The sequence below is a fragment of the Stegostoma tigrinum genome, chromosome 2, assembly GCF_030684315.1.
Source record: "Stegostoma tigrinum isolate sSteTig4 chromosome 2, sSteTig4.hap1, whole genome shotgun sequence".
NCBI lineage: Eukaryota > Metazoa > Chordata > Chondrichthyes > Orectolobiformes > Stegostomatidae > Stegostoma > Stegostoma tigrinum.
In genome coordinates this window covers 13,432,003-13,720,360 of record NC_081355.1, presented here as the reverse complement: position 1 = coordinate 13,720,360, position 288,358 = coordinate 13,432,003, and the positions used below count along the sequence as shown (strand labels likewise).

The 288,358-nt window shown below is 42.3% G+C and overlaps 6 protein-coding genes and 1 long non-coding RNA gene across 12 annotated transcripts; 4 read left to right on the top strand and 3 right to left on the bottom strand.

Moving 5' to 3' along the window:
* Positions 1 to 39,383: 39,383 nt before the first annotated feature.
* Positions 39,384 to 93,464, bottom strand: LOC125461198 (regulation of nuclear pre-mRNA domain-containing protein 1B-like). The gene is made up of 7 exons (XM_048549694.2): positions 93,133 to 93,464; positions 81,318 to 81,447; positions 74,123 to 74,229; positions 73,919 to 74,016; positions 70,523 to 70,649; positions 70,234 to 70,409; positions 39,384 to 41,759 (listed from the first exon to the last, which is right to left on the bottom strand). Exons 1-7 carry the CDS (start codon positions 93,281 to 93,283, stop codon positions 41,610 to 41,612), a joined length of 939 nt encoding a protein of 312 aa, XP_048405651.1. The 5' UTR covers positions 93,284 to 93,464; the 3' UTR covers positions 39,384 to 41,609.
* A 23,127-nt stretch (positions 93,465 to 116,591) lies between these two features.
* On the top strand, positions 116,592 to 189,521 carry glb1 (galactosidase, beta 1). 2 transcript variants are annotated; one of them, XM_048563852.2, is made up of 16 exons: positions 116,592 to 116,708; positions 124,169 to 124,335; positions 128,844 to 128,994; positions 129,089 to 129,149; positions 131,226 to 131,320; positions 131,998 to 132,178; positions 133,099 to 133,157; positions 135,352 to 135,473; positions 135,560 to 135,600; positions 137,076 to 137,188; positions 141,257 to 141,331; positions 142,252 to 142,341; positions 149,111 to 149,224; positions 158,415 to 158,546; positions 167,947 to 168,186; positions 188,729 to 189,521. In XM_048563852.2, exons 1-16 carry the CDS (start codon positions 116,634 to 116,636, stop codon positions 188,990 to 188,992), a joined length of 1,980 nt encoding a protein of 659 aa, XP_048419809.1. In that variant the 5' UTR covers positions 116,592 to 116,633; the 3' UTR covers positions 188,993 to 189,521. The 2 variants fall into 2 exon arrangements, with proteins under 2 accessions (XP_048419809.1, XP_048419814.1); XM_048563857.2 differs by lacking the exon at positions 167,947 to 168,186.
* Positions 189,522 to 190,553: 1,032 nt separating this feature from the next.
* LOC132210713 (uncharacterized) lies at positions 190,554 to 225,600 on the top strand. Its single transcript, XR_009446895.1, has 3 exons — positions 190,554 to 190,655; positions 199,026 to 199,163; positions 225,130 to 225,600. It is a non-coding gene; the product is annotated as an uncharacterized LOC132210713 (long non-coding RNA).
* Positions 198,951 to 209,911, bottom strand: LOC125448631 (C-C chemokine receptor type 4-like). 4 transcript variants are annotated; one of them, XM_048524049.2, is made up of 3 exons: positions 209,796 to 209,895; positions 204,016 to 204,104; positions 198,951 to 200,147 (listed from the first exon to the last, which is right to left on the bottom strand). In XM_048524049.2, the coding sequence occupies exons 2-3, from the start codon at positions 204,083 to 204,085 to the stop codon at positions 199,063 to 199,065; spliced, it is 1,155 nt and encodes a 384-aa protein (XP_048380006.1). In that variant the 5' UTR covers positions 204,086 to 204,104; positions 209,796 to 209,895; the 3' UTR covers positions 198,951 to 199,062. The 4 variants fall into 4 exon arrangements, with proteins under 4 accessions (XP_048380006.1, XP_048380025.1, XP_048380017.1 ...); XM_048524068.2 differs by lacking the exon at positions 204,016 to 204,104 and adding an exon at positions 200,423 to 200,520; XM_048524060.2 differs by lacking the exon at positions 204,016 to 204,104 and adding an exon at positions 200,427 to 200,520.
* LOC125448655 (C-C chemokine receptor type 4-like) lies at positions 223,570 to 242,331 on the bottom strand. 2 transcript variants are annotated; one of them, XM_048524086.2, is made up of 4 exons: positions 242,290 to 242,331; positions 229,620 to 229,695; positions 226,585 to 226,919; positions 223,570 to 226,220 (listed from the first exon to the last, which is right to left on the bottom strand). In XM_048524086.2, exon 4 carries the CDS (start codon positions 226,207 to 226,209, stop codon positions 225,124 to 225,126), a length of 1,086 nt encoding a protein of 361 aa, XP_048380043.1. In that variant the 5' UTR covers positions 226,210 to 226,220; positions 226,585 to 226,919; positions 229,620 to 229,695; positions 242,290 to 242,331; the 3' UTR covers positions 223,570 to 225,123. The 2 variants fall into 2 exon arrangements, with proteins under 2 accessions (XP_048380043.1, XP_048380051.1); XM_048524094.2 differs by lacking the exons at positions 229,620 to 229,695; positions 242,290 to 242,331 and having other exon boundaries at positions 226,585 to 226,937.
* A 23,074-nt stretch (positions 242,332 to 265,405) lies between these two features.
* LOC132206668 (C-C chemokine receptor type 4-like) lies at positions 265,406 to 273,453 on the top strand. The gene is made up of 2 exons (XM_059641265.1): positions 265,406 to 265,466; positions 270,010 to 273,453. The coding sequence occupies exon 2, from the start codon at positions 270,047 to 270,049 to the stop codon at positions 271,142 to 271,144; it is 1,098 nt and encodes a 365-aa protein (XP_059497248.1). The 5' UTR covers positions 265,406 to 265,466; positions 270,010 to 270,046; the 3' UTR covers positions 271,145 to 273,453.
* Positions 273,454 to 276,837: 3,384 nt separating this feature from the next.
* Positions 276,838 to 284,999, top strand: LOC125446452 (C-C chemokine receptor type 4-like). Its single transcript, XM_059641259.1, has 2 exons — positions 276,838 to 276,933; positions 283,827 to 284,999. Exon 2 carries the CDS (start codon positions 283,894 to 283,896, stop codon positions 284,995 to 284,997), a length of 1,104 nt encoding a protein of 367 aa, XP_059497242.1. The 5' UTR covers positions 276,838 to 276,933; positions 283,827 to 283,893; the 3' UTR covers positions 284,998 to 284,999.
* The last annotated feature ends 3,359 nt before the right edge of the window (positions 285,000 to 288,358 follow it).

Genomic DNA, 288,358 nt, shown 5'->3' with positions numbered 1-288,358 from the left:
AGTTGAAGCATGAAACCTCTAAACATTTACAAATTACTTCATAAGCTCGTAAAATAGAGGGGTAGAATTAAGTCATTCGGCCCTTCGAAGTCTGCTCTGCCGTTCGATCATGGCTGATGTGCTCCTCACACCCATTTTCCTGCCTTCTCCCTATAACTCTTTAACCTATTACCAATTAAAAATCCGTTAACTCCTCCTTAAATTTACTCATTGTTCCAGCATCCACTGCACTTTGGGGTTGCAAATTCTACAGATTCAAACCACTTTGGGAAAAACAGTTTCTCCTCAACTCTGTTTTACATTTGCTTCCCTTTATCATAAGACTGTGATGTCTCATCCTAGAATGCCCCACAAGAGAAAGTGTCTGCTCCACATTGATTTTACCCATAACATTTATCATCTTGAATACCTCAATTTGATCTCCCCTCATTCTTCTAAATTCTAGAGAGTATAGGCCTAAACTGTTCAATTTCTCTTCATATGACAAATCCCTCATCTCTGGGATCAATTTAGTAAACCTCCTCTGATCTGCCTCCAATGCCACAACATCTTTCCTCAAATAAGGTGACCAAAACTGTGCACAATACTCCAGGTGTGGTCTCAGTAACGTCTTGTATAGTTGCAACAATACTTCCTTACCCTTTATATTCTATTCCTTTAGCTATACAAGCCAACATTCCATTCACTTTCTTTATCATCTGCTGTACCTGCATGCTAGTTTTCTGTCACTCATGAATGAGGACACCCAGATCCCTCTGCACCAGAGCACCCTGAATTCTCTCCCCACTTAGGCAGTAGGTCACTTTCCCATTTTTCTGACCAACATGCTTGACGTTACACTTATCCATGTTAAACTCCATATGCCATTTTTTGGCCCACTCTCCTAACATTTCGACATCCATTTGTAAGGTTCTTATTTCCTCATGACTATTTACTGTCCCAACTATTTTTGTGTCATTCACAAATTTGGATCTAGAGCCTTCTATCCCTGTACCCAAGTCATTAATATAAATGGTAAATAGTTGGAGCCCGATGAACGAACTCTGTAGCACACCCACTAGTTACGTCTTGCCATCCAGAAAAATACCTGTTTATCCAAACTCTCTGTCTTCTCTCCATCAGCCAGTCACCTATCCAAGCTCATAAATTACTTCTAATCACATATGATCCAACCTTGTGAATTCACTTTATGTGCGGCACCTTAGGATATATTACATCTATAAGATCCCCACAGTCCACTTTGTTTGTTACATCTTTGAAGAACTCTAGAAAATTAGTCAAACATGATTCCCCCTCATAAAACTATGCTGATTCTGATAGATCATGTTTTAACTTTCCAATGTCCTGATACTGCTTCCTTGATAATTGATTCTAACATTTTCCTGACCACACGTTAAGCTAACTGATCTGTAATTTCCTACGTACTGCTTTCTACCCTTTTTGAATAAGGGTGTTACATTAGCATTTTTCCAATACACAGGAAGGAACCTTTCCTGTGTCCAGAGAATTTTGGAATATTGTAACCACGATCTCAGCCGCCACTTCCTTTAATAGCCTAGGATTAAAGGGGAGGTGATGGCCGAGTGGTATTATAACTGGATTGTTAATCCAGAGACCCAGATAATGTTCTGGGGACCTGGGTTCAAATCCCACCCTAGCAGATGGTGGAATTTGAATTCAATAAATATCTGGAATTAAGGATCTAATGATGACTGTGAATCAATTGTCCGGGGGGAAAAAGCCATCTGGTTCACTAATGTCCTTTACAGAGGAAACAGCCATTCTTATCTGGCTTGGCCTACACGTGACTCCAGTCCCACAGCAATGTGGATGACCCTTAACAGCCCGATAGACAATTGGGGATGGGCAATAAATGCTGCCTAGCCGGCAATGCCCTCATCCCATAAATAAATAAAGGGAAACAAAATGTAGGCTATCAGGCCTGGGGTCTCGTTTGCCCTCAATCCTAATAGTTTGCTGAGTGCCTTTTCCCTTTCAATGTTGATTCTCTAAGTTCTACCCTTTTTATTGCCTCTGAACTGTACATTGCAATAGGAATGGGGCTATTGTCATCCAGAGTGAAAACTGAGGCAAAGTATCGATTCAGCATCTCTGCCATTTCAGAGTTCCCCACAATTAATGCTCTGGTTTAATCTTCTAAGGGACCAACATTCACCTTAGCGACTCTCTTCACTTTTATATACCTATCGAAGCTTTTTGCTATCCTTTTTGACATTTCATGCTAGCTTTCTTTCGTAACATAGCTTAGCTCTTTTTATTAACTTTTTAGTATCCCTTTGTTCGTGTTTGAAAGTTTCCAAACCTTCCAGCCTGCCACTGGTCTTTGCAATATGGTGTACCTTAGTTTTTGACTTTATATTGTCCTTGACCTCCTTGTTTAGCCACAGATACTTTTTTTACCACCACCCCCCCACCACCCCGACCCTTTACCATCTTCCTTCCTCACTGGGATATATTTTAGTTGTGAGGAATTGAATAGCTCTTTAAACAACTATCACTGCCTCATCTGCTCTCTTACCTTTTAGACTTCCTTCCCAAACTATTCGGGTCAAATCTGACCTCATGCCTCTGCAATTCCCTTTGTTTAATTCCAGAACAGTACTGTGGGATTGCACTTTCTCAACCCCAAACTGAATTTTGAATTCTGTCATACAATGGTCACTACTCCCTACAGGATCCTGAACTATGATGTCAGCAATTAATCTCTTTTCATTACACGATACCAAATCCAGAGGATGCTGCTCCATGGTTGGTTTCACAGCATACTACTCCAAGAAACAATCTCTAATACATGCAATGAACTCTGCCTCCAGGCTACCCTTGCCAATTTTATTCTTCCAATCTATGTGCATGTTAAAATCACCCATGATTATTGCCATGCTTTTCTTGCAAGCCTTTAATATTTCCTGGTTTATACTGTGCCCACTGCAGAACTACTGTTTGGGGACCTATAGACTACTCCTACCAAATACTTCTTCCCTTTGCTATTTCTTTTTCTACCCAGACTGATTCCACATCTTAATTTCCTGTGCTTATGTCATTTCTCATTACAGCACTGATCCCTTCCTTCACCAGCAAAACTACACTCCCTCCTTTTCCGTTCAGTCTACCCCTCCAAAATGCCACGTGTCCTTAGTTATTCAATACTTAGATGAGCACTTGAAAAGTCATAACATTGAAAGCTGTGAGCCAAGTTCTGGAAAGTGGCACTGGTGTAGATTAACATAGTTTTAGCAGCACAGCCTCAAGGGTCAAAGTGTCTTTTCTGTGTGTGAATCTGTGATTATACTGGATAGAAGAGTAACATTATTGACAAAGTCAATGGGCAAAACTAAGAAGTGGGCTTCACTGTTGGCAAAAATGAGGCCATTCAGTTTGAATATATAAAAGATAGAATGTGAAAAGCTGAAGACAAAGCAGATCCAAAGAAAGGCTCAGATGTAGAGATTATTAAAATTCCATGACTAAGAACACAAAATCATTAAAAAGAAATGCCGCAGGTCTGGCAGCATCTAGAGGGAGAAAGAGCTGATGTTTTGAATCCAATCACTCATTTAAACTCAAGTGAAAGGTGCAAAAATGATATATTTTATGTTATTGTAAAAGGCAGGAGCAAGTTGAACAGAAGATAAGGGGTAGGTTAGGGTCTGAGGGCAATTAGAACTCAGAGATAAAACAATAGTTGAAGGGATTGATAATGGTTGTAGAGCAGTCAATAGAATGCTGGTCTTTGTGGTGGTAATCTTCCCACTGTCTGAGTAATGTCCAAATTATATGTGATTTCACTGTCTTCAGTGAGGCCTGACTGAAGAGTCTGATACATGGGCATCCACAGGACTGGCAGTTCATGTTGTTGTTGCTGGATAAACGTCCCTGACGGTGTTACACTTATCCTTCCTCTGGTCATGCTGGATGTTTCGAGCTTGCTGCAGGTGGTCCTTAAAGCGCACAGAACCAGACTGCCATGCTCACCTCTAGATAGGCAAGTCCTTTTGTCACCAGTACTGACCATCCTGGTGCTGTTTTACTCTGAGACGGTTACCGATTAAACATCTGCTAGAGGATCTGTGCCCACTTAAGATGAATTTTCTGGAGAGTTAAAACAAACACGATGAAGAACCTTGTGGCTTCTGGTTTCCTCCTGCCATGACATTCTCATGATGGACTTCATGACTCTTCGTTGGAAGCATTCCAGAGCCTTGACATGGCATCTCCAGTAGATGCAAGATCTTGTACCACACAGCAGGCAAATAAGGATCGCTTCTTCCTTCTGATATCTTTCTCTTCACCCTGAGGTAGAGGTGCTCATAATAGAAGGGGGAGGAGGGGGATTGGAAGTGAGAGGACGCATCCGGAAATTTTCAACCAGAAGTCAGCCTTGTTTTCTTGAATGAGGTATTCTCTTGAACCCATCTAGTAAACAATTGAGACTTCCTCATAATCTTTCGACTAGCCTTCCTTTCTGGGGGAATAGAATACAAGAGAGTAGAAGCCCTGGTTAGACTGCACCTAGAGTACAGTGAGTAAATTCACCTTAGGCCTATCAGAATGATACCTGGACTCCAAAATTACTTCTGATGAAAGATTAGCTAAACTAGATTTTCATTCCCTCTTAAACAGTGATTTGGTCAAAGGTTTCAAAATGTGAAAGGAAACCATCTTCAGTTGCTTGATCAATGATCTTCGCTCCATCACAAGGTCAGAAGTGGTGATGTTTACTGATGACTGCACAACGTTTAACACCATTTGTGACTCCTCAGACACTGAAGCAGTCCGTGTTCGAATACCTGGGCTGATATTGCCACTTAGCAAGTAACATTCACACCACACAAATTCAATACTACGACCATCACCAACAAGAAATAATCTAACCACCACCCCTTGACATTCAATGGTGTTACCATCATTGAATCCCCCACTAGCAACATCCTGGCAGTTATTATTGATAAGAAACTCAACTAGACTCACCACATAAACACAGTGGTGACAAGAGCAGGCCAGAGGCTAGGAACAGTGTAACAAATAACTCACCTCCTGACTGCCCAAAGCCTGTTGACCATTTACAACACTAAGTCACAAATGCGACTGAATACTCCCTACTTGCCTGGATGAGTGCAGCCAGAACGACACTGAAGACGCTTGGCACATTCCGGGACAAAGCAGCCCCCTTGATTGGCTTCACATCCACAAGCATCCACTCCCTCGACCACTGAGACTCAGTGGCAGCAGTGTGAACTATCTACAAGGCGCACTGCAGAAATTCACCAAAGACTCTCAGGCAGCACCTTCCAAACCTCATGACCACTTCGACCTAGAAGGGCAAGGGCAGCAGACATGTGGCCTTCAATTTCCCCTCCAAGTCACTCACCATCGTGATGTGGAAATATATGGCTGTTCCTTCACGGTGGCTGGGTCAAAATCCTGGAATTCCTTCCCTAATAGCACTGTGGGTCAACCCACAGCAGGAGGACTGCAGCAATTCAAGAAGGCAGCTCACCACCACCTCCTCAAGTGGCAGCTAGGGATGGGCTATAAACATTGGCTCAGCTACCGGTGCCCACATCCCACAGAATGAACAAAAATAGGGTAGGATTGATACTCTTTCTGCTGCTTGGGAAGTTTAGGAACCAGGGGGTACAGTCCAAAATTAGAGCCATGCCTTTCGGAGCAGAAATGAGAAAATACTTCTACACACAAAGAGTAGGAGAAGCTTGGAACTCTCCTCCATAAACAACAATTAATGCCAGATCAGTTGTAAGTTTAATAACTGGCATCGATAGTTTTTTTTATCAGTCGATGGTATTAAAGAGATGGGGCAAAGAAGGATAAATGGAATGTATTTGCACATCAGGCACAGTCACATAGTTAAATATTTCAAACAGAAGAGGCAGAAAAAAACCCGCTGTGTCTGTGCTGACTCTCTTAATCAGCAATTCTTGTACTGCCAATCCCTTCCCTCAGCCACAACCCTGCACATTCCTCTTCTTCAGATGTTTAAAATTTTAGGAAATGTCCACCATGCCCATTGTTTCTACTCCGGCTAATAAACAAATGACTCAGCCTAATCTCATTTTTTAGCAGTTGGTTCATACCCTGGGAGGCCATATGAATTCAGGTGCCAAGGCATGGTTTTAGAGTTTCTGACTCTGTCATCCTTTCACGTAGTGAACTTCAGGTATACACTCTAGGTTAAAATAATTTTCCACATCGTCCCTCAAATCCTTCTACAATCACATTAAATCTATGATCCCTAATCACTGACCCCTTTGCTAAAGGAAATAGATCCTTCCCATCCATTCCATCCAGACCCCTCACAACGTACTGCACCTCAATTCTGCCTCCTCTATTCTGAGGAAAAGAATTCCAGTCAATCTAATGCTTCCGCATTGCTGCAATTTTCCAGTCCTAGGAGCATTCTCGTAAATCTCCTTTGCATTCTCACAATCAAATCCTTTCTATAATGGGGGTAACCAGAATGGCACACAATAATCAGGTTGTGGTCTGGATCGTGATTTGCACCAACATAAACTTTCCACTCTTACATTCTACACTTCAGTTAATAAAATATTTTGTTCAGCTTTGTAACCACCTTATTAATGCGTCCTGCTAGCTTCAGAAATCTATGGTCAACTTCCAAAATCCCTCGCACTACATTTCTCAGTATCCTTCAATCTATCATCTGTTTCTTTGTCTTATTTGAGGACACCCCTGTCCCCCGCAACTGCATCAATTCACATTTCTCTGCGTGGAATGCCATTTGCTACTCATTTACTCACCTGACCCATCCATTGACTTTTTTTTAATCATGGACAGGATGGGGACATCACAGGCCAGGCCAGCACTTATTGCCCATTCATAATTTTCCCCAGAGGGCAGTTGAGAGACAATCATTCCTGGAGTCACATGTCGGCTAGATCAGGTAAGAATGACAATTTTCCTTCACTTAAGGACATAAGAAAACCAGATGAGTTTTTCCAACAATTGGCGATGGTTTCATGGTCATCATTAGACTCTTAATCTCATTTTTAAAAATTGCATTCAAATTGCACCATCTTCCATGGGGTGGGTGGGGGGGTTAAATCAGGGTCCCTAGAACATTAGCTGGGTCTCTAGAATAAATAGCCCAGTGATAATGCCACTAGGCTATCGCCTCCCCTCATCCTGCAGTCTATAGCTTCCATCCTCACTATCATCTATACAGCCCCATCTTATGTTCTGTGCAAATTTCTTGATCATTTCTCCAATAATTAATTCCAAATAAGTACTGTGTACCACAGAAATCAGGGACCTAGGCCTGTAAAAACCCACTGGAAACAGCCTTATTGTCCGAAAAACACAATTACATTTTGTTTTCTGACACTGAGCCAACTTTGTGTCTAATTTGCTACATTCCAATGGACGCCATGGACTTACTTCTTAATCAGTCTGTCTTGTCAAATGTTTTGCTAAAACCATGTGGACCACATCTGCTGCAGCACTCTCATCAATCCTTCTTGTTTCTTCCTCAAAACATTGAATCACGTTAAACAGACATGCTTTTCCCTTCACAAATCTGCGCTGACTGTCTGCGAAAGTGATGGAGCACATGAACCAGTGTGACATCAAGGAGCCCTAGTGGCAATCAGGGAAAGCCTCACTACTTGTTGGAGTCATGCCTGGCAAAAACAAACATGGTTGTGATTGATGGAGGTCAATCATTTCAGCTCCAGAACATGCTTGCAGGAGTTCCTCAGAATGTCCCAACCAACTTCAGCTTCATCCATGATCTACATGCATTCATAAAATGGACATGTTCACTGATGATTGCACAACATTCAGCACCATTCACGACTCATCAGATACTGAAGCAGTCCATATTCAAAGGCAATGAAACCGTGACAAAACCCAGGCTTGTTGATAAGTGAAAAGTAAGTCCCATGCCACACAGTTGCCGGGCAATGACTATCTCAAACAAAAGAATCCAACCATTGCCCTTTGATATTCAATGGCACTGCCACCACGAATCCCCCACTATCATATTCCTAGGGGTTAGATTAGATTAGATACCCTCCAGTGTGGAAACAGGTCCTTCGGCCCAACAAGTCCACACCACCCCTTGAAGAATCCCACCCAGACCCATCCCCCTATAACCCACTCACCCCTGAACACTGTGGGCAATTTAGAATGGCCAATCCACCTAGCCTGCACAACTTTGGACTGTGGGAGGAAACCGGAGCACCTGGAGGAAACCCATGCAGACACGGGCAGAATGTGCAAACGCCACACAGACAGTTGCCCGAGGCCGGAATCGAAACCAGGTCCCTGGTGCTGTGAGGCTGCAGTGCTAACCACTAAGCCACCGTGCCGCCCAGGGTTACATTGGCCAACAACTGAATTAAACTCATCAGATGAATACTGGGGCTACAAGAGCAGGTCTCAGACTGGGACTTCAATGGCAGGTAACTCAGCTCCTGATTCTTCAAATCATGCCCACAATGCACAAAGCCCTGTAGATAATGGGGAGCCTGCAAACATACTATACTTGGATTTCCAAAAGGAATCTGATGAAGTGCACATTGAAGGTTATTGCAAAAAATAAAAGCACGTGATATAAGGGTAACATTAGCAAAGATGGAAGATTAGTTAGCTGGCAGAGCACAGAGAATGCATAAATGGATCTTTGTCTGATTGAGAGGATGTGATGAGTGAAGTCCTGCAAGAGTCTGCGCTGGAGCCTCAGCATTTTACAATTTACATCAATGGTTTCGATGAGGGGAGCAAAGGCACTGTAGCTAACTTCATAGATGACACCAAGATAGGTAGGAAGGCATATTGTAAAGAAGCGTAACAAGGTTGCAGACATATATAGATGAGAAAGTGAGGAAAATTCTTGCAGATAGAGTATAATGTGGGAAAATGTGAAGTCGTCAACTTAGGCAGGAAGAATGAAAAAGCAGAGCATCATGTGAATGCAAAACAACTGAGGAATTCTAAAGTGTTGTGCTCTGGCCCATGAGTCACAAAACATTTGTTTGCAGGTACAACACATAATCAAGAAAGGTAATGTGATGTTATCCTTTATTATGAAAGGAACTGAACATAAAAATAAGAATGTTGTATTTTAGTTCTATGGGGCATTCGTGAGACCACATCTCAGATACTGTGCGCAGTTTTGGTTTCGTTATTGAAGCATGGATGTAAACACCTTGTAGATAATTAAGAAGACATCTACTAGATTGATAACTGGACTGAGCAAGCAGTTTCACGAGGCAAGGTTGGACAGACTGGGCCTCTTTCCACTGAAATTTAGAAAAGTGAAGGGTGACTTTATTGAAGCATATCCTGAGATGCTGCTTGGCCTGCTGTGTTCATCCAGCTTCACACTTTGTTATCTTGGATTCTCCAGCATCTGCAGTTCCCATTATCTCTGATACAATCCTGAATGATCTTGGCACACTGAAAGTGGTAAGGATGTTTCATGATATGGGACAGACAGAACCTGAAGACACTGTTTTAAAATTAGGGCTCGCCCTTTTAGGACAGAAATGGGTGGAATTATTTTCTCTCACAGGGTTGTGCAACTTTGGAAATCCTTGCCTGAGAAGGTGGTGGAGGCAGGGTCAATGAATATTTTTAAAGCTTGAGGTACGTAGATTCTTGCCAGGCAAGGGAATCAAAAGGGTAGATGGGAATGTGGACTTCAAAACACCAACGTACCAGCCTTGAACTTATTGAGTTGCTGAGCAGTCCCGCAGGACTAAATTATTTATATCTGCTTCTAACTTGCATGTACATATAATGGATTATGTCTTTTGTCTGGATGTGTGTCGCTCCTTCAACACTTAAGAAGCCTAAAATTGTCCAAAGCTGCTTGCTTAATGGCCACTTTCAATGTTCACTTCAGCAATCACTGACTCATAGTGGCAGCAGCATTACCATCAACAAGACGCACTGCTACAGCTCATCAAAGCTCCTTAGGCAGCATCTTCTAAACCTGTGGCCTCTATTCCTAGAAGGATAAAGGCAACAAATACTTGGGAACACAAGTTCCTCTCCATGCTATACATTATGTTGAGTTGGAACTATATCACCTTTCCTTCACTGTTTCTGGGTCAAAAACATACAAATCACTTCTGCACAACAGTGTGAGTGCTGTATATTTACACCAAATGAGCTGCAGCAACTCAAGACGTCAGCTCACCACTATCTTCTCACAGGTAATTAGGCATAGGCAACAAATGTTGGTCAAGCCAGAGACACCCACACATCGCAAATGATTAAAATAAAACTCTATGCTGTTATAACTGATATTGGACTGATTGTCCTGTAATCATTTGGCCTATTCTGCTATATAGGGCAGTACCTGAAAGGTTTAAATGACATCATGAGATACGCTCTGCCCATCAGGATGTAAAGGAATGTTCCTGGCATGAGCTAACCAGTATCTGGTTCCAGTTGTTCTAGTGCTAAGTTCTATTGTTGCTAAATAACAATGTGTACTTACACTTAAATCCAGCCTGATGTCTCACTAGAGACTATCACGTATCTCAGTTGCAGTGTGTCTAGCCATTAACCACTACATAATAAACAGGATTGGTTAGCTCAATTGGTTGTGTAGCTGATTTGCAATGCAGAGTGATGCCAACAAAAGGAGGAATGGTGACCTTCAGGTGAAATTCACCACCAGTTGCCTCTCTCTGATAATAAAGTGCTGCTATGGCCCTCTGAGATGATGGCAGCTTTATCTTTACTATGTAGCATGCCCAAACTGCTCCGCAAGGCCAGCCCCTCTTCTGCTGTGGACTGGCTAGTAATAGGCTAATAATCTAGAACCCCAAACAAATGCTCTGGGAGTATGGGTTCAAATCTCAGCATAGCACTTTTTAAATGTAACTTCTCCTTATTAGAAGTCTGGATACATAAAACTAGTCTCAGTCATGGGACCCTGATAAGTGCCAATTGTTGTAAAAAAGACATCTGATTCATTCATGTATGCAGAAAGAAAGCATTCCATTAATATCTGGCTACACGCAGTTTCAGATTGATATGGTTGTCTATTCACTTCTCTCTGCAATGCCCTAGCAAGCTATTCAATTCTGTGCCAACAAGGAACAAGAATAGGTCACTCAGTTGCCATTCAATAAGATCACATGGCTGATTTGGTGTTAACCTCAAGTCTACAATCCTGCAGATTGCCGACAATCTTCCGTCCTCTTGATCATCAAGAATGTCTCTACCTCTGCCTTAAAAATATTGATAGATTCCTCAAAGTTCATGGGGAATTAGTGATAGGCAACGAATGCTGGCCTCACCAGCATCGGCCACATTCCATGGAAGTGTTTTTAAAAATAGTCTTAAATGTTATAATGTTTACAACACAGCCCATATTTGTTTCTGTATGGATGTCAATCTGATAATTATGGAATTTTTGTACCTGGCGAAATTGTTACACTGTCGTGTCAAAACTGTTACTGGTGCCAGCTTCAGAGCTTCTTCAGATAACTTTTTATTCTGTTCTGCTAAGCTGTCAAATTGCTGGCAAGAAGAGAGAGGTTCACTCTTAGTAAAACACACGTTGAAGTAAATGATCCACTGACCAGTCTACCCCAGTAACTAAGTAGATTATAGAATCACAGCATGGTTACAGCGCGGGACGAAGTCACTTGGCCCACTGTATGTGTGCAAGCTCCCTGCAAGTGCGACTTTGTTTAAGTAAACATAGAAAACAAGAGCAGGAGTAGACCATTCAGTCCTTCGAGCCTGCTGTGTCATTCAATATGATCATGGCTGAAAGTGCCCCACTTCTTCCCAGTAGCCCTCCTGACTTTTTTTGTGAGTGGTTATCCAAAGCCACAATTGAAACTGCATCCACTAACTCTCGTGCAGTGCATTTTGAATCCTAACCAGAGAAATAATTTTTTTCTCTTGGCAGTTCCTTAGGAGAATTAATGCAGCATGAACTCGCTGGGATAACCTTTTGCTGTCCCTGGTGACCTTGACAAATTGCACAGCAACCGTTCAACACATATGCAATGTTGTTTAACACCCAAATTGTATCCATCAACTATTCAGTAACTGAGGTTAATTCTATAGTGTGAAAGCAATTTAATTTCTTGCACCATCACAAGGTTAGCAGTGCCACTGTAGGCTCTAATGAATCCAAAATAAAAAGTCAGATTCACCAGCGTCTGCAGTTCCTGCTATCTGAAGCAAATCAGATCCAATCTCTCTATAAAGTGTTGAAAGACTGCACTGATAACAAAAATGCAGATTGCAAACCACAATAAAGTTTATTGCATTTAGAAGTATTCAAGCGCAATAGTTTCCTGGCAAACAATTTCTATTCTGGCTAAATTGCCAATTCTTGAATTTTGACCCCATTTTCACTCCGATAATTCTGTGAATTTCATTATGCTTTCACCAATGCATTTCGCACAAAGGTCTTGGTGGGTGGTTTCAGCTGCAAATAGCAACCACACCAATGTTTTCTATGACAAAGTGTTATAAGATAAATCCTGCTGTTGACAAATCTGTGAGCATTATCTGACATGAAAGTCAATCATTCCATCTTCGTGATGCAAGGGACTTTTAACATAATTAAAGCAACAGTTATTCCTGATAAAAAGACAAACTGTAGGTTTCAGTTTAATAGTGAACTACAGATGTGTAAACTTAAAAATGAAGCAAAAGGTGGGCCAACTAAACAGTCAGAATATTTATACTTGACAGTGAAATTAATGGGAATGTATACTTGCCAATGAGACAGCAAGAATACATATTTAACAAGTGAAGAGGGCATTCAGTAGAGTACATACCTCTGCCGTGGTGGGTTGTCTTAACCTAAATTGCACAGCTTTTATAATATATGTTAATTATGCAGTTCTTCCATGAGGATGTTTTTCCTGATTGGTCAATAATTACAAAGTTAAAGAAATTTTTTTTATTAAAGCTTCACAACTCTGATGCTTGTGGTACTCTGCCCTCAAAATGACATCCTCACTGTGCATGCAAGCACCTGGTAACGAAGAGTGCCGGACACAATTGTAGTAAAAGCCTTCAGCCAGTCCACATCCAACAATCTGCTTTCAAGACTGTGCTCACAATTTGAAAGTTATGACAAATTCTACTGTACAGCTGAGTGAATCCACAATACTCTAAAACAATCAACATTCTAAATCACTCAACCCGCACATTCTTCCATAAAAAGCCAATTGGCCTGCCACTCAAAATTACAAGATCCTTTAAAAGAAATCAAGACTCAAATCTGCCTTGTTGCCAAAAACTAATCATTTCTTCTTTGTTTGCCCTATGTGTAACGCAGGTTTCATTGAAATTCATTGATTACTTTTGAGACACATTTTTAACAGATAAATAGATGATTGAACAGGCATGAAACCACTACTTTGGCCCACCATTAGTGGTGGAGGCAACAATGAAATGCAGGTCGTGTACTTCTAATGCAGAAATAGACAGTTAACAATGAATGTGCAGGCCCCATATGTTTGTCAATGAGATATAGGAGATGCAACATTTGGCTCCTTAGCACTAGTGTTTTGGATCTCTCAGTGGTATCCTGCCTTTAAATGACATTCTTAGTGTTCATTTAAGCATCTGGTTATGAGGAGTGTCAGATGTTATTTTAGCAAGAGCATTAGCACACGCACACTGCTGTAAACATGCAGAGTAAGATCATAATATTCCTCAGTGTCTGAAGCTGATTTGGTGCCAGGACTTCCATTTTGGAGCTCAGTGTTCCAGCTATGATATGATATATCCAACTCAGAATGAGGCCATTCAGCCCAACCAATCCATGCCAATGCTGACACTCCTCTCAAGCTTCGGCCCATATTTCCTCATTCAAATCTACCATCATAGCCAAACACTCCCTTCTCTATTTAAATGTTTGCTCAGCTTCTACTACAATCAGACTTTATACACTTCACTTCAATCTACCCCTGTGTGGTGGCATGTTCCATATTCTTACCAGTTGTTTTGAATTCTCAAATTGATTTATCAGCAATTAATTTAAATTGGTGGCCCTTATTTCTTCTCTTCCCCCTTAGAGGAAACACTATGTCTGTTAGGTCACTCCTCAATCCTGCTTTATTAAAGAAAAGGGAAGAATGCAGCCTATCGGTCTTTTCCTTATCAGTATGGCCATACATTCTTGGTAAAATCAATGGACATATTCTCTGCACCCTCCCCAGTACCTCCTTTTCCTTTACAAATAAAATGAAATCTACAACCTTAGCATTGTTAGCCCCATGCCCTAGCTGTGCAAACCACTCATTCAAATGCTCATACATAACCCCATGCGACTTATAGAGCAGGGCAAGCCGTGGGAGAGCAAGGAATGGTGCTGCTGGGTTGGTGATGGTGTTGAAATGAGGTAGGGGGTCTGGGGTACAGGTTGGAAGAATACCCAAGACGAAACAAAGTTTGCCCAGCGTGTTCCTAGAGCAGTCTTTGCGTCTCAATCTCAGCAAGGAACAATGTATGAGGTGTCTCCACTTCCCTGCGAGGGTCCTCACTCGAATCCTCGACCTGGTGCAGTAAGATCTCCAGCTTCAGAGCAGAGCAAGGACTGCACGGCATCTTCCAGAGTACTAAGTGTCGGCTGGATGTTTGAATCATTTTACTAAGAGCAGGCAGCATCAAGTTTGCATCTGAAGCCACTGGAAGTGGTAATCAGGCCTAAAAACCCTTGTACCTCTTTTTAAGCTCTGTCCAATTCCAGGGCCTTGGTGAGTATATTTCACAATTCATCATGGCGTGAGTATGTTTAATAGTGGTGTGTATAATTAACAGTGATATGCAAGGTAAGTCTCTGGTTCCCATATATACACACATACATTAAATCCTTAGATTCAGTTTGTCAATGGTTACTTGCTTCTATCTAACTCCATTGCAGGTAAAATGGGTCATAGGCGTAAAGGAATCCATTTGCTCCACTCTAGGATTTGTATTTAACAATGAAATGAGCTGAGGGTAGAAGGAATAGGATGCAGTATGTTTACATTGAGTAACTCAACGTGGGGTACACTATTTCACAACAAAACACAGGAATATATTGACAACAAAGAAAATTTACATTGCAGTGAGAAACTGGCTGATGCCAATGCACAGTAAGGCACAGGAGGACTGATTGTCATCTGGTTAAATAGAAGGTTGGTGTCAGTGGAGATCCGATTGAGGTCTTCAAATTCACATATGCGCTAGACAGAGTAGATAGAGTAAGCTGTTTCCACTTGGAAAAGAAACACGAATGAGAAGGCATAGATTTAAAGAGATATGCAAATGAAGCAAAGAGGGTGTGAGAAAAAAAACCTCTTCCCTCAGCGAGTAGCTAGGGAATGCATTGCCTGGCAATGTGGTAGAGTTAGGCTCAATCAAAAGGGTATTGGGTGTTTATTTGGATAGTAATGGTGTACAGGGCTATTGGGAAAAAGGAAATTGGCACTAAGTAATAAAACCAGCGCAGGCACAATGGTCAAAATGGATTCTTTCTGGACGGTAATAATTCTGTGACTCGGTGCATCTCATTTCCTTATGATGTATGAGGATCCCAATTACCACTTGCATTTGGAGTGTGCATCTTACACTCTTCAACCAGCTTTACTGTCAGCACAGCTGAAGCAAACACAAAACATAAATTCTTACTGTGGTAGCAGGGTTTTCCCTAACTCTCAGCTAAATAATAAATACCATACTCCCCACAAGGAAATGGAAACTGAGCTCCTCATACCCAGCTCTGCATCTACAAAGTAATTGCTCATCATAAATAACATTGTTTAATAACAGGCTTTCTGGAAGTAATGTTCTAATAAATGACATACTCTACATTAAAATATGCAAATTAAATCTACAGTAAATGACATCTTTCATGAGCAGATATTTGTTGTGCTGTTGGATCAAAAGGGTTACTTTCTCCCTCACAGTTAATGAGCTCACTGGCACAGTGCATTTCCAATCATCCACAGTAACAAGTAAACAAAACAAATAACATTTAAACTCAACAGGTGATGTATCTCATTAGTGCAGATAAATTACCTTTTATCTAGAAGGCCTTTGACAAGGTGCTGCACAGGGCACTGTTAGATAAGGTCCCATGCTGTTAGGGGCAAGGCACTGGCATGGATGGAGAATTGGCTGATGGGCAGAAGGCAGAGGCTGGGATAAAAGGGCCTTTTTCAGGATGGCAGTCAGTTACCAGTGGAATTCGGCAGGGGTCAGTGTTGGGGCCACAGCTATTCAGAACGATATTAACGATCTGGACGAAGGAACTGAGGACTCTTCTGCTAAGCTGCATATAACACCAAAAAAGGTGGAGAGACATGTAATGTTGAGGAAGCAGGAAGGCTGCAAAAGGACTTGGATAGGCTATGAGAGTGGGCAAAGAAGTGGCAGATGGAATACAATGTGGAAAAATGTGAGGTTGTGCAGTTTGGAAAGAGGAATAAAGGTGAAGATTATTCTTTAGATGGGGAATGGAAATCCAAAGCATGAAGTGACATGTCAGTCCTAGTTCAGATCTTTCTTATGATTAACGTGCAGATTCAATGGTCAGCTAGGAAGGCGAATGCAATGCTGGCATTCATTTTGATCGGATTTCAATACAAGAGCAGAGATGTACTACTGACGCTGTATAAGGTTCTGTTATGACTGCATTTGGAATATTGTGAGCAGTTTTGGGCCCCATATCTAAGGAAAGATATGCTGGCATTGGAGGAGATCAGAGGACATTTACAGGAATGATCCTGGGGATGAAGGGCTTGTCATATCAGCATTGGTTGAAGACTCTAGGTCTGTACTCGATGGAGTTCAGAAGAATGCCAGAAGTTATGATTAAAAGTTACAGAAAACTAAGAAGCCTGTACAGAGGGGATGTGGAGATATTTCACTGTTAGGACAGACTAAGACCTAAGGGCACGAACTCAAAGTAAAAGGACACCTTTCAGAAATTAGAACTGAGATAAGGAGGAGTTTCTTCAACCAGAAGGTGGTGAGCATGTGGAACTCACTGCTGCAGAAGGCTGAGGCCAAGTCATTGAGTGTATTTAAGAGAGACAGAGATGTTCCTGATTAGTAGGATCAGGGGTTACAGGGAGAAGGCCAGAGAGTGGATTTGAGAAGCATATCAGCTATGATCGAATGGCAGGGCAAGCTTGATGGGCTGAATGGTCTGAGTTATTTCTTACATCTTATGGCTTTATTGTCTCATAGATTCATGAGGTGTGAACGTCTACAGCAAGGCCAACATTTGTTGCTCATTGCCAATTGCCCCTGAGAAGGTGGCAGTGAGTTGCCATTTTGAATTGTTGCAGTCCATTCGGTGTAGTTGCTTACACTGCGGCTTCTACAATTCTGTTAGGAATGTTCCAGGATTTTGACTCAGCAACAATAAAGGAATGGCAATATATTTCCAAGTCAGTTTCAAGGATTGGAGAGGAATTTTGGGTGCTGGTTTTCCCATACATCTGCTTCCCTGTTCTTCTAGGTGGTAGAGATCAGAGGTCTAGACTTGCAAGTTGCTGCAGTGCATTCTAAATATGGTGGACACTACTTTTACAGCTGTCTGTGACTGTTCAAGTAAATTAGGACAATGAGTTCATGACTTCTTATGAGCAAAGTAAGGCGATATAGCCATTGGATCGTCAGAGGCAATGGGAAACTTGCCCTCTGTCTGCAGAGCCAGGGACCCCTGAGTTACCTCTTTCAGAGTCACCAAATGCTCAGCCCTTAGCCGGACTGTGACAGGCCTTCCTTGGCGCCCAGGACCCGAGACTATGGAACCTGCCTCTCTATTGAACGTCAATGTCATCAGTTGATAGAGGTGGACACTGATGGGAAAACATTGGCAACTGTTGGAGCTACAGCTGCCCAAGGCCAGGTATCATTGCTGAAGCCAAGGTTGCGGGTGAGTGAGTGGGGGCGTGGGGGGTTTCACAGGCTGTACGGTCAGCAGCAAGGGCAGTATGATGCCTATCAGCAGTCTGGTCTCCCCTCCCCCAAGACCCTGTCCTTGCTGATGACATGTGGGACACAGCATGCCTTTGAATGAGGGATCCCCGAGGAGTTGAAAAGCATCATCTCAGGGGTTTGTCCATTGTGCTCCATACCTGTTGAGTGTCCTCCAACCACCCCCACAGTGATTGTTTATTTTCATGTCTCACTTGGTGAGGCAAGAAGGTCAACCATAGGACTTCCCACCATGGTAATAATTGGGTTGGAGGTGAGAAGATGGTGTGATGCCAATGTGCCTATCCCCCACCTGATTAAGATTCTCCTGTCTCCTCCAACTGCTCCAAAACCGGGCACAAAGGAGAGTGTGTTCTGCCCACACTCCCCTGATCATTCTGTAGCTTAATCACCTTTTGAAACAATAATGAGAATAAAAGTCAGGAGGAAGACATATCTGTGGAAATCTGTGTGGCTCAGCTTTGTTAAAGACTTTTTTCAAATTTCTGTTTGGATTTTGAACATCACTGGCAGAGTCAATGTATCTTGCCCATTTTTAAATGCTCTTGAGAAATGGGAATAAAGGATATCAATGATTATTATTCATTAATAATATTGAATATTATTATTCAATAATTGGTCTGTATAAAATATCGACTCAAATTGACACATTACAAAATATTCTACTCCCATTGTAGAGAGGGGAGTTAATTTTATTTTAGCAAACAATAATCATCAAAGTCTTTGAATAATTGGAGCACTTTATTGAACTAAATGTAATAATTGATGTTGGGAGTTATGTTGAGATGGTCCTCAGTTGAATTTTTCAAGGAATGGAAATTATTTGGTCTTTTAACGAATTTTTTTTCATTCATTCACTCACAGGATGTGGGTATCATGTGACCAACATTTATTGCTCATCCAGAGGCCATTTAAGAATCAATCACATTGCTATGGGTCTGGAGTCACAAGTAGACCAGACTAGGTGAAGACAGAAGCTTCCTTCCTTTGGGATAATTCGTTAATAGGCTAGGTGAGTTTCTTTCTACCAACAATGGTGACCAGTGGGCTTCAGCAGGTTTTTTTTGGTCAAATTTAAATTCTACCCAGGATTTTAACCAAAATCCCCGGAACATTACCTGAGTCTACGGGCTAACAATCTAAAGATTATACCACAAAGGCCATCGCCTCACCATGCATCAAGTACATTAAACTCTGGAACTTAAAAATTGTCTGCTGTTGTCATGACTGTGGTTTAGATTAGTACAACTAAATTATACTTCTCTAGTTTGAATTTTGAGACTGAGTATGAACTTGAGAAGCTGTACAAGATAGCCTATTAATTCAGTTCAGAAAGTCAATAGAGTCAAACAGCATGGAAACTGGACCTTCGCTCCAACTAGTCCAGAACGACCATGTACCCAAATTAAACTAGCCCCACCCACCTGCGCCAGCTAGTTAAGTCATTAGCTAAAACAAGAACTGCCTGACTCACTTTGGGCCAATTAAACATGACAAAGCCAGTCATTTTTAGGTCTGGTAAATACCTATTAGAAGCAAAGATACTTTACTGTGATTCTGAGTTTTGTAGTTAATCCAGTTGGACTGAGCGATAGTAGACAGGAGTTGGGAAGATGCGGAAATTTCTGGTCAGGCATGACAAGGGTCACGAAATATTGCATTTTAAAACATATGGCATGGCAGTTGACGTGAACAGTTTATCAATATATTGCCCTTTATTTGCATTCCAGTAATGCTAGGAAAGTTGCCAGAATCAAGTGTTCCTATGGTGCTGAAGGTGCGTTGCTGGGTGACTAGAATCTTTTGAGACTTTAAGACTTTGATGTGGTTTGGGGAAATAAGTTTAATACAAGAGAACATGAGCCGAATTACCATGCAAAAGATTACTGGTTGCAATATGCTTTATCAGGAATTCAAGGATTGTTATAGTGATTTTCCTTAAGCTGGATTCCTTTACTGAGGCAGGAATACCATTGGCAAGTCAGATGGTGGATGTAGTTCAATGTATCTCAATTGATACATTTTGGTTCAAAGAATATAGAAATACAGTGCAAAGCAAAGAGTGCTGTCTTAAAGGATATGTAGGAGCAGAGAGACCTGAGTCTTGATGTACACAAGTCAATAAAGTTAACAGGATAGGCAGACCAAGCATTTAACAAAGCATAAAGTTTTCCTGGCTTTATTGTTATGGACCAGTCCACGCCCCCACAAAATGCATTAAAAGGTAGCCTAAACCATAACTATTTCTTATTTTAAAGGTAAATGCCAGGCGCTACATTCCAAATGCAATTCAATTGGTCAAACTATTCAATGTTAAGCAATACACAACTTACTCAAATACTATAGTTAAAATAAAACAAAACAAAAGAAATAAGAACTTGGAATACCTTAACTCTTTTGGAATAATAGATACAGTAACCATTACTAATTACTAGTTATAATACAGTAACATTCCATAAACACACCCTTGGCATAAGGAAAATCAGAAAACACATTGACTGACATGCAGTTCTCCAATCTAGGAGGAAAGAACAACAAAAGACAACTCTGAGAGAAACAGTATAGCTGTCAGGAGAGATTTATTGTATTCTAACCAGGCTGAGAGCCAAGCAACAACTGTTGAAAGCTAACTAAAAATCCTGGATCTGTGACAGCTTGATCACACCCACTCAGGCTGCTTCTACTGTTCCAACTTTTAAAAAAGCTTCAAAAGTTGTTTCACTTCCCATAGACCGCTCCTCACCTGTCTGCCAATATCTCTCTAAAAGAAACCAGGACAAAACATACCTCTTAAAGCCATAGTATTGTAACACTATTAAGTACAGGAACAAGAAGGCTATGTTGAACCAGAATAAGATATTGTTTAGTCAACTGCAGTATTGTGTCCAGTTTAGAGAGGATGTAGACACATTGCAGAGAGTGCAGAAGAGGTTTATGTGAATGATTCAAGAGATAAGAAACTTTGGTGATGAGGAAAATATTGAAGAATTTGGGACAATGTTCCTTGGAAAAGAAAAGGCTTAAAGGAGATTTGAAAGAAGTTTTCAAAATCATGATGTATCTGGATAGAAATTGTTCCCTCTCATAAAAAAAATCAAGAAGAATGGGGTACACCCATAAGATATTTTTGCAAAGCATATGAGAATTCTTTTTTGACACAGCAAGCAGTCAGAGTGCACTGCCTGAAAGTGCGGTAGAAGCAATTTCAATGGAGGCATTCAAGAGGGCATTAGATGATCATTTTAAACCGAAACAATATGCAACCCAATAACCAAAACAAAGATTTGAGGGGGGAGGAATGAGAATGGCCCTGAGGCGTAATGCTCACTCAGAGAGCTGGTGCAGACATGATGGGCTGAATGGCCTCTCCCCCATAGCAACAGTGATTCTGGCATCATTGGTCTCATGGTACACTAGTGTATTTCTCTGTAGTAAATCTATACCCTGTACTGCTCCTATCATAGGCTATGGAAAGAGTGTTTTATGAAGTAGTTATGGGTTGAATTAAATGAAAGAGGTGGGAGCTCACTGGTCAGCTGGGTGTTGGGGATACGTACACCATCCCTCCTCTCTTTCAGACAGGACCCATCAACTTAGAAGCCACTAATAGGCCAGTAGTGATCCTTTCCCTGGGATGAAAGGCCTGTGAGAGATGCAGGGGATTCCACCCCTACTTCATGATCTGCAGGCCTTTCAGAGACAGGCAATGTTTCTGTAATCAGCTGCACCACTGGGGTGGCTTCTTCCAGTACTACACCACCGCCCCCCAAGGCATTTGGTGTGAGGAAGGAGCCAGGCATACGTGAATGAGAGAGTTCGACCAGTTGCTGGGTGAGGTTCCCCAAATTATTATGGTTTCAAATTTGAGATGTCCAATCAGAAACCTAATAACAGCAGGAAGAAGCTGCTCTTGAACCTGTTGGTGTGTGTATTTAAGCCTTTGTATCTTCTGTCTGATGGAATAGGTTGGAAGAGATTATACCCAGAGTGGGAGGGGTCCCAGTATGGATCAATCGTTTATACATTCCATGCAATGTCTGCAGATGTGTTGACCCATGAGGTCAGAATCCCAATGTGCTTGGGCATACAGGGTGCACTAATATTTGAATTGATGCTTCATGATGTAATACTGCTGACATTATGCTTCTGGGGACTTTCGCACTTACTAAGACCACAAGAGACCTAAGACTTGATCAGAGTAAGGAAAGAGCTTGCCAGAGATAGATCTGATAGTGGTGTTTTCCTACTCCATTACCATCCAAAAATATTAACCCCTTTGACAACACTAATTTGATTTGGAACTTAGTCTGCAAACCAGTTTCAGGATGTTGTTCACAGTTGGTTAGTTCTTTAACAAATGCTTTTGAAGCCATTTACAACTGGTTCAACTATGATCAGCCTGCATCTGCTAAAGCAATAGGACTGCATTATGTCAAAGTTGGAAAAGGAAAAGTAAAGATTTGTGATATTGGGAACTGCAGATGCTGGAGAATCCAAGATAATAAAATGTGAGGCTGGATGAACACAGCAGGCCCAGCAACATCTCAGGATCACAAAAGCTGATGTTTCGGGCCTAGACCCTTCATCAGAGAGGGGGATGGGGTGAGGGTTCTGGAATAAATAGGGAGAGAGGGGGAGGCAGACCGAAGATGGAGAGAAAAGAAGATAGGTAGAGAGGAGAGTATAAGTGGGGAGGTAGGGAGGGGATAGGTCAGTCCAGGGAAGACGGACAGGTCAAGGAGGTGGGATGAGGTTAGTAGGTAGGAGATGGAGGTGCGGCTTGGGGTGGGAGGAAAGGATGGGTGAGAGGAAGAACAGGTTAGGGAGGCAGAGACAGGCTGGGCTGGTTGTGTTATGCAGTGGGGGGAGGGGACGAACTGGGCTGGTTTTGGGATGTGGTGGGGGAAGGGGAGATTTTGAAGCTGGTGAAGTCCACATTGATGCCATTGGGCTGCAGGGTTCCCAAGCGGAATATGAGTTGCTGTTCCTGCAACCTTCGGGTGGCATCATTGTGGCACTGCAGGAGGCCCATGATGGACATGTCATCTAAAGAATGGGAGGGGGAATGGAAATGGTTTGCGACTGGGAGGTGCAGTTGTTTATTGTGAACCGAGCGGAGGTGTTCTGCAAAGCGGTCCCCAAGCCTTCGCTTGGTTTCCCCAATGTAGAGGAAGCCACACCAGGTACAGTGGATGCAGTATACCACATTGGCAAAATGTGCAGGTGAGCATCTGCTTAATGTGGAAAGTCATCTTGGGGCCTGGGATAGGGGTGGGGGAGGAGTGTGGGGGCAAGTGTAGCATTTCCTGCGGTTGCAGGGGAAGGTGCCGGGTGTGGTGGGGTTGGAGGGCAGTGTGGAGCGAACAAGGGAGTCACGGAGAGAGTGGTCTCTCCGGAAAGCAGGCAGGGGTGGGGATGGAAAAATGTCTTGGGTGGTGGGGTCGGATTGTAGATGGCGGAAGTGTCGGAGGATGATGCGTTGTATCCGGAGGTTGGCGGGGTGGTGTGTGAGAACGAGGGAGATCTTCTTTGGGTGGTTGTGACTGGGGCGGGGTGTGAGGGATGTGTTGCGGGAAATGCGGGAGACGCGGTCAAGGGTGTTCTCGACCACTGTGGGGGGAAAGTTGCAGTCCTTGAAGAACTTGGACATCTGGGATGTGCGGGAGTGGAATGCCTCATCGTGGGAGCAGATGTGGCGGAGGAATTGAGAATAGGGGATGGAATTTTTGCAGGAGGGTGGGTGGGAGAGGGGTATTCTAGGTAGCTGTGGGAGTCGGTGGGCTTGAAATGGACATCAGTTACAAGCTGGTTGCCTAAGATGGAGACTGAGAGGTCCAGGAAGGTGAGGGATGTGCTGGAGATGGCCCAGGTGAACTGAAGCTTGGGATGGAAGGTGTTGGTGAAGTGGATGAACTGTTCGAGCTGCTCTGGGGAGCAAGAGGTGGCGCCGATACAGTCATCAATGTAATGGAGGAAGAGGTGGGCTTTGGGGCCTGTGTAGGTGCGGAAGAGGGACTGCTCCACGTAACCTACAAAGAGGCAGGCATAGCTGGGGCCCATGCGGGTGCCCATGCCAACCTCTTAGTCTGTAGGAAGTGGGAGGAATCGAAAGAGAAGTTGTTGAGGGTGAGGACGAGTTCGGTTAGGCGGATGAGGGTGTCGGTGGAGGGGGACTGGTCGGGCCTGCGGGACAGGAAGACGTGGAGGGCCTTGAGGCCATCTGCATGCGGAATACAGGTACATAGGGACTGGATGTCCATGGTGAAAATGAGGTGTTGGCGGCCAGGGAATTGGAAGTCCTGGAGGAGGTGGAGAGCGTGGGTGGTGTCACGGACGTAGGTAGGGAGTTCCTGGACCAAAGGGGAGAAAATGGAGTCCAGATAGGTGGAGATGAGTTCGGTGGGGCAGGAGCAGGCTGAGACGATGGGTCGACCAGGGCAGGCAGGTTTGTGGCTTTTGGGAAGGAGATAGAAACGGGCCGTGCGGGGTTGGGGAACAATGAGGTTGGAGGCTGTGGGTGGGAGGTCCCCTGAGGTGATGAGGTCATGAATGGTGTTGGAGATGATGGTTTGGTGCTCGGGTGTGGGGTCATGATCGAGGGTGCGGTAGGAGGAGGTGTCGGAGAGTTGGAGTTTGGCCTCGGCGATGTAGAGGTCAGTGCGCCATACTACCACTGCGCCACCCTTGTCTGCGGGTTTGTTGGTGAGGTTGGGGTTGGAGCGGAGGGAGCGGAGGGCTGCCCGTTCTGCGGGGGAGAGGTTGGAGTGGGTGAGAGGGGTGGAGAGGTTGAGGCGGTTAATGTCTCGACAGCAGTTGGAGATGAAGAGGTCGAGGGAAGGTAGGAGGCCTGGGGGTGGTGTCCAGGAGGAGGACTTGTGTTGGAAGCAGGTAAAGGGGTCAGTGGAGGGAGGGTTAGGTTCCCGGTTGAAGAAGTAGGCGTGGAGGTGAAGGCAGCGGAAAAACTGCTCTATGTCCAATCGTGACTGGTATTCGTTGATGTGTGGTTGTAGGGGGACAAAGGTGAGCCCCTTACTAAGGACTGACCGTTCGTCCTCAGTTAGTGGAAGGTCTGGGGGAATGGTGAAGATGCTGCAGGGTTCAGTATGGCTGTCTTCTCTGGGGTTGCTGGCTCTGGAGGTTGTGGGCGGAGCGATGAGGTCGTCGGCCGTGGGCGGGGTTCCGTCAGCGTCGGCCGTGGGTGGGGTTCCGTCAGCGCCAGCCGTGGGCGGGGTTCCGTCGGCGTCGGCCGTGGGTGGGGTCCGTCGCCGGTTGGAGGAGCGGGGTGGGCAGCAGCAGCTGTGGTGAGGGTGGTGTGTGAGGTGTTGTAACTGGAAGTGGAGGCGGTGACTGCAGCAGCGGTCCCGGACGTGGTGTGGCCGGCGGAGGCGGATGTGACCTATGTGGAGCAGTCCCTCTTCCGCACCTACACAGGCCCCAAAGCCCACCTCTTCCTCCGTTACATTGATGACTGTATCGGCGCCACCTCTTGCTCCCCAGAGGAGCTCGAACAGTTCATCCACTTCACCAACACCTTGCACCCCAAGCTTCAGTTCACCTGGACCATCTCCAGCACATCCCTCACCTTCCTGGACCTCTCAGTCTCCATCTCAGGCAACCAGCTGTAACTGCTGTCCATTTCAAGCCCACCGATTCCCACAGCTACCTAGAATACACCTCCTCCCACCCACCCTCCTGCAAAAATTCCATCCCCTATTCCCAATTCCTCCACCTCCCGCCGCATCTGCTCCCACGATGAGGCATTCCACTCCCGCACATCCCAGATGTCCAAGTTCTTCAAGGGCCACAACTTTCCCCCCACAGTGGTCGAGAACACCCTTGACCGCGTCTCCCGCATTTCCCGCAACACATCCCTCACACCCCGCCCCAGTCACAACCACCCAAAGAGGATCCCCCTCATTCTCACACACCACCCCACCAACCTCCGGATACAACGCATTATCCTCCGACACTTCCGCCATCTACAATCTGACCCCACCACCCAAGACATTTTTCCATCCCCACCCCTGTCTGCTTTCCAGAGAGACCACTCTCTCCGTGACTCCCTTGTTCGCTCCACACTGCCCTCCAACCCCACCACACCCAGCACCTTCCCCTGCAACCGCAGGAAATGCTACACTTGCCCCCACACCTCCTCCCTCACCCCTATCCCAGGCCCCAAGATGACATTCCACATTAAGCAGATGTTCACCTGCACGTCTGCCAATGTGGTATACTGCATCCACTGTACCTGGTGTGGCTTCCTCTACATTGGGGAAACCAAGCGGAGGCTTGGGGACCGCTTTGCAGAACACCTCCGCTCGGTTCGCAATAAACAACTGCACCTCCCAGTCGCAAACCATTTCTACTCCCCCTCCCATTCTTTAGATGACATGTCCATCATGGGCCTCCTGCAGTGCCACAATGATGCCACCCGAAGGTTGCAGGAACAGCAACTCATATTCCGATTGGGAACCCTGCAGCCCAATGGTATCAATGTGCAATTCACCAGCTTCAAAATCTCCCCTTCCCCCACCGCATCCCAAAACCAGCCCAGTTCGTCCCCTCCCCCCACTGCACCACACAACCAGCCCAGCTCTTCCCCTCCACCCACTGCATCCCAAAACCAGTCCAACCTGTCTCTGCCTCCCCAACATGTTCTTCCTCTCACCCATCCCTTCCTCCCACCCCAAGTCACACCTCCATCTCCTACCTACTAACCTCATCCCACCTCCTTGACGTGTCTGTCTTCCCTGGACTGACCCACCTATACTCTCCTCTCCACCTATCTTCTTTTCTCTCCATCTTCGGTCCACCTCCCCCTCTCTCCCTATTTATTCCAGAACCCTCACCCCATCCCCCTCTCTGATGAAGGGTCTAGGCCCGAAACGTCAGCTTTTGTGCTCCTGAGATGCTGCTGGGCCTGCTGTGTTCATCCAGCCTCACATTTTATTATCTTAGTAAAGATTTGTAGCTGTTTAGGAATGTTAAATGCAATGTTAATTTTAAGTTAAAAACCAAACGAACTGCAGACGCTGTAAATCAGGAACAAAAACAAAGTTGCTGGAAAAGCTCAGCAGATCTGGCCACTTCTGAGGAAATAGACATACAAGATGATCAGAGGATTAGGTAGGGTGAACAGTGAGAGTCTTTTTCCGAGGATAATGACGTCAGCTTGTACGAGGGGGCATAGCTACACATTGAGGGGTGATAGATAGAAGACCGATGTCAGAGGCAGGTTCTTTACTCAGAGTGGTAAGGGCATGGAATGCCCTGCCTGCCAATGTAGTTAACTCAGCCACATTAGGGGCATTTAAACAGTCCTTGGATAAGCATATGGGTAATGATGGGATAGTGTAGGGGGAGGGGCTTAGAGTAGTTCACAGGTCGATGCAACATCGAGGGCCGAAGGGCCTGTTCTGCGCTGTATTGTTCTATGTTCTATGTTCTATGTTCTAAGGGTCACCAGGCCTGAAACATTCACTCTGTTTTCACTTCCACAGATGCTGCCAGACCTGCTGAGCTTTGCCAGCAACTTTGTTTTTATTGTTAATTTTGAGTTTCTGCATCATCATTTCGCAAAAGTGAAATTAATTGTTTACACCATTTTACCATGTTGTTTAATTTGCTTACGATCTGTAAATAGCCTTTCCACTTGTTCTAAATGACAAGTGTTTAAGATGAGCAATGTGCATCTATGATGCTTCATGTCATGGGATGGGATCTTCAGGATTTGGCTACCAGATGGGTCCGTCATTTTAGTCGAACTGAAACAGACCAGATGTAGACCACCCCAGATGACTATGTGCTGGTGCTGCACACTCCTCCATTTCTGCTATTGTTCTCTGGTGTTCTCAGTAGCTTCTCCTGCAGCTCTGATGTCATGTCTTCTCTTGGTAGTGTACTTCCATGGTCCTATACTCTCCGTCTCTCCCGTCCCCCCTAATGGTCCTATACTCTCCCTCTCTCTTTCTCTCTCTCCCTCACTCCCCCATGGTACTATACTCTCTATCTCTCTATCTCTCTCTCTTTCTCTCCCCCATGGTCCTATACTCTCTCTCTCGCTCTCTCTCTCGCTCTCTCTCTCCCCCATGGTCCTATACTCTCTCTCTCGCTCTCTCTTCCCCCCATGGTCCTATACTCGCTCTCTCGCTCTCTCTCTCCCCCATGGTCCTATACTCTCTCTCTCTCTCTCTCTCTCCCTCCCATGGTCCTATACTCTCTCTCTCTCTCCCCCCTCCCCACCATCCCCCTATGGTCCTATACTCTCTCTCCCTCTCTCTCTCTCTCCCTCAGTCCTTTACTCTCACTCTCTCTCCTGTGAACAGCTGAGAAAAAGGCAGGTGCTGCTGCAGCTTATCTAAGGTCCAATATCAACTTGATACCTGGCATTAGTATTTGATGGGAAGTGAAGATCAGATGCAGTGAAAGAACATTCTTTGCAGAAGTTCTTTAAGATAAAGCTCTTCAATTGAGCGAGGAAGCAGGAGTGAGGTATGAATGCTTACACAATGTTTTGCCTGTTGTTCATTTTGCCCTTTTAATTCCTGCTGCCCTTTTACCATACTTTCACCCTGGAGTTCCAGCAAACCTGGGAAATCCATGCAAGGTAGAGATGACTTTGAACATCCAAGCTAAAACAAGTTTTAAATTGCTGTTTAACATATTCAGAGTTAACCCATCTCTTTTTTAACGGGGATTATCTGCACTCAGCTGAGTGCAATGGAATTAAAAGTAGAAGTTGTGAAAGAGATGGATGTCTTCTTGGTGTATTGCCCGTTGTTGTTTTCAACCAGACACTCACTTCAAAATACAACCACTTCACACCCCCCGCCTCAACAGTTCAGGTCTGATTCAGTCCTAGGAAGCATGAATCCCTGTAGCATTGAAAGTGCAAATTTGTGGCATTGCCTTTATCATAACTTGTCTTTTAAAGGGAATGTACAGATTCAGTTTCTTATCATCCATGCAGGAGACACCCAGACATAGCAGCTACCCATTGTAAATCATGGATTCTACTGGCCCCCTCCAGATTTATCGTGACAGGTTGGTGAAAGCCCTGATGAAAGTCAGTACTATTTTATTGAGTGAAAATCCAAAAGACAACAAATCACATGCATAAAAACTGTTTACACCATGCAATTATATTCTTTACTGCATTATCTGCATTTATGGCTTGCAATTTAAGATGACTTCACATTTATTATCAAGGAGGCGTTAGACAAATTGGAAAAGTTGGTATGTTTATTGCCATGTGAGTCAGCATTAGCAGGATAGAGAACATTATACTATGGCAGTTGTATGACAGAAAAGGTTCAATAATGGACAATGACCTATCAGCTGATTTGCTTAACTTTGAGTGCAGGTCTTTACAGTTGGAAATCTTTTTTTTAGTTTGAAGAGGTGAATATATTGAGGTGATGTCTTTAACGTAACAAAAATCTTTGATATCGCCAATTGGAGGATTATATTAATTAACATGGTTTGCAGAGAGCTGTGAGAAAATAGCATAAATTACGATAACACAGGACCAGATTTTAACTCCTTACCTTTCTTGGCAGACATTAAGTTTAGCAACAGTAGAAATAAGGTAGATGTATACTGTACCTAAATGTGATCTTGCTGCCTTCTGCCAGTATGTTCCAGTATTAGCCAGCTCCACAGGCCAACAACAATGTTATTCAATGGAATCACAATAAAGTAGGTGTGAAAATGAACAAGGAACACTAAAGGGGAAGTTTCTCAACTGGACAGGGTTATCTTCAATAATAGATTTAGATCCCATAGTCAGCAGGCAAAATAGCAAATAGAACAGCAAGGTTTTCAAAGAAGAGATGGTCTGGGTTCAGACGTTCCTATGAGGAATAAAGGAAGGACATCCAAAACTAGAGCTTCATGGATGACCAAGAACATAGAGAGTAGAATGAAACAAAGAAAGGAAAACTTCAAATGATCTTGCATTATTTCGAACACCTCCACATCTTTCCTTCATCCCAGTTTCTGTGCATTATTTGTGCCACTTACTACTGAAATCATTCTGGCAAATGTCCTCTGTACCCTCTCTAAGGCCATGCTTTCATTCCTCAAGTTTGACGTCAAGAAATTGGATACAGCCCTCCAGTTTAGCCGTAACCAGTTTCCAAAGGATTTTCACAACTTCTACCCTCTTGCACGTACTCTTCATTTCCAGTGCCTAATTATAAAGCTACCATTCCAGAATATATTTTTATCAACCTCAGCAACTTCATCTTCCAGTTTCAAAAATCTCTGGCTGGGCCTGTCATTTTCTTTTATAAATTAGAAACATATCATTTAGTTTATAATACATCCCCTCACGATCCACTTCAAAATGCCTCAATAGACAATAGGTCCAGGAGTAGGCCATTCGGCCCTTTGAGCCAGCACCACCATTCATTATGATCATGGCTGATCATCCACAATCAGTATCCTGTTCCTGCCTTATCCCCATGACCCTTGATTCCACTATCTTTAAAAGCTCTATCCATCTCTTTCTTGAAAGTATCCAGAGAGTTGGCCTCCACTGCCTTCTGTGGCAGAGCATTCCATATATCCACCACTCTCTGGGTGAAGACGTTTTTCCTCAACTCTGTTCTAAATGGCCTACCCCTTATTTTTAAACTGTGTCTTCTGATTCTGGACTCACCCATCAGCAGAAACATGCTTCCTGCCTCCAGAGTGCCCAATCCATTCATAATCTCATACACCTCACTTCTTGTTTCTCTAATAGATCAGGAGCAAAACCAAAACAAAACTCGCAAACATTTTCTTCTGTCATGTGTCTTTCACTTTAACAAGGTCATATCATTCATATGGATCAAAGACAGCAAGGAACCTAGTATCACCCCCCGAGCTACTCTAATGCATATTTGCTTCCTTTCTGTAAAGGAACTGTTCACTGCTACTCTCCGCATTTTGTCCCACAGTCAGTCTTGCTGCTACTGCCTTCTTAATCGCCAGGAGCTTCAACTTTGTGAACCTTTTCCAAACACATCTGCCAAGAGATGATTTGAACTTGGATCCCTGGAGGGATAGGCTCGTGATAATACCAATGGTCTATTGCCTCTCTCTAATGTCATCCTTTCCAGCTAGCCTTTAGTTCCCCAGGTTTATTACTGATGTGGCCTTAAACTGAGCCAGCCTGCTCACAATGAGAACACAAGGCATATTGGGCAAGGCCAAGGTTTTTAAGAAACCCTCCCCTCGTCTGCCATTTGACTGTCCACAGATTGCATCCGATTGGACACTATATTCCTGCAATTTGGCACAGTGGTTGTCAGGTTTTCCCAAACTAGCATTTCCTCACCCACCAGCAGGCAGGTGATCAGGGAATGTCAAGTCGCAGCTCTCCAAGTGATCATTGCTTGACCCCTTAAAGGCTTTGATTGCTGGTGAATTGAGAAAGTTGTCCATAGATCTTCTCACACGACAATGGATTGAGGACATGGGGAGAAGGAGGTAGGCTTCTGCTCAGCACCAACTCTTCCAATTACTACCCCTTCTCACCGCCTCTCTCCAATGTCTCCAGGGAGGGAAAAATTCTGCCTATTCGGCCTGTTTATTTCTTCAATCAGAAGGATGTGAAAGTGATTGAAGACCAGCATTGTGGGGTATATCCATTTCCAGTATCTGTAACAGAAGCAAGGGATAGTTAATAAAACAGCAACTACAGAGTGGGAAGTATCAATAATATCCAGGGACACCCTTCCTGCTGCCTCTGTATAGACAGTCCCTCCTATCATCAGAACAAGTCCTTCGTTCTTCCAATTTGGATGAATGCTCATAACCTAATTACAACATAGATATTTCTGCTATACCATTTGGCACGTCCGCCCAACATTCATCCAAAGAAACTACTCATAATATGATTTGGTGACACTCCTAGCCTTAGTGGTGAATGAATACATTGATGTTTTTCTGAAGAAGGGTCTAGGCCCAAAACGTCAGCCTTCCTGCTCCTCTGATGCTGCTTGGCCTGCTGTGTTCATCCAGCTCAGCACTTTGTTATCTCAGATTCCCCAGCATCTGCGGTTCTTACTATCTCTGAATAAAATCTCAATGTTAGTTTAGTACATTTATATAAAAATACATTGGGAAAATGAGCCTTGGATTACAATACTAGTCCACTTCATCAATAACACAGCCAATTATTTCTCTTACTATGATATTAACTCATTTTCATTACAAGTCCTACATTATCTGAGACAAGATTAACATGAGATTCTAAATTAGCCTCTTGGGTCCTTGAATTGATTGTTAAAGTACATTAGAGTCACAGAGTCATACAGCAGGGAAACAGGCCCTTTGGTCCAACCAGTCCATGCCAAAAATAATCCCAACTAAACCAGTCTCACCTGCCTGCACTTGGCCCATATCCCTCCAAACATTTCTTATTCATGTACTTATCTAAATACCTTTTAAATGTTGTAAGTGTACCCACATCCATCACTTTCTCTGGAATTTGTTCCACACATGAACCACTCTGTGTGCAAAATAAATGGCCTCTCATGGTCTTTTCTAAAATCTTTCACTTCTCACCTTAAAAATATGCCCATCTTATCAAGGTACAGCATACAGTTTTTGTTGCAGTTGTTTAATTCCTGACTATTTGACAGAATGCTGGTTTAAAATGCACTTCCAAAGAGAAAACTCACTGATTCCCCACTCAGATTTCAATAATTTAGCATTCTGACCAAAGAACTACAGGAATTAGCCCTAATTTTAAATGTCATTTTGCTATTAATTTTCACATTCCATGGTTTATTCCAGGCCCTTGTAAAAGTATTGTGTATTGGTTTGGTCACTCTCTGGTGACCAATGCGGTCGATATTTGTGACTCATTGCATTTTGATTCATAAATTAAGCAATGCGTGATAGGCCGTGTTTCTGAACACATGATCATCTTCACTTGGCAGGCATTTATATCTTTATCTTTAGTATTGGGAAGACAGCATGCAGAGGGTGCAATTGTTCTGTGGATTACTGTGTGCACTTTACTTCCTTAATTATGTTAATGAGTTACCCACTAAAATGATATGTAACATGGATCTCAACATTGGACTTCAGCTCCAGGGAAACCTGCATGCCTCCTTTGGCCAAAGTTTAAACTTGACAAAAGACTTTTAAAACTGGAATAGCTCAACTCGCCAATAGCCTAGTTACTGGCAGGTCTGCCCTGATAAGGAAGCTTACACTCCAATAAAAGTTGAAGTTGAATCACAATGAAGTCACCTTTATTTTCCTATAGAAACATAGAAAATAGGAACTGGAGAAAGCCATTCGGCCCTTCAAGTCTCCGCCATCATTCAATGGCTGACCATCCTGCTCATTACCCTGTTCCTGCCTTTTCCCCGTATTCTTTGATCCCTTTAGCTCTAAGAAGTATGTCTATCTCCTTCTTGGGGACATTCAATATTTTGGCCTCAACTGCTTTCCGTGGCAGAGAATTCCATAGTCAAAGGAGACAACCTTTAGTCATGCATGTTAAGTGAAGGGCAGTCTCCGATACCAGTCCAGGGGTCTGGACACAGAGACATCCGCTTGGGCGATCGGGGTCAGGGTCTTCACCTCACAAGGGGGAAGGAGTAAATGTCAGACAACTCACCATCCTTCCCAGCTCTATCTGCCTTATTGCACATTAGTTTTCTCCTGTAATCAGGGGACATAATTAAGCAAGATGTAAGTCAATGGTACTGTTGTAAGTGCTGGTGCAGGTGGGGGAAAGGTGGCAAGGTGTCCTGAGCAAATGGGCAGTGTAGAGAAGTCATGTGGGGTTTGTGCTGTGAGCAGGGAGATTTGAGCAGGTGAAAAACCAGTGGGGAAGATATTGCATGTGATAGTGCAAGTGGAACAACATGAGACTTGATGGGAGGACACTGCAGTAGTTCAGATAGAGTGAGTGTGAGGTAGCTGAGGGTAGATGATGGCACTCACCCTGGAGAATGGAATAGGTTATTAACCTTCTTTCTACACTTCTGGGCATTCCTTCTAATGGCTGATATCGTACCGATCCTGGTGGAAACCTCAGCCCAGTCTGGCATGGATGGGTGTTGTAGCTTCTTTTGCTGATCCTGGGGAAAGAGGAGGGTCCTCCTCTGCAGGATCTCCAGGTGCCAGTCTCCAATGCTGGGTATACAACTTCCTTTAAAGATGGCACCAGTGCCCAGAATACTGATCTACTCTGAGGTCCCAGTAAAATTGGTGCTAGGCATGAAAATTTCTAATGGATTCCAATGAATCTGATCGCCTTATTATCAATTTACTGAAGTTCAGCATCTCCGAAGCAATTGAATTCTGAGTGCATAGACTTTAAAAGATATGTGATAAAAATGTTATATCACTCTTCCCAGATCAAAATCTTGAAACCCCCTTCCTATCTATGTCCCTACATGGGCTTCAGTGGGTCAAGAAAGCAGCTCGTAATAACATTCTCAAGGGCAATAAGAGATAGACACTAAGCGCTGACCATGTCAGCAATGCGTATACTCATTGAATGAATAAAAAATGAGAAACACATCAAGAAAATGTTTCAAAATGTTCGACAAGAAAATGTTCCATTAAAAAAAGAACAGTAAGGAATAAATTCATGGATAGTATTAAAAGAAACTGTTTACAATGTGGCAAAGTAATAGTAGCATGCCTGAAAAGTGCGTGAGTTTTAGAAACCAGCAAAGAATTATGAAGGAGGGCGAGAAGAAATAAAGTGCAGTGTTGAGGCTTTTAAAAATACATAAAAAAAGAGAGTAGCTCAAGAATCACTGGCCCCTTAGAGGCAGACAAAGGCAAAATTATCATGGCTAATAAAGAAATAGCAGAGATGCTTAACAAATATTTTGAGTCTGTCTTGACAATGAGGGTAACTAAGAGGAAGGATTGGGGAAAAGTGTTAGAGAATTGTAAAGGACTGAAAGCCAATAAACTCCCAGGATCAAAGAGTCAATCTCCTAGGGTTGCAATCTATATCACAGTCTAAGACAAGGAGATGGAGGAAGATGTTTCCAGATTTGCTGACGATACAAGGTTAGGTTGAAATCTAAGCTGTGAGGAGGGCACAAGAGACCGAAAGAGATGTGGATAGGTTGCGTGATGGGCATTAAGGTGGCAAATGGGGTATAAATTGTGGAGAACTCTGAGGTTATTCACTTGACTAATCAGGGTTACAATAAAGGATAATTTTAAAAACACGTGAATCTATTAATTGTTGGTGCTCAGAGAGACTTGGGTTATAATCATACAAGGAAAAGAAAGTTAGCACGAAGAAAGGTGAATGGTCAGTTGTTTTTTTAATTGAAAGACATCAGATTGTACACACATAGCAAGTCCTGCTTCAATTGTTCAGGGGTCTGGTGAGACCACATCTGGGGTATTGTACATAGTTTTGGTTTTTATATGTAAGGAAACACAGACTTGACTTAGAGGTGGTACAGTGAAGGTTCACCCGTTTGGTCATTGGGATGACAGTATTGTCCTATAATGAGAGGCTGAGCTCATTTGGGTTGATATTCTGTGGGAGAAGGGATGAGAGGTGATCTCATTGAAACATGCAAGATTCTGGCAGTCTACTAAACTGGCTACACAACAATATCAACAAGTTTCATCCTACCATCAGACCTACCATGGGCCTACCTACCCACCTACCATTCAGATCCCCTACAATTTGCCTCCTGACATAACAGATCCATTGCAGATGCCATTTCCCCAGACCTACACTCATCCCCGGAACATCTGGACAACAAGGACCCCTGCTCATTGACCACAGCTCCGCCTTCAACACGATTATCCCCTCCAGACAGATCTCTCAACTTCGACACCTTGGTCTCAGCTCGGCCCTCTGCAGTTGGATCCTCAGCTTTCTGACCCACAGACTACAATCAGTGAGGATAGGTAACTGCGAGTCCTCCACAATAACACTCAACACTGGACATCTCCAAGGGTGCATCCTCAACCCTCTCCAGTGCTCCCTTTACACTACGACTGTGTTGCCAAGTTCTGAACGAACACCACCTACAAGTTTGCTGATGACACCACCATAGAGGGATGGATATCTAACAACGATGGGTCAGACTACAGAAAGGAGACGGTGCTTGGTGATGTGGTACAATGAGAATAACCTCTCTCTCAACATCGGCAACACTAAAGAACTGTTCATTGACTTCAGAAAAAGGGAGAACACGCCCCCATCTACATCAACGGAGCTGAGGTTGAGAGGGTGGAGACCATCAAGTTCCTAGCAGTGACAATGACCGACAACCTGTTCTGGGCTTCCCACGTAATTGTGATGGTCAAGAAAACATAAGGAGGCACAAAACCGCCTCTTCTTCCTCAGGTGGCTCTGGAAATTTGGCATGTCCATAAGGACCCTCAAAAACCTTTACAGATTGCACACTGAAATCAAACTGTCTAGGTGCATAATGGTCTGGTATGGCAACTGCTCTGCCTAAGACTGTAAGAAGCTATGGAAGGTTGTGTGCAAAACCCAGACCATCATGGAAGCCTACCTTCAATCCATGGACTCTATTTACATGGCTCACTGCCGCAGAAAGGCTGGTAACATCATCAAAGCTCCATTGCATCCCAGTAATGCTCTACTACAACCTCTTCCACGAAGCAGAAGATACAGAAGCCTGAACACATGCATCAGCAGGTTCAGGAACAGCTTTGCAGCTGCTATTAGACTGATAAATGGACTGTCTAACTTCAAATAATGGTAATATTAATCTTAACTAGTACACACCCTGTGCAACATAACCTGTATGCCTCTGTCTCAGTATTCTTTTCACCTTATGACCTGTATGTCCTTGCTTACTATAATCTGCCTATACTGCTCATAACAAAGCTTTTCACTGTACTTAGGTACACGTGACAATAAATAAATCAATCATTCTTGAAACCATGCATCTCCATCAAGGACAGGCACCTCTGTGCCTCAATCTACCACAAGCCCACAGATAACCTCGCAATGCTGCACTTGTCAAGCTTCCACAGTGAGCATGTCAAAGAAGTCATCCCTTATGTCAAGCCCTGCATAGACAGTGTCACCTGAAGGTTTTGTAGGATGCCCTCATAAGAATGGAATATGATGCTTAACTCATCGATCGCCATTTCCAACATGCCACAGCAAAAAACTGCAACAACGTCCTCAGAAGACAGACACAGGACACAACTGATAGGGTACCCTTCATTTCTCCAGAGCACAGAAACGATGCCATGTTCTTCACAGCCTTCAGCATGTCATTGATGATGATGCGCATCTCACCAAGGTCTTCCCCACACCTTCACTTCTAACCTCAATCGCCAAACCTGAAACAGACCATCATTGGCAGCAAACTGCCCAGCCTGCAGGACAACATCGACCACAACACCTTGCAGCCCAGCCACAGTAACCTCTGTAAGACATGTCAGATCATTGACATGGATACTACCATCACATATGACCATCACCCATCATATACATGGCAGATACTTATGTGATTCGGCCAATGTTGTCTACCTCATATGTTCCAGGCAAGATGCCCGAGGCATGGTTTATTGGCAAAACCATGCAGATGCTATGACAACAGATGAATTGACACCATGCAATAATTGCCAGACAGGAATATTCCCTCTCAGTCTGGGAACACTTCAGCAGTCAAGGACATTCAGCCTCTGATCATCGGGTAAGCATCCTCCAAGTCAGCCTTCGAGATACACAACGCAGAATTGTCGAGCAGAAACAGATAACCAAGTTCCATACCAATGAAGACAGACACGATCGTAATCTTGGGTTCATTACACACTACATGTAACCCACCCCACTGTTCTGTATCTGGAAAGTCTTTCTTCCTGTCCTGTTTTGACACCATCACCTTGATAACGTGTTATGATCTCTCCACCTTAATTAGTTTGTACAGTTTTGGATTACTTGTTATTTTGGTTAGACCTTTGGCGTGCAACTCTTATACCTATCATCTTATTCCAACTGTTTGGTTTGTCTTAAATACCAACTTATTTTTAATTTTTTGTAATTATCTCTCTGCCTCAATTAATCAGATTATAGGTCATCCCTTCACTTGTTATTCAGCTGTTGACACTTTACTCACACTGTCTGATACTTTTGATCACCTGTAGAGGCTTATTATTCAACCTATCAACACTTCACTTACACCATTTGTATGTTCTTCTAATTTCCCCGCCCAATGACTTCTCTGTCTATAAATTCTGTGCCTGTGTGCTTCACTTTCACTTTGAAAGATGAAGGGGCCACGCTCTGAAAGCTTGTGCTTTCAAATAAACCTGTGGGACTATAACCTGGTGTTGTGTGACTTCAGACCATGTTCACTCCAGTCCAACACTGACACATCTACATCCGGGCAGGCTAGACCATGATGGGGATACTTCCCTGGTTGGCAAATTCAGGACAAGGGAGCCCTTGACCCAAGAAAAATGGCTGATAAACCTGGACCAAAATAATTCATTTTTTTCATACTGAGGGTTGTGAATCTTTGAATTTCTCCATCCCAGAGGTTTGTGGATGCTCCATCCTCCAAAATATGGTGTGACTATATCAAACTCCAAAATGGAGCACCCTAGTGGTGGCCTGTGACACGAGCAGGCTATGATACACCATGTCTCTTACTGATGGCACACCGTTCCTACATAAGGGTATCAGCACAAACACCCGTGTAGGTGTGCCCTGGTATGGCCAGGGCATTTGCCCTCTCCAGCCAACACCTGCCCTTGTGAGGGTGAGGGGACTTCCTGGAGCCAGGTGGGTGTGCCACTGGGCTGAGACTGCTGCTGAGCTTGTAGTTCACACGCTGCATTCTGATCGCTGACGCTCACCCTCAATGTGGTTTTGGCGTGTTCTAGGTTGCTGGGTCCCTTCACACTTCCAGCAGTGCCATCTTCTATCATTACTTCTGTGATGTCCAGTTGTAGCAGAATAAATGTGTTCACTCTGCCACACAGACATAACGTTGCTACAGGCACAGCCTTCAATATATCCAGGCCTTGGGTAGATGGATCTTTGGTTATCTCAGAAATTAATGTGAATTAAGTCAATTCTGCTTCTTAAAGGCCCACACTTCAGCCATGCCACATAAAAAGAAATCAAACCAAATATTCCATTTAAAACCATACAAGTGCCTTTAAGGTCTTCCAAGGTCAGATTTTAAAAAGGATCAAAAGGGCACAGCTGGGCCCCAATCCCATTCTGTCTCAGACACAAGAAATTGCCACTAATTTACTAGTAATCAGTGTAAATGTTTTCACATTAAGCACTTCAAGTTTTGTTATAAACCGAAAAAGAAATTTTCCAAACATACTTGTTTTCATATGCCAGAGCACTTGTGTATTTTTTAAAAAATGTTTGCTCTTCAATAAAGAAAGTTATTCAGAACATCACTTAGGTATTTTGAAAGTTTACCTTGTAAGATACTCTTTTATTTTAAAAGTTTATTCATAGAATACTATAAATAAAATCATTTGTAGTTCTACCATTCTATAAATATTATACATCGCAGAACAGTTTGAAATGTATGGAAATGCACTAGTAGAGAAACCTTAATGAAATGTAAGAGACAAAACACTGGAACCAAATGGCTAGCCCATCCAACAGGCACATCTAACTGTTTCTCCTTCTTCAGCAGGCAAGGTATTTGAACTGCAGCACCCTTGTTTCTGGCAGCTGGTCTTGTTGGCATTCTTTTATGCACTTTTGTCTCCTTTTCTGCTAGAGATTTCTTCACGTGTACATTTCTTGATTGAAAGGTAAACACATACACACTTTGTTTATGCTTCCATCAGAAATAAATCAGATTAGAAAAGTCTGAAGAATTACACTTCACAACATACCTATATATTTGAGCTATGCAAAAAAATTCAGCTTACAGAAGGTTTAAGCACAATTTTTACAGGACCTGTAACACGTTTATAACACAAAGTAGCTGAATTTGGAAAGACTAATTATCTAATGTGCATATATACAAATATCTTACAGATTGAAAGGTAATTGTGTGTGATAGTTTAGAGGGTAATGAATGACAGCACTATGTGGGATTATAGTGAACATTACAATGAATTTCATCTCATCACAATCCAACAGGACACTTTACCCTTCCGTAATAGCAACAGGAAATTTCAACACGTTATGTATTCATTTATTATCCCTCAGTGCAATTTCAAAACCCAACTATGTGTGGGGAGATGCTTTCAATTTAAAGTACTTGCCTCAGATAGATCGCTCTTTCAGTTCTGGAGTACTCTTTAAATCTGAAATTTCATCATCAACATTCCTAATTTCAGGCTCCAGACTCACCTCATTTAACAGAAGCTGTATACGTAATGTGAGCAAGTACACTGGGAGCCCAACAAAAGGTTGCTACCTGACCAGTAAAACAGCAATCTTTCCTCTCAGGTAGGAAGATATTTTGCAAACAATCTTTCTGGGCTGAGTAATTTATACTGAAAGTCATTTATATTCCCAGCCAGTGTCATTATCCTTTAAGTAAACAAAAAAAGAAAAACAAACTGCCAATGTCATACACATTCATTACAATACTACTTAGGGCTCATAATATCACATTTAAAGGTCACTAGTCATGTTTCTTCTGAATTTTCTTCTCTTGTATAGTGATCACATTCAAAAAAAGAAAATAAAAGCAACTTTTAAGAATGCAACTTCATTACATTTGTTTAAATCACCTATTGGAAAGGAGCAAATTAAGGCTTCATACAACACTCTTTCTTTGTTAGCTGAAATTCTGTTTCATGAAATTGAATAAAAGTCAAATGTGGTGTTGATGTTCCACTGTCCACTAGCGACCGACTATTTTTAAATTTGATACATAGCAGCAAAGCTCACCCGTTCCAACTAAATTCAGAAAGCAGCATGCAGTGCAGGGGCTTTGTTACACTTAGTGGTATTGTGTTCAGGATGGTGTATGCCTTTTACTGATGTCTACATTGTTGCTCTGCAATTGTTTAGCACAGCTCCTGTACTTGGTTCAGGTCTCAACTAGTGGAATCCAGACTTAATTTCCGTACTTTTAAAAAAATTTGATAATATGGTGGCCAATCGCTGCGAGGTAAATGTCACATGTGAAAAAACACATTCATTAACAAAGTCTCACAGCTGCTTAATGTCTATTTCTGTTCATACTTGGCTGCTGCTTCTATGAAATAAGCTACAAATGTCAATGGTGACTGTTAACTACTAGCAACTTTCTAGCTAGCCATGCTTTCAAGGTATCTACATGCTAACCAGCCTACCCTCTGTATTAACGATATGGTCCCACTGATCCTAATCAAACACAAGTCTTTCAAATGACTTAAATACTGCAATTGTTTTCAAAGACAATTCTCTGATGGCCAATAACTCATCAATTAAATGGCTGCAAACTGGGAGAAGCAGTATAGGGTGAATGGTCTGTCTCCTGTATGCAAAAAGTAGATGTCTTTCTTTTTAAGTGCCTTAGTTTAGTTCACATCTGCTAGCACTGAAACCCTGCATCACTACAGCAAAGTAAGCTTCTGACCTTTTAAAACAATGTAGGGGGTAGGGAGGGGCTCTGTAAATTGTGCACTCCTTCCTTCCTGTCCTTTTAACAAGTCTCTTTTCGGCAGAACAGTCCACCAGATCAATCAGTGGAGAAGAGATCCCCTGCAGAGGGCAATGGGGCCAAGCCACCGGTCACATTTGGAAGCTGAGAAAGATCTGGTAAGCTCTGGATGTGGGACTTGAGCTCTTTTCGCACTTGTGTGACCTTGGCCAGTTTGTGCTTGTACTCCTGTAAAACAGAAAGATGCATGCTGTCATTGTATGGAAATATTTCAATTTGGTTAAAAACAGACAAAATTTTCTGATCATCCAAACAGGTAACAGTGTTGCAGAATGAATGACATATACAGCAAGTGCTTGCATCTCATTAAATTGGTGTGAAATTTTAACTAGATTCGACAGGTACTACTCAGGTACTGCTGAACAAGAATGTGAATTTAGTGCCAGTTCCATGGGGTCCCAGGCAATTTTAGACTAAGAGATTGTGCCAAAATTCATTTGACTTCAGGTAGAACTCACGTTTGTATAGATGCTTCAACTTTGCCAGGACATCCCAAGGCATTTCTCAGCCAGTGCTTAATTCCAAACTGTAGTCACTGTTGCTTTGAGACTTAAATGGAGTTGCTAATTTGTGCACAGAACAGTCCACAAACAGCAATGAGAGGAATGACCAGTTAATCTGTGCTTGTTGAAGAAGATACTGTTAAATTAGAACACTGAACTAAAGAACTGTGTGTTCTCCCCAAAACAGCATCATGGCATCTTTTACGTATAGCTGAAGTGACAGACAATAGCTGGTTTAACATTTAATGAAAGATGGCACCTTCAAAAATAGGGCATTCCTTCCGTACTGCACTGAAGTGTGACTTGAAATTACACATTCAAGTTCTGCAATGGGGCACAAACACAGAATCATATCTTATTAGACAAAGCAGTGTGGAGGTGGAGGAACACAGCAGGTCAGGCAGCATCAGAGGAGCAGGAAAGCTGACGTTTCGGGTCAGGAAGGGTCTATATTATCTCTGACTCCAGCAAGGGCAGTTCTTATTATCTCATCATTTTTCATTGACAAGATTTCTACTGTGGGGTAAAGCTGATATTTGATCTTATTAGCGACAACACGTAAAGTCCTACTCCAGGACTTGACCACAACAATCCATGCTGACATCCCAGTACATTGCAAAAAGAGCTCCGCACCTGTCAGAGGTGCCCAGCTTATGGATGAGATATTAAACTCAGGGCCTATCTGTTCAGACTAGATGGTGGACAAGAAAGATCCTTTAGGCATCATTGTGAAGATGGACAGAATAGAATAGAATAGAAATTTATTGTCACTTGTGCTTTTCATGAAAAATACAGTGAGAAGTCACCTCCCATGGCACCTACATCAATGACAGAAGTTGTATATAATAATAAAAAAAGTAAAATTAAGACAAAGTTCATCACAGTTCAGTTTTTGGCTGTTGGGCTCCAGGAAATGCGATTTAGGAATGATGGAATACTCTGAAGATGCAGCCAAGACAAGACTATCAGGCCAGGACGAGAATGCCCCACTGGGCCGGAAGCCTCCACCGAAGAAAACTGCCATGCTGGGCCGAGGCCGCCATTCCTGGACAAGACTGATTGCCAGGGTGCTGGAATACCTGGATGCCGAAGACAAAGAAGGCTTCCAAGCCGGCAGACCGTTACACAGGGAGACCATCATGCTGGGCCAAGACCGCCTTTCTACTCCTTCAAGCGCCCGGCCTAGATGCAGGTCTGGAGCGTTGGTGCAGACTGGGAGTCCAGGCCAGGGAAACCAGTCTGGGGATCTGTTCCTTGCTCATCAGGAGACCCTGGGCCAGAGTGGAGCTGTGAACGGCACCTCCTGGCATTGCTACTGCCTCCCCACCTCTTCCTGGTGATTTAATAGTGCCAATTGGACAGCTGCTGGAATGCATGATTGGTACCTCATGAATGGTGAACTTCTTTTGAAATGTTCACTTCATGAAGCCCAGCTTAGCCCATGAATCTTGAGGGACTTAAGCCCACGCTGAGCAGCCAGGTCAACCACCCAAGAAAAAAAAACTCCATGTTAAAGGCTCCAAAACATCAAAAGAAGAGTGCAGATGTTGGAAACCAGTGTCAATAAATGTGGAGCTGGAAAAGCACAGCAGGTCAGACAGCTTCCAAGATGCAGTCTGACATACTGTGCTTGTACTGCTCCAAATTTAATGATATTTTAAAAAAGGCTTTGTCTACAGAGGGTTAAAATATGCTTATTAAAATGCTTTTCTTGCCCAAGTTGAATAATTTGAAAGACTTTTAAATTTAACATGTTTTATAGACTGATGCAATGATGGACACGATTCATATTACAACCAATAGAATCTGATCATTCATTCATCAAGTCAAAAAATATTGAAAGGTACCTAGTGTTTAATTCAGACTAAAGAACTTTCAACAGAGTAAGTTTAAGAGAAAACATTCACATTTAATCTAGATCTCATACATGTTACAACCTTAACCACGCACTATTTAACTAGTACTGAGGAGAGGTGCTGCCAAATGGCAATGTTACTGGGCTACTAATTTAGAACCCCAAATTAATATTCAAATACCACTATAGCGATGGTGAAATGTGAATTCTTTAACCAGCACCAAAGGGTGCAGTGGTAGGGTGCTGACCTCTGAGCCAAGAGATCCAGCTTCAATTCCCACTCCTTCTGCAGGAGTGTAAAAACATCTCGGAATAAGTTTGTAAGTAAATACCTTTAACTAGCACTGAAAAAAGGAATTCTATATTTTGACAAATTTACTGATTGATGTGTGCCTTGCAGACATCTTAGCACCATACTTTATCTTATAATTTGGATTGGGAAAAAAGGCTCCAATTTGCAAAGCAACGTCATAAATAAAACAGGGAAATTGATTCATCAGGGATCCCCAGTCACAAAAAAGGTCACAAAAAGAAAGAATAAAAGCACCAAGTTCAATTAGTATGTTAAACAGTACAGGAAGGAATTTGATATTAAAACCTTATAAACCATTAACTCAGGAGTATTTCAGATATCTTACGATCTGAACAGAAACATTAACTCAGGTTCTTTAAATTGTTAGCTTTATCAACTCTCTGAACCTATCATTAAAATGTGCTATGCAGAAATATTCATTTTCAAAAATAATAAAATCAGAGACAATAATTTTGTCCAATATGCATTTTTAAACAGAGCATAACTGGTAAGATTCTCACTTTTAACATTCCTCCTTGTAATTTAACATTAATAATTAATCCTAACTATTATACCTAATTTGTGTATATTTCTAAATAAACCATGCAATTAGTATTAAAAATGCAAGTTTAATGTATAACTAGAAATGCAGAAGTGGCAGATCCATGGAATTAGGGAGGATGAAATGGGACCTCATTGCACTCATTACCAGGGTGAGATGTGAAGGCACAAACAACAAATTTAGAAATCTGACTGCATCAAAAACACATCAGATCCTCATTTGTTCCATCCCATAAAATCTATAATCAGCTTGTAATAGCAAATAACATAATCAAAGAGTTTAATAATTCCCCTTTCCCAATTTGGTCAGCATGAGGTTGCACTGCAAGTTTCAAGCAGTTCCAGTAAGAGCCAGCACGTCTCAAGGGAGCCAAATAAAGCTGAAGAACCTAAATGTATCGCCTTGTTAGGGTTTGGAGTGTTGCTCCTGCAGCAATGCCATGAGTCGCTGCCACCCTCCTGAGTGCCTCCACTTCCAGGACCTAAAGGCTGCCGATGGGCCCACAGAAATCTTCTGAATAAGTGTTCTCCCAAAAGGCATGTTACAATCCCTTTACGGTTCGCCATCTGCTACAAATGGGCTTAGCATGGATTTCTGCAGGTTTGATCATGTGATCACTGATCATGTGACATTTGTTAAGGATATTCAGTTTACTGTACAAATGTTGGTGTAAATATAGACGAGCATCATTGCTCATGCCAGGTGCTGTTTTGTGAAAAATTTCAAGATATTTTTCCTGTTTAGCTGAAACAAGGAAAACAAAGGTGGGGAACAGGGCAACCAATGATGGGAGGGCGGCATTTGCACTAGCTCAGGAGCTGGAAATATACTTCTAACACTCAGAATACTCTCACGGTCAATCATACAATAACTATCCGTCAATCTACATGTAGCTGGTAATACCCCAATATCTGAAATGTAACTCGTAGTAACCCTACAAATGAAAGGATGGAAAGGCAGTGGTGTGGTGGTAATGTTACTGAATTAATCGTATCGATATCCAGGTTAATCATCTGGGGGCACTGGTTCAAATCAATCGAAAGCTAGTCTTGACAATACTGACATCATTGATTGTCCTTAAAAAAATTTGAGCTTTTTTGGGCCTGTGTTACATGTGACTTCACACTCAAAAGAATGTGGTTGACTCTTAATTTCTCTCTGAAAACCAGTCACTCTCATTATCTATTCTCCTAGATTCCAGATAAAAGTTGAAGTAACTGCAGAGGCTGTGAATTAGAAACTAAAACCCAAATTGCTGGAAAAGCTCAACAGGTCTGGCAGCGGACAGTAACAGAGGTAACATTTCGGGTCTGCTTCTGCGGAAGGGTCACCAGACTCAAAGCATTAACTCTGATTTCTCTCCGCAGATGCTGCCAAACCTGCCGAGCTTTTCCAGCAATATCTGTTGTTGATCCCAGACAGGGTGTTTGCTAGTGGACTGGTCAGTTTACAATCACCCTTAAGTTCAAGCAGCTCTCCCATACTAACATTGTGGTGGTGTGGCTAAGACAGAGTGACAAAAAGCCAGTGATACAATGGATCACACAGCCACTATGGTCATGAGAAACGCAAAGGATAAGGATCCCCTGGCTTTTACAGTTTTGTGGCTGGGAAATTTCTCCCATTCCAGGAGCAAATCAGATAACCAGGAGGATTGGCAATGCCAGCCCAGTGTGTACACAATGTAGGCTACAACACGCATATCTGTACATGAAAATAGCAATTGAGAACTTAAAGTAAGCAATTAACTCAAGTTACAAACTGAAATAGCCTTCGGCTGATATTAGATGAGTGAAAACACTGGGCACCATTTAAAGACCTCTCTGACAGCAGGCTTTGGATAGCAAAGAAATATAGAAATATGCCCACTTCCAATATTCATCTGACAATGAGTTTCTCAAATGGGAAGAAAGCTGGAGCAGAAAAACATCTTCAGAATATCAGTTGCGTCCTTAAAAAAAAAGCTGGATGGACTAAATTGAGGAGCCCCCAATACGGGCCACAGGGAGCTGCAATAATGACTAACACACACTTATTCAAAGGCTACGTATCTAAGTAAGCAGCCCATGTTAAGTGGCACTGGTTGTGCACTAAAGCTCCTGAAGAAGTCTTGCTGAACTCAAAATGTTGATTCTGTTTCTTTCTCCACAGATATTCACCAGAGCAGCCTTGTTTTCATTGTGAATGACAAACTGTCCTGCATAATGCAACTTCTCATTTCACAATCTGTTGTGATTTACAAATCGCAGGCAGTGTAATCAAACACCTTCTATTTTGTTCCCTTCCATTAATCCAACACTGGCCTTAAATGTGTAAAGGCATTAGGGTGCAAGAACTGTCAACCAGGCCAGGTAGTAGCATGAGGGGGTCAAAGGCCTGAAGGAGGACCTGATAGCGAACAAACATTGTCACCCAATCTGGCACTTGCAGCCATCAACTCCGACAAGGAACGCAGAGGTGGGATTTGCGAGCGGTGAGTCAGTAGACATCTGGGGTGCAGCCAAGTGAGGGGGAGGAAAGATCATGAGAATGCCAGCTACCTGGAGGGTGAGATCAGTCACATGCTCTGCTGGAGATGACCCAAGATTAGGACTTTGATGGAGTAGCATACAGAAAAAAAAAATACCGATAAGCAAAGACTGAGTCATGCTTACTACATTGCTGATCAATTACAAACTGTCCAGGACCATGGAGGGATCTGGCTCCATCCTGGCACAGGGCTACGTGCTAAACTTGCCATTCAACGTTGCAAGTGGTGGCTAACTCAATGAAAGTACTGATGGATCTGATCATCATTTACGGTCAGATGTCTCAGCTTCCAGGTAGAAGCCATCCATTGTGGGAGCACAGCAATGTTAAGTTCAGGCTGAGGTCACGACAATGCAACTTGTGGCCACACAAGCCATGATTGATGCCACTTAGGGTCGGATTACTGCCTTTGTAACAGTGAATAACAAATGCTTGATGCCGTTTGCAGGGGCTCACAGCAGTCTGGCAATCTGCTCGAGCAGATCACAGCGATTGGTAACGGGGTCCCCCTGTGAGACTGACACTAATCCCAAACTGGGCTTCTCCTTTCTCAGGATGACCGCATTGATCACACTCCCAGCCTGCCAACTTTGTCAGGGCCATTGTTGGCCATGAATACTGCCATCCATGTGGCTTTGGTGCGGTCCAAAGTTAGATCCAGGCCAACAGTCGGTCAAGGGTATTCTGCAAGGCCTGCTGTAGTTTCATGCACTGAACATCAGCAATGCTGTAGTCACGAGGGGTAGTACAGTGTCAGAGCAATGGGGCAAACAAAAACACCAATAAGACAATCGATAGGGAATTTTCATAGTTGAATACTTCCATTTCAAATGTGTTATTGAACGTTTGCTCGCATAACATTGGTGTGAAATGGTCATATTGCCTCAGGAATGCTACTGATGGTCTACATTGGAAGGATACTGTTGTATAGAACCGCTTGACAATGTGGCTCTGGGGTTGCATCCAAGGTAATCAGAATTGAACTCAATGCTCATGGCCAGCCTGGCTAAAGCAAAGAAGTGCTGGCAACTCAAACCTTCCTCCTCTCTGAGGCTACTCATGATTATCAGAGTGTAGAAAATGAAGCAGAGGGACACTGTCCCCTCCACAGTGAGTACTGGAGGGCTCCTTCAGAGTTGTGGAATCTTTACTTCAACACCCCAATTGCCTGCTGTATGACATTCCTCATGGCATCATGCCTCTCAAGCTATCTATGCTGATGCCATTTGCCTGTTATATGAATACATGGGAAACAGTTATTTGAAGAACAAATACTTTGAAAACGCAGAGTTCATTTGTAGAACTCAGAGCTGAGTTCAATGGATTTATAGGAACGAATACTACAATGTTTGTTGATAAAATAACAACTACACAGGGAAGGTAAACTGCAAAGGCCAGCTTAGCAATCACTGTTTTAGCATTTACTTTAGAGATTCTGTTTGGGGTTGAGGATGGCAACAGAAAACGCTGACTATTGAAAGTCTTCATTACACAGGCGACCATTTCAAGCCTCAAGTTTATCTGAAGATGATCAACCATGTCAACAAAACACACTGCTGAAGGTAGATTTTGAACTGTACTAGCCAGTGGATTATCTACTTAGCATTTTCATCACACTGGAAGAGTTGCATGGAATTAATGTTAGGCAGCATCAATCCTAACTTCCTATGCAGACTCTCTGAGCCCTCAAACACCTTACACACTTTTTATCATATCAACCTTGGTTTAAGCACTCGATCTCAGGCTAGTTCGAGTTATTAATTGGATCAATGAAATATAAGAAGTTATACTGCAAAACATCAGAGATATGAAAACACAGGAATTAGATTTTAAATGAAAAGCGTTCTTGCTGTGATTACTAAATCTGATCAGGGTAGTATCATTTGAAACATTATTTTTCTGGTAATTTTGTTTCATTGGTAACGGTCTGTCTGGACTGAGTAGATAGGGAGAAACTATTCCCACTCATAAGAGGATCATGGATCAGAGGTCGCAATTTTAAAGCATGTTGCAAAAGAAGCAAATATAAGATGAGAGAGAGAAAAGAAAAATCACACAGCAAGCAGCCTGGCTGATGGACTGCACTGCCTGGAAGTGTTGTGGAGGCTGGTTCAATTGAGGCATTCTGGTGGGTACTGAATGAATATTTAAATAGAAACAATGTGCAAGGTTATTTTGAAATGGCAGGAGTTTCACACTAAAACAGATTGCTCTGATAGTTAATTCAAACAGGATGGGCCAAACTGCCATTTTCTGCATCATGCCGATTTTGTGGTTCCAGGATTCTTTGATTGTGGTATTAATGCTTGTCGATACCCTCAAGTCAAACATTAGGACAATAAGGTTCCTCAGTTGCTAAACTACAACTGGATAGTAGTAATTAAATGTTTTTCATTGCGAGAATAATAGATTGCAGAAGCATCTAGATTTATAGAAGAACAAACCAGGATAGACAAAGGCATTTGAGCAGTCTGGAACAAGGGGTCAAGGATCCAGGAAATTTAGAACAAAGAGTAAAACACATCTTTTTGTAAAGATCATTATGAAGCTGTGGAATTCATTCCTTAGTGGCTGAAGTTGAAACTATGTCAATATATGAGATTGAACATACAGAGAATGGGGTAAGAAATGAGGCAAAGGGGTTTGGAAAATTAGATTGTAACAAATTGCTCAGGTCAATAATGAAGACATCATCAAATGGTTGAGCAATTAGGCTTGTTTGTGACCCCAAGAGGCTTTATTTTTAATTCCAGATGATGTATAGTATTTCTATCACCCCATTATTATATTCAGGACAGGAACATAAGTAGTAGGTTGCCAAAAGGTAAGGCACAAGTCTGTCTCATTTGTTATTAGTAGTAAGTAGAGGAATTTTTTAAAAACATCCACAAAGTGTAATTTAGTCACGACATCAAATCAAATTTCTCCACAATAAAACCAAATCGATTGAGAAGTTAAGAAATGTACAAGTCACAAACACCTCACAAGTGGAGGTCTTCGAGAAATCAGGGTTTGTGCATATCTTCATGCAAATTTGGAGCAGTCACAGTCTTTGCACATCAGAGATGACAAATTTCTCTGCTAATACAAGTATTTAATTTTTAAAAAGTATAATGAATTTAAGCTTAAAAAAACCCTTGACACTTGAATTATTTGTCCTTTGGAATACCAACACAGTCTTCCTGGATCCTACTATTGAAAATTTAATTCCAGGTGAGATAAATCAGTGATCAGACAAATGATGACTTGTTTTTGCAGGTAAAGCTTACATCCTTTGGCTGTCTCTCTCTCTCTCTAATCTGGCACTTTTTGGAACTGAAGAACTTGCAGTACTTCTAGCTTTCAAACGACATGAAACAAGAGAAACTCATCAAAGAAAGACTGAAATATGTTAGACAAACCAATCTATAAGATTGGCTCAAGTAGACAGTCGAGGAGAGTGGTCACCAGCCCCCTACAAATGTTTGCCCAAGTGTGATAACACAATGTTTGAATAGCCCATTGAAGGTCATCTTTAGAAGTTCACACAAGTTAGCAACTTCGGGATAGTAAGAGGCGGAGGGCGAGGTTTATAAAACTCCAGTATTTACCCTGCCACGTCATTTCTGACAAAAGACCAATCCCAAGGCTGCTGGATTAGAGAGGTTTGACCTGAAACTTGTTTCTTTCAAGTGGCTACAATAACAATATTCTATAAGTAACAGTTTTCAGCTTCGTTACTCCCATTATCCTCTTCTTTTGGCCTGCTTCATCATCGAAACATAAAAAATAGAAACGGTAATAGGCCACTCAGCTTTTCAAGCCTGCTCCACCATTCAGTATGAGTGTTGCTGATCACTCCATTCATTACAGTGTTTCTGCCTTTGTCCTGTACCTTTAGATCTATTTAGTTTGAAGAACAATATCTACCTCCTTCTTGAAAAATTCAGTGTTTTGGCCTTAGCTTTCTGCGGCAGAGAATTCCAGAGGCTCAATAAACTCTAGGTGAAGAAATTTCTCATCCCAGTCCTAAATGGCCTGCTCTGTATCCTAAGATTGTGCTGCCTGGTTCTGGACTCCCCTAATGTCAGAAATATTGCTCCTGTGTTTACCCAATCTATTCCTGCTATAATTTTGTAGGTTCAGTGGGATTCCCATCCATTCTTCAAAACCCTAGAGGAATTGATCATTCTTTCTGTCATTTAATCTTTCTGCCTTCTACCATATCGACACTCTTTCTTTCACACCCTTTCCAGTCTGGCTTTTTTGAATTTTCTCTCTCCCCCTGACTTCTCTCTGGTCATTGAAACACTCCAATATTAGAATAATTAGGAAAAAGCTCTAGCAGAGTGTTGTCCACAATTTTTTGATTAACTTGTTCAGAGGTGTAATTACACACCTCTGGAACAAGTGGGACTTGAATCCAGGCCTTCTGGCCTAGAGACAGGGACACTGCTTCTGTGCCACAGGACCCTTTTTATGTGTTGACCACTCTCACTACATCTGGCTAACTGGAAAGGCAGACTATCCCAACACTCAGATACGCAATGCACACTTATGTGTTTTGAGTGCATTGTTGGTTAAACAGACGGTCGGAATGTTTTCTCCATTGTTGAGTTTTTAAAAAAACTCCCTTTGTTGCCAAACGGTGGCAAATAACCATTTAGTGTTAGCACTTGTGCATTAAATTTCAATAGAAAATATCTTGGAACGTTAAACCAGTGTCGCTGACACCACATTTTTGACTGGTCAGAATTTTATATTTAACAATACTACTCTAGAAAGAAGCTGCTGTAATTTATGCTGCATCTACAAAGTCATTAAACCACCTGCCAGGAAGGTTTGAGAGAGGTGCAATCACTGCCAGGGAAGCTGCCGACACCTACAAGAGAAAGTCAAGCTTTTATGACCATGAAACAACAGTACGCCACTTGGCCCCTTCAAGCCTGCTGTGCCATCCATTAAGGTCAAGGCCAGTCCGACTCGAATCTCAACACTACATTCCTGCATATCTCAAATAACCTTTCATTACCTTGGTAATTAAGAATCTCCCTACCTCTGCCTTAAAGATATTTTTTAAAGACTCTACAACCAGTGCCTTGTAAGGAAGGGAATTTCCTCAGAGAAAATAATGTTCCCTCATCTGTCTTAGAGGTTACCCCTCATTTTTAAGCACAACCTCTAATTCTAGATTCTCCCACAAGAGGAAATATCCGTTCCACATCCACTCAGTGAAGTCACCTCATAATCTTAGGCGTTTTAATTAAGTCATCTTGGACTTTTCAAAACTTGAGGACACAGGCCTAGCTTGTCCAGCCTTTCCTCATAAGACAATCTGCTCGTTCCAGTCTAGTAAACCTTTCCTGAACTACTCTTAACATCTTTCTGTAAGTTTAATGACCAGTTCTGTACAATGTACACAGTTGCAGTCTGGATGATGCATTCAGATGAATAAGGAGCTAAATATTTAAGAAAACCCATCAACAATGCAATGCACCCATTGAAAGTAATGGGACAGAATACAAATGTTGTGCTATCTGTTCATTTTCATAAAGGCCCAATCATCAGCTCGTGGAGAGGGTAGATTCTGAGTACAGGCTTAGATTATGCAAAATTACGACCAATTAAAGGCAGTTTTCGACTCGCATAAGTGAGGTGTAGTGACCACAATTCCATCAACTGGCTGGGAAATATATCAGGTGCAGAAAGAAAAACATGAATGTTGAGACATCAGACCACAATAAGGGCTCCATGATTCTCAAGTGCAGCTTCGAAGCTTTTGAGGAAATTGAAAGGCGTGGAGATAATTTATTGACAGAAACCAGGAAGTCTTCCAGACCACTACAAAAGCAGCAGGAAAGGCTGGCCACAGAGGTCAATGCAGGATCTGACTCCCAGGCCTTGGATACTTTGCTTGAAGACATTCAAGACATTCACTGGCAAAGTCAATGAATGCTTCTTCAAATGCCACATCCTAGTCACAAGCAATCACACATTGCTCAGAACACCAAATATCCTCCAGTCAACCACCACACAATCTAGATTCATGTTGAACATTCATATGCTTCACACATCTAACAGTGCTGACCATTTTCCAACTGTCTCACAGAACAAAGTGACCCATAATAGGAGGCAGCCGCAGTGAGTTGGTGGGAGACAGAGCTTGCTTTTAATTAGGAGGGCCACTGGTCACGTTATGACAAGTTATATCATTGAAGACAACTAGGATGATAGTTTATTCTTGCTTAATCTACCTCAAATTCCACTCAACAGGCACATTAGTGCTTCAGATGAACAACTACGTGCATCTTACTGACTCGCCCACCCCACTTCTCTCATTCTAACCTTCCCCTTGTTTACTTATGCTTTCAGACACCCAAGAACTAGTGCCTGGCAGCAGGTAGAGCTTCAGGACAAAGGTGCAGGTGAATGGGGGACCAATGAGGAAAAAGAGTGCTATCATTGATCTGAACTACCAGTTCAGAAACGGGCAGTATACCTGCCTGGATGGTGGTAGAGAGGTGAGATCAACACTTGATGAGTCACTGGGAGTGAGAGGGCTTCAGCCAGACCAGGAAGAAAAAACAACTTGTGCGCCAGCTCACCAGAGGGCAAGGTTGCTATGGCTTTCATTTGCTGTGGACTCAAGTGACCATTTTGATAAGACAGTGCACAGAGAAATGACTGACAAACCTGCCACAGGCCTTCATAAAGAGAATGTGGAACTGGATTGGCACAATGGGCTGAACTGCCTCCTTCTGTGCCATAACAATTTTGTGATTCGGTGCCTGGAGCTCATCCTTTCCAGCATGGAAGTAGTGATTAACTTGTGGAGAATACTTGCAGGCACAGGCCAAAATCACACAACATCCAAGTGCTAGAGTGGAAACAGGCTGAAGCCACAAAAGCTATTCATCATGCAAGCCCAGCTTGGTATCATCATGGCTGTGGATACCAGTGCTAAAAAGCTGCATGCAAGGATGGTCAACAGCGAAGCCATCTGTGCTCCAACAGATTACTAACACTGCTCCTGCAGCTGTCCAGAGGAATGCCAAGAATGTACAAACCTGCTGTCCTCTCTCAAGTTCACAATGTTCTTGACCCCATCACTGTCAATCCGCCAGTACCCAGCTGTTGTTTTTTTAAGCAGTCAACTCAGACTGTACCATGCCAAAGCGTTCAGCCCACAGTCAGTCTAAAGCACTCTACAAGGCCAAAAGGTATTTCCTCCACTGAAGGTCAGTCTTCCAACAGCCATGCAACCATGGGAACAGACAAAGGTGCCTAGAAGACATGTACCAGAGAAAGTCTTAGGGTGAGTAGCTGAGTAATGTATGGATTACTATCACTCTTGATGGATCAAGTTGGTATAGAATGGTTTCTCTCTACTATCTTTATTGTGGTCAAGAGAATGGTATGTCTGTAACTGAAGGGAGATAAGGTGGGGAAGCACCAAGCATCTGGAGGATGTACTGATGTGAACTATAGACTTATGAGACATTCATACAATCTGCCCAGCATCCCTCGGGGAGTTACCGAAGTCCTATAGCCAGGACAACAGTCTCATGACCAGGTCAAGTATCAAACTTCTAAGAATCATGAAAAATGATCTCGCCACCCTGAGTGCTGGAGGAGTCTTTCTTGACAGTTCAGACTGTCTGTTCCTTGATATTCCTAGTTACAGCATGGTTCTCACTGTAGTTACATTGATCAGGTGTGGTCAGGCTACATGGGAAGGAGGGGTTCCCTCAGTCACACAGAGTAGTTAGCAACTCATCACTGAGCAGCCACCTTTCAAAACAATGTGACAGCTCAAAGGTTGTTCTACTGTGAAATGGAACAGGATGAAAGCATTGACAGATGCCAAGACAGTGGGGATTCACCAACATGTTCTGGGTGTGATCACACATCAGTTCCAGGTTGAGTGACTGGTATCTCTTGTGATGTTGGTGCATCTCCCAAATGAGATGCTACGTCTGAAATATGCTGTGTGTGCAGTCAATGGATCCCTGCATCATACTGGAGCCCATCATCTTGCTAAAACCATCTGTCCACTCCTCCTGCTTCTCTCTGCTTAAGAAGTTAGAGAAGGCCGCGTTCCTAATGTACAGGACTGGTGAGCTGCTGGCTACAATGATAGACAACAACTTCCAAAATATTGCTGATATTACTTGGTTTAGCCTAAAAGTGTTCACTTGCACAGCAATCAAGGGCCATGGTCACTAATATGTACGGATAGCAGTGTTCTCATCTTGCTCTGAGGCTGCGGAACTAGTTTGAGAAGGTAACAGGTTCCATGTTCTATCTTCCTGCTGAAGAACAGTCACCAAACACATTGCAGCTGGTTGAGATGCTCTAAGACTATAGTTGGGCAAGGTTTCTTGCTTTTCTGTGTGAGCAACTGGACCCTCTCCCCTGCTTTGCTTCATAATCCAGATGCGGTAGTCCATTGGGAGCTGTAACATTATCTCCCATAGCTGATACAAACAGCATTTTCAGAGGCTTTCCCGAAGGACACACCTCCAGCTAATAATCCAGCACTATCCCCTCTGACTCCTGTTCAACAACAAGTGCCTCCACAAACTCTGCAGCAACAAGTAAACAGTCAAAGACACTGTACCTGCACAAGTTGAAAGTAATGCTTTAAAATACGATGGGGGAATCCCCCATGCAGCTGTGCATGTTTAACAGATGTCACTAACATGCATAGGGAGGAGGGCTCTTCCTCCCTGATAATGCCCCTATGTCAGAGCCAGCAGATCCAGGTTCAAGTCCCACCTGCCCCAGAAGTATGTGGTTAAGAACCTGGATAGGCTGATTTAAATTAAAAGAAACAGAGAGGCTGAAAATCTCAGCTCAGCCTACATCAGAATTACAGACTAACTTGTTGTAACAATCAGTCAGCTCTGCAGAATTCGAATACTTACAAAGGATATCCCTGTTACTGCCTTCCACCACATGGAGATCAAGATCAGCCAATTTATATTTCACAAATGCAAAAGCACCCATGTTGCTTCAAAACGTGTCTAAAATTTATCGCTTCTGGAAAAGGACCTCTCCAACCACAAAACATTACATTATCCTGACTCTTGACAATACACCAAACAGTCAGTTTAGACGTTTCACTATTTGCCAATGGTGTTCACGGTAGCAACTTGCAAAGTAAGACACAAGCTAAAATTTTGATGGTAACTAATTCGATCTGAATAGCCTGCACAGTGGATGATCTGGAAGTTGAGGGAGAAGCTGAGAGTGCAGAAATGAGTTCCCAAAGATGCTGAGATAACTCTTTGCCCAAGCCTCATGGCTGCAGTTCAATGAAACGCCTTAAAAAGAACTTGCTTGCACAAATTGAGGAAAACACGTTCACTTGTCTAAAAATAACCTTCAACTCTGGGCTTTGAAGTCAGGAATTGACTCAGCATACAAATGACTAGCTGGCCTGAAAGCCACTGCTTCAGAAGCTTGATAAGGCTGTGCAGGCGATAATCAAGAAATTGCAAAACTGTCAACTGGCAACGTGCAGTTCAACTGAAAAGAATCTTTCTTGGCAGATTTGTTCAACATGCTGTGATCTGTATCAAGATTGAAAGATGCCAAAGGCACTGTTGTTGGATCTACAATTGGCATGGAACAGCAGCTAGTTTGGAAAAAGATCCAGTCTATTCCGGATTCCTTATTACCCTTGGAAGGAAAAACATATTTGTCCCTAGCTCATGCCTCAAATTTGCCTTTATTGAAGTCAGTATCAACTTTCAGTCTGCAGGTCACTCTTAGGTTGTTTGCAGGCAAGTCTCTAAGAGACTTCCTTTTCAGGAAAAAAAAATCCAAATCGCTCCTGGACATCCTCTCAGTAAAACAAATACCAGGAGTAATTTTATAGCAAACAAAAAAGTCAGTATCTACTTGATGGCATTAGTACTGAGTTATACATACAAACATCCTTGGTCAAACTTGGGCAGAGATTTCCAAAAGACAGCAGTATCAGTCTCATAACTACCCTCTGGTCCTTGGTTTTTGTAAGTGGCAAACAAAAGAACTTGCTTCAAGGCAACTACCTGGTGACGTTCACAAGCCAAGGTGATTCTGGGGCTGCCGAAAAGCAACAGGAAATTTGCTTCAGCAATCACACCCCTTCTTGGGCAAATCAACCTTACAAAACTTAAACATGAAGAATGGCTATTCTGGTTCGGCACAATGAAGAGTTAGAGGCATTGTTCTTCTCAGAGAAAGGGCAAAGTTGACGTGGGCAGAGTGGTTTACGCTGTTTATTTGGACATTAGTGAGCCTTTGACAAGGTTCAGCATGGTTGACTAATTAGTAAAGTTAGATCACAGGGGATTCAGAGTGAGCTTGCCAATTGGATACAAAATTTGCCAAACGGTTGGAAGACAGAAATGATGGTGGAGATGTGTTTTTCAGACTGGAGGCCCGTGGCCAGTGGTGTTCCACAGGGATGAATACTGTGTCCACTTTTGTTTGTTATTTATGTAAATTATTTCAATCAGAATATTGCAGGTATGGATAGTAAGTTTGTAGATGACAGTGAAGGAAGTTATCTGAGACTACAAAGAGATCTTGATCAAATGGGTCAATGGGCTCCAAGGAGAGACAAGTGAAATTTAATTTGGATAAATGCAAGGTATTACATTTTGTTAAAACAAACAAGGGCAGGACTCCATTGGTTGTGTGATAGGGCACAACTTAATGGTAGGACCCTGGGTAGTGTTGTAGAAGAGACAGACCGAGGAATTCAAGTATGTTATTCTTTGAAATATATGTGTCACAGATAGACAGAGTGATTAAGAAGGTGTTTAGCATGCTTGCCTTCATTGCTCAGACCGAGTCGGGACATCGTGTTGAGGTTGTACAGGACGTTAGTGAGGCCTCTTCTGGGGTGCCGTGTGCAGTTCTGGTCACCATATTATAGGAAGGATATTATTAAACTGGAGAGGTTTCAGAAAAGATTTACCAGGATGTTGCTGGGAATGGAGGGTTTGAGTTATAAAAATAGGCTGCATATGCTAGGATATTTTTTGATGGAAGTTAGAAAGGTTGATGGGGTGGTCTTACAGAAGTTTATAAAATCATGAGCAGCATAAATAAGCTGAATAGCAAAGACATTTTCCCTAAGGTGGGTGAGTTAAAAATTAGAGAGCACATTTTGAAGGTGAGGAAATTCAAAGACGACATGAGGAGCAATTTGTTTTTCCACACAGTGATTAGTGTGTGAAATGAACTGTCAGCAGAAGCGTTGGATGCAGGTACAGTTACAACATTTAAAAGACATTTGGATAACGAATAGGAAAAGTTTGGAGGGATAAGGCCAAACTAAGGCAGGTAGAACTAGTTTAGTTTGGGAACCTGGTCAGCCTGGACTAGTTGAACTGAAGGGTCTGTTTCCATGATGAATGACTATGACAAGTAAAGATGTGGTGCAGAAATTCAAAGTTATGGAACTTCCTAGAGAATATATGGAAAAGCCATTTTCACTGACAGAAGGGCCAATAACCAAATATCAAGAGAATTAAGATACTTAGTAAATGAACTAACTATAAAAACTCAACTATAAAAAGATGAGCTTTCATGATCTAGGTTGCTCTGTAAGCAGGTTCAACAGTGTAACCTTCAAAAGAAAACTGGATTTGCATAATTGAAAGAAGAAGCAGTGCAGACTTATTAGGGAAGAGCACGAGAATGAGGCCGAAGGTCTTTCTGGTTGTCTAACGGTCTGCAATGAATGTTTACAACAACAGGAAAGGTACAAATTAATTTAAACTAGAATACTAAAAGCAAATTGCCACAGTTCACATCAAAAAAAATCTGAATTTTTGTGAGGTGCTCCCAAAATGACATTTGAAAAGGCTGTTCGTGAAAAATAAACAAGTTATCACACTTGTGTGGGATGGATTGAATGGACCAGAGTGTGTTTCTTGAACCACCATTGTTTCTTGACTTATATGGAATTTTTTTAATCTAACATCTGCCTAGACAAAACTGGTTTAAATAATCCTGTACAGGAGTCTAGGCCTGAAATGTCAGCTTTCCTGCTTCTAAGATGCTGCTGGCTTGCTGTATTCATCCAGCTCCACATCTTGTTGTCTCAAACTGAGGTTGGAGCAGAATACATAATAAAGGACTTCTGGAGAAATCACAAGATTTTTTTTTGTTCCACGATTTGTTGTATCTGTGACAATGTGAAGTTTTCGCCTGTCTTTCTGGTCTAGTCTCTCCATAACCTTGCATTGCTGAGAAACACATTCTTGTGGGGCACCATTGTCAAACTGGATTTTGTAGCTGAAGATTTTAAAGAAGAATAGCTTTTATTTAGCACTCAATAAGGCTCATTAAAGATCTCTTGAATTACTGAAAGATTTTGTTCAGCCTTCTCAGCAAGAAACAAGATGCATTGCTGAACCATGAAATCTTCGGAAATATTCAAAAAAGAGTTGCCTTAAAACCCAAGGCTTATCACACAAATAGTGGCCATCAATATTTTTTCAGCCTAACTTCATAGGTAGGAATGACTACATTACACAGATAATGGTTAATAGGCAGTGAGATGCAATTTCACAGAGAAAAGTTGCACATCTACCCAGAAAACCAAAGGGATGTGTTTAACAGGCTTTAACAGACTTTAACAAACTGGAGTGTACACTGGTATCAGAATTTACCAAAAAGGCTAATGGAGATTTTGGTCTTTACCTCAAGAACATTAGGGCTTTCTGAAGGACAAGTAGGATTTGGTAACAAGTGCTGTGCATATCACAAGAAAGGATAAAAAGAAAGTGACATTTCAGTTATAGAGCTTTTCTTGGATTCTATCTGTGGTACCATATTCAAGTTGGGTGTCCAAATCTCAGGAAGGATATGCAGGCTGCAGAGGGGATAGAGTACTGATTCACCCGAACACGAGATTTTAAGGAGCCAAATAGTGGGGATAGATTGCATAAATCTCGTAATTCCATGAGTTTACAGAGTTGAGGCAAGATTGAAGTATTTACAGGTGAAGGAATTTAATAGCATTGACAAAGAGAACTGGTATGAGAATCCTACAAGAGGGCATAATCTTAAAGCCACAGGCCATTAAGGATTAAAATTAGGACATTTTTCACACAGAGAGAAGAAGAAGCTTGAAGTTCCTTTCCCAAATGACTGTGAATATCAGTTGAAATTGTCATAAATTAAATCAATTGAAGTGTTGTTTGGTACAGGCAAAGGATAGTGAACATAAGTGAGTATGTAAAATTCTGATACTGATCAACTATTTGCACAAAAGCAGAATAAACTCAGGGGCTGAACAGCCAACTAGTTTCTATGTTGGTGGAAGTTAATTAATTATATTCAACAAAGTAACTCTAATCATATTTTGAACACTAACTCTACTTGCCTGCCTGTTGAATATTCAAATGTGAACGACCTCTAAGAAAAACATTGCCTTTTAAAATGTATTTCTCATTAAATAAATTTGCACTTTTTCTTGTTTTCAGACCTTTCCTGGAGGCAGAGGTCTGATCGGTACAGGGGCCTTGAGGAGGGAGGCAGCCCACGCTTCACAGCCAATGTGGAAGTGCCATTTATTTTGAATTAACCCACCCGTTAACAATGAAATGATCGAAAATAGCATGGCATGCCAATAGCCAAAGCAAGAGGAGATGGAGAGACACACACACACACGATTCTTGCAAATGAAACACACAGCTCCGCAGCCCTCACTGTCGATATGGTGGCAGGCACTCCATCGGTTGTGTGATGGGTCACAACTGCAATCAAAGCAGCCGAGTGTGTAAAACCACTGACTTTTTTTGTTGCTTCCCAGGAAAGTGTAGCTCCCTGCCCATCCCAAGGTCATAATTATTGGGCTGAAAACCAGTTTGCAAGAGCGACAGTAGTGTTATCAAAGTGAGGCACCACTTGCAACATATCTCTCTCTCTCCTCTCATCCACCCCAACAAAAAAAAGGACACAAAATAGGCCATGAAACCAAATTTACCCCTCAACAGACATTAAAAACAAATGATCTGATCCACATGTAGAAGGTGGTAAGAAGTGGCTATGCGCAATATTGGCTGCCATACTTCCCACAAGAATACTTCATGAGACGTTGAGGTAATGAAAAGTAATGTTTAAATATAAAGCTGTATCATTGCTCTTATAGGCCTTTTTTCATTTTAAATAAAAACCTGTAATATTATTGATGCCTCTAGATGGAGTTCTTCCAGGCTTTTGCAATGTTACTAGTCTTTTTACATAACATTACAATGACAGCCATCACTGATTTGAATGTAGGATAATAAAATGTGAGGCTGGATGAACACAGCAGGCCAAGCAGCATCTCAGGAGCACAAAAGCTGACGTTTCGGGCCTAGACCCTTCATCAGAGAGGGGGATGGGGAGAGGGAACTGGAATAAATAGGGAGAGAGGGGGAGGCGGACCGAAGATGGAGAGTAAAGAAGATAGGTGGATTATCACTGATTTGAATTTAATTAGCACTACAGAGTCAGCACACGGATACAAACAGCTCTGTCACCAAGAAACCTGTTCGGCAACATCATTTCACTGCATCCAGATCCACTTAAAGAACCAGCAAAATCAGTGATGAACTTCATTAAAATGTAATTGTAAAATTAAAAACCATAATTCTTCAGATTTTCCGAAGTTTACGTCTGGTACATTGACTCTTCCTTCAAGCCTACTGGCTTCACTTTACAACTGGTGCTCATCTTTCACTTCAATTATGATTGCCTGCAATTTAAAAAAAGTCTCCCTGGCATTTGTGAACACAATTTACCAGGAGGCACTGGTACATTATTCTGTCTGCAGATACAGTATAATAGGACTGGGGGCCTCACACTGGACAGCTCAGAATGCAACCAAAACCAGGACGTGCTATCCAAACAGAGATTTATATACAAATTTCCTCAAGACTTAATTGACCTATCCATGGGAATTTTTCACACCACCAAAAAGCTAGACAGGTCACCAAGTTGCCACACAGAGGTAATGTTACCTCAACGTTTAGATTTAATCCCATCCCTACTTACCACTATTGGCTAACCTTGTGCATCAGAGACCTGTCTTTTCCTTCCACAGCTGTTGGCCCAACAAAGGTGGTTTCCTACACCATTCAGCCCATGTCTTCCTACGAGTCTCTCCACTTTTGGAGCTACTCCTCTGACCACACCTCCCCTCTGCTTCATCTTCACTCCTCTTTTCCCAAAAGCTTTCTTTTCTACACTTATCTCCTATAGGACCTGCCAACTTCACAGTCTTTACTAAGTGTGCAGTGTAACAGCAGTGTTATAGATTGGTATGTTGAACAGATATCACAAACTAAAAAAAAACAAACAGCAAATGGCTATCGTTATTTCCAATTCAAAAATAGCAAATATTGAGGGCCTGGTTGGCCCGATGCATGCTCACCAGGGTCTAGTACCTAATCCCACAGTGATGAGAGTAAATTTACCTCTTTGACTGTACAGATAATGACAAAGTTAAGTTTTGTTTGCACTAACCCTGATGCTATTCCTTTTTAAAAGTCATAGTGTCCAGTCATTAATAGTCAGATCCTCTGTGGTATCTGCTTTCCCATTTGAATCACAGCACAGGCCATTCAGCACATCATATCTGCTCCAGTTCTCTGAAAGAATTAATAAACTCAATCTATTTCACTACCACTTCCCATAGCTGTGCAATTTCTTTTTATAAAGTTAACTCTGAATCAGCTTCTACCACCCCATTATGTATCTCCCAGACCATAACCAGCTGCTTTAAAATTTCTTACCCAACCACTTAGTGTTTTTACCAAATGTATGTAATTTGGTTACCAATCTGTCCTGCCAGTACAAACAGGTGCCTCCTAGTTATGAATGAATTGCCATTTGCTGGTCATGTGTTGTGAAGCATTATTAAGATTTGGTTATCGAATTAGATACAATCTCAAGACTGCATTTACAGGTACAAGCTCTTTAGAAACTGAATGTTGACAACCAAAAAGCTAAATTGTATCTAGTAAGGTCAGAATAGAGTCTCCCTTTATTTATTCATTGGATATGGGCATGGGTGCCTGGGCCAGCAATTAGCACCCGATCCAAACCGCAGAAGATGGTGGCAAGCTGCTTTCTTTAATCACTTCAGTCCCTTTGGTGTAAGTAACCCCACAATGCTATTATGTCTGTTTAGCCTTGGAGTGTAACAACTGCCTCTGGAGATCCAAGTGTTTCTGTTTCACAAGTTGTTTCAAGTCATCTCAAGTTTGTAATTTATTTTAAGCACATGAAAAATTTGAAAAAAGGTCTTGCATTCACAAAAACTTCCTTTGTGAATTTATTTGGGGTGAATTAATGAACCAGCTTTCGGTAAATCAGTGCAACAAAAACAACATCTTAAAAAGTTCCTCATGCAAGTAACAGCAGGGAAATCACATACCACATGTGTGTACTGCAGCTACCAATGCAGAAAATAGGTGTTTAAATTACAAATGGAACATAGCACATAAATGGCATGTCATTGGATATCTGAGGATTGTACAGTGAATTACCTTTGTCTTATTGAGACATACAAGATTCTGAGGGTTTGACAGGTAAATGTTGAGACATTTCCACAACTGGTGGGAACATCAAATTTGGAGACATAGCAGCACAATAAGGGTACACTCATTTAAAATTGAGATGTGAAGGAATTTCTTCTCCCAGAGGGTAGTGAATATCTGGAATTCTGTTCTCCAAGACAGTTGTGGACACTAGATCATGAAAGTACTTCAAAAGGAGGCAGATAGCCCTCAACTGCTTATTACTTGAAGCATCTGTGAGGAGCTGAGGCAAAAGAGAAACTAAGGTCTGGGTAAAATCAGATCTAAGTGAAGGGCAGGACAGGCTTGAGGAGGTAATTGGCCTGTTCCCGTTCCCATTTCCTTCAGTCATACATTCTTTATGGGCACCTGGGTGCTTGAAAGTTCCCACAAGTTCAGGCCTTTGAGTAAAAAAGACAGTGCTTTTGGGAAGGGTTAGGGGGAGTAGAAGGTGGTGTGGTGGCTCTGAGAGCATGATAAGGGATAGAAGAGAAGATCAGTCACCTGCAATAGTGATTGGGATGGAACCAGTGGATGGGGTTTAGAATGAGTTATTTAACTCTCAGAGTTAGGTGCGCATTACCTACAATCCTGCATGGATTTTTTTGTGATAGGATTCAGGGATATAAAAACATGCCAATGCATCTCACACTTGTTAGCATTTAATCAAAACTCCACAAGAGCCATTTCAAGGCCCTCGTGTGGTGCAGCAATAGTGCCCCTAACCCTGGACTGAGCCGCCCTTGTTCAAGTTCCACCAGCTCCAGAGGTGTGCAACAAAATCTCTGAACAGGTTGTTTACAAAAATAGGTCTTTTAAAATAAAATCATTTCAAGAAGGGCTCTTACGGCACAGACATAAGAGGTAGCGTCCCTACCTCTGAGCCAGGAGGCACCGGTTCACGTTCTACCTGCTCCAAGAAAGGTGTAATAGCACCTCTGAACAGGCTGATTAGAAAATATCCAGGTGTCATTTCTGCATCACAGTATACAACCCCAAAGTTATGGCTGTTCAGCGCGCGCGCGGCGGGGGGGGGGGCATGATTTTTTACATCCAGTTGATAATATCTTTGCTGAATAGCATAGTGGCCGAAAAAACAAAATTTGCCTGAATTATAACAAACAGAAAATGCTGGAGAACTCAGTAGGTCTGGACAGCATCTGTAGAGAAAAACAAAAGAACAGAATATATCAGTCCTGGGCCTGCTATTGTGCCATTGATTCTGAAAGCAAGACATAGTAACAAAATTTCATTTCCAGTTAGGTGCTTCACAGTCTCTGAGACTCGACAGAATTCCACAACTTCAGAATATGACTTCTGAGCTCCATTTTCCTAATATCCCCCACCATCTTGATGGCTTTGCTCTCAGCACAACAGACCCATTTTGTCCTTTTCATATGGAACATTTATGCCCACTTTACATCTCTATCTTTCCTTTACTGCTTTTATCACTGACTTTGTCATTTGTTTTGAGCACGTTCACAATCTGTTCCACTTGCTCCTTCTCCCCCCCAATATTTTCCAGCTCCTTGCAGTTCCAAAGAACAGCCATATTGGATTCAAGATATAAACCTAGTTTCCCTCTCCACAAATGCAGCCAGTCCTGAATTTCTCCAACACTTAGCTTTCATTCCAGATTACTGACAGCCACTGTATTTTGTTTTCACTTGCTTGGAAGATAAACAGTTACAATCAACCTTCTCAACTATCTTGTTGTTGCAGGAAAGAATACACTTCTGGCAAAGGTTACATATATATTTCAGACGTTGAATGATTTAACAATTACATTGAACAGAAAAAGCAGGGATCCTACCATGTTACCAGTCCAGAATGTCACCATGTTTGATCATTTGAAAAACGAGCAGCATTTCTATTCCAATTAAAACTTACATTGATTGCTCAAAAAAAATCAACTTGAATTAAAAATCTGTTTTGCCCCAACTGAAATCATATTCAATCATGTAAAGCAATTTGTTTTCTGCAAAACATACAATACTTGTCACTAAATTAATCTATATTTATTGTCAAGGCAGAAAACAAAGAAATTAGGCTTTTCTTGCCTTGCAGCCTTGTTGCATTAGCTAGATGCAGTTAAATGTTATTTAAAAGAACTGCTCAAAGAATTTATCTTCACTTCAGAAACGAAGTGCTCCTTGATATTTTTATCAGAAGACACAGCAAGAAAACCAGAAATCCCTCTGATGTGCAGACAAGAAAAATTAAGTGGGGGAATAAGCAAATGGCAAATATGTTTAAAACTATTTTGTAAGTGAGAAACTCAGAAAAAAAATCAAGGGACTGTTTAGAGTGAAGACTTGAACATAACATCAGTAAAGAAAAAGCATTGGAGGAATTAATGGAATGGAAACACAGCAAGTGTTCTAGACTTGATATCCTTAACCCTGGTCTTCTAAAGAAGGTGGCTATGGAGATAATAAACAATAGTGATAGTGACAGTTCAAAATTCCCTAGATTCTGGGATTCTCCCAGCAGATCAGAACATAGCAAGTGTGCAGAATATTCAAGGAAAAACGGAAACAAATAAAAACAAATTTAAAAATGTACAGTTGAGTTAACATCACACATTGGAAACATGCTGGAATCCATTCACGTTAAGTGTTACAGCATGCATGGAGTTCATTTTGTCCATTATGACTGTACCAACTCTCCAAGTGAGCATCACAACTTTTTCTGCCATTGATAGCCTTGCATTTTGTTTCTATTTATCAAAGGAGCGGTTACAGAACACTTAGAAAAGCATATTAGACAGAATCAACATTATCTTATGAAAGGAAAATGGTATTTGACAAACCTATTAACTTGTGTGAGGATATAATTAGCACAGTAGATAAGAGGGCACGAGTGGATGCAGCATATTTAGATTTTCAAGAGGCATTCGATAAGCTGCCAGGTGGCAAATGCAACAAGAATGCTCCCAGTGACTGGGAGTCCAGAAGGAGGGGTCAAAGATTAAAGATGTAGGCAGGCCCTTTAGGACCGAGACAAGGAGATTTTTTTTTCCATCTAGAGTGTGATGAGCCTGTGAAATTCTCTGCCACAGAAAGCAATTGAGGCCAAACACATGTTCCAGAAGGAGTTGGAGTAGGTCTTAAGGCTACAAGGGTTAAAGGATATGGGGGAAAACAGAGCAGGGTATTGAGTTCGATGATCAGCCACCATCATATTGATTGGCAGAGAAAGCCATGGCCTACTCCTATTTTGTATGTTCTTGCACAAAATACCAGTTCACGGAGTTTGTTGTGTGGAGGTGACATGTTAGAATGGATAGAAGATTGGCTAAAGAACAAAAAACAGTAGCAATGAAAAAAAGGACACTTTCAAGTTGGTAGGTTGTCACTAATCAGATATCGCAAGTTCAGGGCTGACTGAGGTCTCTACCAGCCAGAATCTTTATTAATGACTTACATTAGGGCTGAGTGTAATGTACCCAAGCTTAATGATGCTATAAAGCTAGATGAGAAAAGTAAACTTTAAAAGCAGAGTTTGCAAAGGTACGTAGAAAAGTTAAATACACAGCAAATGTGGTAGGTGGAGCATAAAGTGAGAAAATGCAAAAGAATCGCAAAAACTGAACTTTTTTTAAAGCTGTGGGAATCTTTCAAGTATTCAGAAGGATTCAGCTGTCCTTACACTAAAAGGAAGTTAGAAGGCATGTACATTAGTAATTAAGAGAATAGAAGGCCTTTAATACAAGTGCAAATGGAGTGCAAGTATTAGAAATTTTACAGGGCTTCTGGAGGACGACATGAGAAGTATTCATGTAATTTGTATTTCATACTGGATAGGGGATATACTTCCCTTAGATAGATTAGAACAAAGGCTCTGTAGGCTGACTGCTATGAGAAGGTCGTCATGTGAGAAGAGATGGAGTCGAAAGGACCCATATAGCTGAATGAGATGATCCACTGAAACACAGAACAGAATTTAAATTAAGACGGCAGGGAGCCACACCCCCAATGTCTGCCTCCAAAATCTGCAGCAGACCTGATCTCCGATGGTCCTGGGGAAATGAATTAGTTGTTAATTAGCAACAGGAATTCCTGGCTCTGGGGCTTCAGTGGGGACATTTAGTTGCTCTACCTCCCCTACTAGGCAGAAATTCTGTTCCTAGATATGCAGGTCAGAAGCTGGTGACACTCCAGTACCAGCAGCATCATGTCTTCGGCAAGAATTGGCCAGGGTTTTGCGTTCAATATTAGACTGCTGGAGAAAGCTAAGAAAGGGCGGGTTAGAGGGTCATGAACGTAGTGTCACTGACCTAAAGGGCACAGGAATGACTCTCAGCACGCATGCATACACACCCCTCCCCATTCTCTCCTCCCCACAATGGAAATATCAGCAATGGTGGTATGAGGCACTTAGGTAGGCAAGGGCATCCATTGGTAAATGCGCAGGAAGACTGTTTCCCTAATAAGTCTAGATCATGGGGCCACGGTCTCCAAATATGGAGTCAACCATCTCATACATTGATTGTGTAGGTTGATGAATTTTGGAATTCTTTACGCAAGTAGACTATAGATGTTCAGTCAGTCACTCAATACATTCAAGGCTGAGTGTCAACATTTGAATAGCAAAAGGATACTGGGATTAGGTTGGAAAATGGAATTGAAAGTGAAGATCAACCATGAACATTATATAAACCAAGTGAGGAACTAAATAATCTTTTCCAGTTACTATTTCGTGTCTTTTGTACACAAAGCATTTAGAACTTCTCTGGATGCCATATCATGGAAAATAAAAGTGAACTCCCTCCCTCTGGAGACTGGGTTGAAACTTGCCCGACTTAAATTACAAAGCTAAAAAGTGGTCCCAAATCTATTGTCACACTACTTGAGTGGTCAGAACGGTAGCTGCTATTTTCATGTACTTGGATTTTTTTAAACCAATTAACTCTGAAGATTGATCCCCAAGAATAACAGGAAGGAACCCTATTCCTTGCAACAGATAAACATGCTCAGAAACTCAGAACTGGATGTATATATCCGTCAAACTTCAGCTAGGTAAGACTAACCACATCAAGATGACCATCTGGGCAATCAATCAGAGTTATTCTGAGCAAAGAGAAACTAATGCCCTGAACACACGGTGGGAGCATAACAACACTGTTCAAATACGAGCCAGATTTATGATCTTATGTCCAATTATTTTTCTTCTGCTAAGTATTAATCGACTTATTGGAGTTTCCACCATTAGTAGTCACCCATTGATATTTCACCCAAATGATCACTATTTACCTGACCCAGGGTGGCAGGTGTTGACAGGTTTGCTGACAACAGAGAATATCTCAGCGGATCTCAAATTTGCTCTTAGCTTGTGGGCACAGACTGTCTAGACTGCAAATCAAGAGCAGGCATTTTAACTGATTCTAGCTTGCTTGACCCAGACGCTTTGAGCCTGATTGTACTTCCTTACCAATCAAGCAGAACTGAATGGAGACAAAACTTAGAACCTGCCTGGTCTTCATGGTACAGACGAAACACCACTGCAGCTTCAGCCACCAGCTGAGCCCTGTCTTTGCCAGGTGTCCTTAAACAAAGTAAGACAGTCATTCCATCTGAGCTGGATTCAGAAGTTTAGACCCAGTCACCGAGAAAACAAACTACAACATATCTCACTAAGACTTCCAAAACGTAAGAGAAAATCTGCTAATTTAAGAAGTGCATTAAAAGAAGAACCGTGGAGGGGGGAAAATAATACTGTTTACAACATACAACAGATTCAGCCATATTATGAATGCTCTGTCTCAACTCTATTCACCAGGCTTGGCTGCATACCTCATTAGATCCTTAGCATAAAAAAAACCTATCAAACAGTTTTAAAATTTTCAATTGATTGAAACAGTCTTACTGGTGAAAGAATATTCATTAAACAAAGGAAAACAAGGGTATTAGCAAACAGCTAAGTTATATTTGATTTTTATTATTGTTTAGGGGATAGGGAATACGCCCACTGCCAATTATCGAATGCACAGTTCTGAAATGGGTCCTTGCTACTGCATAGTTAACTTTTTTTGGCTCCAAAGTTGGTGACTAATAACGGGATCTGTATCTGAGCTATCCTGCTCAAAATGAGAACACAACACATATTGTTTCTTTGTGGTTTGTTTATTTCTTTAACTGGAAAGCTGTCAAGTGATTGAAGACCAGCATTGTGTGGCAATTCCACGCCCACCATCTGTAACAGAAGCTATTGATAGTTAATAAAATCAACTACGGAGCAGGGGAAGAACAAAACAAAAATCAGTGATATTTAGGTACTTACCCCAGCATCCTAAAAAACACGGAGTGCTTTAACAGAAAAAAAAGTAACAAGTGAAAAGAAATTACGCACTTCCAGTTTACGCTCCTTCTCTGCTAGAATTTCATTTTGACTACGGATGTAATCAGCCAGCATTCGTGCCAACTGCTTGCGATCTTCCAGTTCTGCAGCCAGTCTGCCATTGTAGTCTGCCAAGAGCATGCAGGCCTCATCCACAGTTTTGGAAAGTCTGTCTGCCGACTCTTTGTCTAAATTGGAACCATAAACCACATATTACATCCAGGAGAAATTTTTACAACCATTTCTTCATTTGAAAATTTCAAAGCAAGCAATTTTGTATCTATGGAAATTTGCTACTTGCCTGTTATTTTATCTAACAGAGAAACATCTTGAACTTCTGGTGGCAATGATGCAATCTTCTGTCGAACAGCTGCATCACCAGAAGCTGCATTTTCTAGCTCTTGCAATGACTTAATTAGATCCTCAGTCTGACACACAAACAAAAAAAAAATCAGATAAACGACGGTGTTGCTTGAATCTCATATTGGCACTCTTTGGCAACTGCATAGCTTTGCAAATAATATTTGTTAAGGCTGTTTATACAAGTCCAAAATTCTTGTGAGGTGGAGCACACAAGTACTTGTAGAAAACTGAAAATCTCATTGAATTGGCCTTTTATGATCAGTGCACTGCTCAAGGTAGTGGTAGAAAATACAATATACAGCTCAACTGTGAACTGTGCAATTCTACGTAACTTGACATATCAGATTAGAACTGCTTTGAGGAGGACAGGCTAGAAAGGGGTAAAAGCAATAAAGACAGATGTACAAATATTATAACTCAATGCAAAAACATCACAGCAAATTAATTTCTATGTTTCACTGCCACGTTGCCATTAGAAATATTGCTGATTAAAAACATAATACAGGATATCAATAACAGAGCCTGTTGGTTTAATAGTAATGGTTTTCAATTCGTAGCAAATTGCAATGCTGTTAAAATACAAACACGTCATCTATAAATAGCTTGAGGTACTGCTTTACAAATATTATCAAATGCCCACAAGTCACTTTACTGGACTGTAATTAGTTTAAATTCAAAAGAGAAATTAAAAAAAATTATTACATACTCATGGGGGGACGGTGGCACAGTCGTACTGTCACTGGACCAACAGTCCAGGGGCCCAAACTATTGCTTTGAAGATACAAGTTCAAATTCTATCATGGTAGCTCGTAGAATTTAAGTTCACTAAGTAAATACGAAATATACAGCTACTCAGTAATGGCAGTGACCAGAAAAGCATCATCAATTGTTGCAGAAACCTATCCAGTTCACTAATACCCTTCAGGATAGGAAGGTGGCCATTGTCTCATCATGTTGGACTCAAAAAGTTAACACTTTCTCTCTCCAGATGCTGCCAGACTTGCAGAGTTTCTCTAACACTTTTTCTATTTCCAATCTCCGGCATCCACAGCACTTTTCTTTTATATTAGTCTAGAATTCTTATCTGATCTACTCTACATCTGACTATAAACTAAGAACAATGCCTTCTGAAATAGTCAAGCAAGTCACTCAGTTTAAGGTCAATTAGGAAGAACTTTTTTTTAAATCTTACACAAGTTATTTATTTTCTGCATGGCAGGGTAGAGGAGGAGGAATTAACATACCAAAACAGTTTATTTTATGGGAAGCAAAGAGAGAAAGCATTTTACAGTTCTCAAGGATGCAATTAGCTAAAGAGAAGATCTGTTGTGAACTGAGTGATGGGCATTTGGTAATATTTGCAAAGCAATACCTCAAGCTATTGTACAGGCAATATTTGTATTTTCACTTTGACAGCACTGCATTTGTCATCATCTGAACATCAGATTTGATTTGTTTTTTGATTTCAAAATTTATCCAGTGCTTTGACTCAGTTTTAAGTATATTACACAGTCAACAAACAGACCAGGACTGCCCAAATACTCCATTACATGATGAATAACAGCACAACACAGGACAGTATCAGTAACAGTATCTGTGGAAAAAAAATAACTTGCAACGCATGACTGGGAAATTCTGTGGCCAGTATATAGATTCATACAGTAGTCAAAATTTGGCTAGTGAGAAAACCATTGAAAGAATTTTGCCAAATACATTAATCTTCAAAATAAACAAATATTGATGAATAGGGCTCAAGATAAATAAGAGGGATTAAAACAACTCAGAGCGCTTCCCCAAAAATACTTCCTGGTAGGGAATTAGGAAACCTCTAACAATGTGCCAAAACTAATACTAACATTTTTTTTTAAAAAGTTGGTAACAGACAATTTACCTGTCCGTGTAGTTAAGTCAATGTTGAATGCCTTTTAACTTAATTTGTATCCAAGGTAGATAAAGGTAAAGGAAGTTCTGGTTGAATACAACAGAGAACAAGTTTCAGAAATATTCAGCCTAAATAAAAAAATGTCTTTTGATATTTGATCAAGTAGTTCATTGAGATATATCACAAATAAATAGCTATAAAACAAAGATCATTGCAGACTCCTCAGTCATGTGTAGCACACAGCATGAAATTAACTTGGCAGAAGGTAAACTCTAGAAATGTTTATATCTGTAACAGATCAATTTGTGGTCATTCATGAGGGCAAACAGACCTGTCAAATTATTCCTGCTATGAATTACATGGATCTGTGTGCAGCAGAGAATGCAGCATAACAGCTATTCTATGATAATACACTTAACACATGCTTTTACAGTGCTTACAAAATCTTTTATAAATTTTATTCAAGTTTCATCAAATAAAATCTGATTATCCAAATCAGCTTTTCCTCCCTTTTCCTGATGTGCTTCCACTGACACCAAACTGAACTTGACTGCGGATAATCAGCAACGATAACAAGCAAGGTCGCTACCAAGAAGTCTGATCCTGTTCCTCTACTTCGTGTGAAATCATGGAAATGTGCCTGACAGATAAGTTACTGGGCAGCAGTGAAGGGCAGGAAACTTGGAGCAAAATATGGAACCTCTCTAGTCCACTATGACAAGACCAAATACAACATTCAAACTGCTGCTCTGAGATTAACAAACTCAGCACTAAAATTTATCCCAGAACATCCTGTGCCCTCTATTTCTAGAAGCATTACAAACTGCTCAATCAACTACTCAAAGGTGATAGTTAGCACTTAAACAAAAAAAAAGCCAGTTGTATTTTGTCTTCCTGACAATGAAACAGCCATGACGAGTGATTAAATCCACCTTCAGCTAAGATATCTTTCATTTTTACTGCACTGAAATACACTAGAATAAGATTCTGTTTTGGTGAAATGCAGCTGCCAATGTAAACCTCAAAGCTTTATATGATCAATAATCACTGATTGGGCCAGCATCTAATGAGATTTGATGTACTATTACAAATTGGACACAGAATTTCCTAGTGATGACCTGCAAATTACTGCGTAGCAAACTTTCAGTCATGACATCACAAAGTGTATTCTTCTGGGAGTCAGTTAACCTGCAACAATGCAAAGCAAGAAGTACCCAAAAGAATGGCACCACAAACAGCCACAGACTACTGGCTATCAATTCACTGGAATTTTGTTCTGGTTTGGGTTTGTTATCAATGTTACTTTAATTTGAAGCAACAGTAACCAAATTCCAGGGATTGATTACAATCTTGAATTCTGACCAGTGGAGCTCATCTGACAAAAATCCATAGGTTTTCAGAAATGCACAACTATATGCATTAGTCATTTTATGTTAAATAACCTGGCAATACCTCTGGTGGTTCTTTAGGCGTACTGTTGGAGAGATAGTCATCATCATCCTCCTCCTGTATTTGTTCAAAGGTACGTTTCTTGGCCTTTTTCTCTGTTACTTAACAAGCAGTAAAAGACAAATGTAACATTTATTTTGAAAAGTCAAGAATTAAAACAGAAGTCCTTGTGCCTTCCGCTGCCAAGGTCTACATATTTACACTTACAAAGAATTTGTTTAAGCTGATCGATGAAGTTGTTTTCATAAACCATCCTCTCTTGCCAAATAGCTAACACTCTTTCCAAGTGCTTCTTACAATTTTCATCAGATTCACTGTCAAATAAGAAAGCAACATGCAGTTAGAGTCAATTTCACCTCCAGATTTGTGCAACATGTACTGTTACACAGGAATTAAACTGGTCTACAACATTTATTTCAGTGGATATGAGCAAAGAGGGAAACAACACATTAGTACAAAGGTAACAGATAAAACAACTAAAGCTATTTAATGTGTCTGACCTCATCTTTTGGGATACTAATCCTCTCTCATTACAACATCTGCGAGTTCCTTAATTCAGTCCTACGTCTATTCTCAACTATCATCCCCTGAACACATTCCAGCTGCTGACTGCTATTAAGGAAATACAAGACGATATTCTCTCCACAGTTTTGCTCACTACTTGTAAAAATTTTAAACCATTGTTACTTCCCTCTCTGTCCTTCTAACTGCCTGTTTTGTCTTGAATGGTCTCCCTTGAATCATTTTTTTTCAAAGGTTGAAGGGCTCCATTGCATCTAAACACATAAAACAGTCCCTTCACCTAACAATTCTTCATCATTTTCCTGTGCATTACCTTGTGCTATCAACTGTGTCTCAAGGTCCCACACAATATCAGAACATGGACAGGAGGGCTCTGAGTTCTGGCCGATATTTAGACCTTGTTACCATTAAGAATTGGTGAGGTGATTGTTTCTCACTGACCTACTTGCACAACTTGACTGTTGTGCTTCCCTCCGTTATACATCATTTTTAGAACATTACAGACCATAAATATTATAGACCCTAAAATAAACAGAAGAATCAGGCCAAATGGCCCACTGAATCTCTCCGTCATTTGATCATGGCTAATATACTTTGTCACAATGAATGCAATTTGCTTAAAATCCCAGTGTTTTTCCACTGGCTACACATATCATGGAAATGCACGATGCAAAAAGAAAATGCACAGCAGTCAAACAGTAATTCCAGACCAAACTCCCACAGGATAAACAAACTAATTTATTTTAGCATTACATTTAATTTGAGGACCCATTATTCGAAGCAACTGACATTTCACAAAGCTCTCAAATATAGCACATACATGCAAAATATAGCAGAATTAAAAGGTGCATTAATGAAGAATTTATCATTAATATACAATCAGTCTACTTCGGTATACTTTTCCATACACTAGTTACAGACTTCTGCACACCTCGACTACACAATGCCTTTCAAAACAATGCAGGTCAAGTAGCCAAGACAGGCAGACAGTTTGGTTCTGCTGTTAAGGCAATGGTATAAAGGAAGCCAGTTTGTTAGGAATAATACCACTTATTGCCAGTAGGTGGGCTCTTGCATTGAGAATACTGTGTTGAATGAAGTTCCTTCCAAGAACAGATCCCAAGAGTCTTGGTTATTCTCCAGGCGTTGACAAAAAAAATGACTCCATCAAAACAGACAGCTTCAAACCCAAACTTTATTTAAGGGAAATTAAAATCAAGTGATGGGCTATCAACAGAAATTGCTAGAAAACCTCAGCAGGTCTGGCAGCACCTGCAGAGAGAAAGCAGAGTTAACGTTTCAGGTCAAGTGACCCTTCCTCAGAACAGGTGAAATGCATCCTTAGATCACGCGCGCTGAAACGTTAACTCTGATGTCTCTCCACAGCTGCTATGCTTTTGCCAGCAAAAGCTGTTTGTGTTTCTGATTTTCAGCATCATGGGGGTTCATTCTGGTTTTATTTGGTGGGATATCAACTTTTCTCCCTTATATATTAGCCCAGGAATCTGATAGAAAGCCCAATGTAACTTCTCAGTTTGTTAAATTTGGCTTCCAATTGGCTTGTTGCTCAGGACCAGTAGTGCTATCCATTTTAGCACTGTCAAATTCCCCAAAAAAGACAGAATTACTTGATTCTTCAAAAACATTTGGATGTTAAGTGATTACATTGGTTATAACGTAGTATAAAAATCACCAGGGATTATTTTGCATTCAACCTTTCTTTCCTGGTGTCACCCAAATGAAGCTCCATGACTATTGCATACAAGGAAGGAAATGAAAGTTATCATTGTTTGGTACACCTGTGCAATAAAGAGGTGTGCTGGAGTTGTTAATGTATGCTGTGGATGTGTCATTCATAAGAGGGCAATTTTTTTCTTAAAAATACATTAACAGGACTTTGGAAACAAGGTCAGCAGTTATTGCCCACTCCCAACTTCTGCCTGGGGTGGGGGTCTTATGTACTGCTTGTTGGCTATTAGCTCTGTACACATCCAACCAAATGGAGAATATGCCCTCATACTCCTGACAGGCACCTTCTTTACTTCATAAAGAACAGGAAGGTGTTCAGGAGAGGAGTTCAGTGCTACAGGATTCTTGATCTTTAACCTGCTTTAGTAGACACTATATTTATACTGTTAATCTTGTAAAATCGCAGATCTATGACAACCCATAGATGTGAAGGTAGAGATTACAGCAATGACAATTTTGAATTCCAGCGGAAGCAGTCAGATTTCCTTCAATTGGAGATGGACAATGTCTGCCATGGATATTGGTGATACAAATGGCAAACAGTTCTTGCCAACTAACCCCCAACTCTGAATGTTATCCTAGTCTTGCAATATGAACTGTCTCAATATTAGACAAGATGCCAGAGATGAACAGAATGCAGTTCATCACTGAGCATTCGATTTCTGATATTTATAAAATGAGGGAGCATCTTTAAAGCAGCAATTGAAGTAGCCTTGGCCCATAACCCTGTCCACAGAAACTTTCTGGTAATGTGCTGGATTGGGCACAGGCAATTGGGCAAAAATGTAAAATAATCATAACCATTTCCTTCCTGTTAGGTGTGACTCCGACAGGTGGAAAGAACCTGCCCCCCACCCCTCCTATTGTCATGCCAGATTCTCACCAACTTCAATTGTACAAGATCTCCATGTTGTGATTACGGCCAGACACCTGGCTGTTCTAGGCAGGATACCCCAAGCGTGAAGCATCTGGTTAACTGGCTCCTCTTCATTCACCTGCCTCCTCAATCAGTTGCAAAGTTATTTTTTAAAAAAAACATCACTTTTATCATAGATGTCTCTCTCTCTCAAACACAAGTGAACTGGTGATAAAAAGGGCCAATTTAAATCAGGCTTTCTTGAATTAACAGTAGAAGTTTATTATTTAAACACAAAATTAAAATCATACAGATTAGAAATAAGAGACAAGTACAAAAGAAATTTTTTTAAAAATACATACACAGATCAGTCTCAGTTATTCAGAGAGCAGTTACATGAATGCTGCAGAGTAGATTACCAGTCTCATTGACGTTGGTAGGTGAACAGTTGGCTTCATAGTCCTTGGTTTGATTGGTCGAGACTCATTCTTTATGCCTCTCGATAGTGACTGAATTTCAGAATTCAAGGCAAGCAAGTCTCCCTTCTAGTTGGTTTGCAGCACTCAGGTAGCATGCAAGTGCTGAAATTCAGGCTGGTACACTTGTCTACTCCTCTCGTATTGAAGCTAGCTTTTTAAAAAAGTGTTCTGTGAACTCCAGGACAGTATATCAGACATGCCTGCAAGAAGTGGTTTTCATATGAAGCGGAAATTGTCGTCTCTTCTTCTAAAGTCTCTCCTGACTTCAGGTTTCCTCAACAGTTTTCCTGTATAACTTTTCAATGGCTTCATGCAAGACTTTGCCAGACACTGAATTTATACCTGCAGGTATTTTTTCCCCTCCCACAGCCATTCTCTTTGTTTAAAAGATGATTCTAGTATTAATAGGAAACAATACTTTGGGGCTCTGATGTATCATAATACTACACTTAGTCAAATGCTGGCTTGATATCAAAAGCAGTCACTCTCATTTTATCTCTGCAAACCCAATCTTTTTTCCATGTTTGGAAGAAGGCTATAATGAGATCTGGAGACAATTGGTCCAAAGTCAGCACAGGTGAGTAGATTGTGGAATAAGGGCTACTTGACACGCAAAAGATGTCAGTAACAGTTTTAATTGGATTTGTCCTGTTTTTTGAGAATAGGCCATATTTAGATAATGTTTTTATTTTATCAGGGAGCTGTCAGTATCGTACTTTACTGAGCAGTTCGCTACTGCAGCATGCCTTTGGCATTATAGCCAGTATGCCTTAAATCAGTGCACTCAGTAATTTCCTGATATGTAGACTGAATTGGTTGAAAGCTGACTTGTGTGCACAAAGCGAACTCAGAAAGAGACTGAAATTAATTATTCACTCTGCAATTCTGGCTGAAGACGGTAACATACAACCTCAGCTCTGTCTCTAGTACTCACTCTGCTTCCACTCTCTCACACAAAATGAAACATGCACCTGACACCAATGGAAGCCATTTTTGCATCAGATTGGACCAAGTCAGGTTAAGACTACTGTAGTAGTATACCAGATTCAACAGCACTTATCGTTCCTCAACTATAAACAGCAGCAATGCTGTTTAGCAGTCTCCCAAACGGGACAGCACAAAAGCAGCCCTGAGCAGTGTAATATCAGTGATAGAAGGCCACGGAAGAGGTTTTTAAAAGGAACACAAATAAATAAGTGAGCTTTGTTAGCAGTTTGAGTGGGTCAGGGAGAAATATGAACTAAAGAGAGAGCATTGAGCGAATACAGGCATTTACCGAAAAAGAAACCAAGAACAGTTTGGCCAAGTGAAGGCTAAACTGGATACCCAGTGGAGATTCAAGTACCTGTAAGATGGTTTGGAGTGTAAAGGATTAAATCCTTATGTAAAAAGACTATTTCAGCTAGTTCTTGAAAATATAAAAATGTTATTTTATGCGTGTAATAAACACTGATGTTCTTTTATTAAAAAGTACATTGTCAACATCTTAAAAATATGTTCAGTGACTGATCACCACAGTAAGTAAACCACGAAAGTAAAAAGAAGAAACAGCTTACAGGTCATTCAACTAGGTTTCACCCTGGGATTATTCAGTGTAAGTCAAAGTAGCAGAAACAGAAGTTGCCATTTAAAAAAACATGGGTCGCAGCTTATTATTGGAAAGTGTAGAATGTAATGCTGAGTCTAGAAGTTTGTAGAATGACTAATCAAAGGATGAAGTGCTGTTTTTTTTAGGAATACATTGAGCTTCATGGGAATAGTCGAGGAGGCAGAGAACACAGGAGTCCTGAGAAGAATGGCATCTGGGAAATAAAACAACAGGCCTGGGGAAGCTCAGGCCATTTGCTGCCAATTGAATTGGCTGCCAATTGAATTGCAGTGTTTGGCAAATTAGGTATCCAATCTGCACAAGGTGAGCCTCCATTCAGATTAATGCTGCAAATTATAATTACAGTAGGTCAAAAGAGATTAAATTGACAGTTCACCTGCAAGTACTGTTTGGGGCTCTGGATGTCAGGAGGTTTTATACCCACAGTGAGCGAATGAAAAGGAAAAGGAAGTGGGGCAAACAGCACATTCAGACTGGAGATGATGCTTTGGAAACAACAATCACGTTGGATGCATCAGAAGTGGCAAAAAAAAAAATGCTGCACATGGAGGATTGAGGTATGAAAGCTCGGAGCAAGGATCATATTGGTTTGGGACAGAGAGAACACAGAAAATGTAGTGAACATGGTGAGGAGCCCAGTGAATCATAATTGGAGTGGAATCCTCAAATGGAGAAGAGGCAGATTCAAAACACTTGTATGAAAGATAGTCTATTAAACCTAGTATTTAAAGGCCCATAAATGGCTACTTGTCTTGGACTCCACGTCTTTTGGAATTTTCCATAATGATTTGGTGGACAAAGATGTACAGCAGAGAAATAGACCCTTTGGTCTAACTTGTCCATGCTGACCAGATATTCTAAATTAATCTAGTCCTGTTTGCCAGCAATGGTCCATAGCCCCTAAATCATTCCTATTCATGTACTCGCCCAGAGGTCTTTTAAATGTTGTTATTGTACCAGCCTCCACTAGTTCCTCTGGCAGCTCATTCCATACACACACCACCCTCAGCATGAAAAAGTTGCCCCTCAGGTCCCTTTTAATCCTTTATCCTCCTTGACAAGTGGAACAAATGTTATATCAGAACGTGACATGAGGGTGAATGCATGTGAACTGTTCCCACTCAAGACATAAAAGTTACGGTTTGCGATTCTTTCCCTTTTCATAATAGCACCTCCTGCTGCACAGATACAGTTGCATCTTCACAGACTACAGTAGTGGGTCAGTCAGAATAGATTCTGGTTGCTGCTTAGGAAGAGTAAAGAGGAGTGTTAGACTCACCTGGTTACTTGCTGTTACAGAACCAGTCAAGATCAGTATCTTACTTCTCATGAGGTAAATTTTATACAGCACATTATTAGCTGGTTTCCTTAAAATTCAGTTTCACAAACAAATTTTTGTTCAAATACTTTCCTTTTTCTTTCCTCTAGCAGCTCTCAATGCTGTGGTGCAAGTCCATGACTTTGTAGTATTCTTACCACTCCCAGTGCAGCAGAGAAGCCACAGTGCAGTAGCAGCAAGACAGAGGTTGCAAGGGTATTAAACCTTCAGTGGGAAGGATAATGAGAGGTTGAATTTAACAGGACTAATTTATAAAAGAAGCTTCTTAAAAAGGTTTGGGAAGGCAGTTTGCTTGTTGATAACAAATTTTGAGCAAAACCCAAATAAAATTGGAGAACTCTTTAGAAAAAAAGTAGGGAACATTTTCAAGGATGGTACAGTTGCCAGAACAGACAGCCCAACAATCAGTTTAGACCAGAAGAAGTTTTTTCAATATTTGGCACATGTTTACTGAAGTACACTTCTAATTAATTTATTTCCATTTAGTTTATTTTTTAAAAAAAGACATCTCAACTTCAAGACACTCAAGGTAGAAGAAAAATAGCTCCCCACTAGGTTTTGCCCTTGTTGGTTAGACTGTTATTTTTAAGTGCATATTCTATTGCTTTGAAAAAAAAACATTGATTCTCTAAAACCTAATTGCTCAGACATCCTTTAGAAGTGACTGCGCAGATATTTTTCAAAGAGCAAAGAGACTGCCTTTCAGATAAAAAGTTGGAACACAACCTCAATATTTCAGAATAATTCCTAATCAGATAACTTGATTATTACAGGCATTTAATATCTGAAGTGGACAAGTTATTAACAGAACTCTGGATTGGCAGATTTGCAGTGAATAGATTTAGTACCTTGAAACATGTGAAAACGCATCCACCAAAACTGGAGCAAAATCCTTGGTAAATTCTGGTCCCTTTTTCTTACTGTTCTGGATCACGTCATTTGCCAGATAAAGAAAGGTCAGTTTTCTACTTGGTTTAGCTGTGGACAAAAATTGGAAAAAAGTCAAGAGATCTAGTGTTATTTAATATTTGTCAATGGGTTGTAGTTTTTCACTAGAAAAAATAAAAAGCTGAATATTTTCTTCAGTTTGTGTATTCATTTCAAAGAAACACTCGTGGATTGAGCATTTTAATATTCTGACACTCCAGCTAAGCTGCATACAGAGAAATGGGAAACAATTTTTTATTTATATAGTACCTTCACAGCCTTGTGATGTCCTAAAGCATTTCACTTTAATTAGTACTTTTGCTCAACGGTGTTTCAATGCAGAGGAGCAGCCAACTTACATGGAAGGTCCACAAATATAGAACACAGAACTGTACAGCACACAATATCATGACAAACATGTACTGACCTAAAAGTATCTTAAACACCCTTATCATACCTGCCTCCACCACCATCCCTGGCAGCACATTCCAGACTCCTATCACTTGCTGTGTTAAAAAAAAAACTTTCCCCCTTTCACCTTAAAAGCATGCCCCCTAGTTCTAGGCATTTAAACTCTTGGGGGAAAAAAAGAAGAGATTCTGACCATCAACCCTATCAATGCACCTCATAACTTTGAGATAACAAGGAGCAGAGCTGAATGAACACAGCAGGCCAAGCAGCAAAGGAGCAGGAAGGCTGATGTTTCAGGCCTAGATCCTTCTTCAGAAATAGGGGAGGGAAAGGGGGTTCTGAAATAAATAACGAGAGAGGGGAAGCAGATAGATGATAGATACAGGAGAAGATAAGTGCAGAGGAGACAGACAAGTAAAACAGGCAGGGATGGAGCCAGTAAAGGCGAGTGCAGGTGGGGCGTTAGAGAAGGGATAGGTCAGTCCAGGGAGGACAGACAGGTCAAGGGGGCGGGATGAGGTTAATAGGTAGATGTGGGTGGATAGGTGGGAGGGCAGACAGGTTAGGGAGACGGGGACGAGCTGGGCTAGTTTTGGGATGCAGTGGGGGAGGGGAGATTTTGAAGCTGGTGAAGTCAACATTGATACCATTGGGCTGCAGGGTTCCCGAGCAGAATATGAGTTGCTGTTCCTGCAACCTTCCGGTGGCATTGTTGTGGCACTGCAGGTGGCCCAGGATGGACATGTTGTCTAAGGAACGGGAGGGGGGAGTTGAAACGGTGCTCGACTGGGAGTTGCAGTTGTTTAGTGTTATAACTTTGTAGGCTTGTATCACGTCTCCCCTCAGCCTTGCATGATGTGGCATGGTCTTTTTGTTTTTCTAGTCTCTCCTTAAAGTTCATATCCGCTAAGTTCATGCTAAACAGTACCTTCTCTCTATACAACAATGTAGTGCCTGCTCACTCTAAGCGTTCATGAGCTGGAACATGGCTTGAAACCACAACCTAAGTTCAGAGGGAAGAGTGCTACACTAAACAGGATTTCAATGGTATCAGAGATAATAGGAACTGCAGATGCAGTAGAGTCCAAGATAAAGTGTCGAGCTGGATGAACACAGCTGGCCAAGCAGCATCTTAGGAGCAAAAAAGTTGACGTTTCAGGCCTAGACTCTTCCTCAGAAATGAGGGAGGGGGAATGAGGGTTCTGAAATAAATAGGGAGCGAGGGGGAGGCAGAAGCCTCTTCTAGGGATGCCTAACCTGAAGCAGTTACCCTCCTCCCTCCAGACAAACCTCAGGGGACCGCTCTTCCACTGCATTATCCATTTTCGATCCGCCTCCCCCTCTCTCCCTATTTATTTCCAGAACCCTCTCCCCCTCTCACTCCCCCATTTCTGAAGGTAGGTCTAGGCCTGAAACGTCAGCTTTTTTGCTCCTAAGATGCTGCCTGATGTTTTCATCCAGCTCTACACGGTTATCTCAGATTTCAATGGTGTTGAACATAAAGGGGGGAGGGGTTATTTCCTAAACACAGTCAAAGTAACCAAAACCTGGGAGGCAGGGTGGATAAAAGTAATGCCATTTGGATTCTGGTAAAAACAGGAAAGGTCTGAAGCATACTTTCATTAAATCAAAAAGCTGCAAACATTCAGAAAATAAGCAATATTCAAACATTACTATTTTCAAGCTCCCAGTTAAGCAACACTGATTTTTAAATTTCAATGGTCTGACTCCTCACACTCTCTAATCTTCCCCAGCCTGACAACACTTCTATCAAAAATCAGATCTGGTGGAGCTCCAAAACTCCAAGTTTAAAAATAAAAATCACCCCACTGTGCTTTCAGTTGCCAAAGATGTAAACTCTAGAGTTTATTTCCTGAGCCTCTTGTTCCACCTTTAAGGCATTCTGTCTGACCACGCTTTTGCTCATAATCTGCTAATATTCCTTTATAAAAGGCTCCACATAATATTCTGTTCAATGACACTCCCACGAAAGCAGGACACAAAGGGTGCAACATAAATGCAAGTTATTGTTATAATGTAGGTGTTTTTATATAGAAATTATTGGCTGACCACCCACATTGCTGTGGCACGTTTTATAGACTCCTTCCAAACAATATAGTAAATATACATCAAGTATATATGCACATTGCATCCACCACCATTCAGCATGGATTATGATAGTCTAGATTTTTGAATCAAATTTCAGAGTTCAGGCATGAATACAATGAAGGCATTCCAGTGCAAATTCTAGTTTTTCTCCTAGAATTTGAAAGTAAAATTTTGACTTGCTCAAAGAGATTTGGCCCTGCTGTCCATTTACATGGCTGGATGTTATTTGGTCTTGATATACCCCATTTCATGATCTGGCAACGTCTTTGTGTTCTTCCCGCTGGCTTGAGTGATTATTAAAAAATGGTAGCACTGCCCCTAATGATAGTTCCTCTCTCCAAACAAAGCTGTCAGTGCACTGTTTTCATGGACTACAGAGACAAAACAACCAAAGATATAAAGCTCAAATCAAGGAACATATTGTGTACTGTTTAAAAAAGTTCAAAAATAAAGTAAAAGACCATTCTTTCTGCAAGCAAATACAACTACTAAAATTATCCAAGTGTGTTACTTGGTTACTTACTAATTAAAAATGCTATTAGTCATATCTGCATTGTCTATGAACAAAATGATTTAATGCCACTTGCATTTTACAGTCAATACAGTAAAATAGTGAAAGGCTTCAATAGTTGCCATAATCTGGCACATTTTGAATAGTTTAATAAATATGATAGAAGATAATACTGATGGAGAATAGTTTAAGAATTTAAAAAAAACTAAAAAGAGTTCCACGCCAACTAACCAACACCACGTGTGGCACTAACGCTCCATCACCTTGCTGCTGCCTGCACCGGACCCACCACCCTTTAGGCACCATCTCTTCACTGCTGGGCCCACCTCACCGCCTCCAGTCCTGGGTCACATTGCTGACCCCATATTTGCCCTCCAACCAGGAGTCCCCAGTTCTGCTGCCACCTCGATGGTGCCAGCAGGCTAATGCAATGAACAACACTGCTACAACAAGACAGGTCGCACAAACTTAAAACAGATGGTGGCACAAGCTTTTGATTAACGGAATGATCACCGACGTTCACTGACACTGATTGAGAATGTAGTGGGCAGATTAGCTTCATGTAGCTTTGAGAAGGTGGCCAGTAAAACCACCACTGTAGGAGTTTCTAAGGGTAATATCACTGCCAAAAATTATTTTCAGATACTTTATCAAAGACGTCCCTTCCATCATAAGATCAGAAATGGGGATATTTTTTATCATTCTTTCAGAAATGCCGTAGCCTGTGCCCAAATGTAGCAAGTTCGAGACAAAATTTAAGCCTGGGTTCACAAGTAGCAAGAAACACTTGTGCCACCCATTGCCAGACAATAGCCTACAGTCAAGAGACAATTCAATTACCCCATGGCAGTCAATGGCATTGCTGAATGCCCCCGGGGTGGGGGGTGTTGTTGTTAAACCATTGACCAGAAACTGAACTTGACCAGCCATGCAATTCTGCATCTTACAAGGCTGAAAATTCTCTGGTGAAATACTCATCTCCCAACACGTCAAAGCCTACCTAATGTTTACAAAGCATAAGGAGTGCAATACAATAATTTCCACTTGCCCATATGAGTGCAGCTTCCAGAACAAAGAAGTTTATATGATTTACACCTCAATTAACACATTCTACATGCAGTCCCTTGACCACTGTCGCATTGTGGTAGTCATGTGTATTGTCAACAAGATGCAATGCAATAAAACTTGCTAAAACTTTTGAGGTAATGCCTTTTAAATGCTTGACTAAAAGAACTCTCAGACCTATTATTGCATCATGTAGTTTGCTTTCAGCACAGACTACCCATTCTTTGCTACTCTCAGCTCTCTACCACTTATTCAGCTTCTCTCCTGTTCTAGCCTGCCATCCATAGTCCACTAATCTACCAACAGCAATCATCTCTCTCTCTCTCTCTCTCTCTCTCCCACCACTCCACCGTGGGTGTCTGCTTAAAATCTACCCCCCCAGTCTTCAGCATAAATGCCAGCTTTTCCTAGTTGCCATCAATTTTGAACACTCACCTGACTCAAAAAATTAACTCTGCTTTCTTCCAGACCTACTGAGTTTCACCAATTTCTGTTTTTACTTTCAAACTCATTACCTCTACGATCTAGAATAGCAAGGACAGCAAACACACGGCACACCATTGCCTGCAAGTTCATCCTCAAACCACATCTTAACCAGACTTAGAATCATAATCATTACTCCTGAACTGTCACAGAGTTAGCACCTCTTGAACACAGTGCTGTTCAGAAGGATGATGGTAGCAGCTATCTTCAGGGATTTAGGGTTGGGCAATACAAACACCTGCCTTGCAGTAATGCCTACTACACCCCAATGGAAAAAAAGTTATAAATAAGAAAACTCAACAGAGCATTTGATAAATTGCATATAAACCAACTTGCTCAAATCTGATATGAAATAAAAGATGAAGGTTGGCAGAGGTGCACCACAATGTAGGGATTGGCAGAGAAATGGAGCAGTGATGACCAACTGAATGGTAGAGCAAACTAGTGGGGTTGAATGGGCTAGTCTTGTTCTTATTTCATTATCTTCTGTACTTTTGGGAGTCTTAATCCATAGATTTGTTTATTCTGTGTAATATTTCCTACTTACAATAGTTCTGCAAAACTATTAGCCTTACCCACTTCATTTGTGAATGTGTGCATGTTTGTATTTACAAGGGGGTGCAGTTTGAATTTATTAAATATTTATTAATTAATAATCCACTGTTGGAGGATCCTTAAAAGGAAATGTTTGTTGTAGTTAGTTTTTAATTTTCTTATTGATGAAAGCTAGTGGTCAAAGTTAGACAAATTGACTACCTGAGTGATTAGACTGGTCACTTAAACATTTGAGACAACTTTTGGAATAGTAGGGCTCAATTTCCAATGCACTTTTCCCATCATGGAAATTAGTGTTTTTGGGGTGATTATATATTCATTCCCACAAAAATGCCAAGTTTTTTTTAAATAAAGTTGCGTTAAATTACACCTATTAGTTATTGCCAATTTAATAACTGTGGTATCTGGGGAAATTAATGCTTTTCTTGTGCATTGTGGATGTGAGTTTATTAAGTTAAATTTCATAGTGGAGGATTTTGAAATCTTTCAATGTTGCTTCAGACAGCAAAAATTCCATATGTCCACACATATACCGAAATATTGCATTAACTAAAAATGAAGTCACGGAGACAAAGACTTAGAAAAAGTAGTCTTCAAGGATAGCCCTTGAAAAACTGTCGTCACCATAGTAGGTACAAAGACCATTCCAGTAACAGCTCTAAATCAGGAGATAAAGAGAGAGGAAAACCTCATGAAATGGAAAATATAACCTAGCATCTGGATGGAGCCTTGAGCTGACAAGTCTTTGGGTCTAGATGGATATCATCATAGAGTTTTAAAGGAGGGTGGTTGGGGAGGTGATTATTTTCATACTAATTTTTCAAATCCCAGAGAGTCAGAAAAGGTTCCAGTTGACTGCAAAGTAGCAAACGTGACCCTTATTCAAGGGAAAAGAAGGCAGAAAGGCCAGCATACTTGACACCGGCCACGGCAAAGGAGCTGGATCATTAAAAGAGGTTATAAGCTTATTAAAGGAAAATAGAAATCCAGGCTTAGAAGGGCAATTTATTAGCGTGGACAGATCATTTTTTGCCTGCCAGCCAAACAGTATACATAAATGAGAATCTGATTCGAATATGTGACAAGTGGAGCCCCATGGCCTCAACATTTTACAATTTACATCAATGATTTGGATGAAGGGAGCAGATGTATCATGGCTAAATTCACAAATAAAACAAAGCTAGGTACAGAAGCCTGTCGTGAAGACATACAAGGCTTGCAGACAGATTGGCTGAATGAGTAGGCAAAATTTGCCAGATGGGAGTATAACATGGGAAGTTGTGAAGTTGTTCATTTTGGCAAAAAAAGCACAGTATTTTTTAAACAGAATGTTTGCAAACACTGAGTCGCAGAGGAATTTAGGTGCTCCAGTGCATGAGTCAGAGTCAGTACAGGGCATTCCATCAGCCTTAGTTATAGGTTATACCTTTCTATGACAAGAGAAACTGAACATAGAAGGATGTTATGCTTTAGTTATGCATGACGTTAGTGAGGTCACGTCTTGAAAGCAGTGTGCAGTTTTTGTTTACTTATTTAAGAAAGAAGATAAATGCATTCAAGCAGATTTACTGCTCATTTCAGGTATAAATATAGTATACTGCAGGAGGATAGACTGAAAGAAAGAAGACTGGGCCTGTGTCTGCTGGAGGAGTGAGATGGCTTGATTGAAGCATATAAGTCCCTGAAATGGTCTTCATGAAGTGAACATAAAAGGATGCTTCCTCCTATGGAGGAGGAGTCCAGACTAGGGATCCTTCTTTAGGACTGAGATGAGAAGTTCTCTGGTTAGTGCAACTTTCTTCTCAGAAAGCAATAGAATTAAGGCTATTTAAGGTTTTTAAACAGAGGTAGACAAACTCTGGTGAGAAAAATGGAATTAAAGCTAAATCAAGGGAAGATGGGAATCTAGAGTTTCAAAAACAAATTGCCATTATCTCAAATGAAAGACAGAAGAATCTTAAGAGGTCAAACAGCCTACTTCTGCTCCTATTTCTTAGATTTATAGAAAAGAGCTTTCAGTGCCTGGAGAGAACGATTTCAAAGCCTGCTGAACACAAAACTTGGAAAGATAGCATGGCAGCGAGCAGCAGAGTAGGAAAACACGGAAAGACTTGACTGGGAAAGTGGACATACATCTCAGATGAAGGTTAATATGTAGATTAATACATAGAAGTCTGAAGCCATTTGTACTAGTTAGAATGTGTGTATAAACTAAACGGTAAAATTTTAAAGGAGGTATTGAAACAAAGAAAATGGGATTCATAAGTCCAGATTTTTGACAGAGGCAGAAAGGGCGATGAAGCCATTATAAAAATCACACTGGATGCTGGATATAGTATCGTAGAGGTATGAGAATAAAGATAAAGAAGTCAAGCTAAACCTTTTTACATCACTGATTAAGCCCAACCAGAGTACTGTGTCCAATTCCGGGCATTTCTTTGAAAAGGACACAAGGGAGAATGACCGGAACAACATCTGGAAAGTAGACAGACTAGATAAAGATAAAGATTGTTTCACTTTACAGCAGAAATAGGTAATGGGAGAGTGGAGGACATTTTAAAATCATAATGGGTTTTGACAGAGGAATCAGGACAAAACTTTCAGCTGGCAATAAGGTTGGTAATCAAATAAATGAGGTAAAAACAAAAGTGGAACATTGTATTTCTGCTTTCCAGCATCTGCAAACAGAAAATGCTGAAAACACTTGTTGCATCAAGCAGCATCTGCGGAGAGAGAGACAGAATTAATAGTTTAGACTGATGACTCATCAGAATTAGAAAAAAATTAGAACTCCCTAACATTTTAAGTATGAACAGAGTCGGGGAAAGGGAGAGGAGGAGAGCAAAGATCAAAAGAGAAAATTTATGATAGGTCAAAAGGCGCAATAGATTAAAAGCACAATAAGAATGACAGCACGAAACATTGGGAGCCACTAAAGAATCAAACAAGGTGCGTTTAAAATGAACTATAGCCGGGCATAACAGAATTATCACCCAGTTGATACAAATTTAAATAAACAAACATTCTTCATTGTTTAAGGCCTTGTACCTTTTCTAAAAGTTACTTTCAAGTCTGCTTTCACCTTAAAGCATTCCCTGATAGAGTTTTTTAAAAAAAAAACACTTCATTTATCCAGGGAATGCTTTAAGGTGAAAGCAGACTTGAAAGTAACTTTTAGAAAAGGTACAAGGCCTTAAACAATGAGGAAAAACAGAAGGGCTAAGATAGACCAGGACAGTGGACCAATCGGACAACTTTGTCAAAAGAACATGAACGGTTGGGCCAAATGGCTCTTTTTAATATTCTGAGTGTCCGAAAATCCAAAATCTTTTGAAGCAGTGCAAGTTGAAAAGCATTCTTGCTCCAACATGAGCAGTCTTTACACAATGAGCAATCGGTAAATTATATTTTTTATTGAAGACAGTGAGGAGGAATGAGAAGACAAAGAAAAAATTCAAAGTTAAACAACCTTCAATAAGATCCTAAAACATACAAGGCAATTCCACACATAATAAATGATTGAAAATGCTACTTCCAAAAATTAATTCACACGATGTGGGCAGCACTTACTAGGCTGTCATTTATTTCGAATCCTTAATACCTTCGAAAAAGGTAGTGGTGAGCTGCCTTCTAGATGGTATAGATACTCCCAGCGTGCTGCTAGGAAGGAATTCTAGGATTGTGACTCTGAGTGAAGGCAAGTAATACAGTTCCAAGTACGTCCAGGTATCTGCTGTCCTTGCCCTTCTGATGATGGAGGTCACTGGATTAGAAAGTGTGGTCTATGGATTCTTGGTGGGTTCTTGCAGTACATCTTGTAGACTGTACACACTGTTGCTCTGTCTCTGAGGAGGGACAGTGTGTTGATAGTTTATCTCAGATAGGGTGCTAATCAAGCACATTGTTTTATCCTTAATGGTGTTGAACCTCAAGTGCTGTTGGAGATGCGTGTACCATTCTACTTATTTCATGTTGAAACACTCCTGTCTCATTTAAATCAAGATTAAAATTACAATACAGAATGTGATGCAACTTTACACAAGAATCCAAGATTAGGGCATGAATGGCAGGCTGATTAGTTGAGAAATAAATGCTTAAGGTGTAGAAAATCTCCCACTTTTTTTGAATAAGTTCTGTTCCATCAATTTAAACAGTTTCAGTTAGCAACAGACCTAAAAACATTTGCAATTTTGACAATGCAGCATTCCCTTAATAGTTTCTGCCAGATCACATGCTCAAACCTTAACAGGGAGCTACAGTCAAGATCCAGCTGACCTGAGCAAGAATGTTATCAGAGTCAAAGCTGTAAAAATACATAAATTAGAGGTCAAATTTGTTGTTAGCCATGAAGCAGCATGCCAAGTTTCAGGCTACCCTATTCCCAACCTGTATACAAAAAAATATTCAGCAAGTCGCTGCAAACATATCACTGGAGCAGCAAATCTACAGCTGAGTCTACTCATTGTTGCACCCGTATTCAGTTTTCATACTTTCGCCCTGCAACTATCAGACAACAGCTAGATGCTGTCAGAGTAAACTTGCAATCTTAATGGTGAGTGTCTAATTTCCCCTCATTTACTGGAAGTCAAAACATTCACCTATTTATCCAAAATCATCTCCACCTCATCTTGAGATACCAAGTGCCTATCCCCATTTCCTTTCCAAGGAAGTACTCAACCATGTTACAAAAATTAAGTTGTAGAACATCGTTTTAACAAAGGTAATTAAAAAGTTTGCCAGAAAAACATGACTTAAACAATGTATCTTTGGAATGTTGCAAAGGAGCTTGGATCACATACTATTTCAAGATCATGCTGACTACCAGGTTCCATCTAGATGCCATAAAAGAATTTTACAAAAAAAAATTCTCATTCTCTGCACGAACAGGTGACTTTCGCCAACTATTACCATATGCCCACTCCAAATCCCACCTTCATCTCTCAAGGGAAGAAATTCACTGACATTTCAAGATTAACATATTTAAAATTCAGTTGTTTTCATTCTGCCACAAACGTTCTTTTATGGACACATTGGATAGAGCAGGCCGAGCACAACACAATCCACATCAGCTCCAATTGTCAACTTCTGAAACTTAGGCGCATTTACGACAACATCGCTGCTTTTCTGCCAAGAGAGCAAACAAGCAAGAGGGAGAGTATCAACAGGTGTTACAAGCTACTATTTTGACTAAACTGGATACACCAGACAAATTCAATTGAGAATTTAAAGAGAGTCTCACGTAGTTGGGGAAAAAATAAATGGTCTCAAATCTTACTTTTCACAGTTTTGCTCTCCACTGGAAAAAGTCTGAAATAGAAAGCATGAAACAGCAACCAAGCTGTTTGGTTCACCAAAATTGTTCAGTGAAGGAAATCAACCATCCTTACCTGGTTTACGTGGAATTCTAGACACACAATGCGGTTGATTTTTAAACGAAGTCTAGAAAATTAGGGATGGGAAATAAATGCCAGGGACACCCATATCCTATAAGCAAATATTTTCTTCCCTTCATATTCTTCATACAGTTTTTTAAAAAGATATTTTTCAGCAATGCTAGTTTGGCTTTTCAAGACGAATTATTTAGCCCTTACCTTCTACATACAGATGATGAAATGTGGTCATTACAGCTATCATGAGAATTTTAGTATGGTTAATCTAATTTTAGTATGCATTTGAAAGTGTAATGTCCCCTCTGAATGGCAACTAGAATTTTAACTTCATCTTAAATCTGTGATCTAAATCAAACTAACAACTCCATCTGCATAGATTTGGTGGTCCTTCTCAGAAAAATTGAATCCAAATTAAAACTATATTTAGGATTCAACAAACATGAATTGCAAAGCACTTCTCCTGTCAGACAATATTCATCTGAACTTTAACCACATGGCATTGAGTCTTGGTTTATTCATTAGCACCAAAGAATAAAACTAAACGTTAATGTTTCAAATTAACTCTTTGGACAAAGACATTCTTGGGATATTACAGGCTTAAATGATTAATTGAACTCACTGTACAAGTTAATACAGATCTCCAGTTTTAAATTTACATCATGAAACAAAAACCATCACTTGACCACAAAGAAAGTAACTTCAGCTTGCTGGCATCAAATCTGGCAACAAGAATGCAAAACTGTAGAAAACTATGGTATAACAAAGTTATCTCCAAAATATGTCCGTAAATTGATAGGATACATAATACTGAGAAGGCAAAGGAGCTGTGTTTGAAGACTAAGACTAATCTCCTATCAGCTAAACCAGATAATTTCCCCTGCTTTAATGCAAACGCTCCATGTCTTTGAGGGAAAAAATACTAGTCGCTACCCAAACAGATGTACGGAAAGTAACGATACAGAAGAAAACACCACCTTCAACTTGGCATGGCATAGCATAGCATAGCAGGGCATGGCATTCCTCGCCTGCGATGTATATAAAGCAGAATCCCAAAACTTAAGTCCTCCCCTCCAACCCCGCCGAGGCAAGGCCTGATGGAATGGAAGGTGAAGCCTGGCTTCTCCATTTGGGTGAGAGTACAGCCCTGCTGCGTGTAATCTTGGGCGTGTGTGTACATCCTGTGCCCTGGTACCAGGCGCCGGCCGCGCTCACCTTTCTTGAGCTCTCGGTGCCACACCAGCACGATGGTCTTGGAGTGCTTGCGGTGGTGGATCAGCCACAAGGACAGCGTCTGCACGCTCTGCTGCGAGTTGCTCAGCTCCGCCAGCTTCTTTTCCAGAGCTGACTCAGAAAAGGCGGACATTCTCCTATCGGACCGGAATGGGGGAGGGGGGGGAAAGGGGGCAGGGGGGAAGGAGCGGAGGTCTTTTTTATTCAGCCCACCCCGACCCCACCACCAAACAGTCAGAGAGCGAAAAGTGAGGAATACTCAGAAATCCGGCACCGGCCAAGATGGCGTCGTTGGCGACGACCTGCGCCTGACGTCGTCGGGCGCACGTTGGTCGACGCGATCGAGACAGTCGACGGATTGACGTCATCACGCACACAGGCCGGCCGCCGCACTGTCACGACCACGCCATTGACGTGTCGGGATCGTCATGGGTTTGACATCATCACGCCGACTTCGTTGGCTCTGACGTTTGAGACTGGTCTCTGGGACCATTAGTGAAAGGTAATTCACCCCTTCGTTGGTGACAATCTATTTAATAGACAGTTAAAGTGATATAATATACAAGGCTTGGGGTTAAATGCTGGAAAATGGCGTTAGATTAAGCTGCATTTTTGATGTCTGATGTGAATATGTTGAACCGAAGGACCTAACACTTTTGCTGTTTATAAACCCCAGATACACACTGGTAAGACCATTCTGTTGGTGCTGTTTTCTTTCAGGTGGCATTTGTTCTGATTTGGCCCATTACCTTGCTAGTTCTTCTTCTTAGGCACTTTCTGGGCAAATGAAATAACTCCGCAGAGGTCAGTATCCTATCACCAAGTCACCCTTTATTTACAGGTAGCAAGTCCTTGACATAGATCCAGCTCCCTCACAGCCACCTCCCAGGGTGGACAGGCTGTCTGACAATCTTGTACTTATCGTCAGCCAGGGCTCCCTGATTAGACCAGATCAACAGCCCAATCAGGGAACTCATTCTGTGAGGTCCACTTGGCTGACTTCATTACAATCACTACTGCAGTAAATGTTGACCTAGCTAGCAATGCCCTCATTCCATGATGGACTTCCATCCAGTGCTGTGTTTTTTTTTCCAAGGTAACAACAGATTAACACTGGATCCATAAACTCTACAATACTGATGTAATGAGATACTGATTTATATTGTTATGCAGTGGTGACAGCAGCAGTCTTACCTTGAAGTATAGAATATATTCTGGTATAAATTAAAGAGCTTTTCAGGAATCTGTCAGAGTCAGATCTTAGTCACTCTTTGAATCTAGCCAATTGGATACAAATCTGGCTTGAAGATATGGAACAGAGGGCAGTGGTTGAGGGTTGTTTGTCAGACTGGAGCCCTGTGACTAAGTGGTATGCTATAAGGATCGGTGCAGGATCCACTGCTTTTTATCATGTAAATAAATGTTTTGGATGTGAATATAGGAGGTATGGTTAGTAAGTTTGCAGATGAAACTGAAATTGTTAGTGTAGTGAACAGTGAAGAAGTTTATCTCAGAGTACAATGGGACCTTGATAAGTTGGGCCAATGGATGGAAGGTGGAGTTTAATTTAGATAAATGTGCAGTCGGGCATTTTGGTGAGGCAATCCAGAGCAGGACTTACAAAGTTAATGGTATGGCCCTGTGAAGTCTTTCAGAACAAAGACACCTAGGGGTGAGGGTGCATCGTTCCTTGAAAGTGGAGTTGTGGGTAGATAGGGTGGTGAAGAAAGCCTTTAGTATGCTTGCCTTCAGTGCAATGAGTATCGGGGCTGGGAGATCATATTGCAGCTGTACAGGATATTGGTGAAGCCACTTTTAGAATACTGTGTTCAATTCTGGTCTCCCTGCTGTAGGAAAAATGTTTTTAAATTTGAAATGGTGAGATTGGAGGATTTGAGCTATAGGGACAGACTAAATAGGCTGGGGCTTTTTTCCCCTGGAGTGTTGGAGGCTGAGGTGTCACCTTATACAGGTTTATAAAATAATGAGGGAGATGGATTGGGTGAATAGCCAAGGTCTTTTTCCCAGGATAGGGGAGTCCAACATAAGAGGGCATAGTTTTAAGATGAGAGGGGAAATGTTTAAGGTGAATGGCAACTTTTTCACACAGAGGGTGTGGGAGGTGTGTGTATGGCCTGACCTGCCAGAGGAGGTGTGTACAATTGTATCATTTAAAAGCATTTCGATGTGTGTATGAATCGTAAGGGGTTAGAGAGATTAGGGCCAAATGCTAGCAAATGGGACTAGATTAATTTGGGATATCTGGTCGACATGGACTGAAGCTTTGCTTCCATGCTGTACAACTCTATGACACTGTATCTGGTGAGATGTTCAAATATTATGCAAAGCGAAACCCAACCAAAAACCATGATAACAATGGTTGTGATATTAATCTAACAATAAAATGATACCATCAACAAAACTTAAAAATCTGAAGACGACCGCTTGAGGCACTCAAATCAGTAGCGATATCAAAACTAGTCTGCAGTCATTGTCTCTTCTGCAGCTGTTTCATAACCCATGGGGAGATCAGCATTGGGAGTTATTGAAAAACAATTCCAGAGGAAGGAAACAGTGCTGTATTTGCACACCAAAGAGCAAAGGTACCAGGTTATTACATTCTTGTGTGCGAATGGGATCCATTACTCATGATATCCTGATGAGATGAGGGTTGAAGAGAAATCTTGAATATTGAAGCTGAATTAAAGCATTTAGTACATATTTCAGCCCAAAACAGAACTTCGTAATTGAGCAAATGCAATTGGAGTCATCAATGACCAGAGGAGTCTAAATTGTTTCTTCCAGATCCCAATTTGACTAGTCAGCTGCTATGGATATGGTACTTTGGAAGACAAGCTACAAATTCATTGGCAGAGATGAAAAATTGTCAGATTTGCTGCAGACAAAAGGCAACCTAACACTCAAACATTTTAAACACACTAGACAGGCTGAACTTCAGGTGCATAAACAAACCATATCCTTGTAAATATTGAGACTCTAAATGAATTTGTTAGTTGGATGGGCCCAATAAGGGTAGTTCAGTCCATTCAGGAGCCCTCCAAAAGCAGACAAAGAGTGGGAGTCCTATCCGCAGATACTTCAAAGTGCTGTCATTGGGCACTAAGCAGTAGCCCGAGATTGGCCAGCGGAATGTTTCCAATGACAAAAGACAGGACACTTCAAATTGTTATGCAGTTCTAAGTATGCAAGCAAAAGAAGAAAGCAAGAGAATGATTCCCTCTGTAAAGCAGACTATCCAGGAAATTGGAAATAAAGAAGTGGGAGAAGAGATATCCTTGGAAGTTAAAAAAAAGAAAACATTTTGGTCAGTTATTTTACAAAGTAAAGGCTTTAAAACTACATTCATATTTGATACTGGTGCAGGTATTCTTGTATTGATGACCATTTGAAGTGATTCAAGGCAGCATACATTCAACCATCTAAATTACAAAGCCAAGGCAGTATAGATCTCCAAATTAAAAGTTTACCACCATACCTGGCTACAGGGACCAAGAGATTAATGAGGTTTATTACATCTTGCACAATCAAAAGACTTTTTTTACTGAAATGTATGTAACCAACTGGTACTTCTAAAGGAGGTAACCAGCAGGACAAAGGGACAGAATCCCACAAATAATTCACACAGCTCTTTCAGGAGTTTGCTAAATTCAAAAATGAACATTTTAATATGTTGCTTCATGATGATAAGCCTATAAGTTTGTACATTCCCAGATTTAGATTTAGATTTTAGATTTTATTGTCACTGTCATTTCTGGAGAAAGTTAAAGAGGAACTTGACAGAATGTACATAAAGATTTTATATCACCATCACGGAGCCAACCAGGTGCTCTTTCGGACTCATGACAGTTCCTAAGCCAAATGATTCACTCAGCCTCTGTGTACATTTGATGCAATTAAATAATGTAGTCCAGAGAGAAATCCATCTATGCCTTCAGTAACTGACAGCTTGGCAAATGTTGCCAACAGCATCTTCTTCATTAAGTTTTTAAATAGTACTGTGTTTTGGCAAAAGCTTTTGACAAGGAATAAAACAAAGAGTATTCCCCCCCCCCCCCCCCCCGCCCCCCGGTTTCTTCAGAAGGGTCCCGACCAGAAAGCTCAGCTTTCTTGCTCCTCTGATGCTGCCTGACCTGCTGTGTTCCTCCAGCTCCACACTGTGTTATCTCTGATTCCAACATTGACAGTTCTTACTATCTCTTAACAATCTTAATTATGCTTTTCAGCTCGTTCTGCTTTCATCTTTGGTATCACATTAAACCAGATGTTTTCAAGAGGACCAAGTCAAACACTTCTGAAGAGAGTAAATGAGTAATTTGTCATTTGGATGACATACACGTCCATGGCACTACAAGACAGCACCCTGACTGCAGAGACAGAAGTTCCAAAAAAGCCTTACAAAAAGCAGGTCTCTGCCTAGAATAAAAATGTGAATTTGCACAACTGTCATTAAATTCTTGGCACACACAAAACAATAAAAAGACATTATGATTGACCCTCAAAGAAACATAAGTCATCAGTGATTTTCCACAACCGAGGCTTGTTAATGAGATTCCTTGATGGTCGGTCAGTCGGGTTGGGAAACTGATTCCAAACTTAGCTGCAATCACTGATCCTTTGAGAGATTCCCCACTGTCTTCTTTGTTTCCAGGACCTTAATTGAAACAGAACAATGTTATGCAGCTATAGAGAAAGAAACAATAATAGTAACATAGGCATGTGAGAGATGCTCTAATAATTTAATTGGGTTGCCATTTCAAATTGAGAGAAACTTCAAATTGTTGGTTATTCTTCTGCGTTACAAAGACTTCTTCAAAATATCCACATACAGTGTTTCAGATGCAGTCTAATGTATTACCAAGTTAAAATTGTGTGTGTGTAACTGGCAGAACCCCGATACAGCAGAAGTATCGTTCAGTGGTTTAATTTTCACAGTTGGAGACAGTTTCACCAACAGCCATCAGTCGTTTGAGGTCACTAAACCTGTGCTGCTGATTCCAGGTCTTCTGCTTAGTTATTCTGCTTGGTTTGACCGCAACCAGTCTGTCTGCTTAGATATGATCCGGAGAGACTTCCTGGCTCACTATGGACAAAGGACATCTTCATTGCTATAATCAAAGCCTCCAGTACTGCAGCTAGAAACTTGTGCTCTATCCTGCTGTGCCATTAGCTAGCCATCTTGGTGCCCTGAATAAATTCTGCAGCCATATGCTGAAATCCCAGATTGTACGCCCCTGCCTTCAGAGAGACACTAAGTTCCGAATGGTGCTGAGCACTGCAGTTTTAAGGAAAGCAGTGGAATGAGTAGTCGACAGTGCTATCAAGTAGCACTTAAACAACAATAGCTTGCTCGCTGATGCTCACTTGGAATTCTGTCAGAGCCACAAAGTTCCTGGCTGCATTACAACCTTTTTAAAAACATGGACAAAGAGCTAAACTCGAGGTTTAAAGAGTTACTGTCTTCAAAATCAAGGCAACATTTGAGTATTGCATTAAGGAGCCCTAACAAAATTAAAGCCACAATGAAACCTCTTCATTGGTGAAAGTCATCTCTAGCACAAATCAAAATGGCTGTGGTTGTTAGAGGTCAATCGTCACAGTCCAAGACATTGCTGCAAGAGTTCCTCAGACTACTGTCCTGGGCCTAAATGTCTTCAACTGTTTCATTAGTGATCTTTGTTCCAACATAAAGTCAGAGGTGGGGATGTGATTAATAATGATTAGACAATATTTAACACCAGCCATGACTCTTCAAATAGCGAAGCAGTCCAGGTCCAAATTCAGCAGGACCTGGCCAAGTAATATTTGTAGTGTACAATTGCCGGGCAATAAACATCTCCGAGAACAACGAATCTGCTAATCTTTCCTTTATATTCAATGACATTACCATTCCTGAATCTCCCACTGTCTCCCATTTGTTATCTTGATGACCAGAAACTGAAATGGATCAGCTAGAAAAGTACTATGGCTACAAGAACATTTCAGAGGCTAGGAAATTTGCAGCAAGTAACTTACCACCTGATTTCCCAAAGTCTGTCCACTATCTGCAAGGCCCAGAAGTGTGATGAAATGTTGTACGCTTGCTTGGATATTTGCAGCTCCCACAAACTATTCAGGAAGCCTGATTCCATCCAGGACAAGGCAAACTGCTGGGTTGGCCCCCCATTCGACACCTTTATTTCCTTCACCACTGATGCGCAGTAGCAGCAGTGTGTACCATCTCCAAGATGCGCTGCAGCATCTATGCAAGTCTGCTTCAACAACAACTTCCACATCTGCAATCTCTGCCACCTAGAAGGATGAAGGCAATGGATGCATGAGAATACTGCTCATTACATGTTTACCCTTGAAGACATGTTTGGAACTATATTGCCGTTCCTTCATAATCTCTCAGTCAACATTCTAAACCGATGAAATGATGAACATCTGAATTAGAATGAGGATCAATGCCGGTTGGAATTCAAATAGAAAATTCAGGAAATCCTTGTGAAGTGCACTAGGATGGTGCGTCTGATTTTTGTTTTACATAAACTGCAGAACAGGATTGAGAATTAGCTCTTTGTGTCTGCTCAACCATTTGGGCCGCACGGTGGCTCAGTGGTTAACAGTGCGGCCTCACAGTGCCAGGGACCCGGGTCTGATTCCACCCTCGGGTGACTGTCCGTGTGGAGTTTGCACGTTCTCACTGTGTGTGGGTCTCCTCCAGGTGCTCAGGTTTCCTCCCATAGTCCAAAGATGTGTAGGTTAGGTGGATTAGCCATGCTAGATTGCCTGTGGTGTTCAGGGATGTGTAGATTAGGTGGGTTATAGGGGAATGGGTCTGGGTGGGATGCTGTGAGAATCAGTATAGACTTGTCGGGCCAAAGGGCCTGTTCCCACACTTGTAGGGATTCTAAATACCAAACACCTTCTTCACAACCCTGTCTCCCTGTGACTCCACTTTAAAGGAACTATGAACCTTCCTCCAAGGTCTCTTTGTTCAGCAACACTCCCCAGGATCTTACCATTAAGTGTATAAGTCCTGCCCGATTTGCCTCTCCAAAATACAGTGCCTCATATTCATCTAAATTAAACTCCACCTGCTACTCTTTGGCCTTTTTGCCCATCTGATCAAGGTTCCATTATATTCTGAGGTAATCTGCGCTGTGAACTACACCACCAATTTTGTTGTCATCTACAAACCATACCCCCTATATTCACATTCAAATCTTCTGTATAAATAACAAAAAGCAGTGGAATGAGCATTGATCTTTGCAGTCTCAGTACTCCAGTCCGAAAAGTAATCCTCCACCACCACCATCTGGCTGATGTGACCAGATTCCGCCAATCAATGTGCCATTTGCTGAGCAAAGCAACAGGCTACAGTCAACCTGCATGAAAATTTATCCGTTTACAATTTGTGCAATAAGCTTTCCTCAATGTTGTTCTACACTTTTTGCCTTTTCAGGACCAACCTACCACCGTTCCACTGGCATTATTTGCATATGTCAGGGAAGGAAATTATATCCATAGGTGACACTTAAACATCAAAGCATGCCCTCTGTTTCAGGCTGCCCCGAACTGGAACAGTGGAGCATCACAGTGAGGCATTATTAACAACCACCATTGCAAGGTCAAACTTGTTGTAGTCTAATGCAGAAGTTTGCAGATTGCAGCTGGGTAAAACGTCAACTCAGTCTCATACTCACTTCTGAATACAGGACATGAGCACAAAGATTGAAGCCGACACCACAGAGCAGTTCTGAAGGAATCCTGTCTCAGATGTTTTCCCCTGGAAAAGCTGTTAAACTATAGGCCCCTGCTTGAGAGGGTGTAAAAGATTTGTTAGCAATGTTTTGAGGAAGAACAGGGGATTTAAAACCCCCGAGCTTTAGCTGGTATCTATCTCTTAATCGACATCACAAAAACATTGTCTGGCCATTATCATGTTGCTGTCTGTGGGAGCTGCGTGTAATTTGGTTCCTGTGTCTCTTACATTTTAACATTGATTGTACTTCAAATGTACTTCATTAACTGTAAAGTGGCTGGTGATATCTGTGGTCATGGAAAATGCCATACAAATGCGAGTATTTCTTTCTTTTCCCACATTTTGCACATGTCTTGCAACATTGACTACGCAGTTCCGGTTGGAATTCAAATAGAAAATTCGGGAAATCCTTGTGAAGTGCACTAGGGCGGTGCGTCTGATTTTTGTTTTACATAAACTGCGGAACAGGATTTGAGCAACAGATTTTCCTTGACCCCTGGCAGACAGGGTGGTTAAGAAGGTAACAAAGTGTAAAGCTGGATGAACACAGCAGTTCCAGTTGGCCAAGCAGCATCTCAGGAGCACAAAAGCTGACGTTTCGGGCCTAGACCTTTCATCAGAGAGGGGGATGGGCAGAGGGTTCTGGAATAAATAGGGAGAGAGGGAGAGGCGGACCGAAGATGGAGAGAAAAGAAGATATGTGGAGAGGAGAGTATAGGTAGGGAGGGGATAGGTCAGTCCAGGGAAGACGGACAGGTCAAGGAGGTGGGATGAGGTTAGTGGGTAGGAAATGGAGGTGTGGCTTCAGGTGGGAGGAAGGGATGGGTGAGAGGAAGAACAGGTTAGGGAGGCAGAGACAGGCTGGGCTGGTTTTGGGATGCACTGGGGGGAGGGGAAGAGCTGGGCTGGCTTTGGGATGCGGTGGGGGAGGGGGAGATTTTGAAGCTGGTGAAGTCCACATTGATACCATTGGGCTGCAAATTTCCCAAGCGGAATATGAGTTGCTGTTCCTGCAACCTTTGCGTGGCATCCTTGTGGCACTGCAGGAGGCCCATGATGGACATGCCATCTGAAGAATGGGAGGGAGAGTTAAAATGGTTCGCAACTGGGAGGTGCAGTTGTTTATTGCAAACCGAGCGGAGGTGTTCTGCAAAGTGGTCCCCAAGCCTCTGCTTGGTTTCGCCAATGTAGAGAAAGCCAGACCGGGTACAATGGATACAGTATACCACATTGGCAGATGTGCAGGTGGACCTCTGCTTAATGTGGAAAGTAATCTTGGGGCCTGAGATGGGGGTGAGGGGGGAGGTGTGGGGGCAAGTGTAGCACTTCCTGCGGTTGCAGGGGAAGGTGCTGGGTGTGGTGGGGTTGGAGGGCAGTGTGGAGCGAACAAGGGAGTCACGGAGAGAGTGGTCTCTCCGGAAGGCAGACAAGGGTGGGGATGGAAAAATGTCTTGGGTGGTGGATTGTAGATGGCGGAAGTGTCGGAGGATGATGCGTTGTATCCGGAGGTTGGTGGGGTGGTGTGTGAGAACGAGGGGGATCCTCTTTGGGCGGTTGTGACGGGGGCGGGGTGTGAGGGATGTGTTGCGGGAAACGCGGTCAAGGGCGTTCTCGACCACTGTGGGGGGAAAGTTGCAGCCCTTGAAGAACTTGGACATCTGGGATGTGCGGGAGTGGAATGCCTCGTCCTGGGACCAGATGCGGCAGAGGCAGAGGATTTGGGAATACGGGATGGAATTTTTGCAGGAGGGTGGGTGGGAGGAGGTGTATTCTAGGTAGCTGTGGGAGTCGGTGGGCTTGAAATGGACATCATTTACTAACTGATTGTCTGAGGTGGAGACTGAGAGGTCCAGGTGAACTTGAGTTTGGGGTGGAAGGTGTTGGTGAAGTGGATGAACTGTTCGAGCTCCTCTGGGGAGCAAGAGGCGGCGCCGATACAGTCATCAATGTAACGGAGGAACAGTTGGGGTTTGGGGCCTGTGTAGGTGCAGAAGAGAGACTGTTCCACGTAACCTACAAAGAGGCAGGCATAGCTGGGGCCCATGCCGGTGCCCATGGCCACCCCCTTTGTCTGTAGGAAGTGGGAGGAATCGAAAGAGTTGTTGAGGGTGAGGATGAGTTCGGCTAGGTGGATGAGGGTGTTGGTGGAGGGGGACTGGTCGGGCCTGCGGGACAGGAAGAAGCAGAGGGCCTTGAGGCCATCTGCATGAGGAGTACAGTGTATTATCTGTGGTTAAGAAGGTGTTTAGTACTCCTGCCTTCATTGCTCAAACCTTTGCATAAAGGGATTGGTATGTCATGTTGAGGTTGTACACGACATTGGTGAGGCCTCTTCTGGAGTACTGTGTGTAGTTCTGATCGCCCTGTTATAGGAAGGATATTATTAAACTAGAGCGAGTTCAGAATAGATATACCAGGATGTTGCTAAGAAATAAGGGTTTGAGATATAAAAATAAACTGGAAAGACTGGGACTTTTTTCACTGGAGTGTGGGAGGTTGAGGGGTCACCTCAAAGAGATTTTTAAAATCATGAGGGACATAGATAAGGTGAATAGCAAAGGTCTTTTCCCTAAAGTGGGGGAGTTCAAATAAAGGGGAGATTTTTTAAGGTGAGAGGCGAAAAACTTAAAAGGGACATGAAGGGTAACTTTTTTACACAGAATGGTTAGTGCGTGGAATGAACTGCCAGAGGAAGTCGTGAATGCAGGTACAGTTACAACATTTAAAAGACATTTAGATAAGTAGATTAAAATGAAAGGTTTGGAGGGATATGGGCCTAATGCAGGCAGGTGGGGCTAGTTTAATTTGGGAACATTGTTGATGTGGACTACTTGGACTGGAAGTTCTGTTTCCATGCTGTATGACTCTACGACTCTTTCATATTGGTTGGATCAGATGCAAAACCACTGGAAGATGGCTGGGTAGGATTTTAGGAATATTAGCCAAAAACATTCCATCTTGGTCACTGAGAACAGGGTGTTAGACTGTTGGACCATCCATTCTGGGAGTCAGCAACGGTTTCTATAATACTTACAGAGGACAGTACCAAATGTTGAGGTTATGAACATTTATTCAGAAGGCACAAAAGTCTGAAAAGACGTTAGGCTGATGCATATTCTATAATGAAAAGAAAGTTTGCGCCCAACATGTGTTCTGGAGAAGAAGACAAAATTGGCAAAACTGGGAGACATGAAGAATAAGAACTAGAACAGGAGAGCCATTCAGCCCTCAAGCACTCCTTTATTCAATAAGAACATGGCTCCTCCTCTACTTGAATGTCATCTTCCTGCACTACCCACATTCCTTAGTGTTTTTACAACGTAAGAATCAATTAATTTCTGTCTGAAACATACTTAACAATGGAGACTCCACAATCTTCTGGGCCAATGAATTCCAAAGAGGAGGTAAAGAGCACAAATGGGCTGGCAATCCACAGCGTAGAAGTGCAGTAAAGGGTCTGGGTGAAGAATGGCAGGATATGAACATACGTATGTAGTTGAAATAACTCCTTAGAGGCTAGCATCCCATCACCAACACTGTTTACTCACAAAGGCATAGCCCTTGTCAATAGCACTGTATGTTACTGAGTCAGGCATTCCAGGGCTTGATATCCCTGACATTCATTCTTTTATGTCAGCCAGGGCTCCCTGATTGGACCAGATTAACAGCCCCAATCAGGGAATTCATATTCTGCAATGTCCAGATGGCTTACCTTTTAACCACTACAGTAGTTTATAAGTTCCATGAGCCAGTGATAAAATGTTCATGATGTTAAGAAAAATTCATATTTATACTAATGTCAGAAGGTAGACAACCCAATAACCTGAGATACCCCTGGAACGGGTAGTCTCAGGTTAGGAGTCCATGGAAGTGCAAAACCTCATTTGAGAGCTGGAGTGAAGTAAAGCTTAGTTTGTGAAGGGCAATATATGGGCCAGGATGTGGCCCAGTTGCAGAATCTGATCCAGTGGTGTCAGAGGAGTAGGAATTTCCACTGTTAGACTGAACAATAAATCAGAAGCCAGCAGAGTTTGGTTCAGGACTAATGCTGGAGCAATTGAATCAGCCCAGGATCTAATGGATATCATCAGGAACCTGCAACACCTGCGGACAGTTAAATTCACCGAATTCGGCTCACAGTGCCCAGTGGCAGAAACAGCTGTAATGGGCTGTGAGACTGGAAGGCCAAAGGAGGCGAGATTGACAGACCATGTAGTAGATTTTCTGAAGAAGGGTCTAGGCCCGAAATGTCAGGCTTCCTGCTCCTCTCTAATGCTGCTGGGCCTGCTGTGTTCATCCAGCTGCACTCCTTGTTATCTCATGTAGTAGATGAGGTGGCCACCAGATGGCAGAAGCGTCTAAAGCTGGCATCTAAGGCTCTCGTATCACCATTGTCTGAGCAAACTATAGGGACCGTTGTCTCATTAGAGAGAGATGGCTGCTGGTGATTTAACCTGAGGCCCCACCGTACCTCAGGTAGCGGGAGAGGTTGAGAGGGAGGGTCAACGGTTTTATTTATTCTGACAGCTGGCTTTGAGCAAGCCAGACCCAGTGTCAAGTACTAAGTAGATGTAAATGAAGGCAACTTGCTGAAGGGATACCAGCCTCTATAAGAGTTATTTCGGAACCTAAGCAGATAAATGAAGTGAAGATACAGATCGAATTGAATGACAGAGGAGGGTGTAAAGCCTTACTCTGTTTCCATGTACTTAAAAGTTTAATTGCCAGTGAAAACAAGGGAAACTGTAGCCATTAGAAGACATCTACGAGTTATTTTCTTTCGCAGAATACAAGGCCAGAAGAACTAGCTTCGTGGACATTGAAGTCAATAAACCTGAAAAAGCATGATGCAGACTAACCTGGGTGCAGTCCATGCTCCTTCTACCACTTCAACCATAGTTTTTCAGTCCAGGAAAGGATTTAGCAATGTCCCCAAAGGCAGCTGATGTACACATTGCATGGTAACAGTATACATCTTCTATCATTTTAACAATAACAATAAAATTTATATTTATAGAGATAGCAAGGTGTAGAGCTGGATAAACACAGCAGGCCAAGCAGCGTCAGAGGAGCAGGAAAGGTGATGTTTTGGGTCAGGACCATCCTTCAGCTTTCCTGCTCCTCTGATGCTGCTTTGCCTGCTGGGTTCATCCAGCTCCACACCTTGTTATCTCAGATTCTCCAGCATCGGCAGTTCCTACTATCTCTGAATTTACATTTATAGATTGCATTTCACATACTAAAACATTTCAACATGCGTAATAGGAGCTATCAGAAACATATGATATTTGAAAAGGTTGTCACATGAAGTAAACATAAAGTTTCAGATGTTTCTTCTTTCAGTTTTGGCTTGGGGGGGCGGTGGTGGGTACAAGGGTTTGAAATAAAAACATGGAAAATCTAAACTCACTGTTGAGAAAGGACTTTATGAAAATCCCAGTTTTGGATTTGAGGGTGACAGGGCAAATGTGAACTGACAGGTGCAAACGAGCTTTGAAATAAAATACTAAATGCTAAGAAACATTCAGCAGATCTAGCAGCATCTGTTAAGAGAGAAGCAGAGTTAATGTTTCGAGTCCCATTTGGTTGTATAAGATAATGGTTCTGAAAGGGTTAACGTTGGAGACTGCATTAGACTGCATCCAATCTGATGATGCCATACACCTATAGTGAAGAAAGAAGTGTAGATCAAGAACCCAATGGGATGAGACATGTCTGCTGATTACCTTAGTAATTATATCTAACTAGCCGATATATCTTGGACCTAATACTATCATACAAATAATTACATCCTGTTGTTGAGACAGGATTGCTTGTTAAGCTGAACTAGTGGTTCAGCTTCTGCCACTGTTAGCCAAATAGGTCCTTATGCTCAGTAAAGGAAGAAGAATTAGTGTCAGCACTCAGTCTGAACCATTAGCTGGATGTGGTTAGTTCCACATATGATGCTGTGAAGTAAGTTTGTTTGGTGAGTGAACATTTATTAAAAGCTTTGGGGTAGATGTTGTGTGACACTTTCTTAAGTTTAAATCCAAAGGACCATAAGAGGTTCGAGTAGAAATTCGCCACTTAGCCAATTGGGTCAGCTCTGTCGCTGAACGTGATCATGACTGACCTGATAAATCCTAAGCTCCACTTTGCTGCCTTATCAGCATCACCTTTGATTCCCTCACTGTTTGAAAATCTGTCAGAGTCAACCTTGAATATTCTTAATGACGCAACCTCGACAGCTGTTGGCAGGAAAGAATTCCACAGATTCTTACCCTTGTGAGAGAAAACAATCTTCCTCATTTGTCTGAAGTAGCTGATCCTCAATTTGAGATGACTGTGAAGGTCCTATCTTCTCAACCTCACCGCCGACATGAGGTGTGCTGACCCTCTGGTTAAATTGTCACTAATTGCCTCTCTACTGAGAGAGCAGCGCTGTAGTCTTCTGGACTGTTGCAACTTTACCTTTATTCTGAGATTATGCCCTCCAGACTCTCCATATGGGGAAAACAACCTCTCTGCAACTATTGTCAAGCCCTCCAGAATTTTATATGTTTTAATAAGGTCTGTTCCCTTTCTCTAAGAGTATAGGCTCAACCATTATGAGAAAAGTCCCTCTATATCTGCAATCAGCCTAGTGAACTTTCTCTAGACAGCATCCAACGCCTGTCTATCTTTCCTTAGAACAGAACAGCGATTTACTGTCACTTGTATTCGTGAAAATTCAGTGAGATGTGTACAAGTTGTCAGAATGCGGGATAATAAAATGTGAGGCTGGATGAACACAGCAGGCCCAGGAGCACAAAAGCTGACGTTTTGGGCCGAGACCCTCCCTGAGATGCTGCTTGGCCTGCTGTGTTCATCCAGCCTGACATTTTATTATCTTGGAATTCTCCAGCATCTGCAGTTCCCATTATCATTGTTAGAATGCGGCACCATTTTAATTACAGAAATTGTAAAAAGTAATAAATTGAGGCAAGATTTAGGACAAAGTTTATCTTTTGTTCCCTGCACGGCTCCTGGGTTTCTGGAGCGGCTACGGCACAGCACCGCTGAAGCTCCCAAAAGCCTGGACTTCAGGACGGATCTACTGACACCGAAGCCCCTGCGTTGCGGCCACGCAAGGTGGGACAGACCTGACTCAGGTTGAAGCTCTCGCCACTTCAGTCGCTGCCCGAAGCTGCCACATTTTGTGCCGTAGCCAAGGGGAACAAACTGGAACTGCCATGTCGCCATCGCTATAGACACCCGCTGAAAGGGCCGCACCGTCGCCAGGAGGAACGGACCAGACCCACCGACGATGAAGCCCTCGGTAAAGGCACGGACATCCGGATCCAGCACACTGGCCCTCACGACTGCAGCAAAGAAGGAAAGGGGAACTATGATATAACAAAAAGGAATGAAGAAACGAAATAATAAAAAAAAATGCAGCAGTTCGGGTGAGTGGGACCATAAGTGCGTAGCATGTGAGGACTTCCTACCCTGCTGTCAAGCAGTGACCCTTCCTTTAGGTGACGTCTGTTCTGTTTGAGGTCTTCCCCCCCCCCCATTACACACCTCCTTTAAGGTGCGGAGGGGGAGGCCCTTCCATTTGCACATCATCATTCTCATCTGAAGCGATGAACCTTCCTGTTTTGAAATATAACAATTTTACTTAGTACTGTGGAAAAGATTATCTCCAAAACTTGACTAATCATTTAAAAGATGCTTCCATTAAAATTCCTCTCAACTTTCTCTGATCAAGGGGAAATAGTTTCATTTTCCCACGCCATTCTAATTTTCTCCTCCTAGTTATTCTGCATTAAATGCTGTCTTTCTATGGCTTTTAATGTATTTTTTTTTAATGGGGCACTTGATACTGACAATAGCAGGTAAACATGGACAACAAATTTTGTACTCTATGCCATAATTTACAAAGCTCAGCGTTGTCCAAGCCTTTTTTAAAAATGCAATTATCTATATGCGTTGACATTTTCAAGACATTACGATTTGAAGCTTTGTGCTTCTGTTTGTTCATGCTCTTTGAAAAGATTTCAAACTTGTTATGCCTTTCGAAGTGTACCATCTCACAATTATCTACCATAAATTTAATTCACCATATTATCTCCTTTCTTTTCTTGTCACTGTGCATCGTCAGCAAGCCTTTTACAGTCCTTATGTTTATGAAATCAGTTTTGATATTTGTCTATAATTTCAATCTGTCTGTATAACACCAGAATAAAAGCAGATCAGTACTGACCTCTATGGTAAATCACTTCTAATCTTTCTGCAAAGAAATAGCGTCTTTTAATCTTAGATAACAAGGTGTAGAGCTGGATGAACACAGCAGGCCAAGCAGCATCAGAGGAGCAGGAAAGCGGACATTTCGGGTCTAGATCCTTCTTGAGAAATGGGGAAGGGGAAGGGGATTCTGAAATAAATAGGGAGAGAGGGGGAGGAGGAGGAAAGAAAATGGATAAAGGAGAAGATAAGTCGAGAGGAGACAGACCGGTCAAAGTGGCAGGGTTGGAGCCAGTAAAGGTGAGGAGTTAGGGAGGGGATAGGTCAGTCCAGGGAGGATGGACAGGTCAAGGAGGTGGGATGAGGCTAGTAAGTAGGAGATGAGGTTGGGGCTTGAGGTGGGAGGGAGGACAGGTTAGGGAGGCGGGGGCAAGCTAGTAGGTAGGAGGTGGGGTTTGGACTTGAAGTGGGCGGACAGAATAGGGAGGCAGGAATGAGCTGGGCTGGTTTTGAGGTGCGGTTGGAAGAGGGGAGATTTTAAAGCTTGTGAAGTCCACATTGACACCATTGGGCTGCAGGGTTCCCAAGCGGAATATGAGTTGCTGTTCCTGCAACCTTCGGGTGGCATCACTGTGGCACTGCAGGAGGCCCATGATGGACATGTTGTCTAAGGAATGGGAGGGGGAGTGGAAATGGTTTGCGACTGGGCGGTGCAGTTCTTTGTTGCGAACCCAGCGGAGGTGTTCTGCAAAGCGGTCGCCCAAGCCTCCGCTTAGTTTCCCCGATGTAGAAGAGGCCATAACGGGAATGACGGAAAGCGTATACCACATTAGCAGATGTGCAGGTGAACATCTGCTTGATGTGGAAGGTCTTCTTGGGGCCTGAGATGGGGGTGAGGGGGGGAGGTGTAGGGGCAGGTGTAGCACTTCCTGCGGTTGCAGGGAATGTGGTGGGGCAGATGGGGAGTGTGGAGTGGACAAGGGAGTCACGGAGAGAGTGGTCCCCCCAGAAAGTAGATAAGGGTGGGGAGGAAAAAATGTCTTTGGTGGTGTCAGATTGCAGATGGCAGAAATGCCGGAGGATGATGCGTTAGATCCAGAGGTTGGTGGGGTGGTACGTGAGGATGAGGGGGTTTCTGTTTTAGTTGTTATTGCGGGGAGGGAGTATGAGGGATGAGTTGCAGGAAATGCAAGAGACACGGTGGGGGGAATTTTGGACCACTGTGGAGGGGAAGTTGTGGTCCTTGTAAAACGAGGACATCTGGAATGTCTGGGAGTGGAAGGCCTCACCTTGGGAGCAGATGTGGTGGAGGCAAAGGAATTGGGAATAGGAGGTAGCCTTTTTACAGGCAGTTGGGTGGGAAGAGGTGTATTCTAGGTAGCTGTGGGAGTCGGTAGGCTTGAAATGGATACCGGTTTCCAGGTGGTTGCCAGAGATGGAAACAGAGGTCCAGGAAGGAGAGAGAGGTATTGGAGATGGTCCAGGTGAACTTAAGGTTGGGGTGGAAGGTGCTAGTGAAGTGGATGAACTGTTCGAGCTCCTCATGGGAGCACAAGAAGACATTCCATATCAAACAGATGTTCACCTGCACATCTGCTATTGTGGTATACTGTATGCGCTGTTCCCGATTGTGGCCCCCTCTACATTGGGGAACACTTATGCTCGGTTCGCAACAAACAACTGCACCTCCCAGTCGCAAACCATTTCAGCTTCCCCTCCCACTCCTTGGACGACATGTCCATCCTGGGCCTCCTGCAGTGCCACACCGATGCCACCGGAAGGTTGCAGGAACAGCATCTTATATTTCACTTGGGAACCCTGCGGCCCAATGGTATCAATGTGGACTTCACAACCTTCAAAATCTCCCCTCCTGCGACCGCATCCCAAAACCAGCCCAGCTTGCCCCTGCCTCCCTAACCTGTCCTCCCTCCCACCTCAAGCCCCAACCTCCGCTCCTACCTACTAGCCTCATCCTGCCTCCTTGACCTGTCCATCCTCCCTGGACTGACCTATTCCCTTCCTAACTCCCCACCTACACTCACCTTTACTGTCTCCAACCCCACCTCATTGACCTGTCTGCCTCTTCTCCACTTATCTTCTCCTTTATCCATTTTCTACCTGCTTCCCCCTTTTCCCTATTTATTTCAGAATCCCCTTCCCCTCCCCCATTTCTGAAGAAGGATCTAGACCCGAAACGTCAGCTTTCCTGCTCCTCCGATGCTGCCTGGCCTGCTATGTTCATCCAGCTCTAAACCTTGTTGTGTCAGATTCTCCAGCATCGTAGTTCCTACTATCTCTAACAATCTTTTCATCTTAACTGTTTCCAGACCTTTGACCAACTTTTTTATCGCAGTAACTTATTTTGTTTCATGTCATGTTTGATCTTAGGTTATGCAAGCCAAATTGCATTGTGAAACACTTTTTATCAGATATTTTTTAGAAATCTTTATATATTGAAATCACTGTAATCCATTTATCTAGAAATTGGTTCACTTCTGTAGAAATGGCTCATTAAATTTGTCTACCAAAATTTACTTTATAAAATCTATGATGTGATGTGATGTGATGTGATGTGATGTGATGTGATGTGATGTGATGTGATGTGATGTGATGTGCCTGTGATCAACACATGAATTTCAATTTGCTTACTAATTTTATGTCAAAGCATTGATCCTTAGCAATCACCCATAATTGATGTTGGTCTAATTGGAATATTACAATTGTTATTAACCTTCTTCTTCAACTGTTGGATAAAGTGATAGTTCTGAAAGAATTAAAGTTGATGTTGCATTGGACTCCACCCCATCTGGCAGTGTTACACAGTATTTGGATGGTGAATCAGGCAGTTTTGCATGAGATCCTGATGGTTTCAGCACTGTCATCTCTGGTTCCTGTTAGTCAGAGTTAATTATGCCAAACTTGTCAATGCAAATTGTACCTATTGATATCATGCAATAGGCTAATGTGTGTTATGTAAATCAAATGCCTCTTCTTGTAGATAATCACCAGTTAAACTATTCATCACTACTGATAATTAGGCAGGGTCTTAGGTTCAGCATTGAAAGGTGAGTTGGTGGCAATATGTTTCCTCAGAACCCAATTTGACTCACTGAGCAGGGACGTGTGCGATTGTTACCTTGAGGTATTTCAACAATGAAGGACAGAATCAATCCAACTGGGGGAAAAAGGTCTGAAGACAAGTGAGTTTACCACGTTAAATACATTAATCCTTTTGAAAAGATAATGGGGGGAGGATGGTGATTGAATGGGGGAGTGGGAAGATTAGTGACATGTGGTGAAATTTGAACGAGCAACAATCTTGAATTAAAATTCTAGTCCATCCTAACAGACACTGTGTAACTATTGTTGATTGTTGTAAAATCCAAACTAATTTACTAATGTCTTTTAGGGAAAGAAGCCTTCACATGGTCTGACCTATATGTGACTCCTGACCTGTGCAATGTGCTTGACCTCTAACTGCCCTTTGAATTAGCACTACTAAGCCATTCAGTTCACAAACAATTGGAAATGGATAAGAAATGCTGTCCCAGCCACAACATTCATGTCCTATGGATGAAAAAAAAATCCTCAGTCAACAGCTGAAACATATAAACTGACTACCAGCACGTCTCATCTGAAGGGCCCGGGTTCAAGCGCCACCTTCTCTATTGCTAAGTAATAACAACCAATAACATAGGAACAGGAGGAGTCCATTCAGCCCTTTGATCGTGTTCCACCATTCAATGAGATTGTGGTTAATCCATGGCCTAACGCTTATGCCTTGTGGATGAAAATTTCAAACATCTACTCCCTTTTTTTGTGTGAAAGTGTTTCCTAACATCTCTCCTGCATGGCCTGGCTTCAGTTCTCAGACTATGCCCCAAGTTCTAGAGTCTCCAACCGGTGGAAATAATTTATCTTTATTTACCTTGTCTCTTCCAGTTAATATCTTGAAAACGTCAATCGTATCACTCCTGAAATCTAGAGAAAACAGGCCTAATTTGAGGAATCTATCCTCACTCTTTAACCCCAGAAGTCCAGGTACCCTGAACAGGAGAATTAGAAAATACCTCCACAGGATTTGTGGGAGCCGTAACTAACTGTAAACAGCACTCTAGAAAGAAACCTTCTCCTGAGAGCTTAAGGAGTCCAGGAAAACTTTGTGGATGAGGAAGGGAGTAGAAGTTAGGCCCACTGAGGAAAAACGAGGAATGTTCTTAGAAAAGAATACACTGTGGGAGTGATTGGGAATACTCAAGGTAAATTAGAGATCCCTGAGGGCACAAGGGAGAAAACGTACAATAACAATGCTCAAGACCACACTGGGAAGGACTGAGAGGTCAGGGAGTACATCCTTCAACGTGAGCATTGTCGCCACATCATGAGTAGGCTCAACAAGGGATGGTTGCAGTAGACAGATTAAAGGCCAGAAAATTAACTAAATCAAGGCTACATTATCAGAAAACTTAGTTTAAGAGCACAAAAAGGCAAATTTAAAATATTTGTAATGCAAGAAGTGAGTGAGAAGTATGTAAAGACATTTATAAGATTGCCAAACTAATGAGTTAAACCACAATTTCAACAGACCACAAAAGTTTATTTAAAAAAAATGCATCACTGTGAAAGATGAGAAGGCATTCATTTTGCCCATGAAGAAATGGGAAATATTCTTAAAATAAAAATAAAGACTGCAATGCTGAAACAAACAAAATCAGAAATTACTAGAGAAACTCAGCAGGTCTGGCAGCATCCACAGGTGCAGAAAACAGAGTTAATGTTTCAAATGCAGTGACTCTCCTACAGAACTTTGAGTTTCTCCAATAATTTCTGGTTTTGTTTCTTTGGCAAACACCCGTCTTGGCTGCAGAAAGCAAAAAAATCCTCCAGAAAGTATTCTCCACAATGTTATGGGCAGCACAGTGAATTTGTGATTACAGATAACAAGGTGTAGAGCTGGATGCACTCAGCAGGCCAAGCAGCATCTTAGGAGCAAGAAAGCTGACGTTTCAGGCCTAGACTGTTAGCACTGCTGCCTCGTAGCAATCAGGTTTGATTCCAGCTAAGGGTGACTGTTTGTTTGGAGTGTGAACATTCTCCCGTTGTCTGCGTGGTTATCCTCTGGGTGTTCTGGCTTCCTTCCACAGTCCGAAGAGGTGCAGAATAAGTGGATTAGCCATGTAAATGTGGAGTGACGGGAACCGGGTTAAGGACTAGGTCTGGGTGGGATGCTCTTCAGGTCAGTGCAGATTTAACAGGCCAAATGGCATCTTTCCCTGCTGTACGGATTCTATGATTCTAAGGTAGGAAACTGCCATTTTGACCATAAAAGGGAGTGGAAAGCCCTAGTTTAGAGATACCGTAATAACATAATGGATCTTTACCAGTTAACGACATTTTCTTTATTGGAAGAATTATGCAACCTCCGGGTTGCCTGCATTTGTGAAACTGAGACTTATTGATAAATGGAGTTATAAATATGAAAGTGGTTTTATTAAAAATATTGTAAATTTAATTACAGAGACAAGGGATGTGGCATAAGGTAATGTCTCAGAAAGAGTTAATGTTGAAGTTGTGTTGGGTTCCAGATAATCTAATGACATAGTCTATGCAAGATTCTGATGGGATCACATATGTCATATCTACCTGTTAATGGTCTGGTGTATTTATGCCTATCAAATAAATGTCAGTAGTACTTATTGCTATTATGCAATAAACTATCCCTTAGCACGTAACAATTGTGCCTTTTTCTGTTAAGATTCACCAGTGGCTTATTCTCTGCCACTGATAATTTGTCAAACTCTTAGACTCAACGCAGCCTTGATTATGACAAGCAGCTCCTGCTTGTAGGTCAATCTACTCTTTGTAACTCCTTAGGATAATGGCCTGTCTTTTACCAGGATCCAATTTGGATTTAGGACATGATCCCCTCATGCCATAGCTCTGTTCTATCAAAAATAGTGGCTGTCATCACTGCTGTGGAGCCTGCACCCCCACCTGTATGATTGTAAGTGGCCAGTAGAGGAGAGGGCTTGAACTTCTGAGGTGACAAGGTTCAGGGGTGTGCTGGATGGTGGAGGAACTTGCCGGTATCAGTCCATTTTGTGGCCAAAAGCCATTCATTGCCTTAAAAGTAATGTTTAGCTCTGAGGATACTTGTGATGTCAAGGAAGCTCACGTGTGCAGTGGGTTTCCATCTGAACCACCCTCATTTGGACAAACATTTCATTGGTCAAAGGACCCAAAACTCCCCTCAACGACCTGTGAGCAACAATTTGCGCCATCTCAAGGAAAGTCTTGCTGCGTCCTTCCTTTTAACATGGAGGGATTTCCTGTACAGGCTACTTTCACTTCCTTAATACAACAGAGAATGCTGGAGAAACTTAGCAAGTCTAGCAGCATCTGTGGAGAGAGAAGCCAAGTTAACATTGCAAGTCCAGTAAGGTGACTCTTCACTTCCTTGCCTTGGGCCAACATTTGGACAAGAGCTGGCTTTCCATCATGCTATCGGCATTGGAAAGGAGCATCTAGTTCCCACTGATACCCTTCTGTGGCTGATGGCCACCCAGACGGGGAGGGGGTTGCATTATACCACAACCCCCAAAATTGCACCTTGGCTTGTTTCCTTTGGAATTCTGATTTTCACTGTAGTGTCCCTTAGGAACTGTTTGCACAAATTTAGTTTGGGTTTGGTTATTTTAAATTAGTTGCAAAGGAGGGCTGGTGGCACCAGTGTACCTCGTCCACCCAGGACCCAATACGTCAACGGATTAACGCCTTGCCAGAGATGCCATCATCCCATGAAAGAGCAAAAAAACTCTCAAAATTATTGATAGGGAATCTGCAATTGGACTTTCTCTTGCAATGCATCCCCATCAGTTTGCATTGACTTAACGGGTTGGTTTCTTTAGTCTTTCAATATTCTCCTCTAGTTCATGAACACTTTCACTTCTATCATGACTTATCCAAACTGAAGCAAAAAAGAACAAAGTGCGGAGCTGGATGAACACAGCAAGTCAAGCAGCATCTCCGGAGGAATAAGGCTGACGTTTCAGGCCTAGACTGAAGGGTCTAGGCCCGAAACGTCAGCTTTTGTGCTCCTGAGATGCTGCTTGGCCTGCTGTGTTCATCCAGCTCCACATTTTATTATCTTGGATTCTCCAGCATCTGCAGTTCCCATTATCTCTCACTATTAAACCATTTGTTCTCGATGTTTTAAAACATATTAGAGAACTAAAGCAGTAAAAAAAAGTGGTCAGCTACTTCCACTGAAGCGCTGTTGCGAGCAGGGGATTGCAATACTGTGTTTGATTCAATGTCGTGTTTTGTTAAAATTTCAATGCGAGTTGTTTAAACGGATTCTAGTGAGATACTGCGGGACAGTGCAATCCCCAGACTCTCTATTCCCCCGTGCTCAGGAGCAGCTCTGAGCAGGTCACTAGAGGTTGGGCTACTCAGCTGTCACTCACTGCAGCAAACCAACGTGATGATGGTTTAACGATACCATCAGCTGATGCAGCAAGCACCCGGAAGCATGGGACCGAATCTGTTGTTGTTACTGGCTGCTAGTTCCTATCTAATTTCGCCAGTAAGTGTTTTATTTTATCATCATTCTCTGTATGGAATGTCAGGTCCTGCTTGCTCTGTCTGACAGGCACCGCTCACCCCCACCTCCGTCCACCGTGTCTATGTTGGGCTGTGAGACTCCCTCATTTTCTCTCTCACTTCCTTGCAGTGACCTCGCTCATTCTCTGCCCCCGAGGGTGACCCCTCCACAGCAACACCACACCCCCCACCCAATCTCTCTGTCTTCTGCACCCTTCACACTCTCTCTCTCAACCGGAATGATCCCCTCATTCTCTCTTCCCTCAGATGACCACCCATCTCTCAGTCGCCTCTAAAGCCACACCCCCTGCCTTTCCTGCAGTGAGACCTCCCTTGAGGTGACACCCCCCCCCCCACTCCCACAGTGGCAGTCCTCCTTTCCTCCCCCCTCCACCCACAGTGACATCCCTCACACTCCCTCCCCTGCAGTGAGAACCCCCCCATTCTCTTTGACCCTGCAGTAAGACCCTGTCCCTCTGTCACCCCTGCAGTGAAGCTGCCCCCCCCGCCCCACTTCCCCCTGTGGTCACTCTGTCTCTCTGCTGCAACGAATGACCCTGACCCCCTCACTGTCTCTATTCCTGAGAGAGTGCTCTATCTCACTGCTAGTCTCCTGTATTTAGCACCAAGTTCCTTTTAATTTCAAATTTACAGCTTTCACTTCTTTCCACTGCTCACAAACACACGCCATTCCTTCCTGGCAAACCAAAGATTTTTCTCGTCCATCTTTCTGTTCAGGATACTGATACGTTCAGGATACCATGATACATTCATTGTCTGCAGTCCTGTTGGATTATAACCTGGTCCCATGTGACTTTTGACATTATCTGCAATGCATTCTCCTTTATCCGAGGGAGACCAAAAGTAAAGTGAGTGAATGTTTTACTGAAAGTCTGTCTTATGTTCATTATTGCAACTTTCCAGCCCTCATTAAACCTCACTTCCAGTTCTGATGAAAAGCCATTGACTGGAAAAGTGTTTATTTCTCAACGCCTACATTGGAATGTTGCCAGCATTCTCTGTTTAAATTTTCCATTTTCAGTACTTGTGGTATTTTGCTTTTTGTACCTCAGTCTCTGACTGTCTCTCTGTATTCAACATACAGTATGGTCCTTCACAATCCAAAAGTAAAGCAGAAAATGCTGGCAACATTGGATGAGGCAGTATCTCTAGGATCTGGAAAGTTACCTACGGGTGCAGAAGCTATGTTTGGACAAGAATCTTTTCCCCTCTTAAGATGTACTCCAGTGCAAGACATTTTACCCTGGAACAGAAGTCCACTGACTTCAGTCATTTCCACTGCATTTCAATACTAGGATACACAGCTGCCTTCACAGCTTTGCCCTTGTATTGGAAGCAATCACCATTTCTGGCAATGTCAGTTTTTAAAGGTGAATTGGAGACACCGATTTATTTCACCTCTATGAAGACCCTTCATCATGCCACATGTATTGGCCTCAGAGAGAGTGCAGCATTGATCGACCAGAATGATGCCTGCATTGCAATGGCTAAGTTACAAGGAGAGAGTTTGTTAACAAAGGCTACATACTTTGGAATCCAGAAGTTGCAGATGTGATTTGACTGAAGAAATTGGGGGCAGCAGTTGGAGGGAAATAATTTTCTGAGGCTTGAGAAGCCTAGAGAGCAGAGTCTTTACAAGTTAGAGACAGATCCTTCGAGCATAAAATTAGGGATAATTTCTACACGCAAAACACATTGGAAATTTGGATAACAAAGTGTGGAGCTGGATGAACACAGCAGGCCAAGCAGCATCTTAGGAGCACAAAAGCTGATGTTTCGGGCCTAGACCCTTCATCAGAAAAGGGGGATGGGGAGAGGATTCTGAAATAAATAGGGAGAGAGGGGGAGGCGGACTGAAGATGGATAGAGGAGAAGATAGGTGAAGAGGAGAGTATGGCTGAGGTGGTAGGGAGGGGATAGGTCAGTCTGGGGAGGATGGACAGGTCAAGGGGGGGGCGGGATGAGGTTAGTAGGTGGGAAATGGAGGTGCAGTTTGAGGTGGGAGGAGGGGATAGGTGAGATGAAGAGCAGGTTAGGGAGGCGGGGACGAGCTGGGCTAGTTTTGGGATGCAGTGGGGGGACAGCAGATTTTGAAGCTGGTGAAATCCACATTGATACCATTGGGCTGCAGGGTTCCCAAACGGAATATGAGTTGCTGTTCCTGCAACCTACGGGTGGCGTCATTATGTCACTGCAGGAGGCCCGGAAGGGACATGTCGTCCAAGGAATGGGAGCGGGAGTTGAAATGGTTCGCAACTGGGAGGTGCAGTGGTTTGCTCCACTTGGTTTCCCCAATATAGAGGAAACCACACCGGGTACAGCGGATGCAGTATTCTACATTGGCGGATGTGCAGGTGAACATCTGCTTGATATGGAAAGTCATCTTGGGGCCTGGGATGGGGTGAGGGAGGAGGTGTGGGGGCAGGTGTAGCACTTCCTGCGGTTGCAGGGGAAAGTGCCGGGTGTGGTGGGGTTGGAGGGGAGTGTGGAGAGGACAAGGGAGTCGCAGAGAGAGTGGTCTCTCCAGAAGGCAGACAAGGGTGGGGTTGGAAAAATGTCTTTAGTGGTGGGGTCAGAATGTAGATGGCGGAGATGTTGGAGGATGATGCGTTGTATCTGAATGTTGGTGGGCTGGTATGTGAGGACTGGAGGATTCTCTTTTGGTGGTTGTTGTGGGAGCAGGGTGTGAGGGATGAGGTGCGGGCAATGCGGGAGACACAGTTGGGGGCATTCTCAACCACTGCTGGGGGGGAGGGTGGCGGGGAGGTTGCGGTCCTTGAAGAACAAGGACATCTGGGATGTGTGGGAGAGGAATGCCTCCTCCTGGGAGCAGATGCGGCGGAGGCGAAGGAATTGGGAATAGGTGATGGAATTTTTGCAGGAAGGTGGGTGGGAGGAGGTGTATTCCAGGTAACTGTGGGAGTTGGTGGACTTGAAATGGACATCGGTTTGTAGGTGGTTGCCTGAGATGGAGACAGAAAGGCCCAGGAAGGTCAGGGATGTGTTGGAGATGGTCCAGGTGAACTGAAGGTTGGGGTGGAAGGTGTTGGTGAAACGGATGAACTGTTCGAGCTCCTCTTGGGAGCATGAGGTGGCACCGATCCAGTCATCAATGTAACATAGGAAGAGGTGGGGTTTAGGGCCAGTGTAGGTGCGGAAGAGGGACTGTTCCACGTAACCTACAAAGAGGCAGGCATAGCTTGGGCCCATGCGGGTACCCATTGCCACCCCCTTTGTCAATAGGAAGTGGGAGGAATTGAAAGAGAAGATGTTGAGGGTGAGGACGAGTTCAGCTAGGTGGATGAGGGTGTCAGTGGAGGGGGACTGGTTGGGTCTGCAAGACAGGAAGAAGCAGATGGCCTGTAGGCCATCTGCATGGGCAACGCAAGTGTATAGGGACTGGACGTCCATGGTGAAAATGAGATGTTGGGGGCTGGGGAATTAGAAGTTCTGGAGGAGGTGGAGGGCGTGGTTGGTGCCACAGATGTAGAGAGGGAGTTCCTGGACCAAGGGGGAGAAAATGGAGCCCAGGTATGTGGAGATGAGTTCGGTGGGGCAGGAGCAGGCTACGACAATGGGTCGACCAGAGCAGGCAGGTTTGTGGATTTTGGGAAGGGGATAGAAGCGGGTGGTGCAGGGTTCGGGAATGATGTGGTTGGAGGCTGTGGTTGGGAGGTCACCTGAGGTGATGAGTTTGTGAATGGTTTGGGAGATGATGGTTTGGTTCTTGAGGGTGGGGTCATGATCCGGGGGCGGTAGGAGGACGTTTCGTAGAGTTGGCGTTTGGCCTCGGCGATGTAAAGGTCAGTGTGCCATACTACAACTTTGCCTCCCTTGTCTGTGGGTTTGATGGTGATGTTGGAATTGGTGCAGAGGGAGCGGAGGGCTGCACGTTCTGCAGGGGAGAGGTTGGAGTGAGTGACAGGGGTGGAGAGGTTGATGCAACTGATATCTCGACGGCAGTTGGAGTGGAAGAGGTTGAAGGAGGGTAGGAGGCCTAGGGGTGGTGTCCAGGAAGAGGACTTATGTTGGAGGCGGGAGAAGGGGTCAGTGGGGGTGGGTTAGGCTCACGGTTGGAGAAGTATGCATGGAGGTGAAGGCAGTGGAAAAACTGCTGTATGTCTGACGTGACTGGTATTCGTTGATGTGTGGGTGGAGGGGGCAATGGTGAGCCCCTTGTTTAGGACTGACCGTTCGTCTTCCATCAGGAGGAGGTCTGGGGGGCTTGGGGGTGGGGGGGGGGGATGGTGAAGATTCGGCAGGGCTCAGTGTGGCTGTCTTCTCTGGGGCTGCTGGCTGTGGAGGTTGTGGGCGGAGCGATGAGGTCGTCGGCTGTGGGCGGGGTTACATCAGTGGCGAGTGAAGTTCCGTCGGCGGTGGGCTGGGTCTGTCAACCTCATAAAAAGCCCCAACTTCACCATCAAACCCGCAGACAAGGGAGGCGCGGTTGTAGTATGGCGCACTGACCTTTACATTGCTGAGGCCAGTCGCCAACTTTCTGACACCACCTCCTACCGCCCCCTTGATCATGACCCCACTCCCAAGCACCAAACCATCCATGATCTCCCACCCACAGCTTCCAACCTCATTGTTCCCCAACTCCACACGGCCCCCTTCTATCTTCTTCCCAAAATCCACAAACCCGCCTGCCCTGGTCGACCCACTGTCGCAGCCTGCTCCTGCCCCACCAAAATCATCTCGACTTATCTGGACTCCATTTTCTCCCCCTTGGTCCAGGAACTCCCTCTCTACATCTGTGACACCACCCACGCCCTCCACCTCCTCCAGAACTTCTAATTCCCCAGCCCCCAACATCTCATTTTCAACATGGACGTCCAGTCCCTGTACACTTGCATTCCCCATAAAGATGGCCTACAGGCCATCTGCATCTTCCTGTCCCGTAGACCTGACCAGTCCCCCTCCACCGACACCCTCGTCTGCCGAGCTGAACTCGTCCTCGCTTTCAACAACCTCTCTTTCGATTCCTCCCACTTCCTACAGACAAAGCAGGTGGCCATGGGTACCAGCATGGGCCCAAGCTATTGCCTGCCACTTTGTAAGTTATGTGGAGCAGTCCCTCTTCACTACCTACACTGGCCCTAAACCCCACCTCTTCTTATGTTACATTGATGACTGAATCGGTGCCGCCTCATGCTCCCAAGAGGAGCTTGAACAGTTCATCCATTTCACCAACACCTTCCACCCCAACCTTCAGTTCACCTGGACCATCTCCAACACATCCCTGACCTTCCTGGACCTTTCTGTCTCCATCTCCAGGCAACCACCTACAAACCGATGTCCATTTCAAGTCCACCAACTCCCACAGTTACCTGGAATACACCTCCTCCCACCCACCTTCCTGCAAAAATTCCATCACCTATTCCCAATTCCTTCGCCTCCGCCGCATCTGCTCCCAGGGGAAGACATTCCACTCCCGCACTTCCCAGATGTCCTCGTTCTTCAAGGACCGCAACCTCCCCCCGCCCGGCTGTGGTTGAGAATGCCCCCAACTGTGTTTCCCGCACCTCATCCCTCACACCCTGCTCCCACAACCACCAAAAGAGAATCCTCCAGTCCTCACATACCAGCCCACCAACATTCAGATACAACGCATCATCCTCCAACATCTCCACCATCTACAATCAGACCCCACCACTAAAGACGTTTTTCCAACCCCACCCTTGTCTGCCTTCTGGAGAGACCACTCTCTCTGCGACTCCCTTGTCCTCTTCACACTCCCCTCCAACCCCACCACACCCGGCACTTTCCCCTGCAACCACAGGAAGTGCTACACCTGCCCCCACACCTCCTCCCTCACCCCATCCCAGGCCCCAAGATGACTTTCCATATCAGGCATATGTTCACCTGCACATCTGCTAATGTGGTATACTGCATCTGCTATACCCGGTGTGGCTTCCTCTACATTGGGGAAACCAAGTGGAGGCTTGCAGAACACCTCCGCTCGGTTTGCAGTAAACCACTGCACCTCCCAGTTGCGAACCATTTCAACTCCCCCTCCCATTCCTTAGACGACATGTCCATCCTGGGCCTCCTGCAGTGACATAATGATGCCACCCGTAGGTTGCAGGAACAGCAGCTCATATTCTGCTTGGGAACCCTGCAGCCCAATGGTATCAATGTGGATTTCACCAGCTTCAAAATCTGCCGTCCCCCCACTGCATCCCAAAACAAGCCCAGCTTGTCCCCGACTCCCTAACCTCCTCTTCCTCCCAAATCAAGCTTCAACACCATTTCCCACCTACTACCCTCATCCCGCCCCCTTGACCTGTCCGTCCTCCCTGGACTGACCTATCCCCTCCCTACCTCCCCACCCATATTCTCCTCTCCACCTGTCTTCTCCTGTATCCATCTTCAATCGCCTCCCCCCATCCCCCTTTTCTGATGAAGGGTCTAGGCCCAAAACGTCAGCTTTTGTGCTCCTAAGATGCTGCTTGTCCTGCTGTGTTCATCCAGCTCTACACCTTGTTATCTCGGATTCTCCAGCATCTGCAGTTCCCATTATCTCTGATCACAATTATCTTGGAAATTTGGAACTCTCTTCTGCAAATATGAAGTGGTGCAAATCAGTTGTTAATTTTAGATTTTAAATCGATCAATTTTAGTTATCCAAAGATAGAGGTGTATTGAATGAAGCCTTCAATGCTTAGAGTTTGATCATGATCTTGCTGAACAATGGAGCAAGTTTGGTACTGAATTGTGGTGACTTTACAAACAAAATATGCAATTATAATCCATGGGATAATATTTTCTACTTTTAGGTGTCTGTAACTTTACATATAATGGGATAAAAGGATCTCACATTATATATTTTTAGCTGGTTTGTTGAGTCTGGCTCGTTCATTTATTCGTAACTAAATGACACAGCCTCAGAACTGTTCGTCAGTCAGTCACCATGCAATTTTCTGGAAAGCTGAAGGACAATTCCCAGATAAAATTACAATACTGAGATTTCCTCAATGAAATGCTACGCGATTATTTTGTCCCCAGTACTTAACTGGTACAGGGCAAGAAATCCTGAGTCACTGCGTTACTCTGCCACCAGTGCAAGGAAGCCCACGTCACATCACATGCTGACCTTTCTGTGAGATAAATTACAATTCTACACTGTGTCCTGAACATGATTGATTTATCAAATGCTTGCTGTAAATGAGAGTCTGACAATGTGATTAAAACTGAAAGATCTGGCATTGCTGTAAATCAGAGGCAAAGATAAAAATTGCTGGAAAAGCTCAGCATTTCTAGCATCACCTATGGAGAGAAATCAGCGCTAACATTTTGGGTCAAGTGATCCTTCCTCAGAAGGGAATTTCTCTCCACAGCTGCTGCCAGATCTGCTGAGCTTTTCCAGCAATTTCTATTTCTGACAGTGTGATACTTGCTAATTTCTATAATTCTTTTCAGAGTTTGTCTGGATCATTTCAAATTGATTACAACAATGACTGTTTCCGAAAGGATGGCAAGAAGTTTCGTTACATTTCGGGGAGCATACACTACTCTCGTGTACCTCGTTACTATTGGAAGGATCGTCTTCTGAAAATGTATATGGCGGGACTGAATGCAATTCAAACGTGAGTGTGACAACATAGAATTACATTTGATAAAAACACTGAAAGAAATGCGGATATTGGAATCAGTATGCATGGTGTGTGGGGTTGGGGGGAAAATGCTCAAGCCCTAAAATTGTTGAACTCAACATTGATCCAGAAGGCCGCAGGGTTCCCAAGCAGAAAATGAGACGTGTTCTTCCAGAATACACTGAAATTCACCGGAGCACTACAGTAAACCAGAGACAGAGATGTTGACCAGAGACACAGTGGTGTGCTGAAGTGGCAGCCAAATGGATGCTCAGGGATAGTAGGAACTGCAGATGCTGGAGAAGAAGGGTCTAGGCCTGAAATGTCAGCCTTCCTGCTCCTCTGATGCTGCTTGGCCTGCTGTGTACATACCATATACCTTGTTATCTTGGAAGCTCAGGGTCTTTCTTGCGGATGGAATGTAGGTGTTTTGTGAAACAGTCACCCAGTCTGCACTTTGTATCCTTGGTGTAGAGGAGACCATATTATGAGCCGCCTGGACTTAATATTGACAGGCCTGTCCACACACTACCCATTGTCAGCCGCTTTCTCTGCACAGATGCTGCTAGACCTGATGAGTTTTTCCAGCAATTTCTATTTTTTGTTTTAGAATTACTTTTACCATTCTTTTTTCTTTTGGACATTGTCTGCCGCCAGAATTTGTGGCTGGTTGTAATAGGTGCGGCCCTGTGAGGTGTCTTGGGATCTATTACTACGTTGAAAGTAGCTTTTGGTCTTTCAGGTGAGAATGAGGCCACCCGTTTGGATATAAGATATCTTGCCACTGTTCAAAGACACAAAACAACTTAAATTTATTTAGTACTTTTAATTTGAAACACTTTACACAAGCATTTTGAAACAAAGTTTAAAATTAAAGGCAATACTCAAGCAGATGATCAAGGGCTTGGTCAAAGAGCTAAAGCTTTAAAATAATTTAAATGAAGTTCGAGAGTTGGAAATGTTTGGGAAGGGAATTCTAGAGCTTGGGACTAACGAGGCTGAAAACAAAGCCAACAGTGCTGGAAAAATTAAAATCAGAGTGCGCACAGAGTCAGAGGGAGCCCTGATAATTTGGAGGCATGGGGCCTGAGCAGATTAGTCATTGGGACAGCCAGAAAGGATTTGAAAATGAGGATGTGAAATTTGAAATTATGACACTGCTGGACCTGGAGCCAGTGTAAATTGGTACACCACAGGGATGATAAGTGAGTACAAGTAAGGAGACAGGAAACAGAGTCTTGGACGAACTCAAGTTTACAGAGTTCTTGGCTAGTGCTTATTCCTTAGTCAAGATAGCCATCGCAGATTAACAGTTATTCCCTCTTGTGGAACCTGCCTTGTACAAGTTGATGTTGTATTTTTTTGGAGAATATATAATTAATGTACTAAAATATCAAACCTAATGGGGCCAAAATTCACTCCTTCAGGACATGATAAGCTGTCAGACCTCCCTCTCCTTCAGCTCAAATGATGAAGTCTCTGGAACTACATACTGATAACAGCCCAGAGCAATCAACAGACTATCTCCCTAACCAATCAATGGGAAATAAACACAGCTAGGACTGTGAAGAAAGCTACATTCAGTGGATGAATTAAATGTCAGGTCAGATGCTGGGTTATAGTCCAGGTTTATTCAAAATCACACAAGCTTTCACAGCACAGCTCCTTCGTCAGGTGCATTGAGAGAGAGCAGGGCACACAGACCCAGAGTTTATAGGCAGAGAGAGCAAAAGATCACACAACTGTTGTGCGTGAAGTGCCAGATGATGTGTCTGCAGGCGACCAGGAGTGTTAAACGGTGAGTAAAGTGTCCACAGCTGAATAACCAGTGGAGGGATGACCTATAATCTGATTAAGTGAGGCAGAGAGATAATTACAAAAAGTTTAAAATATATTGATGCTGGAGACAAATTAAATGACTGGAATCGCATGTTGGAATCAAAACTGTACAAACTAATTGAGGTGGAGAGAGCATTACAACTTATCGAGGTGATGGTGTCAAAACAGGACGGTAAGGTAGATTTTACAGATACAGAACGTTGAGGTGAAGTCACCTGTAGCGTGACATGAGCCCAAGATCATGGGTGAGGCTGTCTTCATAGGTACGGAACTTGGTATCACTTTTTGCTCAGCGATTCTGTGTTGTGTACCTCAAAGGACAGTTACCTAAATATCGGAGGCTGAATGCCCTTGACCACTGAAGTGTTCCCAGACTTGGAGGGAACATTCCTGCCCGGCGATTGTTGCGCAGTGTCCATTCATCTGTTGTCATAACATCTGTGCGGTTTCGCCAATAAACCGTACCTCGGGGGCATCCTTGCCTGAGGTCTGAGATAGACAGACAGTGTTGGTCGAGTCACATCAGTTTCTGCCGTGAATATGGTGGGTGGTGTTCCCATGTGCGATGGTAGTGGCCATGTTGATGGTCTGACATGCCTTGCAGAGGTTGCCATGTCAGGGTTATACAGTGTTGTGGGCAATGCTGTCCTGAAGGCTGGGTAGTTTGCTGTGAACAATGGTCTGTTTAAGGTTTGGTGGTTGTTTGAAGGCGGGAAGTGGAGGCATGGGGAAGATCTTGGTGAGATGCTCATCATCATCGATGACATGTTGAAGGCTGTGAAGAACATGGTGTAGTTTCTCCACTTTGGAAAAGTAGTGGACAATGAAAGTCACTATATCGGTTGTATCTTATGTCCATCTTCTGAGGAGTTCGTTGCAGTTTCTCGCTGTGGCACGTCGGAACTGGCAATCGATGAGTTGAGCATCATATCCTCCCTCCTCCCTGACCAACGCCCATCTCAGCTTCCTGCCTACACTCACCTTTACTAGCTTCATACCCGCCTCCTCGACCTGTCCATCTTCTCTCCACCTATCTGCTCCACTATCCACCTTGCATCACTGCCACCACCTCCCTCTTTATTTCAAAGCCCCCTTCCCCTCCCCGCTTTCTGAAGAAGGGTCCAGACCCGAAACATCAACCTTCCTGCTCCTCAGATGCTGCCCGGCCTGCTGTGTTCCTTCAGCTCCACATCTTGTTATCTCAGACTCCAGCATTGACAGTCCTACTATCTCTCGATGGTAGTCATGATGTGGAGGTGCCGGTGTTGGACTGGGGTGGTCAAAGTCAGAAGCGACATGACACCAGGTTATCGTCTGACAGGTTTATTTGAAATCACACAAGCTTTCGTAACACTGCTCCTTTGTCAGGCGCAGTGACAGCGCTTTGCACGTAGACTCAGAATTTATAGGCAGAGAGATAAAAAAAATCATGCAACTGGTGTGAAATTGTTAAGTGTTGAGGCCTGCGAACTGTAAGTAGAATTAGGTTTATTTTCACATGTACTCAAACACAGAAGTGGAGGAGCACAGTGCAAAGTTTACAATGTCAACCAGCCCCCTTATGGTACCATCTTAAGTATAAAATACCTAGGTACAAGTCTTAGGTACAAAAATAGAGAAACAAAGATACAAAAAGTCACCCTACAGTGATTCATAGTATAAGTTAGAAAAATAATAAATTAAGTTTAAAAAAAATTAGTGTCAAATAAACAGATAAGGTGTTTAAATTAAACATATATTGATGCTAGAGACAAATTAAATGACTGGAATCGCATGTTGAAATCAAAATTGTACAAACTAATTAAGGTGGAGAGATCATTACAACTTAACGAGGTGATGGTGTCAAAACAGGACAGTAAGGTAGGTTTTACTCATGCAAGATGAGGTGGTGTTCCTCCAGCTTGTATTGAGCCTTGCTAGAGCACTGCAGCAGGCCTGAGAGAGAAATGTTCAGATGGTCCCTTTTCTTAACCTCTCCAACCTGCAAAGCCAAAGCCCCTACTGCCAGCTGACATTTTCTCAACCACTTAACATTGATTGTTTGGGTAGGGCTAAGGAAAAGTCTAACTATTATTGCAGTTAACGTGCTTGTTCTTTAAATATCATTTAAGTATAAAGGTTGAAAAAAGCACTTCATGTGACAACTGTGGCTGAGTTGTTACTGGGTGCAAAATCATCAGCACCCCTCCTACATTACAACAGTAGCTACACTTCCCAAAAGTAAGTTCTTCTTTGGCTATAAAGTGATGTGTGGTGTTTGTGAAAACTGCTGTATTCATCCAAGTTTTGTTTTTCTATTTTAAAGCTCTGCTTTATGTACCTAGACATTTTTTTATAACATGCATTTCTTTGTGTACATGCAAATGTTCTCGAGACTGCTAATTCCATGGAAAAGGAGCAAGATACCATTATGGAACAAGGAGTAATGTGGGATGAGAGCTATGGAGCATCAACAGTATCTCTTGTCCAGGTTGCTACGCTGCTTTAAACTCTGGTGCTAGTGACTCAGTTAAGACTCAGTTTGTTAATTGTTGTGTTACCATAAAGGCCAAAGGAAGGATTAAAGAATGAGGAAGGTCATATGTGCAGTTGGTGTTCTAATATTCTCTGTTATTAACCTGCATCAGTTGTGCAATAAACCAAATCCTACTTAAATTATATAGGTATGTACCATGGAATTATCATGAGACCATACCTGGCAAATATGACTTCACTGGAGATAGAGATTTGGAATCCTTTTTGAAGCTATGCAATGAAATCGGTTTGCTGGTCATCTTACGAGCTGGGCCTTATATTTGTGCAGAATGGGACATGGTGAGTGCAATAAAATTCAAGTGAGAAATTGTAATTCAAATTTATAAAACAAATGGTTTGTGAAGCTCACACGTTTTAATTTTGTTTCTCAAAGGGTGGTCTTCCTGCCTGGCTGCTACAGAAGAAGTCAATTGTCCTTCGATCTTCAGATCCAGGTAAGATGCAACATCATAGATTTGGTTTTGCTTCGATAACATGAAAGGTCGAAAATTCAGAGTTAATAATTTGCTGAGAGGCAAGTAATTAGCAAATGATAACTGATTATTTTTGTTTAACACAATGAAGAAAGAGCTTTGAGCAATGTTTCAGATTGTGACTTTCTCAGAACATTTTGACCAGTTTGCAATGAAGAAGGACTTAGATCCAATTTCATGCTGAAGTGTTGCTTTTGCAAATATTGAAACCAGCGTACTAAACCTTAAACCAAATCTTGAGTCACTCAGCCACATGCTAGAGCCAGTACCACTGAAACAATACATCAATTGTTGCTTTTCTCTACAAGCCCTCATGAACAATCACGCTTCATGAGGTTGGTGTGTCTCTCCATGCTGAGCTTTGCATGAAATTAATTTAAAGGAAGGTGAGGGATGGTGAATGAGTGAGTAGGCAGACGAGTGGACAATCTTAGTTGATGCTTTGACAAACAAAAACCCACCTCTCTGACAGTGAACTAGCGAATGAAGACCCACACATCATATGTTAGTGCATAGGGAAAGCTAGAGTATCCAACTGAATGGCTTTGGAGCTACATGTTATACAGCTGTGGCCCAAACGTTAAGTAGTTGCTGGAGAACATCTGAGTATAAGGGAATGAAATCCGCTTATTTACCCAAGAGAGTGTTTATAGCAGACTTGATATTTGTGAAATATGGTGTGAATGCAGCTGTCACTCATACGTGAACACCCAACCAGACAATTACTCATGACTTCCAGGGAATTCTCACACTTAGCTCAGACTTATTAAAATCTTCACTCCACTTACATTACAATCCTTTTAGCAACACTCATTCTCGCCACTTGATTCCTCTGTTTTATCAATGACCATCATTACTGTTCAGAAGCTGGGCCGGTCACTGGTCAACACTGTTTGTGCAGTGTACACTTTTTCCATATGGTGCTTCTTTGCCACTCTGACTTTCTCAAATTATGAGGCATCCCATGTTCCCATTGCAGAAGGATCTGGAATACAGCCACACTTGGCTTGAGTCAAGTTACATCTAAGCCACATTAGTGTCAGCCAATAGCTAACTCCAATAAGAGACAGTCCAAATCTCACTTCTCGACATCCAACATTCATGATTCAGTACATCCAAATCCACAGAGTGGTTGCTGACCAGGAACTCGACTCAGCTAGCTCCAGAAATGCTGCAGCTACCAGAGCAGTCTTGCAGCAAGGAACTTGCATTCTCACCACTGTCTAGAAGGCACCAGTCGAAGGAGTATGATGGCATATTGTCTAGCTCCCTTCTTGGATGCAGTTGCAACAGCGTTCAAACTCCATGCCATGAGGGTGAAAGTAACCCAATTAATTGGCAACCTATCCACCAACTCAAGGATCCTCACCCTCCCAGTACGTGGCTGCAGTCATTCTTCTTTGTAAACCTTTGGTGATGTGTGTAACTAGTTTTTTTCAAAGCTTCGCATCTTAAATACTGTGCAAACAAACAAAAAAAAATAATGCAGACCATTGTCTGTCTGTGAGGTACCTTCCGGTGTGTCGTGTGCTCATGCTCATGCACGGTTTAGTGCCAGCATTGCAGCAGTAACTCACTGAGGTTTCTTTGACAGCACTTCCCAAAACCATGACCTTTTCCTCTTGACCAAGTACTGGAGCAGCAGTTTTGTGAGACCCCAACCACTTTCAGGTTACTCTTCTAGTGACACACTCTTCTGATGCCTGCACCCAACCCTACTCTTTCATCATTCGATTGTTTACTTGGCAAAAACCCTGGAGTTCCCTACTGAACTGTATTTTGGGACAATCTCCGAAGCATGGACTGCAGAAGGCCCACTAACACCTCCTTGGGCATCGGTAGAGGAGCAATAAACGATGGCCCCAACAGTAATGCCCTCATTTTGAGAATGAATAATAACAAAAAGTGCACCTTACTAAAGTTAGGGACCAGCAAATTTGAAGTGATCTTTCTGTCTCTGCCCAATAGCAAATCTTGCGACTAAACAGAAATACGGACTGTTCTTTCCAGTTTTTGATAGTTTTGCCATTGTCCTAGATTATCTCCGGTTTGTTCATAAGTGGATGGATGTTTTGCTGCCCAAGATCAAACCATTTTTGTATCAGAACAACGGACCAATTATTGCTGTACAGGTAAAAAATGTCGATGTTAAAATGGATGAACAAACTGATCCATATAATTAGTCAATGACTAATCTTCTTGATTGGGTGGGTGTTAGGGCATAGTCCAGGGGGATGTGCAACAACATCTTGCATTTGTGTAGCATCTTTAGCACTGTAAAACTACCCAAGCTTCTTCACGGGAGCATTGTCCAACAGCATTTAACGCTGAGCCAAGTGTGACGTAGGAACAGGTGAAAGGAATGAACCTTGAAGGGTGTGTGTGTGTAGGGGGGGTGGTCGTTGGGATGGAAGGAAGGAAGGTGGTGGGATTTCCAGAACTTGAAGCCTAGAGAGCAAAAGACACAGCCAACAGTCGTAAAGTAAATAAAAGTAAGGATGTGTGAAAAGCAAGAATAGAAGAAGCACGCAGTTCGTGGAGAGTTGTCGGGCTGAAAATAAATTGTCTGGTCATTATCCCATTATCGTTTGTGGTAGACTGCTGTGTGCAAATTGTCCACAACATTCCCTGTGTGACGTCTTCAAAAGTGCTTCATTGGATTGGTTGTAAAGCACTTTGAGATCCCTGTTGTCTGTGAAAGGCGTCATATAAACGCACATCTTGTTCATCTATCAGGAGATGTTTTGCAGTTTGTTTATTAATATGACACATAATTAGCAAGGGGGTAAGAATTCTTATGCTGTTTCAGGTGGAGAATGAATATGGTAGTTACTTTGCTTGTGACTATGACTACCTACGATACCTACTGAAGCTCTTTCGGTATCATCTGGGAGATGAAGTAGTTCTGTTCACAACAGATGGAGCAGGCAAAGGTTACCTCAAGTGTGGCTCACTGCAAGGGCTGTATGCTACAGTGGATTTTGGCCCAGGTATTCTAACATTTAGTTATTTGGAAGAATTGAAAGCCTTTGATTGTTGAAAGGTAAGGAAGTTTTTCACTCTGCACTTCTCACCAAAGAAAGCAAGGAATAATAAAAGCAAAATAATGCGGATGTTGGAAGTCTAAAATTTAAGGTAACATAAAGTGCTGGAGAAACTCAGCAGGTCCACCATCTTCTGAGGCTGAATTCCAAAATGGTGCAGCCTCCTGAGAGAGAAAAAAAATCCTTATCTTAGTCCTAAAGGGGCAAACCCAAATTTTAAACAGAGCTCCCTAGTTCTGGGCTTATTTGCAAGAGGAAAGTTCCTTTCCATGTGCAGCTTGTCAAGACCATCCAGGATCTTGTAAATTTCAATCCAGTCACCCCCATAAGACAACCCCTCAGTTCAGGTATCAATCTAGAAAACCTACCTTCACAAAACTGATTTCCCCATCACTGATCTTCAAACATCCGAAGAACAGCAGACCAGGACAGATTTAAAATTGATTAAGACATAAATATACAGCAGTGTGAGGGGCCCAGCACTGCTTGTGAGTGTGCTTAACAGTACCTTGTGGGTTTAATCGTCCTGATCCAAAAAGTGAGAGACCACTTTACACTTGACATTGCATTTAGTGGGAGCACTTGGGACTTGGGAGCTGTCTGGAATGTTGCATCTCCTTTGCTGTTTGATAAAATTGTGGCTGGTTTGGTTTAATCTCAACCCTTCTTTCCTGCCTGTCCCATCATTGACTCACTTGATCAAAAATCTAACTCTGCCTTGAGTAAAATCAGTGCACATACAGGAACATGCCTATTATAAACTTTGGGGGTTATGCTTTTAATTTTGAACCATTGAGCCACATGAAATAATTGGATGTCAAGTATTTTTATGTCTTACTTTGTGTGATATTATTTTCTATTGGCAGGTGGAAATACTTCAAAATCATTTGAAGCTCAAAGATATGCAGAGCCTCATGGACCAATGGTAAGCATCTAGCAACTGACATCCTTTTAGCCAACTTGACGTTACTGCAAGAGTAGCTGGATATTTGGAATGAGATAGCATGCAACTTGGTGGATTTATTAATTCATTGTACTATCATTTTGTAGATTAACACTGTGTCAATCACATTGTTTAAGTGTGAGATAAGCAGGCAATGGTATTGGTTGATTTGGTTCTCCTGAGCATTTTAAAATGAGGCAGTAATGGGGCTCCTGTGGTGCAGTGGTAATAATCCCTAACTCTAAACCTAGGTTCAAATCCCACCTGTTCCAGCAGTATTTAACAACGTCTCTGAACAGATCGATTTAAAATTATGTTAAAAACAGGAATTCAGCAGATCAGGCAGCATCTATGAAGAGAGAAACAGTTAACTTTTTGAGTTCAATATGGCTTCTTCAGACTGAAATGGGATAGTGAGGACCCCGGAGACAATACAGCTGTAAGACTCTATGTAAGAGAATAGAGTTGCTATTAAGGATAAGCACTCATAGTTTCTGATTCACTATAGGGCTAGGATCCAATCAGCATGTTGTACACTGCTTATTGGATATAACTCATGCCGTTTAATATGCGGAAAAGCATGAAATATTGGAAATGGAAAATTAACATTTACTCAAGTTTCCCACTGAAGAAAGATATTTTGGCCCAATGGAGTGAAGTTTTCCTCCTAAGTGGGATAGTTGGTGCAGAGGATTATAAGTACCTGAATACTGATGAATTCCAAACTGCACCTTGAGAAGAAGCTCCTTGCTTGTGTCCAACCTGTCGTTAGCCTAATTATCTCTCTGGAGGAATTCACTTTGTGTGATCAGTTAGTTTTTCTTTGATTCAGCATTCAGTAGACTTGTAGTTGCTCGTCTGTAACTTGCTGAGAGAATACCTAATTCTGGGACTTCAGGCTGGGGCAATGGGTCTGAGGACCTAGCTATTTCTTGAAACTGTCTTCTTAGATGGGCAACAGGATTTAGCCATGAGACAACGGTGATGTCAAAATGCCTCCTGTCTCCATTAGACAATCTTCTAAGAAAGATTTTGGCAGTGATTTAGGGAAGGTTGATTTCTTTTGTTGAAGAGACAGTGAGAAGCATTAATTTGACATCAAAGATGCAAATGTTAAAATTTAGATGCAGCTTATCAGGAGTTGGGGGGCTTTTGTGATGCTGTAGTAGTGCTCCTGCCTCAGTTCCTGTCATTACATGGCAGAGCAGGCTGATTACAAATAGTTATCCAAGAATTTGTGTCAACTAGCAAGGTTGTGCTGATGGGTTAGTGTAACTTGTGCTGTAGATAAACCAGTAGATGTATGGTATTTAGATTTCCAGATAACATTTGATAGGGTTGCCACATCAGAGATCATTACAGAAAGTAAAAAGCTCATGGTACAGAGGATAACACATTGGCTTGGATAGAAGCTTGGCTTGCCAACAGGAAGCAGAGAATGGGAATAAGTGGGTCTTTGTCATGCCAACAGCATGTCATGAATGCTGCAACTCAGGTTCTGGGGCCTCAATCCTTTACACTTTATACAAATAGTCTAGAAAAGGGGTGTCAGTTAGCACAGTTGGATGGCCACATTGCAAAGCATACCATCCAAGCGTGGGTTCAATTCCCGCAGCAGCTGAGGTTACAATGAAGGACTCTCCTTCTCAAACTCTCCGTCACTTGAGGCATGGTGACCCCTTAAATTCCTTTTTCATTTGGAGGGCGCAGCTTAATCACCTCTCTTCAGAAACCTGATTGTTACACTGCCTGTAAATAGTTGGGTAAACAGCTCTCCACCTCTCCCCGCCAAAAGCAAGTTTTCTCTGTACTAACTTCTCTGCTCAATGACTCTCTGTCCGCCCCCGCCAGTGCAGTCAGCAACACTCTAATACTCCATCCTCAACCCCACCCCTCATTCTCACTCTGGGGTCACGTAAGGTCTGAGACATTAAAATAAAGTCACATCAGAAAAAGCTCCGGTAGTACCTGAGTACCAGATAATGGGATGAATATTTGAAAGAGAGAAGATGATGGGAAGAGTGTGATGAGGTGGCTCAAATTCTCACATGCCCTTTTACAATGTAAGTACTGAAAGATTATATTGAATGTAATGCAAACGTCAGATGTATTTTCAGGTTAAATAGCGTGAATTAAGTGTCTGAGTCAATGAATTAAGTGTTTTTTTTTATATTAGGTAAATTCTGAGTTTTACACAGGATGGTTGGATCACTGGGGCAAGAAACATTCTGTGATCAAAAAGGAGGTCATTGCTAAATCACTGGATGAAATCCTTGCTCTTGAAGCCAATGTCAATATGTACGTATTTTTAATGAATTTCTCATGTTCCAAAACTAAATTTGCAATTCTCTGTTGAAATCTAATTTTTGTTTGGATATTGTCAGGTACATGTTCGAAGGAGGAACAAGCTTTGGCTACTGGAATGGTAAGAGTCTATCAGTGACTTTTAACATTGCTGGAATATACAGTCTGTTTTAAACATTGAATGGTATTAGTACTAGTAATTGAGCTGTGAACAGTAATGTCCACTTTACCAGTCACTATTAGTATTAGAACGCAGTTAACCATTAATCTACTTGTGATAATAACTTATAAACTGCACATTAATTGCAGCTAGAGGGCTACTTGCAATGGCTTCTCTTCTGATCCTGTATGATTACCTGGGTTGTCCCTTCAGGATCTGTGCTCTCTGGCTCCTGTTTCTCATCTGCATGCTCTCCCATGATGATATAATTTGAAACCATAATGTCAGTTTTTGCATGCACACTGACAACACCCAGCTCTACCTGACTACTACTTCTCTCAACTCCTCTGTTATGCTAAATTATCAGGTCATTTACTGTTAGCCATGGCTCAGTTGTGTAGCTTCTTGAATCACAAGATTCCAGGTTCAAGCCCCACTCCAGCAGTCGATCTCAAAGGTCAAGACTGAAACTCCAGTGCAGCCTTGAAGCTGTTCTGCACCATCAGAGGTGCCATCATGTGGATGAGAGAGTGTGCCCCTGCTGCTGCCAATGTAAAAGGACACTATCCTACGGCACTGTTTCGATGGAAGAGTAGAGGAATCATTAGAGCTCTGACAAACCTCTATCTTGTAACCAGAATATCTTGCCATTATCACGTTACTGTTTGTGGGAGATTGCTATTACAAATTGGCTGCCACACTCCCTACATTACAGCAGTGACTGCATTTCAAAAGCTACCTTATTGGCTGCCTGTAACCAGAATTTGCTGCTTGCTTTATACAGGAATTAAGGCCACTCCAAGGACTTTCCCTACTGTTCAAGTTAATACCGTCAATGCTGACTTTGGGCTTCATTCTCCGCCTGTCTGCTCCCTCCCCATTAACTTTCCCTTTCAGCTGCTGGTAAGCTCACCACCTGCCAATTGGCATGCCCAAGCAGAGCTTCCCTGTGCAGAAGTTGCTGTCAAACGTGGAAATTGGCACCCGGTGCCTCGTCGCATTCTCCCCCGTATCCTTCGACTCCCAAAAGTCTGACCGTCTCAGGCTTAAATATATTTCAAAACGCTATTGGATAGAGAATTACACAGATTCAAATCTCTTTTGAATGAAGAAGTTTCACCTCCTCTCAGCCCGAAATGGTTGGCCCTTCACCTGAGCCTGTGCCCCCTGTGATCCAGGTTCTCTAGCCAAGGGAAGCGACCTCCGCATCAATTCTGTCAAACCCTCAGAATCTTGTGTTTTTAAAGAGTTTACCTTTCACTTGTTTAAATTCCAGAGAGTAAAGGTCCCATTTACTGATCTACTCACATGTTATAGTGTTCTTGCATTAAATCCACTGACGTGCACAAGTCTCCTATGCTGCCTATAGTATTTATGAAAGGAAAAAAGGTGTTGTGCATTTGTCATTAAATACACTTTTTCTTAAACTGATGTAGGAGCAAACTCTCCCTATTGGCCACAGCCAACGAGTTATGATTTTGATGCCCCTCTGTCAGAAGCTGGAGACCCGACTGACAAATACTTCAGTGTTCGACAAGTTATTGGAAAGGTAAGGGCTCAAACAAAACAGAAATAGCAAATATAATCCAGTACTATACCAAGGAAAAGATGCTGCTTGGCCTGCTGTGTTCATCCAGCTCCACACTTTGTTATCTCGGATTCTCCAGCATCTGCAGTTCCCATTGTCTCTGTATCAAGGAAGTCAACTGCTCAAATAAAATCCTGGAATATTCCAGCGCAGAAACCGCCATCTCACCTGTTAAATCTGTCTCACTGCTCAAAGTACGAGTCACCCAATCTAAGCCCAACCTCTGGTTGCTTTTCACATCCTTAAATGCCCCTCTTTCTTAAGAAAAACAGTGGATTACATTTTAGAAATATGGCATCAGTTTCAATAATATTTTGCTGAGCAAGATTCAAATCACCCTCTGCATAAGGGAATTTTTCCTGCCCCTCAGTTTAGATTGTTCTGTTGAGTGCTTGTCGACAACAAACGGAAACAACATGCCTTACTTTATCTTTAAATAGCTTCAAGGATATACCAAGGCTACAATCTCTATCCGCATATCACAAATGAAAGCTGTCAACATGAGTCAAGACATGTTTATTAAAGGTTACACTCACTCTCAGGCAGCTCACAGTGGTGCTCTGCTGTAGAAGATCATGTTATTGTCAATGAGCTCAACTCTATAGATCTTTTATTTTCTCATCTTCTAAATTTAAATTATGTTTCTCAATTTTAACCCCTTTTTGAATGCTTCACTTTTATCACAAGCTCACCAATACGTACCAAGCTCTCTCAATATTTTTTTCACTGTCTGCTTATGTAAAAAACTGGTGCTAGGGCAAAGAAAACATGGAATGTATCTGCTGTGTGTGTACGGCAGATTCATCTGTCTGACTGTGCATAAGCCATGTGAGAAAGGTTAGATTTAAACAGCAGCAATGTATTGCTTAACCTTGACCAAGTTGTTTATGACCCCTATGAAAACCGCTTGGGATTTATTATAAAATGACTTCTTTGCTTGCCCTCGGTCTTTTGACAATGCTCCTTCATACTCTTAAACCTCACCTCAGCTCCAATAAACCATCCCTAATTTCTTAGGTAACAAGGTGTAGAGCTGGATGAACACAGCAGGCCAAGCAGCATCAGAGGAGCAGGAAAGCTGACGTTTTGGGCCTAGACCCTTATTCAGATCAATTCTTTTTTTGATTAGATTAGATTAGCTACAGTGTGGAAACAGGTCCTTCGGCCCAACAAGTCCACACCGCCCCTTGAAGCATCCCACCCAGACCCATTCCCCTATAACCCACACACCCCTGAACACTATGGGCAATTTAGCCTGGCCAATCCACCTAGCCTGCACATCTTTGGACTGTGGGAGGAAACCACAGCACCCGGAGGAAACCCACGCAGACACAAGGAGAATGGGCAAACTCCACACAGACAGTTACCCGAGGCTGGAATCGAACCTGGGTCCCTGGCGCTGTGAGGCTGCAGTGCTAACCACTGAGCCACCGTGCCACCCTGTTCTAAGAATTTTGCTAAGAATTAATTTCTTAGGTCTACCTTCATAATTCCAAGCCCCTCAGATACAAGCAGGAAATGCTGGAAGCACTCAGCAGGTCGAGTGCTGGGAAGAGAAACAGTTAGCATTTTGAGGGGGCCTTTCATCAGACAGGCGCACTCACTTGCACAGACCAAAACATTCTGGGTCTGACCTTTACAGCCACTTGAGCTAAGAGGCCCTCCTTCCTTACATGGAAGCAACAACAGCTGCACGCCTCCAAGCCCCCACTGCCTCAGCAACCTGAGCCCTACCCACCCTCACCAAAACTCCTACCCACACTGATTTGGCTGCAAAAAAAAACTTTCAATATTTAAATTTTGAAAGAATTTGGTGAAAGGATGCTCCATTTTTCTTTTACTTACCTGCATGGTTTCCTGCTGCTGCTTTAATGCGTCAAATTGACCTTCCTGCTTTGAGAGCCTACCCTCTGGCCATTAGTTGATCTCCCAATGGAAAACCATAGTGAGTAGATGTCTCTGACACAGTGTGGCCTTCTGACCCCCAGTTGCACCTGCACTTTTTCCATTAAATTCACATCCTCCTGATAGTAGGATGCTAGAACTGCACGCTGTAGTCCAATTGCAGCCTGAGCTATTGTACAGGTTCCACACTAGATATCAAATCCAGAATTGCAATAATCTCTCCAGTTTAGAGGATAGATTGAAGAAGTTCTTGGAGAGAGCTTTGAGAGGAGATCTGATTAAGATTTTTAAAACCATGAGTGGGCTGGACCGAGTAGTTTAGGAATAGCTGTACCTGCTTGTAAAAGAAACAAGGAGAAAAGCGGTTGGAATTAAAATGATGTGCAAATGAAGCAAGGTTGATGTGAGGAAAGAAATTCTTCATCAAGTGAAATTACAGTATGGAAATGTGGCAAGGCAAGCTTAATTGAAGCATTCAAAAAAACTATGGATGTACTTTTTTGGACCGTAAAGTAATTTAGGGAGATTGGGACAAGCCATAACATTGGCACTAGATCATAGAACTGGGCTAGATTATCAGTCATAGAGACATGGATTTGTACAGTGCAGAAAAAGGCTCCTTGGCCCGTCGAGTCAGCACTGACATGACTCCCACTGAAGGCACACTGATCCTGATTTTCCTGAATTCCATGTGCTGGTACAGGCATAATGGGCTGAATAGCCTGGTTCTGCACCATAATAATTTTGTGATAACGCAATGTACTTTGACACCCTTTGAAAACTCAAGTGCACTTGCTCTGTTCTTTGTTGAAAATGTTATGATTTAAGGTGTTCTTCTTTGCTTTTAATTGACATGCTTTTGCATTGAACACCATCTACCCATCCTACAAGCTTGTCTACATTCTCTGCAGTCTTTTTGTAATATGACATTTCGTCAGTTGGAGGCTACCAGCCAACTTTGGTAATAATCTCTGGTTTCAGTAACAAATAGAATTATCTGCTGGAACTGGAAATCTGTTCACTGTATTTTTAACCACAGAGCTCTGCCAAGGCTGGGTCATTAAATATCTTCTGTACTAAGATAGACAAAATTTCAATCAGTAAGGGAATCAAGGGTTATGGGGTAAGGCATAAAAATGGAATTGGCAGTGATCAGATCTTGCTGAATGGTGAAACAATGATGGACCAAATGATCTACCTATGTTCCTACATCTTATGGTCTTATTTAATGTAGGCTACCAGAACAAGGAATATGTGTCAAGAATTCCCACTCAATAAACAAAGTTAGTCTTGCACATGCTGCCTGGAGCATCCTTCTATCCACTGGGGAATAATCTTCAGGAGCTTCCCTCCCCATATTGAATTTTAATAGAGAAAGAACCAGGATGTTGCTTTGGTGAAGCAGTTAACAATGTATGATCTGCTGGTGAGAGTTGCAGGGAGGAATCATAAACGTTTAGAGGAACGTTGCCTCAGAATCTTTTCCTTATTTGAACGGACAAACCATTCTGAAGACCTGTGGATATTTAGCATTATTCAATGAATAAGAAAACTTGTCCCAATAGTCTTCCTCAGCAAACAATAAAGATGTTCCTGAAATAGTAAGTTGTTTCTCTTTCATATACTACTTTTGTCATTGATTTTAGACTAATTGCTTGCTTGTGTATGTACTCAACCTTGGATTTGTAAATGGGCTGAGCATCAGGAGCAAGACCAGCTTTTGTTGCCCATCTCGAATTGTCCACATCCTTGTCATGAGCTGCTGCCGTGAATCCTTATAATCCATGTGATGTAGAGACAACCACCTTGATAGCAGGGGAGAGAGTTTCAGGACTTTGAGCTGGTGACAGTGAAGGAATGATAACATGGATCCCAGTATGAGTCTGACGTTTTGGGAATTTAGGAGGTGCTAGTGTTTGCAGGGGACAGCAGGCTGATTTGAGAGCTGGTAAAGTTTGCATTGTTCTTGCAGTGCTCAAGTGTACTTTGCTGCAGGAAGGTGATCTGCACAGTTATTTCTCAACGGCAGGGGGCCAACTGTGATAGTAGTCAAATGTGGAATAGTTTTGATTTATTAAAGAGATAAAAATTTCAGTGGTTTTTCTCTTTTCTTTCCTTCAACAGCACAAAACATTACCTGCTGGTCCTGTACTTCCTGCCACCCCCAAATATGCATATGGGTTAATACAAGTTAAAAAGGTAAGAATAGGTTACAGTTGGGTTGTATAAGGTTTATGGTGTTGGGCTTCTTTGTAATAAATTTTTATATTTGATGACTAAATTAGTGACAGATTCCGCCATTTGTCTAAGATAGAGCGCGAGCTTTCAGTCAGAAGGGTGTGGGTTCAAGGCAGTGCTGCACTGTTGGAGCTGCTGTTTCTTTTAAAAGACGCTAATTGCCATCTTTAGCTAGGTATAAAGGATCCAACAGTGTGTGAAGAAGGAGTTCCCCTGAGTTTCCTGGCACACGTTGATCTCTCCACAAGTCATCACTAACAGGCAATCTGGTGATGATCTCATTGTTGTAGGTGGGAACTTGCTGCATGCAGTTCAGTGCAATGGTTCCTTCATTGCAGCAAATCCTTCATGCTCTTGCTTCCTCCCTATCTCTGTAATCTTCTTCAGCCCACTGATCAAGATGTTAGCACCCTTTGAAGTCGGGCATCTTGAGCTTTTCCAATTTCACTTTAGCGATCATTGGCAGCTGTATCAGCTCATTAAAACACACTTCTTCAACTAAATTTTTGGTCATCTGCCCGGATATCATCGAATCTTGTCACTCAGTGCCAAATTTGGCTTTACCATCTCTCCTGAGAGGTGCCTCAGAATGGCTTATGATGTTACCAAATCTTACAAATGTAAGTTGCTGTTGTATCACAATGCGTGTGAGATGGGTTCAGAGCTGTCATGGAGTCACAGCGATACTGGCATATGGGCATCACTGGCTAGCTAGCATTTATTGCAAGTGCCTAGTTGCCCTAAAATTTCCTTGTCCAATCTTTCTTCATAATTGTCACTTTCTATTTTGTTTCTGTTTTACTGCTGTTCGAACCTTAAGAATCGTGTTTCTAAAGATAACTTTAGATTGTGTAAGGTCAATGATTGGGTATATTTTACAGTTGCAGAGCGTTACAGATTCGGTTAACGTGCTGTCATTCTCTGGCCCTGTCGAGTCTGTTTATCCACTGACGTTTGTGGAAATGAAGCAGGTAAGAATTTTAGATAGTGTTACAGGCCGAATTGGACACAAATATTTCATCCCTCCACATTTTACATTAGATCATAAGATTTTTCAATATAAAATCAATAGTCATAACATTGGGGAACGGACAATCATATGCTTTATTTTGTGTCCCATTAAAACAAGCAATTGTATTGTGGCTGACGGCACATAATGCTTTAGAATGGTATATTGCTTAGGTTTCCAAACTTTACGGGATGTGAGCATCAATGGCTGGGTCAACATTTGTTGCCCTGGAGAAGGTGATGATCTGTCTCCTCCCTGAGCCTCTGAAGTAGGTTATTATCACATACCTACACTGTTGTGAGGCCTGGATGCTGCGTCAGCAACACATGAGTGTAGAGAAATTCCATCAGCAATGACTGCACTGCATTCTCGAGATGCAATTGGAAGACAGACGGACACGTGTCCTTCCTGAAGCCAGTTCTGAAGCATTCAGGCAGTCTCCTACAAAAATCAACTTTAATAGACTGGACACCGAGTTCAGATAGCTGAAAAGAATCCCACCCCCACCACCACCACAACCAGGCCCTGTTTCCTTGACTCTCACGTAGGCAATGTTCCAGGGCAAAGAAAAAAAATGTTGCAAATAAGCTGTCCTTGATGTGGCAGCAACTATTTGCGTGAATGTCTGTGAGGAGCAGTAATTCAGCACAGGAAGATCCCGTCCAGCCTGAGTTGTGACATCTTAACGATGAGGCAGAGCAGCAGTGGAAAAGGAGAGAAACTGAAGTAAATCTTACACTTGGACCCTACCACATTGTGGAATGTTCTATATGCCTAAATATGCAGTTCAAAAATTGACCTATTCAGCCACATCAAGCCCACAGCAGGAACATGCAAACCAGGAAATGCCCTTCTGGAATTGAGTGATAGCTAACAAAGATGATCCTCTACTGCCCATCTAGAAACATAGAATCCCTACAGTGTGGAAAGAGGCCATTCGGCCCATCTGGTTCTCTCCCACTCTCCAAAGAGCATCCCACCTCAACCCATTTCCACCCACCCCCCCCCGCCCTTTAGCAGTAACCCCACATTTCCCATGGCTAACCTACGTAGCCTGCACATTCCTAGACGCTATGGGCAATTTAGCATGGCTAATCTGCCTACCCTGCACATCTTTGGACTGGACCCCTGTTTCCATCTGGCTGATTACTCCAATTTTTTTTATCAAGCTGCTCAGTTCTGAGTAGACATACACACTATTATTATTGTTTTTGGTTTAAGAATTGTATTCTTTATTGTGTGAAACAAAATAGATGGAGTTGTATTTACTGTCAAGTCTGTAATTTGCTGTCAGATGCAACATATGCTCAAGGACCTTTTCCCAAGTAAACTGAGTTTTCCATTTAAAAACTTCACATCATTTTCCCAAGTGTGCTGACGATGCTGAGCCTCAACTATAAATTGGGTGGGTATTGGCTTCCTCACATTTCATCAGAGTGAACAGATAAGCAGATTGTGTTTTGTTACTTATGCCATCACACTATTCAGAGCCATTCAGCACCTGTTCACATGAAAGCAAAATTATTGTGGGTAGAGGTAATCTGGACCGAACACACAGTGCTGGAGAAATATAGCAGGTCTAGCAGCTTCTGTTGAGAAAGAAACAGTTAACTCTGTAACAGGTGACTCTGTTTCTCTTTCCACAGATGCTGGCAGACCTGCTACGTTTCTCCAGCATTCTCTGTGTTTGCGTTAAACCTGTTCTTCCTGAACTGGATCGTGACTGATATGCATTGTTTGATGTCTAATTCTGTTTCATCTTCCAAAGTAATGCAGCTGGAATCCATGAAACATTTTCTGCTAGATCTCTCTTATTTACTGCACAATCTATTCTCTTTACACTAGGATAGAGCTTCTGCTTCCTTCCAGCTCTCTCTATTTAATCATGTGATTCTAACATTCACTGTTACCCTTCTGATATTAATTCCACAGCTCTACATTTCTTTATCGCATCGTTATTTACCTACCTTGCTTCTACAATCATTGATATCTCTGACTTGTAAAACAAAATCCATTCATTTCCATTTTGAAATTTTGTTTTGCCTGAACAGCTTTTTGGGAGAATGTTGAGACCAAATTAATTGAGCATTTCAGTTTTAGGAAAGAGGGTGTTCCAAATTTCCACTCACTGTGTGTGACAAAGTGCTTTCTGCTTTCTCACTATCATCTAGTTCCATTAAGGTTAATTTTCACAGTTCTAGATTCTTGCACCAGAGGAAAGGGTTGCTCCTTCTCCATTCTCTTCAATCCTTTCATCATCTTAAACAACTCAAATAGATCAACCTGTCATCTTCCGTATTCAGTGATATAGAAACTTAGTGTGTGTGTGTGTAATCAAAGACTTGCTTTAGTCTGAAAGTGCGCCTGTTAGAGGCATTGATTTTATAATTTAAGCATTCCCCCATTGAACTGGCAAACTAATTCACACAATTTCAAAAGACTTAAAATGATTTGACAGAAGTCTTAGTGTCAAACTGTTTTAATTCATGGAAGTCTTAGAAAATCTACAATGCAGAAGGAGGCCAGTCAGCCTATTGTGCCTCTGTCACTCAGTCAAGATCAACCAATCTGATTCCACCTTCCTGCTCCAGATCCTTCAACCTCTATGTTCTGGCTTTTTGAGTAGATGTTCAAGCTCTTTTCTAGCCCTGGGTCAGAAGTCAGCCCACATTTCATCTTTAAATTCCAGCTTCCATTTGATGGATGTAGCTCCCTTGAGGCTGAACAACCACAGAAGGGAACTAATTAATATTCAGTTATTTCGGCGTCTGTATGAGCCAAAGAAAGTGGTTGGCAAAATGAGGCAAGAGTGGTGTAAATTTTGTTTGGTTGTTGGAGTAGAGAGGTGGTTGTTACAAGGTTTATTCTGTGTGATATTCCTGGAGCACAGCTGTGCAATATGCCTGATGGAATATGATGACTGAAAACTGCATCGTACCCACTTCCCACAGAATCTGGGAACCAATAGAGATGTGTAAGGAAGGTCCTGTATTAAGTAGCCCCACCCCACCAATAAGGTTCAGCCTATTGTGCAGCATGCATACTTTGAAATTCATTGTCTGCTGACCAGTTGTTCCTGCTAGCTGCATGCAAATCCTAATACAACTTCCAACTCACTTTCACCTTGCTAACATGCTCTTACTGTAGCAAAATACACAACTGACTGCAATTTAAAACTCTTGGCACATGCCCAAAATCGCTATAACTCTGATGCATGGATAGAATCGGCTGCAGTTTTGCAGACATTTGTCACATTATTCCTGTACGTTGTCGCAGCATAAGACAATTGGGGTGGTGGTGGGAGAGTGGGGGATTGGTGGGAGGAATAGAAAGAAGAGAAACCAAGTCAGTGAAATGTGTCCCTGATGTTTCCTGCCTCGGGCTGATTTTCCAGGGATGACAGACAACAGATCTGAAATCCAGAGCAGCAAAGTGGATGTTCAGGTGAAGGAAATAAACAAAAACAGTCCTTGCCCATCACACCACGCCTCACATACCCTCCAAGTCAACCTATGACCCTCTACCCACCCTAAAGGTCCTCACAAACCTAATGACAACCTATGTCTCTCCAATCGCTTTGAAACCCTTATACCTATTGTACCAGCTGGCCCAGTGTCCACTTTGGGCAGAGCTCAGGACCTACTGCTGAGCAGAAATAAGTGAGTGTTATTCAGTATCTATTGAAGAATTCATTATTCCAAACTAAAATTCCCTCTTCCATTCAAAAAAAACTTATTGACTACGTTTATAGTTTCCTTTTGTTGATGTCTTAAAACAAGCATTAGAAGGGTCTCGGCCCAAAACGTCAGCCTTCCTGCTCCTCTGATGCTGCTTGGCCTGCTGTGTTCATCCAGCTCTGCACCTTGTTATCTTATAATAGAATACACTGTTCCACTTCAAAGAGTCTAACTTGACAATTTGGAGCTGACTTTCGGCATAGATTTACAAAAGAGAAATCGTACTTGACAAATCTGCTGAATTTTTCAAGGATGTCACTAGTAGAATCGATAAGCAGGGACCAATGAACATCGTTTACTGGAACCTTCAGGAGGCTTTCAAAGAAGACCTGCAATAGAGGTTAAAGTGTGGAGCTGGATGAACGCAGCAGGCCAAGCAGCATCTTAGGATCACAAAGGCTGACGTTTCGGGCCTAGATCCTTCATCAGAAAAAGGGGGATAGGGAGAGGATTCTGAAATAAATAGGGAGAGAGGGGGAGGCAGACAGAAGATGGATAACAAGAGAGTTGCAGTGGGAGAGAGAGATCCCTTGAGGTTGGCCCGGAGGGAGGAGGGTAATTCTTCAGGTTAGGCATCCTGCAGGAGGGTTTGCAGTGAGGTTAAACATGAGATTGGGGGTAGGTACTTACATGGATAAAGAACTGGTTAGTAGGCAGGAAACAAAAAGTAGGAATGTACAGGTCTTTTTCCAAGTAACAGCTAGTGACCAGTAGAGTATCACAAAGATAAATGCTTGGAGACCAGTTTTGCACAATGTTAATTGATAATTTATATGATTAAAGCTAAATGTAATATCTCCAAGTTTACAGATGACACAAAGCTGGGTGTGAAGGTGAACTGTGAAGAGGATGCAGCAATGTGTTAGTGCGATTTGGACAAGTTGAGTGAGTTGGCAAATGCAGAGTAGATGAAGCATCATGTGAATAAATGTGAGCTTATCTTTGCCAGAAAAAGAAAGACACATTAATATTTGAACCGCGATGGATTGGGAATGAGGAAGGTGCAATGAGACCTTATGAACCAGGTCACTGAAGGTAAACATACAGATACAGCAGGCAGTGAAGAAGCTGTATCCTCTTAGAGAGGGATTCGAGTACAGTAGCAGGCATGTCATGCGGCAATTGTGCAGGGTCTTGGTGCAACTGCGCCTGGAGTATTGTGTCCAGCTATGGCCTCCTCATCTGGCAACGAAGGGAGTGCAAGAATATTTACCACATTGGTTCCTGGGATGGCAGGACAGGCATATGAAGAGACACTGGATCAGTTAGAACTATATTTGCTGGAGTTTAGAACGATGAGCGGCGCTCTCATAGAATGCCTGTAAGATTCTAAGCAATGATTGGTGCATACAGAACCAAGGCTCAGAGCCTAGGGATAGAGGGTAGGGCATTTCAAACTGAGATAAGCAGCGGTGAGCCTGTGGAATTGTTTGCTGCAGAAAGCAGTTGAGGTCAAAATGTGGATAACAAAGCGTGGAGCTGGAGGAAGACAGCGGGCCAGGTCCTGACCCGAAAGACCAACTTTCCTGCTCCTCTGATGCTGCCTGGCTTGCTGTGTTCCTCCAGCTCCCCACCTTGTTATCTCTGACTCCAGCATCCGCAGTTCTTACTATCTCTGAGGCCAAAACATTTGAATGTTTTCAAGAAGGAGTTAGATATAGTTCTTAAAACTAAAGGGGTCAAGGGTACAGGAAGAAAGTAGGAACAGGGTACTGAGTTGGATGATCAGTCATGATCATATTGATTGGAGGAGTTGACTTGAAAGGCTGAATGGCCTTCTCCTGCTCCCTTGTTTTAATGTTTCTTTGTATATTTCTCTGTAGTCAATAAAAAAAATCACTCACCAGTACTCTGTACTTTCCATCCAAGACTAATTTAGTATCAAAATTGTTATTGCATCTGTAACCCAAGAACTTTAATTTTGTTGACTGGCGTGTGAAGTATACTTTACAAATGTCTGTTGATTGTATAATTTCTATAGCGTGGACCCCCCCCCCCCACTAAAGGAGCATTAAAAACAAAAAGTAGTACTATTATTGGAAAATGAGTCATTAAAAATTGCACAAGCTATGGCTGTTTCATCACTCATACAGCTTTGATATTTGAGCAAAATGCATTATGATATCCTCCATAGTTAGATTGCGTTGTGCTTAACTTGAACCCCATCTGCACATTCGACAGTTTAGGGGTCTAGTCATACTTTTAGAAAGTCAGTAATCTTTTATATATTCAGTTGTAACCATGGCTAGTGCAGTTTTTGAAAACATTCAACTCCCTGTAGCTGGCGCTGTTACTGCTTGTAGCATTACACCTTGCCTGGCACTGATATGCACAACCCAGTTTCTCACACAGCAGGTGACTTTTCTATCATTATCCTGCTTGCTTTTACATTAATATTGTTTTAAATATCAATGGGTGATCCTCATTTTTTTTTTCTTTTGAAGAAACTTATGTTTAGAAACTGAGCCCTCTGTCCCAGATCTGGCTCTCTTTTGCATTTCACAAACTGATTCCCCTTTCCTCCAGGTGAGTAACTTTAAATTGCATTTTAAGCTGAGAAGTGTAAAATCCTTTTTCTTTGCTCTGGATCTCCTAAATTCATCGGTTTTGCTCTCTTTTTCTAGGTTTTGATCTCTATTAGCGTTGGCAAGACTACACCCAGCTGTGTTAATTCCAGATGTATTGAAATAAGTACAATTCTGCCTCCCAGCTTACGATGTTAATTGTTTCCTTTTTTTTTGGTTGGATCAATGGCACTCGTTCAGTCATTTACTTTCGCCTGGACTCATGATGAGGTTATGGTGTCTTGTGTTGCTATTCCACCTGCTGATTGCCCCAAATGTGTGCACAGTTGTTGACCTTGACCATGGTCATGTCCCGGTACCCTGAAGTGTTTGCCTGCACCAGATCCAGCTCATTCTTTTAGATGTAAAGCATCGGGATAGTTTCTTACAACTCTAACTGATTACAAATTGTTGTTTTCCTTTCTCACAGTATTTTGGATATATGCTGTATCGAAATACCCTGCCAATGAATTGCACTGAGGGTACCCCACTGGCATCGCCCCAGAATGGTGTCCATGACAGAGCCTACGTCATGGTGGATGGGGTAAGCTGGTTATTGGTACATCTGTTTATTATCTAAAGCGGTGTTTCCCTCCTCCCTGATGTCACCTGCTCAAAACTAATGAGTTGAATCAACCTGGTGAATACTAAACTATTCAAATATTCCGTAACATGGCAGAATACTAGAGCATTGCTGAGTGTTTTAGAATATTGTGTAGAACTTGTGAATCATAAACCAGGTGAAGTACTGTGCCCTGAGTGTCTTTGGCAGTTGAATGCAGGGACCTGATCACACAGACCTCAATGGGGATACAGCCAGTGCCCTGCAGGCTGGGGATGTTTGAAAGCCACTGAATGCAGGCAGGTAATCATTGTTTTCTAGTTCATTTGGCCATCAGGTAGTGGAGATGTCACTGTTGTGGCAAGAGTGTGCATTTGGCCCAGTGTAAGCTGGAGGCTTTTCCACTGACAGGTGTGTAGATAGGGTTAATGGGAGGTGTCTTTCTCTAGGATGGGAGATTTCAGTAGGGCACGTTTTCAAGGTGAGACGACAGCAATGTAAAAAACACATGAGGGAAATGTTTTACGTAGTGGATGGTTCGCATGTGGAATAAACTTCCTGAGGAAGTGGTGGATGTAAGTACAATTACAATGTGTAAAAGACATTTGAATAAGTACATGAATAGGAAAGGTTTGGAGGGATATGGGCCAGGAGCAGGCAGGTAGGACTAGTTTAGCTTGGGATTATGTTCAGAAAACATTGTTTAAATAACCAACTTTAGCTATGGATCTGCTGAGAGACCAACCATCTTTTCCCAAGGCTTCAACTACCAATCAGTATCTGCCATCTGCTTGAACGTTAGGGTCTCTTTCAGACTTGCTGGAACCAATTCCCAGGTACTGACCTCTTTAGTAGCCAACCTCTGCTATCTGTTCAATTACAATGCTCTTCCCAGGATTGTTGTGTCTATAGGAACCCATTTAATCTAGACTCAGCCTGCAATTAACCTCCAGATCTGGCCTCACAAATAAAACCAAAGCTTATTTTGTCAGTACTCTTCCTTTTCCACAAGCTGTTCAAATTCCACAAGTCAACTTCAGCTCTAAACTGAAATTGATAAGAGAATAAAATATAAATAATAATGAAAGATCAGCAAGGGTTTGAACAAGCAGCATAGATATATTTAAAGGAAATCTAGATAAACACATTGTCAACACATCTTTTGATTTTTTTTTTTCAGTGTTAGATAATGAGAAGTGAAAGAGATTGTTCTAGGACGTAAACATTAGCATAGAGCAATTGGGTTGAAGCCTTTATTGCCTAAACCACTGGGTATTTCCAGCATTTGCTGAAATGTATTAAATTGATGGTGTAATTTTCGTAGAACATTCGGGTGGGTAACTCACAATTCTAAAAGATTTTTGCAAAAAGAAGTGCACTTATAGGAACGATCTACGAAAATGCTTAGTACGTAATTGAATGCCCTTTAGAAGATTTATGTCATAGAATTTCCACTGTGAAGATATTGATTTCTATCTCAGTCCTGCAGCTTTCTTCCCCTTTCTATTATCTTGCTGTCTGCTTGCCACATTTGAGACACTTCTTATAAATACCAGTTCTGATGTTTGTCAGTTTTGTCACTCCTTTTGCAGAACTTGACTTCCAGGTTCATGTAAATAACTTGAAATGCTTATTAGTACCTTTCATAACCTTTCATTTTTATTCCTTTTAACTGAAATTATTTTCTGTTTTTAATGTTCCTATTATACAGTACATGTATGCTTTGAAGAGTTATTTTTAATTAAACAACTATAAAGATTTTATTTGAAATCCTCAGCTAGTCTGAAAATTCTAAATATTGCTGCAAATCAAGACCTTACTGACTTCTTTTTTGCAACAAAAATCAACAACAGGTCTTGCTCTGCAGCAATATTCAGGCTACGTACAACCAAAAGAATGCACTACTAATGAACTGTTGATAAATTAGATTGAACAGTGTGTCATAAAAACTGGTGGGTATATGGAAGCCTAGAAATCCACATGATACTCAGTTGAAATATTTAGACTTGTTTTCATTTGACATTTACAGTTTGGATGAGTTGTGTGCACATTCAGAGGAGTTAAAATTTAATGGTGTTCAAGAACTTCATAAACGCCCTGTCTAGGAGTTCCTTGAAGCATTGCCATTTGGCTGTTGGAAGATGCCAATTATCTCCTCTGAATCTTGCAAAGGAAAGCTAAATGTTAATTGTTTACGATTTTGAGAAAGAGTTTCCCAATTATAATAGAATACAAACAAACAAAGAAAATGTCAAAAATAGCCAGCAAGTCATGTGGGTGGTTCTTTTTTAATATCATTTGATTATTTTGCAAAATTCTCAAAGCTTACTAATTCTCTTTGAGGGAATTATTCAGAAAGGTTGGCAGGCAAGGAAAGAAGGGTTGGAGCTTTTGAAAGCACAGATCAGCAGAGATTGAGAAAAGAGGTGTCCAGCAATAGTGAGGGAGTGTGGGGGAAGTCCATGAATGGTGAGAGGGAGTCAATGGGTACCACCTTTCCTCCAAAAGCAACTGTTAACTATTTAGTCACACATTTCCCCGTCACACAATCTCCACCCCATCCAAGGGAAGTAAAGAGAGATGTAGAAGAGGCCAGAGAGAGGAGCAGAAGAATGAAGAATAAAATATTTATGTAGAAATATAGAAAAAGGAATTAGTGATAACTGGAATGTGATGCATGCACCATCATCACAGACTGACTGACTCATGATACAGTTAAAAACAAAATACCTGTTCAAGCAGCTCCATAGTGAATTCCTCTTTGCACCTTTTAGAATGGACAGCCTATAGGGAACATGTACATCTTAAGCCATTGAATTTGCTGCTGTTTCAGCCACAATAATGCTACTTGTTCAGTTTTATGAATTTAATTTTAAAATTTTCGGAAGGGCATATTTTGAGTTTTTCTTAACAAAATTTAACAGACGCCACATATTTGTTGGGGGGAGGTGGGGATGCAGAAGATCTGCAATCTATCCCCACCCGCAACTCCATCACATGCCTTTTATTCACAATCTCCTGTTTCACAGCCCTGTACAGTGGGAACCTTTGCAGTGCTTACTCAAATTAATAAATGCATGAGAGATTGAGTTTGTGATATGTACCTTCATAGAACACTGCAGATCATTCTTCATCTTGCGGCACAGGAGATGGGTTCCCATGAGCCGCATTCAAACGCTAATAGGGGAAAGAACTTCCTTCGCTCCTGAATACCTTACGGAGACATAGCTAATGCTTGTTGCTGTTTTTGCCTGTTCTCTGACATCTTTTGGGGTGACGATCAGATATTAAATGATGCTTCTGGATTGCAGAGAATGAAGTGCTGTCAGTTGCCTTTTAAATATGGCACCCAGGTGTTGGAAGACCAAATGGTCCTGGAAGGTTTCAACTTCTTGCTCATAAAATTAGGCATTTTACCCATAAATGCACATGTAATGACCTGAGAAGGACATAATAAATGGAAAACCCAACCCGCTCACAAGCAGAGGTGCCTTCTGGCTTTAGACCCGTGTCCATGCTTGGTCTTTTAAGTAAAAATTCCACAACATGTATCTGAAAGTTGCTCAAATTGTAAATAGGCGCTTGTGCAAGTGCAGCGTATTGATAAGGAAATGTTTGAAATTGCTAGTTCAAATGATTTTCAACGCTTAGAGACCATTTGCATCTGCATTTACCATATTCTGTGAATTTGAATCCAAAACAGGACTTTGACTTCATTGTGGATTTGCATGAGGATTTGAGTGTTAATTGCTGGGGTTCTATCCACGAAATGAATGCTGTCTGAATGAATATTTACATGGAGTGCTTTCATTATTCATTGTTCACGAGCACGGGACAACTTTTTGTATTTTGATGGTTTTTGTTGTGATGAAATGCAGTCAAGCTTATTAACTTTTATGAATTCTAGTAACAGCATAAGGTGACAGATCAATAATTCAGTTAAATTTCTTCCAAATTGCACTCCAATCTCTCAATAAACAAAATTGAGAAATAGGAAAGAAAATTGAAACTTTATGGTAGCATTTCACATTAAGCTTAAAATGTAGGCTGCTATTGCTGGGATTAAAATCCCTGTAGTGTGGAAGCAGGCCATTCAGTCCATCGAGTCTACACTGACCCTCTGAAGAGCATTCCACCCTGACCCACATCCTACTCTCTGTCCCTATAACACTGCATTTCCCATGGCTAATCCATCTAACCTACAGGTCTCAGGGCAATTTAGCAAAGCCAATCTACCTAATCTGCACATTTTTGGACTGTGGAAAGAAACTGGAGTACCCAGAGAAAACCCACAGTGACAGGGTCCCTGTGATGCAGCAGTGTTAACCACTGAGCCACTCCAGTGGTGATAGGAAGAGTAGCAATAGAATTGCATAGAGGGATAAACGGTTACTTTCTGAATGTTAAAAAGTATTTTAATGTCTTTGAATATCCTTAATCCCATAGATAGTATTGGAGTTTCTCATCACTGCAGCAAAAAATGTCAGCTTGTGATTGTTTTGTTTCTAATAGTAATTAAGTTGAAACCCTGCTAATGCACAGGAATTTTACCCGAATGCAAATACATAGCGTTTGAGTTGTTATGGGGTTAAATGAATTGATTTGTGGAAGTAATCTATACCATGTTTTAAGTTGTGATTGGACAACATGTGGAACTCTGGTTACTTTCATTTAAATTACAAATGCTGTTAGAAACCCCATTTTGAGGTTAAGATGGGCATTGCATTTTTCTTTCAACACTAACCTTGTGAAAGCACTGCATTCTTTGTGAGGCTAATCTTAAGGCATCGTGTATGTGTCTATAGAATATTCAACTTGATATCTTGAGTGGCTAGCTTATTGATTCTGAAGAACAAATATTCAACTGTCTTTTCCTAGTTGCTGTGTGTAAATGTTTTGAGGAAGGGGACATGAACAGACAATTGTGAGAACTGTTTGCCTTATGAAAATATCACTGCACTACAGGCAGTATATGGTTAATGAGCTTAAATTAAAGGTCACAAATTGGAAAGTAATGTGTCATCATTGTTGTACCATTTGATTCATTCACAAAGCAGTTAATTTAAATCAGTGAAATTGATCTTTCTTTTGCTGGGTATAACTAGTTAGTTGGGTAATAGGGATTGGAGTAGTGATTTTTAAATGAATGATTTTTAATTTTTTTATTTATATTGTCAATGTTTTGTAAAATTTCACCACATAAAATTGTACAGTTTACTGATTGTGTGTTCTGTTGTGGGATCCCACTAGTGAAAGGCACTTAATCTGAGCACAGTCTAGGAATTTACGCAATTTGTGCTTTTTAGACATTAAGTAAATGCCATCAAGTAATGGCATCCCTATATGATGAAAGAAGTTAAAGTTAAATCAAAAATGTTGAATAAAATCATACTTAGGCCCCCTTTCTCCATTTACTTGATGGTTGCTATAAAGTTGTGTTTGCTATATTCTTGCTTTTACCTGTTGTCCTGTCTTGTCTCTGTTGTGAAAATGCTGTTTTCACCATCTTTGCTTTAAAACAAAAGTGGACAGGGTTGTTAAGAAAGCATATGGTGTTTTGGTTTTCATTAGCAGGGGGATTGAGTTTAAGAGTCGTGAGATCTTGTTGCAGCTCTGTAAAACTTTGGTTAGACCGCACTTGGAATACTGTGTCCAGTTCTGGTCGCCCTATTATAGGAAAGATGTGGATGCTTTGGAGAGGGTTCAGAGGAGGTTTACCAGGATGCTGCCTGGACTGGAGGGCTTATCTTATGAAGAGAGGTTGACTGAGCTCGGACTCTTTTCATTGGAGAAAAGGAGGAGGAGAGGGGACCTAATTGAGGTATACAAGATAATGAGAGGCATAGACAGAGTTGATAGCCAGAGACTATTTCCCAGGGCAGAAATGGCTAACACGAGGGGTCATAGTTTTAAGCTGGTTGGATGAAAGTATAGAGGGGATGTCAGAGGCGGGTTTTTTACACAGTTGTGAGAGCATGGAATGCGTTGCCAGCAGCAGTTGTGGAAGCAAGGTCATTGGGGTCATTTAAGAGACTGCTGGACATGCATATGGTCACAGAAATTTGAGGGTGCATACATGAGGATCAATGGTCGGCACAACATTGTGGGCTGAAGGGCCTGTTCTGTGCTGTACTGTTCTATGTTCTACGTTCTATGTTCTCTCCTGAACTCTGGAACAAAAACAGAAGTTGCTGGAAAAGCTGAGCAGGTCTGGCAGCATCTGTGAAGAAAAATATCAGAGTTAACATTTTAGGTCCAGTGACCGTCGGAACACTGCCAGACCTGCTCAGCTTTTCCAGCAACTTACTGATTTACAGCATTGGCAGGTTTTATCCTGAAATCTGGCCTATGCCTCTTTTTTTAATTATCTGGCCATTCACCTGCATGCTGCTGCGGCTCCCAAACTTCCCACCTGCAACCCTCAACTTTACCCAATAGCTACCTTTAGTTTTATTTCCACCTGCTGTGTGCTCTGCGCATCCGCTCCTTACTTAACCAGAGCTCTTGTCCATATCTCCACAACAATGCTACACTCTTGACCATCTTTCCTTATCTAAAGTGACTTTATACCCACTACTCCCCAACTTAATTCTAGGGTCGCACCCCTGTCTATGATTTCAATTCATGCTTTTTTTTTTGAAAGAAGTAAATCTAACTTCCCTTGGTAGCGATAAAAATCATTCTTAGATACTTAAGTTTCCACAGCCGCAATTTGTCAAAATATGACAAGTGGAATATAATGAATGTTCAGTTATGGAAAATATTGAAATAAATTGTTGCACCAATATCAAAGAAATCTAATTCTGCCTCTTTGCACTTTCCTGATTTTAACCGCTCTTCCATTGTTGGTTGTGCCTTCAGCTACCTATGCTTCAAACTCCTGGGTTCCCTCCCTAAATATCTCTGTGTCTTGCTTTTACCCAGGAGACGGTTTTTAAAATGCACCTCTTTTGACTAAGCTTGTGAATTAACATCTCTTTGTGTGGCTTGATGTCAGATTTTAGTTTATAAATGTTTGAGTAAAATGCTTGGGAATGTACAATTCAGTTAAAGGTGTTATGCAAATATGAGTATTTGTTTTTGAAAAAGATTGTACTGATATCGGTATCTGGCACACAGTGGAATTTTCCCAATGTTTTTAAATTGAGTTCTTTTTCTTCCCAAAAAAAAATAGCTTTATGTTAGTCAAGAGCACCAAGTTCTGAGGATATTTGTATGAATGGTTACGTCTAAAAGTTTAAAGTTAACAAAAATTGTGTGAAGAGCAGCAACATAGTGCAGCTGCATTATTCATCTTTTTGATGTTATTTTTAAAGTTTAGCTGCACTTGTGAGTTACTTTTCTGGCAATTATCTGTTTTGATTTGAATATTTTTTTAACACCATGTTTTCTGCTTTGAAATTGTGACTGACTGACCACTTCCGGGAGTGGATATCAAATTAAACTTTGTTTTTGTCACTTTTGCCTGACACACCACACGGATGTTAAAACATGGAGAGATAGGGAAGTAAACACACAAAAAGCTGCAAATATTGAATAGAGCAAAAGCGTAAAATTCAGTACTTAATGTTGCAAACAACTTGTGAAAATTAACGACTTGTATTTACGCTGCACCATTTGAGACAGAAAATGATAGTGAGGAGAAGCACAATGCGAAGATACAGACTTGAGTTTACGTTGAATTGAACTTCTAAACAGAGTGGACAGAAGGATCGTGCAGTTTCCTGGCTTATTTCCACCCTGGGTCATTTTAGAAGTGGATGGCTGACGGAGGTTCTCCATGTAGTGGCTATCCAGTAACAGTCCCCCCAGTGAGGATGCAATGTAAATGCCAATTGGAGTTTTTGATCCTCTCATTGAGGCTGAAACCCAACCTATGAATGGAGGCAGCCTCCCAGTGGCAGACAGACCAGATATCCATAGAAATCTTTCACCTACCTCTTACCTCCGAGCCCCCAACCTAAGCTGAGGCTGCAAGTAATGGATGGCCTCAACAATGGTCACAGGCAGCGTCTGTGGATGGGATTCCAATATCCAAAAGAGCAGTGTAGATATTTGTAACAGTATGAGAGTCACCACTGTTAAAAGCTCTTTGGGCTGCATCTATCCCTCCTACCTATCTCAGCAGCTGATAGTAGAGTTGGTAGGTCTCCTGCTGTCTGTCCAGTCTGTCAATCCTAGCGGGAAGCTCACTAATTGGCCAGCCAGTCACACGTGCGCCTGGTGTCAGACTCTCACCCACATAACAAACATCCTGTCAAAGAATGAAATGTGGCTCAAAGCCACCCCCTTTCACTAGGAGACAAGGGTCGGGAGTCCAGGGAGTTTGGAATTCCAGAGCTTAGGGGCTAGATGGCTGAAGACCTGCGTGTGAAATGAAGAATTTTCAGGGGCTTACAGGGGTGGGAATTTTTGATGCTAAAGAGGAATGAAGTCATCAAGCAATTTGAAGACACAGTTAAGGCTGGAGGTTTTGGGGGCCACGTGCCAGTGCCAGGTACCCATGATGGGTGAAAATCTTTAGTGCTGGTTGAGATAAAAAAAATTTGGTGATAATTTTCCTTCTTGGATCACATCACTAGATAAATTTTGATGTAATGAACCTTGTACACAAGCTCACAATGTGCACTGAGAGTACTTTGGGAATAGAGTTGGTCTTCAGAATCTGCAGTCAGTCATACAAGCAACAATATCCTGGCAATCATATTATCAGCACCTGCATGGATCATTGACTTCCATTCATAGTCCTATTTTCCAAACAGTCAATTTTATTTCTCCTGTGATTCAAACCATTTACACTATGATAAGATGACCTAGGCCAATTTTCTGCCTTAGATAATGTTGAAAGCTTCATTCCAGCTATTCACTGCTCTTCTCCAAAAAGACCAGTCTTAACTACATGTAATCTTCCTCAAGACTAAGATTTCTGCTCCAAAAATGACTGTAGCTGTTTAAACCTCATGACAACCAATTTATTGAAAGTGACACTTCCAACACAAAAACTATAATAGATCTCAAACAGAAATAATCTACCAACAGTAAGTACTGACTGCATCCAGTGTTGCAATTTTATTTATAAATACCATTTTGGCTGTAATACAGCGCACGCTCAAGCCCCTGTTTTCTGTCATGTTCTAAGTGTCTCTGTTTTGTTTTGATGTTTGTTTGTTAGGTTTTCCAAGGGATTATGGAGAGAAATAAAGTCAACACGATCAACATCACTGGACAAACTGGTTCAAGACTTGACATATTATTAGAAAACATGGGCAGAATAAATTATGGGGGAGGCATCCATGATTTCAAGGTATTTATTGTACATTTTACAGTACTGTACTTCTCATCTATTAAAGGCATGTATTAAATCGCTGCTGGTTTGGACCAATTCAGTAGTATTGAAGGAATATAACTATGTATACATATGGCAGTGCAGGCTTAAGGGGCCGAATGGCCTGCTATTCCTATTTTGAATGTATGCACATACTTGGACAAATCCTGTAATGGTCTAACTATTTTACCAAAGATTGTCATGACGATTCTATTCCTAGCTCTTAGTTTAGACATCACGGTTTGTATTACCCTTCGGTTCTACTGGAATAATCAAACCACAGAATGATTATAGTGTAGGAGGCCATTCAGCCTGTCATGTTAATACCGGCTCTCTGCAAGAGAGCTCATCTTGTTCCTATCCCCTGCCTTTTCGCCATAACTCTACAAACATTTTCTCTTCGGATAATATACCAGTAGCCTCCTTTTGAGAATCTCAGTTGAATTTGTTTCTGCCACTGTCTTAGGCTGAGTATTCCAGTTGACTACAGCTACAGTGCCTTTAGGACCTCAGAATTTTAACCCAGCATGTATGAAAGAGTACTGATATAGTTCCAAGTTGATTAGATGCCTATGTTGTAACTGACTGGAATAGCTTGACTAATGACATACTTTGTTCTGGAGCAAAGGATTTTGGTAGTATATGCATGGGCCCATATGTATTTCATTACTCGGTACTTTCAGCCATTTTGGGTATCACATGGAGTGAATTGAATTGTTCCAGACTGATATTGAGAACCCCCAGGAGGGGTGTGTGATGGATTTGAGATTTGGATGTTTTCATTCATTTTATACAATGCACAGTCAATAGCCACATAAGTGGCTGCAGAGATGTTTCAGAACATGACTTGCCTTCCTCGTGTGTGACGTCTGCACCAGCCTGCAGATGTCCGCACTCATCAACAACATCCAAGCTTTGCATTCATATATAAACCACACGAGGCACTTCACAGGAGTATGCTCATGAAAACACACCAGCTATCAAGACGAGTAATGAAAAGCATGACCAAAGAGTTAGACTTTGCCCATTGTCTAAAGGAGGAGATAGATACCAAGAGGTACAGGGAGAGAATTCCAGAGCTGAGCGCCTGAATAGTAGGACCCTGCTGGTGGAATGAAGGAAATCAGGGGGCTTTATGTAAAATCAGAATAGGAACATCATGGTGGTTAGTGAAAGAGAGGATTTCAATAGCAGTTGAGCTCAGGCAGGGAAGTGATAAGCAATGTTCCAGAATAGAGGTATGCAGAATTAGTAATGAAAAGAATATGGGATCAGAAGTTTAACTCTGATTAATTGGGATTTTGAGGTTGAGCTTTGTTGCAGAAAGAAACCTAAAGTACGCGAAGCACAGTTTATAATAGCTGTGGTTTTGGAGAATATGATTAATATTCTCTAGTGTGGTTACTTGCTCTAGATATATTTTGACAATTAGTTTCCTTTGAAGATTTTTTTGTTATGGTTGAAGCCAATTGTACTGCTGCCCTTCCAAACAAAAGTAGGAAATTTTACAGCTAGCATACATAAAAGATATTTATAGAACTTCAATATGACATAACGAGATTAATGTAAAGTAAACAAGTGTAACACCATTTTAAAATGTCATGTAACTGCCTGCTCTTATTGTGAAACTATTATCAACCAATCTTGATCTTGACGCTATCAAAAAAAACTCAACATTCTTGTAATAGGAAGTAAATTTGTTAATTGATGCCATCACATTTTTCAAAAAATAGGAAAAAATGTGACTTGAAAGAACAAAAGTTGGTTTGAATGGCTGGTTTCAGCCCATGGTTTTCAACCTATTATAGTGTTATGTATTATTAATATTATTCTCTATGTTTCCTTGTAGACGTTGACCACCCTAATATAACCCCACTGTGGGTTGATATCTCACTCACTCTCTGAACACTGCCTGTAACAAAGGGCCCTTTGACCACTGTCTCATTATCAAATTTCAAACATCTTGTCGAACTACAGCAGAAATACCTGACATGACCTACACAGATAAGGTTGAACATGCACGTCAAACCTTTCAGTAGCAGGTCATAGTAGAATCCTGAATATGTTGCTACAGCTTAAATGTTTTAAAGTGAGCAAAATTAGCCGCTAGTTTTGTTTTAAAAATGACTTCTGTGGGGTGTGGGCATTACTAACTAGGCCATTACAAATCTCGTTTTTGAGAAGGTGGTTGTGAGCCGCTTCGTTGAGCTGCAACAGTACGTGTGATGCAGGTGTTCCCACTTTGGCAATGCCCCAGTAAAACCTGAAAGTTAAGTTAACACCAGGAAACCATTTTCTTATCTCCAAACACGCACTGTATCTGTTTTGGTAGCAATAATTCTTCACCTAAGACATCCGTACTTTGGGCGTTCTGCAAGACTACTTTTGGAGTTATGGGAAGGTGTTCGCGGAATCTTTCAGAATTTTCAAAGTCACTAAAATTACGACTGCTGGATGTCATCAGCTCACTTTAAAACTTCTGTACCTTTTTCATTTGTGTAAAACCAAAATGAGGAGAAAGTAATATGCATTTCAATAGTAGCAGTCCCAAATCCTAGCTGCCTGCTTGAATCACTGCAGTCCATGACTTGTAGGCACCTCCTACAGTGCTGTTTGGAAGAGTCCCAGGATCTTGATCCAGAGACTCTGAAAGAGTGGTGATGTTGTTCCAAGTTGAAATGATGTGAGGTATTTCCATGCTTCTACTGCCTTTGTCACCCTGGGTGGGTTTAGAAGTATTGTTGGTGTGATACTAAAATGAACACACTGCCCCTGTGTAAGGATTCATAGAATCCCTACAATGTGGAAACAGGCCATTCAGCCATCAAATCCACACAGACCCTCCGAAGAGCATCCCACCCAGACCCACCTTCCTGTCCTGCCCATGTAACACTGCATTTCCCATGGCTAATCCACCTAATCTACACATTCCTGGACTTGACTGACATATACTCGTGTAGATGGGTGTGTATTGACCAAAGATGTTTGGGGAGCACCGTCATTGGGGCTAATACAGTTGTTGATGTGCCCTTTGTCAGCTGGGACATGTCTCAGTATAGACATAAAGGTCAGCTAGGCCAGGATCATTCTCCTCGTCTTCAGTTAGGTGTATCTGCCTCTGCTGACTGTATGCTGGATATTACTGAGGATTAGATTTGGAACTCCAGCTGGATTACTTATGTCCTTTTTGGGAAGAAAATTAACTGTACTTAGCAAGTCTGGCAGTTGTGTGACTCCCAAACCCAGCAATTTGTTTTTTAGCAAAAACTATAATCCTTATGGACTGCAAAAGTTCAGGAGGGCAGTTCGCCATCAAGGCCAGTGTATTTTTTCCAAAATAAGACAAGGAACTGCAGATGCCAGATATCTGAAACAAAAACTGGAATTTCTGGCAAAACTCAGCAGGTCTGGCAGCACCTGTGGGAAGAAAGCAGAGTCACGTTTCAAATCTGTCATTGACTGTTCGTCATAACTGAAAACAACGAAGGAAAACCGACATTTTTGCTGAAGATGAGGTTGGAGAAGGGTGAGGTAAGGGGGAACTGAGGCAGTCGGTGGGGATGGAGTCCAGAGAGAGATATATGAAATGGTTAGGTAAATGAGGGGTTATAGATGGTAGGCCAGGAGAGAAGAGAACCTAAATAAGTGATAATGTCATAACTGTGTACAGTTCTGGTAGCCACATTACCAAAAGGAAGTGGATGCTTTGGAGAGGGTGCAGAGGAGGTTCTCCAGGATTTTGGTATGGAGGGCGCTAATTATGAAGAAAGGTTGAGTAGATTAGGATTATTTTCATTAGAAAGACGGAGATTGAGGGGAGACCTGATTGAGGTCTACAAAATCATGAGGGGTATAGACAAGGTGGATAGTAAGAAGCTTTTTCCCCCAGAGTGGGGGACTCCAATACTAGGGGTCATGAGTTCAAAGTGAGAGGAGGAAAGTTTAAGGGAGATGTGCGTGGAAAGTTCTTTACGCAGAGGGTGGTGGGTGTCTGGAACGTGCTGCCAGCAGGGGTGGTAGACGCAGACATGATAGTGTCTTTTAAGATGTATCTGGACAGGTACATGGATGGTCAGGGAGCAGAGGGATACAGACCCTTAGAAAATAGATGACAGGTTTAGACAGAGGATCTCGATCTGCGCAGGCTTGGAGGGCTGACTGGCCTGTTCCTGTAATTTTCTTTGTTCTTTGAGAGTTGAGAGGAGCAGAGAATGGGTAGGCTGGGCTGAATGCCAACCATGTAATGTGATAATAGCCCTGAAAGTGGGTGAAAACAGATTGGCTGTCTAAAAACAACCCATATTTATAACAACACCAGCTTGTGGAGGTGAATAAAAAAAACACAGAAGGATGGAATCAGGCTCTAAAGTAATTCAGAGATAATGTGAATTGCAGATGCTGGAGAATCCAACATAACAAAGTGTGATGATAATAAAATGTGAGGCTGGATGAACACAGCAGGCCAAGCAGCATCTCAGGAGCACAAAAGCTGACGTTTCGGGCCTAGATCCTTCATCAGATGAAGGGTCTAGGCCCGAAACGTCAGCTTTTGTGCTCCTGAGATGCTGCTTGGCCTGCTGTGTTCATCCAGCCTCACATTTTATTATCTTGGAATTCTCCAGCATCTGCAGTTCCCATTATCTCTGATAACAAAGTGTGAAGTTGGATGAATACAGCAGGCCAAACTCCTGAGATGCTGTTTGGCCTGCTGTGTTCATCCAGCTTCACACTTTGTTATCTAAAGTAATTGAACTTGTTTTGAGCCCTAGTGGCTGCAGGATTCCTAAGCAGAAAATGAGATGTAATGCTGAGGCTCACTGCAACACTGCAGCAGGCCTGTGATGGAAGTGTTGGCAGGGGAGCATGGTGGTTCAAGGTACCATCCTGCTCTGTGGCCAACATCTCTGTCTTCGACTTGCTACAGTGTTCCAGTGAAGCCCAATGCAACCTGGAGGAACAACACCTCATTTTTCGCTTGGGGTCCCTACAGCCCTCCGGACTTAATACTGAGTTCCATAATTTTAGGGCCTAAACTCTCCCATGTCCCAGCCCCCTACCCCGCACACCAGGCCTTGTTACCACATAGCCTGCCATTACACACCCCCTGTTGTTAGTCATTAACAGTCCCCATTAACAACTATTCATTCTCCTAGCCTGATCGTTAGCAACTCCGTTTTGTGTCCAACTGTCTTTGTCTCTCTTTAGGCTCTATCTTATCGTTTACTCCCTACCCCACCCACCTCCCTGTGTTTTGTATGTAAACTGACGTTTTCCCAGCCACCATCAGCTCTGAGGAAGGGCCACCGCACCCGAAACGTTAACTGTGTTTGCTCCTCCACAGATGCTGCCAGACCTGCTGAGCTTTTCCAGCAACATCTGTTTTTGAGTATGGTGGTGTGTGGAAGTGGCAGGCAACAGAACGCTCTGGGTCATTCTTACAAGTAGAATATGGATGTTTTGCAAAGCGATTTCCCACTACACCTTTCGTCTCCCCAAGGTTGAGGAAACCGCATCGTGAGCAGTGAAAACAGTAGACAAGATTGAATAAAGTAAGGTAAATCGCTGCTTCACGTGGAAGTTGTGAATAGGGTCTTGGATGGTGAGGAGAGGAGAGGTGAACAAGTGGGTATTGCACCTTCTGCCCTTGCATGGGAAGGTGCTGTGGGGGTGTGGAAAGATGTTGGGAATAGAGGAGGAGTGAACCACAGTGTCCCAGAGGGAATAGTCCTGCAGAAGGCAGACCAACGTGCAAATATGTATCTGGGTTGTAGCATCCCTTTTGGAGGTGGCAGAAATGGTGGCTTACAGTCCTTTGGATGTGGAGGCTGGTGGAGTGTTAAATGGACCTGGAGAACACTTGTTATTGTGGGAGGGTAGAGAAGGGGTGAGGGCAGAAGTACGGTAGATGGGTCAGATACAGCTAAGGACCCTGTCACCCACTGTAGCAGGGAATCCACAGTTGTGCAAAAAGCTGCGGAAGGTACCATCATCAGAACAGATGCAACGAAGATTGAGAAACTGGGAGTAATTTACAGGATACAGGGTGTGAAGATATATACAAAAACAACGTTGCTGGAAAAGCTCAGCAGGTCTGGCAGCGTCTGTGGAGAAGAAAACAGAATTAACATTTCGGGTCCGGTGACCCTTCCTGTTGAGCTTTTCCAGCAACTTTGTTATTGTTCCTGATTTACAGCACCCGCAGTTCTTTTGGGTTTTTTTTTGTGAAGACATATAGTTGAGGTAACAGAATCAGTGGGTTTGTAATGGATAACAGCGACCAGCCGATGTCCAGAAATAGAAACAGAATAATTGAGGAAGGGAAGATGTGAGTTGGAGATTGACAGATGAAGGTGAGTACGGGATAGAAATTGGAAGCAAAATTCATAAATTTTTCCAGTTCAAATGAGTGAAGGAATCAGCACTGATGATGTCTTTGATGCACCAGAGGACAACGTTGTGGGTGGGGGCCACATTAGGACTTGAACAAGGAATGTTCTGCATACCCACAAAGAGACAGGCATAACTGGGACCCATGCAGGTAACCATGACAACACCTTTGACCTGAAGGAGTTAAGAGGAGTTAAAGGATCATAGGTGTTTCTGTGATATACAATGCTCCTCAGACAAGCTGTTCTTGCTGCTGCTATACATTTGTATTGTCCCAAAGGTGTAGTAACTGGATGGCTCACAGTAATCTAGATGTTGTCTGTTCAGAGCTTTGTATAGCTGAAGCGGGACTCCTAGTCTCTTTATATTCTAGTTTTCTTCCACAAACAAAGTTCAGCTTTCCATCGGATGTTTTGATTACTTTCAGCCCTGCTGATGAGATTGTATTGATCTGAATATTTAGATCCCTAATTGCTTTCGGAAGTCCTCAGTTTCTAGCCCCTCATTGTTTAGAAATTATCCTGCCCTATTCCTTTTTGTGACCAAAATAACATAGAACGTAGAACAATACAGCACAGAACAGGCCCTTCGGCCCTCAATGTTGTGCCGACCTGTGAACTACTCTAAGCCCATCCTCCTACACTATCCCATCATCGTCGAGATGCTTATCCAAGGATGTTTAAATACCCCTAATACACTTCTTGTCTGTGTTGAACTCTCTTTTGTGTTTTACACTTTGGTTCCATGATCTTCAACTTCACCATCTTTAACCAACAGCCTCTAATGAGAAGCACAATCAACTGCCATCTGGAAGTCCAAGCAATTAAAATTCATAGACATTCTCCATGTCACTGCTTTAATCACCTCTTTAAAAAGTCAATGTGACAGGATTAATTAATGACCTCTGAGTGAAGGCATCTAGTTTGAAAGAGGGAAGAGTGTATCCACGACTAGTATTTTGTACGTAAACAAGGTCAATTGTGTGATAATGAACACTCGGCTAACTGAAGTAAACCGTGCAAGGAGATAAATCAGTAACAGTTATTAAAGGGACATTTCAGAATACTCCAGAATAAGTCCATTCCTAAACATGTTTTTAAAAAAAAATCCAAGGGGAAGATTCTCCATCAGGATTGATTAAGAAAGATAAAATCTTAAATTCAAAACCTTAATGACTTAAGTTGCGCAAAAGTAAGTGACGGGCGCAATGACTTAGAATATGATGAATAGCGGAGAATAACTGAATAGATTGGACATGAGAGGAATATAGCTAAAAATATAAAAAGATAATAAAAGTTTCTGTTGCCATGGAAAAAGTAAAAGAGTAGGTAAAGTGAATGTCAGCCATCTAGAGGGTTTAAGAGAATGAGGAGTTTATAGTAGATAATGGCAGAGGTAATGAATAAGTATTTTGCTTCTGCCTTAGAGGATAGCAATAAAATCCTAGTATTATCTGCAAATCAGGAATGGGAAAGAAGAAAGGATGTCATAATCATTAAGGGAGGTGGTTTTGAGCAAACTGTTAGAGCAGTGTCCATATAAGTCTACAGGTCCCAGTAAACTTCATTCTCGGGTTAAACAAGGTAGTAAATAAAATAATTGGCACTTAGTGGTTGATTTTTCAACTTTCCTTCTGTTCTGAAAAGGTTCCATCAGACTGGAAAGTAGCAAGAAAGGAAGGAGGCAGAACACAGGAATCTGTAGGTTTGTTACCGTGATGTGTGTTGTAGGGAAGGTATTAGAAATTGATCATTGAGGAGGTTATAAAAAACACAAGTTAATCAGGAACAGTCAGCATGATTTTGTGGAAGGAAAGTTATAGCCGACATATTGGAATTCTTTGAAGAAGCAACATGCTACGAATAAAGGGGAGCCCATTGATGTACTATACTTGGATTCCCAAGAGGCATTTGACAAGATTCCACACTAAAGGTTATTGTGCAAGGTAGAGGCTAATGGTGTAGGAGCTAACCTAAGGATTTCAGAGTAACGGACAATTTGATTGAAGTATACAAGATCCTGAATGATTTTGATAGGGTATATATGGGAAGGACATTTAATCTTTGGGTCATTCTAGATCCAGGGGCCACTGTTAAAATTTGTGGTGATCTTTTTTGGATGGAGATGAGAGGAACATTTTTCTGAGGGTTGTGCAATTTTTGCAACTCAGGATAATTGTAAGACCATGGTAGACAGATTCATGTAAGGTTGGGAGATCCAAGGTTATCAGCAGGAGATGGGTGTATGGAATTCTGAATGCAAACAGATCTTATCTTAACAATCTTATTGAATGGTCAAGCAGGCTTGTAGAGCCAAATGAATGGCTCCTGCTCCTAATTCATGCCAGGTATGATCTATCCTCCTCAAATCCATGCTGGCTCCCTTGGAACAGCTGAGCATTGTCCACTCACTCGGTCCTTTGTTACAGACTGTAGTAAATTCCTTACAGAAAGTGTTAGGCTATAAATGATCTACAATTCCTTGGTTTTCCTCTGTGTTGTCTTTTTTAATTAGTGGAGTGACATATATTCAAGCTTAACTCTCCTTCACCTTGCAATTGGGTGAAGGGTGTAAAATTGTTTCTTTCCAGGGAGCCAGGACGTTGTCCTTGCCCTAAAGATCTGGGGTTTCTGCTTTTTGATGCCACCAGACATCTGCAGTGGGATTGAGACCGACCAGGTGCCTCCCAAAGACCCCACGTGCTGAAGGCCTGAAGGGAGGAATCTGTTCCTGGGCTTTCCCAAGAAGTTTATCCAGAATGCCCCAAGTAAGAGGGAAGGTACGGGTCTCATCTCAAAGGCAAATGGGAATTGATCAGGCATGCATTTCCATTTCTGACCCTGTTCTCAATATAAGGCACTGTCCACTTTTTGTGTACTTGGGTATCTAATATCATTTCATAGGTTAGCAGATGGCAGGGCAAAAGCAGCGTCAATATCAACTGCTGACAAGAGATCCAAAATGCCTCTCTTTCTTTTGCTGTCCTCCTCAGGGACTGGTAACAAATCTTACTTTGGCTTCAAACATCCTGACCAACTGGACCATCTATTCATTAAATATTGACAAAGCGGTGGCAAGTGGCAACTTAAACAAACTCCAGAGGAAGACTTCAGAAGCACTACCTGAGGTTAATGCTAGTGTACCAGCCTTTTATTTGGGCACTTTTAAGATTCCGAATGGTATTCCAGATCTACCTCAAGACACATACCTTAAATTTCCTGGATGGACTAAGGTAGGTGAAAGATTTAAATTATATTTGAGTAATAACCATGAGCATGGAATATAACATATTTCAAGCAAGGGTCGTTCTTATTCTGAGGGAGTACCGCACATTTATTTTGAAGGGATGTTGGCCAGCATTTGTTGTCCATCCTCAATTGCCCTTGAACTGATTGTCGTGGGCCACTTCAGAGAGCAGTTAAGAATCAGCCACGTATTGGCCAGATCACATTAAAATAAAAACATTCGTGAACGAGTTGTATTTTTATGACAACCCAAGGCATATAAATATAAATTCTTCCAGCTACTATGCTGAACTCTGAACCTGTGTCTCTAGAGCATTAGCCTGGTCATCTGCATTATTAGCCCAGTGATATTATCTTTGGGCTACCGTCTATGTCTCACTCTTACTCTCACAGACTGAAACCAAAGTGTTAGGGTGACTGCGTCTTGCTCAGGTTAAGAAAGAGTTGGGGATAACAAAGTGTGGAGCTGGATGAATACAGCAGGCCAAGCAGCATCTTAGGAGCACAAAAGACGATGTTTCGTGCCTAGGCCCTTCAGAAAAGGGGGATGGGGAGAGGGTTCTGAAATAAATAGGGAGAGAGGGGGAGGCGGACCGAAGATGGATAGAGGAGAAGATAGGTGGAGAGGAGAGTATAGGTGGGGAGGTAGGGAGGGGATAGGTCAGTCTGGGGAGGATGGACAGGCCAAGGGGGCAGAATGAGGTTAGAAGTTAGGAAATGGAGGTGCGGCTTGAGGTGGGAGGAGGGGTTAGGTGGGAGGAATAACAGTTTAGGGAGGTGGGGCCGAGCTGGGCTGGTTTTGGGATGCAGTGGGGGGGAGGGGAGATTTTGAAGCTTGTGAAATCCACATTGATACCATTGGGCTGCAGGGTTCCCAAGCGGAATATGAGTTGCTGTTCCTGCAACCTTCGGGTGGCATCATTGTGGCACTGCAGGAGGCCCAGGATGGACGTGTTGTCTGAGGAATGGGAGGGGGAGTTGAAATGGCTCACAACTGAGAGATGCAGTTGTTTATTGCGAACCGAGCGGAGGTGTTCTGCAAAGCGGTCCCTAAGCCATCGGGAAAACCAAGCGGAGGCTTCGGGACCACTTTGCAGAACACCAACACTCGTCCCCGCCTCCCTAATTGTTCTTCCTTTCACCTATCCCCTCCTCCCACCTCAACCCGCACCTCTGTTTCTACCTTCTAACCTCATTCCACCCCCTTGACCTATCCCCTCCCTACCTCCCCACCTACACTCTCACCGCTACAGACTTCATCCCCGCCCTTTAACTTGTCTCTCTCCTCTCCACCTATCTTCTCCTCTATCATCTTCGATCCATCTCCCCCTCTGTCCCTATTTATTTCAGAACCCTCTCCCCATCCCCCTTTTCTGATGAAGGGTCTAGGCCCAAAACGTCAGCTTTTGTGCTCCTAAGATGCTGCTTGGCCTGCTGTGTTCATCCAGCTCCACACTTTGTTATCTCGGATTCTCCAGCATCTTCAGTTCCCATTATCTCTGAAGAAAGAGTTGGGAATGTTGAACCCTGGGGATCAGTGCAAAGTCTCAGTATATGTAGACGATTTGGACTAAACAGAGCACAAGAGTGATGTGTACTGATGTCGGAAAAATGGACATGATGGTCTGGGATCGTTTCATTGAAGAATCAATTTGAATAAGAGCTATTTATAAATTCTGCTTGTAAGCCTTGGAATACTGTTACATGCAAAAATGAAATCAGGAGATCCAGGGCAGCAGGTAGTGAAACTCTGTTGAACTGTTCTGATGCTGTCCATTTATAGGCTCATACATAATAAGGAGGCAATTGATATCACTGAGCTTGAAAAGATATCAACAGAAGAATGACATTTGTGACTGAATATTTGATTTAGTGCTAGCTGGTTATAGAATTCACAAGGTAATGCGGGAGTTCTGGATGTGGAAAGCCATTCATTCCATCATAATTTATCAATCAATTAAAGAATCCACAGTTTCCTCTTATTGTAGCATCTGATTGTTCCTTAAATGACCAAAGGATTTCAAATTTCACTTGACAACATTGTTGACACCTATGATGACCAGCTCAGATAGAAAGTTGGTAAGACAACTGGAAGTAATGGAATTAGAACCACAAATGCTGGGAATTCTCAGCAGCATCTTCAGAGCAGAGAAGGAGAGTTGATTTTTGGGTTGGTGACCCTTCGGTACAACTGGAAAAAGAAATTGAATTAAACAAGTTTAAAACAAGTACAGAGCCAGGTCAGGGCGTTGGGTCTGAAGAAAAGAACTGAAGGGAAGGTATGAAATAGGGTGGAATTTAGGAGTGATAGTGTTTGACAAGAGGATATAATAATGAGAAAAATAAGGAAACGTAAGGTGAGTGTAGAGGAGGTGGAAGCAGAACAAGTATAATTCTTGTCATCAGCTGTTGCCAAACTAATGAGGTCAAAAGGTTTGTTCTAAAATTGTTGAACTCTTTTTAAGTCCAGAGGGCTGTAGAATATCTAATAGAATTATGTGGTGCTCTTACTCAAGCTTTTGTATAGCTTTGTAGAACAGCTTGGTAGGTCAGGGTCACAGTGATGTGAAGTCATCAAATGACAGATAATGGAAGCTCTGGGTCAGGTCTGCAGACGGAAGAAATGGTGCTGAGAGCAGGTCAACTAATCTGCATTTGGTCTTATTGTAGAGGATGCTATGTGGTAAACTAAAACAGAAACAATAAGAGGAAAGAAGATGAAATAGGAAGGTGATCTAGCTCAGAATCATTTCGATCAGATGGGCTACACCGCAGAGTTCTGAAGGAGATGGCTGAGGAGATTGTAGAGACGTTGGTGGTGATCTTTCAGGAATCACTGGAGTCAGTGATTCCAGTGATCCCAGTGAACTAGGATATGCCAAATATAACACCGCTGTTTGAAAAGAGAGGGAGGCAGAAGACAGGCGATTATAGGCCGGTTGGCTTGACCTCAGTCGTTGGTAAGATTTTAGAGTCCATTATTAAGAATGAGATTGCAGAGTACTCGAAAGTGCATGGTAAAATATGGCAGGGTCAGCACGGCTGTATCAAGGGGAGGTCATGCCTGACAAATCTGTTAGAATTCTCTGAGGAGGTAACGAGCAAGTTAGATACAGGAGGGCTGATGAACGTGAGCTATTTGGACTTTTCTAGAAGGCCTTTGACAGGTGCCTCACAGGAGCCTTGCTAAATTAAGTAAGAGCCCATGATGTTAGGGGCAAGGTACTGACATGGATAGAGGATTAGCTGACTGGCAGAAAACAGAGATTGTGGATAACGGACGGCAACCAGTAGAGTTCCACAGGGGCCGGTGTTGGGACCACAACTATTCATATTATACATTCATAGTCTGGACGAAAGAATGGCAAACATTGTCACTATGTTTACAGTTGCCACATTGATAGGTGGAGGGACACGTAGTGTTCAGGAAGTGGGGAGGCTGCAGGAGGATTTGGATAGACTTAGGATATTGAACAAAGAAGTGGCAGTTGGAATACAATGTGGGAATGTGTGAGGATATTCCCTTTGGTAGGAAGATTAGAGGCATAGACTATTTTCAAAATGGAGAACAACTTCAGAAATCTGAAGCAAAATGGGACTGAGGAGTCCTAATTCAGGATTCTGTAAAGGTTAACATGCAAGTTCCTTTAGGAGCTAGGAGAGATGTGCTGCTGAGGCTGTATAATGCTGTAGTCAGACCACAGTTGGACAATTGTGAGCAATTTTGGGCCTGTATCTCAGGAAGGAATTGCTGGCTTTGTAGGGTATCCAGAGGAGGTTTACAAGAAAGATCCCAGGGACGAAAGGCTGGTCATATGAGGAGTGGTTGAGGATTCTGTGTCTCTACTTGATGGAGTTTATAAGGGTGAGGTGGAGGGGGGCTGCAGTTCTGTTTGAAATTTACAGACTACTGAGTGGCCAGGATAGAGTGGATGTAGAGAATATGTTCCCACTTGTAGGAGAATCTAGCACCAGCGGTCACAGCCATAGAGTGAAGAAATGACTCTTTAGAACTGAGAAGTGGAAGAATTTCTTCAGGCAGAGGCTGGTGAATCTGTGGAACTCATTTTCAGAGAAGACTGTGGAGCCAAGTCATTGAGTGTATTAGAGACAGAGATAGGTTCTTGATTAGTATGGGGATCAAAGCTTAAGGGGAAAAGGCAGGAGAGTGGGATTGAGAAATAAATCAGCCATGAATGAATGCCAGAGCAGACTCTATGGGCAGAATGGTCCAAATCTGCTCCTAAATCTTATGGTCAGCTGCAGAAACATCAGTTTGAGTTTGAAGCTATCCTGTAGATAATGACAAACCCACAAAAACAGCTGGAGATGTACAGCGCACACAACAAAATTCACTCGTCAGACAGTCCTTTCAAATATAAATGTACAAGTTATGCTTGTACAAATTGTGCAGAATCTAGAGGAAACCAAACAACCACAGAAGCCGCAACTGGAAGAGGTACAGACTTCCAAGAAAAACAGCAAAGAGACAGAGAGGCTGTTTTGTTAGTGGAGCATATTATGAAGGAAGAAAATATCCTGGACCTACAGAAATATAAAGGAGGTGAAAGCATACACATCAAAAAATGCTGGCAGCTGTTAGAAACAAAACAGTAAGTGCCAAGACCATTTGAACCACTCGAAATAGCTTAAGAAACGAGATCAGTCAGTGACTAATTGAAGACAAATCTTGGCCACAGAGTCAAAGATAGTAAGATCTGCAGATGCTGGAGTCAGAGATAAGACAGTGTGGAGCCAGAGGAACCCAGCAGGTCAGGCAGCATCAGAGGAGCAGGAAAGTTGACACTTCAGGTCAGGACCCTTCTCTGAAGAAGGGTCCTGACCCGAAACATCGACTTTCCTGCTCCTCTGATGCTACTTGGCTACAGAGGTAAGTGGGCAAACTGCAGTCCACAATAGAAAATCTTGACATCATAAACTGGAATGACAAACAATGTTGTTAACTGTGGAAATCAACAGCAGCTCCAGACAAAGTCACCATTGCAAGATCCGGGCTTATCAGCAAATTGCCTAAAGATTATTGAAATGCAGAGTTTCATCTATTTCTGTTATAGTTGAACTTTACATATGCAACTTCCCCCTCCATTCCAAGATACTGTGATTTTTAAAGAGTTCACCTTTAAAAAAACTTTGTAAGGACTCCATTACCTGTGTGTTTTTAAATATTGTAACTCTGCCTTTTGGTTAGTCATTTTTAGGTCTGCAAGCTGTACACATGCAAGTCAGTCTGCATGATGACTTGTAATGTGTTTTGCTGTTTTAGATAGCTCAGAGTCAATCTTCCCTTGAAGACCAATTTAGAATTAGACTATTTTCATTATCATGGCATTGGAGATTGCTGACAATTCTGTTTCTGTCAATTGAACTAAAACATAAACATGAAATGAGTTTGAGATATGAAATATAAGTGTATGTCTTACATGCTCAAGTACAAAAATAATCAAACGTACCTTGATTTCTCTCAAGCCTCAGTCCTTTTCCTGTACATCCAGTTCACACTTAAAAATGTAATAGCAGGTCTGTGGGGACAGAGCTGACATTTAATGCCTGTGACCTCTCCTTAGATGTTTTCATTTCAGATTTCAAGCATCTATGGTATTTTGTTTATGTGCTTGATGAGTTTTGAAGTGTTAGACCACCTCCTTGTCATGCACCTTCTCAGTGGTCTCGCATGTGGACTATGAGTTCTTTAGCATGAAACATGAACAAGCTTCAGTTCCAGTTACACCAGGGCCAAGTGCATATTAGTGAGGGTATACTGTGGCGGACAGGGCCAGCATTATGTGTATCTCTGCCAACACCTACAATTCTGCATTCTCAACATTGTGCCTTACAGCGTATTATCTTGTCACATATCCAAGTTTCAATCAACATTTATCAGACAACGGTCGACTCTTATCTTTCTGTTCTCTATTGCCAGACCTAATCATTTCAAACATTGACAATAAGTTCTAATATATGAAATAGCAATCAGTTTTCCCCTTATTAACATTGTAAGTCCATCAAGCTTCTCTTTGACTAAAATTGGCCAGATGGTGCATGAGTGAGAGTCTTACTGACACTAAATACAATGAATAGAAAGTTCTGACTCTACGTTAACTTGATGACTGGTAGAGGAAAATGTGAAAAGATTCAACTTGAAAATTTTTACAGTAGGTTGCAGACAGAGATGTTATCTCTGTTGTGCCTTCAAGGTGATGAGATGGCTAACAGGTTTATGTACTGATTTGGTCGATAAGTTTTGTGGCATTTTTCAGAAGCTGTACAGTGTTTGGGAAAGTTAATGATGTTTTTGGTTGTTTTGAGGTTTCACATTGCATTCCCTGCAGTTTGCATTTTTTCTGTCTACACAGTACAACAGTGGGCTGCGCATAGAAATGTTCAATTCCAGATATCAGCTTTAGATTTACAGGAATCTAAAAGTAGTTTAGCTACTCAAGTTATCATTCATGATAAAATGTACTTTGATCTTAGCAAAGCAGTTACTTTTTTCTGTTTGTATAGTGGTTTCACGTGCTCAAGTACTGTCCTAAGAACAGAACCAGTCCTGAAATGTAGCACATGGTTGGGGGTTTAAAAGAACTGATTATGGCCTCCAGTCGGAGTTGTTTATAAAGAAGTTTCAGCCTTTCTCGTGATTTTGAACAAAGTTATAAATTTGCTCATATTTAGCTAGCACCCGGTTATCACGTTATCATATTTGTTTGCCAAGATGCAAAAATCTTCTCAATTAATGACGTTTAGTGCTAGTAGACCTTCAACTTCTGGAGTACAGAAGTTAAGCTATTCCACACAGAAGGATGTACAACTGACCATAATAGTTCAAACATCCCACGGTCCATTTGTTATTTTTGTGGGTCAAAAAGAGACTGACACGTGTACATGGAGTTCAAGCACCTAACTGAAACTGATTTATTCTGGTTTGCTAATGTAAATACACCACTTGTTAAGAAAGCACAAGTGTCAGCATTTTGAACTTTGTGGGGTGCACAGGATTTGCCTGAGCTATAAGTCAGGCTTGGAATGTTGTGCTTTACTTGTGGAGCTTTAGAAAGCTGCTTGTTCCTGCAACCGAGTCCCACCACACTGACAGCTCTGATTGAGCACACTTCCTTGGTCACTGTTCTGAATCTATACATTCTTGATCCACAGATCAGCCGCCTAACCAACCATTGCCCTACACCAGCTTTACATGTTTAGCTGAGAATGAGAAAGTAAAGCTGTGCATTAACAATAATATCTTTCATGGCCTCTAAATGTCCCAAGGCTCCTTTATACCCAAGAAAGAACCATTAAAGTGCACTCACTGTTCTGGCACAGGTGTTTGGCGCAGAAAGATCGCATAAGCACCCGATAATCTGTCATCTTTCTGTGGTGTGGTTGATGATCAGATGTTGCCCAAGTCTACCCTGCTTTTTCAAGAAAGGTCAATGGATCTTTTGCCAAATGTTATGGGTGATGTCAGTTTTGCCAGCATGTATTGCCCATTCCTAATTGCTCTTGAATTAAGTGTCTTGCTAGGCAGGTAGATGCAAGTTGAGAGTTAACCACATTGTAATCACTGGATCTGTAAATCACATACAGGTGAGACCAGTTTAGGTAATGTCCTTCCCTGAAGGACAATAATGAACCAAATGGATTTTGGTCCTTCAGACTCTGACTAGTAAATTCTATCACCTGACAGATTGTATGGCTGGACTGTTTACATCAGTGTAAAGACTTAATACAGAATTATAAAATTGATGAAAGAGTTTGCTTTTGTAAATAGGACCAGGAATAAGTCACTTTGCCGTTTCAGCCTATTCCATCATTCATTATAACAATGGGTGATAATCCAAATCAGTAGTTGTTTGCTTTTAGCTCTTATCCTTTTGATCATTCTAACCTTAGATAGAGGTTATATCCAAGCCCTCCTCAAATTCACACAATATTTTGGTCTTGACTGCTTTCTGTGGCAGCAAATGTCACAGGATCGTAATTCTCCAGGTGAAGAAATTTCTCCAACTCCATTCTAAGGTAGGACTTACTGAGGAGTCCGTGTCAAGGGCTAGCCAATTCCGTGTGATCGATGAGTGTAAGGAGAACCGTTAGTTGGAGCAGAACCTCTAGCACCTTGTAAGGGAGAAATTGATAAAGTCGAAGAAGATGCAGGGCTACAGAGAACATCTAAGGCAGTTGGATTATTGTTGAAATTCTCAAGCAAAAAATCAGTAACAAGGGGATGGGCCAAGTGGCCACTTTTCTTTGCTGTAAACTGTATCTCCACTGTTTTTTGAACCACTTCACCAACCACACCCTATTGGGCAGCTGCCCTGCCTTCAATCAGTTAAAGTCTCTCCCTTTGGGCCCTGCTTTCTGAAAAAGTGCACTTGATTTTTTCTTCCTTGTAAAAAGGCAGTTTTTTTTCAAAAAGAAAGTCATTTCATTTTTAAAGAAACCTGTGATATTTTTCAAATACTTGGAAATAAATCTGTCACCATCTCACCACCTCTGAATATTTGGGGTTTATTCATGCCTGCACGGTAACACCTTGCATTTCTACATTACAGCTTTTACATAGTGCCACAAAACCGTTGAATAGCATAAAAGACATTCTTGATTCAGGCAGTGTCTACTAATTTTCATTCTGTACATAACTACTCATTTAAGTTATCAATTAAATAGTAAGGTAGATGTCCAAATTGCAATTCATTTGGCTTTCGTGCATTTTGACTAATTTTGGTTGACTTCACAATTCTAACAGTTGAGGAAGAGAAAGTGAATGTTTGATGTTCAAAATATATATAAAAATAGCATGGTTTGTAATTCTGTCTACAGAAACTGAGAAATTATAGATTTTGTACCCCCTTATATAACACCCATTGTACAGCATTATAATATTCTCTTCGTAGAAATGTATTTTTGCAAACAATAATTCGTAGAAAGGAATCCAAAATTGAGCGTCGTACTTATTTCCGACTTTCTGAGTTAACAGTATTTAGCAAAACCTGCACCTGTACAATATGTTGCGTCCTTCACTTTTTGTTCTATGGCATATTGGCCATCATCTGCTTGATCTCTGTCGATGTCCCAGAAAGGTCAATGTGTATTGTGTGCTGACCGAGAGTTCCATATTCCAGCACAGCATGATTTGCCATACGTACCGGATGTCAATCGAAGATACGCATTGACCAGTTGCAGTTTGAAATTTATATTGAATCTACCTGTGGCTGGAATATGACTTGTGACTGTTAAAGCTTTACCTGGAAAAATGTAAGGTTAGAAATTTCAGGTATAATAAATAAAGCTTGCTTTTTGTCTTCCTCTGTCCCCTGGGGTCTGAATCCACCCCAATCCTCAGATTTAAATTGTGAGTGTATTTTTGGAAGTAGCCCCTGTGCTGAAATGAAACTCCTAATGAGTGAAAAGACTAGGTGAGAAAGTGGAATCTGTATTGAAAGCCAATGGTATTAGCCATTTGTCTTCAATAGCTTCAGGTCTATTTAAGCAGCACGTTAAAGGAGGAAAGGAGGGATTTTTAATGAAATAATTCTGGAACTTAGGATCCTAGGAAGTTGGAGGCATTACTACAGAGGAATGACCAGAACATTGTGGATACTCAAGGGGCCAGAGTTGGAGGAGTGGAGATGTCCGAAGGTTACAGGGCTAGAACAGGATGATGGCATGGGCCTTTGTAAAGCCTTGGATGAATTTGAAAACAAAAGTGATTTTTAAAAGCCAAAGCATTGCTTCACCAGCCCAAATCAACTATAAACATCAGCCAGAAGGATGTGAGGAGATAGCTGGAGACTTTGAGCCAGATTTTCCCAGAATCAGAAGGATTCATGAGTCCTTTAAAATAGTAGACAGAACCTAAACCCCCAGTTACATTCCTGGCAGCCCAAACTTCAGATGGTGCTGGGTGAGGACACGTTCAGGTGTAGCACAGATGATGGAAACATGACTTCTGTACCAGTGTCTTCAGTCCCTGCCACAAGTTCTATATCCTAGCCATCAACTCCACTCCTTTCTCAGATGGTTTTTTGATACCCAAGGAGAATGCTTGCAAATTTATCTGACCCGAGTTGAGCTTCTGACAACATATTTGCAATACACCTGAGCAACCATTCCACATCTGCAACACCCTATTCCAACCCTGAAAGGAGGTCTTGTAGTGGAATGGGTAGCATCCCTGCCCTTGAGCCAAGAGCTCCAGGTTCAAATACACTTCAGGAAGATGGCCAAGGAAGATGCATTCATAACACAATCCGACAGATCAACTATTGATCTGCAAGTCCTTCCAACACAGGCTAAGAGTGGTGGGGAATTGCCACCTGTTGAAAAAATATTGCAGTTTCTGCCATCACTATTCATGGTTCCAGACTACAGCGTGCGTGGAAAGTGAGTAACTCAGACTCCTGGGGAAGGCCAATTTGCCTCAGTAGGCTGGATGGTGGGTGTGGATCAGATTGGTGCCAGGTTCAATTCTGGCTCGGGTGGACTCATCAGTTGCCTGCTTGCCGTACCCATGGTGGAAGACATGGCACTGAAAGTTGGTCCTGCCTTCAGACAGACAAGGAGAAGAACAGTAACTGATACCACCTGTACCTCAGCTTGTCAGCTATTAGAACGCTCAAATCTGTTTTTCTTACCTAGAACATAGAACAGTACAGCACAGTGCAGGCCCTTTGGCCCATGATATTGTGCCTACCTATTATCCTACTCTAAGATCAAACTACCCTGCACACCCTACAGTTTACAATCATACCCCTACATTATTCTGTCTTCTCGAACTCTGGGCAAGCCTCAAACTTATTCTATCCTTGGCAAACTTCAAAACTCTGCTGCCTATCTAAGTTTGCAACGAGGCCTGTTCACCCCTGCATTCCCTGACCTCCATTGACTACCGGTGAAGCAACGCCTTGATTTTTAAATTCTCACTTTTGTTTTCAAATCACCCCAAGCCCTGATGGGGGACCACTCCATGGCCCTATCTTTTAACTCTGGATGGTTATAGAACTGGAACAATGTTTCCACTCCTCCAATTCTAGCCACTTAAGCAACCACGACTGTTAGTTATTCCACTGCAGTCATGCTTCCAGCAGCCTGGACCCAACATTCTGCACTTTCCCTAGAAATTCCTCCTTTTGACTACTCTTTTCTCCTTAAGTATGCTTTCACTGAGTTTTCAGTCATTTGTCCTTGTACCTGCTTATCTGGCTTGGTGCTGAATGTTATTCAGTAATACAACTGTGAAGCAGTTTGGGGTATGTGGAAATAAATATCGTTATTTGAGTAATGTGCTGAATTTGTGATAAATTTGGGAATCCATTAATTGGTAGCACCAGTGTAAAATTAATTTATGAGGCTCAGTAATTGAGTTTCTTCCATTACCCAAGTATACAGAGAAAGATTGTCAGCCAGACATTTACCGGCTTTTGTGTCTAGAAAGCCTTTCCTAAAGGTCATAGTCAGTCTGATTTGACTCATTTAAACCTTTTTCTAGTTCAGACATTACACAGAATGTTCTGTGGGAAGTCCTGGGCCTTTTAAAGAATGGATTCAAGTAGCAATGCCAACGTAGAATTGTCTGCACAGAAATGAGACTTGGTAAGGTTAATACTACCTCTCACCTGTACCATAACAGCCAGAAGAGAGTCTGGGGAGTACAAAATTTTTTTTACAAATTACATGAAGCATCCATTTAAAAAAATGACAATTAGGTCAGGGCAATCTGACTTTTGTTTCTGTGATTTCAATGTCCCTCCATCTGTAGGAGAGAATGCTTCTCATTCACTCTCTTTTTTTTCTTTTTATCTCTTTCTCTTTATCTGTCTCTCCCTTTCTCTTTCCCTGTTTTCTCTCCTTCCACTTTTTTCTGTGTCTCTTTCAAACAAATCCGCAGTTTCCTGTATGACAAAGGATGTAGAAAACAAAGGTGTGTTTATGACAGATGTAAGGCAGAAAATATAGTTGAGAACCAACAGGAATGCCAAAGGTTTAATACCAAAGGAAAAAGCAAATAGAACTATGGGGGGAAAAAAAACCACCAGCTAACATAAAGGGAGATCCCAAAGACTTCTATAGGCATATAGAAAATAGGTTAAAGAAGGAGTTGGCCAATCAGAGACCAGAAAGAGGATTTACAGACAGACAGGTGGCATAGCTGAGGAATTGAATAAATATTTTTTAAATGTCTTTACAAAACAGGAGGATGCTGCCTAGGAGTTGGCGACAGAGAAAGAAACTCTCGTCACTAGAATCATAGAATCACCACGGTGTGGAAGCAGGCCATTTGGCCCATTAAATCCACACCAACTCTCCAAAGAACATCCCACCCAGAACTGGACTAGATGATAATATCAGTGCAGTCCTGATGGGGTTGAAACTTCTGTTCTATAAGAATTCAGTGATTTTTTTTTTCATGCTCTTCCTCTCTCTCTCGTTCTCTGTCTTTCAACCATCTTCAGCAACGCAACTGTTGTCCATCCAAGGAATCAAGTGGTCCTGCTATGGAAGCTCCCAAATGGTGGCGCTCATCACTCACTTCCTTGTCCTTGTGACTCTGCTGTGGCATCCTCATGTCGGTCCAGTGTTTTAATGACAGAGGAATGGCCACCCACTAGTTCCGCCATGGCCAGTTTTACCAACATAGAAGCAAAGGAAGGCTGTTCAGCCCCTTGACCCTTACTTCCAATCTGATCATGGCTGAGCTCTGCCAGTTTGCACAACTTTGAACCTTGACCTTAGGTACTGTTACCCAGTTTTTAAAATAATGTTGCTCTCATTTGCCCACCCTGCCACCAAAACTAGCAGCGTTGTGAACATCATTTCTTTCATATGCTGACAAGTAGCATCCGCCAGCAGGAACCTATGGCTGTAAATAGCAAATTGAAACATGATACACATGCCAGGAACGTGTCTGCTAGTGTATTTCCATAGCATCATTCACATCCTCAGTATGCCTGTATTGCACCTCTGCACTTAAGAAGCAGAACTGAAGAGGAGTGAGGTTAGAAACTGCAACCAGTAACATACAGCACATTCCGACACACAGTTTGTTTCTTCTGAGGCATTACTCAAAGGTGGACTATTGATCAGGAAAATAAAAGTAAATCGTAGAATTGTCACAGTGGAGAAGGAGGCTAAATAACGCACTGGGATCTTTCACATCTGCCTGAGCAGTTTAAAATGTTTCTAATCATATCTCAATAGATTGTGCTGATATCCAGCCTGATTTACATGCTCAATACCTGAATATGATATCACAGCCTCTTACTCAGACTGAGACAGACACATCGCCTAATTGACGTGAGGTTAAATGGACACCATCATGATGACTGGTAACATCAGTTATCTTTTGCGTTGTGCCTGACCTGAATATTCATACAACCATTAGACCATAGCCTTGGGCTTTCACTCATTCTTAGAAGGTAGGTTTCTTCCAACAACAATCATTTTGAGGTAGAGAAATTGGTAACAGCAGCTAATTTCATTTTTATTTCAGCCTAACAGACTGTTGTACTCAGAAAACTGTTATTTTTGCACTTGTCTAACTATAGAACTGCCTTTTTGAAATTGTGTCCTAGGTCAAACTCTGAAGTCCTAAGAATTGCCAATGTTCCCTTGACTTGTCAGTTTTCGGAATTTACCAAGAAAGTGGCTAAAGTTTCCACTATGACTTAAACCAGGAATGTATCACTACAGAATCGACTGTTCATGGAGAAGATAAGAACCCCTTAAGTAGGATATTATTGGCATAGAGAGAGTGCAGCAAAGGCTCACTATACTTACTCCAAGGCTGGTGATACTGGCCTATTCTGCTTTCTCTGGAGTTTCAAAGAATAAGAGGTGATCTCCCTGAAACATACAAAATATTAAGAAAATAGACAAACTAGGTGTAGGTAAATTGTTTCCCCTGGTTGGGTAGTCTAGAGCCAGGGTGTACAGTTCAAAGTAAGGGGGAATGTCACTTAGGACGTGACTGAGATGAGAATTTTGTTAAATTCGGAGTTGTGAATCATTAGAAATCTGTACCCCAGCAGACTCGAGGATACTTGGGCTATTGAGTCTATTTAAGATAGTGATTGACAGGATTACAAATACAAGGGACACAAAATTACAGAGGAAGTTGTTGAGAAGAAGGAATTTACATGATGCTCCCCCATGATTCACTTGAATGGCAGAGTCAGTTTGATGAGCTGAATAGTCTACTCCAAAGTTCCTGTTTACAGTAAGAACTGTATTGAAGATGCCTTGTTCAATGTCAGATCACAATGTCAAAACGTCCAACAACATCACTGTGGTATAGAGGAGCTATTTAGTAGCAGTCTCTATGATGTCCAAATCAGCAAGTGCTCCTGCTATGGAAAGAAGTCCTCCACTATCCCTTCCACTTTGTTTTTCCATGCATTCATGTTGACCTGGCATGCTTTCCTCGACATTACTGTTTAAATGCCCCAGAGTGAAGTTACCTGTTCTCTCACTTGCAGTAGGATGCAGTGCTGTGAGAATCTTTAATTGGTTAATCCAACCTTTAGGAGTTATAAAAGCAAAATAATGTGGAATCTGGAAGTCTGAATGGAGCATAGAGAATGCTGGAGAAATGATTGGGGGGAGATGATAGCCCTGTGCTATTATCGCTAGAATATTAATCCAGAAACTCAGCTGATTTTCTGGGATCCACGTTCAAATCCCACCATGGCATTTGTGGAATTTGAATCCAATAAAAAATAATTTGGAATTAAAGAATCTAGTGATGACCATGAAACCATTGGAAAAACCCAGTTGGCTCACTAATGTCTTCTATCCTGATCTGGTCTGGCTACATGTGCTTCCTGACCCACAGCATTATGGTTGACTCTCAACTGCCCTCTGAAAAGGCCTAGCACTCAATTGTATGAATCACTACAAAGAAGTAAAACCAGACAGATCACCTGAAATTGATGAAGGCACTAGAAAAGGCAACGGCAGAAACCGCCCTGTCAGATCCTGCTCACTAACGAGAGGAGGCTAGAGCCAAACTTGAGAGAGCTGTCTCATGGACCAATCAAACAACAGTCATACTCATGGAATCATACCTCATAGACACCACAATCACTATCCCTGGATACGTTCTGGTCTGCCAGCGGTAAAGACCCATCAGAGATGATGGCACTGTGGTATACATTTGAGGGAGTTGCCCTGGAAGCCCTCAACATTAACTCTCACCCTGTGAAGTCTCACGCCATCAGGTTAGGCTCACAATGGTAAGTAATATTTGCACCCACACAAATGCCAAGCTATGACCATCTAACAATAAGAGATTATAAAACCACTGCCCCTTTGCATTCTACAGTGTTACCATAACGGAATCTCCCACTATCAACATTCTGGGGTTTACGAATCACCAGAAATTTAACAGGATTCACCACATAAACACTGGTTAGAAGAGCAGGTCAGAGACTAGGAATACTGTGATGAGCAACTTATCTTTTGACTCCCTAGGAATTGTTCACCATTGACAAGCACAAGTCAGAAGCGTGTTAGAATACTCCTTATTTGTCTGGATGGGTGCAGCTCCAAAAATACTTGAGATTTGCCACTGTACAGGATAAAGCAACCCACTTGATTCACATCACATTTACAAGCATCCATTGCCGCCACCAACGCTCAGTAGCAGCAGTATGTATTATCTGCAAGACGCACTGCAGAAAGACCCTTGGACGGCACCTTCTGAACCCACAACCATGTCCGTCCAGAAGGGCAAGAGCAGCAGATACATAGGAACACCACCTTCAAGTGCCCCTCTAAGCCACCACCATCCTGACTTGGAAATATATTGCTGTTCTTTCACTGTCGCTGGCTCAAAAATCCTGGAATTCCCTCCCTAATGGCATTGTGGGTCAACCCACAGCAGGTGCACTGCAGCGGTTCAAGAAGGCAGCTCACCCTCACCTTCTGAAGGGCAACTAGGGATGGGCAAGAAATGCTGGCCCAGCCAGCAACGCCCACGTCCCTCAAGTGAATCAAAAGTATTCGGCAGTTCTGGCAGCTCCTGTGGAAGGAGTTAACAATTTTTTGAGTCCTGTATGACTGCTCTTCAGAACTCTGTGTCTTTTCCTTTGTGAGCCATCGTAATTTTTGTTGCTTAGATTTGAAGCAGCAGTGGGAGGGGTTGAAAATGCAACTTCACACGTTGCTACCGCAACCATGCACTTTGCAACATGATTGCGCCCCAATAAACGATTGAATAAGAATCAGAGAACACAGCAAAGGGGTGCAATAATAACCCTCCATGGGAGGGGAATCTTCTGACTTCATTTTGTGCAAACCTTTCCCTTCACATCATTGTTGCTACAGGTGATTAAATCCACCTCTTTGACTTGCATTAGTGATGTTAGCTTAGTGGAAATCCTCATGCAACTTGCCCTCTGTCGTGAGTTAGATTGTTCTGTAAAGAGACAATTAGTGTTGAGATGTTGCTGAGTTTCAGAGTGTACTCTCTACAGTCAAATGCTCAGCCTGCATCAATTGCATGTGATTAAAAGACTATGCAGCTACATGGAACATAATCTACCTCTCATTGGAATTGGTGGGAGGGTCCAAATATTGGTCCTAGGGAGATACTCACACCCTTCCCTCCATCTTGGCCCTTCAGCTTTGGGAGAGAAGGCGCATAAGGTACCCTTCTGACCCGCCACGAATTAAAACCCTGGGATGGTGCATTAGTAAACCATTTTAGGGCCTCAACTTACCATCAGCCTCGATAAGCTGCCTTTCCAGCTTCCAACAGTAAAGGTTAGGCCGGTTGGCTGGTTCTTAATCTGTCCCAATTTGGGAGCAGGAATGAGGGTGGAGACTGGGAAAGAGGAACAGTAGTGGTGGTAAAGGAGTGGCTAATGAAAACCAAATCTGGCCCTTGCCTCAAAGCACCCCTCTCCCCAGAAATGCACACCGGCTAACACAGCTCCTTGAGGTTGCAGCCTCTGATTGATTAGTGGGCTTTGGATTTCAGTGTCAAGTCTCCTGTTTGGATGAGAAACTTAGCAGCTAGCATTTGAGTACTTAATTGGTGCTTGAGTTGGCGAACTTTGCCATTAGTGGGGGAGTTATTCACAGCTCAAGTTGCCTGCCCTAATGGTTAATGCAGTGACACGCCATCAAGTGAGTGTTTGAAACTCTGTAGTTGTTATCTGTTTGGCTGAATGCTTTGCATTGAGGAGGAGTGTCACTGTGCAAGTGATATTTTGTGATAATGCATATTTTGCATTAAACACTCTATTTGGGTCAATTTATCTTTTAGGTCTTCACAGACTGTGAAGTTTCTTGTTGTTTTATTTCTGGGGTTCTGTGTCTCTGATTTTGAAGGCTGTGTCATGGAGAGCTCCCTTTTGGAGCTTTGCACTGCAAACTGTGAGGCATTGTTAACATCACCAGCAACAGCTTAGAAGACAGAAACATTAAAGTTCATTACCATGGTTACCTTCACAGTCAGTGATAATGCCATACTTGCGCTGAGGTTTGGGCTAAGGCTAAATAATTGGCAGGTTTCAGTGACAAGTTCCACAGGTGAAACCCAAATATTAGTCATTTCTGTACAGGCAGAATTACTCCTGAGACTTAACATGATCTTTTTGTTGAGAGAGCCCTTTTCCCATTTCTCCACCCTCTTTCAGCAACTGCATCGCCTCTGCTCATTATAACTTTTCAAAAAAAAAGACAAAATGGAAAAGTGAAGTAAGCTAATCATAAAGATTGGGATAAAATAGGCAAAAAGAGAGGAAAAGGTGAAGTGAGGAGCCTGACACATACAGTTAGTGTGAGTCACCCCTACTCATCAACCCGATAGAGATGGAGAGGTTCAGGGCCTTCATTCACCTTTCAGATACCTCAATGGCCCACAGTTTACAAAAGGAGCAAAAGAGGAAACAGGATTGTAGACCTGTCAGCCTTACTTCAGTAGTCAGGAAATTGCTAGAATCAATTATAAAGGACATAATAAATGGACACTTGTATAAGGATGATCTGATTGGGCATAGTTAGCATGGATTGGCAAATGGACTTCATAGAATCTTCATAGATCATCATAGAATCCCTACAGTGTGGAAACAGGCCCTACAGCCCAACAAGTCTGCACCAACCCTCCAGGGCATCCCACCCAGACCCATCCCTCATTACCCCACCTAATTTACACATCCCTGAACACTACGGGTGATTTAGCATATCCAGTCCACCGAGCCTGTGCATCTTTGGACTGTGGGAGGAAACCGAGCACCCGGAGGAAACCCGTGCAGACACGGGGAGAATGTGCAAACTCCACACAGACAGTTGCCTGAGACTTGTTGGAGTTCCTTGAGGGTTCTCCTAATACAAGCAATAAAAGGCAGTCAATGGACATAGAATACTTAAATTTTTACAAGGTTCTTGATGTCCTTCACAGGTGGTTGGTTTGCAGAATTAAAGCAGATGGACTAGGCGGTAATGTTCTGGAATGGATTAAGATTGGCTAACTAATAGAAAACAGAATCTGAATATATGGATCATTCTTGCATTGGCAGACCAGTGAGATATCATAAGGATCAGTACTGGAGCCCCAGTTATTCACAATGCATGTCTGATTTGTATATGGGGGGACCAAATTTGGAGATGATACAAAGCTAAGCAGGAATGTATGTTGTGCTAAGGAAAGAGATGGGACCTTTTTTACTCATCTTCTAACTGTGGTTCCAGCTGCACATTGAGTGGACGTATTGAATCTGATTGTTTAGAACTCCCTAGATTCTAGGGCAGTTTGCAAACATTTAAAAGGTAGTGAATGTAACCTCAGTATTTAAGAAAGGAGGATCTGATGGAATAGGAAACTATAAGCTGGTCAGCATAAGGTAAGCAGCATGCAGAATATTATATACTGTAATTAAGGATATGGTAATGGTGGAGGGGTTCACTGAAAGAATCTTTAAGCAGAGTACACAGTGATCGATGACAGGAGAAATTATATTCGACAAACTCTTGATTAAAGCACTTTATGAGGATGTAATCAGTAAGATTGAAGAAGGGACACGTAATGAGTTATATTTTTTAGATTTTAAAAAGCAGTTATTACACAGAATTAGGACATTTTAGACTGCGGGTAATAGAGTAATAAGAGCTGAGGACGGATTAGTGGAAGGACTTAGTCCTCAGCTGTTTTCCCTCTACCATTTCTATTGGAGATGTAGATCAGGGACCTGAGTAGCATTCTCAAAATTACTAATGATATAAAGTTAAGGAGGAAAGTAAAGGGTGAGGTGACAGAAAAAAAGCTGCAGAAGGTTATAAACATAAGGCGAATGGACAAGGATGGAATATAATAACAGTAAGCTACTCTGGTGGGAGAAAACATCATATTTTTGAATGATGAGACTTTGGCAAAAGTTGTGTTCAGAGGGAGTTAGGTGCCCTTATACATGAATCACAGTAAGCTGAAGTGCAGCTACAGCAGGGAATTAGTAAAATAAGTGGAATGCTAGCTTTTGTTCCAAAGAGATTGGAGTACAAGAACCGATGAGCTTCACTACACGAGGTGCTTATTGAATGGGGGGACAGAACAGGTTTGAGGAGCTGAACGGCCTCCACCTGTTCCTATGATGAGACCGCATCGGGAGTATGATGTGTAGCTTCTGGTCCTTTTTTCTTGAGGTAATGACGTAATTTGCCCAAGAGGGAGTGCAAATTGTTGGGGTGAGTGGAGCTGGTTCACATTCCCTGGAGTCTAGCAAAACATGAACTGATTTTCCTGAAACATAAGGGGTCCTTCTTAAGGGACTCAACAGAGTAGATGCTGAGTAAGTGTTTCTGCTGGTTGGAGAGCTTAGAATATAGTACATAACCTAAGAATGAGGGTTTGAATGTTTATAAAAAGTAATTTTTTTACTCTGAGTCATAATCTTTGGAATTGTCTCCCTGAGGGAGGATGCTCAATGGTTGACTGTATTAAAGATAAAGATTGGTTGATTTTTGGTGTTAAGGGAATTAAGGGGATACTGTAGGAAGGTGAAGTTGAGGTAATATATTTTATTGAATAGCGGAGCAGGGCACACGGTCTGCTCCTAGTTCGTAGACGTGCACTGGATATTGCAATGACACTTTCAACCTTGCACGCCTGGAACAGTGGTCTCCTTTGGAGAGAGTGCTCAGAATTGGAAACAGTGCAGCCATAACGATAGCCAGTTATACCAGTGGCAGTGTGTTGGCCTACTCCTGTTCCTGAGTAAAATGTGGCTTAAGTTTTGCTTTCTATGACCAGATAGATTTCTATGACAGTCATTTTAAAATGAATGAAATGCATGAAGCGAAATAATCAAATATTTCTTTTCCCAGCCTTATCAATATACTTAGTGTTGAATCTTTGGACTGGCAGGCCATTGATTTACAGTGTTGTTGTTCTGAGGACGGGTCACCACACCCAAAACATTAACTTTGTTTTTGTTCCTGATTTACAGCATCTGCAGTTTTTTTTTTAGTTTTTACAAATTTGTAGTGATTGATTTTTGTTTGGCTTTTCCCCAGGGTCAAGTGTGGATTAACGGCTTTAACTTGGGTCGTTACTGGCCAGCCAGGGGACCCCAAGTCACTCTGTACGTTCCTGCTCATATTCTTAGCACCTCTGCAGTGAACAACATCACGGTGCTGGAACTGGAGAATGCACCATGTGGGATTGAGCTAAACGCAGTCTGTGCTGTGGAATTTGTGGACTCTCCTATTTTGAATGGAACCACAGCTTACACCAACTTTCACAGTAGAGCTTTTAATAAGCAGTCTTGGCATGAATGACCTGAATGGTTAATGTGTTGCTGATCAGGCATCATGCCGTAGTATGTGAGGATGACTATTTGAGGACTGAAGTCTCTTTCCCCTTTTCCATTGAAACTAATACTGTTCTATCACTTCTTTTGCCTTACTGAAGCAAGTTGTTAAATAACCAGTGTTGCAGCCATGGAACCATCTTGGGCTTGTGTGGAAGAAATAAAACTATGAAGTAGAGATTCATTTGCACAGATCCACAAGTTTTCTCACTGCACTCAAAACTGGTTAAAAGCCGTATAGAGCCTTTGACAGTTTTTCACTGAAGAAATAAATAAAATGTTTAACAACATTGAATGGTCAAGAAATGAAACCGAGTCTGTGGGGTGACCACAGTTGCGTTAATTAGATTACTACTTACCTTTGTTTGATCTAATGCAAGGTTTGAAAAACAAATCAGGGCATGTTGAAACATTATTAATGAACGTAAGTAATAAATTCTGGCTACTATCAGATTTCCTGTTATATTGCTAGTGCAACAATAAAGACTGAAACCATTTTAATTTATTCACTTTATTCATTTACCTAAGCAATTTTGAATGTCAGAATGAAACAGTTTGGGCTTTGATGGGCTTCCTCTAGGACACTGCACATCCCCCACTATCGTACTATTCGTTCTGCATGAGATGTTGGGAATGTAGACACAACCTGCATCCACAACATTGGATAAACTGCAGCCTTAGGCTTATCCCAACTGCTGTAAAGTTCAGAGACGTAGTGTCACATGTTCCACCCACCTGCTGTGTTTCAGTCTCAGAAGAATCAAAATCTTGATTAACAATGCAGAAAAACTCTTACACACCATTTAAAGCTTTGCACCCCATTAGATTAGATTCCCTACAGTGTGGAAACAGGCCCTTTGGCCCAACAAGTCCACGCTGCCCCTTGGAGCATCCCATCCAGAACCATCCCCCTATAACCCACATACACCTGAACACTACGGGCAATTTGGCATGGCCAATCCACCTAGCCTGCACATCTTTGGACTGTGTGAGGAAACCCATGCAGACACGGGGAGAATGTGCAAACTCCACACAGACAGTCACCCAAGGCTGGAATCGAGCCTGGGTCCCTGGTGCTGTGAAGCTGCAGTGCTAACCACTGAGCCACCGTGCTGCCCCTATTCTCAGTAGATTCTCAGACATCATCATATTTGGCTGGCTGTGGGCAGCAAGGTTGCTGTGCAATTCCCTGAATCGTCACTCTAAGTCCCATCTCTGCTCTGAACTTTCACTTGTCAGTACATTCAGCACCAGACATTTTATTTTTTGTTTTTAGAGAAATGGATTTTCCCAAATTCACTCTTTCTTGTGCTTCATAACGCAGGATATGAGGAAACAAAAGAAGTAACCTTAGGGTAATGTGTGACGAAGTACACACTGTGTTTTATTGAATATCTCACACCCAGAAGAGCAGGGATATGAGAAACAGCATCCACTTTCTGTCATACCTGAAAAACTGCATTCCACCCACCCTGCTGACATGGCAACCATCAGAGAGTGTGATGATTATATCCTCGCAATGCTGTAATATCTTTAAGGAGGGCAGAAATGCAAGGAAACAAGAGGAACAATAAACACAAACGATCTTGGTGGAAATAAAAAAAGACTTCAGTGATACTGATCATGCTAAGGTAATCTGTGGATCGAGTGAATGAAGAACAAAAGATGCCAAAATCAGCTATGTGTTACCTACGGTACTGTTGATAGTGAGGTAGGATATACAGCAAGGGATGTTTGAATGCAGTGATGAAGGAAGCATTTAGCAAGGACAAAGCACTGATTAGAGATTTCAATTTCCTCACTTTCTGAAGGAAGCAAAGCTAAAAGACAATGGACTTGCAGAAAGTATTCAGGCAATTTCCACGACGATTCATTTTAGAACTGGTGGGTGTGGGTCTTACTAGATATAGCAGTAACTAAACTTATTTAATCTGGAGATAACAAGAACTGCAGGTGCTGAGCCCCTTCCCCCTCCCCAGTCCTGATGAAGGGTGGAAACCAGAAATGTCAACTTTCCTGCTCCTCTGATGTGCCTGACTTATTTAGCCTGGTGTCAGCTGTGGTTCGGTTAGTATCACTCTCTCTTCTGACTCACAAAGTTCCAGGTTCAAATCCCACTTGAAGGCTGGAGTTTGAAGGTCAAGGCTGACACTCCAGTGCAACACAAAGAGAGTGCTGCGCTGTCAGAGATGGCATCTTTCAGATGAGATCTTAAACAAAGGTCTCAGTTGTCCTTTCAAATTGATGTAAAAGATCCCATGCATTATTTTCAAGAAGAGCCAGAGGAATAATCCCCAGTGCCTTCACCGTATTCATCTCTCAGCAAATATGTCAAAAAATGATTTCTGCCCATCATCACGTAGCTTACATGTGGGAACTTGCTGTGTGTAAATTGGCTTGTGCATTCAAAAAGTACTTAATTGGCTGTTGAATGCTTTCATGCAGCTGACAATCTTAAAGATGCTATAGGTGCAAGACTGGCTTTCTTTAGCCACCTGACAGTGAGAGAATATCATGTAAATATAGTCAGAACGACTGAATTTGATATCAAGTTTGAGAGGGAGAAGGAAGGTTTACACACAAAGTCAAAACTTAAGTAAGGTACGCTTTGAAGGGATGAGTAATCAGTTAACCACAGTAGGGGTGAGCAATGCTATAATGAGTAATATCCAGTTCAACAATGGGAAGTATTCAAAGAATTAGTTAAACAGATATAAAGAATTTAGATGAAGAACTAGTGTGACATGAAGGGGCAAAAGTAGGACAGAACTGTTGCTGAAAAGGGAAACGTGTTATTAAAACTTTGTGTCCCACACTTGACAAGACAAATGCAAGATGCCAAATTTCAAATCATCATAATAATGTATACTACAGGAGAAAAGGGTGCTTCCTCCTTTTTGAATTACCTAGGAATTTAGAATGCTAGTTGCTTTTTCCATGGCAAGGCCTTCACTAATCTTAGAAACATAGAAAATAGATGCAGGCATGGACCACTCAGCCCTTTGAGCCTGCTCCTCTATTAAATATGACCATGGCTGTTCATCCAACTTGGTATCCTGAAGCTTTCTGAAGAAGGGTGCCAACACGGGTGTCATGGGCCAGATGCTGGAAAATGAGATCAGCATAGTTAGAGATAGTAAGAACTGCCGATGCTGGAGAATCTGAGATAAGAAGGTGTAGTACTGGATGAACACAGCAGGCCAAGCAGCATCAGAGGAGCAGGAAAGCTGATGACTCGGGTCTGGACCCTTCCAGACCTGAAACGTCAGCTTTCCTGCTTCTCTGATGCTGCCTGGCCTGCTGTGTTCCTACAGCTCCACACTGTGTTATTCTTAGTATCCTGTTTCTGCTTTCTCCCTATAACGTTTGATTCCTTTAGCCCTAAGAACAACATCTAATTCCTTCTTGAAAACATTCACTGATTTGTCCTCTGTCTTAACCTGAAAGAACATGAAAAGTTATGGCAACATGTCCTATTCAGCTGCGCTGCTGGGCAAAAGTTCTACCTGTGTAGCTAATGTACTGCAGTTGATAATTTGGGAAAAGACCATATCATGTTAAAGTAAGAGGGTCACACAACTGGAAGGGTAGAAATCCTGTTGGCTGAGTGAGCTTTGCAATGAAACTACTGGCTACAAAGAAGGTGATAAGAAAATGAATAGGAAAGACCCTGAGAAATGATTTTCTTGAACTGGAGTGACCCCTTGACAAAGAGGGCGCAATCCTAAAATCTTAGCTGTGTCATTGGGGGTAGAATCCAAGAATACCTCTTTACAGAAAACATGGTGAAAATCTGGAACTCTCCTCTAAAAGGATTTAGATTAGATTAGATTCCCTACAGTGTAGAAACAGGCCCTTCGACCCAACAAGTCCATACCGCCCCTTGAAGCATCCCACCCAGACCCATCCTCCTATAACCCATACACCCCTGAACACTACAGGCAACTTAGCATGGCTGATCCACCTAGCCTGCTCATCTTTGGAGCGCAGAAGGAAACTGGAGCACTCGGAGGAAACCCACACAGCCACGGGGAGAACATGCAAACTCCACACAGTTGCCCGAGGCTGGCATCGAACCTGGGTCCCTCTCCTGGATGCTATAGGTTCAATCGATTGAACTATTCAGACAATAGTAAGGTTCCCAAGAAATATGTGAATAAACATGACAAAATAGGATTGTCAGAAGTGTGCAGCTACATGCCAAATTGCCTGATTTGGTTTTCAATAACTATTTCTGCCGAACTTCTGTCAGAGAAACTTTACTGTCTGTCTTGCTTTTTATCAGATAAGATCTGTTCTGACAGTGTGCACCAGAAGCAATTCCTGTGAGTTTGTGCCTTATTAACATCGCAAAGCTCTCTGGTATTAATTCTATCAAGCTGATGTTACACCTGATAAAACTACAGACACATTGTTGAAGAAGAAGTTAATTAGTTACATTTTATGCAGTTGTGCAAAAGACATTCTCACTGAAGTGAAAGTTCTGTTTTTAATAGACAAATTTTCCCCACAAAGAGGAAACAAATGGGAAAATATTGCGCAGGTTTACCCTGAAAGCCACCACAGTTCCACTCTCTCTCATTGGAGAGAGAGAGGACTGGTGGTGGCTTAATCTGAGGGTCACCAGAACTCAGGTGAGGGGTGAGGTGGAGAAAGAGAGTCCTTCATGGTAAAGCTCAAACAGGAAATAGCACGCTTTTCCAGAAATTGGGAGAAACCTTCCCTTCTGAGGAAAGGTCACTGGACCCCAACATTAACTCTGATTTCTCTCCACATGAGAGCTGAGCTTTCCCAGCCATTTCTGTTTTTTTTCCTTCTGCTATGCCTGAATCCGGACACTTCAGAATTACCCTCCCTGAACCCAATTGACTTTAATTTTACTCATGCTCCTACTAACTCCACATGATTGCTCAAAATGCAAAGTCCAACCCTTCTCAACCAGAGTCATAAAGGAACAAGAGGCTGGAAGAACACAGTAAGCCAGGCAGCATCTGAATGAAAGAAGCGGTCAACATTTCGGGTATTACACTTCTTTCATTGACTGCTGCTTTCTTCAGATGCTGCCTGGCTTGCTGAGTTCTTCCAGCCTTCTGTCTGTCTACCTCAGATTCCTGCATCTACAGTTTTTTTTCTCTCTCTAATAAAGGAACAGGTTACTGAAGATGGAAAGAAAAATCCGAAGCATAGATAGCTTAGTGGAACAGGGAGACAGATATCAAATGTCATTAAATCTGTTGAGTAATGCATTTGAGAACACAAAAAGAGAATGGGAATGTAGACTGAAGAGAGGACTAGGAGTTCAGTGATCAGAAGTAATGAGGAAAAAGCAACAGCCTCTTGGATTTTATGAAAAGAAGTGTAGATTCAATTTTTAATTCATTCATGGGAATTGGTGGGTCTCGCTGCCAAGGCCAACATTTATCGCCCCCATCCCTAATTTCCCAAAGCGCAGTTAGGAGTCACATTGCTACAGCATGGAATCATGTGTAGGCCTGATTACTTTCAGAAAATTTCCAAGTTGCATCAACCAAGGGCTCATGAGCCTGTTTGGAGTTGTAAAGTCCTGGTAGGACTAAGCTGGAGAATCAGTGAGATGCTTATTAGTCAGTGCTAATCGACATTTCAAAAGGAGAGCTTGAAGTGTTGTAATGGTGGTGGCAGTGCCAAAACATTTTGACTGAGAAAAGCATCTAATTGCGACATTTTACTAAATTTCACAGACTTGTAAATAGGAATTTATAATAGAGATAATGGGAACTGCATATGCTGGAGAATCCGAGATAACAAAGTGTGGAGCTGGATGAACACAGCAGGCCAATTTATAATAGATAAACTTTCAGTGATTGTGTACAGATTTTTGTTATTTTGTTATGCTAATTTGGTTTAATTCAGAGACCATACTGAGACTATCAGAATACACAATGAGGCTTGGCTGAACATCCAGATAGCCACTATTTTTGAAATACCTGAGCCCCTGGTTGATTGGTCTTTGCTGTCAAATTTACAATAATTATTTGTACAAAATTCAGAGGTTTCAAATGTCTGCAGTTTGAGCTATTGGAACTTTAATGGGTATGGATGATTTCATTGTCCTGTAGTAGAATTTTTCTTTATTAGAAGCTCTTTTGTACATCCTACCGTCACTACAGCTTTCATTGCTTCTATAGTCTGTGGTAGGCCTTTTGAAATTGCTTTTAAAGGTTCCACCATGTAGATGACCGTTCATGATGCACCTAAAGTGCAGTGAATGATGACTCCTTAAAGATCTAGCTTGACTCTGTGAAAAGTTGCAGAGGAGTAGGTTGTGCCTATCTCAGCAAAGGAGTCAACCAGGCCGGGAGGGTTGGATATAGTTGTGTGACCTCAAATCACCGACAAGACTCACGGGCAGTCCTGAAAATCAGAAATGGGGTTGGGGAACCCCGAATCAGATCTCGTCCACCAGTTTCAAAATATTCCAATTCATCCTGACTCAGAGAAAGTTCAAGCCATAAAGGGAGAACTCAACTGAGTGTGACACCAACTAACCTTAGTAATATATTCACCTCACATGGTTTCTTGTATGTAATCAAGACCAAATGCATTCTGCAAGTGAAGCAGAGTTGGAGTTTGGATGGATTAAAGCATAATGGATTTGAGGCTGAGAAAGAAGGAGGATAGGAGAGATGGCAGCAAAGATGTAAGAGGAAGCAAAGGATGGAGAAAGTAAAGAAAGAGATTGGGGTGGGAGAACAGGGGAGGAAGAGGAAAGGGTAGAAAACAAGGGTGTGGAGAATCAAGGAAGGAAGATCACAATGGTCAAAGGAACTGTGCAAAAATGGGTGGTTAGGTGATTTCCCACATTGCCATATGAGAGTTTTTTTTAACTCATCATGGGATGTGGGCATTGTTGGCTATGCCATCATTTATTGCCAATCCCTAATAGCTTAGGGGCTAAGAGTCAAACTGTGGGTCAAGAGTCACCATGCAGGCCAGATTAGGTAAGGACGGCAGTTTCTTGTCACATTCCCCTGACAGTCAACATTTCACCATGGGCAACACAAGAGTTTCAGGGTTCACTGTATGGACAAGGATCGAAACTGTAGCCAATAAAAATAGCTTTTATTGAGCAAGTAAATGAGGGATTTTTCACTGCAATGCCTCTTTTGCATGGGACGCAGTGCATTGCTTACAGGAAAGGGTCTGCACAAGTTAATATTGATGCAAATCAACATTTCTGGATTACTGCAGGTCCATTTTCAACCTGAGAAGTACCTGAACCTGTTGAATGGAGAATGGTCTTTTCCAGATTGTCACTGTTTCACACTTCCACCAACCAAAATACCGCCCAGAGGCCAAGCCAGCAGGATAGGCTTAGGTTAAAGAACCAGGGGCGTGAAGAAAGTGCAATAATAAATCAAGGCAGAATCTTAATAGACTTAAAGTAAACAAAATGAAAAAATACAGAGAAAAAAATTAGAAAATAAAATATATGGAAAAAATGTAGAAAAGCAAAAAAATAAATCAATCTCCTGGTTGATGGTTTTCACTCCAAGGCATTGAGAGAAGTCAATGAGAAAAGTGTAGACCAGAATTTTACACCACGGTCACCATCACAATTCCATACACTTGATCTAGCTGTCGGGCTAAAAGCTCTCTGCACCCTGACTTGTCTATAATAAACATTAGATAGGTCTCTCTGTCTGATTATTTTTCTCTGAGATCTCTATCGGTACAGAACAATAGTTATTTGCCCAAAAGAAACAGATGTCAAGTGCTGATAATTTCTGATATTAATACCTCACAGATCTGGTTGATTGGTATTTTGTTTGGGTTGCAGCAAAAGCAAATTATTTCTTAAAAAAAGAAAATTGTGAATGGGTGATTTTTAGAGCAGTTCCAGACTTGCCATCATTAATCAGGCTTCATTGGGTGAACAGATTTGGAAATGCCATACATTGGCATGGAGACTATACAGGACTATTGGAGGATGAACAGGGTCATGTATTTGTATATAGTCTATAAGACGGTGGAGTCGTGACATGACGTAACAAAGTGTGGGGCTGGATGAACGCAGCAGGCCAAACAGCACAAAAGCTGACATTTCGGGTCTGGACCCTTCATTAGAAAAGGGGAATGGGGACAGGATTCTGAAATAAATAGGGAGAGAGGGGGAGGCAGACCGAAGATGGATAGAGGAGAAACTGCTCAATGTCCAGGCATGACTGGTATTCATTGATGTGTGGGTGGAGGGGGGCAAAGGTGAGCCCCTTGCTGAGGACTGACCGTTCGTCCTCCGTCAGGGGGAGGTCTGGGGGGATAGTGAAAATTCGGCTGGGCTCAGTGTGGCTGTCTTCTCTGGGGTTGCTGGCTGTAGAGGCTGTGGGTGGAGTGTGTGTTCCAGGACTCACAGGGAGAAATGCTTCAGAAGGGTCTCAGTGTTCTGAATGTAGCTATGGCAACGGTTGGGGACAAAATGGGAAGGCTTGGATGTGGACTGTCGTCCATTGGGGATGATCTGGTTCTGTAGGCAGGTGCTGAGGAAGGCGATGTGGCTGTAGTACCTGGTTTGCTTCAGGATATGGTCAAGCAGTTTCAAGGCTGAAGAGATTACAAGAGAGTTGCAGTGGGAGAGAGGTCCCCTGAGGTTTTTCTGGAGGGAGGAGGGTAACTTCTTCAGGTTATGAATCCTTAGAAGAGGCTTCGCAGTGGGGTTAAAATTAAGGTCAGAGATAATGGGAACTGCAGATGCTGGAGACATGACTTGGTACGGTGCATGTGAGGGGCTGTGGGGATTTTGTGAGTGTGTGGGTGGTATGAACTACCATGGAGGAGTCAGGGGACTGTGTGTATGGAGAAGCACGAGTTGGCATAAGCTTGTGTAGAAGGGGTATAGTGTTATTGATAAGGGCTTTTGAACTTACCTTCTACTTGAATCCAGACAATGGCTCACAACCCCTCTGATGACCAGACAGACAAGTCCTTGAGCAGCTGGGCCCAACTCCACAGTAATGTAGGGTCCAGGAGGTCTGAAACCCCTCAATGGACTGGCCTGCTCAGGTTTGCAGGGGGTGGAAACATCTGCATCCTTACCTGGGACCACAGAACACTGGGGGCACCAAAAATGGTGCAGACATCTCCTCGCAACTTCACAAAATTTCAGCCCATTACATATATATACTTGCTATTTACCCTACCAAAACAACTGATCATTTGAAAGACTCGCATTGCATCACCTCATTTTTTCTGGAGGAAGGAGCTCCAGTTTGTTCAACCTTTCCAACTGGGTATAATTTTCCAGTTCTGGTACCACTCTATTTAACCTCCTTTCAACTTTCACTAGTCAGGAGGGGCGCAGTTAGCTCAGTTAGCTGGATGGCTAGTGAGTCATGCCAACAGTGTGGGTTCAATTCCCACGCTGCCTGAGGTTACCATCAAGATTTCATCTTCCAATGTCTCCCCTCATCTGAGGTGTGAGTGGCCCTAAGGTTGAACCACCACTAGTCCTCTCTGTAATGAGACAGCAGTCCTATGGTTCACTGGGATTACAGTGACTTGACATTCACCAGCATGTCTGTATCCTTATCATAGCATAGAAACCAGAATTGGTCCCAGTACATTTAAATCAAAGTTAATTATATCTTGTCTGCTTTCTTTCTTCTATTCATCAAAACAGGAAGATGGTTGTATTTTCATAATTGGCCTTATTAGCCAATGCTGCTATTTTTAATGAGTTGTGCATGTGAAGTGTCAGCTCCATCTGTCCTATTATTCAAGTTCTGCATTTTTTTCCAAGAAATATCTGATCTCCACGTCAGCAAGTGTACATCTCACAGTTTCAGTATAGTCTACAACTATTGTATTAAACTGACTAGCTGCTCTTTAAATAAATCATGGTTGAAATAAATTCATCAGTCTCAGAGTGAGGTTTTGCAGATGGCTTTATGCTTAGACAAAGTCGGACAGCAGCAAAAGTTTTGAATAAACAAGATAACAGGGTATCTGTACACATCTATTCACAGGCATTTCCACGTATTACCAAAACATTTGAAAACCGAGCTAGATAAAAGTAGATGAATCATGATCACCAGAGGACTGTGAACGATTTGAAGAAGTAAAATTGCTGAAAGGAAAAGCTGTTTTATATCTAATTGATGAAGGTAAGCAGCTGTGAAAAAGTCGATGGAGATACATTCGAAATCTTTCTCCCAGAAATGCATAAATGATAGGGTTCAGGCAGCAGTGTATAAATGTGATGCATTCAGTTACTTGCTGGGCAAACATCAGCTGCTTTTGAAACTCACAACCAGGTAAAACATTCTGTTCTCTCAATGACTCCAGCAATATCACAACATTGTACGGTGTCCAAAATATAAAAAACACTATGACAACTGTAAATATTAGTTTAATAGCCCTGTGCTTTTTATAGTTTTTTGTTTTTCGCAAGGTTTGGATAATTCTTATATAACAGAAAACCATGATAGACAATGGAACAAAAAAACCCAAGAGAATGGATTTGTAAAGGATAAAGAGTTTCCAATTTGCAAAGCTGTTCTGTGGAAAGAAAGTATGGCAAACAAATCTATCGTGAACTATTTCGATTTTGTTGAATATCATTGTGGGAAGAGAGGCAAACAAAGCTACACACCACATCACTACACTCGAAATGATCCCATTTCGAGCAGTCCTAGTCCTGACTGAGAAAGTAACGTGAACAATCGCAAGGTAGCGGTCTATAGTTATCAGGATTATGAACATTGTGCCACCAAAGTAGCCAACCTCATAAGCAGCAGAAACAACCTTGCAAAAGAAATCTCCAAAAATCCATTCATTTGTCGCAGAATATGCCCAGAAAGGAAGTGTGGTAACAAACAGCAAGTCACTCAATGACAAATTGAAAAGATAAATGTCTGTCATATTCTTCAAACGTTTGTGCTTCATAAGAGCCCACAACACAAGTGCATTCCCAAATAGACCAAACACAAACACAAGGGAGTACAGGACTGGTAGGAAAGTTGCACGAAAAGTATTTGCAGATTTCGTATCACATGGACGAAACAGATCTCCATAGTCGTAATTGTAGTCACTGAATGTACTGAACAGATTTTCAGTTGTGTTCATCCCGTAACCCATCTTTTCATAAACTAGAGAGAAACAAAGAACTGTAAGTGATAGTTATCGCTGAATTAGTTCTCAGGAAGTTGAGGGTACAGAGCAATGCTATTTTATGTTTGAATCTTTAGATAGTCCCAGCTAGTCACGTTGATAAACAGGAATATGATGTTATTAATATATTTTAGTCAGAAAGGTCAATGCAATAACTGGGAGAATTAATTCTTCAGATGCGTTACATTAATGACATGCATTAGTTCATAAGTCATCTAAAAGGCTTCCGGACAAAAATTCAGAATAAACTTACTTACGAGCAATCCTTAAGTTCTTCTCGGACAGGCAATTGTAAATTCTCTCAATATCCAAATGAATGATTGTCTGAGCACAAAATACTGCAGTGTTTCACTAGAAACAGATATTGTTTTAAAATGACAATGAGGAAGTGTAACATTTCCTGTCTGACTGCTTTGCCAATCACCTTATAATGTGTACCCTCTTTTCATGAAATCCTCAGCCATTAAAAACAATTTCTCTTTTTTCAGTGTAACGAGGTGTAGAGCTGGATGAAATCTTTTCTGAAGAACGGTCCAGACCCAAAACATCAGCATTCCTGCTCCACTGATGCTGCTTGGCCTGCTGTGTTCATTCAGCTATACACCTTGTTATTATCAGATTCTCCAAGCATCAGCAGACTTTACTTTTCTATATTCAAACCTTTTTAATCCTTTCATGATTTTCAATGGCTTCGCCTTCTCTGATTTGTAGAGCACTGCTCAGCTTCCCTAGTCTATCCCACTGACGGTAATTCCTTATCTTTGAACCATTCAGGAAATCTTGTTTTGCATCGACCCACAAGCCTCCCGCCAGCCAACTTCAATTTGAAAGCTATCAATGCTCCCAAATGTGTGCATTTCCTACAGTGATTGAAGTGTTGTTTCCTGTTGGTTTGGAATAGTCTGTTGACTTTGTTCTCTCTGCCTCTATTTACAAAACCCCTAAACCAATTTATATTCTTACCTGCTCTGTTCAACCTTTCGGCCAGCCTCAGACACTTGTGCACAAACTCCTCCATCTGTCTGTCCACTTGCAGCCCCCAGAATGGCACCATTTAATATTGTCAGAGAAATCAATGTGTAAGGAATTAAAGGAGTACAGCCAGTCACTAGAGTTGTACAAGTGAAAGGAAGCCACTTCTTCTGGTTGAGATCAAACTGGAGGCGAAACTTTAGGACCTTTGTTTAGAATGTTTCTGACATGGAAGGTGTGTTTGGTGATTTACAAGTTGTCACTTTTGCAGCTGATGGTGGGCTCTGTGCTTTGTGCATTAAATAATGCGATAATTAATGCATATTATTATGTAATACATAGAACATAGAACATTACAGCACAGTACAGGCCCTTCGGCCCTCGATGTTGCGCCGACCTGTCATACCGATCTGAAGCCCATCTAACTTACACTATTCCACGTACATCCATATGCTTGTCCAATGACGACTTAAATGTACTTAAAGTTGGCGAATCTACTACCATTGCAGGGAAAGCGTTCCATTCCCTTACTACTCTCTGAGTAAAGAAACTACCTCTGACATCTGTCCTACATCTTTCACCCCTCAATTTAAAGCTATGCCCCCTCATGCTCGCTGTCACCATTCTAGGAAAAAGGCTCTCCCTATCCACCCTATCTAACCCTCTGATTATTTTATATGTCTCAATTAAGTCACGTCTCAATCTTCTTCTCTCTAACGAAAACACCCTCAAGTCCCTCAGCCTTTCCTCGTAAGGCCTTCCCTCCATACCAGGCAACATCCTAAATCTCCTCTGCACTCTTTCCAAAGCTTCCACCTCCTTCTTCTCATGCGGTGACCACAACTGTACGCAATACTCCACGTGCGGACGCACCAGAGTTTTGTACAGCTTCACCATAACCTCTTGGTTCCGGAACTCGATCCCTCTATTAATAAAAGCTAAAACACTGTATGCCTTCTTAACAGCCCTGTCAACTTGGGTGGCAACTTTCAAGGATCTGTGTACATGGACACCGAGATCTCTCTGCTCATCTACACTACCAAGAATCTAACCATCAGCCCAGTACTTTGCCTTCCGGTTACTCCTACCAAAGTGCATCACCTCACACTTGTCCGCATTAAACTCCATTTGCCACCTCTCAGCCCAGCTCTGCAGCTTATCTATGTCTCTCTGCAACCTGCAGCATCCTTCGTCACTATCCACAACTCCACCGACCTTAGTGTCGTCTGCAAATTTACTAACCCATCCTTCTACGCCCTCATCCAGGTCATTGATAAAAATGACAAACAGCAGTGGACCCAACACTGACCCTTGCGGTACACCATTCGTAACTGGACTCCAGAATGAACATTTCCCATCAATTACCACCCTCTGTCTTCTTTCAGCAAGCCAATTTCCGATCCAAACTGCTATATCTCCCACAATTCCATTCCTCTGCATTTTGTACAATAGCCTATTGTGGGGAACCTTATCGAAAGCCTTGCTGAAATTCATATACACCACATCAACCGGGTTACTCTCATCTACCTGTTTGGTCACCTTCCCAAAGAACTCAATAAGGTTTGTGATGGGGATAATTAATTATCTCATTTCTCTGTATTGGCCTTTATGACCAGAATGCAGACCGCGTGAAGGAGTCACACATCACATTCTGTAACTGCTGTTTTAGTACTATTCCTCACTTTCCTGCACTTCCTTCCCACATCAGCAGGTAAACACACATTGCACAGATGTAAGGGGAAGATTTTAACAGGAAAGAACTAACATGCGAATTGTACATATCCCCTGAACTGTAATGTGCACAGCGGCTCTCACTTTGTACTGTTTCCATTGCCAGGCTACAGTCACATCATTACTCCAAGGCATCACTCTCCTCCTTCTTTAATATTCTGTCAGGAATGTGGGCATTAGGGCAGCGTTTATTTCTCATTCCTTGCACTGGAGAAGGTGGTGGCAACTCACTTTCCTGAGCTACTGAAACCCATATAGTGTAGGTGCACCCACCTTGCCGTTAGGAAGGAATTTCCAGGATCTTGTCCCAGACAGAGTGAAGGAACGGGCAATATGTTGTTTTCAGTGACATTGTGTGGCTTGGAGGGTAATTCACAGGAGGTCATGTTCCCATGTAACCTTTACCTCTGTCCTTCACGTAGAGAGAGTCACAGGATTGGAATGTATTGTTGAAGAAGCCTTGGTGAGTAGTTGCAGAGCATCTTGTGGACAGTACATACTGCTGACAGTCTGCACCCCAGGGGTGAAGGGAGTTAATATTGAAGGGGCTGTATGCAATTGAGCCTCCTGAGTATTGGTTGGAGTTCACTGATCCAGGCAATGGCAGAAGACTCCACCACTATCCTATTTGTGTCTTCTGGATGGGAGAAAGGCTCTGAGGAATCAGGATGTGAATGAACCACCACAGAATTACCAGCATCTTTCCTGCTTTAATGGCCACAGCATTTATGTAGCTAGTCCTGTTGAGTTTCTGTCAACGTTGCTACTTCTCAGCCCAGTCCTGAATGTTTCTCACATTTTGCTGCCTGCATACAAAAACTGCCTCACTGCCTGAAGATTTGTGAATGGAACTGAGCATTCGGTAAAGAACAACACAAATTCCCAATGGTGGAGGCAAGATCATTCATCAAAGATTTGAAGATTGTTGTGTCCAGGTCTCTAACCTGAGGACTTCCACTATTAATAAGGTGTGTTCTATTCTGCAATAACAACTTTGTCACTTTGTAGCCTGTACCACCAGCACCTGGAGTGTCATTGATAGCTTCACTTATGGAGTCACAGTGTCATGCAGCTCAGTAACAGACCCTTCAGTCCAACTCGTCCATGTCAAACAAGTTTCCAAACTAAACCAGTTCCATTTACCTGCATTAGGCCTGTATCGCTCTATTTCCTCATTTTGTACCTGTAACTTCCATTTCCTCTGGCAGTTCATTCCATGTACGAACCAATCTCTGTGTGGAAAAGGTTACTCTTTAGGTCCCCTTTAAATCTTTCTCCTCTCACCTTAAAAATATATCTCATAATTTTAAACTCGCCCACCCTCAGGGTAAGACCTTGCTATACACCTTATCTGAGCGCCTCATGATTTTACAAACCTCTTTATTGTCACCCCTCAACCTCCTACGCTCTAGTAATAAAAGTCCCAGCCTATTCAGCCCTTCCTTCTACCTCGTGCCCTCCATTCCCAGCAACATCCTGGTCAATCTTTTCTAAACTCTCTCCAATTTCCAAATTACCATCCTATAGCAGGGAGGCCAGAGCTATACACAATACTCCAAAAGTGACCTCACCAGTATCCTGTACAAGTGCACATGACGTTTCAGCTCCTATACTCAATGGTCTGAGCAATGACTCCAAGAGTGCTGAATGCCTTCTCAATCACACTGTCTCCCTGTGATGGAACTTTCAAACAACTATATACCTGAACCCCAAGGCCTGTCGGATCAGCAACACTACCCAGGCCCTACCAGGAACAGTTTATGTCCTGCACTTGACAGTCTCACCAAAATGCAACACCTCCCAGTTATCCAATTAAACACCATCTGCCACTCCTCAGTCCATTGGCCCAATTGATCAACATCCCCTTATTGTCTTAGATAACCTACTTCACTGTCCATTATACCACCAACCCTGGAGTCATCTGCAAACTTACTGACCATGTTTCCTCAGTTCTCATCAAAATTGTTTTATCTAAATGACAAACAACAATGGACCCAATATTGATCCCATTGAGCATTGCTGGTCACAGGCCTCTATCCTGAAAGAACACCCTCCACCTTTGCCCTCTCTCTCCTACCATCAAGCCAATTTGCTTTCCAATTGGCAAGCTGCCCTGAATCCCATGTGATCTAACTTTACTAAGCAGATTACAATGCAGAATCTTACCAAAGGCTTTACTAAAGTTCAAGCAGACCTCTACCGTTCTGTCCTCATGTATCTTCTTGGTTACATTCTCCAAAAAACTCAATCAAGTTTGTGAGATTCAATTTCCCATGGCACAAAGCCATGCTGACTATCTCTAATTTGTCCTTGCCTCTCTCTCTATTCCTATCTCTCAGAATGCCTTCAACAACTTCACCATGACTGATGCCAGCCTCACCGGTCTATAGTTCCCAGGTCCCTCCTCACATCCTTTCTTAAATAAAGGCACAACTTTAGCCACCGTCCAGTTCTCTGGCAGCTCACCCATTGCTGTAGATATGTAAATAGCCCTGCTTGGGTCTCTGCAATTTTTTCCTGAGCTTTCCACTACATCCTGATCAGGTCCCAGAGATTGATCCACGTTTATGTTTTTTGAGACGTCCAGCACTCCCCCTTTTGTAATGTGGATGAGTACTTCAAAGGTGGCTTCACCAAGACTGACACAACAGCAATATGACATCCCAACTCCGCTAGACAATGGTCTGAGCAATGAAGGCAAGTGTGTCATTCAGCTTCCTTCCCACCCTGTCTTCACATGACACAACTTTCAATTAACTATGTACCTGAACCCTGAGGTCTCTCTGTTCAACAACACTACCCAGGACCCAACCATTAACTGTGTAAGCCCTAAGCTTGTGTGTCTTTCCAAAATGCCTCGTCCAGGGTTATGATGGATGGGCAGTAGGTACTGGCCGAGTTAGTGATGCCTACATCCCATGAGTGAATAAATGGAAATGAATGACCATGTTAATCTTCAGACAGGAAGACACAAAAACGTGTTCTTTACAAACAAGGATTTTGGCAAAACTGTTCTCTGCTCCTGGATAACAAAGTGTGGAGCTGGATAAACACAGCAGGACAATCAGCATCTCAGGAGCACAAAAGCTGACCTTTCGGGCATAGACCCTTCATCAGAGCTCTCTGATGAAGGGTCCAGGCCCAAAACGTCAGCTTTTGTGCTCCTGAGATGCTGCTTGGCCTGCTGTGTTCATCCAGCTCCACACCTTGTTATCTTGGCTTCTCCAGCGTCTGCAGTTCCCATTATCTCTGTTCTCAGCTCCTGAATGCCTGTTGAATTCTAACATTCATATTGATTCACTTCACTTTACCTTCCAAATTTCATCAGTCTGATTGTCATAAATCTGTCTATTTCATGGGTCTGTCTGTATCTAGGGAGACAATTGTAGGATTTTGACCCAGTGACAGTGACAGAAAGGAGATTTATATCCAGCTCAGGATGGTGAGCGGTATGGAGCGGAATTTGCAGGGCCTTTTGTTCCAATGTATCTGCTGTCCTTGACTTTCCAAATGGAAGTGGTCATGGGTTTGGAAGGTGCTATCTAAGGGTCTTCAATGATTTTCTGCAGGGCGTCTTAGAGATGACACACTTACACATGTAAAATTAATATTTATTTCAAATAATGTGAATGATTAGTAATTAATTTAGTAATTACATAGTCCCGATACATCCAACACCTCTACTTCCCCATCAGTGTAAACCCTCAACCACCTGGTACCCTGCTGCCCAGTTGTCAACTGGTACCCAACACCTGTTGGTTTAAACCCTTACCCACCTGGCATGCTACTTCCCTTAGCCAACTGGTATCCCATCCAGCAGCCACGCCAACCCCTCACCCTTCTGTCACCCCACACCCACGACCCACCTGCCAGCCTTGACCCTCACCCAGTTATCACCCTGCTGCCCCTTACCTAACTGGCAGCCTTCATTCTACACTCAGTGTACACTCAGTGGTATGGAGATGAGAAGACTCAAGAAGTAGGCAATTGGATTCTCCAAATGTCGACCGAAGCTACAGTTGTATTCAGCCATCTGTGTAACAGAGAGGGAATTCTCTCTGGTGGTTGAGTAGTGTAAAGAAGTGCTGTTGGAATCATGGTAAAAAACAGATATGAGGGAAGGTCTGTAATGAGATGGAAGATGGGAGATAGTAAATCTCAAATGTTTTAGTGTAGCAAGGCCAAAGGGAGCAGGAGTGGAAGAAGTGATGAAACAGTAGATGTGTTCAGAGTAGCTGTGAGTGGCAGAATGATGATTTGACTGGCGATCAAAAAGAAAAGCAAAGTTAAAACCAAAAGATGCTAAGACCGTGAGACAAACGTGTGTGTGGCATGGGGTGAATGCAATGCTGATTCCGGAAGGCTTTAATGTGCCCATAAAAACATCGGCATATTGTTCGTTGAGCTTGAGTTGAGCTTCACTTGAAGAACACTGCAGGACGAGGGCAGAAATGGCAGTGTGAGAGCAAAGTGGTGAATTAAAATGACAGGTCACTGGAGACTCGCGATCATGCTTCCAGATTGAATGGAGGTATGCTGCAAATAGATTAGTCCGTCTGTATGTGGAGACAACACTGTGAGCAACAGTTATGGTATATTCCCTTCAAAACATTATCCGCAAATTGTTGTGTCATCCTGAAGAAGTGTTTGGGGCCTTGGGTAGTGAGAAAAGGGGAGGTAAAAATGATCATGCTATATTTCTTGCACTTAAATAGAAAGGTGCATTGAAAAAGTGTTTGAGTGCTGGAGCCGATAGATGAGTGGAGCAAGCTATAGTAGAGGGAATGATATCTTTGTCACTTTGAGAGGGGAAAGAAGATTTGTAAAGTAGCAGCTTCATGTCAAAGGTGAAAGAAATGGTGGAGGATAATCCATTGTAAACAGAGGTTGGTGGAGTAAAGGTGAGCACAAGTGGAAACATATTACATTTCTGGGAATGCCACAGGATGAGAGCCGTGGATAAAACACATGACCTTTCAGCCATGCTGACGGATGGCTTCCATACTCCATAATACTCCCCCTCTGGAAAGAACTGAGTAGTTTGATGTTTTTATGGCGTTATGCACCCAGGTGATTACTTTTAATCCCAGCTTACTCTGTTAGTACATGTAGTTTGAACATTTATTTCTGAGAAGTATGTCACCCGCCCATTTGTCTAAATAAAATCTACCAGATCACAGCTATCTGTTTCATCACTCAAATAAATCAGAAGTGAAAAATTCATCAGTTCTATCTTAGTTTCAGGGTGGCTTTATCTTCGCACATGACTTAACAGTTACACAAGCTCACTCAACTTTGAGAAAGGTTGTATGTGTACAGTGACCTCACTTAAAATCGGGGATGTGATCCTTGAAATCCTGACTTTACGTGGAACATCTTTAAACAAAACTTGCTTTCCCACAGTATTCACTGTTAAAGCCAGAGTCAGGTTCACTCAGAAAGTCTTTGCCCTCCAAAAGCTGACACAAATGTTGAAATACTGTGCTGGAAATGGGCAGCACTGTGTATTCCTGTTTGAAAGAAGTGGCAAACCAAAGCAAAGGAAGTTCCAACTGGTGAAAGCAGTCTTCTTGTTTGCAGAGAAGCCCATAAAGAAATTTACAGTACAGGCGCGGTACAGGCTCCTGATCTACTGTACCTGCACTCTCAAAGTACTTACACAGTAAAACACAGCAGACAATTATCTTTTCCAAATTAGTTTCTCACCAACACCTCCACTAGGACAGGCACAAAGACAGAGAATTCTTTAAAGAAAAGTTGACAATGAAGCGGTGGGGCAAAGCATAAACCAGGTGGCCACTTCGCACAACATCCGTGTTCTGCTTGCAAAAATGTTCCTGAGCCACCTATTGCCTGCCACTTTAACACACCACCCTGTTCCCTGGCCAACATCTCTGTCTGTGGCTTGCTGTGGATTTCCTGTGAAGCTCAGCACAAGCTGGGGGACCAACACCTCATTTCCCGCTTGGTGACCCTGAAGCTCTCCTGACTCTACATCGAGTTCAATAATTTTAGGGCCCAAACTCTCCCATGTCTGTGCTCCCTAAACCACACACCAGGTCTTTTTGTAACATTACACACTACCTGTCGTTAGTCACTAACAGTCCCCATTAACAGCTATTCACCCTCCCAGCCAGATCGTTATCACCTTCGTTGTCTATCCAACTGCTCTTCTCTCTCTTCAGGCTCGATCCTGTTGTTTGGTCCCAACCCAATCCCCCTCCCTATTTTCTGCATATAAACCAACAATTCCCCAGCTACGATAACAAAGTGTGGAGCTGGATGAAAGCAGCGGACCAAGCAGCATCTTAGGAGCACAAAAGCTGACTCATACAGTGGTGCTATCTTTAGCAGCAACACCAGGGGGCGTTGCTTATGAATAAATGAGCTGAGAGACAAAAATGCAAGACATGGCAGGAGGGGAGGGATGTTAAATGAATATAGGGCCCTTTAAATGAATAAAATGTGGCACAAAAAAGAAACAACTTCAAAGAGAAACTATTCAAAAGGGAAAGACTTAAATTAAGGACACACTAAATTTCAAGGCAATCCATTTTGTAATAAAACACCTGAAGTTCTGAACTACAGAACTGTAGAGGAGTTATGGTCCCCAGAGGATTGTGAACAGAGAGAAGCAAGAAAATCACAAGAAGCCAAATGAGAATTGTCGCTTATTTATATCGAAATTTTATATTTGATGGAAGCACGCAGCTGTGAAAAGGTCGATGGAGATACATTCGAAAACTTTCACCCAGAAATGCATAAATGAGAGGGTTCAGGCAGCAGTGTATAAACACAATGCATTCAGTTACTTGCTGGGCAAACATCAGCTGCTTTTGAAACTCACAACCAGGTAAAACATTCTTCTTCTCTCAAAGACTCCATCAACATCACAGAAAAAAATCCAAAGTAAAATTACTTACAAGCAACGCTTAATTTCTTCTCGGACAGGCAATTGTAAATTCTCTCAGTATCCGAATGAATGATTGTCTGAGCACAAAATGCTGCAGTGTTTCACTAGAAAGAGACATTGTTTTAAAATGATTATGAGGAAGTGTAACATTTCCTGCCTGACTGCTTTGCCAATCACCTGAGAATATTTACCGTCTTGTTAAGAAATCCTCTGCCACTGAGAACAATTTTTGTATATTCAAACTTATTTTATCCTCTCATGATTTTAAACAGCTTTGCCATCTCTGATTTGATGAGAAGTGCTCAGCTTCCCTAGTCTATCTCAGTGACGATAATTCCTCATCCCTGGACCATTCAGTAAATCTTGTTTTGCATCGACCCACAAGTCTCCCGCCACCCAACTTCAATTTGAAAGCTATCAATGCTCCCAATGTGTGCATTTCCTACAGTGATTGAAGTGTTGTTTCCTGTTGGTTTGGAATAGTCTGTTGACTTTGTTCTCTCTGCCTCTATTTACAAAACCCCTAAACCAATCTATATTCTTACCTGCTCTGTTCAACCTTTCAGCCAGCCTCAGACAGTTGTGCACAAACTCCTCCATCTGTCTGCCCACTTGCAGCCCCCAGAATGGCACCATTTAATATTGTCAGAGAAATCAATGTGTAAGGAATTAAAGGAGTACAGCCAATCACTAGAGTTGTACAAGTGAAAGGAAGCCACTTCTTCTGGTTGAGATCAAACTGGAGGCGGAACTTTAGGACCTTTGTTTAGAATGTTTCTGACATGGAAGGTGTGTTTGGTGATTTACAAGTTGTCACTTTTGCAGCTGATGGTGGGCTCTGTGCTTTGTGCATTAAATAATGCGATAATTAATGCATATTATTATGTAATGATGGGGATAATTAATTATCCCATTTCTCTGTATTGGCCTTTATGACTAGAATGCAGACCACGTGAAGGAGTCACACATCACATTCTGTAAATGCTGTTTTAGTACTATTCCTCACTTCCCTGCACTTCCTTCCCACATCAGCCAGTAAAATTCCAAGGATTGACAATTTGGATGTTTTTAAGTGAAGGCATTATAAAGACTCATTGCACAGATGTAAGGGGAAGATTTTAACAGGAAAGAACTGACATGTGAATTGTACATATCCCCTGAACTGTAATGTGCACAGCGGCTCTCACTTTGTACTGTTTTCATTGCCAGGCTACAGTCACATCATTACTCCAAGGCATCACTCTCCTTCTTCTTTAATATTCTGTCAGGAATGTGGGTATTAGGCAGCGTTTATTTCTCATTCCTTGCACTGGAGAAGGTGGTGGCAACTCACTTTCCTGAGCTACTGAAACCCATATAGTGTAGGTGCACCCACCTTGCCGTTAGGAAGGAATTTCCAGGATCTCGTCCCAGACAGAGTGAAGGAACGGGCAATATGTTGTTTTCAGTTGCATTATTGTGTGGCTTGGAGGGTAATTCACAGGAGGTCATGTTCCCATGTCACCTTTACCTCTGTCTTTCACGTAGAGAGAGTCACAGGATTGGAATGTATTGTTGAAGAAGCCTTGGTGAGTAGTTGCAGAGCATCTTGTGGACAGTACATACTGCTGACAGTCTGCACCCCAGGGGTGAAGGGAGTTAATATTGAAGGGGCTGTATGCAATTGAGCCTCCTGAGTATTGGTTGGAGTTCACTGATCCAGGCGACGGCAGAGGATGTCACCACCGTCCTGACTTATAGAGTCATAGATTCATACAGCATGAAAAGAAATGCTTTAGTCCAAGCAGTCCATACCAAACGTCATCCCAAACTAAACTAGTCCCACCTGCCTGCTCCTTGCCCATATCCCTCCAAACCTTTCCTGCTCAAATATTCATTCAAGCGTCTTTTAAACATTGTAATTGTGCCACATCCACCACTTCATCATTAAGTTGCTTTCACACACGAACCACTCTCTGTGTAAAAAAAATTGTCTTTTCTGTCTTTTTATATCTCTCCTCTCACCTTAAAAATGTGCCCCAATCTTGAAATTCCCCATCTTGGAAAAAAGACAATTTCCATCAACTCTATCTTTTCCTCCCATTATTTTATAAACTTCTACTAGGTCACGTCTCAACCTCCAGCAAATAAATTTCCAGCCTTTCCTTATAACTCAAGCCTTCCAAACCCAACAACATCGTCATAAATCTCTTCTGAACCCTCTCCAGCTTGATAATATCCTTCCTAAAACTGGGCAACAAGAACTGGGCACGGTTTTCCAGAAGACGCTCACCAATGTCCTGTGCACCAACTGAGAAATGAAGGCAAACTTACCAATCATCTTTTTAACCACCCTGTCTATATGTGATACAAACTTTAAAGAATGATGTACCTACAGCCCTTCGTCCCTTTGAACTACAACATTACCCAAGGCCCTATCATTAATTGTATAAGCCCTACCCTTGTTGATTGCATCAAAATGCTATTCGTCATGTTTATCCAGTTTGAATTCCACCTGCCATTTTTCAGCCCATTAACCCATTTGATCAAGATCCCTTTGTAATCTTAGAAAACCTTCTTCACTGTCTACTATGCTACTAATTTTGGTGTTGTCTGCACACTTGCTAACCACATCTTCTATATTCTCATCCAAATCATTTTGTTATAAATGACAAACAAAAGAGAACTCAAAAAAACCATCCCTGTGGAATGCCACTGGCTTGTGTCTTGTAGATCGGAGAAAGGCTCTGGGAGAATCAGGACGTGAGTCAATGGGCACTGAATCGCCAATACCTGTTCTGCTTTGATGGCCATAGCTTTTATGTAGCTAGTCCTGGTGAGTTTCCAGACAATGGTTTTCCCCAAGATGTTGGTGGTCAGGGATTCAGTGATGTCTGTGGCATTCAATGCCTAGGGGAGGTGGCTGGATACACTCTGATGCTGACAATACTTATCATTTGACGCCTGCTTGCGTGAATCTTTCCATTGCTCAGCCCGATCCTGAATGTTGCTTCCATTTTGCTGCCTGCACACACAAACAGCTTCACTGTCTGAGAAGTTGTGAATGGAACTGAACATTCCGTAATGCACAACGCACATTCTTAGTGGTGGAGGCGAGATCATTAATGAACGAGTTGAAGATTGTTGTGCCTTGGGGTCTACCAAGAGGACTTACAAAGGGCTGCTTCGCTAAGTTGGTTAGAGTGGTGCTGATAATGCCAAGGTCACTGGTTTGATCCCCGTACAGGCCAGGTCCCTTTGGGGCGGCACAGTGGTTAGCACTGCTACCTCACAGTATCAGGGACCTGATCTGATTCCAGCCTCAGGGAGTTTGCACATTCTCCCTATGTCTGTGTGTGTTTCCTCCCACAACTCAAAGATGTGCAGGTTAGGTGGATTGGCTATGCTAAATTTCTCATAGTGTCTAGGGTGGGAAATACAGGGATTGGGTAGAGGGCGGGTTTCGGTGGAATGCTCTTTGGAGGGGCAGTGTGGACTCAATGGGCCAAATGGCCTGCTCCCGTACTTTAGAGATTCTATGTCTTCCAGCAGCAATAAATTGTCATTATCTTCTGCAAAAACAGTTTTGTTTCTTTGTACTCGGTATGACTAGTTCCTGGAGCGTCATTGATTACTTCAGCTATAGAATCATGGAGTCAGACAGCACAGAAACAGGCCCTTCAGTTCAATTCATCCGTTCCAACCAAGCTTCCCAAATTACACTAGTCCCATTTACTCGCATTTGGCCCACATGCAAATCCCTATGTCCCTCATGACTTTACAAACCTCTATAAAATCACCTCTCAACCTCCTATACTCCAGTGAAAAAATTCTCAGCCCATCCAACCTCCCTCTATAACTCACATCCTCCAGTCCCAGAGACATCTTTATAAGTCTTTTCTGTAACCGCTCCAATTGTATAATATTCTTCCTATAGGAGGGATTCCAGAACTGTACACTGTATTCTAAAAATGGCCTCACCAACATCCTGTGCAACTACAACATGACATCCCAACTCCTACACTTAATGAGAGATAATGGGAACTGCAGATGCTGGAGAATCCAAGATAACAAAGTGTGAAGCTGGATGAACACAGCAGGCCAAGCAGCATCTCAGGAGCACAAAAGCTGACGTTTCGGGCCTGAACCTTTCATCAGAGGGCCATCTAAAAGATTTATATAAATGACAAAAAACAATGGGCCCAGTACCAATCTCTGTGGAACCCCAAGATCACAGACTTTAGCCTGAAAAACAACTCTCCACCACCCCCTATTTCTACCATCAAGCCAATTTTGCATCCAATTAGCAAGTTCTCCCTGAATCCCATGTCTTCTAACTTTACTGAGCAGTCTACAATGCAGAACCTTGTCAAAGCTTCACTAAAGTACATGCAGACTTCTACCACTCTGTCATCATCTATCTTCTTGGTCATGTCCTCACAAAGCTCAATCACATTTGTGAGACATGATTTCCCTTGGCACAAAGCCATGCTGACTATTCTCAATCTGTCCTTGCCTCTCCAAATGCATGATATACCCTATCTCTCAGAATCCCCTGAAACAACTTCACCACCGCTGATGCCAGCCTCACCGGTCTATAGTTCCCATAGATCCTCCTCGCATCCTTTCTTAAATAAAGGCACAACATTAGCCACCATCCAGTTCTCCGGCAGCTCACCCATTGCTGTAGATGATACAACTGTCTCTGCTAGGGGCCGCGCAATTTCTTTCTTAGCTTCCCACAATTCCTGAGATGCAGCTGATCAGGTCCCAGAGAACTTTGAGACTCCTAGCAATTCCTGCTCTATGTTGTAGTCAAGTGCTCTGAAGTAGCCTCGCCAAAACTTATACGACCGCAACATGATGTATCTGGGTGTCACTGGCAATGTCAGCACTTATTGCCCATCCCTGAATTCTGTTAAACTGAACAAAGTGCTAGGCCTTTTCAGAGAAGGCTACATTGCTGTGGATCTGGGGTCACATTTAAGCCAGGTAAATTTGGCAGATTTCCTTTCCTAAAGGGAATTGATAAACCAGCTCAGCTTTTATGATGAATTCTGGCTTCATGGCACCTTTACTGAAATAGCTTTCAATTTCAAACACCTCAATCTAATTTGAATTCCATCAGCTACCATGCTGGGATCTGTACCTATACTTCAAGCACATGAATCTACCCTCAGGATGACTAGCCCAATGATAATACGGCAATGCCATCAACTTCCACTTATTGTTGGCTAAATACTAACGTGACAAAGGAAGAAGGAAGAATCCAACCCTGGATCAAATGCATGAGACCAAATATGCCATAAGAAACAGCCACTGGACTCATCTTCAGAACAGTGTACAGTATTTGAGTGAGTCCTCCAAAAACATAAGAAATGTAACATGAATTGTATGTCAGGTATGTGATTTCTTTTCTAAATAGGATTTGTTTCGGATGATGAGTTTGAACAAGTAGCATATGGGCTTTTGGTGTATTTAAAAAAGTTTGTTGATTAACTTATAAGCATTTCGGTAGCCATACTGATTTATTTACATAAAATAGTCAGAAAGAGATAGTCTTGACTGATGTTGGATGTAGAAAACTGTTGGTCCTAAAGAAAGGAAAAAAAATTAGAATTGTTAATAAATAGGTAACCTCGACTTAAGGAGTTTAGTTTCAGAGCTCCAGGCCTTTGTGTTTAGTTGAAAAGTTGAGGGGGAGTGTTTAAAGCTGAGAAATTCTATGCTTGGCTTCCCAAGCGAAATATGAGGTGCTGTTCCTGCAACCTTCAGGTGGCATCGTTGTTTCATGACCCTGCAGCCCAAGGGTATCAATGTGGATTTCACCAGCTTCAAAACCCCTCCTCCCCCCACCACATCCCAAAACCAGCCCAGCTCGTCTCCGGCTCCCTAACATGTCCGTCCTCCCACCTATCCGCTCCTCCCACCCCAAGCCCCATCCCCATCTCCTACCTGCTAGCCTCATCCCGCCCGCTTGATCTATCCGCCCTCCCTGGACTGACCTATCTCCTCCCTACCTCTCCATCCCCACCTCTTTGACCTGTCTGCCTCCTCGCCACATATCTTCTCCTCTATCCATCTTCTATTTGCCTCCCCATCTCTGTCTATTTATTTCAGAACCCACTTCCCCTCTCCGATTTCTGAAGGAGGGTCTAAGCCCAAAACGTCAGCTTTCCTGCTCCTCTGATGCTGCTTGGCCTGCTGTGTTCATCCAGCTCTACACCTTGTGATCTCAGATTCTCCAACATCGGCAGTTCCCACTATCTCTGCAGCTAACAAAATGTCCGTTTTTATGCAGAAGATACGTGGGGGGAGGGGTATGGTGTAAATGATAGGTGGGGATAGAGCCCAAAGAGAGCAAACAATTAAATAGACAAAGGAGTAGATAATGATCTGGCTGGGAGGGTGAACATCTGTTAATGGAGCCTGTTAGTGGCTAACAATGGCTTTTGTGTAATAACAAACCATGTGATCACAAGTCCTGGTGTGTGGGGCTAGGGGCAAGGATATAGGGGAGTTCAACCCCTAAAGTTATTGAACTTGATTTTGAGTTCAGAAGGTTGCAGAGTTCTGAAGCAGAAAATGAAGTAGTGCTCTTTCAGGTTAAACTGAGTCTCGCTGGAATACCTGAAGCAAGCCTGAGACAGAGATATTGGTCAGGGAACAGGGCGGTGTTCGCTGAAGTGTAACACCTGCCCCTTTACCTCCTCTTTCCTCAGCACTTCATCAGCACTACGCACAATCTAGACTACAGCATTCACTGCTCACAATGTAGTCTGCTCTCCACTGGGGAAATGATCACACGACAGCAAGTTATAGTCCGAGATAACAATGTGTGGAGCTGGATGAACACTGCAGGCCAAGCAGCATCTTAGGACCACAAAAGCTGACGTTTTGGGCCTTGACCCTTCATCAGAAAAGGGGGATGGGGAGAGGGTCTGAAATAAATAGGGAGAGAGGGGGAGGCGGACCAAAGATGGATAGAGGAGAAGATAGGTGGAGAGGAGAGTATAGGTGGGGAGGTAGGCAGGGGATAGGTCAGACCAGGGAGGACAGACAGGACAGGGAGGCAGGATGAGGTTAGAAGGTAGGAAATGGAGGTGCGGCTTGTGGTGGAAGGGGGGATAGGTGAGGGAAGAACAGGTTAGGGAGGCGGGGACGAGCTGGGCTCATTTTGGGATGCAGTGGGAGGAGGAGAGATTTTGAAGCTGGTGAAATCCACATTGATACCATTGGGCTGCAGGGTTCCCAAGTGGAATATGAGTTGCTGTTCCTGCAACCTACGGGTGGCATCATTATGTCACTGCAGGAGGCCCATGATGGACATGTCATCTAAAGAATGGGAGGGGGAGTTGAAATGGTTCGCGACTGGGAGGTGCAGTTGTTTATTGCGAACTGAGCGGAGGTGTTCTGCAAAGCGGTCCCCAAAGCTCTGCTTGGTTTCCCCAATGTAAAGGAAGCCGCGCCGCATACAGCGGATGCAGTATACCACATTGGCGGATGTGCAGGTGAACATCTGCTTGATATGGAAAGTCATCTTGGGGCCTGGGATGGGGATGAGGCAAGAGGTGCAGGGGCAGGTGCAGGGGAAAGTGCCGGGTGTGGCGGGGTTGGAGGGGAGTGTGGAGCGGACAAGGGAATCTCGGACAGAGTGGTCTCTCCAGAAGGCAGACAAGGGTGGGGATGGAAAAATATCTTGGGTGTTGGGTTCGGATTGTAGATGGTGGAAGTGTCGGAGTATGATGCGTTGTATCCGGATGTTGGTGGGGTTGTATGTGAGGACTAGGGGGATTCTCTTTTGGCAGTTATTGCGGGGGTGGGGAGTGAGGGATGAAGTGCGGGAAATGAGGGAGACACGGTCCAGGGAGTTCTTGGCCACTGCAGGGCGGACGTTGCGGCCCTTGAAGAACGAGGACATCTGGGATGTACGGGAGTGGAATGCTTCATCCTGGGAGCAGATGCGGCGGAGGTGAAGCAACTGGGAATAGGGGATGGAATTTTTGCAGGAATGTGGGTGGTAGGAGGTGTATTCTAGGAAGCTGTGGGAGTCAGTGGGCTTAAAATGGAAATCGGTTTCTCAGTGATTGCCTGAGATGGAGACAGAAAGGTCCAGGAAGGTGAGGGATGTGTTGGAGATGGCCCAGGTGAACTTGAGGTTGGGGTGGAAGGTGTTGGTGAAGTGGATGAACTGTTCGAGCTCCTCTGGGGAGCAAGAGGCGGTGCCGATACTGTCATCAATGTACCGGAGAAAGAGGTGGAGTTTAGGGCCAGTGTAGTTGCGGAAGAGGGACTGTTCCACGTAACCTACAAAGAGGCAGGCATAGCTTGGCCCATGTGGGTATCCATGGCCACCCCCTTTGTCTGTAGGAAGTGAACGGAATCACCATGGATGTCCAGTCCCTATACACCTGCATTCCCCATGCAGAAGTCCTAAAGACCCTCCACTTCTTCCTGTCCCGCAGGCCCGACCAGTCCACCTCTACCAAGACCCTCATCCGCCTGGCCGAACTCGTCCTTACCCTCAACAACTTCTCTTTCGATTCCTCTCACTTCCTGCAGTCAAAGGGGGTGGCCATTGGTACCTGCATGGGCCCAAGCTATGCCTGCCTCTTTGTAGGTTACGTGGAACTGTCCCTCTTCCGACCCTACACAGGCCCCAAACCCCACCTCTTCCTCCGTTACATTGATGACTGTATCGGCGCCGCCTATTGCTCCCCAGAGGAGCTCGAACAGTTCATCCACTTCACCAACACCTTCCACCCCAATCTCAAGTTCTCCTGGACCATCTCCAACACATCCCTCACCTTCCACTCCCGTACATCCCAGATGTCCTCATTCTTCAAGGGCCACAACATCCCCCCCCCGGCAGTGGTCAAGAACGCCCTTGACCGTGTCTCCCGCATTTCCCGCAACTCATCCCTCACACCCCGCCCCCACAATAACCGCCAAAAGAGAATCTCCCTAGTCCTCACATACCACCCCACCAACCTCTGGATACAACGCATCATCCTCCGACACTTCCGACATCTACAATCCAGCCCCACCACCCAAGACATTTTTCCATCCCCACTCCTGTCTGCTTTCCGGAGAGACCACTCTCTCAGTGACTCCCTTGTTCGCTCCACACTGCCCTCCAAACCCACCACACCCGGCACCTTCCCCTGCACCTGCAGGAAGTGCTACACTTGACCCCACACCTCCTCCCTCACCCCCATCCCAGGCCCCAAGATGACCTTCCACATCAAACAGATGTTCACCTGCACATCCGCCAATGTAGTATATTGTATCCATTGTACCCGGTGTGGCTTCCTCTACATTGGGGAAACCAAGCGGAGGCTTGGGGACTGCTTTGCAGAACATCTACCCTCGGTTCGCAATAAACAACTGCACCTCCCGGTCGCGAACCATTTCCACTCCCCCTCCCATTTCTCAGATGACATGTCCATCCTGGGCCTCCTGCAGTGCCACAATGATGCCACCCGTAGGTTGCAGGCACAGCAACTCATATTCCTCTTGGGAACCCTGCAGCCCAATGGTGTCAATGTGGATTTCACCAGCTTCAAAATCTCCCCTCCCCCCACTGCCCAGCCCAGCTCATCCCCACCTCCCTAACCTGTTCCTCCTCTCACCTATCCCCTCCTCCCACCCCAAGCCGCACCTCCATTTCCTACCGACTAGCCTCATCCTGCCCCCTTGACCTGTCCGTCCTCCCCAGACTGGCCTATCTCCTCCCTACCTCCCACCCATCTTCTCCTCTATCCATCTTCGGTCTGCCTCCTCCTCTGTCCCTCTTTATTTCAGAACCCTCTCCCCAACCCCCTTTTCTGATGAAGGGTCCATGCCCGAGGCATCAGCTTTTGTGCTCCTGAGATGCTGCTTGGCCTGCTGTGTTCATCCAGCCCCACACTTTGTTACCCATTATCTCTAAGCAGGATATAGCCAACAAGTTTATCTGAAAAAAACAAGCTTTTGGAGCTACACTCCTTCAGGCATTCGTGAGAGAGGTAGTATCAGACACAGAATTTACAAGTAAAAGATCAAAAGGTGACACCACTGATGGGGATGTATTAAACAAATCTCAGATGCTGGTAAATCTTTAATCAGTTGGAAGCTTTTAACTGATCAATACGTACATGTAAATCCCTGAATCCCTTTCACGTCACTGTCCTTAGAGAACAGAAGGTTTTATCAGTTGACGAGGAGGTGACATTTTGGGTCAGACAATGCAATATCAAGCGGACAAGGTTGAAGTTTGCAGTATCTGACCCACCACCAAAGTGGACCCCATTGGTCCCATACCAGACTCAGAGGAATTCATCAGGTGTATGAGATTTCGGGAATTCTTCCAAGATGCCAGCAGTGAGCACAATGAGGCAGCCAATGAGCCAGATCAGTCAACAGAGGGATCCATGGGAGAGTGGGCAAAGAGGAGTTGAATTGGGCCCCTCTGGAGGGCCGTTACATTGGGCTTGACAGGTTTGCTCAAGCCATCGGAGAAAACATCAGATTCATCATCCGTGCCCGCAGGTTAGTTCAAAATGTAACCCAGGCACAACGCAATGCCATCCATGCTCTCAAGACCAATCGCAACATTGTCATCAAACCAGCAGACAAAGCAGGAGCCATTATCATACAGAATAGAGGGTCCGCTAGAGCAAGTATATTGACAGCTGAACAACCAGGAACGTGACCGACAACTACCTGCCGATCTGACCAAAGAACACACCTGTCAACTGGACAGACTGGTCAGGACTTCTGATGCAGTTCTTCAGAGTACCCTATGCACACTCATCCCGTGTACTTCCTGCACAGGAGACTTCTACTGCCTTCCGAAGATACACAAAGCCAACACACCTGGATGTCCCATTGTATCAGGCAATGGGATTCTGTGTGAGAACCTCTCTGATTATGTTGAGGGCATCTTGAAACCCGTTGTACAAAGACGCCCCAATCCCCAGCTTCTGTCGTGACACCACAGATTTCTTACGGAAATTCAGCACCTACAGACCAATTGAACCAGGAACATTTCTTGTCACATGGATGCTTCGGTACGCTATTCCAGCATCCCCCACAATGACAGCATCGCTGCAACAGCCTCCATACTCAATACCAACAACTGCCAGTTTCCAGACGCAATCCCACAACTCACCCGCTTCATCCTCAACCACAACATCTTCACCTTTGACAACTAGTTCTTTATCCAGGCGCATGGAGAAGCCACAGGGACCAGATTTGCCCCAATATGCCAACGTTTCCATGCACAGGTTCGAACAAACATTCTTTGCTGCACAGAACCTCTGACCAACACTATACACCAGATACATTGACGACATGTTCTTCCTTTGGACTCACAGCGAGGAATCACGGAGACAACTACCTTGGGATAACAACAGGTTTCATCCCACCATCAGATTTACCATGGACTGCTCTTTAGAATCAGCCTCATTCTTGGACACATGTATCGCCATCAGGGACAGACACCTCAGTACCTCACTCTATCGCGAGCCCATGGATAACCTCACGATGCTACACTTCTCTATATTTCACTCGAAACATATTAAAACAGCCGTCCCCTACAGCCAAGCCCGACACATACACAGGATCTGTTTGGATGAGACGGAATGAGGCAGACACCTAAAGATGTTGAGGGATAAGAACAGAAATGCGATGCTCAACTCAACAATCGCCAGTTCCAACGTACCCCAGTGAAAAACCATAATAATCTCCTCAAAAGATAGACACAGGATACACCCAATAGGATACCCTTTGTCATCCAGTATTTCCCAGGAGCAGCAAAACTATGCCATGTTTTTTGCAGCCTTCAACACATCAACGATGACAATAAGCCCCTCACCTAGATCTTCCTCACGCCTCCACTTCTCACCTGCAAACAACAGACAAACCTTAAACAGACCATTGTACACCGCAAACTACCCAGCCTTCAGGACAACACCGACCACACCACCATACAACTCTGTCATAGTAACTTCTGCAAGACATGTCAGACCATTGACATGGACGCTGCCATCATACATGGGAACACCACCCACCACATATACAGCAGATACTGATGTGATTTGGCCAATAATGTCTATCTCACACTCTGCAGGCAAGGATGCCCCGAGGCATGGTATATTGGCGAAAACATGCAGATGCTCCAACAACAGATGAATGGACACCGTGCAACAGTTACCAGACAGAAGTGGTCCCTCCCAGTGGGGGAACACTTCCACGGTCTCAGACATTTGGCCTCAGATCTTTGGGTAAATGTCCTCCAAGGTGGACCCTGGGATACACAACACAGAGTCACCGAGCAGAGGCTGATAGCTGAGTTTGTTACCCACGAGGACAGCCTCAAATGGGATCCTGGGTTCATGTCGCACTAGGGGTGACCCCATCATACTATACATTCTCATACACTTACACGCATGTACGTACACACACTCACTCACGCAAACACACACACACACACACACACACACACATAAATCTATGGGGTGAATTTGTGTTTAAAGTAGGGAATTCTGTCTGGTGTGTGAATGGTGTAAAGGAGTATTGTTGAGATTATGGTATTGCAGTTTTCTATGCACTTCAGAATCTTTTACTTGTGCTCAGTGGAAATAGTTGGTTTATTCGACTCTATCTTTATTTCTTTTGGGTACTTCTATTTCATTATTAAAATCAAATCTTCAGCATTGCATGCTTGCACTTCAGACAGCCTCTTTAATACCGAAGAGAAAATATGATCGATCAAAGCTCGATTTCAGTCTGAGAATCTGTGTTGTCCAGTAATAGCATAATCTGGGATCATTACCCCTAGGTGCTTTGATGGGATTGAATTTCCTGGATTTCAGAGGAAACTGTGTTTTCCTGTTTAAAATAGCAGGTACATGATGGCTCTGGACAGAAAACAGCTGTGTTATTTTTATTGCACCGGGATTTGAACATTGCAGAGAGCGGACTAATTGTAAAGAAGTCAGCCAGCTGGATCTCATTGAATATGAGTTCCCTGATTGGGGCTGTTAATCAAATCCAATCAGGGAGCCCTGGCTAACATACAAAAATGGTGAATGTCAGAGATACAGACACTGTGGTACCTGACTCTGTATGAAGCAGTACTAAAGTCAAGAACTCTTAATGTAGCAATTGAAGGTTACTTGGTGAAGGGGTAACAGTTTCTGCGGAGTTATTTCAGGGAGCCTTCTGGAAGTGGAAGATTCAACAGTGGATTAATTGAAACCTTAAATGAAAATTAAACTGAAAGAGTTATCAGATAATTTGAAGATAGAAAAAAAAGCCGGATCTCATAAGAATGGGGCACTTCACTTGATTATCCAGCATTAAGAAAAAGATTAAAATATTTTACATGCTGTGTGTAAGCAACCCCCATTTAGGAAGGATTGTTCAAAGCTTCAGATGCTTAGGCGATAGGCCACAATCTACTATAGTAGCTTTTAAGTAATGAAATGGGAATGAGGGTGGCAGGATATAAGGGAAGGTCTATAATAAGGTGGAAGATGGGAGATGATAAATCTCAAAAGCTTTACTGGTGCAAGGCCAAAAGGGAGCAGGAATGGGAGAAGTGATAAAAGAGGAGATGTGTCCACAGGAGGTGTGAATGACAGAACGATGCACAACTGCGAATCAAAAAGAAAAGCAAAGTTAAAACCAAAATCTGCTAAGAGCATGAGGCAAATTTTATTTGATTTGATTTATTATTTTCACATGAACCTATGTCAATGAAAAGATTTGTTTGTTTCACTCTACTGGCAGTTCATTCCATACAAAGTGCATAAGGGTACTAGAACAGAGCGAGGAATACAATGTTATGGCTGCAGAGAAGATGCGTAAAGAGCCAGATCAACATTAAATTTAAAATTTCAGAGGTCCGTTCAGAAACCTAACAGCAGCAGGGAAGAAGCTGTTCTTGAATATTTTCATCCGTGTGTTTAAGCTTTTATACTTTCTGTCCAATGCAAGAGATTATATCCAGGATGGTGAGGGGTCCTCGATTATGTTGTTTGCCCTTCTGAGGCAGCGAGAAGTATAGATGAAGTCAATAGATGAAAGATTGGCTTGCATGATGGTCTGGGCAGTGTTCACAACTCTCTGTAGTTTCTGCTGGTCCTAAGCAGAGCAGTTGCCATTTCAGGCCATAACACATCTGGACAGAAAGGTGCATCTATAAAGAAAAAATCAGCGCGCGTCTTTATGCACATGCCTAATTTCCTTTTCTTCCTGAGGAAGAAGAGGTGTTGTTGTGCTTTCTTGACTATAACATCAAGATGGGTGCAGCAGAACACTTGGTTGGTGTACATCCTCGGAACTTAACACACTTAGCCATCTCCACATCAGCACTATTGATGTATATAGGGGTGCGCCCTCCATCTTGCTTCCCGAAGTCAATGAACAGCTCTTTTATTTTGCTGAGGGAAAGTTTGTTATCTTTACACCATTCCACCATACATCCTTATCTCTTTCCTGTTTTCTGTCTGGTCATCGTTTGACATCCAGCCTACAATGACAGTGTCATTGGCAAACTTGTAGGTGGAGTTAAGATGAAATTTGACCACACAGTCGTGAGTGTACAGGGAGTATGATCAGGGCCTGAGTGCGCAGCCTCTCGGAGCCTTACAATCAGCGACGCAGTATTGAAAATCATGACAGTGTGAAACAATTTTAAGCAAAACATGCTTCCCCACGGGATTCAATGTTAAAGTCAGAGTTAGGTTCATGCAAAACATCTTTGCCCCAAAAAGCTGATACAATAGTTAAAATGCCATGCCATATATGGGAAATACTGTGTATTTCTTGGTGAAACAACTGGCAAACAATACACACAAAGTTTTGAACATGAACGCAGTCCTCTTACTTGCACAGAAGTCTATAAAAAAATGTACAGTACAGGCGTCTCATCGATTTTACCTGCCCTGGTAAAGAACTACAGATCAAAATGCAGCGGATAGCTTCTTTAAAAATTAAGTTCACAGCAACATCTCTACTAGTACAGGTACAAACATAGAATTCTTCAAAGAAAAAGTTTAAAATGAAGATTACTGAGCAGAGAACTATTCAGAAAAGTGATGATCCTAACTGCAGGACTCATATAATGGTATTATCTTTAGCAACACCACCAGGGGACATTGCTGATGATCTAATGAGATGAGAGGCGCAAAAATACAAGACATGACAGGAAGTAAGTGATGTTAAAATGATAAGTGGACCTTTTAATGAAAAAGATGTAGCCCAACAAAAAAAAATTAAAGAAGAATGTTCAAAAGGGAACGGCTTAAATTAAGGACTTCTTGTAAATATGAAAGCAATCCCATATTGTAATATAACATCTGAATTTTGAACTACAGAACCGTAGAGGAATCGTGGTCCCCAGTGGATTGTGAACGAACAGAAGCAGGAAAATCACGAGAAGCCAAATGAGATGGATCACTGATTTTACATCTTAGTGATGGAGGCAAACAGCTGTAAAAAAGTCTGCGGAGATAGAATCGAAATCTTTCACCTAGAAGTGCATAAATGATGGGGTTCAAGCAGCTGTGTACAAATGTGACGGTTTCAGTTACCTGCTGGGCAATCAATAGCTGTACCAGCAATGCACAACCAGTTAAAATATTCTGTTCTCTCAAAGACTCCAGTAACATCACAACATTGTACGGTGCCCAAAATATAAAAAACACTATGACAACAGTAAATATAACTTTTATAACCCTGTGTTTCTTACAGCTTTTGTTTTTGCGCAGAGTTAGAATTATTCTTGTGTAACAGAAAACTATGACTGCCAATGGAACAAAAAAACCCAACACATTGGATTTGAAAAAGATAAAGAGTTTCCAACTAGAAATGTTGCCTGGTGGAAAGAAAATATGGCAGACCAATCTATCATGAACTATTTCGATTTTGTTGAATATCATTGTGGGAAAAGAGGCAAACAAAGCTACACACCACATCACTACACTCGAAATGATCCCATTTCGAGCAGTCCTAGTCCTGACTGAAAACACAGCGTGAACAATCGCAAGGTAGCGGTCTATAGTTATCAGGATTATGAACATTGTGCCACCAAAGTAGCCAACCTCATAAGCAGCAGAAACAACCTTGCAAAAGAAATCTCCAAAAATCCATTCACTTGTAGCAGAATATGCCCAGAAAGGAAGTGTGGTAACAAACAGCAAGTCACTCAATGACAAATTGAAAAGATAAATGTCTGTCATATTCTTCAAACGTTTGTGTTTCATAAGAGCCCACAACACAAGTGCATTCCCAAATAGACCAAACACAAACACAAGGGAGTACAGGACTGGTTGGAAAGTTGTAGCAAAAACGTTTGCCGATTCGAAGTTACATGGAACAAATTCTTCTCCATAGTTGTAATCGAAGTCGCTGGATATGCTGTTCGGTTTTTCAGTTCTGTTCATCACGTAACCCATCTTTCAGTAGACTAGAAGGATTAAAAATAGCAGTCAGCGGTGGTCATTACTGAACTAGAGCACGGTTGAAGTTACAGAGCTAATGTTACTATTGAGTTCAAACCTAATTATTTCTTGCTAGTAACAGTTTTAAACAACAATATTATGTGATGCTAACAAAACCCCGGAGACACTCAGCATGCCTGGCAGTATCTGTGGACAGAGAAACGCAGGCAACGTTTCGGGTTCGACATTTTTTCAGATGTTTCAGTAGATTCTGGTCGCCGAGTCGTTCAGATGTAGTTGAATCCAGCCTCATTGATGATATACAGTTCCTGATGATTAATTTAGAACTGGTCTTAAACAAAATTTAAACTATTTGCAACAAACACTTACGAGAGAAGCACGCTTTCAGTTTCCACAGAAATTACTGCTTCAGAGAAAGGTGTTGCTGTTGGTCACAAGAAAGGTAACATTGCTTTCAAATTGTAAATGGAGATCCACTCATTTCCTGTCACTGGCTTGTTCGTCATTTGCTGATTTTATCCACAGAGGATTGGCATTTTCATACTCTCATTAATGTCAGCAATGCTGTTAATTACAGTCTTTACTGTACAACTAATCTGTTCCGGTTGTTGTCCTGGGATTGAGGACCCTGTTCCTGCTACTTGTTGGTGCACACAGATGAAGGTCCTCTAAAACGTGCAAAAAGGGGGAGAGAGGGAGAGAGACTGAGAGGGAGAGAGAGAGAGAGAGAGAGTGAGAGAGAGAGAGAAAGCGCATACCAGACTAGCAAACTAGACAGTCACCCCATCAACAATGACGGGCATTAAGCTGTTTAGGATGTCTCTATTTACCAATTCCATTTTCATTCATAAGTGTGCTTCTGTTACCTGTTAATATTACCTTGTCAGGTCCGTCCCACCAGTGGGGACAAGGATCCCTTGCTTTGGAATTATTTTTACCAGGATCTTTGATCCTGGAGCTGGCATTTCTGTTTGTCCTGGCTATCTCTCGGACTCCCAGTCCTTGACAAGCTGCTGGTCTCGTGCCTGTCCTTGAAGTACATGTAGATGGATTTCATGTAATCCCAGACCTGTCCCTTGCTGTTAGTCAGTTCTGCTCCCCCTGTGATTAAGTCCTGGGGGAGTGTCATTGTTCAGCCTGGCATGTGTTCGAAGGCTGTTAGTCCAGAGGTCCTCGACAGCGTTGCCCTCTTGGCCATCAATGGCTGGCATGGAAAGGGTCCATTTAAGCCCTTCTCCTATAATTGCCTTGTCAGTGTTTTATTCATTCCCTCTGCCATCCCCAAGCTCTGTGGATGATGGGGGATATGAGACCTCTGTGTTATTCCCAGCAGTTTACCTGCTACGTTCAAGCACTCACAAGTGAAGTGGGTCTGAATCTATTTGTCCACCCCCCCACCCAACTCCTGCCCCCCACACTGAGGCATTATTCCCACTGTCAGGGTTTTTGTCACTGACGATGCAGTACAGTCTTTTATGGGGAAATCTTCTACCTATCCGGTCACCCATGACCAAACAGAATTTTTTATTCTGACTGTGTGAGTGGCCCCTATGAAATCCATTCAAATGTGTTCCCATGGCCCCCTTGAATGGGACTGATGGCTCAAATGTCTGCTGGCAGAATGTGGGGGCTACCATGTTGTCTCCTTTTCTGCAAATATCATCTGCCCCTAACCCTGCCCTGTCATTTATGCATTCCACTTTTTCTTCTGAACTAGCTGCTGCTTGTAAATTTAAAGTGTTTCCAATCACCTTTGGCTTCATGCTGTCTTGCAGCTGCTACGTTATCACTTCCTGTTCTAACATCTGCAGAACTATCAGCACTATCTGCAGAACTATTCCCTCTTTGCTCTGTTATTCAAATTTTCCTGTGTGCTTTTATTTTAATTACTGCTACTCCTTTTGGTGCAGTAGCTGCATCCACTAGGTCCTTGACCAGGTTCTCATGCTGGATTGCATTACCATTCGAAGTAATATAACCTCACCTTGCCCATGTCATCATGTAGTCATGGACTATACTGAAGCCTTATCTACTGTCTGTGTAGGTATAAACCCTTTGTCCTCTTCCTAACTTCAGGGATGTAGTAAGTGCATTTAGTTCAGCTACTTGGGTGGAGTGACATCCTTCTATTCTCTCCCTTGCTAAAAGCTCTCCATTCAAATTAACCATGGCCCGCCTTCTGTATCGCCATAATACTTCTGTGCCCATCTACAAACATGCATTTCACATCTGGCCCCTCTAATGGCTCTTCCTTAACATGGCCCTGTCTTTCTTCTCCCTGCTCCAAAGAGGAGGATACAATCATGTCTCTTCTTGTTTCTCCAAGTCTTTCACAATTTCTTTACCTGCATCAACAGCTTCAGGTCTGATGGGGTACTGTTGTTTAAGTGGGCATACACTTCCAGCTATTTCAATCAGTTTTATATCTCTTCCCTAACTCGATTTTGGTGATTGCCCATAATGTGGGGCACATCATTGCTAATTTATGGTAGGGATTCTCAGGGTCCCATTCCCGCTCAACTGTGGCAGCACAGATGCTCTTAAGGAAGCGTGCAATTCTTGACCTTCTACATTTAAAGCAGCAATTCCAATTAATCTTTGCTTCTCACATGTTAATTACAGCAAATCCATTCCGAGTATACTACCTTCAGTATTTTTACATGCACACATATATATGCATTGATCATACAATCTGCAATTTTAATTTCAATCTGTTGGCTGAGGGTGGCAGGTTAAGTCCCATCACTCACACCCTGTAACAACTGCTGCTAGTTTTTTAGTATTCCCATGGTTATTTTCTGCTTTCATAGTCAATTCAGTACTTTATTAATTTATGGTTTTTTTATCCTCTAGCTCTCTATCCATAAATTACTTCACCCAGTAGCATAAAATATCATCATACATTGAATTAGAATTTCTAAGAAAAAATTCGTCTATTTCATGTCAAGCAGAATAGGCTAATTAGTATTGAACCACTTCCTCTGATAAGTTTGCCTTTTCTAAATTGCCTATCAGCTTTCTCCGATTTTAGAACAGCAAAATTTTGTTCTAGAGAATTGCGTTCCCAAAATTCCAAATTTCCTGTTATTTGCATACTTTCAGATCACAGTATCTTTACAATGAGCAAATCTTATCATTCGGAGTTAAAGATTCACTAATGTGTTAATACAGTTTTTGAAAGTTCATTTCTGGCCAATAAATGAAATTCCAAACATGGTAACTTCTAAAATTAAAATTTACCCAAAGTCCAAGCATAATACAAAGTCCATTCTAAAAGATGAATTTCTACTGACCTTTACAAACTAACCTTTTAAATCGACATTTCATTATAGATTTCTGCTACACACAACCCCTCGAAGCTTCTTAAACAGGCATCACATTAATCATACTTATCCCGTACTTACGCAGGCACACCACCCATTTAAATCACCACACGTTCCCAAAGTGTAACCTAATTTCAAAGCATCTCCAGGTCTCGAGCTGTAGGGAATAAAAACGCACAAAGTGGACAAGCCAACATTTAGCAATCAACAAACAAAGGTTCATTTAACCACATCATAAAGAGTTAACAACTCAAGATTCAGTAAACTAGCACAGAGTTATCTTGCACTCTGTCTTTCTTTCTTATGAACACTGTAGCTATCTCAGCATGTTTCTGCGCTCTTGTTTTAAATACACTCTGCAGAATGGACCAGTCTGCACCCCAGCCTATATTTCCACAGTCCATTCCTGCCACTGCCACAGATTCTCCCAATGTGGCTGCTTCCATTTTACTGCTTTATTATTTCCGAGATCCTTGTTTTATTCCTACCTCGCACTTCTCTTGTGCCAGAGATTTCTAGTCTTTTTTATGTTTTGTGTTTTTTCCCTCTCTTATTTCACAATGGGTGGCCATGGCCTAGTGGTATTATTGCTGGACTGTTAATCCCAGGACCTGGGTTTGAATCCTGCCATAGCTTGAATTCAATAAAATATATCTGGAGTTAAGAGTCTAATGATAACCATAAATCAATTGTTGGGGAAAGTCCATCTGGTTCACAAATGTCCTTCAGGGAAAGAAACCACCATCCTTACCTGGTCTGGCCTACTTGTGACTCCAGACCCACAGCAACATGGTTGACCCTGAGCTGCCCTCTGGGCAGTTAGGGATGGACAATGAAAGCTGCCCAGCAAATGACATCCTCATTCCACTAATGAATAAAGGGGGGAAGATAGCTTTTCTTCCTTTAATTTTGTTTTTTAATGACTCTTTTTCATCTTATTTTGCTCTTTTTTCTCTTATTTCATTACTTTTTTCTTCTAATTTCATCCTTTTTTTCGCTTATTTCTGCACAGGATAGTGACGGGACTCAAAACCACTCCCCCCCCAATTTTTCTCGTATTTTACACACCAGGACTCTCAACACCACCCCCCCCCCGCCTTGTTTCGTGTTCTTGTGTTATTTCACACACTCTCACACTGTTTTGTGCGTGACTTCACACGTTCTCACATTATTTTGCACATTCTCGCATTATTTCACGTGCTCTCATGCTGGGCGCCCACTTCTTCTTTGCCCAATCCTGTGTCTCATATTCACTCCAATCTAAAAGTTTGTTTTGTGCCCTGGCTTACAGAAGGATCCCCATCAAGTGCCACACCAGCTAGAAAGGGGTGGTAAAAGAACCTACTCACACACACCATGACCCAAGGTGTATCCCAGCTTGTGGCAGGGCACACTGCTCGCAGCACCAATCTGTAGGAGCATTTTTCCCAACACCGGGACAAAGACTCAGGAGGCAGGCAGGATTCAGGCAAGTGGAAGATGTTCATTCAAGCAGAAATCGGTTTATGCCGGGAGACGGCCAAAGGATCTTTCCTCAAATCTGGCTTCGGAAGATAAATCAATGACACACCCTCTGCTTTTACAAAGAAATACAGCATTTTTATACGTTTTGTGTTACAGTAATCAAATACAACATAGTCATCATCCTTTCCCTTAATTCAAACACCCAATCGTGTGGGACACTAATCATTGATGGGCACTTCCATGGACAGCCCCAAGTTCCCGTGATCTACGGTATTTGTTTGACATTGTAATCTCTAGGCCTTGGGATCTTCCCTTGCATCCTATTCATTCACATTCCAAAAGTTTAATGATTATATTCCTTCGGGTTGTTCTCAGGCTTGCTCATCTGTAAGGATAGCTCAAATTCTATAACTCATTGCGTTTTAGTGCTGTCTTTTATTGCATTCAGTTACTCCTTTATTTTCCAACAGTCCCAATTACATACTGCAAAAATAAAATGTTGGTTAGTTTTAAATAATTGCTATAAGGTTAACTTTTGTTATAAAGTTAATTGAGTGTAATGTTATACAACTACTTCAACTGTCAGTATTTTGTAACTTATGGGCTGTGATCAATCTATCTTGCTCAAGGCATAAGAGAAGATGTTTTCTAAGGCTAATTAATCTTTACATCTAAACTCAGAAGTTCTTTTTGAGCCTTGTACTATGTCCTGGTTATGTATTGAAACCAACTTCTACGATTAGAGCATTTTTAGCTAGAAACTATTTAATATTGCTGGTAGCTTCCAAGAGCAACTATTCACTACAAAATAACTTTAGCTGTTATCCTTGCTTTGACTTGAGGACCTAATCTAACACCTGACATTATTCATTTGCTGGGACAGTCACCCTTTCATTAATAAAGCTGGATGTGGTCATTTATCTGTCCTAAGGCATCCTCTTAACAGAACTCTATGGGTTAGGAACATACAGTATTTACTGACCTTCTAGCAGTTCTGTTCAAAGGTACCATTGTATTTCACTGTGTGAGGAAGCTGCTTAGTTTTGCTTAGCTTCTTTCTGCCATCCTGTAAACAGGCACAGGCAGCTTTGTGTGGTCATGTATAAGCCACTTCACATGGCCAGATGCAGGTCACACCTACAATCCCAAAGAAAACAAATAAGCAAAGTGCTATTGAGAGGAAAGATTTTATTATGTTCTCTATTATGCGAACAATGTGTTTGACAAACTAATGGGACGAAAGGCAGACAGGTTGCTAGGACCTGATGTGCTGCATCCAAAGGTTTTCTAAGAAGTGATTGCAGAGATCGTGGAGGCGTTGGGATGAAATATTCCAAAACTCATTAGATTATTCATGTGATGCCCCTGTTCAACAAGAGAGGGAGACAGATATCAGGAAACTATAATTGGATTAACATCGGTCATGGAGAAAATGCTGGACTCCTAATTTAGGAATTCCTAATTCAGGAAGAAAAAGGAGCTATTTAGAAAAACTTAATGCAATAAAATAGAGTCAATGTGGTTTTGTGAAAGGGAAATCTTGTACAACAAATTTGGTTGGATTCTTTGCAGATATGACAAGCCAAGTTCAAAAAGTGGAACTTGATTCAAATTTTCAGAAAAGCATTCGATAAGGTGTCACCTAAAAAATTATTGCACAAGATAGGAGCTCACATTAATGTATTAGCATGGATTAAGAAATAGTTAAATCATAGAGAATGGAGAGGTAGGATTAATGGATCCTTTTCAGTTTGGATTGGCATAACTTTTGGAATGCCACCAGGATCAGTCATAGGTCCTCAATTATTTACTATCTATATTAATGACTTAGCAGAAGGGCCAGGATGTAATGTAGCCAAATTTTTCTGATAATGCAAAATAGATGGGAGGGTACATTTGATAAGAACATAAGGGATCTGAATGGGGATATAGATTGATTGCATCTGTGGGCAATATCTAAACAATTGGAGTTTAATGTAGGAAAGTGTGAAGTCATGCATTTTGGTAACAGAATCAAAAGTCAGGCTATTAATTAAATGGTGAGTGATTCCAAAAGGTATGGGACAGAGGGATCTGGGTGTTCTAGTACATAAAACACAAAGAGTTATCACATAGGCATTAGAAAGTGCACGTTGACTCCACTCTGATAACTAAAACTGAAACACCCAGAGAGGAGCACCTCACCTTATAATCTGTTAAAAGGAGTGTGAGAACACGTTTAATCTTCCATTTCTCAGCAGCTTCTAGTGATTAAGTAAAATAAATCCCTGACACTCACTTTACAATCAATAAGTAACAATTTATTTGTCTAACTTTAACAGTAAACAAATTTAGCTAAATTATTAACAAACCAAATAAACCCCTTCTAACTGCTAACTGTTCCTGAATAAAACAAGATTCTAGTGATGAAAGGTGTAGGCCTGAAATGTCAGCTTTTATGGTCCTAAGATGCTGCTTGGCCTGCTGTCTTCATCCAGCTTCACACTTTGTTATCTCGGATTCTCCAGCATCTGCAGTTCCCATTATCTCTGATCACAGATTTAAATTGAATTGGTTTTTGTTATCAGGATGCCCGGTTCAAATTAATTGGCTAAATTCAAAATTTGATAACAAAACAAAACTGCTGCTTGCCCTGCTAACTATACAGCCTTTTGATACAAATGTTTCAATTCAAGTGCTCTGTGCACCTACAAATTCACGAGCTGCTGCCCACAGACATCCTTTTTTAAAACTCTAAGCATAGAAAAAAACACATCTTCTTTTAAAGGGACCACACACTACTTCACCCCTCCCTACCAGCATTTTGTAAACACCAATATTTTACAAACACCAGATTCTAATGAGCTGCCTGCCAATCCACAAATATTCCACCCAACTTTGCCATTCACATACAGCAATTAATTAAGAAAGCAAATTGAATTTTGGACTTCCATGCTAAGGGGGGAGCGAAAGTAGAAAATACCAAAGTCTTGTTGCAAGTGTACAGGATGTTGGTGAGGCCATACGTAGATTTTGTTCGGCGTGTTTTGTTCTAGTTGTTCATGAGATATGGGCATTGCCAGCTTTTATTCCCTATCCCACATTGCTCAAAGGTCACTCAAAAGAGAAGCAATTGCTGTGGGTCCAGAGTCACATGCAGGCCAGACCAGGTAAGAATGGCAGATTCTCTTCTCTAAAGGATATGACTGAACCAGATGGTATTTTACAACAATTGACAGTGGTTACATTGTCCCATTAACTTAGACTTCTGTTTCATATTTTAATTGAATTCAAATGTCACCATCTGCCATGGTGCGATTCAAACTCATGTTCCTAGAAGGGTAGCCCATGGTTCTGAATGACTAATCCGGTGACAATACTTAGAAAGAATGCACTGGCATTTTAAACTATGCTAAAATGATTTCCAAGGCTGATTCTTGGGATGAAGCAGTTGATTTATCAAGATTAGATATACACATTAGACCTTTGTTCATTGGAGTTTAGAAGAATGTGTGGGGAGATCTTATTAAAACATAAAAGATTGCGAGGCATCTTGCCTGGGTAGATGTTGAGAAGATGTTTCCACTCTTCAGGGAATCTCAAACTAGGGGACATAGTTACTGAATAACGGGGACAATCATTTACGAGTGAGATGGAAAGGAGTTTTGGTCTGGAAATTTCTACCCCAGAGAGTTTTGGAGGCTAAATCACTGAAAGTAATTAAAGAGGAGGTAGATAGATTTTTGATATATCGGGGAGTTGAGGGCTATGATGAGCTGGCCTGGGGCAGATCAGCCATGATCTTGTAGAGTAGCAGGATAGACCTGAGGGGATCAATGGCCTGGTCTTATTCCTCATATTCTTAATTCTAAAGAGGTTGCAGGACCAGGGAACAGATGTACATAAATCACTAATGGTCAAGAGAACAGGTAGTAAAATATATGGTGTCATGGACTTTATCAATAGGGCTGCTCCAGGTAGAAGAGAGGAACTAAAATGACTCCCCTAATTCTGCTATTGGGGAGCAAGTGATAGCCCTTGACATAAGAGCATGGTATCAAAGAGCCCTGAAAACTAGAATCAGGGGGTAAACTCTTCACTGGTTGGGCAGTCATTTCAACTCCTGGATACCTCTGCAGGAATTCAGCAGGGTAGCATCCTAGGCCAACCATCTTCAGCTACTTCATCAATGACCTGCCTTCATCATAAGATCAGAAGTGAGGGTGTTTGCCAATGACGACACTATATTCAGTACCACTTGTGACTCCTCAGTAACTGAAGCAGTCCATGTTCAAATGCAACAAGATCTGGACAATATCCAGGCTTGGACTGTATTGTACAGAGAAATATCAATGATGTATCTTGAGGTCTGTGTTCAGCAATATAAATGTTCTTTTCTCAGAGCTCTGTTACAATACATTTGGTAGAGGCCGGAGACCATGCCAAATCTGCTTTCATGTGGAGCCTAGTTGCCCTCTTAATCGCTGCTCATATCGGAGGTCAGTGACACTCTGAGATCCCCAGCTGAATACATTTTTTACCTTTTGCATTATAATAACTACATGCAACACTGATGGCATTGTTAACCACATCCCCTGTTGTGTACATTCTCTCCAGTAAACAAGTGATCAATGATAGACTACTCTATGGACAGCCCTAGGTCTTCTCATAACTTCATGAAATTTACCAGGTAACACCATCATCAATCTTTGGGATCTGACAAGCATTCTGATGGTTATAATACTTCCCAGACTTCTGTTAGTTGCATCACGTTAACTACCAATAAACTGGATACTTACTCATCACTAAGAACACTTGGAAATTCTCTACTAACTTTAAGTACAGAAGATTAGAAAGGTTATTAATTTTTACCAATTGTCAAAAAGTCTTTAATATCAACTCTAATATAAAGTTACTACAATTCGGTGACACACTGACAGATTGAGCTAATCCTTCTCCCACTTTAGCCTCAGAGATCAAACAAACAGTTCTTCTGACATGCGGTTCAGTTTACAACCCCTGCTATTTGTAGGCTGTAAGTGAATTTTAAACCAGAATTTAACTTTTAAATAAATCTTCACTGTTTCTACTCTGAACACTTTCCATTACTAATTTTCTTTTCTTAATATTTAAGCATTCATTCAAATTCCACTGATGAGGGTGAGATTCAATCACTTACAACTTTACCACATCATTGAACAAAACTGGTTATGATTCCACAAAAACTAGGGGACAAAAACATACCTTCACTCTGTATTTTGTAATCTGCCTTTATTATTTTTCTCTTGGTCTTTGGATGTAAGAATCTGCACTTCAACTGCAATTGTTTATCTCTCCATGTTTTATCATCTTTTTTGCTCTCATAGAAGTTGTCTGTTTGCATCAATTGTTGTTTTATCTTCCCTAATAATTCAATTGACCTCTTTGCTGTGTACAAACATTTGCGGAGGGAATTTAACAAACCCTTTCACACTCATTGTTGTTTGCATTTCCATTATACCATTATGTAAAAAGTTTAGAATACCGTAGGACCAGACTTTTCTTTCTACTTTTTACTATATAAAAAACTTGGGACCTTGGCTTAACGACATGTATCAAAAATGTCCCTTATTAAAATGCTTATATATTTAGATCTGCCTATTTACAGAAACCTAATTAACTTCCTTGATGTTTCTTCCAGTGGAAAATCTTGTCTTATCCAGTATCTTTGTATGGCAACCACAAGTCTAGCTGTGAATTTCTGCGACGTGTAGCTGCCCACACTTTTTGGCCATCTTGTGTCAACTAAAAAGCCCCAGGCAGCCATCTTGTCAATTTAAATCCTGGGGCTGCAACAAGAGACAGGTAACATTCACCACATAAATGCCAGTAATCACCACCAGTGAGAGACAATCTAACATCATGAATCCTCCACTATCAATATCCGGGGGCTTACCATTGACCGGAAACTCAACTGGATGCTCCATATAAATACAGGGCTACAAGAGCAGGTCAAAGGCAAGGAATAACGCAGCAAACTAATGACATCCTGTCTCCCCAGAGCTTTTCTACTATCTACAAGGCATAAGTCAAGAGTGTGTTGGAATATTCCACAGTTGCCTGGATGGGTGCAGCTCCAACAACACTCAAGAAGCTTGAAACCATCCAAGACAAAGCAGTCTGTTTTATTGATACCACATCCACAAGCATTCACACCCTCCACCACCAGTGCTCATTAGCAGCAGTGAGTACTGTCTACAAAATGCACTGCAGAAATTCACCAATGATCCCTGACATCTGCTAAATCCATAACCACTTCCATTTGAAATTCAAGGGCAGCAGATACATGGGAACACCAACAGCTGCAAGTTCCCTTCCTAGCCACTCACTATCCTGACTTGGAAATATGCCACTGTTCCTTCGCTGTTGCTGGGTCAAAATCCTAGAATGCCCTCCCTAAGGGTATTGTGGGTCTACCTTCAGCATATGGACTGCAGCAGTTGAAGAAGGCAACTCACCATCACCTTCTCAAGGACAACTAGGGACAGGCAATAAATATTGGCCCAGACAGAGATATGCATGTCCCATGAGAGAAGGTAAAAAAAGCCTCTCGTTTGAACTTTAATGGGCTTTACTATTGAATTTGGAGAGAATGTGTTTTGCCAATTCAGGGAGTTTCCCACTATTTATGTTCTAAGGTTATGAAGAATTCACTCAGACAGCTTCCCTTAGATTAAATGATGAACAAGGTAAGTTTATTGAAAACTATTACACACCACATGTTATGGAAGCTGAGATGACCCATCCCAATTCATACAGTAACACAGGTCAGTTTGGGCCAGCAGATACACAGTATAGTTTGCAGACACAAAAGCAGAGAGGTTTCCATCTATTTTTGCAGTCCATGTAAGTTAAAACAATGGTGTATATGATCAGTTGGGCCTCAACTGGTTTCGTCAGGGTGAAATTAACATTGCATACATTTAAAGTTGCTGCTCTCCTGGATGTAGTTGCACTGAGCATCATTCTCTCAATCTGCGACACTGCAGAAAACTTTCATAGAGGTGTGAATAGATAAGGTTTTTCACATTCCTCGGGGATTTTGACTGTCTGTTTTCATCCCACTTGTGGAATGCCATGTTAATTTGCAGTCACTAACCTGTCTGCTGCCTATCTTGTTAAGACACACAATTGTCTACGGAGAGTCACAGGTTTTTAACTGATCTTACAGGGAATAGGAACATTAGAAATTGCACTTTCAGAGAGAAAGAAAAATATGGTTGTAACAGAGTAATGAGCACAAAAGAGTGGAAATTAGTGAAGTGCTCCTTCCGAGATGGAACGCTGGGATGACAAATCGGAGCCATTCTACAAATCTGTGTATTAAATTAGATCTGCCATTGAGCCATGCTGCACAGAAGAGGCCCTTCAGGTTTGCACAGACCTATCTACACCAATCCCACTGTCTTGTGTCTACCTATTTCCTGAGTCTGTCTATGTCACATAATCATAGAATGCCCACAGAGTGGAAGCAGGCCATTCAGCCCATCAAGTCCACAACAACCCCCTAAAGAATATCCCACCCAGACCCACCCCTGTAACACTTCATTTCCCATGGCTAACTCACCTAGCCTGTACACCCCTGAACACTAGGGCAATTTAGCGTGGCCAGTTCACCTAGCCTACACATCTTTGGACTGTGGAAGGAAACCCAAGCAGACACAGGGAGAATGTGCAAACTCCACATAGTCTCTGGGGGCTGGGATTGAGTCTGGGTCCCTGCCACTGTCTGGCCGCGGTGCTAACCGCTAAGCCACCTTGCTATCCTCTGGAAGTCTATTATTGTTCTCCTTTTTTACCGAACGCCCATGTTTTGCATTATGTCCCCTGTATCAGGGCCTTAATATTTATCAGAAGCGTCCCCAGGAGCAACACAGTGTACTGCTCTCCATAAAGTCATAGAGGTACACAGCACAGAAATAGACCCTTCAATTCAACACATCCATGCCAACTTGATAACATAAAATAATCTAGTCCCATTTGCCAGCATTTGGTCCATATCCCTCTAAACCCTTCCTATTCATATAACTATCCAGATGCCTGTTGTAACTGTATCAGCCTCCACCATTTCCTATAGCAGCTCATTCCATATACGCACTATCCTCTGTGTGAAAATATCACCCCTTAGGTCCTTTTTAAATCTTACCCCTCTCACCTTAAACCTATGCCCTCTAGTTTTGGACTCCCCCACCCTGGGAAAAAAGATCTTGCCTATTTATCCTATCCATGCCCCTTTTGATTTTATAAACCTCTGTAAGGTCACCCCTCAGCTTCCGACACTCCAGGGAAAATAACCTCTACCTATTCAGTCTCTCCTTATAGCTCAAACCCTCCAACCCTAGCAAAATTATTGTAAATCTTTTCTGAACCCTTTCTAGTTTCACAGCATCCTTCCTTTTCGCAGGGAGACCAGAACCGCATGCAGTGCTCCAAAAGTGACCTAGACAATTTCACCTCCAATTTTACAGTCATCTGCAAACTGACTAACCAGTCTCAAAAATAACTACTCTCTGCTTTCTGTCTCTTCAACTAATGTGTTGTACTCACACAGCTACACCCCCTTTTGCCTCCTGGGCTTCAATTTCACTAAGAGAATTACATACTTTGCAAAACATGTTTTGAAAGTATAGGTGTACATCTTCCACATGATCCATGTCACTCTCTCCTTTTGTGCTCCTGAATATTAATTGTGGTCTGACGTGGTAAATGTGTGTCTAATTCCGCTGACTGACACCAACCTTCTTTTATCACAAGGTGAGAAACCAGATTAAAAATCACCGGCGAAGAAAATTCCCCCTCCCCCAGAGATGTGACAAGATAAAGTGAGTGAAAAGTTCTCTGTTCAGCTTGCTCTTCCTACTGGTGTTTAAGAAGATGTTTCCCTTTTAGACATGGACAGCCAGTACAGTAATGAGCAAAGTAATTGCTCATGTCTGAAGACACCTTCGCCCTTTAAAGAAACCTGATTATATCTTCCACTAACATCCCTACACACATCACAGCAGCACCACTGTTATCACTGAAATCTGCAACCGCACCTTCTAATCCTCCAGCTCATTATTATAACCCCCCACACCAATGACTATGAGATCTATATCCACTCTTTTTGCCTCCATTTTAAAATCTTTGTGGCCTAACATCCACCTGAGCTCTGTGTCAAATTTCTGATTGAGATATTCTCACGCGTTCCTCTCACAGTCTTTCCAAATTGACATCATCCTCCCTAATTTAAACCTTGATCGTAGCACATCTTGCCTTTTCGTGGCCCCCACAAGGTCCTCCCCAACCGCGATCCTGGGCCAAAGCCATCCCTAATGACTTCCCTGCTGGCTTCCCTCACAACTCAGCCCACTTCCAACCCCAATCCCTTCTGCGTGTCTCTGAAAGAAAAGGTATTACTTAAATTACTCGCTGCGCTACACTGTTAGTCCTCTGTTCACCACATTCTTTCTGCAGTAGTTGATTCACTCAGCGAGATTTGAGTGCTGTCATATGAGCAACACAAAATGTTATCACGTAAGCATACAGCCAGCAATTAGGAAAACAAACAGCAGGTTTGACTTTATTGGTGAAGGTTGAAGTACAAGAATAAAGAAGCCTTTCTACAAATTGCTTTGGTGAGGTCACGCACATTGTCAATTTGACTGAATGTCCATTATCCCAATCTGTTACCGCATGTGTGTAGAAAGCACCCACCGCCCAGCAAGGATTAATTCTCCCAAATGTATCTCACTGAAATGCAGCAAACCTGCCTTCCTGAACCAGTCATGCCTCTAACCAAACTGTTTCATCACAATGACCACACTGATATCCAACCAACAACGTGACACTCTATTCATTTACAGCCTGTCTGTAAGAAGCAGGTCAAATAAAAATCTGACCTGACATCTCTCTCTCAGACTAATTGTCAACAAAATGAATGAAGCAGCACTTACCAATAATTCAATAATTAATTCCCAGTTTGAGTTCTCCTAGGCTACTCAACTCCACAGCTTACAGCAGCCTTGGCACAAACATGGAAGGGAGAGTTACATTCAAGCTTCTGGCTTTTCTCAAGAGTGAGATGGACACTACTTCAATTTTTCAATTTAATTCAACTACTATCTGGAAAACAGATTTCCAGAAGTGTTGCTGAACAAAGAGACTTTGGAATGCAGGTTCATATTTCCTTGAAGGTAGAGTCACAGGTAGACAGGATGGTGAAGAAGGCATTTGGTATGCGAGCCTTTATTGTAAGTACATTGAGTGTTGGGAGGTCATAGTGCAGCTGTACGGGATATCGGTCAGGCCACTTTTGGAATTTTGCACTCAATTCTGGTCTTCCTGCTCTAGGAAGGATGTTGTTAAACTAGAAATTGCTCAGAAAAAATTTACAATGATGTTTGGAGGGTTGAGCTGTAGGGAAAGGCTGAAGAGGCTGGAGGCATCTTCCCTGGAATGTCGGAGGCTGAAGGGTTTATAGAGGTTTATACAATCGTGACGAGCATGGATTGGATGAATAGGCAAGGTTTTTGTCCCATAGTAGGGGAGTCTAAAACTGGTGGGCATAGGTTTCAGGTGAGAGGGAAAAGATTTAAAAGAGATCTAATGGGCAACGTTTTCAAGCAAACGGTGGTGTGTATACGGAATGAGCTGCCAGAGGAAGTGGTGGAGGCTGGTACAATTATAACATTTAAAAGGCATCTGGATGGGTCCATGAATAGGGAGGGTTTAGAGGGATGTGGGCCAAATGTTGGCAAATGGGACTAGATTAATTTATCAGGTTGGGATGGATGAGATGGACCAAAGGGTCTGTTCTGTGTTGTATAACTCTACGACTCTCAGTAGCATCTCGCGAATGGTCTGCGTTTGATCAGACTGCAATCGCCATGGCAACCAAGTAGGAATTTGGAAAAGACAGTGTTGTGCGACTGAAATATCCACGCTAGTGGAAGTGTGGCTACAAAGATAAGGGAGGGATATTCGATTTCAGAAGGAATAAATTATTTGTGTCCTGTTTTGGTCACACAATACATGTGGTGTATTCGGCTCCACCACGAAGCAGGTCTCCAGATATCTGATCCCCGCAAACAAGCTTTGGTTATGTTAAAGGTAGGATGCCTGTAACTGTAAAATAATGTAATTGCACTTCTAATAGTTAATTAACAAACTGTGAAAATAAATCACAATATGACTTCTGTTCAATGGATACAATGGTCAGGCTACTCCAAATTCCATACAGGCCCCAGACAAATGAGAGGGAACACTGACTGTAAGTATAGTCACTCACCTTGATTGATAAATTTCTCTTTAATCAGTTTAAGTTGTTCTCTTGCCTCACATTTAAATATCAGCCCAAAATCCTGTGGACCGAACAGAAACATCCCAATATAACAGTGACAAGTGAATTCCTTTATTCTGATGGAAAATAAAAATATAGGGGCAGACGAAGTGATCAGTAGGATGATGTACTGAATTATGGAATGTTGCAATAATCAATGAAATGCTGTACCTTAATGGAATGAAGTGCTTGAGCATAGGTCAAGGGAGTGTAGTACAATGGTAGTATAACTAGGCTAGCTATTAACGGCAGCTTAATTAGGTTGAGTAAAGCGTGTAACATAGAAGCAAGGGCCAGCATGATGTAGTGGGGTCAACCCGAGGCGAAGGACCATTGTGGCAGATGTAGTAATAAATAATCACTACCGTATAGATTAAGTTTGGAGTAGAAGAGACCATTGTGGCAGATGAAGTAATAAATAATCATTATCTTAGACTGAAGAAGAAACAGCCATAGTAGCAGAAACAGAAAGATAACATAAATTACTGCCTAAGTGACTACATGACTTACTGCCTAAGCGTAGAAAGATAACCCGTACTGACACCATTGGGCATACTGGCAACCTGAGAAAAAGCATGATAACTGAAAATGTATAAAGGATAACAAGCCCCAAGGATCGGGGGCGATCGGGAAACCAATTTCTGATTGCCACAGCCTTTGTTTGCAAATAAAGGTTTACTTTCTTAAAGAATTCTGTCTGTCTCCTGGTCATTTCTCCACGACAATCCCAATTATCAGGACATTTCTGACCATAGTTTTTAATCACGGTCTTTAGTGCCATCTTTCCAACTCTCCTTGAGATTGTGAAAGTTAAATGAAAAATGTGGCATCTCTTCCCAAACTATTCATTATTTCTTTCAACATTTGTGATCTAAAAAAAATCCTTGATCTGATTGTATTTCTTCAACAAATCAATAACTTGTTAAAAAAAACTAACATTTCCACCACAATTTATTTCCAGTATTTTCCCTCCGACACTGCCTTAGAAAATATTGTTGAAACATCCAAAACTGTGAAAAGATACAAATTTCAAGTCTTACTTTTAGATAGGGGGCCTACATAATATATCAAGACCCTGCTAAATGGTTCTTCAAAAGTTAGTAATAGAATTAAAGACACAGACTTAATTGATATTGAGTTTTTGCCATTACTTGACATGTATGACATAGCTGTCAAGATTTGACCACATCTTAGTGTAGTTCTGGCCAATAAAAAATGTCTTCATATTTTAATCCAACTTTTCCTGATACCCAAATGATCTACCATTAGAATTTCATAATTTCTCACTACCCATTCCTCATCAGCTGGTATCTGATGTGGTCTTCATCTCCTCATTAATACTTTGTCTTTCACATTAAAACGGATATCATCTCTGATTCAATTTCTGAGCAGGCTGTTTGAGATAACTCTTTCAATTCAGGTCCATTTGTTGCATTGCTCTTAAAAAGAAAGATAAGCTACTCAGATAAGCTTCTATTTAGCTTCATCCCTTTTATTTAAATTTTGTAGCAGCAAAAATTGTAACAGCTAACAGAATTTCCAAGTCACCTCCCTATTTTATAAACTCCTCCTCTTTCTGTCAATTTCCATTGACCTGAAATCTCATCACAACACAGTCAGGAAGCAATCCAGGATGTTCCTCCTATATCATCTCTGTTTCTTTTACTTCTACAAGCTGTATCTGAGAGGAAAGGTGAGGCCAATATTTTTGAACTAGCCAAATCATTTCCAAGATAAAATCAATTCCTTCCAAAGGGATTCTGTTTCACTGTTCCAACTATAAGTTCTCCACTTACTACATCACTTTTTAATCCATGCCTACCTGATAGGGCTGGTTTCTAACCTTTATTCATGTTTTATTTTGTCCATATTAGGATGAAAAATTAGTTTGTCAGTCAAAATTGCTGACTGACTCACTCCAATGTTTCTCAACATCTGTATTGTTGTGCCTGCTTGATTTGAATAATAGGGATACAGCTCTCTCTTCATGTAGATGATGACCTAATGGTATTATCACTGGACTATTAATCCAGGTAATGCTCTGGGAACCTTGGTTGGAATACTTTAGTGGCAGATGTTGGAATTTGAATTTAATTCAATTTGGAATTGAATCTAATGGTGACCATGAAACTATTGTCAATTGTTGCAAAAACCTGTCTGGCTCATTAATGCCCTTTAGGGAAGAAAGCCTGCTGTTCTTATCTGCTCTAGCCTAGATATGACAGCTGGCCCAATGTAAGGTGGTTGACTCTTAAGGGGTGGGCAATACATGTTAGTCCAACCGCAACACCCACATCTTGAGAATGAATTGTTAAAAAGTAAAATCTCCAGAACATACAGTGGTCTGATTCTCTTCATCAATAATGAAGGAAGCATTTTCTTGACTGTTCTGTGTCATCTCTCTCTCTTAGTATATTCCAAGGAAGCACATTCTCTTTGCTCCACAGTTTTAATACATATTTCCTTTCCTCATGCCCCCTTTTTCTTAGGATTCCTTAGACACTCATCAGCAAACATCAGCCTCTAGCAATGAGCTTTGGCATGCCCAGTCTTCTTAAATGGCAGCATGCTACCTCCTTTATATTGCTTTTTGCTTCCAGCCTTTCTCCTCTATTACTTTAGTGGCTTCTTGCTTGTTCTCTTAAAACAAACGTACCTCTTCCATCGCAGGTTTTCCATTCCTCCAGTCTCCTTGTGATTTCCCATGTGACCATTGTCATACCGATAACAAACAGCCTGCAGATGATTCTTTACACAGCCAGCGTACACGTTCGCAGCTGAAGCTGCCACTTTCTAACATTAAGAACGAAGCTACTAAAGCTTTTCTCTGACTGAGTCATGTTTGATTCCCCTTCCTGAGTCATATTGTCTGATTCCCCTTCCTATTGGAATTTATGTTTTCTTTTAAATTCCATCTCCTCCTCCATTATTCACTGACATTTTTCTTTTTAATCTCTTTCCATCACTGTTTTTCTTTGTTCTCTCTTTCCAAATCAGCTTTCTTATTTCCAATTCTCTATTTCTTTCTTACTCCTCAATTCTCACTCCATTTTTCTTCTCTTTTTGTTAAAATGCAACCTTTCAATTTCTTTCCTTTCGTTTTTCCTCCAATTCATATCTTTACATTTCACCTTTTCTTTGTAAGTCAGTTTTACTTTCAATTCTGACCATATCCTAGCTAATTTTAGCCGTGAAATCTCATGGTTCTGTCCTATTTTGAAGTGCTGAGGAATCATTTTATGCATCTTATCCTTATGAGATCTTATTTTTATTTTTACCTCCAATTTATTTGCCCCTCCCTCAGTTTAGTCTAGGTTAAATTTTCAGGTAATCTACTAGTATGTATTTTGCTCTCACCAACATTCAAAGCCATCTTGAATATTCAATCCATGCAAAAACTTCACAGCACAGATATTCACACTTATATTCGGATCTCAACATACAATATTCATTAAAAGAGTCACATATCCCTCTTAAATTCAATGAATTCAAATCCCCCATTGTTATGATCTTAACTGATGATACTCCTAGACAATTTGGATCTCAAAATAAAACCTAGATTGTTAGATTACTTGCTTTTTTCTGTTTAGTTAATCAATGTGCTGATTAGTCACTAAAACATATTCATAAAGGCTGCAGATTTTCTGTAGCAACAGAACAGTTTATTACACAAAAGAATTTTTTTTAAAAAGACATGCTTGTAGAAGGTGGTTAGCAAGATCTGAAATGCATTACAAACCAAAATTCTAAATACTTCTTGAGACTATCCATTTCAGAGATACAAGTTCAGAGAATTACACACCTGTTTCAACTCTTCAGATTTCTACCTAACTGATCTCTGCCAGGTTCTTTCCCATGGACTGAAGAGACAGTTCAGTGAGTCCTTTCCAAATTGTTGGCATGAACGTGTTTCCCAAATCTGAAGGCCTAAACTTTCTCAATTCCAGTAACTGCATATTTCTCTCCAAATTCTTCCAGTTTAGAACGCTCACGGATGAAACCCACCTGCTAACATCATTGGCAGTTCCTACTATCTCTGCAAAGGTGACTTGCTCCCTCAACCCTACTTTTAGAGAAATGCACAAATAGCTTCTAAACTTACTACTGATATCTTCCAAGCTACTTCTAAAATAATCAGCTTACTCATCCTAGATTCTTTTGAACAGAAAACAAAGTTTTACATTTTACCCTACCTATCATAAACACAGCAGTATAAACATCTCTTCCATGGATACCACAGAATCCACATTCACTGCTGCTATAGTCACTACAAGAAAGCTGTCACCATGTGGCAGAAATTCCTCACAAGATGGCAACTGGACCTTTAATTTGTTGCTTTCTGTGGATTGAGCCATGAAATATAGCGGTTTGGCAAACATATGAATAATTTTGCTGATGCTGCCGGGTCATTTTTGAGTGGTTGTGATAACAGCATTAAAACACTAACCATTTTGGTTTAGACATTTAATAACCTCTGCTTTCAATTCATGTACATGAAACTCACTGTCTTGTAACACTGAAGTAAAACAAAGAACTGCTGATTTTGAAGACCTGAAACAAAAACAGAAACTTGCTTGAGAAATGGAGGAAGTCTGGCGGAGAGGTAAACAGAGTTAACATTTCAATTCCACTGATTCTTGTTCAAAATTGAGACTCAAAATGTTAGCTCTGCTTTCCTCATGTGGATGCTATGAGACCTACTGATTTTCTAAGCAATTTCTGTTTTGTAATGCGTTGGTCAAAGCCAAGGTATGAAGATAAGACAGTCAAAGTTTGAAATGCAAAGTCAGACTGAAAGAGTACGATAATCACCATAGTACAGACACTTACCCGAGAAAATCACACTTGTCTTGTGGATATTTGCCTATGTGTACAGCCCGATAACCAAGAATCGACTGGGTTTTTAACAATAATTGAACTAATAAGGACACATAAAGAAAATGTTCATTTTTGCAAAATTTCACCATACACATTATTCTTTCCAGCAACGTTTTTCACTCAACTGGAACAGAAGCCAATACCATTTTCTTCTCCAAGGGGATCTCTTGCGATTTTCTAGGGGGCTATGCTTTGATTTTGGGGGTGAGGGGTACTTTTTTGTTTTTAGAGGCTCATTTCCCATTCTGAATGAATCATTTACTGGGTGATACAGTCACACTGTAACATTGCCAGAAGTATTTGTGTTGGCAAACAGGGTAATTGGACTGAACACAGATGCTGAATTAGAAGAATTCATTCAGAGATAGTAGGAACTGCCGATGCTGGAGTCTGAGATAACAAGGTGTAGACCTGGAGGAACACAGCAGGCCAAACAGCATCAAGAAAGCTGACATTTTGGGTCTGGATCCTTGTTCAGAAATTGGGAAAGGGAAGGGGGCTCTGAAATAAATAGAGAGGGAGGAAGCGGTAATAGAGGGTGGATAGTGGAGCAGATAGGTGGAGAGAAAATGGACAGGTCAAGGAGGTGGAGCTGAAGCTAGTAAAGGTGAGTGTAGGGAGGGTGTTAGGATGGGAGTTGGTCAGGGAAGAGGGAGGGGCGGGTAGGTGAGAGGAAGACGGACGGGTCAAAGAGGCAGGGAAGAGGCTGGTAGGTGGGTGTAGGTAGGAAGTGGGGTTGGTCAATGAGGTAGGAGCAGTGGATAGGTGGGAGAGAAAATGGACAGGTCAAGGAGGCGGGGACGAGAGGGGCGGCTGGTCTTGGGAAGATGTCAGGGGTGGGGAGATTTTAAATCTCGTAAAGCGCATGTTGAGGCCATTGGGTTGTAGAGACCCAAGGCTGAACATGAAGTGCTGTTCCTCCAGTTTTCGAGTCAAATTGTTGAGACACTGGAAGAGGCCCAGGATGGACAGGTCATCCAGGCAGTTGGAGGGCGAGTTGAAGTGGTTTGCGACTGGGAGGTGCAGTCCGTTGTCACAAACCGAGCATAGGTGTTCCACAAAGCCGTCCCCGGGCCTCCGCTTAGTTTCCCCGGTGTAGAGGAGGCCACATCGAGAACATCAGACACAATAGACCACACTGACAGATGTGCAGGTGAACATCTGTTTAACGTGGAAGGTTTTCTTGGGGCCTGGGATGGAGGTAGGTGAGGGAGGGGGTGTGGGGGCAAGTGTACCACTTCCTGCGGTCGCAGGGAAAGATGCCGAGGGTGGTGGGGCTTGTGGGGAGTGTGGAGCAGACAAGGGAGTCACAGAGAGAGTGGTCCCTCCAGAAGGCAGGCAAGGGTAGGGAAGAAATTATATCCTTTGTCGTGGGCTCAGATTGCTGGTGGCAGAAGTGAGGGAGAATGATGCGTTGAATCCAGAAATTAATGGGGTGATATGTGAGGACAAGGGGAATTCTGTCTTTGTTTTTATTGCAGGGAGGGGATATGAGGGCTGAGGTGCGGGAAACACAAGAAATGCTGTTGAGGGCATTTTTGACCACTGTGTGGGGGAAAATCAAGGACCACAGTGGTCGAAAATGCCCTCAACAGCATTTAGACCATAAGACCATAAGACATAGGAGTGGAAGTAAGGCCATTTGGCCCATCAAGTCCACACCGCCATTCAAATCATGACTGATGGGCATTTCCACACCACTTCCCTGCACTCTCCCCGTAGCCCTTGATTCCTTTTGAGATCAAGAATTTGTCGATCTCTTCATTGAAGGCATACAACGCCCCGGCCTCCACTACACTCTGCGGCAATGAATTCCACCAGCCCACCACTCTCTGGCTGAAGAAATGTCGCCTCATTTCAGTTTTAAATTTATCCCCTCTAATTTTAAGGCTGTGCCCATGGGTCCTATTCTCCCCGCCTAATGGAAACAACTTCCTAGCGTCCACCCTTTCTAAGCCATACATTATCTTGTAAGTTTCTATTAGATCTCCCCTCAACCTTCTAAACTCTAATGAGAACAATCCCAGGATCCTTAGCCGTTCATCGCACGTTAAACCTACCATTCCAGGGATCATCCGTGTGAATCTCCGCTGGACATGCTCCAGCGCCAGTATGTCCTTCCTGAGATGTGGGGCCCAAAACTGGACATAGTATTCTACATGGGGCGTAAGTAGAGCCTTATAAAGCCTCAGAAGCACATCGCTGCTTTTATATTCCAACCCTCTTGAGATAAACAACAACATTACATTCGCTTTCTTAATTACGGACTCTACCTGCAAGTTAACCTTTAGAGAATCCTGGACCAACACTCCCAGATCCCTTTGCACTTCTGCTTTACGAATTTTCTCACCATTTAGAAAATAGTCCATGCCTGTATTCTTTTTTCCAAAGTGCAAAACCTCACATTTACTCACATTGAATTTCATCAGCCATTTCCTGGACCACTCTCCTAAACTGTCTAAATCTTTCTGCACCCTCCCCACCTCCTCAGTACTACCTGCCTGTCCACCTATCTTCGCATCATTGGCAAACTTCGCCAGAATGCCCCCAAGTCCCTTCATCCAGATCATTAATATGCAATATGAACAGCCGCGGCCCCAACACCGAATCCTGCGGGACACCACTCTAGGTGCCATTCTGAAAAAGAGCCTTTTATCCCAACTCTCTGCCTTCTGTCAGACAGCCAATCCTCAATCCAAGCCAATCCATTTCTTGTGTTTTCTGCACCTTAGCCCTCACATCCCCTCCCTACAATAAAAACAAAGACAGAATTGCCCTTGTCCTCACATATCACCCCATTAATCTCTGGAATCAATGCATCATTCTCCCCCACTTCCACACCTGCAATCTGAGCCCACTATGAAAGATATATATTTCGCTCCCCACCCTTATCTGCCCTCCGGAGGGACTGCTCTCTCCTCAACTCCCTTGTCTGTTCCACACTCCCCATTAGCTCCACCACCCCTGGCACCTATCCCTATAAGTGGAGGAGGTACTACGTCTGCCCCTGCACCTCCTCCCTCACCTCCAAATCGATACATGGTTCTGAGGGGCCTCGATAGGTTGGGTGTTGAAAGGATATTTCCACATGTAGGGGAGATTAGAACTAAAGTAAACAGTTTAGAGAAAAAAGGATCTCCCATTTCAATGGAGTCGAGGAGAAATGATTTCCGAGGTTCGATGGTTTTTGGAATTCTCTTCCCCAGACAGTGGTAGGGGCAGAATTATTGAAAATTAGTTAAGAACAGAAGTACTCCCTTTCTTCAGTCTCCCCACTTTCAGCTCTTTCTTTTCCCCTCTCCTTTCCAGCCCCTTCTTTCCTCTCCCCTTTCCTACACCCCTTCAGCCGCCTTGTTCTCTCCCCATTTTTGCCCCCTTCTTTCCTCCCTCTTTTACACCTGCTTCTTTCTTCTTGCAGCCATCTTGTTTTCTCTCCAACCTTCTCTCTCTTGCCCTCCCTCGAGGGTCCCTCCTTCCCTGACCCCTTTGAAGCCAGTTTATCCTCTCCACCAATTTTAGCCCCTTCTTCTCTCTCTCTTTCCATCTTTCAGCGCCCTCTTCTCTCTTGCTCCCTTCTTCCCTCCTGATTTTCAGCCCCCACTTTCCATTTGCCCTCCCACTGCCCCCTTACTCTCCGTCCCACTTTCATCCCCCTTATTCCATCCCCCCCACCACCACCATAGCCCCCTTTCCTCTTCACACCTCCCCCTTACTCATCCCTCCAGTTCAGGCTCCGCCTCACCCCGTAACCATTCACTCCCAACCCCCGACAAACAACCCCCTCCCATCATCTCCCACCAAACTCCGCATCAGTCATGGGGTATTGTCTGCAGGTGAACCCTTTGCAAGGGTCAATGAACAGGCACTATGCAAATCCATGCACTATTTAGGAAAAAGTTTACAATAGCCATGCGACAAAAAATGAATTTATCCCATCTTTCCCTTTAAATCTTCCAACACACCCTTCTGCAATGGGCCTTGCTCAAACAGGCAATGAGTCTGCTGTCAATCATAACTTCCTGAATGATTTTAGCAGTTGAGTGTTGCAATCAATGGAACACAGGATTTGTATCTGAGAATGCAATGTGCCCTCTTCTACTAACAGGTACAACCAATCCCAAGTCCCACTTGTGTGGCTATCAACCACTCTCTCCTCAAGAGCCCAGGTCCTATTGTTAAGTGTTTGAATTAAATGGCCAAAATGAATGGAATTGTACTCAGTATCTGACCGCTGATTTCATTTCCAATGACTCATCTGTCAAGTGTCAATTTCACACAAGTCATTTCCTGACACCGCATGATATTTTTCTCCGATTAACATCTTTCACCAGTCACATTTTGCAAGTATTGAGCAAAAGAATGAGAAGATTTTGATTCATTCTTCTTGTAAGTGCCTAGGAGCTCTGCTGTTTTTGGTATTAAGTCCAAGAAAAACTTATAAATTATTTTGCAACACTTCAACGAGTGCTGAGTAATCTGCCTGCTCAAGGTTAGCTCTAGATCCCGGAAACTGCTTGCACGGGCTGTCTAACTAATCTGTAGGTATCTTTCATTTGTCCAAGAGGGGAAAGAAAGATCCCTGGATTTCCTCTTAATTTATGTCATTTCAATAATCTAAAATTGAAACCAGTTTGTTTTTTTGCCAGGAAAGCTGATTTTCTGCTCGTAATTAATCTCCCTGCACTTCTGAATCTGACATGACCATTCTCGTGATCTGATCCGTGAACCTCAAATTAACTAATGTTTCATTTCTAAACTTGCTGCTTCTTAAACCTATAGAGTGATAGAGTCATAGAGGCCTACAGTATGGAAACAGGCCCTTTGGCCCAACTTGCGCATGCTGCCCAGTTTTCACAATTTAGTCCCATTTGCCTGCGCTTGGTCCATATCCCTCCATAACTGTCCCGTCTATCTATGAGTCTAAAGGTTTCTTAAGTGACAAAACTGTACATGCTTCCACCATGACCTCTGGACTTCCAGGCACTTATCACGCTCTGTGTGAAAAACAAAATCCTTCTGGACTCTTTTCTATCTCATCCCTCTCACCTTAAACATATGCCATCTAATTTTAAACTTCATAAACTATCTGAAAATTCCTTATTAATGGTCAACTGCCTGTATTAGGAAACTACAAGCACAAACGCCTCCAAGATCTAACAAGATATCATCCCTCTTTCCAACTGTAAAGGTTCCACAACCTCTCAACTTCTCAGTGAGGAAATATTTATCGTCCCTCCTGTATGTATTCTGACAGCTCCAATTATCTGAATGAACTGCGCTGTTTGTCAAGATGAAACTATTTCTCACTTCTGACATTTATGGAGCGAGGTCATTTGGCACGGCTACAGAGGATCTTGTGTAACACTAAGCAGAGTGGGATATTAGCTTCCATTTATCATGGACAAGAAAACAAAGAAGCAGGTCTGGCAGCACCTGTGGGAAGGAAGGAAGGAGAGTTAAGGTTTTGAGTCTGGTGTCTCTTTGCTTTGTGAGTAGCAAGGAAAAGCTGGTATTTATGTTGAAGCTGAAGGATGGGCAAGGGGAGAGGTGAGCAATGGGTGGAGATGGAGCTCAGAGAGATAGATCGGCAATGGATAGGTAAACACAGACATTATTGACAGCAGGCCAAGACGGGAAAAAAAAAGCTGTTTTAAGAGATAATAAGAGCTAAGAGTGAGGAAATCGACTAACTGCGCTGATTGCAAGCCATATAATGTAATATCATGCCTAGGAATATGTGGGAATGGGTGACTGTGCTAAAAACAGTCCATGTTATAACAGGGGTGGGTGTGGGGTGGATTCAAAACATTAAACAACTGCACCCTTCCTCCTGACCCCATTAATTGTTGGGTATTTACTATCCCTTCTGACCTTCTGGCCAAAAACAGAAGTGTGCTATTTCTAATGGAACTCAATGTGCTTGAATGATGGGCCATACCATTACTGCATATAGAGCTTTAGTACAACAAGTTCCAAAGTGAATAGAATCTACCCCACTCCTTTGTAATATCATCTTTCCCTAAGGTGGCTGTATTGTGGCAATGTCACTGTATGAGCAATCCAAATACTTAGACTTAATGCTCTGCTGAACATAGGATCAAATCCCACCACAGCAGTTGGTGGAATTTCATTTCAATAAATAAGTTTCGCTTTTAACGTTACTTTGAGTAATAGGAACCACAAAAATATCCCTTGGTTGCTATAAAAATCCGTATTGTTCACTAATGCCCTTCAGGGGAGGAGATCTGCCATCCTTAACTGGTCTGGCTCCCATGTGACTTCAGACACACAGTGATGTGTTTGAGTTTGAAATGCCCCTGAACAAGGTCACTCAGTTCGAGGGCAATTAGGAATGGGAAACAAACTTGCCAATGTTGCCCACATCACATTAAAAGAATGATTTTTTAAAAATATCTGTGGCCAGAAGTTGGCTTCTTCTGTTGAGGAAATAAAGATAATCTTTCTCTCAAGGTAACGTTCTCTTCGAGGAAGCCGCCATTGGTTGTCTAACCTTAGCTTGTGGGCTTGGAAGATAGGTGTACCTTCTATCAAGTCTGGGTTTCCTTTGTGCATTCCTGTCCCGAAAGACAACTGCCTCTTAGGAAAGTTTAGTTTCTTCCAGCCACATTCCCCTGAATCTGTGTCTCTGCTAATTAATGAACTTTGTTGATGCTGGAGCTACCCACCGGATCCTGAAAGATTCAAGTGCTGACACTTTTGTTTGTTCTTCTTCATCTTCTGCTCTTCATCCATTCTCTTCCTCACCATCATCCTCTGTTCTCTGTTGTGGTTAAAAAGGAGGAAACGTTGGTGTGAATAATGCCCACTTTTCATTGAAGAGGCAGGATGCTGTGTTGTTTTGAAGGATGTCTACCGAGACTGTAATAACATGGAGCCAGTGACCTTGTACTAACCGCAGCATCTCCCATGATGAGAGCAGAGAGCGTAGGCATTAGCTGCGAGGCCTGTCTCCCACAGAGTGTGAGCTCCTTGCTGGTTGCAGTGTTTTCTCATGCCACCTGATAGAACTAATGCACAAGTTCACAGGACTGAATTAGGTGAAGGGTGACATTTACTAAGGCACGAACATATATACAAACAGACAAATGAGGAACTCGAATGATCATTCAATAAAGACATTTACTAAGGCACGAACATATATACAAACAGACAAATGACGAACTCGAATGATCATTCAATAAAGTCATGGATAATCTGATTGACAAAGTTATTAATGTGGCATTATTGCTTTAAAAGCAGTTTTGGTTATATGCGGATGAGGAAAGGGCCTGAATGTCATCATATGACCAAAGACCACAGTTTCTCTGCATTGCAGAACCCAGGGCCAAAGGAATGTCTCTAGATCACTCAGTACTACATATATTAGTTTTAGATGTAAATAAGCCCCAAAGAAATCTTCAAGTAAATGTAATTCATGTATTTCAATTCTGTTACGTACAGATAGCACAAGAAATGGCTACATGGTGCACGGTGAAGATTGCCTCCTTGAAAAGAAAGCAGAACAAAGAAAGCTGAATACACACTGAAACAGCAAAAACATCCCACATCCATCCAGAAATCCCCACGCTCCAGAAAGCAGAAGAAAAAATGGTTTTCAAGACAAACTGAGTACCTCTGATCTTGCCAGGCAGTCTGTTGAGTCAGGATCATACTATTTAAAATATAAAGGGACATCAGGCACCATTCCACATAGGGCAAAGAAAAAAAAGCGTGCAAATTTGTACGACTGATAAACAAAGGGCTGCAATTGGGAACGGAACAACTTTTAACAGAAAATAGAAAAATAAATTCCGATTATAGTGCTGAAGGCACACATAGCCCAGAACAAAACAAATCAATAATCAGAAAGCAGATATCACACTAAGTACACTGCTGCCATTGCAAATGAAATGTCCCCATAACAGTGAAGGTTAAACCACCACCTGGCATCTTTCTCGAATGAAAGAGTAGTCCTGTGGCCCTCTGCGACTATAGTGACCTCACTTTGTGGTGACCTAATAGAGACATACAAGATGATCAGAGGATTAGATAGAGTGGACAGTGAGAGCCTTTTTCCTCGGATGGTGATGGCTAGCACGAGGGGACATAGCTTTATATTGCGGGGTGATAGATATAGGACAGATGTCAGACGTAGGTTCTTTACTCAGAGAGTAGTAAGGGCGTGGGATGCCATGCCTGCGACAGTAGTAGACTCGCCAAGATTAAGAGCATTTAAATGGCCATTGGATAAACATATGGATGATAACGGAATAGTATAGGTTAGATGGGCTTCAGTTTGGTTTCACAGGTCGGCGCAACGTCGAGGGCCGAAGGGCCTGCACTGCGCTGTAGTGTTCTATTTTCTACGTTCTATCTGTGTGGAATTTGTACATTCTCCCTGTGTCTGCATGAGTTTCCTCAGAGTGCTATCGTTTCCTCTCACAGTCCAAAGTGGTGTAGTCAAAGTGAATTGGTCACCCTAAATTGCCCAATGTGTCCAGGGTTGTGCAAGCTAAGTGTGTTAGCCATACGAAATGTGGGATTACAGGGGTGTTGGGTCTGGTAGGATGCACTTCAGAGGGTCGGTGTGCACTCAATGGGCCAAATAGCCTGCTTCCGCACTGTAGGGGTTCTATGATTCTACTTTAAAACCACTGCAAATCCGTACAAGAACACCAGTAGGATGGATACCAAATCCTCCAGTGTGAACTGGAAGGCTTTGAATCTCTCATTGAATTCAAACCTTTGAAATGAAAAAGGAAAGTAACTTTGCCTCATAGATGAACAGTCGTAGAACCGGTTCAGCAATCCAAGAAAATACCCAGGTAGTTGAAACCGTTGAGGTACCACTGAGGAAGTGCCTGAATCAACACTTCTGACTTATCCAAAGATGACCCCCAGAGAAGAGTCATAAAGATATGGTTATTGCTGAAAGATCAGCTTTGTGTAAGAGTAAGTTTAAAGTTAATAGCCAAGATTTTATTTTCTCCAGGCAACAGCCATAGGAATAAATAGATCACTTTGTCAGTGAATGTTATAATATGGGAGTATAGTGTGACTTTTCAGAGATTTAACTGTTGAAATCGGTAATGAAATAGGCTATTGCCCCAACACCTACCAAAGAATTTTGAGAAGACCTGTTGGAAATGAAGAAAGGTTTTCCATCATTAATTTACTGTAAGAAGATGACAGAATTTTTTTCTGAAATTGGGATTGGTAACATTACTTGAAACAAGTTGCTTATTTATGTACACAATTAGAAATTTAATTGAAGTTTAAGGAACAAATATATTTCAACTTTTAAGTTTAATTTAAAACAAGAGCCAATGAAAACAGCCTAGGTGGTGGTAATGTGAATCAAAAAAAGGGGTAAGATTGTTTGGGAAGAAATTAATAACAACTGATGAAACCTAACTACAGTCTAACTACACTCCTGAGGCTGTACACAAAAGAAAAACTGAAACCTCTTGTCGATTTTGAATTTGGAGTAAGTTTTCAAAGAAGAAACGCCGAGTACAATTTAGCACGTTACTTTTGAGAAAATTGTATGTTTTTTTTCTGAGGAGAACCAAATAAGCAGAACTTGGTAAAGCATGAAACCACACAATACTGTTTGATTTCTGTTTTAAAGATGCTAAGAAAGCATGCTTTTTTCTAGACCTGGACAATAAGGATTCCCCAGAGCTCCTGAATCAGATAGAATGGTAATTAAAGGGATGGTTCATTTCAAATTAATGAAAGTGATAGGGATGAAGTGACAATGCAACATATGTAAATGGAGATAGGGGAAAATGATGGCCTTGTGGTATTATCATTGGACTATTAATCTAGAGACTAAGATAATGTTCTGGCGACCTGGGTTCAAATCTTGCTACAGCAGATGATGGAATTTGAATTCAATAAATATCAGGAATTAAGAGTCTAATGATGACTGTGAATTGATTGTTGGAAAAACCCATCCGGTTCACTAATATCCTTTAGGGAACGAAACTGCCATCCTTACCTGGTTTGGCCCACATGTGACTCCAGACCCACAACAATGTGGTTGACTCTCTACTGCCCTCTGGGCAATTAGGGATGGACAATAAACGCTGCCTAGCCAGCAATACCCTCAACCCATGAATGAATAAAAAATAGACTCACCTAGGGTAAGTTAAGTTGAATATGCCAAGTGAAAGGAAAGTGCCTCTGAAATTAAATCATTGAGTTTTCTCCTGGACATATATAAGCCTTTGGCTATGAGTTTTCCTCAAGAGCAGAATTAGATGATTTGGCCATATTGGAATATTGGAACCACGTAGGGAGGACACACATGCACCCCCACCAATTTTGGGTATTCTGAAAAGATCACCTGAAAGTCAAGAATGCATGGCATGAACTTGAGATACAAATGTAAGCTTGCAGAAGTCATTATTAAAACTGAAGTGACATACTTGAGGAGATGCATGGTGACAATGCATTGAAGAACAAGCCTCAGACACATACACCTACTTAACGAAATGGTTATTGTGGCCTGGATGAGCATACAATTACAGTTTAAGTGATAAAGCACTGGCACATAATCAATGGAGAAACTGAATTTAAAACAATGAAAGTGGTATTGATGAGAAGGAGGTAAAAACCAAAGTAAAATGAATTTTGGGGCAGGACAATTGGGAGACTAAGAAGGGAAATACTTAAGAAATTTTCAAGATGGGTCAAAACGAAAGGAAAGCTGAAGAATCTTTACTGTGCATACATAATCTATCATAACCAGCAAAAGATGAACCAAAGACCTAGCTCCAAAACAGAGGGGAGAATTTTAACAATTTGACTTACGAACCAAGGAAATAGTTGGTCAGTATCTGTCTAGGTCAGCTATCTTGGGCTAGATCAAAAAGGGTGGACAATTGAATGTTGACATCCCTCAAAAACTGAAGTTTCCTGGTATTTACTATCTTGCATGAGATTTTATCTAACAGCTGTCACAGCAGTACTTGCCCAAAACTCGAGTATATGAAAACAAAGGGAAGAATTACAAAAAACACAGAAGTCACAACACCCAAGACAAGGCATCAGTAATTCAGAGATAATGGGAACTGCTGATGCTGGAGATTCCAAGATAATAAAATGTGAGGCTGGATGAACACAGCAGGCCAAGCAGCATCTCAGGAGCACAAAAGCTGACGTTTCGGGCCTAGACCCTTCATCAGAGAGGGGGATGGGGGGAGGGAACTGGAATAAATAGGGAGAGAGGGGGAGGCGGACCGAAGATGGAGAGTAAAGAAGATAGGTGGAGAGAGTGTAGGTGGGGAGGTAGGGAGGGGATAGGTCAGTCCAGGGAAGACGGACAGGTCAAGGAGGTGGGATGAGGTTAGTAGGTAGCTGGGGGTGCGGCTTGGGGTGGGAGGAAGGGATGGGTGAGAGGAAGAACCGGTTAGGGAGGCAGAGACAGGTTGGACTGGTTTTGGGATGCAGTGGGTGGGGGGGAAGAGCTGGGCTGGTTGTGTAGTGCAGTGGGGGGAGGGGATGAACTGGGCTGGTTTAGGGATGCAGTAGGGGAAGGGGAGATTTTGAAACTGGTGAAGTCCACATTGATACCATATGGCTGCAGGGTTCCCAGGCGGAATATGAGTTGCTGTTCCTGCAACCTTCGGGTGGCATCATTGTGGCAGTGCAGGAGGCCCGTGATGGACATGTCATCAAGAGAATGGGAGGGGGAGTGGAATCCACCTCTTCCTCCGGTACATTGATGACTGTATCGGCGCTGCCTCTTGCTCCCCAGAGGAGCTCGAACAGTTCATCCACTTCACCAACACCTTCCACCCCAACCTTCAGTTCACCTGGGCCATCTCCAGCACATCCCTCACCATCCTCGACCTCTCAGTCTCCATCTCAGGCACAGCTACCTAGAATACACCTCCTCCCACCCACCCTCCTGCAAAAATTCCATCCCCTATTCCCAATTCCTCCGCCTCCGCCGCATCTGCTCCCACGATAAGACATTCCACTCCCGCACATCCCAGATGTCCAAGTTCTTTAAGGACCGCAACTTTTCCCCCACGGTGATCGAGAACGCCCTTGACCGCGTCTCCCGCATTTCCCGCGACACATCCCTCACACCCCGCCCCCGCCACAACCGCCCCAAGAGGATCCCCCTCGTTCTCACACACCACCCTACCAACCTCCGGATACAACGCATTATCCTCCGACACTTCCGCCATTTACAATCCGACCCCACCACCCAAGACATTTTTCCATCCCCTCCCCTGTCTGCTTTCCGGAGAGACCACTCTCTCCGTGACTCCCTTGTTCGCTCCACACTGCCCTCCAACCCCACCACACCCGGCACCTTCCCCTGCAACCGCAGGAAATGCCACACTTGTCCCCACACCTCCTCCCTCACCCCCATCCCAGGCCCCAAGATGCCATTCCACATCAAGCAGAGATTCACCTGCACATCTGCCAATGTGGTATACTGCATCCACTGTACCCGGTGCGGCTTCCTCTACATTGGGGAAACCAAGCGGAGGCTTGGGGACCGCTTTGCAGGACACCTCCGCTCAGTTTGCAACAAACAACTGCACCTCCCAGTCGCAAACCATTTCCACTCCCCCTCCCATTCTCTTGATGACATGTCCATCATGGGCCTCCTGCACTGCCACAATGATGCCACCCGAAGGTTGCAGGAACAGCAACTCATATTCCGCCTGGGAACCCTGCAGCCATATGGTATCAATGTGGACTTCACCAGTTTCAAAATCTCTCCTTCCCCTACTGCATCCCTAAACCAGCCCAGTTCATCCCCTCCCCCCACTGCACCACACAACCAGCCCAGCTCTTCCCCCCCACCCACTGCATCCCAAAATCAGTCCAACCTGTCTCTGCCTCCCTAACCGGTTCTTCCTCTCACCCATCCCTTCCTCCCACCCCAAGCCGCACCCCCAGCTACCTACTAACCTCATCCCACCTCCTTGACCTGTCCGTCTTCCCTGGACTGACCTATCCCCTCCCTACCTCCCCACCTACACTCTCTCCACCTATCTTCTTTACTCTCCATCTTCGGTCCGCCTCCCCCTCTCTCCCTATTTATTCCAGTTCCCTCCCCCCATCCCCCTCTCTGATGAAGGGTCTAGGCCCGAGGCATCAGTAATTCATCTGGCACCTAACATACCCTAGTATGAGTGTGCTGTTTTTTGAAAATAACCTTTGGAAAAATGGTAAACTAACCATTAGATCAAAGCAGGAAAGGGATGTCACATGGCCACTGGTCAAAAGGATTCAGACAATTAACTGACACGGAGAAAATACCCTGCCCCTAGAGCAATGAGTCAACAATAAGTGCCAGACTCTCAGAGAGCAGATGTACTCAGGCTATGAAGGGAGCACATATGAGGCTAGGCCAATTGCATGCTGGGATAACCACGCTGGGGCCAAGAGAGTTCAGAAGCCAGATCCTGCTCCTGGGCTAGGTCCAATCTGCTTTGGAGGATTCATTCAGGGACCATCATCAGAGAAGGTTACAGGGTATAGGGGAGTTTTCCCAGGCAGCAGTCTTCTCCAATCAAATGGAAAACAGCCCTGAAGGAGAGGAGGAAGACCAAGAGAAGAGTTCTCTAACACCTCAGCGAGAGAGCAGGATACTGACTTGCCACTTTAACGTTGTACGACGACAGCCTGTTTGCCCTGTGGTATCAGTGAACCATCTCCAATTGTCCCCATTGCACACTTCCTTTAAAATCTAACTAACTGTCATATCTAAACTGCTGCTTCTTAACAAACTCACTAATCAGCAAATTTACCCACAAATGGTCAACTGCCTGTCTGCAATCACAAGCACCTGAAATCGACAATCTATGATGACTCAATATTGTACCTCAGGGAAGATATAATTCCACTACTTGGCCCTCCCAGAATGTGCAGTATTCCCACAGAAAGGAAACCAAAATGCAAGCCAGAAGACACGTAACATAGCGGCGGAATCTGCCGTGTTGATCACTAGAGCGATAGTTCCTTTACACATGTAATAGAGAAAGAGAGCCCAACCCAGATTTGTTGAGATACAAGGTGTATGATTCTCCCCCTAAAGAGACGTATACACAAGAATCCAACACCCGATGAACTGAATCCCGCATTCACAAGAGCTAAATTCTGCTCCGACCTTCAGGCCAAATGGGGATATAATGAGGCAAACTCAGAGATTGCTATAAAAGCCCAGACCTGCTGAGATTTTCCAGCAAATTCTGTTCCTGTTTCTGATTTCCAGCATCCACAGTGCTCTGGGTTTTTTTAAAATCGATATAATGGGTATTTGTAGCTACAGACTCTCTGAAAACAACTACCTTCAGAATACAATTTGGAAGAGACTGCGTTCAGAGACTACCCTTCAGTTTGTCTGTCAGTCAAGATCTGGTCCAGCAACTCATGGACAGCATTACAGAAAGTGTGTTGGATAAATATGTAATGCCACTGATGTTGCAGTTATGGGCAAAACCAAAGAAAAGCATTAGAATCTTCACTTATTGACTGCAGTAGCTCACTGTGAATATCTCATGTACAACAGCAAGAAGAGTTTGGTTAATATAAGTTATTTTTTGAGTCTATTTTCAAGTTGCTGAATCTGTCCTGACCAAGGCAAACTGGAGGATGAAGGACATTATTAATGTATCCACCCCACATGACAAAGGAGACTTAGCGTGATACCTTAGGCTTTCCAACTTCTTGTAACCATGCATGCTGAACTTTCCCAATAAAATATCATCATAAAGAGAGTTCCTAAAGAAAGATGCAACTAATATATGGCACTAGGACCACACACATACAATTGAGTCTCTCAAAAATGCAGAAATTTGTATCCTGCAGTCCGATGGGCCTAAACAGAGGGTAAACATGGAAGTTGTTGCTTTACAGAAAAGATTACAAATATGCACCGTGTGAAAAAATAAACCGCTCATGTTCAGATCCAAAAGATTATCTTAAGCACATTCCAATTCCTCTAAGATACAGCAAGAAACACCTACTTTGCTATTTGGGATCTCAAGATTCCAAACCTACCTGTTGGCAAACAGCCTTTCATTATGGAAACCAATCACAAACTACTGGAGGTGTTTTGGTGCAAACCATTGACAAGTGCATCACCCAAACCCTAGTAAAAGTTCAGGAGCACAAGTTTGACATCTGCTATGAATCTGATACAAAAATGGTTACCTCAAATACACTAAGCAGTTTGTCCAACCCAAAAAAGGATGCAAACATCGTACTGGATCTCCAACTTTGTGTGTGGGAAATCATGTACCTGATTGAATTTTTTGAAGAAGTCATGAAGAGGATTGATGAGAGCAGAGTAGTGGATGTGACCCATGCAGACTTCAGTAAGGCATTCAACAAGGCTCCTCATGGTAGACTGTTTAACAAAGCTAGATCACATGGAATATAGGAAGGACTAGCCATTTGGTACAAAACTGGTTCAAACGTAGAGAAGAGAGGATAGTTGTGAAGGATTGCTTTTCAAACTGGAGGCCTGTGGCCAGCGCTGTGCCACAAGGATCGGTGCTGGGTCAACTGCTTTTCGTCATTTATATAAATGATTTGGATGTGAACATAGGAGGTATGGTTTCTAAGTTTGTAGATGACAGTAAAATTGGAGGTGTAGTGGACAGCAAAGAAAGTTACCTCTGAGTACAACTGGATCTTGATCACATGGGCCAATGGGCCAAGGAGTGGCAGGTGGAGTTTAATTTAGATAAATGTGAGGTGCTGTAGTTTGGAAAGGCAAATCAGGGAAGAACTTAAGACCGTAAGACATAGGAGTGGAAGTAAGGCCATTTGGCCCATTGAGTCCACTCCACATTTAATCATGGCTAATGGGCATTTCAACTCCACTTATCCGCACTCTCCCCGTAGCCCTTAATTCCTTGCGAGATCAAGAATTTATCAATCTCTGCCTTGAAGACATTTAACGTCCCAGCCTCCATTGTGCTTCATGGCAAAGAATTCCACAGGCCCACCACTCTCAGGCTGAAGAAATCTCTCCTCATTTCCGTTCTAAGTTGACCTCCTCTAATTCTAAGGTTGTGCCCACGGGTCCTAGTCTCCCTGCCTAACGGAAACAACTTCCCAGCATCCACCCTTTCTAAGCCACACATAATCTTGTAAATGTCTATCAGATCTCCCCTCAACGTTCTAAACTCCAATGAATACAATCTCAGCATCCTCAGCCGTTCACCGTATGTTAGGCCTACCATTCCAGGGATCATCCATGTGAATCTCCGCTGGACACGCTCCAGCGCCAGTATATCCTTCCTGAGATGTAGGGCCCAAAATTGGACACAGTATTCTAAATGGGCTCTAACTAGAGCTTTACAACGTCTCAGAAGCACATCGCTGCTTTTATATTCCAACCCTCTTAAGATAAGTGACAACATTACATTCTCTTTCCTAATCACGGACTCAACCTGCAAGTTAACCTTTAGAGAATCCTGGACTAGCACTCCCAGATTCCTTTGTATTTCGGTTTTATGAATTTTCTCACCGCTTAGAAATAGTCCATGCTTGTATTCTTTTTTCCAAAGTGCAAGACCTCGCATTTACTCACATTGAATTTCATCAGCCATTTCCTGGGCCACTCTCTTAAACTGTCTAAATATTTCTGCAGCCTCCCCACCTCCTCAGTACTATCTGCCTGTCCACCTAACTTTGTATCTTCGACAAACTTCGCCAGAATGCCCCCAGTCCCTTCATCCAGATCATAGATCTAGAACTTATACACTTAATGCTAAGGTCCTGGGGAGTGTTGCTGAACAAAGAGACTTTGGAGTGCGGGTGCATTGTTCCTTGAAAGTGGGGTAGCTGGCAGACAGGATAGTGAAGGAAGCATTTGGTATGCTTGCCTTTGTTGGTCAGTGCATTGAGTATAGGAGTTGGAAGGTCATGTTGCAGCTGTACAGGACATTGGTTCAGCCACTTTTGGAGCATTGCATACAATTCTGGTCTCCTTCCTGTAGGACAGATGTTGTGAATCTTGAAAAGATTCAGAAAAGATTTACAAAGATGTTGCCAGAGTTTGAGGGTTTGAACTAAAGGGAGAGGCTGAATTGGCTGGGATTATTTTCCCCGGACTGTCAGAAGCTGAGGAGTGACCTTGTAGAGGTTTATAAAATTAAAAGGAGCATGGATAGGATAAATAGGCAAGATCTTTTCCCCAGGGTAGAGGAGTCCAAAACTGGAGGGCGTAAGGTTAGGGTGAGAGGGGCAAGATATAAGAGGGACCTAAGGGGCAACTTTCACATGCAGAAGGTGGTGCGTGTGTGGACTGAGCTGCCAGAAGAAGTGGAGGAGGCCGGTACGATTACAACATTTAAAAGGCACCTGGATTGTTATATGGATCGGAAGGGTTTAGAGGGATATGGGCTAAATGCTGGCAAATGGGGCTAGATTTATACAGGATATCTGTATGGTCGGCATGGACAAGTTGGAACAAAGGGTCTGTTTTCATGCTGTATATCTGTATGACTCTAAGCCTCTAAGCAGGCAGCACAGGCAGTGAGATGGCAAACATGCTCAAAGTGGTTCTGTTTCATTAATGTGACCAATATCAGTCAGAAACTGCTAATAATGAAGGTGATGGAGGTATTATAGAAAGCTATCAAGGAGGGATGGCCTGAGGGTAAGCTTCCTCCCCCAGGGCCAGGAAGCCAACCAGCTCCAGAGAGGTGTAATAATGTCTCTGAACAGGTTCATTAGAAAATATCTGGAGGATTGGCCTAACATGGTAAAAGACGCGTCTGATTTAAACAATACATTTATTCGCTGTTATGATTTATGTTGTAAATTTGCTATCAATTTCTCCAACTGTTTTTATTATCTGGAAGACACAGCATTACGTTATGTCATCATTCTACATAAGGTGGATGGTATGATTTCTATTAGTTTTGTTCATGTGGAAGTCTTGACTACAATCTTATGAGTTCATTGTATGAGATAAGGAAGATGCAGTAACATATTCTGTTGTCAGTGTTTATCATAGGTATTGTTATTGATTACATTATTGTACATTAAACAGGAAAATAATTTAATTTTGATTCTTTTAATTCATTAGCATTAAAACCAAAGGTTGTTCTTTAACAATTTACTAGCTGTTAGTCATTTCCTCATTCTATAATGATGGGATGTATCTTGCTGAGCTAAGAACAATGAACATTTTGCAAGTTTCATATTGAAAGTGCACTGAGTAGAAGGCGAGATACTTAACAAAGTTTGTGTTTTAAGAGGTAAGATATTTGGATATATGTTATTTAGAAATTGCTGTATTTAATGAGGTTTCACTGTTATTTATGAAGAAGATGTATTGGACAAATGTTAAAGTAGTAGGAAAGATATCCGTCAGGCTGTACATGTAATGTACAAGAGGAGCCATTTGCTTGGTTATATATGCATATTTGAAGTAAAGGATCTGACAGGAAATGACTATATTGAACATTTTTGTCTTTGTACTTTGTAAAGGATAGTTTTTACACAATTTACGCGTGTGTTAAAAGAGAAAAGACACTGCAGGCTTAGGTATGCAATGTCTTAGCAAGGATTTTAAATATGCTGTCGAAGGGACAATATATAGTCCATGTTTTCAGAAGCACAAAATTCTTAATAAAATATGCTCATTCACTTGATGATAGAAGGAGCCTAACAAAGCTGTACAAATATTTTAGGAGACAAAGCATTAGGGAAGGAGTTTATGTGTGTTTTAGTTGAGAGGATATTTGAAATGATTCATGGGGATAATTTAGAAGTGAAGATATGTCATCTTGTTTCTAATGGTTCTTTAAAATAGGGGATCAGTGCAGGATTTACGCACGTACTTCAGAAAGGAAGATAATTGTCAAGGTTTGCCGATGTACTTTAGATTTGAAAATACCTAACAAAGCGTATATGTACGTGTTACAATAATTTCAAGAATGCACTTGTTGAGGTTCAACATTAAAGGTTATTTTTCAAGATAGGAGCTCACAATTTTGTGGATAATGTATTCGCATGGATTGAGGATTGGTTAACACACAGAAGGCAGAGAGGTGGGATTAGTGGGTCTTTTTTCAGCTTGAAAAGGCATAACAAGTGGAAAGCCACCTGGATTAGTTCTAGTGTCTCAATTATTTACGATCTTTATTAATGACTTGAGGGAGGGGCAGAGTATAATGTATCCAAATTTGATGATCAAAAAAGGAAGGACATGTTGAGAAGAGGAACGAGGAATGCATAAGGCGATACAGATAGTTTGAGTGAGTGGGCAAAAACCTGGCAGATGGAGTTTAATGTAGGAAAGCATGAGGTCATGCACTTTGTTAGGCAAGGTGTGATTTAAATGAGAGACTTCCAAAAAGTGCAGTACAAAAGGATCTAGGTGTCCTTCTGCATGAAACACAAAAGGTTAGCAAGCAGGTACAGCAAGTAGTTACAAAGGTAAATAGATTTTTTGCAATTTTAGGGTGTTGGAGTTTTAAAAGAAAAATGTGTTGTTACAACATTCAGGGTGTTAATAAGGTCACACTGGAAATAATTTGTACAGTTTAGTTCCCCTTATACAAGAAAAAATGCACTGGCATTGGAGGCTGTTCAAAAAACATAACTGAGTCTGATTCTTGAGATGAAGGGGTTGACTGATGGAAAACAGCTAAATAAGTTGGACCATTACTCCTTAAAAGAATGAGGGGTGATCTTATTAAAACTACAAGATTCTGAGGGGTTCGTAGAATCCCTACAGAATGAAAGCAGGCCATTCGGCCAATCAAGTACATGCCATCCTTCTTATGACCATCCCACCCAGACCTATGCCCCGACGCTGTCTCTGTAACCCTGCATTTCCTATGGCTAACCCATTTAACCTGTAAATCCTAGACACAATTTCCCATGGCCGATCCACTTAACCTGCACATCTTTGGATTGTGGGAGGAAACCGGAGCACCCAGAAAAAATCCATGCAGAAACGGGGAGGATGTGCAAACTCCACACAGACAGTCGCCCAAGGGTGGAATCAAACCTGGATCCCTGGTCTTGAGAAGTGGTTTCCACTAGTGGAAGAGCCTTGAACTAGGGGACATTGTTACAGACTGAAGGGACACTCATTTAAACCTGAAATGAGAAGGAACTTCTCCTCCCAGAGTCATAGAGTCAGCACAGAAACAGACCCTTCGCTCCAACCAGTCCACAATGACCATGTTCCCAAATTAAACTAGTCCCACCTGCCTACACCTGGCCCATATCCCTCCAAATATTCCCTATTGATGAACTCATCTAAATGTCTTTTAAGCATTGTATCTGTACCTGCATCCACCTCTTCGTCTGGAAGTTCATTCCAAACCACAAACCACTCTCTAAGCAAAAAAGTTGCTGTTCATGTCTTTTTTAAATCTTTCTCCTCTCACCTTAAAAATATACCCCCTAGTCTTGAAATCCCCCACCGTAGGGAAATGTCAACCAAGACCAGACTCAGTACTTCAGAAGAGACCTGACCAATGTTTTGCACAGCCTCAACATGACATCCCAACTCCTTCAATCAAAATTCTGAGCAATGAAGGCAAGCATGCTAAACACCTTCTTAGCTATCTACATGTAATGCAAACTCATGCATTACAAGAATTATGTACGTGAACCCCTAGGGCTCTCTGAGGGTAGTGAATATCTGAAATTCTCGGTCCCAGATTGAGAGGTTTGGAAGCTAGATCATGAAAGTGTTTGAAGGTGGGGTGGATTGATTTTTGAAATATCAGTGTGTTGAGGACTATGAGGAGCTAGTATAAAGGAGAAGCTAAGGTCCAGGAAGGATCAACATGCTCTTATAAAATGGGAGGGCAGGCTTGTGGGTCCAAATAGCCTCCTCCAGTTCCAATTTCTTCTATCATTATAATTGGAAAATAATGGATAAAATTTACATAGAGACCTTAGAGGAAAAGTAGGAAATGTTTGTAGATGCATTTTGTATTGGATGATACCTATCAGGAGTTAACTATATATTTCAAAAGGAAGTGTACTTAGCTAAGTATATACAATACTTAATCATATCTATCTTTTAGGAAGTAAGATATTTTACATATTTTATGGCTCCATGTTAGAGGGGAACATGTTTGATGTGTGGCATGTACTTTAGAAGGGAAGGTTCAGGTATTGCCCGTATACTTATTTAGAAAGGACGGACTATGGTAAGGTGTATTGATGTATTTTATAAAGGAAGCTAATTGTCCAATTGAACTATTGTGAATTTTGATTTAGAGAGAATGCCAGTTCACAGAATCATAAAAACTTCTACAGTGTGGAAGCAGGCCACTCACCCTGTCGGGTCCACACTGACTCTCTGAAGAGCGTCTCACCCCACCACCATACCCTGTAAACCTACATTTCCCATGGCTAATCCTCCTACTTGCACATCCCTGGACACTATGGGCAATTTAGCATGGCTAATCCATCTAACTTGCATATCTTTGGACTTGGGAGGAAAACAGAGCACCTGAAGGACACCCAAGCAGACATGAGGAGCATGTGCAAACTACACACAGTCATCCGAGGCTGGAATCAAACCCAGGTCCCTGGCACTTTGAGTCGTCAGTGCTGACCACTGAGTGGCCATGCTGCCCCTCACCATTTTTCTCCATCTACATGTACTTTACAACATTAGTAACAAGCCAAAGTTTATACATGTATTTATTTATGTACATTCAATAGACAAGTTAGTTGGAAGAATTTTTTTGTAATTTGAAATGGAAAAACCCTGACTGAACTTTAATACATGCTCAAGAAGGCACAACTTACAAATAAATTCGCATTTTGTTCACAAAATGGTTTAAGTTGGAAGTTCCTGATCAAGGGTTGCACTTGTATTTCAGAAGTGAAGGAACTAGCCAAGGCCAGAAAGTACTATTTTCAAAGCACTTTTAAAAGGAGGACATTTGGAACTATTTGTTCTGTACTTAAGAAGGAACTTTGAAGTTCGTGAGATGAGAAGTTATTTCCTGTGATTTGCAAGTGTGTGATGGAAGAAAGGTATTTGGCAAAGGTTAGTATACCATAGGAAGGTGGGAAGTTTTCAAGTAAAGGTACTTGAGAAGTTTTTTTTAAAAAAACACACATTGTAGAAAGAATAATCTCCAGCTAATGTGGGTACGAACTTCAGAAGGGATCATATTTGACAATTGTAAGAGCAGACTGAAGACAGATAGAAAATATATGCTCTGGGTCAATTTACATGATTTGTAAAAATATTTTAAGCAAGATAAAGTTCCAAATTTATGGGCTATAGTATAAAGATGATCTTGCTTAGTTTCTGCTGTAGTGACTATATGACAAGGAAGTAATCATATCATTGTTTTGTTGTCCAAGTATTGATGGTCATCGATTTAAAGATAAGTAAAACAGACTATAAATTGCTTCCTTTTGCATGTTTCATTTAAAAAACAATGTCCTTCTAAAACTTACCTATCCACATTATAATCTGTTGATAGAAACATGGCTCATTTCCTGATTCCAACAGTGAAAGGATCAATTTTGTCCAGTAAGTGCAGTTTTCATGAAATCAGATTTCAGCAGTTCCAACATTACTGAAGGGAAGTTATTCGACAAGGTTGATACTTTGAAGATACTTAGAATCATAGGTTGCAGTAATTAGGGGGTGGGAGCACAGGAGAAACTGAAAATGGTTTAAAAAAGAACCCAGGAAGGCTGAAGAAACTGTGGTCCTGTCAGAATTGCTGGTAGGATTTAACATTCTTTTTGGCTCCAAATATTTAAAACAAAGTCCCACAAACAGATTTGTTTTCTATTCTCATCCAGGAATGACCACACAAAGCTGTGCTTGAAAAGACCAGCTATGTCGACCTCTGAACCTGAAATCTATACTGCCTTCGATGATTACTATGACTACATTGGCTATTTTGATAATGATTCAACGCTTGTTTACTTATGTGAGAATCATGGACCCAACGAATTTGGAGCCGTACTTACACCAGTCTTGTTCAGCCTCGCCTTCATTTTCAGCCTGATTGGAAATGCTCTAGTTTTGTGGGTCCTGGTGAGATACGAAAGGCTGAGGACTGTGACGGACACTTTCATTCTAAATCTGGTCACCTCCGATTTACTCTTTGCCTTCTCGCTCCCTTTCTGGGCTGTCGATCACACACACGGTTGGATCTTTGGCAATGCCATGTGCAAAATAATGAGTTCAATTTTCTTCATTGGCTACTACAGTGGGATTATGCTGCTTGTGCTGATGACTATCGATCGATATTTCATAGTAGTCCATCCTGTGTCCGCTGTCAGAATCAGGAAGGTCTCCTACGCTGTGACAGCCAGCTTAGTCATTTGGGGAATTAGTATCTCTGCAACAATCCCTGAGATGATCTTCTCTGATATTACGGGTTATGAGGAGGAAAGACTATACTGTTTCAGTAACTATCCACCAGAAAGTACTCAAATATGGCAACTGTTAGGGTGTTACCAGCAAAACATCTTGTTCTTCTTCATTCCCTTAGTTGTAATTGTGTTCTGTTACTGGAGAATTCTCAACACTGTCATTAGGTGTAAAGCCAGGAAGAAGCACAAAACAGTGAAAGTTATCTTCTGTATTGTGGTGGTGTTCTTTGTGTGCTGGACACCTTACAATGTGGTCATCTTCCTTTTCTCTTTGGTAGAATTAGAAATCCCAGGGTTCGAATCCTGTGAGATGAAAAACCGCCTGATATTTGTGTTTTACATTTCCCGGACCCTGGCCTATTGCCACTGCTGTCTCAACCCCTTCTTTTATGCTTTTGTGGGAACAAGATTCAGAAACCATTTAACTTTAATAATAAGGAAACATTTTCCTCAGGTGGGGATCCGTAAGCAACCGAAACCCAGACAGAGAAGCCGTTATCTCAGCAGTTCAACTGAACATTCCAATGTTTCTTCCACATGTAACTCATACCTTTAATTTGTCATAGGCCAGTGCTAAGTGAAACAAGCCAATGATAAGGGAAACAAAACAGAAAATGGCACCAAGAGTTAAATCCAAACAATTTATTTTGTGTGAGATAGGTTAAAGTGTTTACACTGTGGATTAGGTACAGTCTAACCAATTACAGTGTACAATAACATCAAGTGGAACTTTAATGTATACAGCACCATTCACCGCAAGCATGCATTTATAAAGCATGTTTAATGTTCCAAGGCATTTTGCAAGTATTTTACTAATCCTAATTTGACATCAAATCAAATAAGCAATTATCAGGACAGGTGACCAAAAGCTTGATCAAAGATTTGGGTCTTCAGAAGCATCCTAAAGAAGGAGAGAGGAGAAGAGAACCAGAGGGGCATGGAAGGAAATTCAAGAGTTTACATCTAAGGCAAGAAAGAATAACAAATACAACACGACGAAAGTGAAGAATGTTTGTCAAATCCAAACTTTTACGGTAGTGTAGGTCCAATCAAATCCTTTAAGCTATGAGAATATCTCATGCTAACCATTCAAAATTCAAGGCAGTTCCATTCAAATCCTTTACAATGACAAGTGTAACAAGTGAACCCTTTCCAGTGTGGGATCTACTCAAGCTAACTGTTATAAATTCGGAACAAAAACAGAATTTGCTGGAGAAACTGCAAGGCTGGCAATATCTATAGAGAGGCAAAGAGAGTTAAAAGCAAACATTTTGAATCCAGTGGCACTTCTTCTGCTACAAATGACAAGTTTCAAATTTGGGAAAACTTTAAACATGTCCAGGATCACATTAGTTCAGTCATCTTTGCCATATGGACTGCAATGGTTCAAGAAGGTAGCTCTCCACCACTTCCTCAATGGTAATTAGGGATGACCAACAATGTTGGTCTTAATAGCAACATTCACAATTAATGAATGAGTTAAAAGTATAACGCTCTGGCCTCCAGTTGAAGTGACAAGGGTTCCAACTCTATTCTGATAACTTGTACGCATAATCTGGATTGATTCCTCAATGCAGTAGTGAAGGAGCTGCCTGATATATTTAGATAGATATATATCATCAAGAGCAGGATTTTAAACAACTGGGACTCTGCTAGTGTCTGGTCTGTACAATAAACCACATCCATTCGTAACAACAGACTATTTACAAGAACTCAATCAATTCCCTAGCTTTTCCAGGATCTGTCCTTCTCTATCAACAGAACTTTATCTTTGGTCCTGTCAAACTCTTTCTGAAGGAGTGAGTTGAGTTAACTCTATCCACTAACTTAGTTTCCTCCTTAGAAAATTAGCTGGTTGGTGAGAGATGATTTTCTTTATGAGATGCCATGCTGTGGTTCTTGAATTGCCCCTTTGAACAATGTTCCTGTAACAGAGGTTAAACTAATAGGCTTATAATTCTCTGGTTCTGATTTGCTGTCGTCTTCAAATATAGATTAGATTAGATTAGTCTTCTACCAATCTATTCATAAGAGCATGAACAAGGGTGTGACAGCACTATGCAGTGGGGCTCTGAGCTGGATTTTTATGTTGTTTGCATATATAATCATAAACAAGTGCTTGGTTAGATGAGCTGATATAGATCAAGAAGCCTCATATTCCACAGTGAGTAAACATACAGAACCATACCTAAACCACACTTGTCTTCATTTGATTTCTGAAGAAGGGTCTAGGCCCGGGGCGTCAGCTTTCCTGCTCCTATGATGCTGCTTGGCCTGCCAGCTGCACATCTTGTTATCTCTTCATTTGATGCCTGACACTTTTCAAACACTTATTTTGTTTAAACAGACTAACCCGTGCATTTTGTCACTGAGCCCGGCAGAAACTTTTGAAGTTTATTGTTTTTCACATCCAACCCAATCTGACACAGAGTTAGGATAAGAAATATCTGAACCATAGAATCCACACTATTTTTGCAAATATTCCCAATGAATTCTAATAAATTACATTTGTCACAATGACATAAGGTGTTAAAAATCACTATTGTTCAATTACCTTTATTGTTTGTAACACACTAGTTTAATAGCCCTTTTTGAATCTTAATCCACAATTATAATCCCTTTAGCCTGCAGGTTGAATAATTTGCATTTTAAAGGATGTGGTAATCGCAGCAGTGCTGTGTTTACACATAGGTTCAAAGGATGTCAGAATGGTTTAAACCCCAAACTAGAGACTATAGGAGGTAATTTAGAATGATGCTTCAGTGCTGTACTTCGGCAGGGCTACATTGTTATTCAATACTAACATTAAGATGCACTTTATTTCACTAAACTGCAGATTAACCTACTGTTGTCACTTTACTTAAACGTTATATCAGTCAGTGATATTTTCTGAACTGTATGAAATTTTGTTAACAATTTATTGTCTCATTAATTGTTCATTAATCTCAATAAATGTACATTCTCATTAATTTATTGATAAAAGGCATTTATCAATTATCATAACCACTTAAACTGTCGTCTATATAATTTCATAATATTTCATGATATTTCATTAATTATTATCATACTGAATGCATTTTTCATTGAGCTACACATTGTCTCATAAAAATTCCTATTTGCCTATTAACCTTGTTCCTTATTCTAAAATGCATGATACCATTAACTTACCACTACCTCAGTAATTAGGTGGTTCATCAAGCTGGACATTATCTCAACAGTTGTGCGTTTTCTCATTAATTATACTTAATTGAATTGCTCTCTATACATCTACACATCATAATATTACTTCTCAGGTTTTGATTTACTTTTACATTATCTCATCAATAACAACAATAATAAACATACCTTTATATACAGCCATTATATAAGAAAATGACCCTTAGTGCTCTAAAAGGAGGGGAAGGAATCAAAGGCTGGCACCAAACCAACAAAGAAGACATCAGAGATAACAAAATATGAGGCTGGATGAACACAGCAGGCCAAGCAGCATCTCAGGAGCACAAAAGCTGACGTTTCGGGCCTAGACCCTTCATCAGAGAGGGGGATGGGGAGAGGGTTCGGAAATAAATAGGGAGAGAGGGGGAGGCGGACCGAAGATGGAGAGAGGAGAAGATAGATGCTGCTTGGCCTGCTGCGTTCATCCAGCTCCACACTTTGTAATCTCGGATTCTCCAGCATCTGCAGTTCCCATTATCTCTGAAGAAGACATCAGGGCAGGTGACCTAAGTTTCGTCAGAGAGACTGGTACAAGAGTGTTTTACGGAAGTAGGTGAAGATGCAGAAAAGCTAAAGGAGGAAGTTCCTAAACTTTGGGCCAAAACCAACTGAAGGCTCATTCATCAACTATGGGGCCAAAGGAGTGTTGGATGGTCCCAAGAGCATGTTGGAGGAATGAAGTTCTCAGATGTTTGGGCAGATGTAATATATTACAGAACTGAGGGAGGGCGAGATCACAAGAGGTATTTGAACATGAGTTAGAGACATTTTAAACTTACGTACTGGTGGAAAGGAGTCACGTAGTGCAGTGAGTCCATGGATAATCAGTGAGTGTGACTTGAAGATGTTTAAACTAGTGCAGCAGAGTTTTGGATGAGATCTGTTTAATGGAGGCTAGCCAAGGAAATTGTAATCATATAATCTTGAGGTAATGGAAACTTGTGAGAGGACTTCAACAATAGATAGATGGAGGTGGAAGTGGAGGCAGAGACAAATACAGAAGCCATGGCAAGCAATCTGCTTTACAATGTGGGGACAGACCAAAGATTAACGATGGGGGGAGCCCATTTGCAAAAGATAAGGCTGAAGCAGCCCCAATAATCTAGAAGTGCCAAGTGGATGATCTATCATGGCCTCCACCATTGGGCCTCTGCATCACAGATACTGGCCTTCAGCCAATTCGATTCACTCCACGTGACATCAAGAAATGGTTAGAGGCACTGGATAGTGCAATAACTATAGACCCCGACAACATTCTAGCAAAAGTACTGCAGTCTTGTGCCCCCGAATTTGTAGTGCCTAAAACTGACTCTTTCAGTACTATATACAACATTGGCATCTACCCAACAATGTGGAAGATTGACCAGATAATATCGTGTACACAAAAAGCAGGACAAATCCAACCCGGCTAATTACTGCCCTATCAGTCTCCTCTCGATCATCAATAAAGTGATCGAAGGTGTCATTAACAGCGCTATCAAGCAGCACCTGCTCAGCAATAACCTGCTCAGTGACACCCAGTTTGGGTTCTGCCTGGGTCCCTCAGCTCCTGATCTCATTACAGCCTTGGTTCAAACATGGGCGAAAGAGCTAAATTCCAGAGGTGAGGTGAGTGTGACAGTCTTTGACATCAAGGCCATATTTAAACATTTGTGACACCAAAGAGCCCTAGCTAAAGTGGAGTCAGCGGGAATCAGAGGAAAAATTCTCTGCTGTTGGACTCATGCGTGGCACATAGGAAGATGGTTGTGGGGAGAGACAATGGGAACTGCAGATGCTGGAGATTCCAAGATAATAAAATGTGGAGCTGGATGAACACAGCAGGCCAAGCAGCATCTCAGGAGCACAAAAGCTGACGTTTCGGGCCTAGACCCTTCATCAGAGAGGGGGATGGGGGGAGGGAACTGGTTGTGGTTGTTTGACATCAGGGTAATGAGCATCTCTGCAGGACTTCCTCTGGGTAATGTCCTAGGCCAAACCTGCTTCATCAATATCCTTCCTTCCATCATATCTCAGAAGTGGAGGTGTTTATCGATGTTTGCACAATGTTCAACATCATTTGAGACTCTTCAGCTACTGAAGCAGTCCATGTTCAAATGTAACGAGACTTGGACAATATCCAGGTTTGAGCTGACAAGTGACAAGTTACATTCATGCCACACAAGTACCAGGCAATGACCATCTCCAGCTGGAGGCAGTCAAATAATTTCTACTTGATATTTAATGATGTTATCATCACTTAATCCCCTGCTTCAACATCCTGGGTGTCACTTTTGATAACAATTTGAACTGAGCTCGCCACATAAACACAGTGGCTGCAAAAGCAGATCAGAAGTTGGGAATCCTGCAGCAAGTAATTATCTCTGACTCCTGAACCTGTCCATCATTTACAACGCACAAGTCAGGAGTGTGATGGTATACTTCAACTTGGCCTGGATGGGTGCAGCTCCAACAACATTCAAAAAACTTGACGTCATCCAGGATAAAACAGTCCGCTTGACTGGCACTAAATCCTCAAGCATCCACTCCATCCACCAAAGTTTATTCACAATATTGTGTACCATCTACAAGGTTCACTGCAGAAATTCATTAAAGATCCTTAGACAACATCTTCTAATCCCAAAATCACTACCAACTAGAAGGCCAAGGTCAAGGTGAAAATGGGAACACAACCCCCTGCAATTTCCCCTCCAAGACACTCATCATCATGACTTGGAAATAAATCACTGTTCCTTCACTGTCCCTGGATCAAAATCCTGGAACACTCTTCCTAATAGCATTGTGGGTCTCCCTACAGCAGGAGGACTCCAGCAGTTCAACAAGGCAGCTCACCACCACCTTCTCAGGGGAAACCAGGATTGAGCAAAAAATGCTGACGTAGGCAGAAATGCCAGTGTAAATTGAGAAATAAACTTTTCCAGTTGACAAAAGCAAATGAGAAATGACACAGGATACGTCAGTGACACCGATCAGAATGACTCAGATCTGAACAAGCTGACAGCTGCCTTCAGAATACACTGTTTCAGTTCCGGACAACTCTTGAAAGATCAGAATCCTTGCAGGCGAGAGAACCGATCAGGTCATCTTTGTTTGTCTATCAACATTCTGCGCAAGGAAGAATCTTCTAAGGTCAGTCTTTAAATTTACCATTTAGTAGTTCTAACTTAATGGTCACTGCCTGTTCCCGGTTGTCTGCCAGATTAGTTTCTATGGACCATGTTCCAGTCTCTATCCAGATCATTCCAGTGATAGCCATTCCAAGCTGAATTGAACTACTCCCCGGCATCCACCCACAATGAGGGTGAAGTCATCTAGTGAGGGTGGTACCACCCCCTATCACATCCAAGACACAAATAGGCTTAACTAGCCCTCAGATAACCAGGTGTAGAGCTGGATGAACCCAACAGGTCAAGCAACATCATAGGAGCAGGAAAGCTTGACATTTCGGGCCAAGACCCTTCTGCCCCTCACCTCACCACAAATTTGAAGCAGGCTGTGAAGTGGCCTTAAGCAGTCAATTAATGGCCTCAACTGGGGCAAGAGTTTGTAAGTTGTCAGAAGAATAAAAGGTCAATGGTGAAGACAAACTCACAGTCATCGGCTCAGAGCCCATTTATTTCATGTCCTGGATAAATGCCCTGCGTAATTATATATTCTACCGAACTCCATTTTCAAGGTTTAGACATGAATAATGTCCAGTTGGTCAAGGAGAACAACTAAGTCAGTAACTTTCTCAGGAGATGAATGTACTGATGGAGAAAATTGAAAAATAATCATCAATGATGTCATAACTAAAGTATCAAAGCAACCACCTTAAACTTTAACGTGCGAACAAAGTTAAAAGTCTAGTGTTGCTCTATAAATAGCTTTGAATTTTCAGCTCGAAGTTGCACCAAACAGTCTTACTGCCACACTCTGTAAGATAACTATTCAAACCCCCCTACCAGTTTTATCTTTCCAGTAAATGAATCACTGATCTGAGAAAGCTCTTTATACTTTTCATATCAGAGTCTTTCGATGTGTTTTAGCATATCCCCCATTTACATTTTATGATAATATACTAATTATGTTCTGCAAGATATATATTTATCTACTGTCATCTTGAGACCAGTCTGCACAAGAGCCTTCTGCCTTCCTGTACTTAAAGAATGTGCTTCAAATAACTGAGTTTTTTTGTGCAAGTTACCAAAAGAATAGATGAGAGCAGAGCAGAGCAGTAGATGCTGTTTGCTTGGACTTCAGTAAAGCCTTCAACAAGGTTTCCGTGGTTGACCAGTTAGTAAAGTAGGTCACATGGGATTCAGGGTGAGTTTGCCAATTTGATACATAATTGGCTTAACGGCAGGAGACAGAGAGTAATGGTGGAGGGCTGCTTTTCGGACAGGAGACCTGTCACCAGCAGGTGTTCCACTGGGGTCTCTTTTTGCTCGTTATTTTTAGAAATGATTTGGAAGAGAATATAGAAGGCATGCTTAAGTAAGTTTGTAGATGGCAACAAAATTGGTGGCATTGTAGACAGTGAAGAAGTTTATTTAAGATTACAAAGGGGTCTTGATCAAATGGGTCAATGAGGTGAAAAATGGCAGATGGAGTTCAATCTGGATATATATGAGGTATTGCATTTCAGTACTACAAGCAGGGACATATGCAATTAATGGTAGTGCTTTTGGTATTGTTGTAGATCAAAGGTATCTAGGGGTGCAAGTACATAATTCTTTGCAGTTCCCATCACATATAGACAGGGTGGTCAAAAAGGCATATAACACACTTGCCTTCATTGCTAAATCCTTTGATTATAGGAGTTGGGAAGTCATGATGATGTTGTACTGGACATTGGTGAAGCCTCTTCTGAACACTGTGTCCAGTTCCTGTCCCCCAGTTAAAGGAAGGTAAATACTAAGCTGGAGAGGGTTCAAAATAGATTTATCAGGATGTTGCAAGATATGGAAGGTTTGAGTTATAAAGAAAGGCTGGATAGGCTGGGACTTTTTTCACCAGATCATGGGAGGTTGAGAAGTGACCTTATAGAAGTTGATATAACCATGAGGGGTATAGATAGAGTTAATGGTAGGTGTCTTTTTCCTGGATGGTGGAATTTTACGACTCGGGGGCACATTTTTAAGGTGAGAGGAGAGAGATTTAAAAAATAATTACAAGGCAAATTTTTTACACGGAGGTTGGTTCTCATGTGGAATGAACTTTGTGAGGAAGTAGTGAAAGTGGGCAGAATTGCAACATTAAAAAGATTTTTGGATAATTACATGAATGGAAAAGGTTTGGATGAATATGGATGATGAGCAGGCAGATGGGTCTAGTTTGGTTTGGGATTATGTTCGTCATGAACTGGGTGGACCTAAGGGTCTGTTTCTGTGCTATATGACTGTATGACTTTATAAAAGTAAAGTAGATCCTAGAGATCTGAAATAAGAACACAAAGTGCTGTAGAAACTCAGCAGGTCTGACAACATCTGTGGGCAGATAAGGAGGGGAGATGGGAAACTATGTTGTGAAGAGATTGCAAAAAAGATGCCACCAGGTTTAGTGAGTGAGCAAATATAAAGTATAATGGGGTAAATTTGAAACTGTCCATTTTGGCAGGACAAATGAAAGACGCATATTATCCAAATGCTAAGGTATTGCATAGCTCTCAGCTACAGAGATCTGGGTATCACCGCTAATGTTTTCTCTTCTGTGCCAGGCAGAAACTGCTGGAACCACGGGCCAATGCCATGATTCACATCAGTATGCAAATTGCTGTTTGCAGAATGTCATGTCAGCAGACCCGTAGCTTCAAGGGGTCATGCCGGGTGTACTCCTGCACAAGTCACAAAAATTTAGAATGCAGGTGGAGATGGTTTAAGGAACAGTTGTTGGGAGTGATGAGTAAATATGTCCCTCTGAGACAGGCAAGAAGGGGTAAGATAAAGGAACCTTGGATGACGAGAGCGGTGGAGCTTCTAGTGAAAAGGAAGAAGGTAGCTTACATAAGGTGGAGGAAGCTAGGGTCAAGTTCAGCTAGAGAGGATTACATGCAGGCAAGGAAGGAGCTCAAAAATGGTCTGAGGAGAGCCAGGAGGGGGCACGAGAAAGGCTTGGCAGAAGGAATCCGGGAAAACACAAAGGCATTTTACACTTACGTGAGGAATAAGAGAATGGTCAAAGAAAGAGTAGGGCCGATCAGGGATAGCATAGGGAACTTGTGTGTGGAGCCTGAGGAGGTAGGGGAAGCCCTAAATGAGTTTTTTGCTTCTGTCTTTACGAAAGAAACGAACTGTGTAGTGAATGAAACCTTTGAAGAGCAGGTGTGCATGCTGGAATGGATAGAGATAGAGGAAGCTGATGTACTGAAAATTTTGTCAAACATTAAGATTGACAAGTCGCCAGGCCCGGATCAGATTTGTCCTCGGCTGCTTTGGGAAGCGAGAAATGCAATTGCTTCGCCACTTGCGAAGATCTTTGCATCCTCGCTCTCCACTGGAGTCGTACCTGAGGACTGGAGAGAGGCAAATGTAATTCCTCTCTTCAAGAAAGGAAATAGGGAAATCCCCGGCAATTATAGACCGGTAAGTCTCACGTCTGTCGTCTGCAAGGTGTTAGAAAGGATTCTGAGGGATAAGATTTATGACCATCTGGAAGAGCATGGCTTGATCAAATACAGTCAACACGGCTTTGTGAGGGGTAGGTCATGCCTTACAAACCTTATCGAGTTTTTTGAGGATGTGACTAGTAAGGTTGATGAGGGTCGAGCTGTGGATGTGGTGTATATGGACTTCAGTAAGGCATTTGATAAGGTTCCCCATGGAAGGCTCATTCAGAAGGTCAGGAGGAATGGGATACAGGGGAACTTAGCTGCTTGGATACAGAATTGGCTGGCCAACAGAAGACAGCGTGTGGTAGTAGAAGGAAAATATTCTGCCTGGAAGTCAGTGGTGAGTGGGGTTCCACAGGGCTCTGTCCTTGGGCCTCTACTGTTTGTAATTTTTATTAATGACTTGGACGAGGGAATTGAAGGATGGGTCAGCAAGTTTGCAGACGACACAAAGGTCGGAGGTGTCGTTGACAGTGTAGAGGGCTGTTGTAGGCTGCAGCGGGACATTGACAGGATGCAGAGATGGGCTGAGAGGTGGCAGATGGAGTTCAACCTGGATAAATGCGAGGTGATGCATTTTGGAAGGTCGAATTTGAAAGCTGAGTACAGGATTAAGGATAGGATTCTTGGCAGCGTGGAGGAACAGAGGGATCTTGGTGTGCAGATACATAGATCCCTTAAAATGGCCACCCAAGTGGACAGGGTTGTTAAGAAAGCATATGGTGTTTTGGCTTTCATTAACAGGGGGATTGAGTTTAAGAGTCGTGAGATCTTGTTGCAGCTCTATAAAACTTTGGTTAGACCGCACTTGGAATACTGCGTCCAGTTCTGGGCGCCCTATTATAGGAAAGATGTGGATGCTTTGGAGAGGGTTCAGAGGAGGTTTACCAGGATGCTGCCTGGACTGGAGGGCTTATCTTATGAAGAGAGGTTGACTGAGCTCGGTCTCTTTTCATTGGAGAAAAGGAGGAGGAGAGGGGACCTAATTGAGGTATACAAGATAATGAGAGGCATAGATAGAGTCGATAGCCAGAGACTATTTCCCAGGGCAGAAATGGCTAGCACGAGGGGTCATAGTTTTAAGCTGGTTGGTGGAAAGTATAGAGGGGATGTCAGAGGCAGGTTCTTTACGCAGAGAGTTGTGAGAGCATGGAATGCGTTGCCAGCAGCAGTTGTGGAAGCAAGGTCATTGGGGTCATTTAAGAGACTGCTGGACATGCATATGGTCACAGAAATTTGAGGGTGCATCCATGAGGATCAATGGTCGGCACAACATTGTGGGCTGAAGGGCCTGTTCTGTGCTGTACTGTTCTATGTTCTATGTTCTATGTACTGCAAGTAATTAGGAAAGCTAGTAGAATGTCATAATTGATCGCCAGGGAACTGGATAGAAAAGTAGGGAATTAATGCTTCAGCTATACTGAGTATGGCGAGATGACAATATAGTAATTCCACAGAAGAGTCATAGTGGACTTCTCTCCACAGGTGCTGCCAGACTTGCTGAGTTTCTCCAAAACAATTTCTGTTTTTATTGAAGGTAAATATTTCCCTTTTCTCTGCCTCAAGTGTTCTATACTTTATCAATAGTGACAAAGTACAAGAACAGAGAGGTTGTGGTGGAGTTGTATGATGTACTGGTTAAACCTTATCTTTGGGCAGTTCTGGGACCACATTTTAGGAAGGAGATGCATGCATTGGAGAAAAGTGCAGAAGAAGCTGATGGGTGTAGTTCCAGGATGAGTCAGAAAGATGGAATGATTGGCAATGAGTTGGGGCTATCTGACCTGGACAGCAGAAGCTAAGTGGATTTTTGATTGAAGTTTTCAGAATCCTGGGTGGTCTTGTCAACGTAAAAAAGGGAGACACTGACCCTATTCAAAAACAGATAAAGAATGGAAGGACACAGATTTGAAGTGATTTGTAAAAGAAGTAAGTGCGATGTAAGAGGAAGCATTTTCAGGCAATGAGTGGTCCGGGTCTGGAAGGTAGTGCCTCACACCATGGTGGAAGCAGGTTCATTCAGGGCATTCAAGAGGTCATTAGATAATTATTTAAACAGAAAGAAGATGCAAGGTTATTGGGAAAGGGCAGGAAATTAGCATTAACTCATGATGCTCACAAAGAGAGCAGGCATGATGGGCTCAATGGCCTTCTTCTGTCCCATAACTGTTCTATGATCGAGGTTGCTTGTGCATGAGGTGCTTGCTCACTTGCACGTTTGGCTCTTCAACAAAGTGTAAGTTCAGATGCAATTCACACTGGATTCACCTTGTGTCTCCCACTCAAACAGGGCCGCTGCCTTTAAGAAACAGAGTCCACTTGTGAAATCAAGACCTTCCCCCTCCTGGTCTGTACAACCACTGAGCAGGGCATCCATCATGCAAAACAGCAGACAGTACAAAGATAAGGTGTCAGCTGTAGCTAAATGAACAACTCTGGGTTAATCACGCATCACAACTGCGAGATAACTCATTTAGCTCTGCCCAGGACCATGAGAAACTACAGAAGATGGTGTGCACAGCCTAGACCATCACAGAAACCAACCTTCCATCCATGGACTCTATTTAGATGCTCGCTGCTGCAGAAAGACTGACAACATCATCAAAGACAGACTGCACCCCAGTAATGATCTCCTACAACCACTTCTGTCAGGCAAAAGATGGAGAAGCCTGAACAAATGCAGCAGCAGGTTCAGGGACTGCTTCTTTCTTATTCTTAGACGATGAATGGATTGTCTAGCCTCAAATAACGCTGATCTCGTTAACATTGATCCCACCGAGCGCGCACCTTGTGCAATGTAACCTGTATGGCTCTGGCTCAGTCTCTTCGACCTGTACCTCCTCACTTACAGTGATCTGCCTGTATGCTCGTAAACAAAGGCTCAGTACACATGACAATAAATCAATCAATCAATCAATCAAATCCCAAGCGCCAAGTGTAATATTCAGTGCTTCATGTTGCAGAACCCAATGCCCCATGGATTATTGACTTCATTCAGTTAGTGGGCAACACCTTCACCTTCTGCACCAAAGTAAAACTAACTCTTGTAGATCTTTGCCAACTATACAGTCACTGCAGTTGTCTTTCCATCAAATACTATATTATGTGTGTAGATGCACACTCACGGGCTACAGGGATGACTCTTACTGCTGGGTATGACGAGAGGAAATGTATCAAAATGTAAAGGGAGTTTCAATAAATGCCAAGCTTCCAGTTAAACCACAATGAAGGAGCACAGCCTTCACTTCTACTTTCACAGAACATCCAATCAGAGTAGAACAAAGGGGCTTGCCCAACACCAGTGCAGCTCCTGTACTTCTTCAAACTAACAACAAGGCAAAGGTCCTATGATGAAATAACCTTTAACTTTCTTCTTGATTGTGTTGCTTTAAAGTGTGTTAAATGTAAATCTTTACTTTTTTTCTCTCCATAGTTTATTGTGCCAACCACTACAGTGCAGACCAGAATATCCTCTGCGTTAAGATTACAGAAAACACACCATGGAACAGTATGTTTCAAATTATTCAGATTATTACAATGACTATGATCAATTTAACATAACGCCAGATTATAGCCAGTTTGTTCATTTATGCGAGAATCCTCAAGTTACTTTATTTGGAGCCATGTTTACGCCAGTCTTGTTCAGCCTCACCTTCATTTTCAGCCTGATTGGAAATGCTCTAGTTTTGTGGGTCCTGGTGAGATATGAAAGGCTGAGGCTGACTGTGACGGACATATTCATTCTAAATCTGATCACCTCCGATTTACTCTTCGCCTTCTCGCTCCCTTTCTGGGCTGTCGATCACACACACGGATGGATCTTTGGCAAGGCCATGTGCAAAATAATGAGTTCAATTTTCTTCATTGGCTACTACAGTGGGATCATGCTGCTTGTGCTGATGACCATTGACCGATACGTTGCAGTGGTTCACTCTCTGTTTGCCGTCAGAATCAGGAAGGTCTCCTACGCTGTGACAGCCAGCTTAGTCATTTGGGGAATTAGTATCTCTGCAACAATCCCTGAGATGATCTTCTCTGATATTACGGGTTATGAGGAGGAAAGACTATACTGTTTCAGTAACTATCCACCAGAAAGTACTCAAATATGGCAACTGTTAGGGTGTTACCAGCAAAACATCTTGTTCTTCTTCATTCCCTTAGTTGTAATTGTGTTCTGTTACTGGAGAATTCTCAACACTGTCATTAGGTGTAAAGCCAGGAAGAAGCACAAAACAGTGAAAGTTATCTTCTGTATTGTGGTGGTGTTCTTTGTGTGCTGGACACCTTACAATGTGGTCATCTTCCTGTTCTCTTTGGTAGAATTGGAAGTCCCAGCGTTCGAATCCTGTGAGACGAGAAACCGCCTGATATATGCGCTTTACATTTCCCGGGACCTGGCCTATTGCCACTGCTGTCTCAACCCGTTCTTTTATGCTTTTGTGGGAACAAAATTCAGGAACCATTTAATCAGGCTGTTGAAAATATGTTTCCCCCACCTGAAAATCTGCAGAGAACTCAGTACCACCACAAGCACCAGCACCAAACAAGTCAACTCCCGGAACTGCTCAGACATTGACCTGCCCCTGGCTTCAATCGGATCTTGAAATGTAGGCCCAAAAATCTGGAACTAAAGTCTAATAATCCACTGAGGGGAGGGGTGGGCTGTTCAGAGACTCTTCCCCTGCCCCCACCCCCCCACCCCGACCCTCAGCCATCTGCTTCAGGAAGGGACAAAGTCAGAGTGTCTGCGTGACAGAATGCCCCCGGGCCGTCCCTGAGATGTGTTGACAATCCTGTCTCCAAGTGCGTCAGTCTGATAACCCCATCCTTCCCAGAATGGATCAGCCCAACAATCCCACCCTTCCCTGAATGAGTCAGTCTGACAACACTCCATCCTGCCCCAAACTCCACAATGGGTCAGTCTGACAACCCCACCCTGTGTAGAATGGGTCAGCCTACCAATTGCACATATTCAGGCTAAACCATGGCTCTCTGATCTGACTGATCTTCTGTTCCCTTCGCTGTCAGGTCGGATTACCTGAAGCTGTTGGGAAATTAGTACCGAGGGACAGGGTCGTGAGCCAGAAATTAGGTGAATGAACAGCTGCGGTCAAACAAAGGCTGGCCAGGTGGGCGTGATGCTCCCTTGATGGACCAGCTGCAAAATGCTCCAAATCGTGATTCAAACCATCCCTGATGTTGTGATGAATGAATCTAGCCACATTTTTGCAGATAGCTCCAGTTCATTGCTCTGTGCTGTGCCACTAGTCCTTCATGGACAGGTTAATGCTTCATCAATGGCTTCCCTCCATCAAAAGGCAATGATTGTTTGACATCATTTTTGTGACTCCTCAGATACTGAAGCAGTCCAATGGGGAAAGATTGCTGTCTATGGCCTTTCAGACAGAGCACATTTAGGAGTTGAACCTGTAGAATACCTTGGGTGCTGTACCTTACAAAGAATGTACATTGTGAATCAAAAGTATTGAAAACGTATTGAGTCTCCTCAGGGTGGAGCATGTATAGAGAAAAAAATGTCTGTAAACTTTCTGTAATTTCCAATTGCCCTTGGACTGTGTAATTGACATGTAATGTATCTTGTAAATATTGAGACTATTACATTGTACTGATTGGAACATGCAGAACTAGGACAACTTGGATTTTGTTGTAAATTCTATATTGTTCAAGTAAAAATGTTTTGTTATTTTTTTCCATTCTTTATGAATAAAGTATATTTTTAGGAAAAAACAATCCCACATTGACCAGAATGTGCTCATCTGACAGTTCCACCCTCCTCAGAAAGAGTGGGTCTGACAATCTCCCAATTATCAAAATGGGCCAGCCCTCTCTTCACATAATAGGTCAGCCTGAAAATTGTGCCCTCTCTCGAATGGGTGGCCTGGCTATCCCACCCCCATCTGGATGGGTCTGTCAGATGATAGCATTCTCATAATGCAAACTTTTCCTAATAAGTTAGCACAGACAGATCTTTTTAAGCATTTTTGTAACTTGGATTTCTATTATGTGCACTTAATGTTTCAAACTTTGCGTGAAAAGTACACGGAGTACAAAAATGAATTTGCTGCACTTTAGTAACAAGCATACCTGAAAATATAGAAGACTGTAAGGTGTTAAAAGAGCACAGAAATTTCTGAGTAGACACCAGTTACAGGTTAGCGTGTTCGTTTGCATTTTACACTGGATAGTCTTGAGTATGAGTCTGATGCATGTTGGCACTCACTGTGGGATATCTCACTGCTTCTGTTGTCTTAGATGTCTGAAATTATTACATCAATGTAAATCATTTTATTAAATGACGTATGTAAGATGGAATGTAATAAAATAATTATCTGAAAATTGATTCAGAACTGGACAATAATGTGAAATGAAAATCACAGAAGGAATGCAAGAAGTGAGAAAGACTTTGTAAAGACAGGGATCTGCAAGGCTAGACAGGTACATATCTGCATAACTGACAGATGTTTTGATGGATTTCAGCAGCTTTTACTAATAGATAGTAACCAAGGTTCAACACACCAATGATGGTTGAGCATGTCAAACTCAATAGAGGGCCCCAGTTATGCTTGTAGTATCCCTGCCTCTGAGCCAGAAATCCAAATCCCTCCTGTTTCAGAGGTGTGTCATAACACACTTGTACAGATTGTTTGAAAATATCTATAAAGCTTGTAATTCTGGCAAAGTCGCTACTTCTTCAGTTCCCCATCTGAAAGGAGGTCTGGCTCACAACCTCCACCAGAGGTTCCAAATCGATCTCAGCCACCTCAAGGCTCAAACCCCATACTGTTGACACAAGTCAGACACACTTGGCTAAGATAACAAGGTGTGGAGCTGGATGAACACAGCAGGCCAAGCAGCATCAGAGGAGCAGGATAGCTGATGTTTCCGGCCTAGACCCTTCTCAAAAATGAATTTGCTGCACTTTAGTAACAAGCATACCTGAAAATATAGAAGACTGTAAGGTGTTAAAAGAGCACAAAAATTTCTGAGTAGACACCAGTTACAGGTTTGAGAAGAAATTGACTTGAAATTGAATCAACTGTTAATATTTCATGCGGCCATTCAATTGAACAACAAATATATTTATACTGAAGTCAATAAAGTAAATTTGCAGCTTTTGAGGTATTTTTGCGTTTCTTATCAAAACATACTGGTTCGTGAGATACAGGTTAAAACAAAGTCAACAAAATTTGCTGCGCAACAGATAGTAAGAACTGCAGATGCTGGAGTCTGAGATAACACAATGTGGGGCTGGAGGAACACAGCAGGCCATGCAGCATCAGAGGAGCAGGAAAGTTGACGTTTCAGGTGGGGACCCTTCTTCAGCTCTTCCAGCTCCACACTGAGTTATATTTGTTGCATCAGTGATGTTTTGGTCAGTGTTATCAAGCAGCACGTACCCATCAATCACCTGCTCACTGACACCCAGTTTGGGTCCACTCAGGTCCTGACCTTATTATAAGCTTGGTTTTAATCATGGAGAAAAGAACTCAAGGAAGGAAATGAGGAGAGCTGCCCTTGCCATCAAAGCAGCATTTCTTTGAGTGTGGCATCAAGAGGCCCTGGCAAAAACTGCAACGTTATTTTGTTGACCTCTGTGTAAATATACTTGTCATTCAATTGAACAGCCATGTGAAATATTAACAATTGATTCAATTTCCAGTCAATTTCTTCTCAAATATCATGATCTACTGCAGTGTCCGAGTAGTCGTTGATGGAGCGAGTAAGAAGGGTCTCTGCTGGTAAGTTTTATTTAAGGAGAAGTTGCATTATTATTTGAGTGATTCATGCTGTAAATAAAGTATAAAAGTGATATGTATGTTTCTATTACTTAGCGTGTGCTTTTACATTGAATATTGAATACCTGCAGAATATCAGAATATTTGATCAACTGGTACACTTGCAGTCCCATAGGTACCAGATAATAAAAAGTTTACTGACGTTGAG

Bases quoted from the DNA above. Each gene is read 5' to 3' on its own strand.
- LOC125461198 (XM_048549694.2), bottom strand. From the start codon at position 93,283: ATGTCCGCCTTTTCTGAGTCAGCTCTGGAAAAGAAGCTGGCGGAGCTG. The intron at 74,230-81,317 runs GTACTAAATCTA...CTTATTTGACAG, and splicing joins GCGTTTTCACATGTTTCAAG to TGAATCTGATGAAAATTGTA. The intron at 70,650-73,918 runs GTATTGCCAGGT...TTTGTGTGTCAG, and splicing joins CGCCTAAAGAACCACCAGAG to ACTGAGGATCTAATTAAGTC.
- LOC125446452 (XM_059641259.1), top strand. From the start codon at position 283,894: ATGGAACAGTATGTTTCAAATTATTCAGATTATTACAATGACTATGAT.
- LOC125448655 (XM_048524086.2), bottom strand. From the start codon at position 226,209: ATGGGTTACGTGATGAACAGAACTGAAAAACCGAACAGCATATCCAGC.
- LOC132206668 (XM_059641265.1), top strand. From the start codon at position 270,047: ATGTCGACCTCTGAACCTGAAATCTATACTGCCTTCGATGATTACTAT.
- LOC125448631 (XM_048524049.2), bottom strand. From the start codon at position 204,085: ATGAACTGCCAGAGGAAATGGAAGTTACAGGTACAAAATGAGGAAATA. The intron at 200,148-204,015 runs GTAAATGGAACT...GTTTCTCTCTAG, and splicing joins GCGATACAGGCCTAATGCAG to TTTATGAAAAGATGGGTTAC.
- glb1 (XM_048563852.2), top strand. From the start codon at position 116,634: ATGCAGCAAGCACCCGGAAGCATGGGACCGAATCTGTTGTTGTTACTG. The intron at 137,189-141,256 runs GTAAGGGCTCAA...TTCCTTCAACAG, and splicing joins TTCGACAAGTTATTGGAAAG to CACAAAACATTACCTGCTGG. The intron at 168,187-188,728 runs GTAGGTGAAAGA...GCTTTTCCCCAG, and splicing joins AATTTCCTGGATGGACTAAG to GGTCAAGTGTGGATTAACGG.